This window comes from Lissotriton vulgaris, unplaced genomic scaffold, assembly GCF_964263255.1.
Source record: "Lissotriton vulgaris unplaced genomic scaffold, aLisVul1.2 SCAFFOLD_1120, whole genome shotgun sequence".
NCBI lineage: Eukaryota > Metazoa > Chordata > Amphibia > Caudata > Salamandridae > Lissotriton > Lissotriton vulgaris.
This window is the reverse complement of record NW_028250926.1, coordinates 88,879-377,236: the sequence shown is the minus strand read 5'-3', so window position 1 is coordinate 377,236 and position 288,358 is coordinate 88,879. Positions and strand designations below refer to the sequence as shown.

Here is a 288,358-nt window from a genome sequence, read left to right as displayed (position 1 = left end):
ATGCTCTTTCAGGTGCCCAGAATCCAGCGGGCACGGATGGGTGGCCGGTCATTCAAATATTTGGCCAGCAAACAGTGGAATGACCTCCCCATTGAGCTCCGGATGGAGCCATCTGAAGGAAACTTCAGGCGTAAATTGAAAACCTAACTTTTTCCTAAACTCTGAGATCTTTTCGCCCTTTCCTTCAGCGGCCTTTTCTCTTGGGTTCTGTTCTAGTAATTAGTTTTAAATGCGCGTGGACACACTGTTGCCTAGTGTAACCAGGCGCTCTACAAAAGGTGTTATTATTATTATTATTATTATTAACCCAGCTCAACTAAGAGTTCTATGAGGCCATGCACCTAAATTTCGAGCAGCCCGACCCCTGTGGAGCAGCTTTGGGACCAGGGATTCGGGAGGGGCCCCTACTGGATTCCTGTCCGTGGGAAAAACCTTGGTGCCATTCGTGGCCTTTGGACCCTGTGCAGGATCTAGAGCGGTGCTGCCAAAGAGACCAAAGCTTCTCTGGCATCTGCACCTGTACGGGCGCTGTCAATTCCCTTCGGCAATGCCATCCCCATTGTTCTCAACTCCAACATGGTTCCAGCTTCATCCAGACCAGTGCCTTCTGCGTCCGAACCTGGGCCTTTTGTCTTTGACAGGCCTGGTACTCGGGATAAATGGGAGGGGTATTTTCAGGCACTCATTTTCAAGAACAAGTGACTGCGTTTAAAAGTAGAAACAACAGCAATTCAAATTGTATCCCCTTTGAAGATGTCACAAGCCTTCCCTGTTGCACTACCTCAGGTTGGTGTTAAATTTTGCTGTGGGCACAGCAAGTGAGATTCCACGAGGGAGGTTACTCCGATTAAGGTTTACGGTCAGCAGTTTAGTCTTGTTGAAAACCGGCATGATCCCTTGAACAAGCCTTTGTTCTCGTCCGGAATCAAAGCTGTGCACTTCAACTGAGTCCTCAGAGATGGGAGTACGGCCTCCTTCATTCTCCTACTCTTCTGAAGGGACTTTCATGTATTACTTGTTCCAAGGTCTGCCTTATCAGCAATTTTGGTATGTGCACCAGGTTATTCCACAATTCCCTAATTTTCCAGAACATTTAAAGGAGAATTTTTGGAGTGGCTGTGAATCCAATTGAGACAGTGACTTTTGGCAAGAAAAATATAGAAAGGTGTATTTTAAGATTTCAAGGATTATTTTTCTCAACTGCTATTGGAAGATTCCAGATTAGAACTCACTAAGACTTATATATATATATATATGTTTTCTAAAGAATGAAAAAAATATTTTTTGCAAAGAAATGAAATGTTACATTGTGGAATTCAACTGACTGAATATATTTAAATAAGCTACTAGAGATAGGCAAACCCCTCTAGGTCTAAAAGGTACATGACACATGAGAGTTATAGAAAGTTAGATTTAGTGAGAAAAAGGTTCTAGAGAAAGAGAGCTATTTAATGTGAATGGTTTGGGGAAAAATGTCTGTTTTGCTGACTCAAATAATATCTTATGTATACTTACTTATAGATGCAGAATATTTGGTAACCTAATCCCCTTTCCTCCCTACAAGTGCGTACTGCAGAGATGTTAAAAAATAGAGACTCTGCATACACAGGAGTCGACGGGATTAGGGAAAATGCATCTGTTCCTGTCGAATTCTTGGTACCAGGTTAGTTTCAGACAGATTGAAGTGCCACTATTTTCCCCCTAAACAAGATGGTAAAAGGGTTTGATATTAAGGTCCTAGCTACAATTATAGAAAACATGCAAAAACATCTAACAAACACTTAAGAGAAAAATAAAGCATTAAAAGATCCCATATAGAGTCTCAAGGGTATATAGAAAAATGTGGCTTCTTCCAATTTTAAAAATTTGTGGTATGAGGCAATGTCGTCCGGCCTATCTGGCACTCCAGTTATTGGAAAATGATTGTTATGCAAAAAATATAGCACTATTTTTAAAAGCTGTAATTAAATCAAGGAAAACAATTTGAATTTTAAGAAACTGTATGATCTGTACAAATAGTTTTTTAGATTATGAATTTTTTCATGGAGTAATGTATTCATAATTGTACTGGATATATGTGAAAATATTAATATAAGATGACGGGAGGTGCCATTTAAAGCAAGGAATCCAAAAAATTGTATTTTGTATTTGTGTGATGTGCTTTCATGTTTTTATTATTACAAAATGAAAACCAAATGAAGTGAATTTGAATTGAGTCTCAAGTGTTGTTGCAAAGGTATGATTATCTTGCTGCTGGCACTGCATCTTTTTCCCAAAAAATAAGCCCTCTTCTTCCCAAACATCGAATATATCCAACCAAGTAATCCATGTCATATCACCCATTATTTCGTTAGCCCGTTCAAAACGGTTCAGTGGGGATCTTCACAAGGCCCAAATCTTTTTACAAATGTTCATTATATTTTCTATCTAGAGTCATTATCTTCCCAGGAAACCAAGCAAGGTAGTATTTGTATTGTCATATCTGAGTGGTGATGCAGCAGCATGGTGTTCGCCAATAGTATCACATACTGGCCCTATACTTTATGATTTTGAGAGATTCAAAAAGGAATTTCTTTGGATTTTTGATCGATGATCAGCATTACAAGCCACCGACAATGAACTTTTAGATCTCTAACAATACAATATAGACATGATCTCTTATCTGGCGCAATTCAACAAACTGATAGTAGAAATGGAATGGTCTGAAGCCACAAGAGTAGCTATCTTTTATCATGGTCTTTGTGAAGGGTTAAAAGGCTCACTAGCCCAAATTCCTAATAGACCAACAGATATATCAAATCTAATTTACTTTGAATTGCAAATTTATCAGAGGCTGAATGAATTAAAAAATTAGAAGAGAAGGAATTTTCATCCCACTCCTTCACATTTTAATAGAAATTTGATAATAACAAGACTCCAGAACTAAGTCTCAAAGAAAAACCCATGCAGATTAGTAGCATAAGAGGAAGAGAATATAAAAGGAAGATTTGGAAATCCCTGCATGTTCTGTAGTCTGGCAGGTCATTTTGCAAAGTAGTGCCCTAAAAGGTCTAAGCTAAATGTATTTGGAAAGAGAAGCCCCCATCAGTAAAAGTAGTTGATCTAATTGGTGCCACAGGAAAGACAACTGAGAAGAACAACAAATAGCCAATTCCTTAAAATCAGCCTCCCATATTGTATCAGTTCCCTAACAGCAACATTTTTCTAAAAAGAGCTTCGAAATGTTTTGGTTATGATACATTCAGGTGCACAGGAAAGTCTTCTGATATAATATATGCCAAAGAAATGGGAATTAGCTTTATTAGAAAAGAATAATGTTGAGATTGTGAGGGCAGTGGATGGAATAAACTAGTCTCTAGGTCCAATAACAGATTAAACTGAACCAATAAGCCTGGTTGACTCACGGGGACACCAAGAGTTGATCACATTTTATTTGGTTGTCGCTGTTCAATTTAATTTAATACTAAGTTTGAGTTGGCTAACAGAACACAATCCTCACATTGATTGAGGAAAAAAGAACAGTACTAATATATCAAGCATGAACAAAGCATTTCTCGGGCGAGACTTTTGGCACAACAAACTCCAATAATTTGCTCCCTAGAAACCAAGGAGTTTCCTATGGAATGTCAGGATTCTGCAGATGTATTCAATAAAACAATCTAAAAAATGAACCCCAAATAAGTCATAACATTACAAGTTTGAGTGGTGGCTGGAGCTAACCTTCTGTACAGCAGTATATGTGCATTAACTGAAGCAGAACATCAATATTGTAAAGAATATTTAAACAAATATCTTGCTAATGGATTTATTTGTACCTCCCAGTCACCAATTTCTTCACCAGTGTTCTTTGTCCCGAACAAAAATGGAGGCCTCAAAAGTTGTACTGACTATAGAGCATTAAACCAGGTGACTATCAAAAAATCAGGATTCATTGCCATTAAACTCTGTACTCTTAGACCATGTAAAAGAAGCCAAAATAAACACAAAATTGTACCTTTTCGAGGGGGCTTATCACTTAATTGAAGTAGATGAAGGTGATGAATGGAAAAGTGCATTTCGCACCAGATTTGGATTATATGAATATCAATTAATGCCATATGGGTTTTGTAATGCCCTTGCAGCGTTCCAACACTTTGCTAACGATGTGTTGCAGGAATTTTTGGAACAAATTACAGTAATCTATATAGATGACATTTTGAGATTCTCCAAAAACCTGGAAGAACACACTCATCACGTAAGAGTAATCTTATAAAGACTGCTTGAAAATAATTTGAATGTCAAATTGGTGAAATTTGCCTTTCATGTGGAAGAAGTACAATTTCTAGGATTCATACTATCTTCTAGAGGAATTTCAATGGATCCATCTAAAATCCAGGTGATTCAAGACTGGCCATCTCCAAGTACTGTTAAGGAATTGCCGAGTTTTATTGCCTTTGCAAATTTCTACATGCGATTCTTCAATCATTTCTCTAAGAAAGAGCTCCAATAAACTTCCTTCTTAGAAAGCATACAGGTGTTTTTGTTTTTAAAAGATGCATTCACTTCTGCACCAGTCTTGCTACATCCTAATCCTGAAGAGCCTTTCTATGTAGAAGGTGATGCCTCTGAATTGGCAATTGGTGGCATCCTTTCTGAAACCAAGAGGACACTGGACAACTCCATCCTTGCGCATTTGGTTCTAAAAAATTAACTCATCCAGAGGTTAATTATTTCATTGCTGACAAAGAGTTATTATCTGTTGAAGATGTCTTTCAGGAGAGGAGGCACTATTTATTAGGGGCCAGGCATGTTGTCACAGTGCTCAATGATGATAGAAACCTTCGATTCCTCAAATCAGCATGGGCACTACCTCCCCACCAGTTAAGATTGTCCTTGTATTTTGTGACTTCAACTTTGTGATTAAATATGGGCCAGGCTTTACTAATGGGAAAGCTGATGCCCTTTCCAGAATAAACACTGAAACAAAATCAAAACAACAAGATGAAAATTTCTGTCATTCCCGAGTAAAGATATGCTTGTTTCATACAATACCCTGAGTTTAAAAAAAAAGGTTCAAGAAGCATTGTCCTTAGAAAAAATGAAGATTTGAGCTGAAGAAAACACTGAAAGAGAAGTGAAAGAGAATCTTCCCTTTTAGAAAGAAGCCTTTCATTTACCCACTACGGAATTACAAGTTGGCCCTACTGACCTGTCATGATGACCTACAGGCTGGTCATAAAGGGATCCTCAAAGCCACAGAATTGGTGAAAAGACACTTTTGTTAGCCTGAAATTAACCCTTAGATTAGAAAATACAAACTTGAGACAAATGTGTGAGAGGTAAAATAAACAGACAGGCCCCTCCAGGAAAACTGCGACCCCTTCCCACACCTCCATTTCCATGGCACAGTCACCATGGGCCTCATAGTACAATTTACCTCTCGTCAGGGCTATAACACTATCTTGGTGTTCATGGTTGCTTTCACTAAAATTAGGTATTTTTTCCCTCTGAAAGGTATTCCTAAGGCTTAACAATTGGCACAGTAATTTACCCAGCACATAGTTAAAACCCATTGAATTCTAGTGACAGTAATGTCTGACTGAGGCTCCCATTTCTGAAAGGCCTTTATAAGGAGGTTAGCTGTTAATTCCCAGTATTCCACGAGTTATCATCCCGAAACTGATGGACAAACTGAGAGGGTTAATGAGGAGTTAGAACAGTACCTAAGATAACATTTGTCAGGCCAAAAAGTAGAGTGTCCAGACCTATCTAGACAGCAGAATTTGTGTGCAATAGTGCGGTTCATGCTTCCGCTGGTTATTACCTTTTTCATTCAAATACAGGAAGATATCCAAATGTGTTTGGATGGAAAAACTTAGCAGACAGCACCAGCAGTGACTGATTTAACTAAAAATATTCAACAGGCCTATCAGTCTGCTGAGAGAAATTCACAAAAGGCCAGAATGCCATATAAAAACAAGGAGACAAAAAAAAAGCAAAATCCGAATTATTGTAAACGGTATGAGGTGTGTTGTCACCACCTCACTTACAGTTAAGAGGAAATAGGACATTTCAACAAAAATTCTTAGGTCCTTTTAACTTAGAAAGGATGGTAAATCTAGTCCCTGTTAAGTTAAAGTTAGCTCCACACATGAAAATACACCCAGTGTTTCAGGTCTCATTAAAATAAAATCCTCAAATTTAAGAATGACCTCTGCTCCAACTGACATGCGAATTGGTTCAGAAGTTGAATTTGAGATCAATAGAATCTTAGATTCCAAGATAAAAGATAAAAAGAGTGAAATTGTTTTATCTCATTGAGAGGAAGGGCTTTGGTCCTGAAGAAAGATCATGGGAACCCTCCTCTAGTGATCAGCACCCAGACTTGTAAAAGTTTCCATAAAATGTAACCTAACTAACCTCATTTGGGGAGTCATTTTTGGGTGATGGTTTTGTCAGACATTCATTTGCAGCAACAAGTGATTGTGTTCAAAAGTGGAAACTACAGCAATTCAAAATGTGTCCCATTTGTAGAGGTTTGAAGTCTCACCTGTTGTACTTCCTCAGATTGATGTTAAAATTCTGCTGTTGGCACAAGGAGCTAGATTCCAAGATGACAGCCACCCAGTTTAAGGTTTAGGATCAGCAGTCTATTCTTTTTGCAAACTGACGCGACCCATTAAACAAGCCTTTGTGCTCATCCGGAATCAAAGCTGAACACTTCAATGGAATCCTCAGAGATGCGAGGAGTCTCTCCTCTACGCTCCTGCTCTTCTAAAGGGATTTTCCACTATTCCTCTTTCCAAGGTCCACCTCTTCGGTAATTTTGATGTTCACACAGGGATATTCCCCATTTTCCTGAACACTGAAAGTAGCTTTTTTCGAGTGGCTGCAAATCCAGTCGAGACAGTAAATTTTGGCAAGAAAAATACAGTATGGTGTTTTCTAAGATTTTAAGGATTATTCTCATCAACTACTATTGGAAAAAACTTGATTTTGAGAGTGGAATCTTGCAAAAACTATTACAGAAAAGAAATGAGATTTTACATTGTCGTATTGAACTGAGTATATATGTAAAGAAATTACCAGAGAGAGGCAAAAACGTACATGACACATAAGAGTAGTATCAAGTTAGATTTAGTAAGAAAAGGTCATAGAAAGTGAGAGTTATTTACTACTACTATTTACATAAAAATTATGTTTTGCTGAATGAATTAATATCTGATGTATGCTTACTTATATATGCTGAATATTGGCTAACCTAATGTTGAGCATTCTGGAGGAAGATATTCCCTACCTGGCAGAGGCGGACCTCAGTGTCTGAGATACCAGAGGTAGTCTCTATTTTCTCTCCCAATCTGCATTCCCCCCAGCAAGTGTGTACTGCAGAGCCATTAAAACATTGATGACTGCATATGTAGGAGTCAACAGGAATAGGGAAAATTCATCCACTCCAGTAGAACTCTTGGAACCAGGTTCATTTCTGACAGATATGGCGACGCTGATGATTATCGCCGCACATTGGATGATGCAGAGGACACCTACTATGATGGTCTGGTGGATGCCAGTGGGTTAGACACCTCAACTGACTCTAACTTGCTCTTCTCTCCTACTGTGATTATGGAGAAGGGGGCTTATTTCACTAAGGTAGTGCCTAGGGTGGCTGAGGTTTTGAACCATCAGCTGTCCCTAGTGGCAGACAAGACTAACATTATGACAGAAGTGCTTCAGCCAGGGACTGCCCCCTCTGAACCCTTGATTTCCTTTAATGAAGACCTCACTGACGTCCTCGGGCCTGATCCTTGCCCTGCACAAAGGCAAGCTAGCCTGGCTGATGAGGTGTGATGCCCCGAAACCAATCCCAGGGTGCTTGTTTCTAGGGTGAGGATAAGCCGTCACATGCTACACTGGAGGTCAAAACATCAGACCTTTGGATACTACAAATTGTACAAAGGGGCTAATCCATCCCCCTTATGGCTACCCCTCCACCCATGCAACCCACTTATGACCAGTTGATAAAGGACCATCTTTCCCTCTTCCGCCAGGAAGTGTCAGCTCTCTTGGCCAAGGGAGTTTTAGAGAGGGGGCTGGCATCAGAAGCAGGTCATGGTTGCTATTCCTGCTACTTTTTCGTGCATAAGAAGGACAAAGGCCTTCGTCCTATACTAGACCTGAGCCTTCTCAATCTCTTCCTCACAAAAGAGAAATTGAAAATTCTCATGTTCACTCAAGTTCTGTCTGCTCTGGGATTCAGGAGACCAGATGGCAACGTTGTACTTGCAGGACACATATTTTCACATCCCCGTCCTGCTTGTCCACAGATGTTACCTGTGGTTCACTCTGGGACAGGAGCCCTTTCAATTTGCCATGCTCCCTTGGGTATTCAGCAATTTGATGGCGCTGGTTGCAGCACACCTGCGGAGGGCTGGATTTCCAGTCTTCCCCTACTTCAACGATTGATTGTTGAAAGTAGGATTGTCCCAGGTAGTCATCTACCACCTCCAGACTTGCTGGGGGTTCACTATCTACATACCAAAGTCACACCTGACTTCTTCTCAGATGCTTCCTTTTATCGGAGCTGTTCTGGACAAAGTGCAGCTTAGGTTTCATCCTTCTGAACAGCAAGTTCAGGATATTCCAGCTATGATACAGATGTTTTAGCCTCTATCCCGTGTCATGATTTGGGTGTAAGGCAAACACATGTTTTGAATCAACTTCTATGTGCATGACTCTGACGAAGTTCAGAGTCTTTTTATGTTTTAAAAAAAACCACCCCATCCCGTGCACCAGCACTCCTTAAAATGTGTAATGTGTAATTGTATAATGTGTACACTATTAGTGTTTCTGATTATGTTTAGATATGTAGCAGATATCATTGGCGAAACAAAGGACATTTGGTGCTTGAATGCAAATTGCCAGAGAATGCTTAGAGCTTTATTTTAAATAAAAGATGCCTTTTTTAAAAACAATTTTTTATTGATAACACAAGCAAACAAGAGTTACACAGAGTCAATTAAACCAACAAAGAAAGCAACAATCACGGTAATATTAAAGAGAAAAAAAATCAAAGCATATTTCGAACAGACTAAATCTTCAATAAGAAATCAGATATACAATATAAAAAGGAAGAAATACATAAAAAGATAACAGCAAGAGCAATAACCTTTCCTTCTCCTTTCCTTCAATTCACACATGGAAAAAAGTTCCCCAGATCTTTTCTAGTTTCTTAAGTGACTGAGCCCCTCTTGTTCTCGCTAGAGAGAGTTCCATGTCAAAGATTTCGTTCACTAAAGACCACCATTCAGTTACATGAGGTGGTTTGACTGATATCCATGCCCTTGCAATAATCAATTTTGCGCATGAGATCAAAACTAATAGCAGATCTTTAAGTAAACCAGTAGTTGGCTGCATACCTAATAATACCATCTTAGCTGATAATGGGTTAGAAATCATTTGTTTCCGCCACAGAATATTTTCTATGTCGTCCCAAAATGCGTGCAGCAGTGGACATGAAAAAAGAGCACATGCTCAAGGTCGGCTGCCAATCGATTACACTTAGGGCATTTGATGCGATTACTAGTAGTATTATTTTCAGACCATTTAGAAATTCGTAACGGAGTATAATATAAATGACAGACAGTTTTGTAAGCTTGGAGTTTTAATCTAGATGAATGAACAAGACTATTGATGCTATGTAAAAATATAGAGATTTTGTTCGAGGATATACACATTCCCAGTCTAAATGCCCATTTCTGAGCAAGCTTAGGGCAGTCATCAGCCTTAAACTGACTGAAGCATTTATAGCCTACACTGATTAAAGCTTTACTATTTTCTCTATAAATGCAAATCCATATATCTGAGTCTGATACTTCTTTTAGTTTCATTTTGCCGATAAAAAAGTCTCAAATTTGTATATATTTGAATCGCATATGTTCCGATAATTTATAAAGTAATTTAAGTGTTTCAAACTCCAAAAAACCAGTAGAGCCATATGAAATGAATGAATTTATTGTATAGTTAATAAAAACCATTACAAAAATAAAAATGCATTAGTTTAAAATTGGGTTTCGTCTAGATCAACCAGCATGGGAGATAATCCTCACAGGCGATTTCAATACTAATCTTATACACCACCCAGAAGAGGAGGATAACGTAATCGCTGCAAATTAATTTTGGGCAGCTGAAACACAGGAGATCCCGCTCGCCAAGAAGGCCGACCAAGTGGGAAAACAGTTGATGTGGGCCCTGGAAAATCATGGGTTGCGAGTACTTAATGGAAGAATCAAACAGGATAAACCCCCTTCAAACACCTATATAGGCCCTAGCCAAAGTACAATCTTGGATTATACCATCGTCTCGCTCCCTCTGCTGGGATTAATCAATAATTTCCAAATTCTATGTTCGACTGACAGCGACCATTCAATGCAGCATATTGAAATCAGCCTGGCACCCTTCAAACATTTAAAAGCTCGATCATTAGCTGGGGAAACATCGACAATCAACCTGAAGCGTTTAAGATGGACGAATAACTCCCTACCGAAAATTGCACAGGATGCAAAGCACTTACTCCAAAATATAACCAATGGAAATGAAATGTGCGCAGAAACATGGACTACCTTTTTGAATAAATTATTAAAGACTAGAGCCAACTTGAGCGTGAAATTCAACCAAAGGAATAAAGGTCAGCCCAGTAAGATCATTCTGTCCTTAAGAAGGCGTTTGCGGAAGTTCATGAGGCAAGCAAAGGGTCGCAGTTCAGATTCGCTTGTTTGGCAAACAATCCGACATGTAAGGAAACAATATAAGAGACAAACATGGATTGAAAAAAAAACCGATTCCAGAGCGTTCTGGTCACAGGTAAATTCATTAAACAGATCAGCACAAATAATAAACATTACCTGTGTTACAGAACAGGCATGGGTTCAACATATACTTGACACATTCGCAGTAAATTTATCGATGCCGCCCATAACAACAACTAACAATGCATCAAATGTAGTGAACCTAAAGACCTCCGTCTTAGCACAATTAAACAATCTATGTACCAATCAGATATTCAGCTCTTACGTGGAATCAGAAATATCAAAAATAATTAAAAGAAGCAGGCAAGATAGCGCACCGGGACCAAATGGTGTTCCCCAGGCCATCTATAAGGAGGACCCCCAATATTGGGCATGCAAATTAAACATCCTATTTCGGTCAATAAATAGCACAAGTCGGCTCCCTGAAAGCTGGAGAGGGGCGATTATAAATCCGATTTACAAAGGAGGAGACCGAAAAAACCCAGCAAATTACCGTCTGATAGCACTTGTTGATGCTGAAGCAAAATACTACGCATCTCTTGTGCTAATCGACCTTACCAAATGGTCTGAAGATAATAAGAAGATTCCGGTAAATCAGACAGGGTTTCGCAGGGGTACAGGCACTATGGCTAATGCCATGGCGATAAGTTTAATCGCCGAAAAGAGTATACAAAGCCGTCGAGCACTGTACGCCTGCTTTGTTGACTTCAAGGCGGCTTTTGACCGTGTCAATCGTCAGCTACTATGGTCCAAGTTAAAACAGCAGGGACTGCCGGACACAATTCTAAATCCCATAATGGATTTATACACGGATACCTGGATGCAGGTAAAGATCGCTAATGGGCACAAACTAACACGGAAGATCAGGACATATAACGGATTGAAACAGGGCTGGTTCTTGGCGCCCCATCTTTTTAATCTATTCATGGCAGACCTAACAACAAATCTGGATGGGATTAACGCTCACCCACCACTGCTAGGAACATTACGGCTGACACATCTCTCCTATGCCGATGATGTGGTGCTCCTTAGTCAGACTAAAATAGGTCTGCAACGCCTCCTGAATGAACTGGCTGGATACACTAAACAGAATCTTCTAGAAATAAATAGCCAAAAAACAAAGATCATGATAATAACTCGCCAGCGCAAAGCCCTGCCACTTTTTGTCATAGACAACAAGAAACTGGAGGTAGTAGATAGCTATAAGTACCTGGGAATACAACTGGACAGACGCCTTAACTTTTCCTTGCACTTTGAGGCCATCGAAAAAAAGGGAATAGCACTGTTACATGCATTCAACAGTATTTCCAAGCAGTTAAAGGGCCCTCTGTTTAATCCACTTCTGGCCGTCATTAAGGCCAAGCTACTCCCTACAATAGCCTACGGCAGTGTGTTACACCATGGGAGAAGTGCACAACTATTAGACAAGATTCAAACTAGAGTCTACAAGCGTATATTCAGATTACCGTACAATGCCTCTCCGGCACAGGTCCGACTCGAGTTTGGCCTACAATCCCAAGATCTGCAAAAAAAGTATGAAACCATTAAGGTCTGGTATGACATCTGGATGAACAGGCAAACAGAGATCAATTCTGCTACGTGGGAGGCAATGCAAAATAGTCCCAATTCCCAGTACACCAAGTTTTTAAATCTGTCCCTTGATACTACCGAACTTGCATCATTGTGGCAAACTAAGCTACCGGTATCATCGTTCAAGCAAGTACTTAACAAGCATTAGAAATGCAATAGGTCTCGCAGCATTAGAGTTAGTGCTTTTAGAATTGTTTATGGGTTTTTTTGTAAATCTTTAGCATGAGGTTGAGGGTGAGTGAGGGTGAGTGAGGGTGAGGGGTTGAGGGTGAGTGAGGGTGAGGCTGAGGGGTTGAGGGTGAGGGTGAGTGAGGGTGAGTGAGGGGTTGAGGGTGAGGGGTTGAGGGTGAGTGAGGGTGAGGGGTTGAGGGTGGGTGAGGGGTTGAGGGTGAGTGAGGGTGAGGGGTTGAGGGTGAGTGAGGGTGAGGGTGAGTGAGGGTGAGTGAGGGTGAGGGTGAGTGAGGGTGGGTGAGTGTGAGTGAGGGTGAGTGGGGGTGAGTGTGGGTGAGTGTGGGTGAGGGATTGAGGGTGAGGGGTTGAGGGTGAGTGAGGGTGAGGGGTTGAGGGTGAGTGAGGGTGAGGGAGGGTGAGGGGTTGAGGGTGAGGGGTTGAGGGTGAGTGGGGGTGAGTGAGGGTGAGGGGTTGAGGGTGAGTGAGGGTGAAGGTGAGTGAGGGTGAGGGTGAGTGAGGGTGGGTGAGTGTGAGTGAGGGTGAGTGAGAGTGAGGGTGAGTGAGAGTGAGGGTGAGTGAGAGTGAGGGTGAGTGAGAGTGAGGGTGAGTGAGAGTGAGGGTGAGTGAGAGTGAGGGTGAGTGAGAGTGAGTGAGGGTGAGTGAGAGTGAGGGTGAGTGAGGGAGGGTGAGGGTGGGTGAGGGTGAGTGAGGGTGAGTGAGAGTGAGGGTGAGTGAGGGTGAGTGAGGGTGAGTGAGAGTGAGGGTGAGTGAGAGTGAGGGTGAGTGAGAGTGAGGGTGAGTGAGAGTGAGGGTGAGTGAGAGTGAGGGTGAGTGAGGGTGAGTGAGAGTGAGGGTGAGTGAGGGTGAGTGAGAGTGAGTGAGGGTGAGTGAGTGAGGGTGAGTGAGGGAGGGTGAGGGTGGGTGAGGGTGAGTGAGGGTGAGTGAGGGGTTGAGGGTGAGTGAGGGTGAGGGTGAGTTAGGGTGAGGGGTTGAGGGTGAGTGAGGGTGAGGGGTTGAGGGTGAGTGAGGATGAGGGGTTGAGGGTGAGTGAGGATGAGTGAGAGTGAGGGTGAGTGAGGGTGAGGGGTTGAGGGTGAGTGAGGGTGAGGGTGAGTGAGGGGTTGAGGGTGAGGGGTTGAGGGTGAGTGAGGGTGAGTGAGGGTGAGGGGTTGAGGGTGAGTGAGGGTGAGGGGTTGAGGGTGAGTGAGGGTGAGGGGGAGTGCGGAAGCAGCACGGAGGGCAGGGAAGGGCGGAAGCAGCACGGAGGGGCGGAAGCAGCACAGAGGGCAGGGAAGGGCGGAAGCAACAGGGAGGGCAGGGAAGGGCGGAAGCAACAGGGAGGGTAGGGAAGGGCAGAAGCAACAGGGAGAGCAGGGAAGGGCGGAAGCAACAGGGAGGGCAGGGAAGAGCGGAAACAGGGAGGGCAGGGAAGGGCGGAAGCAACAGGGAGGGCAGGGAAGCGCTGAAGCAACACTGAGGGCAGGGAAGGGCTGAAACAAAACGGAGGGCAGGGAAGGGCTATTTTGTATTTTATTGTAAATATGCGGACACAGAGGGATGGAGCTAGCCTTGCGCGAAGATGGCTGCGCTCTAGGCAAGCTCCTTTGGCTGCCACCTAATGAACAGCAATATGCTGCGGTAAACAAAATAATTAGAATTTAGAGAAGCTGACCTGTGCTTCGTAGGGGATTGAGCACACAAAATAGGCTTGCCACCGTACATGTGAAGCAGGCGTTGTCCCGCGGCCTAGATGGAAGCGGCAAGGACCGCCCTGCAGAGGATGTGGGAGGCCGCTGGCTGTGAGCTGCTCCTGTGCAGGCGGGCACTCTGTGGAGCCGGTCAGCGCCTGTGACGCTGTGCTCTGCAGCTGGAGGACGGGCGGCACCGAGGGAGCTGCGACCGGCCTGTGGGAATGACTGGCAGGATCAGTGTACAGGGAGGGTAGGGAAGGGCAGAAGCAACAGGGAGGGCAGGGAACGGCGGAAGCAACAGGGAGGGCAGGGAAGAGCGGAAACAGGGAGGGCAGGGAAGGGCGGAAGCAACAGGGAGGGCAGGGAAGGGCGGAAGCAACAGGGAGGGCAGGGAAGCGCTGAAGCAACACTGAGGGCAGGGAAGGGCTGAAACAAAACGGAGGGCAGGGAAGGGCTATTTTGTATTTTATTGTAAATATGCGGACACAGAGGGATGGAGCTAGCCTTGCGCGAAGATGGCTGCGCTCTAGGCAAGCTCCTTTGGCTGCCACCTAATGAACAGCAATATGCTGCGGTAAACAAAATAATTAGAATTTAGAGAAGCTGACCTGTGCTTCGTAGGGGATTGAGCACACAAAATAGGCTTGCCACCGTACATGTGAAGCAGGCGTTGTCCCGCGGCCTAGATGGAAGCGGCAAGGACCGCCCTGCAGAGGATGTGGGAGGCCGCTGGCTGTGAGCTGCTCCTGTGCAGGCGGGCACTCTGTGGAGCCGGTCAGCGCCTGTGACGCTGTGCTCTGCAGCTGGAGGACGGGCGGCACCGAGGGAGCTGCGACCGGCCTGTGGGAATGACTGGCAGGATCAGTGTACAGGGAGGGTAGGGAAGGGCAGAAGCAATAGGGAGGGCAGGGAAGGGCGGAAGCAACAGGGAGGGCAGGGAAGAGCAGAAACAGGGAGGGCAGGGAAGGGCGGAAGCAACAGGGAGGGCAGGGAAGCGCTGAAGCAACACTGAGGGCAGGGAAGGGCTGAAACAAAACGGAGGGCAGGGAAGGGCTATTTTGTATTTTATTGTAAATATGCGGACACAGAGGGATGGAGCTAGCCTTGCGCGAAGATGGCTGCGCTCTAGGCAAGCTCCTTTGGCTGCCACCTAATGAACAGCAATATGCTGCGGTAAACAAAATAATTAGATTTTAGAGAAGCTGACCTGTGCTTCGTAGGGGATTGAGCACACAAAATAGGCTTGCCACCGTACATGTGAAGCAGGCGTTGTCCCGCGGCCTAGATGGAAGCGGCAAGGACCGCCCTGCAGAGGATGTGGGAGGCCGCTGGCTGTGAGCTGCTCCTGTGCAGGCGGGCACTCTGTGGAGCCGGTCAGCGCCTGTGACGCTGTGCTCTGCAGCTGGAGGACGGGCGGCACCGAGGGAGCTGCGACCGGCCTGTGGGAATGACTGGCAGGATCAGTGTGCCTGCAGCCCGGTAGATGAGCATGGCTCGCGGCGGGCGGCGGTGTTACGCGGAAGGAAGTTAGACGGCGTTAGACGGAAGGAAGAGAGGGGAGGGGGAGGAGAAATGCGACACGGCGGGAAGGGGAGGGGGCGGAGCGTGTAAACAAAGACGGACGTGCACGCGCACGCGCTTTTAAGGTCAATGCGCATGCGCATAAGCTCAATGCGCATGCGCATTGACCTTAAAAGTCACGGGCACTGCAAGGAATCGCCACGATTCCTTGCAGTGTGGATAAAGAGTGGATAAGTCGCAATACTCTCGCTTGCTCGATGCGCATGCGCATCGACAGGCGAGACCTAAAAAGGCGGCAAACAGGCATTCTCTGACTAATGACAAGTCAATCTTTAGTCACCGCGCACATGCCTGGATGATAATTCAGTCATACACTATGCTCAAACCCGCAGTTTATTTCTGGGCATCCTTTTCATCATTTATCAAACTGAAATATCTTGGTTTAAGGATGGGAAACCTGCCGACAAATGCAGATCAACCAGCTTGGATGAAACCGGACACCAAGAAGTGTGACTTATGTGGTGCCACAAAACAAGACCTCATCCACCTATTTTGCATCTGTCCTACATTGGACGAGGAACAACGGCGCTGGTTAAAGGAAAAATTTAATGACTATGGAATACGTACTTGTCGAACTGCCATTATACAAGTTTTGTGTACAGCGTATCCACAATTTATCTGCAGATCAGTCAAGTTTGTTATGAACTTTGAGAGCAAAAGAGGTGTCATTGTAAAGGGTCGTTAAAAATTCAGATCAAGACGTAACGTTAGGAGGCTATAAGAACTTTTACTACTCTCACGCAAGTAATTGCACCCGCCGTCACACGCCATTCAATGGCTTCACATAACTCGCAGTAGATCGACCTAAATCAACTTTGATCTTGAGTAGGAAGAGCTGTGCGATCCGTTTTACACTAGCAAATGGATCGATGTAATTTGATATTGAGCTCCTGAAATAAGAGCTATTTTGTATAGAACGAATAGGAAATTGTATAATGTAGTTCAGTAATATTCTTACATCTGATATTTTATGAATATAAATAGTTATTAATGTTTTTTTTAAAACAGGCATGTATACTGACCAATTTTAAACTAATGCATTTTTATTTGTGTAATGGTTTTTATTAACTATACAATAAATTCATTCATTTCAGTAGAGCCATATAAATCCCCCAGCCTAGTTATACCAAAATTAGCCCATGCTCTCCCTACTTTATCGCTAAAAATGCCCGGTAATCCCGGGTTATCCCAGAGTGTTAAGTTAGGATGGAAGAGGGAAGTCGCATCAATAGCCAATATTATATTCCGTATACGAACCGCCTCCCTAGCGGTCTTGAACTTGACTCTCTTGAAGTAAGTTGGATCGTTAGCTCTCGCAAGAAATTGTTTAGAATCTGTTCCTAGCATGAATTGGTGGAAAAAAACGGGCTCCTAGAATTGAAGAGACTACGAAGTCGGCCCAAAAAAGAGGCAAAAAAGTAAATTCTAAAATCTTGGAAATTAAGCCCACCTTTAGTAAATGGCAGCTTCAATAAGGATAATGCTCTACGGCTTTTTTTATAGCCCCAAATGAAATTGCCAAGAATGCCATCTAACTTTTTAAAAAATAGATTATTAACCAGCAAGGGGATAGACCTAAACAATTACAAAAATTTGGGTAGTATATTCATTTTAATAAGATTTAACTGTCCAAACAAATTAAGGGGGACCTTATGCCATTTTTTTAGGAGAACTTCGGTGTCTTTTAGTAAGATATCATAGTTGAGGGCCTTGATATCTCTAACTTTAGAAGAGATTTTAATACCTAAATAAGTAGCTGTTTGACAAATACCCAAGACTGGGACTGGCGGTTTATAATTCACAATAATTTGCATTTTATTCAAATTTAATTTATATCCGGAAACGGCACCAAAATCATTTGCTGCCTCCATGATTCCAACCATTGCTTCTGAAACCTCTGTTGTGTATATTGCCAAATCATCGGCATAAGCTGTGATTTTAAGCGGATTAATGCCATAATTAAATGGCTTAATACGTTCTTGAGACTGTAAAACATTGATAAATGGCTCCATTGAAAGAGCAAATAAGAGCGGTGATAAGGGGCACCCTTGGCGAGTGCCTCTTAAAATTGGAAAATTAGGGGACAACATATTAGCATATCCCATTTTTGCATTTCGACAGTCGTACAGAGCCTGTATTCTCCTTAAAAATTGTGGTTTAATGCCAATTTCAGTAAGAACTGCCCAGAGATAATCCCACCCCACTCGGTCAAATGCTTTTTCAGCTTCTAGTAACACCATGCCAAGTGGGGAGGGATTAATAGCTGCAACATCAAACACAGTAACAGCCATGTTAACGTGTGCAGTTGTGTCCCTGCCTATCACGAAACCATGCTGTTGTTCGTTAACTAATTTCGGCATGAGTGGAGCTAGCCGCATGGCCAGCAATTTGGCGTATACCTTGGCGTCCGCATTAATCAAAGAGATGGGCCGATAAGACCCACACTCAGTCGGTGTTTTATTCTTTTTAAAAAAAAATATTATCTTCGCGGTTCTCCAAGAATTGGGGGCCCTGCCAGAATCACCTATTTGATTAATGACAGAACACAAAAGAGGGAGCAACTCATCACCGCATATTTTATATATTTCAATTGGAAGCATGTCATCTCCGGCTGCTTACCCCGAAGGAAGAGAAAAAATAGCAAGTTTAAGTTCAGAAAGAGTGATGTCTTTTTCTAATTGTTCCATCAGTTCTATTTCCTTTTCTAGTACCCACTCTTTCGAATGTATTTCTGCAGGCTATCCTCCGTGGGACATTGCTCAGGAGTATAAAGTTTACTATAATACTTGACAAATTGTTGCAGAATCTGTCCTGGTTGGTTGTAAATAACACCATCAGATCCCTTTATACTTTTAATTAAAGAGCTAGCTCTGTCCTCAGCAATTTTATAAGCAAGAATTTTTCCAATTCTATCCCCACTCTCATATTGCGATTACTTATACTTATGTAGCTTGAAACTAATTCTCTCTTTAAAAAGTTTTTTAGTATTAGATCGTGAAGTAATTAATTTAAGTTCTAACTGGGCTGTATTTTGTGAGGTAGATACCCCTATAGCCTCTTGTCTAAGAGTGTCTGCCAGATGTTTCTCCAATGACCAAATACTTGATGTAATATCACAAATCTCACTTTTTCGTTTTGTATTTTGCCTTAGTATAAACTGCTAGGCAAACCCTCTAATACTCGCCTTGCAAGCATCCCAGACATAAATAAGTGGAGCGGAGTTCATATTAAACTCCAGAAATTCTTTAATGTGGTCTTTCAACTGAGTAATAAATATTGAATCTGATATCAAATATCTGGGAAATGAAAATATCCTAGGTTCTTGTTTCTTAGATATAATATTAAATCGGAAGAGGATGGGATTATGATCCGAAGTTACTCTAGGGCAGATCTCCATTTTGCATGATTCTAATATATTATTAGAGGCCCATGCCATGTCAATACGTGAGCACATTTTGTGAGGCGCTGAATAATAAGTATAACCCGCAAACTTAGGATGGAGATTCCTCCAGACATCTTTTAAATTGTGTATGTGAGAAAGTTCTAAAATTGCAGCTCTAGTCTTACGCATACGTTGAGATGTACCTTGCTTCGTAGTATCCTGTGCGTAATTCATAACACAATTGAAATCCCCCATAAGTATTAACTCCCCCTCCCACTCTAGTAGTTCTATATTTAATCGGTCAAAAACAGAAGCATCATCAATATTCGAACCATATAAAGCACAATAAACATATTTGCCATTAGCTAAATTAATTTGTACAATTGCCCACTGTCCTGACTTATCAGAAGCTGCTTTAAGAATTTCTACTTTAAATAACCTTTTCTTGAGTATGGCCACCCCCGAATTGAAGTATTTAAAGTCTTACATGTCAATAGATCATATCCCCCTTGCTCCAGCAATTTCCTATACTTAAAGCAAATATGAGTTTCATTTAACAGTGCCAAATGAGGATTGTACATTTTAAGTTCTTCAAAAACCAATTGTCTCTTGCTTTTATTATTAAGCCTGAAACATTCCAGGCTAAGCAGTTAATTTGATACATATCTTAAATCCAAATATGTTCTAGTTTCCTGATTTAGTCTGAAAAAAATGATTCTCATTTTGTATCTTAAACCCTCTATGCTTGTGTCATCTTTTTCAAACAAGTAAACCCCCCTTCCCCGTTCCTCTTCCCCTACCCCTACCCTCCAACTCTTAAAAACCCCACTCATAAGTACCTACCGGGAAAGCCTCCCTCTATCTACTGCTGCCGCTGGAAGGGCAGCGAAACAGAGAGGTCTCCGCAAGGACCCCCATCCCTCCGTATTAAACTCATATGACAAAGACCCAACAAAAGGTGCCTTGGTGAACAGAAAAGTTAGCACTAGAAATGTAAGTGCTTTATCCCATTTTAGAAAGAAACCGCTCAGCCTCTTTAACATCATTAAAGAAATAAGTGTGCCCAGATGTCATAACTTTAAGGCGTGCAGGTTCTTGGAGATACACCTGTGCCTCCAATGATTTAAAAGGGTCAATCAACTGGCGCAATCCCCATCTTTTATCGATAGTGGCCTTACTGAGATCGGACCTCACAAAAAAGTTACATTATCTGCTGTCACAGGAGTATTAGGTCTAGACTTAATTGAAAGCGCTTGTCTAAGTAGATAATTACCAAAATATATCATAAAAGGCCTCGGAAATTTACTCTCCTTATTTCTATTAGTCATTGGCAATCTATGTATACGTTGGAGTTGGGAGTCCCAATCCCAATCAGACAGGTCTGGAAATGCCCTCTGAAACAATTTAACCATGTATGAGTAGGGATCCGAGCCCTCTGATCCTTCGGGCACTCTGAAAAGTCTGAGGTTCTGCCGCCTTTGTCTATTTTCTATGTCTTCCACTTTACTCTGTAAAACCACAATATCCTTATCATGCTGATTGGTTGAGGCCACTGTAACAATTAAAGACTCTTCCACCTCCACAACCCTCTGCTGCAACTCTTATATCTCTTTTGTAACCCGCTCAATTTGTTAGTAACTTCTAGTAAGCAGTTCTCCATTTTGTTATTGTCTTCTCTTAATTGAAGAAAGTGCTGTTGAGCCTCTTGCCGGGGCTCCATTAGTGTTTTAAGAATTAAGTCCAATGAGGATTCCGCAGAAGGGGCCGGGGGAGATAAGAGTGATGTAACGGGGATAGCTTCTTCCGTAACCATCAAAGATGTATGTGTAGATAGTACCGGTACGGCAGTGCTTAGTTTATCCAATGCTACTATATTTCTAGAGATAAATAAAGATTTATCTTTTTCATGTAATGCACTTGAAACAAGTAGTCAGTGAAATATCCGGTGCAGCTCCCGTTGAAGGGGCCACCACAAGAACCGGGGAGGTAGCAATGCCAAGAGTGGGATTAAGAGAGTTCTTCAAATTATCTCCCTCTGTAGGGCTAGTCCCGGATAAGCGCAGAGCCATGCTCTTAACCCCCCTTGGCTTGTAACCATTTATGCATAGGGCTCTCGTCTCTAATAGACTTTCCTCGAGCATTTGAAGAGGTTAGTGTGGCACATAAAGCAGAGGAGTTCGCATTTTTCCCTTTCTTTACTTTGCTCTAAGCCTTCAACTTTCCCTTTTTGAGACCCAGAATTTTAATAACCCCTGCTGAACTGGAATTGTGCTCAATTTCTTCTTCTTCTATTTCAACCCCCTCCACCAGTTCCTAATATTCATCGTTAGAGTTTTCCTCTGGTATTTCCGCAAAATCAATGTCAATGTCTCCTGTTGCGGCCATAACGTCTAATGCTTTATTGGCTTTGGAGCAACCACAGGATTCCCGGCGGAAGCAGTAATGCACAGTTTAGAAGTGTAATTTACAGAAGTGATCTCCAGTTGGAGATCTTCAGCATGCAACATATTCTCTGCGTTCAAGAGCGTGACAGAGCTCACATCACTCTCCAGTGCAATATTGTTGACTTGACTCTGTAGTAAACTTGAATCAGAACAGCAGAGCTCCGCCAAACCCTCTCTCCTATCCACGACAGTATCCAATATTTCATTCGAGTCAGCCATTACTACATTGTTGCTATCTCCCAAGATAGCCGGAATAGTGGACACTTTGTTCTCAGGCTTCTACATTTAGCCGGAGTAATTTTAACCCCTGGGGCAACAAAAAGAGGAGGGCGAATGACCTGCTGCTTACCGCCTTGTCTGTCCGCATTGCCAGACCTCCCGGCTCTCCCTGGAGAAGTTACAAAAAGGGCGAGCCATACTAACCACCGCCGTTACCGCTGCCATTGCTGTTATCGGCTTCACCGGCACCGCAGGTCCTTCTCCTTCAATTTCTTACCACCGAGGCTCATGCAGTTGCCGGCACCACCAGACCCAGATAGTGGAGTCCGGAGAGTACGGGCGTCAAATCACCAGCCTCTCGCAGTCCACGGAAAGCGAGTCTGGCCAGCAGATCAGCGGTAATATCCACAGAAGAAAAAGTAAGAACTGAAAGCCAAGGAAAATTTTGAGGAATTTTCTTTTGCTTCTTGCAAAATCAGCTCATATAATAAGCACCTTCAAAAAACCCATCAAATTCGCTATTAATCAGCGAAAATCGCCAGTGTCCACGGAGTTCAGGGAGACCCTGCTAGAGCGACCTCGCCGTGGCGTATTCAATCCGCCATCTTGCTTTCCCAGACCTAAATAAAAGATTCCAGGGAATGTTTTAACTTTTATCTTCCGCATTAAGTAGAAACGATAATGCATTTTGTATTCGGAAGTATCAGAGGACTAGAATTAGGAGTGCCGCAGACCGGAGTTTCTACTCGTTACCGGGATCTGAAATCTGTGCACTCACGCTGCCACGTAAAGAACGTGGAAGAACGTCTGAACTATAAAAAACCACAACCGAGTTCTCGAAGGCACTTGGCCTTCTGTTTGTCTCGCCGGAATGAAGTTCATGCTGTCACTCTTCGACTTACCGGAAAGGCTGTGCGTTGATCTTCATCGCTTCTAACTTCATTTTTTGGGAAACCAGCATTCCTCCACAGCAACGTCAGGACCTGCAAAGACAAAATAAGAAAGAAAGCTAAGTACAAGTTATTTCAGGCGCCCAACGCAAGAAAGTTAATAATGTTTGGAACCTCTTATGCTCAATCTTTATATATATTACGAGAAAAGGAACACTGGCAAGAAGAACTTTGAAATTTTTGTTTAAAAGTAATTGAGGGTTGTTCTGTTTTAAGAGAAGAATGTCCTCAGGTTTTGTAAAGGATTTTCATTTAATTGTGCATTAAGAATAGAAGGCACATTGTTTTCCCTTTTTGCTTCTTTTATTATTTGTAGGAGCTGCTTAAAAAGGAACGCAAGGTCATGTTATGTGATGTTACGTTAAATTTCATATAAAGCGCTCGTACACTGATTATTTTCTTGGCGCTAACTTAGAAATTTTGCTGGAGCCTTATGTAATTATGTAATTAGCAGTCAACCAACTAGTTATAGGCTTGAGTGAATAGCCAGGTCTTAAGAAGTCTATGGATTCTAGCAAATTCAGTGCAGGGGGAGAGTGTTCCAGAAACTGGGGGTCAATACTGCAAACCTGCAGCCGCCTATTCGTGTCCGTTTAAAGGAGGGAACGGTTAAGAGATTCTAATGAGCAGAGCGCAAGCTCCATACGGGTAGGTATTTCTGGACAAGTCTGGATATAAATTTAGGGCTAGCACCATACAAGGCTTTGAATATGAGACACCCAACTTTAAACGCTCATCTTTGTGGGCTGGGGAGCCAGTGTAGCTCTTTCAAGGTAGGCGTGATGTGTTCCCATCTAGGTTGTTGGGAGATCAGCCTTGCAGCCTGATTCTGAACCATCTGCAATCTTTTTGTGAGCTAGAGCGGAATGCTGAAGTAAAGAGAGTTGGCATAATCCAGATGAGATATTACCAGGGCTAGAACCATCTGGATTAAAGTTTCCCGAGTAAGTAATCTCCTAACATTCCTTATCTTCCTCAGTTGGAAAAAACAAGTGGAGGTCACAGCTCCTATCTGGGATTTCATAGTGAGATCACTGCTAATGATCACTCCCAGGCTTTTGGCTGAGGAAGAGGGGTAAGGTGGAGAGCCTAGTTCACTTGGCCAGAAATGTGCATTCCAGGGGTTCAGGGAACCACCTATCAGAATCACTTCTGTTTTATCAGGGTTCAGCTTTAACTGGTTGTAGTTCATCCAATCACGTATATGTAACATTGTTGCCTGGAATTCAGATATCGAATCAGATGAATTATCGATTGAGAACACCAGTTGCAGATCGTCTGCACATTTATACGCGCACACCTTCCTATCTTTCAAGGAGTGAAGTAATGGAAGAATGTAAAGATTGAATAGGTGGGGGACAGTGAGGAGCCCTGTGGCAATCCACATGTTGTTGCCATTTTGGGTGCAGAGAATTGTGAGGGACGCACTGACTGAGTGCGTTCCTCAAAAAATGACTCAACCCAATTGGACGCCATCCCCTCAATACCGGCCATCCTGACACGGTCGATCAAGATACTGTGATCGACCGTGTCAAATGCTGCTGACAAATCCAGCAGCACCTAAGCCTGGGGGGAGCCCTTGTTGGCTTCCTTTCGAAGCGTATCCAGTATGGTAAGTATTACTGCCTCGGTAGAATGAGCTGGGCAGAACCCTGCTTGGTTAAGATTATGGTACTCTGACTGCTCAATAAATGTGCAGAGACATTTGGCCACGTAAGATTCTAATATTTTGGCCAAATAAGGAAGCAGGGATATAGGCCGATAGTTGGCCAAAGCCCCAGGATGCAAGAAGATCAACGCAAGAAGATCAACAAGTGAGTTATGCCCTATTGTAATACCTAAGCTTCTGTGTAGATAATAAGAAAATCACATTTAAAAGAATTTAGACTCATGGTGTTATCTTACTCTCTTTTCAAGAAACTTCTTGGGATATTATCAGTACCAAGTACAGACGCCCAACATCTACACCTACTCTGCTAACCTGCCATAAAAGACATACTCGGACGTTAGGACTTTCAACTACTGTTCGCAGGTAGGCTTTTAATAGGTTTTAGTTAAAGAGAAAATTAACAACAGAAATTGTTGGAAAAAAAACACCAAAGCATTTTGAACAATCGAGTTTAGATTTATTCCTTGTTGCTTCGCAGGTCGACAGCAGGAACTCTCTACCCAAAACGTCCAGTATCCGGCCCTCCTCCCCAGTTTCTATCTGTTAACTAGTGTAAATTAAAACTTCACCGGTTATAAAATAGGAATCAGGGAAGTTGGCTCATTGCGTCTCTGCGGAACTCAACACCACGCATTGAAATAGGTAGGAGTGTGTGGTTCCTTGACATCCTGGGTTTCAGTGAGACATACTCTGAGGCTACTGGGCCTCATAGCCTCCTGCATTCTCCTAGTGAAGCAGGCCTGGTGGCATATGTGGACTCTGCCTTGGGACTTGAAGTTCCAAAAGGCACAGCATCAGTGCAAACTCTCCCAATAAGGTCGAGAGGTAACTACAAAGCATTTGCAGTGGTAGCTGATGAACCTCGATTGAGTCTGCGGCCGACCTCTCTCCTGTGCCCATCCAGAACTGACTATAGTGACAGATGCGTCTCTCCTGGGCTGGGGCTTTCACCAGGGGGAGGTGGAGATCAGAGGATTCTGATCCCAGGTGGAGTCCAGACTCCACATACATTTGTTTGAGATTTGGGCAATTTGCATGGCATTGCAGGTCTTTCTACTCTGCATCAAGAGAAGGCTAGTGCATGTGTTCATGGACAACACCACCAGCATGTGGTACTGCAATATGTAGGGCAAGGTGGGGTTGTGGACCTTTCTTAGGAGGCTCTGCATCTCTGGACATGGCTGAACCATCAGGGCATCTCCATGGTGGTTCAACACCTGCCAGGCTCTCTGAATGCAAGGCAGACTAACTTAGCTGTCGAAAGCCTATTGGATCACAAATGGCGTCTCCATTCAGAGGTGCAAGGTCTCTTTCAAGAGTGGGGAGAGCCTTTGTTAGATCTGTTCGCCACGCAGAGAATGCACGATGTCAGAAGTGCTGTCACCTGGTGTTTCCAAGGTGGCTTTTGCTCAGAGGCTCTTTTCATCTTGAGTGGAGCTTCAGCCTCATGTATGCCTTTCCACCAATACGACTCCTACCCAGAGGCAAGCAGATCAGGAACGTCTGGGCCCAAGTTATTCTTGTGGCTCCAGAGTGGGCACGGAGATTCTGGTATCCTGAGGTGTTGAGCATGACCACCTGTCCTCTGGTCAACCTGCCTCTTCTGGAGGATCTTCTGCCATAGCAACAGGGAGGGTCCTGCACCTGAACCTGCACACCTTCCACCTTCATGTGTGGCGATTGAGTGGCAACAGTTGACATTGTGATGTTATTCTGGCAGCCAGGTATTGCTCCAGCAAAATGTATGCATCTGCAGCTAGGACAAATTAGTGGCATTGTGTGTATCAGGCGATATTGATCCCCTATCTGCTCCTCTCTTAAGTGTTATGATTTGTTCTTTCTTTGGCCTAGCAGGGCTCTGCACTGGGCCCAGTTAATGACTATCTTTCAGCCATTTCTGTATTTCTGCAGTTGCCGAACCAACCTTTCTTATTTAAGACGCCTGTTGTGATGAGATTTCGCAAAGGTTTGCAACACATTTTTCCCCAGGCCATTCACCATGCCCCAGTGGGATTTAAACTTGGCCCTCAATTCAATTCAGAATAGTCTTTATTCGATAATTTTCAATCATAAAAGACACAAATACATAAAAATATCATAACATTTAATGTAAACATTATACAATAACGACGGCAGATCGTGCCAATTTGAAGTCCTATAAAATTTCAGTTAAAAAAAGAATGTTTTACCCTTAAAATCATACAGTTCTAAAACAAATAAGAACATACCTGTTAGAGAGCAACTGCACACAAATGACATGGTCTTTTTATTGATCATGTCCCAATAGAGTGTTTTATAGTCATTTTTATTGGGAAACAAGTTCCCCACAAGTGGCTGAGCCCTATTTCAGACAGTGTGTCCTTAATCTTTTGTAGCAATGTAATATTTGAAGACAAATCTGCTTTGCTAATGCATGTTACTACTTTGGCATAAGGTTCTAACTCTGGTGTTGTCCATAGCCTTCTCCAGTAGGCTAGGGGTCTAAAACCCACAGCTTCCTCATATGAAATACAGCCCAAATCTAGCAATAGGGGTTTAACAGGAGTTGATTGGGGAAGGACGGTTAACGATCTTAAAAACGTATTTTGTGCAAGGACTAAGGAAGATAGATTTTCGAATCCCCAGAGCTCTGCACCGTAAATTATCGATGCTCTGATTTTCGCTTTATAGATTGTTAGTGCTGGCCCTACCGGTTTAGTGGTAGGTTTCCCTATATGTCCGCCGAGCCCAGAACTAAAAAAACAGGTGAACCGCCTTTCAAAACTAGTTCCTTTTGTGATCGATAATTTTGATGTCTCCACAATATGTTTTGGGCCCTTCCCTGTCGCGGGCACTTGTACCACCCACACAACTGAAGTACCATTTTTATCAGGATGCCTGGGGGAACACTGGGGTGTAGGAAATGTATGATTTTTCTTATTCTGGAACAAGACGGCACAGCTATGCAAGGAAAATGTGTGACTTTCGTCATAATTTGTAGTTTGCATGGCATTGTGGGTAAGAAAACCTGTTGGGAACCATGAGAGGCACACCATCCTGTACTGCTCTGGGATCTTAGTTTATAAAATATCTAGAGTTGGTAGATTTTCCCTAGAGACAATGTACACCTTGGCAGAGAAAAGACAAATATTACTGCCCATCCATCTATTCCTCAAGTACACATAGATATTAGTTGTATTTGGCAGGAGGGTGAGTGAAAGGTTCAAAATATATATTTTGTTAACAAGATATTTCACAAAAATGAAATTCTCAGTTAATAACTGAAAGTTCTAAAATCGGAACCAATGACTCACAGCTTGTGACCAGTAGAGCTGCTTCAAGGCACCAACCACTTTACAGGCCATTCACACACCTTTCATAAATGACACACACAAGGCTATTCACACTTTATGGGAAATGGAGGAGTATCGCAGAGGAAATTCTTCCACACGTTATATTTTCCCCAACACTTGAACGACCAAGGGTAATGGTCCTTTTGTCGTTGCTGTTACTAGAGATCGAGCAAATCTTTGTGTGAGCAGTCCTGGTAGTATCCCAGTGGAAAAAGTGACTGTACCACAGTATTGAACATTACTTAAATGAACAATAGCAGTTTTCTATCCTCACACAGCACTTACTTTGTTTGTGGAACTAAGGCATGCTACTTCCTACATCCAGGCTGGTCTGGTACCTGTTACATAGCCTTCCTTCTACCACCTGTGTTTTTAGCTCCCCCAACCTACCATCAAGATTTGCAATTGTTCAATCACTATGCTGGTAGTAGGGGAAAATGTGCAATTGATGTCTCTGTAGTCGATCAGACAGATGCTTTATTCCCTCTGTATTTCCATTTGTACTACTTGTCTAACATCTAAAACAAATGTCCAAAATGTAAATGCCCGTTTAGCAGGAGATCAAGAAGTCAGCAACATGATGCAAATTGATATGTATAACATTTATCGTACCCCTTTTAAAGCATGAGAAAATGTCTTAGCTTATGCCAAAAAGGCTGTCTGTGGAAAACGTGTAATATTTTATTTAGCACTAGCTTACCCGTCGCGAGTTGCTGCGAACTCAGAAGAAAGGAAATTTGAGGAAACTTGTTATCATAACCTTTAATTTACATTGTGTCATTTTTATTGAAACGTATTTATTTTAATATGGAAAACATTTTAAAGTGTTGTTTGAATTCTGTTTATTTATTCGAGTGCTTGTGGATACACAGTATTTTTTTGTTTTTCCGTCTGGTGCGTACACGAATAAATGAGAAGGTTTTCTGACGCGTGAGCTGGCCACATACAGTTGTCCATGTGAGAAGCACGGATTCTCCAAATCTAGTCCACACACTTGCAGCGATTGTCCTTGTGCTTTGTTGATGGTCATTGCAAAAGCGAGTCGCACCGGAAACTGTAAACGTTCAGTATTGGAAAGATTATGAGGGCCCTGGGGGCCGAGATTTAACACATTTTTTTTTGCCAGAAACATTCGTAGGAGTGTACTCAACTTTTAACAATTTTTCTTTTTTTTTTTCTTTGTCATTTTTATTTTTTTATTTTTTGCCATAAACCTTCACAGGAGTGTACTCAACAACTTCCCAAAGTTTCATGCCGATCGGTTGAATGGTGTAGTAATGCATAAAGGACAAACAGACAAACTTTCTTTTTTATATATATATATATAGATAAGCTGAAGCCATTTTGGTTGTGGCATCCATTTTGTTAGCTATGTAATTGTTCCACCTTCACTGTTGCTTGCCCTGCTATTCTGCTTGAGTCATCAGCTTTAGTTAACTCCTTCTGTACTGGGCCAAAGCAATGTATGTGCTGAGCAAAGGCCTGTAGCTGCTGAAATGCACCTGGTTAAAGATGTAACTGTCAACTATTTTCTGCTGTTGTAAACAGTTCTGTTCCCCCTCCCACTTTGCTGAGTAAGTGATCTTCCATCCGCCCATGTTTGTCGGTAACTATTCCTGTGTAGGCCTGTACCTTCTATTTGTATCCACATGCTTACGAGTGCAAAAAAGCTGTGTATAAGGCCTGTGTTCTGTGACTCCAATGTATTACCTCCTCCAGCACTTGAGGGTGCTGTGTGGACGTGGTCCCACTCATGAGTGATTAATAAACATATTTATTCCTAACTCCATTGCTGATCTCTACTTTGTTGGTTTTTGAACCCGTGGACAAAAGGGTGACCCTGCACCAGTGTACCCCTATAAAAAAGGGGTACATTTCCACACCGCCAGCTTCAGGCCCAACACATTATAACACTCACATCAACTGACAGCGCTATTTAAGGGCCCATCACTTTCATACACTCACATGACTGACACAGCAATCACACCAGGTTGCGGTTGATGGAATATGTGCACTAGCCTTTGGCTAGCTGTGTGTGTAGTAACCAGCAGCGAGTGACTAGCCACACACCGCCAGCCAAACGCCAGCCCATGCACACCACCAGCCAAGTGCTAGTCGATGCACATAACCGGCCAAGCACAAGCCCACGCACACCGCCAATCAGGTGCCAGTCGACAGATACTGCCAGCCAATGGCCCATCCAAGCACACCGCCAGCCAAGCGCCAGTCTATGCACACTGCCAGCCAATTGCCAGTCCATGCTAACCACCAGCAAAGCGCAAGTCCACATACACCGCCATCCAATTTTTATAAACAATAAAGAAAACACAAATGAATTGGAAGTAGATACAAAACTATTACTACAAACACAACAGCTCTAACTAAATAAATCACACTAAAGCCAATCGTAAAGCTGAACAAAAAATAAAAAAACAAAACAGACCAGGCAGTTCACTTTTACACTCACAGTTGCTCCCAAAACCTCTTGTGTGTGTGATACAATCGAAAACATGTGGGCACACACAGCTCATGCTTAGAAGGATAATCAGGACAGTGCATACAACTCACTTTCCGCATGCCTCTTCGCGTACAGACACTACATCTCTTATTAGGATTGTTTTTTTGGGACTGGGCGTAATGTAATCAGGAAAGTGGTAATCTTTCAATCTAGCTACATCCTCCACCACTCCAACTCTAAGAACACTTGCCTGTTCCACTACAACAAGGCTGTGTATCTCAGACTCCTGAAAATGAACAAAAGTAATCTTTGACTCTAGAGAAAACTTCTTGAACACAACAAAAGCATTAAAGGTTGCTAAATTGAAGAGATGGATAGCCAACTTCTTATACTAAATGTAAGCCTTACTAACAGCAGTGTAAGGTTCCGACCACTGATCTAGTCTATCTACACCACCCATGTGCTTATTGTAGTCTAAAATGCACACAATCAATCAATCAATCAAGGGGTTGTCAAAGCGCTACTACTCACCCGTAAGGGTTTCAAGGTGCTAAAGGGGGAGGGATTCAGGTTCCATTCCACCAAGGAGAGGTTCGCTGGAAGAGCCAGGTTTTGAGGTTTCTTGCGAAGATGGGGAGCGATGTTGTCTGTTTGAGGTGGAGCAGAAGGGCGATCCATGCTTTGGCCGCGAGGAAGGAGAAGGAGCGGCCTCCTGATCTGGTCTTTTTGGTGCTGGGGACCACAGCATAGGAGAGCTGGGCTGATTGTAGGGTCCTTTGGACTGCATGGAATTTAAGTCGGCTGTTCAGGTATGCGGGTCCAGTGCCATAGAGGGCCTTGTGTGCGTGGGTGAGTAACTTGAAGGTGATTCTCGCCTCTATCGGGAGCCAGTGGAGTGTGTGCCGGTGCTTGGAGATGTGGCAGGGTTTTGGCAGGTTGAAGACCAGTCTTGCGGCGGGTTGTGGATGTTCTGCAGCTTGCAGGTGAGGTTTTTGTTTATTCCGGCGTAGAGTGAGTTGCCAGAGTCGAGTCTGCTGGTGACAAGGGCGTGAGTGACGGTCTTTTGGTGCTCGAGTGGGATCCATTTGAAGGTCTCACGAAGGAGGCGGAGTGTGTGGAAGCAGGAAGATGAGACAGAGTTGATCTGGGGGTCTATTTTGAGCTCGGAGTCCAGGATGATTCCCAGGTTGCGTGCTGGTCCATGAGGGTTGGCGGGTTTCCGAGGACGGGGGCCACCAGGTGTCGCTCCAGGCGTTGGGGTTTTGGCCCATGATGAGTACTTCTGTTTTGTTGGTGTTTAGTTGTAGGCAGCTGTTTTTCATCCATTTGGCAATGGCTTCCATGCCTTCTTGAACGTTCTGTCTGGCGGTGTTGGGCTCGTTGGATAGGGAGAGGATGAGTGGGGAGTTGTCTGCATATGACACAATGTTGAGTCCGTAGGTTCTGACGATGGGGGTGAGTGGAGCCATGTAGACGTTGAAGAGTGTCAGGCTGAAGGAGGAGCCCTGGGGTACTCTGCAGGTGGTAGGTGTAGGGTCCAAGAGGGAAGTGGGGAGTATGACCCGCTGCGTTCTGCCAGAGAAAGGAGTGGATCCAGACGAGGACCTTGTCCTGGATTCCTGCGTTGTAGAGTCTGCGTATTAGGGTGCGGTGAGAGACTGTGTCCAATGCCACAGAGAGGTCAAGGAGGATGAGGGCTACTGTTTCTCCTTTGTCCAGTAGGGTGCGGATGTTGTCTGTTGCGGCATGGAGGGCTGTTTCCGTACTGTGGTTTTTTCTGAAGCCAGATTGGGAGGAGTTGAGGATGTTGTGTTCTTCAATGAATGTGGCGAGTTGGCTGTTGATGGCTTTCTTGATTACTTTCACTGATAACAGGAGAAGGGAGATGGGTCTGTAGTTTTTGAGGTCGGTGGGGTAAGCTGAGTGTTTCATCTGGGAAGGAGGCGGTCGCCAGGGAGCGGTTGATGGTGTGGCAGAGAATGCTTTCTATGGTGTCAGCGTCTCTGTTGAAGATGTGGTGGGGGCAAGGGTCCGTGGGGGCCACTGAGTGGATTTACTTCATTGTATTCAGAGTGTCTTCGGTGGTGAGGGCTGTCCAGTTGTTAATCACTGGTTTCCGGCTGTCGAGGGTGGTTGGTGAGGGTTCAATGTGTTGGTTGTCTTTGTCAAAGTTGTCATAGATGCTCTTGATTTTGTGGTGGAAAAAGGTGCTGAGTTTGTCTCAGAGGTCTTGTGAGGGAGGAATGTTGGTAGACTTGCTGGAGGGTTGGGTGAACTCCTTGATGATGCTGAAGAGTTCCTTGCTGTTGTGCGCGTGGATGGAGATTCTGTTGTCAATCGCTTTCTTCCTCGTTTCTCTGATGAGTTGATGGTGGGCATTGTTGTTGGCTCTGAAGTTGTTGTGGGCTTCTGTGGATTTGGTGTTCCTTCAGGCCTTTTCGAAGTGGCGGCAAGTGTGTCTGGACTCTCGAAGTTCGGTGGTAAACCATCGGGCTTTCTTGGCGCAGGAATTGTTGTTTTTCTTGAGAGGGGCTATGGTGTTGGCGCAGCCCGAGATCCATCTATGCAGGGTTCGGGCTGCGGTCTTGGGGTCATCGTTTTCCACAATGGTTAGGGTGGAATTGTTCAGTGAGGAGATGAGCTGGTCATCTGTGATTTTGGTCCAGTTTCTTCGTGGGAGCAGGTGCTGCTGTCTGTGGATGGTGGGTGTTCTGAAGGTGAAGTGGACACAACGATGGTCGGTCCATGGGAGTTTGGTGTTGTGGCTGAAGGTGATGGAGTTTCCTGTAGTGAAAAGGGGGTCGGGGGGGGGTGTCCTGCTGAGTGCTTGGGCTCGGTCACGGTCTGGTGGAGTTCAATGTTGTGGAGGTTGTCCAGGAGGGATGTGGTGTTGGGGTCCAGTTGGTTGTCGAGGTGGAAGTTGAGGTCTCCCAGCAGGGTGTAGTTGGTGGATGCGATGGCCTGCGGGGAGATGATGTCCATGATGGAGTTGGCGAAGGGTCCGCAGGGTCCAGGGGGTCAGTAGATTAGGGTTCCTTAGAGGGTGGGGGTGGGGCTGGCAAGTCGGGGAGTGTGCTCAGGCGGAGGCTGGATTTGTGGCCAATGCCGATTCCTTCTCCCGGGCGGGTGGGGCAGTCCTTCCTGGAGATCTTTTATCCTTGTGGGATGGTGATGGGGATGTCCGGTCCCGAGGTGGTGTTGGTCCAGGTTTCAGTGAAAAACCCCACGTCCGGGGTGGTGCTTTCGAGGAGGTCCCAGATTTCGGTGGCATGTTTGTGGAGGGATCGGACGTTGAGGAGGATGCATTGCAGGGTCTTTTGTTTGTTGTGTTCTTGTGGGTGGGTTGTGCTGGATCCGTGTGTTGCAGGTGTTCCAGCAGCGGTGGCATCTGAAGGGTCCTTGGGTGTCGGCTGGTGATGCTAGCTTGCAGTTGTTGTTGCACCCTGGATTAAGTGCGTGGAGTGCTTCTGGGTCATAGCGTTGGCGGGCGGAGGTCCAGGGTTCCTGGCACTAGTCAAGGTCAAGTCGCGGACGGGTGCAGATGGGCTTCCGTTCGGCGAGCCAGCGGCGCAGCTACCATTAAGTAGGAGTCAGAGAGTGCTGGACAGCTGGGAGGCGGGGAGGGGAGCTGGATTGGGCCGGTCGCTGGGGGGAGGGTCCTAGGGGGCAGCAGCGGCGGGGAAATAAGGGATAAAGGAGATAAAGGAAAGGGGTAAAATAAGTAGAAATAAGGCACAAAAGAGCAGAGATGCAGAACATTTCATGAATTGTGAAAAATAGAAGAGGGCAGAAAAATGAGTGAAAGAGAAAAGCGAGAGGAAGGAGACAGAGGTCCACTGGACGACCAGGGATGAGGCGCAGGAAAACCTGCGGGTGGAGGAGGGCCTCGATCACCAACACTCAAGAGTGCAGGGGCAGGGACAGGCCTCACTTAATGTTGGAGCTGCGAGTGAGGGGAAGCAATTTCACTGACAATGAGTCAGTGGGTACGCACTTCAGCAACCTGATCCCAAACAGTCACAGGAGAAGTACTTTCATCATGAATGGTTGTCAGCATGTAGACATCCCTCCTGTCTGCATATTTCACAGCTAACGGTTCTTCACTATTTAAGGTACTGCACTGTCCCCTCTGAAGGTTTTTACAAAGAAGCTCCTTTGCATAACCTTTACGGTTAGAGAGTACTGTGCCACAAGCAACCGTGTCCACTTTGATTAATTCCATAAACAATTACACACCAGAGTAGAAGTTATCTAGTTACAAATGGTGACTTTTGTTAAAATGTTCTCTATCAAGTTACCCACACTATTTTCTCACTAACTCCGAAAGTGGATGGACAAAGGGGGGGAGGGGTCAATAGTGGAATCCCTGCCTGTGTACACCCAGAAATTATAGACATATCCTTTACCACTCTATGACAACATTTACATCTTAATTCCATAAAGTGCCCTCTTGCTAGGACTGTACTGCCTAAAACCCAACCGGGCCTTGACCAGGACCAAAGACTCATCAACAACTATTTCTTTCCCTGGAGCATAGATCTCTGAAAATTGATCTCTATAGTCAGTGTTCATAGACCCAAATGTTACAGATTTACCTGCGTGCAATAGCAATTAATATGAAGAGTAGAAACGATGTAATTGTCCCTAAACCAGGTTTACCTGCATTTAATACCCCAAAAATAATTAGGGTTTGGCTTACCTCAATATTGCCCCCCATAATCTTATTCAATCCTTCACCCATATCTTGCCAGAAGACCTGGATAGCTGGACATTGCCAAAAGAGGTGTATGTCAATCCTCATTCTCCAAGTCGCACTTAGGACAGCTTCTTCTTTTACTTCCTTCCATCTTCGCTAAATTCTTGGGGGACCAGTAGACCCTATATAATGTAAATAAATGGTTCCTCCTGAGTGCAGCAGATTTTACTAATGACCACAATGTAGTAGCCAATAATTGCCATAAATATGGGACATCGCAGCCTGGCATGACCAGCTTCCAGATCTCTTCTGGAGAAGTCTGATGACTGTTGTCACCCTGTATCAATGCCCAATACCATTTGGAGTCTTCTTTCCTGTATTTCTGGGTGTTTTTGTAACTCCTTTTCGATTTCTGTTTCCAACTCCAAATTTAACTGAGTTTGTGCCCAGCTTGCCAACTGATAATAGTTAAATCGAGATGAGTTATAGTTTGAGGATTGCGATGAAGAAGTCCAGGGAGCCAATCCACTTTGCTCAGTAAGTTGGCCCCACCTCACTAGTCCGACATTTAGCAATGGGGTCGCCAGACTGTCCTTCAAGCATAGAGGGGGGCCTTGGGATCGCCAAATTGGTGCCATATTACTAAAGTAGGGGATCTCTAGTATTCTCCTAATTTGTGTCCAGATTTTACATGCTACAATTAGAATCTTAAATTGAATTATTTTAAGTATTTCGGGTGGCCAAATTTGAATAAGAAGTAATTTGCTTCTCCTGCCAAGTCCCATACCAAGGCTCTGTACCGTACTGGCATATCATGTACGTCCATCAGCAGACATCTGGCATTTTTCAAGAAAAGTCCAATAGTACAGCTGGAAATCAGGGTGCACTATTCCATCCTCCAAGAGCACTAAACATGAAGGTACATTTTTGCAAAATCGTCATTTCAATTAAGTTAGCCTGCCCTAAAATGGAAATTGGAAGAGAGCCCCAACTTTGTAATAGTTTCCTGCATTAGTCAATTTAAGTTACTGAGTGCCATTTTTTCTACATCCTTCGTATTTATATGTTTAAGATGTTCTGGAGTAGGTCTATTCCATGTCATGTTCTCTGTTTTGTCTTCTTTTACCGAGTATCCTGAGATTCTCCCGAAACTTTCCGTTACTTCCACAATTACCGGTAATGAAGCCTCCAAGTTACTTGTGAAGACTATTAAGTGGTCAGCATACAAAGCCTCCTTTTTATGCCAGTCTGCGTACTGGAATGGTGGAATTCTTTGCTCCGCTCTCATTTTCCTCGCAAGAGGCTCTATACACAGATTAAATATTAGTGGTGACAGCGGACAACCCTGACAGGTTCCCCTATTTATCCATAAGCTTGAAGTTACTAGACTGTTGACCAAAACCTTAGCTATGGGGGCTGAGTATATACTTTGATTGTTGAAATTCACACCCAAACCATTCAATTCTATTATTTCATAAAGATACGGCCAACTGACTCAATCGAAAGCTTTGGCAGCGTCTATAATTATGACCGACAAAGAAGCCCCTTTAACAGTAGCTACGTCATTGCACACACCAGATCTTGTGTTAAATCTTCTGAGAGCTGCCTTCCCTTCATAAAACCCTTCTGGTTTGCGCCTATTAACTCTTAAAATAATTTAACCAATCTTTTCGCAAGGATTTTTGTGTATATTTTATAGTCTGCATTAAGTGAGGAAACTGGCCAATACGATTCACATTTTTAAATATTTTTTCCTGGTTTGCATATCAGGTTTAACACTGCCTCATTCCACGTAGTCGGGGAGGGGGCATAATAGTTATATATATTATTCACTAACTTACCAAAGAAAGGAGTGAGTTCTTCCCGCAGAGCTTTGTACAATTCATTGGGTAGGTTATCAGGACGTGAAGCTTTTCCATTTTCTAAATCCTTAAAGATATTCTCTATTCCTGACTTGAGGAACTCCTGATTAAGGGACTCCTGTTGGTTTTTATCTAGGTGTGGAAGTTTATCTTGTTGCAACCACTCCCTAATTTCTAATTGTGAAACTGCTGTATCTTCTGTGTACAGATCTTGAAAAAATGCCAGAAAAGCCTCCTCGATTGTCTGATCTTCTCTACATCTATCTTTAGTTGTGCTGCTAAATACTTCCTTGACCTGATTTCTAACCTGCTACTGCCTTTCTTTGCCTACTATTTACCCTTAACCCATTAAAGTTCCAGGAGAGAACCCTCAAACTGCAAGCCATTTTTTCCCCTTTATCCTAATATAATTTATGTAGCTCCCGCGGATCACTGAAATAATATAGAGAGACAAAATATCGACCTGCAAGAATATCGTTGACAAAATATCGACTGACAAAATATCGAGTTTCTATCTACAAACAGGTAAGTACAAAAATATCGAGTTAAAAATATAGTTTACAAAAATATAGTTTAAAAAAAATATCGACTTTAATAAAAACAATGTTAAATTAAATTAATATAAAAAATTAAGTACTAAAATATACTTAACAATACTTAAATTAACTTATAATAATTAAATAATTAATGAAAGTAAAAAAATAAAAACATTTAATTCATATTTCTTAAAACATATATATATAGTAACAAAATATAATTAAATAATAGCCAATATTATTAACGTACAATAACGAAAGTGTAAAAATCACTATTCCCACTCCAGTGGGTGCAACAGTAGGGAAAGCGTTGGATAGCGTAGGGGTTAAAATTACTATTCCCACTCCAAAGAGTGCAACAGTAGGGAAAGCGTTGGATAGCGTAGGGGTTAAAATTACTATTCCCACTCCAGTGGGTGCAACAGTAGGGAAAGCGTTGGATAGCGTAGGGGTTAAAAATACTATTCCCACTCCAGTGGGTGCAACAGTAGGGAAAGCGTTGGATAGCTTAGGGGTAAAAATTACTATTCCCACTCCAAAGAGTGCAACAGTAGGGAAAACGTTGGATAGCGTAGGGGTTAAAATTACTATTCCCACTCCAGTGGGTGCAACAGTAGGGAAAGTGTTGGATAGCGTAGGGGTTAAAATTACTATTCCCACTCCAAAGAGTGCAACAGTAGGGAAAGCTTTGGATAGCGTAGGGGTTAAAATTACTATTCCCACTCCAGTGGGTGCAACAGTAGGGAAAGTGTTGGATAGCGTAGGGGTTAAAATTACTATTCCCACTCCAGTGGGTGCAACAGTAGGGAAAGCGTTGGATAGCGTAGGGGTAAAAATTACTATTCCCACTCCAAAGAGTGCAACAGTAGGGAAAGCGTTGGATAGCGTAGGGGTTAAAATTACTATTCCCACTCCATTGGGTGCAACAGTAGGGAAAGCGTTGGATAGCGTAGGGGTTAAAATTACTATTCCCACTCCAGTGGGTGCAACAGTAGGGAAAGCGTTGGATAGCGTAGGGGTTAAAATTACTATTCCCACTCCAGTGGGTGCAACAGTAGGGAAAGCGTTGGATAGCTTAGGGGTTAAAATTACTATTCCCACTCCAGAGAATACATTAGGGAAAGTAATTATTTCATATATTATTCAAAAATCTGAAAATGAATATCTATTAATAATTAATTTTAAAAACAATAATGTTATCTAATATCATAGTTAATATTTTAAAATTACTAATTAACAATAATTATTTCAATTAATCACCTATTAATACAAATTAATTAAACATTAACAATTAATTATTTTATAATTAAAAATTATTTTACGATTATTTCCAAATAAATAACTTTTAATTAATTTTATTATTTAATTAATTATTAATAAATTACTTTCCACCCTATGCCCCTATAAACCCACAACCCGCTACAGAAATTAAATTAGTAAAATTTACATAATTACCAATTAATCAATTAATATAAATTAATTAACAATTATAATTAAATTAATTAACAAATATAAATTAATTAACAAGTAATTACTGTTTACTATCAATAAATAAATTTACATATTTAATTGATTATAATTAAATTACTTCCCACCCTATTCCCATATAAACCCACAACCTGCTACAGAATTAAATTAGTAAAATTTACATAATTACCAATTAATCAATTAATAATATTTATTTTCCAATTACAATTAAATTAATTAACACATATAAATTAATTAACAATTAATTACAAATTACTATCAATAATTAAATTTACATAATTAATTAATTATAATTAAATTACTTCCCACGCTATTCCCCTATAAACCCACAACCCGCTACAGAATTAAATTACGCAATAATTATAAAAACAAAAATCATTAAATATAATTATTTATAACATAATTACAAACTTTTCACACATATTATAACATAAAAATACACTATAAAAATTATATATTATTAAAAAAACGATATTTTTAACTATCTATATTATATACTTCGATATTAACTATCTATATTTTTAACAGTCGATATTACTTCACTTACCTTAAAAACAATATTTTTGTTGTCTATATTCTGTCCTGTCGATATTTTGTCCAGTCTATATTAAAAACTCGATATTATGTCCAATCGATATTTTGGACTCGATATTATGTCTGTGCACCAGCTCCCGCCTCTTCTAGCAACAATCTTATCCTTTGTAATAATGAGGACCATATATATATATTTTCCCTAATGCTCCCCACCCTGTGTTTAATGTATGAAAAAAAGTGTACTTCTCTGTGCCTCATCCCTCCTGCCCACCCCGAGGAACCCTCCCATTCTCCAAACTGGGTATTTCTTGATACCCTTTTAAGTCTCACATCCCGACCCCTTAATATGCATATTCTTTTACTATTTATGCGTCCTTATGAGCCTTATTCTGTACTATAAGGTTTTCAACCTAGGGTGTCTCCTTTAAATTGTACATCCTATTTCCCCACATTACCTTCAGCAGTGGTGGAAAATTCAATTGTGTTGTTGCACCTAGGGCCTTCAATTCTTGTATATATCGTCCTAGCCCCCACTGCCGAATTTGAGTTACCTTAGAAATATTTGACCTCATGGTAAAGGCCCAATCCTGTTTTTGAAACTACTTTGCCCTAAGTGCAGCTGTGAGAATTAGTTATTTTGTTGAGTAAGAGCGAACGTTTATCAATATTTTCCTTGGTTTCCCTTTATCCGGAGTCTTTCTAAAGGGTTCTCGATTAACTCTCTGAATGTCTGCCTCTAAATCCAGTTCTGCTGTTTCCGGAATGTGTTCCTTGAGAAGGTTAACTACGATGAAATGTATGCCCCGCATGCCCTCTGGAACATCCAGAAGTCTTAAATTGTTCCTTCTGGAGTTATTTTCAAGCACTCCTAGTTTGTCTCTGAGTACCTTTTCTCCTGCCTTTAGGGCAAAAATCTCCTTTCGATTAATCCTTACTTCCTCTTGTAAAGCCCCAAGAGAGCCTCCCATGGCAAGCAGCCTTTCTGGTATATCTACAAGTCTCTCTTCTAAACCCTCACATGTGCCTTTAATTTTTGCCAGATTGATACTGCAGATTTCTCCTTTATATCATTTGATAGGGCGAGTAGAATATGACTAATCTCTGGACTCTTTATTTCATTTACTGCTAGAGAGCTTCTTTTTTCTAAGCTCTGGTCTTCCCCTGTCCCCTTCCCCTGTACCATCAGACCAGACATTTCTGAAAACTAGACACCCGGGAGAGTCTAGGGAAGTATGGCTTGCATAGATCCCCCAACATTTACTTCCCCCATTTTGAAAAATGTGCTCTAATTTACATGTTAGTGTGAGTACCCACAAATTCAGAAATGTGCATATAACCACTGCTTCTAAACTCCATATGTTCTTCCCATTTTGCAAATACAAAGCTTTCCTTTATATATATTTTTCACTCTTTATATTTTACCAAATAAATTGTGGTATACGGGTACACAATAATAAACCATTGTAAGGTGCAGCTCAGTTATTGGCTCTGGGTACCTTGGGTTCTTAGTGAACCTACAAGTCTTATATAGCCCCACAACCAGAAAGATCCAGTGGACATAACGGTATATTGATTTCAAAACTCTGCCATACTTAAAGAATTTACAGGTGAAAACGTAGGCACAAATGGATGGTTTTTTTTCAACTCAATTTCAATATTTTTTTATTTGAACTGATACTTTCTATAGGAAAACCTCAAAGGATCTTACACAAATGACCTTTTGCTGTATTAAGAATGTTGTCTACTTTTCAGAAATGTATAACTTTCCAGAATCCATTATTGGTTTCACACCCATTTGCTGCTTACTTTTCCTTGTGCCAGCGCCCGGTCCACCACGGGTTTTCCCACTTGCTGTGGAGGGCTGTCCATCAACTGTGTTTTTTGCAATTTTCACCCCGAGTGGGCTGGGTATGCTCAGACGTGAGTCCCATGCTCTCCACACCACTGGAGTCAAGCTATCTAGGCTGAAGAAGGCTGATAGCCAGAAACCGTTCCTTGGATGCTTGATTCCGGTCTGGGAAAGACATGGCTTGGTAGTTCGGGCTGGACTGTTCCCATGAGGCACAGGGTCAAGGCTGATTTGCATATAGCCATTGTCTGACCTAGGGTGGTGTGGAGTGCAAAAAAACGATGGATTTAGGCCCAGATCTTTGTACTGGGGTGAATGTAAGACATTGTTCTGCATTCTGTCCATCAACTGTGTTTTTTGCAATAGATCTTAGGGCACTGCCTGCTTGGTAGGTGGAGCCACTAGTCTGGTTAGCGCTCTAGCGATTCCCCTATAAATTTCTCATGGCAGGCTCGTCGCGAGCGGTCACAGACGCATTAAAATAGATGTGCGCTGTTTTAATCTACTTGCTACATATTTTAATCTTTTAGAACTTTGTACTTTACTCGTGTTCTCATTATTGCACTGGCCCTCGCCTGCTGCTATTCCTTTAGTTAAATATCGTATTGCCACTGTATTGTCATTTTACCTTGTTGCTGCTTACTTTTCCTCGTGCCAGCGCCCCGATCCACCACAGGTTTTCCCGCTTGCTGTGGAGGGTGCCGGCATAGATCTTAGGGCACTTCCTGCTTGGTAAGTCGAGCCACTAGTCTGGTTAGCGCTCTAGCGATCCCACTATAAATTTCTCATGGCCGGCTCGTCGCGCAGCGGACGCACGCAGCGGGCGCGCCGCTGGCGTGGCAAAGGCAAGCCCGTCTGCGCCTGTCCGCGCCACGACCGTGCCAGGGATGCTATCTCTCGTAATACAGTTCCACAGGCCTAGACCTATCACACGAGAGAGGCCCTGCTGGACCTTCGACCGGCAGCCAGGGTCTGCCACCACACCTGGGACCCTGAGGGTCTCTCAGGCAAGTTACATATAGGGTGTATAAGTTGTGATGTAAGTGGGAGGCTGGAAAATAAGAACTGTATAGATCCCACTGTCTCTAGGCCCCCCTTAATCAGAGGGTTGCACAGGGTTTTCTTATAAATGCTAGATCTATTGTAAATAATAAGATTGCATTTAAAGACTTTGTCTCAGCTAGGAGGCCTACTTGGGTTTTTGTTACCGAAACCTGGGCTACGGATACGTCAGGCCCGGATTTGGTTGATGCACCTCCCACTGGCTATTCTATGACCAGATTGGACAGAGTAGGCCGGCGAGGGGAGGGTTGGGAATTCTGTATAAGGATGCCCTAATCTGCCGTACTCAGACTCTCACCTCTTCCTCTGACCCGTATCAGGCCTGCTATTTTTCAATCAACCTCCACCCTTCAGAAAGCTTTTCTGCCTTTTATGTTACAGGAAACCGGGGCCTAGGTCATCCTTTAGCCAGGACCTCAGTACATTGATAGAACCTTTCCTTGAGAGAGCTAATATCACTGTTTTGGGGGGACTTTAATTTTCATTTGGAGAATACTTCGTGTAGAGATACCCAATCTCTCTTGGAAACACTGGGCTGTTGCGGTCTGTTATAGCTGGTGGAAGGTCCTACCCACTCAGCAGGGCATACCCTTGACAGGGTTTTCTCCAATGATCAGAGGCTGAAGGTGGGGCAGCCTATCCCCCTAGCCTGGTCTGATCATTTTGCTGTTCCGTTTGATCTGTATTTTCAGGCGGCAGTACTTCCTATTCCTGGTGGTAGTAAGCAAAAGGAAAGAAGGAATTTTAACCTTATAAATAAGGATACACTCTCGCCTTTCCTGAATAAGTTGGAGCTCTCTAATCAGCCTGATGCCAACTCGGCTGGCCTGGCAGCTGTCTCATACACTTACACTAGCGATGGATGCCCTTGTCCCACCTAAGAGGCATTACTCAGCTAGAAAAAGCCTGTCTGCTCCCTGGATCTCAGACAGACTCAGAACACTGAGACAAGGGCGTCGAAAACAGGAGAGGCAGTGGCGTGCCCACTTAGAGACCCTGGAGAAAGAACGTCATAAGCATTGTCTGAAAGAATATAAATCTGCTATCTTGGAAGAAAAAAGATCATACTTTTCTGGGGTCACAGCCTCATTAAACTCTGCCAGGGATCTCTTTAAGATCATTGATTCTTTAACCTCTCCACAGGTAGCAGACCCCATAGAAGGATCCCAGGAACTTAGTGATAAAATCTCTGGCTTTTTCCACACTAAAATTTCGGATATTTACGTTTCACTAGAAACAGCAAACTCTTCTATCAGTTCGGGCACTCCAATCCCTACCCCTTTAGGAGAGAGTCTGCCTAGGGGGCTGACCCCGAGACTTCTCAGCTTTCCCCTGCTGTCACCAGAGATGGTTGACAGGCTTCTTGATAGCGTCAACTCAGGCTCTCCCTTTGACCCTTGTCCCCTTAAGGTGTTTAAAGCCTGCCGGGAAGCTGTCATTCCTCCTCTTATAGAGGTCATGAACCGTGCCATCTCTGAGGGAGTCTATCCCTCCGTGTGGAGGACAGCGATTGTGAAGCCTCATTTAAAGAAACCCTCTTTGGATCCGGGTGATTTGAAAACATTTTGACCTATTTCCTTACTGCCTGCCCTTGCTAAGATGTTGGAGGCTCATTTAAATCTCCACCTCAACACTTATTTAAAGGACCACCTGCTTCTGGACAGATCCCAACACGGCTTCAGGAGACATCATAGCACGGTGACTGCCCTTACGGCAGTCATTATTAAATCCGCACCAAGGTTGACACCGGCCATACCACTCTCTTGATTCTGCTGAATCTGACCGCAGCCTTCGACACCCTGTCTCCCCATATACTGGTTTCTCGATTAGGAGAGATAGGTGTTGAGGGCTCCGCCCTGAGTCTCCTTGTCTCTTTTCTCTGCGAAAGAGAACAGAGGGTGAAGATGGGCCAGTTCCTCTCTGCTCCTAAACCCTTGCACTGTGGGGTCCGTCAGGGCTCCTCTTTAATAATAATAATCCACATTTGTAAAGCGCGAACCATCACCCGTTAGGGTCTCTAGGCGCTGGGGGCCGTCGGGAAGATTAAGCAAGCTATTGCCCAGAGTCACATGGTGCTCTGCTAATCTGCCCCCGGCCCTGGGGATCGAACCGTGATCTCCAGATTCCGGAGTCAGTCACCCCCACGCTCTTTAACATTAACACCTTGCAAGTGTGGTGAGATCATTTGGGTTGGAGGTGTTGTCATATGTGGACGACACCCAAAAAATGGTCTATATTACACATACGGTAAAGGACTGTGCCCTTAATTTCAGGAACTGTATGGAGGCTGTTTCCCAATTGATGGTGGAGAATTTCCTGAGGTTGAATGGAGAGAAGACCGAGGTCCTGATTTTTGGGAAAGATCAGGAAATCTGGTCCAGTGAGTGGTGGCCGTCCATGCTCGGGGAGTGCCCTTGCCCGGCCTCCCATGGGAAAAACTTGGGGGTGATAGTGGATACTGCCCTCTCCTTAGATCTTCAGGTAAACACGACTGTTTCCATCTGTTTCAGTATTAATAGGATTCTCAGGAAGATCTACCACTATCTTTCCCCTGATGCACGTAAGCAGGCCACTATGGCATGAGTGTCCTCCAGACTGGACTATTGCAATGCCCTTTATATGGGCATTAACAAGAGCCTTATCCACCGGCTCCAAATGGCACAGAACGCGGCAGCATGGCTGGTGCTGAATCTTCCTAGACACAATTCAGCCAAGGCCTCGCTTAGGAGCCTGCTCTGGCTTCCGATGGACCACAGGATCACTTTCAAGATCCTGTGTCTGACCCATAAAGCCTTTTACGATGCCGGCCCTGAAGACATCAAGTCGCTTGTCCAGCATCATGCCCCCAGTAGACCCCTTCGATCTTTACATAAAAACCTTCTTGTTGTCCCTAGGTTTCAGAAGGCCAAATGGGGTGGCAGAGCCTTCTCCACAGCCGCGCCCAAATTGTGGAACTCTCTTCCTTTAGAGATATTCCGGTCAGGCCTCTCTTTCATTATTTTGCAAGGCCTTAAAACCTGGCTTTTCCCTGATACCTCTGCTTAAGCTCTATTTCTCCTATGTCCGTTTGCTCCGCACCAGTGCCTTGATGCCCTTGGGCTAAGTCTGCGCTTTACAAGACTACATTCAATTCAATTCAGTTCAATTTGTACCACTAATTTCAAGGAGGTTGAAAGCACAACAAATAGGAACAAGAATTGGCATAGCCAATAGGTCTCGTATTTGGGAACTTATAAGTATTTAGTTGTGCAGCACAAAATCCTTGGGGCAACAACATCAACTGGTGCATGGCTAAACACTTATACAGTCCCAAAGGCAAGACCTATTGGCTATGACTTGGCTTGGCTATTGGCTATGCAGCAGAAAGTATGCAGCATAGTTTAACATATTCAATTTTTCAATATTTGCCTAAAAGTTCAAATTTATTGACTAGAGGATTAAAATGTTACATGCCTCAAGCATGGCTTTCGATAGTTTCCAAAAACGCAATCACAAAATGTTCAGAAATGATTAAAATTGAATGTTTTTTGTGAGGGAATCAGTGGACTTGTATAAGTGAGTGTTGTTAAAACCAAATCAGGCCTTATACAAATTTTAAAATGGAGACTAGGTAAAATGTTCTTAAGAGGTGGTATTCTAGTAAAGCGAATTGAAAGGAACATTAAATCTAAGGGACATTGTGAATCCAGGATAATGAGAGCTCGAAGAATACAGCATCAGATAGAGTAGATTATAAAGTGTGATTTGTAATTTTTCAAATCTCTTTCTGCGCAGAACATGTTGTACTTTGTTGAAGAGTAACTAGTAGATAAGGATCTTTGATTTTAACTGGATAGTGACCTTCACCCTTGAACCAAGATATAACCACGGTGGAATAGCTGTAAAGTCAGGAGAGATGTCAAACCTTCAGACATATCACTGTGAGTGGTTATTAAATGGTAGATGTATTAAAAACAATAACATTATATTATCAACACAGAAGACTCTATCTGAATGTATAAACATGGAATGATGCTCGTTGTTAAGAATGCATCTCTGCGTTTATGAAAATTATGTTTCTTTCATGAGCGATATTATGGTTGTGAAAAACAGAAAACATGTTGCGCCATTGGCACAATGTTCTCATATTTGAAATGCAGAAGAATATTTAAGGGCACCAGAAATGTTGGCATGCAGGGGCTCTACATCAAGACGAGCGAGAGAACTGGGCTTAGTGTTAGCGCATTAGTACTTCTTAGCTTCTCACTGGTGCATGCTCTATTTGCTTGGATATCGCAAATAGGAGGATTATTGTTTTGCAGAATGCATAAATGAAAAGTTGCCGCCTCCAGCCTCTCTACCCGGAACAATCAATTAATCAGTTGCAAAATCAAACTGGAAAAAAGCAAAAAAAAGGTAGATCTCTTAAGAGTAATGGAATGCAAATAGGATTGCTCGGGGGTATAGCTACACTGTCATATAGAAAAATATTCCCAGGGATACTGACTCCCCTTTGCAGTTTTACTGTGGAAGAACAGCACCCTTGGCATAAAGTAAGCCTCACACCTCGATTCTGTCTTTGAGTGCATCTCTCCAAGACGGGTATCTGTGACAATAACATTGCAACAGTCTCCATTCTTTTTTTATGTGACTGACCCAAATCCATCCCCCATTAAAATGAACAAACCTCCTCTCTACCCTAATGAAGAAGCATGTAAAGGCAGGCAGCATAGGTACCAACTCTGACTGCCTCCCTTGGAGCCAACGTCTAGAAGAGCCAGGCAGAAGTTACACAGTACAACACACATGGTGGCATCTCGCTGAAGCTTAGCTGTTCAGGGCTCTTGATTTCCGGTCCACATCAACTAAGGCTAGAAGTCACCTTCTGAGTGCCCTAGCAATCTCAATTCAGGCGCCAATAGGAGTTCCCATGCAAATGGAGATTATAGGCACACATGCCACGCTTTTTGAACACTACAAATTTTGCCTGGTGCAACCTGGCAATATTTGTGGGGGAAATACTGAAAAATTCCACGTTTCAAGGCTAAGAATGGGGAGCACATGGAATTACAACAGTATCGCTTGTTGTAAGGTGGGAAGCTCAGCATGTAGGGGGTACTACTTGCACACAGTAAGCAATGCGCACGGTGGAATATGTATTTTCCGAGTTCTGTATTGAATCCAAAACACTAGGCCACCCAGGTAGAGCTATTTAGTGCTTAAAGCACATGCAAAAAGCAAAAAATTAGAGGCAATATGAGAAAGAAAAGTAAAGTTGTCAATAGACCTAAATGAGATATTCACATGAAAAAGCATCTTGAAGTGAATGGCCCCAGACTGCTTTTTCCACTTTCGAATTCCTATGCAGTTAAAGAATTATTTGTCAGCTGTTAAGAATGTAAGAAGTTTAAACATTTGTATGTATAAAACCAAGAACAATCTCTAGAAACGTGTCACGTCTCACTGGGGATGCAGAAAATATGTTTAAGGTAGGTGAGAGTTTCTGTTGTTTTACATGAAAGACAGTTCCTTGTTTTTTACATACTTTCTTCCCACACACACTGTCCCTCTCACTCACCACCACCAGCCCCACCGCCCCCACTCCTCAAGAATGTCATTAACAGCCTACTAGGCCTGTTCTCTTGAGCATCTTGTTATCTTTTCAGTTATGACTGTTCTCTTCTGACACATTTCTCATTAACACCGTGCCAGAATACCAGGAAACCTGGTAATTACTGCTGGTGATGGGGGCGGCGGGGGCAGAATGTTACATTTACGAGAACATCAAAAAACGTCTTCTCTGCAAAAGGGAGCTGGGTGGGACAACACACCATCTCTTAAAAGGATTTTATACAGAAAATACATGTGAGAGTTTGTTTTTCTATTTTGTGCTGTGAAAATGTGTTGAAAAAAAGTCAGAAACTACTTTTAAAGAGGGGGGGGGGGGTCCTCGCCGAGGGCCCTGCCAAGCAAAATGGAGTCTCCTGCCAAACTGCTAGAAGGCGGGTTCGGCGACATCAGTGTGGTAACAGTGTATTAAACTTTTAACTTCTTGGTAGAGACGTTTTAATGCAACAGTGTTGGGACACGGCTGCAGAACTGCGGTGGATTAATTTTTTCGCACAAATCACGAATCTATTGAGTGAGTCGATGACAGATTTCTAGGCAGCCCAGAAGCGATCCTTCCACCACACCTCGGCCCAAGACCACATGCAGGACAGCGTCCATTAATGCGACACAGCGCAAAGAGCAAGGGCTCAAGAAACAGGGTAGAAAAACACCAAAACCTTCGGTCGACAGGTTTATGCGCTTGGAAATATTAGTTTAGGTTCCCCCTGATGCTTTTGTGTCTTAATTTCAGCATTTTGAAGTTGTCGGAAAAAATCCAATTGATGAGGCGATGGGGGTAGCACTTTTAGATATAAAAAAATAAGGTATTTCCCGACCACACTGCCACACTGGCTTGATTTAATTTTTTATTTCAAGTTCGACAAATATGTTGTTTCAAAACCTACATGAGATTCCAGCAAAGAAACATCACAGGGGATCGCTGATTGATTTATATTGTTAGGAGCTTAACTGTGGTGGGATGCATCTCTTATAACAACAAGCACAAGCCGCGCGCCTCGCACGGCAGCAGGGGGAGGGGCGAGAGTAGGGAGGCTGCACGATTCCTTCGTGTGAGCGAGGGGCCAGGCGCGATAATTGCTGCCATATGGCGCCAGCTGCTCGCTCCCGCGAGGGAATCGCCAGACGTGCACGCGTTGCCATGGGAAGCAATGCAACGCGTGCACTGTGTGAAAAATTGGGGTTTTCTGACAAAAGTCTGCCTTTTCCTGAAAGCTGGGACAATTGGGATTTTAGCACCAGAAACCCTTTGTTGATTCCATTTGCAGGGAAAAAACAGATGCTTTCTTTGGCTCTACTTTTATCCCAAAAACCCAAACTTTTACTGTATTTTGGTTAATTTCTTGGTCCCCTCCAAGGCAATCCACAAACCCTGAGTACCTTTAGAATCCCCAGGATGTTGGAAGAAAAGGACTCAAATTTGACGTGGATACCAGGAGCGGCTCATGTCTGGAAAAAGAGGCGGGTGGGGGTCAGGCAGGTGGGGGAATGTGGGGCAATGGAGACAAATAGATTTTTCTTTTTAAAGAACTTACCTGCCGCCCTCCAGCATCGCAACACGCTCTTCTGCTCCTCTCTTCTCCTCTCCACTGCAGGCAGGCAGAGGCTCCTAGCCTGTCCTGCGGCCAATCCTGAAGCTGCTCTACTGAATGACACACCATCAGGATTGGCCTGAGCGCCGATGATTTGCACTCCAGGACAGGCTGGGCGCCTGTGCCTGCTCTCTCCAACCCCAACAATACAGCTGGGCGGTTGGAGAGACCTTCACTGCGCATGTGGATTATGCGCATTGAAGGCAGTGTCTACCACTTTTCCTCCAGCCTGTTACCACCCTGGCCCCAAGACTCGGCACAAGAAAACAAGAAAAATAAAACGATAATAAAATAGATTTTAAACCCGTTTTAGTAGTGTTTTGTTTTTCTAATTTTTGAAAGTGCTAGCCATAGCGGAGGAGCCGCAGCTGTTGGATACCTTATAAGGACAAAAAGTTACAGGGGCCTAAGCGTGAACTACCCCAAACAGCCAAAAATAAAGGCTTAGCGCAGGGTGGGGAAAAGGCCTAGCAGCGAAGGGCTTAAAATAATACTTTGCAGGTAAACATTGACAAAGCCAACAGCTATAAACGCAAGTCTATGGGCTTTGCCACCTCTTATTACTAAAGCATCAAAGGGCCTGTTTGTGTTTATATTTGTTTGTATGGTTTTGTCTAATATTGAAACTGACTTCTAGATATGCTATTGAAGGGGGGAAAAGCAGAATCCTTGCCTCCAGTCTTGACACAGGGTACTTTTAATGACAAGAAAAATCATCAAATAGATTTTTAGTGAAGCTTACAGAGAAATACAGTGATGCTTTCTTCCTGAGCCAAAACGTTGTAATTATTTGTTCATCTTGTGACTTTTTTTTTTACTACAGTGTTCTATGAGTCAGCATAACGAGTTATTCTTTTTTTTATGTCACAGAACCCTTGGGCATATATCACAGGCCACTGCCCTCTTTTCATGTTTATGCTCGTGATTGACACGAAGGGTGCGCGCGCAGGCGCACGCGCTGTCAGAGGCTTTTGCCTGCAGTCGGCTGCCGGTCGGCATCGCTACATGCGAGTCCAGGTCTGCACGGGAGGAAGCACGCGCTCACCGGAAAGGTCTAGGGTGAGTGACAGCTTGTTAGCTGGCAGTAGAGGGGGCTCGTGGTCTTTTGGCGGAGAGCCATATAACGGCATCAGAAGGCGGGGCTTGCCCGAGGCGACCACCTGTATCCTATGAATTGCATCAGCGTTCTGTGGACAGCTATTTAGCATGTGTGGGCGGGGCTTATTCATTCTTTTGTGAGGGTAGTTACTATTTCCTCACTCGGGCACGCCCCTGTGGTCGCGGTTTGCATGGTACCGCCCTCCTGTCAAAGTCCCCACGTGGACTGGGCGGAGCCGATGTGAGGAACGTCATCGAAGTGGGAGGAGTCAGATGTCAACTTCAAAGGTAAATAAACGAGGGAGGCAGCTATGGTGGGCATAGAAAAAACACTAAGGTGACAGCTGAGTGCAAAGAGATTGAGACCGGTATTTTACACAATTCTGCCACCATAAAAATATTTTTACCAGCTTCAGCCATTGTGATTGGGAGCGGCTTTTAAATATGGGTACTTGCGGGAAAACACTCAGGATCGTTGAGCTCTAAATGAACACAGATTGTTTTGTTTTACATTTTTCTGATTGCAAAATTACATTATCCATAATCTTGCGATTTATCATGTTGTGAAAGATGGAAGTCAAAGGTTTGGAAACAATCGATCCCTTTTATTGCAGGCTGTCGCAGCAGCAGCGATGTAAGTGCGTCAGTTGTCTACTCATTCATCCACCGTGTTTGAATGTTAGGAAACGGTGTCATGGGCCACAAAACGGCTAACCATTTCGGCACTACCAGGATTATTTTCAGTCGTACAATAAAAGGAGTTTTGCAAACATAAGAAATTACATCTAAAATTCAATGGCATATTCCAAACATAGTAGAGAAAGGGAAAAAAACGCTATGAAACCATGATATATGGTTGTGTCTAAGGTTCTCTTTTTTTCCTACGCATACATACTGTCCCTTTCCAGAAATCCATTGTCGCCAGGAAACAAGGTGAAGAGCTTGGGCAAAGGAATTATGCTGCAATGTTCTCTTTATAAGTGGCAGCTCTTGTGCTCCTGATTGATTGTTCAAAAGTGTTTGCCAAAATGTATCCTTTCTCAGTTTCGTGTTTTTTTTTTTTTAAAAGAGATGCCATTTCTTGTCTACCACCTACAAACTACATTATGCCAGAAGGAATGGTATAAAGAGAACAATGGATTTCTGGAAAGGGACAGTATGTATGCGTAGGACAAAAAGAGAACCTTAGACACAAAATAGCTGAGTACTGTGGAAATGTTCATAAAACATGAAAAAGCAACCTATATGTAGGTATACATACATATATGTATACATACATACGTATTTATGTATATATCCATATATCATGGTTTCATAGCGTTTTTTTCCTTTCTCTACTATGTTTGGGAGCCTCTCTACCCTCTGTATTTTATGTGAAGAAGGTAGAGCAAAGGTTGCGGTTTCCTTGCTTTTGTCATCGGAAATGTAGAAAAATGCACAGGCATTACGCCGTTTATGGAGTTTTGGTAGCTATCAGCTCTCTCCTTTGCACAGACGAATCTCAAAAACGAAGTACCAGTAACATACACAAACAATGCATGTAGCACTGCCCTGCCAGCTACTGCCTGTATCAAAACAATGGTGAATGCAGTGCAATTGCAAATCTTATACACTTTCATGGCTCTGTAAGCCATCGAACAGGTACATTGATAGACCGTTCGCCCTCTACTTCCTCTGTTCAACTAAGCTGTGAAAATGGCTGATACTAGTGCGTTGCGCTGGCGCGTTGCGAGCAACTTACCCGGGAATCACATCACTTTAGACAACTCTTTCCAAAGAGTGCTGGAGCCAGGTTTAAACCTGTCCAGATTGAAATACATTTGAAAATAGATGGGTATCTTTGCAGCACTCCAGCTGTCGTAATTTGACAATGGCCGAGTTAGCGCTTAGCTGTGCTACACGTTTTCCCTCTTAAATTGACTATACATGGAAACGCCATCTTGTATGTCACGGCGGCCATCTTAGATCATGAGCGGCCTCGTGGCCAGCGTGCCCTTTAGTCCGTTGTCCGTGCCACTGACCACTCGAGTTTGCCCAGCAACAGGCTATTTTTAGTAACGGTCAAGCCTGTACATGCGCAGTCCCAACTGACCAGTCACCCCTCAGGAATGTGCCGCCAAACTGACCAGCGGGGTTGTAACCCCTCCAATGAGCTGGCTGTGTTCCAAAAATGACCATATATGTACATAACGCTCTGTAACTCTGTACCGCCTATCTTTTATTACCTGCAAATTGTATAAAAGAACGGGTCACACCGATGTTCGGTGTGATACTTCTTGCATTACCGAAGGGTGCTGTAGGAATGTACCACCACCCCATGGGGTCCTAATAAACTTGTTCTTTGAGTTTTTCAGTTTCCGTGCCAACAGTTCTTTCAATGTAAGTGGGTTATCTTCGGAACATGTAGGCCTTGGGAACCCGATACTACAAATTGGCGACCCAGATGGGACTCATCGGCGACTCGGATGCCCGAAGGAGAGGTCGTGACGAAGGTTTGGAAACTCGCCATGGACGCGTACGCTGCCACCGAGTGACCCGAGTCTTGGCACCCGCGGTGTTTCTTCCTTTCCTTCTGATCTGACCTTCCAGGTGGCGCCGGTCTCCGACTGAGTTCTTGATCGTCTGCGTTGCTGGATAAAGTGCCGTTTGGCTTGTAAGTGGGTTATCTTCGGAACATGTAGGCCTTGGGAACCCGATACTACACAGCGACCCTCAGTTAAACAACTAACAGCTGATTTCACTAAGAAGGCTGCAGTCAGCCGGGGGAAGGTTCCAGAAGGCTCATGTTTTCTGAAAAAGTCAAGCAGGCAGGGCCTGGGTATTCAGGCGAAGCATATGAGTATTGGAACTCGTTTTGACGCACTCATATTTAAAATGTTCATGCTCGCAGCAATTGTTTCAAGTTTAACTTCCTTAATCAATCGTATTGAAACTTCAGTTTTTGTGACCTGCAGTGTCAGAAGCTACTATCCTTCAATAGCTGCTCTGAAGTACCCCATGAAAAAAGGCAGGAGTGGGGAAGGGAAGAGACTCACCTTTTGTGCTTGCAGCTGCTCCAATTCAATTCCTGAATAAGGAATTAATAATCCACGCGGCCTCAGGGATTGTTTTTGCTGCATTTATTCCTATCAGGTTCTAGCTGCAAAAAGGCATAATTCCTACTCTGTGCAGGCCTGGCATGTCCTGAACTTTCCCAGCCTGCCGCACCCCTCCTCACTCATCAGCCCGCCCTGAGCCACAATTGTTGAAATGGTATGAATTTGACGACACTCTTTGGTGAATGGCAGGCGTGCTGCTGACATCACTAACGTGATGTAGTGATTGTGCCTGGTCCTGGGTGGGCCATCCTCTGGAGACATTCCAGGCAGGCCTCCGAAAGGAAAGAGAACAGGTACTTACATTTATTATTAATAACTACTGGGCCCAGGGGATAAAAATTTAGTAGTTTTGGCCCTGAGAAATAAGTGCCAGTGCTGAGCACCGGAAAGCACCGGCACAAATTAAGCACTGAATGTAATGCTGCTTACTTACAGACATCCTCCTGCTCTTCCCCCCTTTGCCTCAGCCTCTGAGCTGGCTGTGCAATGATACTCAGGCCTGCCTCCGCCCCCTTCTCTGCAGCCAGCAGTGCTGCACTGCCTGTGTGAAATTCTTCACTTTCAGTTTTATAAGAAGCCTACCAAAGGAGGGGGGTGGAGAAGGACTGCCAGGGCAAAGCAGAGGGAAACTTCTTGCTTTTTCGTCAGCAATTCAGTATTGCACGTATTCATGACCCCACCCCTGCAGTGCCACAAAGCATGCCAAGAAGTACATTCATTTGTGACCTCACTGTGCAGCACAGCATATCACTGAGGATAGGTTTTACACACTCATAGAGACTGATGCATTGCCGCGCTGATGAAGGTATAAATCACGGCGTCCCTGTGTTTTCGGTGAGCAAACCAATGCAGCAACAAAGGTTTAATAAAAGCAAAAAAACAGTGCTCTTAAAACAAAACCATTTCATAACGCTCCCACCGTTGGGTTTCCCTGACACAATAAAAATAAGTGTAAAAAAGTAATGTAATAAACAAACAAACAATAATACTTGTAACAGGTCCAGTTGGCGGGGACAGGAACCATCCACAGAAACACCCAGAGATAGGAGGGACAAATATAACGATTAAATACCGAGAGCAAGGGAGTCTATACATGCACACAAAAGAATGAATGGCAGAGAGAGGCGTGATCAATGCCTAGAAGATGAGATACAAACATGCCTCGCAGAGCAGTGCATGTGTGCTGCTCTAGGCTCAACCTAAAAACAAATACCTGATGCCTAGTGGACTTTCTTCCCCCCTGGGGAGGCATATCGGGGGCAACTGCCAGCATCTACCCCCCACGTGAGGGGCAGAAAGACTGTTAATCCTTATGTAAGTGGAGTGGGCATGTCTGTGTCCATACTGGGTAGCCCCTACCCCTCTTTTCTTATTTAAAAAAATCCCATGTGCCTAGTAGGCTTTTTGCCCCCCCCCCATGACAGATCGGGAGCAATTAGCCACATCTGCCCCCCTGGGGGGGACAGAAAGGCTTAATAAATAAATAAATAAAGGAGGAGCACAAGCCCTTGCCCAAGGGACTGCTCCTCCTTTCTCAAGTGCAAAGTAGGTGGATCCCTACTTCGAGAGCGCCCTCCTGTAGCAATCCCCAAACAGGGATCTACTAGGCAGAAGTACCATTAGAAGAGGGAGATTCTCCCCTTCCCAACAATAACTTGGGGGAATAAGGGGAAACCCTCCGTTGCAAAGCACCAGGGGGCCCCTTCAAACCCGCACTGAGCTGAGTGTGCAGGTTTTGGGCCATGGCATCAAAGGGGTTAAATGAAAGTAAGAAAAATATTTTTCTTCACTTAAAATTCTCCCATCTAAAAAAACTGCTGTATTTTTCTGTCATAAATATGGCACTGTATCTACCATCCACTGGGAGCAAGATGCCCTCTGTTTGTAAACGCTTTTAAATGTTAGAAAATTAAAATAAGGAGTTAAATGATTAATAACATTTTAGTTAAAATGTTCTCCCATTTAAATGCATAAACAAATAGCATCTTGCTCTCACGCTCCCAATCTGAAATTAACCACAATTTTTATGGACCCTCATTGAGAATGTCGAGAACTGAATCGGAGGCATTCACTGCTCAGTGTCTGGCCCTGCTCTCTGCAGCCCAATGGCATAACTCTGACCAGAGTCTGTGCCGGGTGCTACCTACAACCGAAGACCCAGGCCTCTTACAAGACTCAGTTGCTGGGCTGTGGCAAGTGCCACTTTGGCGACAAAACGATTCAGAAAAGGGGGTGGTGATGGACAGAGTATCTGAATTAAGCAGAACACTCCTACCCAGTCCAAAGATCGGGGCTTGATCCATCACCGTTTTTTAGCTCACTGCACCATCCCAGCTCAGAACCTGGCTACATGCAAATTAGTCTGTCCCTGGCCCAGTGCATCATGGGAACAGGGCAGACCAAACTACCAACCAAACTTTGGCGACAAGCCAGAGCCCAGAGCGTTAAGTTGCTGCAGCAACTCGTAGTACCCAAGCATGGTTCTGTGCTCGTCATAACAGGAAGTAGATTGGGTAGAAGCCAATGCCGGCAAGCTGAAATAATGTAGAGGCGTGGCTACAAAATAGCATACTATGGTCCATATGTAGGAAGCCTATTTGCGCTCGCAAATGCAGAAATTCGGAGAATATCAGCATTTGCGATCGCAATCAGGGCAGTGTGCTATGTAGCACACGAAAACCCACATGCAAAATAAGGAATCGCAAAATTTGCGATTCCTTATTTTGCTATTGCATTTAACGATTCGCAAATTGTGATTCCTTAAATGCAATGTAGGAAGCAAAATACCACCAACTTCAGGTTGGTGGTATTTTGCGATTTCTTTGAAAAATTCACTTTTTTTCATTTTTCAATGTGCCATGTGGGTCACATACATGCCCTTAGGGCATGTATATGGGCCACATGTGCACACATGTTAATTTCAGGGGTGCAAAAGGGTCTCCTATTTACAACCCTGAAATTGCATTCTCAATTTGCGATTCTCTAATTGAGAATCGCACATTGAGAATGTCTTCCTATTCATTCCTACGGGCCTTCTAGCCCATAGGAATGAATGAGAAGGTATTCCTTATTTGCGAATCTCAATTTGCGATTCGCAAATAAGGAATAAGTGGGATTCGCTAAAAATGTGCTAATCCTTCCTACATTTCGTTTTGCGATTCTTTAATTGCGATTCCCTAAAAATAGCAATTTGAGAATCACAAAACGAAAATTACCTACATATGCCCCAGTGTGTTTTATTTTGCAGTCCGGCCTTTTCCCTATCTAATACAGATATAATTTACTTTGAAATGAAAACACGACACTTATTCAAAATAAAGTAAACTTTAATGACGCAGTGCTTGCTCAGAAATTAATTCAAGGCTGTAAACTACTCTGGGGGTGTCGTGGAGCTACTGTAATTCACCATCAACTGGTTGGAGATCCCTGGGATAAAAGATGTGCTAGATGAGATTAGGTATGGTTAAGTTGCATGGGAAGACTTTGGTTGTGATGTTTAAAATTAGTTGTGGGCAATTGGCAAAAATACATTAATAAATATCAAAGCAATATGCATGTGACTCAGAGAAGGTCGTGCTGAAAGGATGGAATGGAAGGAGAGGGCAATTTAAAAGAAAAAGGAAAGGCGTCAATCAGAATTTTTTAGTTATGATCAGATTTCATGCTTGATTTTAGAAATATAGAGGGTTCTTTGAAATAGCAAGCCTTTTGAAGAGTCAGAGTGTAGAAAGAAGCAACGTTATTTGTATGTGAAGATAGTGCTATATAAGATCATTTTAATAGGCACTTGGGCACATGTGTTCACTTGAATGGTGTCTTTATTTATAAATGTTTTACTGGTGTAATGCTTCGTAAAGTGGATTTTAACCATGCAATATTCTGTCTCAGCGGCGTGAACTTTCTGTCCACAACTAGGCTGCGGTTAGACCACTTGTGAGAAGGTGGTTCTGCCCATCTTTTCGCTTTATGATCACCTGGTTTTGACCCTTTACTGTGGGAGTGCCCCATAAAACCTTTCTATGTTAAACTCATGGTAAAATGGGCTGCACCTGTTTACCGCCAGTGTCCACCTTTTAGGCTATGGCTGCTGAGACACAGCAAGGGTATGATTCAGTTGGCTAGTGTCACGTGGGAGACTCCTGTCTTGTGCAGCCCAGGACCTGCCCACAAGTAGCCTGGCGCAGTAGGGACTCTACAGGATTGGGTACTGACCTGGGTTAGGCCTCATAATGCCAGCATAGAGAAAGTTAGTGTGCTTATTCCACTCCCTTATACACTTATGGTGAAGGCTGCCTTAGAGTGCAGCTCCGCTTCCCCTTGGTCTATAGACACCAGAGGTATAACGATGTACATTGTAACAGGTGTGAAAATAACAATTCTGTAAAGTTCCAAAGACAAATCTCCACAGCTTATGGGTCATCCAGGAATGTCATATTTATCTAGCTCAGCTCAGGATCAGAGCTCAGGTCTTTTGTCACCCTGCTGGGTGGGTTTAGTTACTTTTCTCTCCATTGGCAGGAATAAAGGCCTCCCCCGCAAAGGGATCAGTTAATAGTGCTGAAGTCCGCTCCTGAGGAAGAAAAGTCATGGGGCTTACTACTCTACTTCAAACATCCAGCTGTCATTGTTTGCCAGGAAGAGGGCCTGCCCAAGCTCACTAGACAAAGGAGGAATTCCAGACCTGCTGGGGAAGGTACTGACAGTGAATTCTGTGAGGGGTGGAGCTGAGACCCCAGAGCACAGGTGGCAAGTGACTCCTGAGTGGCCCCATTTTGAAGTATGCCAGCAGGCTGTGTCGGAAGGTTGGGACAGGGGCAGAGAGCTGATGTGGCACATCAGTATAGGCTAAAGATACATCTCTGCTTAAACACCCTGCGCCAAGTTCAAAGGTCCTACACAGGGGGAGAGCTGTCTTTGTGGTGCTTTTCTGCTGAACACTATGGGCAATTGGAAGGAGGAGCCCCTGACTGCCATCTGCCCTAAGGAGTCTTACTTAGATTGACCCCAGGACCAGTGGGGCACTCCCCAGGACCAGGTAAGCTGGTCCCTGTTACCCCCGCCAATCCCCCCTCCCCCGAGACCAGTTGGGGGATGGACTGGACAAGTGCACAAGGAAGTAGAGAAGCCCTGAGGAAAAGCAAAGTGAAAGGCTGATGGAGATGCAAGTGAAACCAGCTCTCTGCCAGGTTTGTCACCTTTGAGGCCAGGAGACCTGAGGAAAAAGCTCCAAATGGCTAGGGCTTGCCACCAGGAGCACAACGAGACACAGACCGTCCAATTTGGCCTGACTGGGCCCAAGATATGACCTTGTGAAGCATGGCGACCTTTGTCCCTTTTTTCTCTGCACCGACGACGAAGTGTGTGGGACTTCACCGCCATTTTGTGTCTTGCTCCTGGGGTGGGCCAGGACTCAACAATGGAGATTGAAGAAACTAAAGGGAAGTGCCGTTGCGCTTTCCCCACTCGAGGAGAAGGAGGTCAGGATCCCATCCCTGTGCCCTTATGCAAACAAAGAAGAGGTGTCCTGCCCACTTCTTCATGTGACTGTCTCTTCCCATGCTCGTATCTAGGAGAGGCGGGAAGGCCAGCCACCCACTGCGCGACTGCATGCATGAGCGGGCACACCAGATTGATGCTACTGGCACCTGCGGCAGCACACTGGAGTGCTAGCCACTGGGGAGACAACGGCAGCAGCCGGTGGTAGGCTCCCCGAGCTGCCCCTCAATGAGAAATCCTGCAAGTGGGGTGGCCGGGTGGGACTGGGTACCCCAAGGCGGAGAGCGAGGCCGTGCATGAAATACTTACATACCCAAAGGCAAGGAAAGACCGCTGCAGCGGGATCGCCACTACTATAAAATGGAGGAAAGTGTGCAAGGAGCGTCCCATAATGCCCTGTGGGCCTTGCCTGCATTTTTTAATTAAGAAAGCACTCATTATTGGCTCGTGGTGGCCCCAGGAGGATGGGGTCACCAGCAAAAGGCAGCTATAGTGCGAGGGTAGCTGGTTCTCGAAATCCTTAAGGGTATAACGAAAGTACTAAACCTCAGGCTGCATAGAGACTTAGGGCCAGATGTAGGAACCCTAATACCGGTCGGTAACGTCCGAAATGACCGAATTTCGGCCGTTACCGACCGGTATTACGCATTTGGGATGTAGATGGCTACATTTCAGATTCGGTAATTTACCGAATCGGTATTTAAGAATTCGGTAAATTACCGAATCTGAAATGTAGGAAGCATTCAAGTGAGTGCTTTTCACCTGTAAGGATTCGGTATTTACAAATAAAATTAAAATTACAAGAAAAATTTAAAAAAGTAATTTTTTGCATTTAATACCAGTGCCATGTGGCAGACATACATGCCCTCAGGGCATGTATGAGAGCCACATGTGCACCCATGCACAAATCAGGGGTGCAACAGGGTGTCAAAGTGACACCCTGCCACCCTTGAATAATTCCCCCCTTTTACCGAATCGGTAAATACCAATTCGGTAACTCCTATTCATTCCTATGGGCCCACATGGGAATTACCGAATCGGTATTTACCAATTCGGAAAATACCGAATCCTACCAATTCGGTAATACTTACCGAGTAATTACCTACATAACATTTACCAATTCTAAAATACCGAATGGGTAAAATTCTGTATTTTAGATTCGGTAAATGTAGTTTACCTACATCTAGCCCTTAGAATCTAGAGTGCCAAATAGCAAACGAATCAATTTACAGCAATTTTCTAAACCAGACATCAGAGTTATTCCCCAGATTAAAGAGATCGGACAGGCGCAGACAGTAGAGCTGTCCCCAAGTTTCAGCCTCAGGCAGCTCCCTCTCTGGCTACAAACTAGTCGGTTCCTGCCTTCGAACTGTCCCCACTGTTGGAAGGAGTTGAACATACACAGTCCCTCCAGTATATTGTAATGAAGTGACACTTCAAATAAGTTTCAGATGAAGGTCAGTGTTCCCCCTCAATGAAACCGGTCGCTCCCATGCCATTGCTACAGAGCCACTCAGAAGTATTGGTTACTATTGGCCATGAGTATGGACAGAGTGTGTTACCTGTCTGCTGTGACTGCCCTTCCTCTCTCTCTTTGTTCATTTCTGTTTACATGTCTTCTTCTATCTTTATTTCTCTTTTGTCTGCTGCCTGCTACTTTGTTTCCCTCTCCTGTTCCTTTGCCTTTTCTTTGTTTTCATGTTTCTCCATGTCAAATGTGAGTTGTCCATCTTCATGTTTTTCTTTGTGTTTGATACTTATTGATTTGTATTTCTGACTAATAACAGCTCGTTTTTGGCTGGAGTGTCAAAGACGTCATTGGGTCGAGCCATAGCCTGACATCCGGCTGGAGTTTGGGTCAGGCCTTCAGCGGCTTACCAATAGGAATGCCATCAGGCCAGTTTTCTGCCAGCATAACCGAATGCCCCCGGCCAGTACAAAAAATATGAAAACCAGCGCATCAACACCTCGTCAGGGGAGTAAGCACTATATAAATGCAATTTCATTTCAATACCTAAAGCTGGTATGTCCCCATTATCAACAGCCAATATAAGAAAGAAAGCACGTTAACAAGTGTTCTAGAGCTGCCCTGATGATCTCGGACTGATAGGTAAAGTAAACAAAAACAGAAAGTTACCACTGAATGCAGATGACTTTATATGAACTTCTATTTAAGTTTCACGTCCGAGCCTTTACAGATTTGAATGTAATTGTTGTACTTCAAAATAAAATGGTCCCCAAAAGTGGACAGTTGGGAATTTATTAGTAGGTAACAAAAATGAAGGTGCATATTGTTGGGTCTGGGGAATATTTTAAGTGTGTAGTATTGCTAACTCTTCTTATTTTGAGAAATACCATCCAAAATATACCCTAATTTACCACCTTCATGTTACAACTCATTCCAACTGTACAGAGAGTGTTAAGGGCATGCCAGAAAATGCAGGTAGTGCCCTTCCTGATTGCCGGGTTGCAAGTAGGGAGAGTTTGCGGCCTTACAGCCAGAGCTGCCGACTTTAAACCTGGAGAACCAGGTTGGAGCCTCAGCGTCGGCTCAGCTTCCTGTGATTCAGGGCAAAATCTCCCCGTGCCTACCAAAAAATGAATGTGTCCTTGCGTAACGCAACTGGCGCTCATGTAAAGTGCTCCAATACCTTCGGGTCGCATTCGCGTTTGACTGCACAGGCATGCTGGTGTTTCCATGCTCGTAGTCACCTGGAGGAATGTTCCGCAAGTTGAGTTCAAATTCAAGCAGAAAGGGTGGCAGCAGATCAGTGGAGAACAACTCTGGACAAAGGGTCTTAAACCTGGGCATCTTTTTCCTCATATGTCCAACCGAAGCCAAGAGCATCAGGAAGGAGGCAGGGACAATCCTTATATTCTGGCCTTTCCAAGATCGTGATATATCCCGGGAAACCTATGCAAGATTCCCAATCCAAGATGGTCGAAAGGTTTATCAGTTCCTATTTAAACCATGTATAAGAGGGTATCTAAAAATTATAGAATTTTTTTATCATGTTCATCACTTATTTTCAACTTCTTTTGTGCCGAATTTTTGATCCTCTGTATCTGGAAATTCTGCTGGATTTTTTTTTCTTAATAATACTTGCTTGCTTCTTCCTCCACCATGGTATATGAGGGTGCGTGATGGCTTATTATCCATTACTATATTAATCTTTGTATAAAATCAAGAGCTATAAGATTGCCAATGAGGTTTTCATCCTTTGTGAATTTCTTACTCCTATTCAGAATCCTTTTAAGGAGCTATTGATACCTTTCATGCATTCTGTTAAGTGTAGGTTGAAAGCGTTGCTACTGGTAGGAGCTGCTCTTCTTTCATCAAGCTAGAAGGAGAGTCAAAAGACCCAAGCGTTCAGTCCTTGTCCCCTCATTGCATGTATATCTAGTAGTAGTTGTAGAACGCAGACCCAGCTAGCCAGCCACGAGTCCTGAACATGGGATTTAGCCTCGCGATATGATTCCAGATCATTTCATAAATACACTAACTGAAGAAGCAAAAATGATAGCACTCTCTTTTTATGAGTCCAGAACCTGTGTGTTGTGAACAGATGGAATTTAGTAAATTACAATGAGGTGCAAGGACCGCAATCATGTTTATGTCCTTGCATAAGGAGGGTGACTCCCAATGCTGAATACATTAGTAAGCGGGTCGGTTTTGGCAGTCCTTGACATGAAAGTCAAATTGCTACATTCAGTTTAATTTTCCACCATTTCAAAGTGTTGCCTTTACACACAGCAGACATCTTGGGCCCAGTGGCAGGTAGACATGGTGCCATATTTACAACTGAAAAATACAACTATTATTTTAAGTGGGAGAAATTTAAAGTGCAAAAGAATGTTCTATATTATGAACATTTTTACAGAACACATTTGTGCACTTTAAATTTCTCCCATTTAAAATTTTTTTTTGTATGTTTGTGTAATACATGTAACAGTGTCACATATAGCAAAGGGTATGTCCTGTCCCACAAGTATATACAACACAGGCTCTTAGCCACCCACACACATGTATCCCATTCATAAGCATGCCTGTTCATTCATCCCCAAAGACCACGCTCTCACTGACACCCCTGGCAGCCCTGTCTTAGTGCCCCTAGTCAAAGCATTTAGTTTGAACAATATTATGTGGCACTAAGGACAAGTCGAAAAAGCTGGGCATGGTGGTGTCTGGTAGTAGTGCGCGGGGTGTTTAGCCTTCAGTAGCTCACAATGATTTTCACTGATCAGAGGTAGTTCTCACTACAGAATAGGCTGGAGACCCCTGTCCTGAAGCCTCTTTCCCAGTCTTCACAATCCTTGAGACTCCCTGACAGCCTATTGGCAGCGCCCCAGTACACCGAGTCTGCACCCCTGCAATCATCTGCAGACTGGTACTTGCTTCCCTAGGGTACCAGCTCTGTTTCAAGTAAAAACAGTCTTTACATTTCACGCTGCTTTATTATTATTTTAGTTGCAGAAAAGGGAAAACCAAGACATACAAAAGCTCCCTGGTACAGCCATACCAATCAAATTCAGTGCTATTCTTCAGAGTAAGCTTGGCTGAATAGGAAGTTAACATAACTTAGATTTGTGGAGAAATTGTCATTAACAAATTAAGCCAAACCACAATTTTGTCCCAAAATCCAGTAGGAAAATAAATGATAAATAGGTTAGGAAGAAGTGAAAGAAATTGTCTGTTAGCTTCTTCAGACTGTATTTTAAAACAATATACGTTCTCCCTGTGTGGTCTGTTTTTAATTGGTAGTTTCAATGCTATGGGTGGGCTTGGGCATTAAGACATTTCAAATTTATTTGATGTCCTGCAGGCAGTAACCAGTGCCCCTGCTGTTCAGATTACTTTTTAAGAGAGTTTTATTTCTTTTCTACATAACTATCTAATTTTTCCCATATTGAGTGTCATGAGGATAGCCATGGAGATTGTTGCAAAGTCAAATTGTCTTCAATGTACACAAATCTCTGAGCGCACACAATCACATCTTAGCATGAATAAAAGTCATCCAGTAGTCCTTGTGTTCTCCAGGTCCTTGCTTTAATCGATGATAGTTCTTCCACCAACCAACACGGGTTTCGTCTGTAGATAAGTCATCCTACCACTCCCTCAGGGGTTTTTGGGCAGTTTTCTCTCTTCACAGTGGTTGAAATCCCCATCTATTGGGCGTATGCTAAGTTCCAGTATTAAGCAGTGTATGTCCAATGAAATCTTGACTCCTGTGTATGGGGCGGCGTTTCCGTCTCCCTCGTCTTGACGGGTATGTCCGCCTTTGTGACAAGCGCTTGTCACAAATGCGGATGTATCCGTCAGGAAGAGAGGAGGCTTTGAGATGGCTTCCCCTGTTCTGACATTAGCCAGAAGATTGGTATATAAGGTCATGGCCATTTTAAGTTGTAATCTGGATGTATTAGAGGAGCGCATATGTAATTTTTTGTTTGCGTTGCAATTTTGTCTTTTTGGGGGGACACAATGCCCATCGCTACAGTCGTGGATTCTTTGATCTCTCCTATTCATTTTAAGTTGTGGACCAGGTGTATGAGGAGGGTGTTAATGTGACTCCAGACAATGTTATAGAACTGGACTATGAACCCATCTGATCCTGGAGCTTTACCTTTTGTAAGGTTCTGAACTAATTTGTAAACATCATTGAGATTGATCGAGCTACCGAAGTCTAGTCTGTGTGAATCAAAGCCTGTTGGGAGGTTTAGATTCTTAAAATATTGTCCACAGACACTTTAGTTTATTGATGCTTTTTTGGACTGGACTTCAGTATAAAATGCTTTGAAAGCATCAGCTTTTTGATGTGTCTTTGTTGTGGATTGTACCAAGTGGCTCTGAAATATTTTACTTGTTTAAATTGTAGATATGTAGTTAACATCTTCCCAGTTGTATTCCTTTGTATAATCTCATTTTTTGATTAATGACCCAAAGTCTAGATCTTACACTGAAAATATAATTATAGTATTTTTCTTTTATTCAAACATTCTAATAAACAATTACCTTTGAATGCCTGAACTTTATTTCCAATTGTTTGATCTCCACTTCAAAAGCATTTAAAGATGCAGTGATTATCTTTTGTTGCTTTTATACTGATGAATACTTATGTAATAGTTGAGGAAATCAAAGGGAATTGGAAGTATCTGCCATATAGTTTGTAGCTGCATCTTTAATTGGATTGATATTACCTTCTTGAAATATTTCTAAATTCATTCTCCAGCAGTTGCAACCATACTGTCTATGACTCATGCTAGCATGAGACCTATGCTTGTGTGGTTAGTAACTAACCTAGACTTTATCTAAGCGTCCTCCAGTGTATGGATGTGGTTGCCAAAAATAAAAAGGTAATCAATTCTGGAGTGTGTCTGGTGCAGGAAAATAAGGCAGTGAATTCACTTTTTATTTATTTATTTAAGAAGTTTTATATAGCGCTAGCCAGACCGGAAGGCATCAGAGCGCTTTACAACAAGTATAGAGCAGTGCAAAAGACAGCAAATAAAGTACAATCTACGAAGCATTCAGGATATGAGTCAGAGTAGAGATGGCCATCTGCATCGAGAAGAGAGTAAAGGCACTTTGAACACTCCTAGCGGTTCCTATCTGTTCGATAGGGAGCGGTCGAGGAAAAGGATTTTGAGTTGGCTTTTGAATTTCGGGAAGTAAGGAATAGTTCTGATGTGGCGGGGGATAGAGTTCCAGATTTTGGGAGCATTTCCGGCAAAGGATCTGGCCAATGTTTTTTGTTTTTGTGCTTTGAGCAGGATAAGAAGTAGGGTGTTAGAGCTTCTGAGAGTCCTGTTCTGACCTGCTTTTAGTGTGTTTAGCCAATGGGTGTCCCTCAGGTCAAATGTGTCCCAGGTCTCTTTTGCAGCCTGAATGAATGAATTAAGTAATTTTATAAAGCGCGCAATACCCGAAGATGTCTTAGTGTTAAACTAATCAAAACCAGGAGGGCAATCAGCCTAAGGGGATACCTTTAGCATCGCACAGTGACCTATTAAGAGAATAACCAGGTCTTCAACTGTTTTCTGAATTGCAGCAAGGTCGGTTGTGAGCGTAGTGCCTGAAGCAGAGTTTGTGGAGTGGTGCTGAGTACCCAGCATGTTTTTTATGCTGTGGATCGTGCTCCTCCGTAACGCCTGTATATGTGTTCATATGTGGTATTCATGTACAATAAACCTCAGAGAGAGGCAGGGGAACACTGGTCAAAGTCAGCAAATGATTGGAAGTGGTTACTGACATGATGATGACCTAATCCCCTCCCCCTCAGCTCTGCCCCAAGAGGGGGAGTGTTAGGAGAGTGGTGTATTATTGTATGGTGTGGTTGTGCAACCTCAACATGTAATAAAAGTCACAGTTCCATTTCAGGTCCAGTCTGGTTTGTTTGTAAAACCTTAGCTCAGTCCTGGGTAGCTTGGCACAGAGCAGTCAAGCTTTATTGAAGAAACAATTGTAAAGCATTAAGAAGTATTAAAACAGTTGAATAAAAATAAAATGCAACACAATAAAAATATTATTCATCTTTAAGTAGCCTCCTCAGCGACAAAAAAATCACTAGTGCTTTCCAGGGTGAGAGAGGAATTGTTAAAGAAACAATTAATTACAGCTTGTCATTTGAGGCAATAAATCGTTGTAATCTCCTGCGCCTCGCAGTTTAGTGTTAGCCGCAACAAGTAACTTGAAAATGGCTTTAAGGGTACTTTGTGAGGTCCAATTCCAATAGGGAGCCAGTCACTTGGACCAGTCAGCTCCAGTTGAACAGTTACTGATAGTTTAAGAAGTCTTCAATCCAGTTCCAGGTCCGACGGGCGAACCGCTATAGAAGTCAATGGAGTGTTTGTGACGCAAGATGCTTAACCTCTTGGCTGCTAATGACAAGGGTAACTCGTCATGGACTTTCCATTGATTTCAATGGAAATTAATAAAGAATTCAAATAATGCCTTAGCAGCCAAGAGGTTAAGATACTCAAGGACGCTGAGCCAGTGTCGGGGGTCTTCCTGTGGCCACCCCTCAGTCCACAAGCACCGAGAGGGAGGCTACTTTGGCCTCAGGGGTCGATATCTCACGAAATTCAGGTGAAGTCCAGCACAACACCTGTTGCCAGTTTCTCCAGTTACAGCACACCCAGCGATTCCATTTAACTCTCAGGAACGTCCCTGCTGGGAGACCAAACTGCACTTCAGTGACTATCCCGGGTCCAGCAGCCTCGGGTGCCGCTTTTAAGGGTCGGGACTCAATCTCCACAGCTGCACCCCGAGCCCAAGGGTGATCAGGCTTCTTGGTGCTGGGCTCTCAAGGGAGCGGGCTTCTCAGCTTTTATGGCACTGCGCCTGTAACAGGGAGTCAGTCAACTGACTCTTGGAGTCACCTTTTCGGTCCGGGGCTCGTGAAAGACTTTTCTTCATGAAGGACACCACAGGCAAAAAGCCCTTTCTTTGATAGCCCAAGATGCAGCCTTAGGTGCACCTTCCCTCTGCTAGGTCTACGGAACAGCAATTCTCCATTCCATACGTGATATGAGGTCTGGCTGACAAGGTTGCCCATGGTATGCCCACTGGCAGCCTGCAGGGATGCAGTGAATAACAAGCCAATGGGCTACCAGGTCCCCTCACACCTGATGACATCTAGCTATCCCAGAATGCACTATTTTGCCTACTCCTAACATGGCAGAACCTTTCTCTTGGTATGTGGCACTCTCTTGCTCAACCCAGAGGTGTGGCTACCTTGGGGGGCTACATGCCCTTTGAATAAAAGGTTTGACCACTGCGTCTTCCTCTCTGCTCAAGATGTCAGCCTGTCTTCTAAAGCAAAGCAGCAGCCCCTCTCATGTGTGACTACCATTTGCCATTCAAAGGCAGCTTCTCCTTTGAAGCGGTCATTATGGGCTTAAACCCTTTCTGGCCATGCTGCCAGGAGCTCTCACCTCTACTCCCAGCAAGTCCTTTGTTCTTCTTCCTGAGAATCATGCTCACCTCTCCCCGGGAGGGCAGAAGGCTCTCTCGAAGAAACAACATGTGCAACGATACACGAATACTGAAATATTTGGGCAACAAGGTGGCAACTTGCCATTTGTTCAAAAGTTGCATTAAATTCCACTTGAGCAGCAAGTCGGGTGTAATGCAATGATTTGTTTGATACCTTGAGTTACCATGTTTAGTAGTCCCATTTGGAAGTTAGCACTTCCGAGTTGTCAGCATGTAACTCCATGATTGCCATTGGGCCTACAAGCCTTATTCACAGTTAAAATTACAACGTGGAGTTTTTACATTCAGAAAAGGTAAAGTTAACACACACATGTCCATCTTTTTATTATCATGCACTCTGCCTTTAGGACTCAGTTGACCTGCTTTAGGGGTGACTTATAAATATAAAAACGGATGACCTGGGCTTTGCAGTTGATTTGAATGACAAAGTTGAGCTAGCAGTTTAAAACTACTCTGCCAGCCAGCAGTATCAGTCTGGGAGTCATGCTTCGCTTTATCGCATTCGTGGTGGCAATATGCGTTCTGAAGTTCATGAGGGACACTCAACATAGAGGCCCCTGCAACCATATACTAGAGATTTATAAGTAAGCTAACTTTTGTGTGGGCGAGCCAATCAGGCGTATACCTTTTTAAGGGTCAGAGCACTGGCGCTGCGGCCTGTTTGGCAGGACTCAGTGGACTTTCAGAGTTGAACAGCCAGCAACATCAGTCCAAAAACTTGGGGGTGATCATGCAAACAGAGTCATTTCTTTACAGTGAGAGAAGGTTTTCAGTGTTCTGTGGTTTCTGCAAAGGTCGACAGTCTACCCCTTTTGAATTAGTAGAGAATAAGAAGTGCCAAGACACAGGTTCGCCAAAACATTTAGGTTAATGTTTACTAAGAAATGAGACATGGCACCAACAATTCCTTTGGTATTAAACAGAGAATGCCAACCTCAGACTGTTCCTTTACTTCTGTGAACTATGGCACATATATTATATTATTTTAAGTTTAGAGTTTGTTTTATCTGTGTATCAAAGGCCAACCTCTTGATTGTATTGTTTAATGTGAATGGGGATGGTGTATAATTCTCGATATATGGACATTATGCCCTTGTGAACAATCTAAGCAGTCTTTTGCTGCTTTAAAACTATTAATCTCTAGCTTTTTAGATGCACCTAATCCTTTACGTTTACTGGTGTATGATAAGCATGTTTTGGATTATCTTTTAATTTATTGGTGTCTGCAGGATTGAGTAATATATCCATGCTTGTTAATAATGCTACTTATTTGTGATAACACTGTACCTTTCATAACAAACACAGATCACTCCACTTGAAGTTTGTGTTTTTTTGGTAGTAAATTTAGGGCTTGGTGTGTGAAATTTTCAGGCGCAAAAATTGGTTGCAAATTGTGACTTTTTGTGAACAGAGAATAATTTTGTGAACCAACCTAGTTAATAGGTCAGTTCACAAAATTCCAAATCGTAGTGGATCACAATTCGACCATCCTCATCAGTCTTCATGAGGTAGGTCACAACTTGCGACTCACTGTGATTGGATGCTATTGCAGGGAGGGTCCCCTGCTGGGGTCCTCAGACCACCATACTTGTAATTGCAAAGTAAACTTTTAGTTAAATTCAGTTCCTTTGCTTTAAATTAAACATCTGCATTTATGAAGAAAAGTTGTTTTTTTGTTGAAAGTAGCAGTGTTTTTCAGGACCATTGCCTACTCATTAAAATGAGCTAGAGGTGTGGCAAGTGGGCGGGGCTATATATATATATATATATATATTTCACTGTACCTACGTTACATTGACGATGTATTTCTTGTTTGGAAAGGTAGTGTTGAGAGTGCCAAAGCCTTTGTTGAAGTGATTAATATAAATAACATCAATTTGAATTTCACTTCAAACATGAGTTCCATCTCTATATGTTTTCTAGATGTAGAGATATTTGTAGAAGGCAACAAATAGGGTACCAGACTATATAGGAAGCTCAGTGCTGGCAATACTATTTTACACGCAAATAGCCAGCACCCAGCGCACCTGATCCGGAGCATTCCCTTTGGGGAAATGCTCCGGATCAAAAGAATCTGCAGTACAGAACCCGAATGTGCGGCTGCACAAGAGGCGTGCAGATTGCGCTTCCTAGCCAGAGGCTATTCCAACTCCAGTCTGGTAAAAGCCATTCAGCGATCAAATTCGGTCAGCAGACAAGAAGCCTTAGTTCCAAAAGATAGAACTAACCTGGGAGATGACCAACCAGTAGTTGGGGCCCAAACAATTTCCCCACGAGTCATTTTGACTTATAATTGCCAACATGGAGATCTTAGAAAAATTCTATATAAAAACTGGAATTTAGTACAAAGTGACCCTGTCATTGGGCACAAAGTGAGCAATAAACCTATGCTCACTTTCCGTAAATCCCCCTCCATGTCCAAAGCATTGGTCAGTAACACCATTGAACCTAAGGCTTCGAACACTTGGATGGCACTCAAAAAGGGTTTTAAAACTTGTCCCCAATGCAAAGCCTGCCGTTTCGGCAGCAATAGGACACATTTCAAAAGCCCTTTCCGTGAAGATCCTATTGCCATTACCAAGTGGCTCACCTGCAAAACCGAGTTTGCTATTTATGTGTTGGAGTGTCCGTGTGGGCTGCAATATGTGGGCAGCACTAAACTGCCCGCCCACAAACGGATACTCCAACACATACGTGCAATTTCGGGACATGACCAAAATTATCCGGTTGCCAGGCATTTCCATGTTAAACACCAAGGCATACCTGATGAGCTCCAATATTTTATAATCGATGCAGTGGAGGCATCAAGAAGAGGAGGAGACCGTGAGGCCAAACTCAGTCTCCTTGAAACTAGATATATACTGGAGCTCAATACAAAAAAATCCGAATGGATTAAACAACAGGGAAGATCTTTATACCTGCATTTAGAATCAGATTTTATGCCCGTAAGACCTGTCCGGATATTGTCATACTCTACCCTGGTTTTAGTTATTCCATTCTTTTCTTACTGAAAAATATTAAGAAATGTGGTGACTCTTTTGGATTTTCTGAAAACTTTTTTTTAATCCTTTTATAAAATAATCGGAATCTGTTGTTTTACCTAATACTATTGCACTTTATACAAATATTTTGCACAATCACTGTTTTGCACTTTATATGCTTTAGCAGGCATTGTTAAGGTGGCAGGCCCACTTGGGCTCTATTTCGATTGTTTGAATTATTCAAACTAGATGACATGAGTTTTACAATACTGGAGTTTGTTCACCAGTTTATAAAATCCAACGCTGTTTCTCTGCAAATTAATATGTAAAACGGTTTATATGCAAAAGGAATACATTCAACATTAATTGATCCCGACAGTTGTTACAGATGATACTTTTATACGATCTACTGATTTCCACACATAGACAAATTTGGTCGCGATGTTTATTCAGGAATATCAATTGTTTACTTTCTTACAGAATGTAATCAGATGTATCATGTGTATATAGTTTTAAAGTTGATTTAACAATTTTAATACTATTTATACCGATAAACAGTTTTTAATTCTATTTTTAGCATTTGTCTAGAAATAAGGAGATTACGGCGTTGTTTTGCACAGTATTTTTACTATGTCGATTGTATACCATGTTGCACTGTCACTTTAAATTGTCCGCGCTATGGCGAGCAGTTTGTCATGTGATCAAGCCTCCTTGGAGGCGAAACGCGTCATGGCGGCAGCGCTGGCATTAACTAAATAAACCACGTTTTGCACCAGCAATCTTTGGGTCGACTCTTCGTCATTTGGCAATTTGGCAGTGTGATTCTGCGACGTGTGACGAACTTCATGGATATATATATATATATATATATATATATATATATATATATATATATATATATATATATATATATATATATTCCGTTATGACACCCTCCGTGTGAGAGCACACCCAAAGACAGGAAGGACCCGGCCAAACAAGGAGGAGTCCTTTATTATCAGCAGAAACCAGCATGCCCCAAGGAATATTTGTTTTTTGCATTCCCTACGCGTTTCGCAGCTCCTGCCGCTTGTTCACGGGACCGGCATGCATGCGGGCAGATGCGAAGGCAACCAGTCCATTGTTTCGCCGATTTTATCGCCATCCGCTAGGCAAGGTTTCACACAAGGCATTATGGGACCAGTAGTTCCTTCGTTACCATATGACCAATGCTTGGCTCTGCCTCGCACACAGTATTATAAAACTCTTGCGAGCCTCCCAAAGAGCGGTTAGTTTCAATTAGAAGCTGTCCTGTCATTCCGTTTCGCTCCGCAGTTTTCTGGAACAAACAGCCCACATTTCCTCAGCGTGGTGGTGCTACTCTCCCGACCTGGGCAGGCCGGTAATATGTTCCGTTATGACACCCTCCGTGTGAGAGCACACCCAAAGACAGGAAGGACCCGGCCAAACAAGGAGGAGTCCTTTATTATCAGCAGAAACCAGCATGCCCCAAGGAATATTTGTTTTTTGCATTCCCTACGCGTTTCGCAGCTCCTGCCGCTTGTTCACGGGACCGGCATGCATGCGGGCAGATGCGAAGGCAACCAGTCCATTGTTTCGCCGATTTTATCGCCATCCGCTAGGCAAGGTTTCACACAAGGCATTATGGGACCAGTAGTTCCTTCGTTACCATATGACCAATGCTTGGCTCTGCCTCGCACACAGTATTATAAAACTCTTGCGAGCCTCCCAAAGAGCGGTTAGTTTCAATTAGAAGCTGTCCTGTCATTCCGTTTCGCTCCGCAGTTTTCTGGAACAAACAGCCCACATTTCCTCAGCGTGGTGGTGCTACTCTCCCGACCTGGGCAGGCCGGTAATATGTTCCGTTATGACACCCTCCGTGTGAGAGCACACCCAAAGACAGGAAGGACCCGGCCAAACAAGGAGGAGTCCTTTATTATCAGCAGAAACCAGCATGCCCCAAGGAATATTTGTTTTTTGCATTCCCTACGCGTTTCGCAGCTCCTGCCGCTTGTTCACGGGACCGGCATGCATGCGGGCAGATGCGAAGGCAACCAGTCCATTGTTTCGCCGATTTTATCGCCATCCGCTAGGCAAGGTTTCACACAAGGCATTATGGGACCAGTAGTTCCTTCGTTACCATATGACCAATGCTTGGCTCTGCCTCGCACACAGTATTATAAAACTCTTGCGAGCCTCCCAAAGAGCGGTTAGTTTCAATTAGAAGCTGTCCTGTCATTCCGTTTCGCTCCGCAGTTTTCTGGAACAAACAGCCCACATTTCCTCAGCGTGGTGGTGCTACTCTCCCGACCTGGGCAGGCCGGTAATATGTTCCGTTATGACACCCTCCGTGTGAGAGCACACCCAAAGACAGGAAGGACCCGGCCAAACAAGGAGGAGTCCTTTATTATCAGCAGAAACCAGCATGCCCCAAGGAATATTTGTTTTTTGCATTCCCTACGCGTTTCGCAGCTCCTGCCGCTTGTTCACGGGACCGGCATGCATGCGGGCAGATGCGAAGGCAACCAGTCCATTGTTTCGCCGATTTTATCGCCATCCGCTAGGCAAGGTTTCACACAAGGCATTATGGGACCAGTAGTTCCTTCGTTACCATATGACCAATGCTTGGCTCTGCCTCGCACACAGTATTATAAAACTCTTGCGAGCCTCCCAAAGAGCGGTTAGTTTCAATTAGAAGCTGTCCTGTCATTCCGTTTCGCTCCGCAGTTTTCTGGAACAAACAGCCCACATTTCCTCAGCGTGGTGGTGCTACTCTCCCGACCTGGGCAGGCCGGTAATATGTTCCGTTATGACACCCTCCGTGTGAGAGCACACCCAAAGACAGGAAGGACCCGGCCAAACAAGGAGGAGTCCTTTATTATCAGCAGAAACCAGCATGCCCCAAGGAATATTTGTTTTTTGCATTCCCTACGCGTTTCGCAGCTCCTGCCGCTTGTTCACGGGACCGGCATGCATGCGGGCAGATGCGAAGGCAACCAGTCCATTGTTTCGCCGATTTTATCGCCATCCGCTAGGCAAGGTTTCACACAAGGCATTATGGGACCAGTAGTTCCTTCGTTACCATATGACCAATGCTTGGCTCTGCCTCGCACACAGTATTATAAAACTCTTGCGAGCCTCCCAAAGAGCGGTTAGTTTCAATTAGAAGCTGTCCTGTCATTCCGTTTCGCTCCGCAGTTTTCTGGAACAAACAGCCCACATTTCCTCAGCGTGGTGGTGCTACTCTCCCGACCTGGGCAGGCCGGTAATATGTTCCGTTATGACACCCTCCGTGTGAGAGCACACCAAAAGACAGGAAGGACCCGGCCAAACAAGGAGGAGTCCTTTATTATCAGCAGAAACCAGCATGCCCCAAGGAATATTTGTTTTTTGCATTCCCTACGCGTTTCGCAGCTCCTGCCGCTTGTTCACGGGACCGGCATGCATGCGGGCAGATGCGAAGGCAACCAGTCCATTGTTTCGCCGATTTTATCGCCATCCGCTAGGCAAGGTTTCACACAAGGCATTATGGGACCAGTAGTTCCTTCGTTACCATATGACCAATGCTTGGCTCTGCCTCGCACACAGTATTATAAAACTCTTGCGAGCCTCCCTTTGGGTGTGCTCTCACACGGAGGGTGTCATAACGGAACATATTACCGGCCTGCCCAGGTCGGGAGAGTAGCACCACCACGCTGAGGAAATGTGGGCTGTTTGTTCCAGAAAACTGCGGAGCGAAACGGAATGACAGGACAGCTTCTAATTGAAACTAACCGCTCTTTCGGAGGCTCGCAAGAGTTTTATAATACTGTGTGCGAGGCAGAGCCAAGCATTGGTCATATGGTAACGAAGGAACTACTGGTCCCATAATGCCTTGTGTGAAACCTTGCCTAGCGGATGGCGATAAAATCGGCGAAACAATGGACTGGTTGCCTTCGCATCTGCCCGCATGCATGCCGGTCCCGTGAACAAGCGGCAGGAGCTGCGAAACGCGTAGGGAATGCAAAAAACAAATATTCCTTGGGGCATGCTGGTTTCTGCTGATAATAAAGGACTCCTCCTTGTTTGGCCGGGTCCTTCCTGTCTTTGGGTGTGCTCTCACACGGAGGGTGTCATAACGGAACATATTACCGGCCTGCCCAGGTCGGGAGAGTAGCACCACCACGCTGAGGAAATGTGGGCTGTTTGTTCCAGAAAACTACGGAGCGAAACGGAATGACAGGACAGCTTCTAATTGAAACTAACCGCTCTTTGGGAGGCTCGCAAGAGTTTTATAATACTGTGTGCGAGGCAGAGCCAAGCATTGGTCATATGGTAACGAAGGAACTACTGGTCCCATAATGCCTTGTGTGAAACCTTGCCTAGCGGATGGCGATAAAATCGGCGAAACAATGGACTGGTTGCCTTCGCATCTGCCCGCATGCATGCCGGTCCCGTGAACAAGCGGCAGGAGCTGCGAAACGCGTAGGGAATGCAAAAAACAAATATTCCTTGGGGCATGCTGGTTTCTGCTGATAATAAAGGACTCCTCCTTGTTTGGCCGGGTCCTTCCTGTCTTTGGGTGTGCTCTCACACGGAGGGTGTCATAACGGAACATATTACCGGCCTGCCCAGGTCGGGAGAGTAGCACCACCACGCTGAGGAAATGTGGGCTGTTTGTTCCAGAAAACTGCGGAGCGAAACGGAATGACAGGACAGCTTCTAATTGAAACTAACCGCTCTTTGGGAGGCTCGCAAGAGTTTTATAATACTGTGTGCGAGGCAGAGCCAAGCATTGGTCATATGGTAACGAAGGAACTACTGGTCCCATAATGCCTTGTGTGAAACCTTGCCTAGCGGATGGCGATAAAATCGGCGAAACAATGGACTGGTTGCCTTCGCATCTGCCCGCATGCATGCCGGTCCCGTGAACAAGCGGCAGGAGCTGCGAAACGCGTAGGGAATGCAAAAAACAAATATTCCTTGGGGCATGCTGGTTTCTGCTGATAATAAAGGACTCCTCCTTGTTTGGCCGGGTCCTTCCTGTCTTTGGGTGTGCTCTCACACGGAGGGTGTCATAACGGAACATATTACCGGCCTGCCCAGGTCGGGAGAGTAGCACCACCACGCTGAGGAAATGTGGGCTGTTTGTTCCAGAAAACTGCGGAGCGAAACGGAATGACAGGACAGCTTCTAATTGAAACTAACCGCTCTTTGGGAGGCTCGCAAGAGTTTTATAATACTGTGTGCGAGGCAGAGCCAAGCATTGGTCATATGGTAACGAAGGAACTACTGGTCCCATAATGCCTTGTGTGAAACCTTGCCTAGCGGATGGGGATAAAATCGGCGAAACAATGGACTGGTTGCCTTCGCATCTGCCCGCATGCATGCCGGTCCCGTGAACAAGCGGCAGGAGCTGCGAAACGCGTAGGGAATGCAAAAAACAAATATTCCTTGGGGCATGCTGGTTTCTGCTGATAATAAAGGACTCCTCCTTGTTTGGCCGGGTCCTTCCTGTCTTTGGGTGTGCTCTCACACGGAGGGTGTCATAACGGAACATATTACCGGCCTGCCCAGGTCGGGAGAGTAGCACCACCACGCTGAGGAAATGTGGGCTGTTTGTTCCAGAAAACTGCGGAGCGAAACGGAATGACAGGACAGCTTCTAATTGAAACTAACCGCTCTTTGGGAGGCTCGCAAGAGTTTTATAATACTGTGTGCGAGGCAGAGCCAAGCATTGGTCATATGGTAACGAAGGAACTACTGGTCCCATAATGCCTTGTGTGAAACCTTGCCTAGCGGATGGGGATAAAATCGGCGAAACAATGGACTGGTTGCCTTCGCATCTGCCCGCATGCATGCCGGTCCCGTGAACAAGCGGCAGGAGCTGCGAAACGCGTAGGGAATGCAAAAAACAAATATTCCTTGGGGCACGCTGGTTTCTGCTGATAATAAAGGACTCCTCCTTGTTTGGCCGGGTCCTTCCTGTCTTTGGGTGTGCTCTCACACGGAGGGTGTCATAACGGAATATATATATATATATATATATATATATATATATATATATATATATATATATATATATATACATCCAGAGTTTTGACTTTACACAAATGTGTGTTCAAATACCATTTCTAAGCCCATTTATGATTTCAGAACTCAACAAATATCTTCCATTTTTATCTGTAAAAGTGGCAATGCTAACTTCACCTGTCACCTCACTTCTTTACATTCCTCCCTCCCCCTTCCTTCTATGTTCACCTTGTCTTTCCTCAAACCAAATACATCACCAGTTGTCGTGGGAGCTCATTTCTGGAGCACTTCAGGTCCCTGCTATACATTAACTTAGGGCAAGGCTAACTTCGCACCATGAATGCATTCCCCAGGGCAGCCGCTGTTATCATCTAAATGCAGCGATTAGTGTTGGAGGGCCACACAAAGGGAAGCGGCTACAGAGCTGAACAAAAACTTGAAAAGAAAAAACCCAAACTTTGCCGAAGGTGTAGGGTGTCATGCTGCCACTCACTTTAGTAGGTAGGGCCAGTGCCATACCGTAAGTGGGACTGGATTAGTGACTGGAGGCCCCAACTCATTTCACACACCTGACAGAGGGGTGGGGCTAGGGGCGCTAAAGCACTTTCATCGCTGCACACCAGATTGACAGTGCAGGGTCTGTCTAGAGACCCTGCCCTGTTAATCACAGTGTGCCAAGAGCCCACTCAAACCCCTGCAGTTTGGGAACACTGAATTGGGGGCTGCTAATCTTCAGCAGCACCTCTGCAAAAGGGCGGCTACTTCACGCCTCATTTACTTGCAAGCTGCTCGGAAGCCCTGCCCTGAGGTGGAGGAGATGCATATCCTGAGCCTGCCGTCCATCAGGTACCGGTACTCTCCCGGTCTACAGAGAAGTGCCGGAAGATTCGGAAGTGCCAGTACTCAGTACCGGTGAGTACCGACCCATTTAAAGCCCTGCATAGGACTCAAGCTATACCTCACTGATGAGACCAAAGTATGTCATTACCATTCTGGGATTATTTTTGATAGGACCTTGTCTAACTGTTTCCCTGAGAGACAGGGTCGATACTGATTTGCATAAGGTGGGCCTTTTTCTAGAGTTGCTCGTCTTCTCCAATCACTTCTCCCTGCGTTGCTGTACTGTCAACTCAGGGGCTTGTGTTCTTTTTCATTCTGGCAAACAAGCCACATGTCAGGACCCTCAACTGTGCTTCATTGTGCTTTATTGTTTGCTTGTGAGCCTCTGGTGAGTTTCCAGATGTTCATCGCCGGATGAAGCTTTGAGAGGCAACATCATGTCATTACAAAGAACAGAGACAGGACTTGGGCCTGATACCTCCAAGGTGCACGCACAGCACTGATCGAAGCCTGAGCAGGCTGGAATGGGCTGACTTCAGGAACATTAACCCTTTCGATGCTGATGACGAGCTCAGCTCGTCATCACCCACGGGTGTTGTGTGCTGATGACGAGCTGAGCTCGTCATGGTGCCACTAAAATGGCATTTTCCAGCACAGGGGGGGGGGGGGAAACGCCCAGCAGCCATGTGGTTAAGACAAGTTTACACCTACTGCTGAACCTATATGACCGCTGGCTCTGGTTACCAAGCGCTATCTTCAAACTATGTTAGTCATTCCCACTATTTGTCTGTTTGAGGTCACCGGCAAACTATCTCCACAGGCCCTAAAATGACATCTGTGTATCTAATTGGAGATGTATGTTCAGGTATGAATGTACAAGAGGCGCTGGATAGATCAATGCTCCTTCATTTGGCGAGGGAAGCTGTCCTCAAATGATCATTCTCTTTAACAGAGACTGAACCACCCTGCACATCCCACACAGGATGCTGCCCTGAACATGCACATCACAAACATAGCCATCTCTGACTATAAATGTTTCATGTTATAACAAGCCAGGCAAGACTCAGAAGAATGTATTGGCAATGCTCCTGAATGTCTGAAAGGGCTTGTAAGCCCCAGAACATTGCACAGTGAGGCAGAATAAATATTCACACAAAATATGAGAATCTGCCCATATGCTTCTCCCTCAGAAAAACAGACATGCTGCTCCCTCGCTTGAAATCTCAAACACTAGACCCTCTTACATTGAATCAGTGCTGGAAGGGCTTTTGGTAAAGACTGAACATTTAAGCCAAATCTTCAAGCTTTCTTCCCAATCAGCCAGTTTTTCCACTAAGAAGTCCACCATCTGCCACTTTGTTGGTAGCTGGTCTTATTTCCATGGGTGCCTCGCATATGGGAAGGGGTGCCGAGTGCACACTTCCTACTCAATCGCAGACCCCCTCTCCGTCTTAGAAGGTCAAGGCTGTTACTCCAACACCATCAATGCTGGAACTAGAAGAGTTGCAGGGGGATGAAATGATGACACAAGATGCTATAAATGTAATGCGTGAGATTGGCATGTACAAGGCTCATCAGTATAACCAGCCAATGTACCAGGTACAAATGTACAGGAATTTATATAGCGCAAATCACCGTGCGGATTCTAAGCGCTTGCTTAGGGAACCCGTCCTGATATTCCCCTGTGAGATAACCCCGGCAGGGTATCCGCAAGGTGAAAGTCAGGTATCCCGCCGCGAGGGGCCGTTGTGGAGATTAAGCCCAGAGTCACAGAGTGTGAACCCGTGGATCGAGTAGGCACCGAGCGAGAATTGTCGAGTCCATGGACATTTGTTTTAGGACTCAAGACCCCGCCGAGCCGGGAATTGAACCCTGGTCCCGGGCTGACCTCTGTTTCCAGGTCTGCCTCCTCTAACCAGTGAGCCACACTTCTCCACAACTACCCTGATCAACTCTGGGGTATCCATCAGTGTGATGTTAAAATACCTCCTGCTCCGTCCATCACCAGTCCTTCATACAACTACAGTTTGTGTTTTCATGTACGGCAACACTGCACCACCTCTTCTCTGCTGGGTATTTATTACCCACACAGATCACATTATCTGTACCAACGTATATCCCACCTAGCCTGGGACAAGTACTCTCATCAGTGCCACACTGGAGAGAAATGTCGCCTATACATATTGCCTTGAGCATCATCCCCTGCAGTCTAAGTAACATCATGGGGGACTTCTCTGCAATTTTGCACCCGAATAGGATGCCTATATGACACGCTGGTGCAATAAATGCTGAAACGTGTCTGTCAGTGCTTTTGAGACTTGCGTAAATAAAGCACGGTGCTGATACCTACCCGAGAATGCACCCGTGACTGGCTTTGTACAATGGGACATTGTTATATTTAATCTATGTCTCTTTCTCTGGCTGGGATTTCCCTGTGGCTCACATGATGTCACTGCTAGAATGCTTGGTGACATCGTGGAATGTTGGGGGCTTGGCTTGTGTCTCAACTGGCAGTTGGTACCAGGCAGGCTGAGTGACAGGGAGGTCATTCCTAGTGGGGTTATGTATTTCCATCTTAATAACTTGACCTGCAACTCAACTTGAATAAAGTAACCTGATTATACTCCTGGCTCAAGGACATCTATTTACAATAGACATATGTATCAACACATTTCCCCATAGACACAGAATGGGCGAAACCCTTTGATACATCTATGTCCAAGTGTTTTGCCGGAGTTGATGCATGTGTAGCGGATCACCACCGATGGGGATTGCAACCAGGATACGCTGTGCGTCGGAGGGTAACCCAGCAATCATAGAAAGCAACCTTTCTATAATTGTATATATATATATATATCTTCAAAGCAACTCGGTGAGGTCCCCCACCAACAGTCTCCAAGGCGACCCTAGTTTGTGCGCTGCTCTGAAGGTGGGGATAGAAGCAGGTTACCGGATTTACTCCTGAAAGCAGGGCTTTAAGTGGGCCGGATCTCAAGGGGTCTGAGCACCAGTAGTTTTTTAAAGAGCCCCTCGAAACGGGTCTCTATCGGGCTCTGTTTTGAGCCCTGGCATAGGCGGTCTGGTTCTTTTCCGTACTGCAGTGACAGCAATTTGCTGTCACTGCAGTCCGGTAAAAAGTGCCAGGGCGCAAAACAACCTGAGAGAGACCCGTTTCGAGACAGCAAGCACATCAATGTGCGCTGCTCATTTCTCACTAGCAGAGAAGTAACGGCATGACGTCAGGCCAGGTGAGCGTTGTGTGGGGGAAGGGAAATCCTTTAAAGATTCATTTTCCTTCTGGATTTCCCTTCTCTTTCTGAAACGCAAGAGCAGCAAAATTGTGGTAGTGTGACGAGGGCTTTAATTGGAAGCTTTTTAAATATTATATGTAACAAGCCATAGTTGCAGCGTATTTATCTTATGCAACTAATAACCATAGATAAAGCCAATAGTCCTTACTTGTTGTAGGTATGATGTGATTTGCTGTATCACATATCTGGATGCAATGAAAGAAAAATAAAAATAAATGTCGGGCGGCACACTATGCTAAACACAGATTTTTTGCGTTAAGTGTTTAAAGCCACGCCCCTAATTACACTGGCCACGCCCCTTTGAGAGACCCCCAGTTTATTCATCCCACTTAAAGCCCTGGCTGAAAGTATTCTTAATCGACCTGTAGTTAGCAGTGAGACGGCGGACAGGTTCACCATGAAAATACTGATTCTATCGGCAAAATGTTTTCCAGCGATGCTATTCGCGACAGGGAAAATGCAGCAGACGCACTTTTTCAAAATCTCCCGACAGTCACCAATGAATCACGTAATACTAACGGGAAGCCTGAAAATAAAGACGTAAAAGCACTATTAAAAAACTTTGGAGAAACTGTTGAGAAGCGAACTATCTAAATGGTGGGAAAAGAAATCTTTAGAGAAATACAGGGATGCCAATCGAGTGCCGAGGGGCCTCCGTGTCCTAATCGCTCCCACCTTCGAAAATCCTAATCCAGCGATGCTGCAGGCATCTATGAATATGATTCATATTCTAATAAAATATGCTGAAATCGACCGCAATGCATTACTTTTAGAAATTGAACGCATCAATGAACAACTGGATGCTTTAGGACAAAATTACCTTGTTGCCAAAAGTAACAAAGAAAGAAGTCCCGACCTGTTCTCCGTCGGGATCGGCGTTGAAACAGCCAGCGACTGCGAAAACATCTTCAAAGACGCATTCTTCGACGGTGAAGACTTCGCCGGTGAAGACTCAGGTACCTCCTTTGGCGTCAACCAGGCGGCGTTCAACGTCGAGAGGCAGACCTCCGTCGTCGCCGGGTAGGCATACGACGTCGAGGCAGATCACTCCGTCGTCACGCGGTGATCGACGTCGAGGCCCAGCTCTCCGTCATCGCACCAGCGATCGACGTCCAGGCCCAGCGCTCCGTTGTCGCACCAGCGATCGACGTTGATGCACAGCTCTCCGTCGGCGCACCGGTGTTCGACGTCGAGGCAAAAGCGTTCGCCGTCGAGGCATGCTTTGTCGACGCCTCGTCACCGGCGTTCGACGTCAAGACACTCTTCGTCAATGCCGTATCACAGGAGTTCGACGTCGAAGCAGGTTGCTCTGTCGGCGCCACAGCGGCGTTCGACGTCGAGCCACAGGTCTCCGCCAAGGATGGGTCATCGGTCCACGGCATCAAGACACCAGCCGCCACCTCCAGTGTCGAGACCGGCGTTGGGACCAATGTTGACACAGAAAACTCCTGTAAGGTCGACGTCGAGTTTGCGAACTCCGTCACCGGGTCACCGGCCAGCGTCGATGCAGAGAACTCCAACGTCGATGCCGAGACAGGAAGCAGCAGTAGCGCCAGAGAGGCGTTCCAGGTCAAGGGGTCGTTCTCCTATACGCTCGAGCCCACCTTCAAAGAAGAAGAGATTTTTTTCAGGGCAATCCCCGCCAAGACTTCAGGCATCACAGAGTCGCTCCAGATCTCGTTCTAGATGTCCTTCAGGAGAGGTCTCTTCTCTGGTGAGCCTGTCAACATCTCATTCAGGCTGTCATGTCTCTGCCCGGGAATCAGCATCCAAGACCTCAGATGTGGTGATCTGTTCGTCTGAGAGTGCATCAGAGCATTCAGCTGGTTCGCGGCATGAAGAGGAGCATCCATCTCCCCCAGCATGTTCCCCTGAGAGAAGAGAAAGGCAAAAGTCACCTTCCATCAGACTGTCTCCTAGGTGGTACAGACCATTACACCACTGGGCCCCCGACAAAGACACAGCCTCTTGCTTAACACAGCAGATCGGGATCGACCTCCTTCGAGACCCAAAGAGAGAACACACACTCCAGTGCGCTCAAGCAGGCGGAGGTCCAGGTCAAGGAGCAGGAGAAGGGAGCGCAGATCTCCTACCACTTCATCGCCTACCCACTCCCATAGAGACTATTATCCCACATTAACCGACAGCCCACCTTCGAGAATCTCTCCAGTGGACAACATCTTCACTTCCCAGGATATCTTGGGCAGAGGGGCTCTAAAGTTGGGAATTCCAGTGACAGCGCGCCAGACCAAGTCATTGGTGATTTATGAAATGCTGCATCATAACACAGCAGCCAAACCTCTGCTTCCCTTGGTTCCAGGGATAATAGAACCAGTGATGGACGTGTTCCTCACGCCTGCGACCATAAAGTCTGTACCGGCGAGGATTCTTAAAAAATATCGGTCGCCAGAGGAGGATCCACTATTCCTCAGAGCCGACCCTACCCTGGACTCGGTAATCATCGCAGCGGTAAGGAAGACCCATGCCGGGCATCTTCCTCCACCATCCCTCCAGACAAGGAGAGCAAGACGCAAGACTCCTGGGGACGAAGAGTATGTGGCACCTCGGCCTCCTTGCTGAAGGTTTCCAATGCGGAGGCGCTATTGGGCCACTATGATAGGTCCCTGTGGGATTCCTTGCAACGCTTTGTCGAAAAAACTCCCTTTAGGAAGATCGCAGGGATTTCGAAGAGATCCTTACGGAGGGCAGCCAAGTCTCCAACCAAATCATTAGAGCTGCAGCGGATAGAGCTACCCTGTCGGTCCATGGATATGCTCACAGGGTATGCGCAAGGAGGTCTTCGTGGTTGCACCTTACCGCCCTAAAGCCAGATGCTCAGACACGGATCATGAACCTGCCTTTCTCTAGAACATCTTTATTCGGTTTACACACCGATGAGGAAATGCAGTGTATGAAGGCGTAATTGGACACGCTAAAAGCCGTGGGGCTTGAAAAGAAAAAAGAATTCAGAAAAGGTTCCGCCCCTACAACAAGCGATCCTCCCAACAGAGGGTTCAAACCCCTCAGTGGCAGAAGGGTCAAGACCAACAGGGGCAGCAAAAATCCCAGTATAGAGGAAGGCACTCCTCAAGAGGTGGAGGTAACCAGCGACAAGGCAATAACTCCAAGCAATGAGTCTTTTCTTCCCCCAGCGCCGTTGACCACTCCAGTGGGGGAAAGCATCGCGCATCATATGGAAGAGTGGCGAGCCATTAACAAAGATCGCTGGGTGTTAGCTATGCTGCAGAATGGTTACTTTCTTCGGATCCAACATCAACCTCCCTCTATCCCTCCACTGACTACATCGAGTCATCAGCTAAAACTCCTACAAAAAGAGGTAGCCATCCTTCTCACAAAATCAGCTATCGAGAGGATACCAAGAAAGGAGTCTATTCAAGATATTTTCTGGTCAAGAAAAAAGTCCAGAAAGCGGAGTACAGACCCATTCTGGACTTGCAGACTCTCAACCTTTACGTCAGAAACGAAAAGTTTCGCATGTTGGCGCTTCATCAAATATATCCATATCTCAGGCAGGGGGATTGGATGTGTTCGCTGGATCTACAAGATGCATACTTTCACGTACCAATAGCTCACAGTCACAGAAAATATCTCCGTTTCCGGGTGGGGACCTCTCATTACCAGTTCAAAGTCCTCCCATTCGGGTTGAAGTCAGCTCCCTGAGTGTTTACGAAGTGCATCGCAGTGGTAGCAGCCGCTCTACGCCGCATGAGTGTCTTCGTGTACCCATATCTGGACGATTGGCTGTTGAAAGATCCTTCCCCAGACAGTGTAAGGAACCATTTTCTGAGCTGCATCGATCTATGCCATCGGTTGGGTCTACATGTGAATTTCAACAAGTCAACTTCACAGCCGACGCAGCAAATACATTTCCTAGGAGCTCTGCTAGACTCCGAGGCAGGAAAAGTGTTTCCTTCGGAGGAGAGACAGTCTTTCATCACTCAAAAATGTCAGCTAGTTCTCTGAAGCAGAGATCTGACGGTGCGACGGATTGCCTACCTGCTAGGGTCGATGGCATCCTGCATTTTTCTGGTCCCCAATGCCAGAGTATGGATGCGTCCTCTTCAACAGGATCTGGAGGACAAGTGGGACCAGCAGTCAGCTCGCTGGGAGGACAAAATAGCTTTGTCAGGCATGGTGCGAGCATCCATACCTTGGTGGATGAAAAGGCGAAATATGCAAGTCGGCATTCCATTCCATCAACCTCCTCCTGCCCAGACCCTGATAACGGATGCCTCTCTCCAAGGCTGGGGGACACACATGGGTCATCTCCAGACGCAAGGACTGTGGTCTCCCAAAGAGTGATCCTACCACATCAACATGTTGGAGCTGAGGGCAGTCCATATAGCCCTCAAATCTTTCTTGCCCTCAATTCAAACATCATCAGTGTTAGTACAAGCAGACAACACCACCACCATGTACTACCTGAACAAACAGGTAAGAACTCGCTCACGCACCCTCTCCCTGGAAGCACAAGATCTGTGGCATTGGCTCCTGGCTCGGAATCTGTCAGTCACAGCAGTCCATCTCCCAGGAGAACAGAATGTGAGAGCGGATGCTCTAAGCCAGCATTTTGAAGGCAAAGAGCACTGGGTTCTCAACAACGAGGTAGTCGAAAATATCTTCCAGTCATGGGGTTGTCCCACAATAGATCTCTTCGCGGACGACAAAAACACCAAATGCTGAGACCAGGATCGAAAGGGAATGCCCTTTTGAAAGACTGGTCAGGGGAATTTGTGTACGCCTTTCCACCATTCCGCTGATCCCGAAGGTGGTGAGCAAGCTGACTCACTCGTACACAAAGATGATTCTCATTACCCCCGATTGGCCGAGACAGTGGTGGTACACGGATCTTCTACATCTGTCAGAATGTCCTCACAAGAGGCTGCCGTGCATGCCGGACCTGCTATCCAAGATGAACGGGAGGATTCATCATTCCAACCTTCCGGCACTGAACTTGGCAGCATGGCTCCTGAGGTCATACAATACGGTCACGTAAGACTGCCGCAGGACTGCATGTCCATTTTGAAAGAGGCGAGACGACCTTCCACAAGGCATTCATATGCATGCAAGTGGAAGCGTTTCCACATGTGGTGTATGCAGAACAATTGTCATCCTATCAAGGGTCAGGAAGAGGTAATTCTCCCTTACCTGTTATATCTGGCTAAAACAGGGTTTTAATTTAATTCCATTAAGGTGCACTTAGCTGCTATAACAGCTAACAGGTGGTCACCTTCCCAACCTTCTTTTTTCCAGTTACAGGCTGTGAAAGATTTTCTGCAGGGCCTGAAAAAGGTCTATCCTCCGTTACGCCCTCCGTCGCCTCCCTGGGAGTTGAACCTGGTGCTATCAAAATTGATGGGTCCTTCTTTCGAACCCATTCATAAAGCAACCTTGCAACATATTTCTTGGAAGGCTGCTTTTTTGGTAGCAATCACGTCAGCCCGCAGGGTGAGCGAAATTCAAGCTCTCTGTTCCAAAGAACCTTATACAGTGTTCCATCTGAATAGAGTGGTGTTGAGGACTCATCCCTCTTTTCTACCAAAGGTGGTGTCAGATTTCCATGTGAACCAGACCATCTCTCTACCCACCTTTTTTCCCAATCCCTCCACTCCAGCTGAGAGGGCCTTGCATTCTTTGAACCTGAAAAGGGTTTTAAAATTCTATCTAGATCGGTCCAAATCTATAAGAAAATCTGATCAACTGTTTGTCAACAATGGGTCGATCAGATCTGGTTATGCAGCTTCGAAACGTTCCATCTCCAGGTGGATAGTTTCATGTATCAAACCTGCTTACCAATTGGCGTAGAAGACCCTGTGGTTTTCTCCTAGAGCACATTCCACCAGAGGTAAAGCGGCTACTACGGCTTTTCTTCATAATGTGCCCCTATCTGAGATTTGTAAGGCGGCGACCTGGAGGTCTGTCCATACATTTACCAGACACTACTGTCTAGATTCAGATACTAGAGCAGATACGCAAGTAGGCCAGGCCTCCTTGGGTAATCTGTTTAACAGCTGATTTTTGGCTGTTACACTCTTTGGTTGGGTCATGTGTTTCTCATTTACCTTCAGATGGTTGATGGGCTTGCTATTCTATTCAGTGCTTATGACTATTGATTAGGATCCCCTGGAAGAGAAGGATACGTTACTTACCTGTAATCCTAGTTCTCTTCCAGGGGTATCCTCCTCAAAGTCATAAGCAACCCACCCGCCTCCCCAGGTAAATGAGACGTTGTCAAAATGTTTACAGTTTATTGTTGAGCCCTGACTTTCAGGGTTATGCAAAGAACTACTGACCTAACTGTCACCCCTGAGGCATGATGGAAAGCTAGGGGTCATGGCTGCCTGAAACGCACGGTGCCAGTTTTTGTTGAAAATGCTTTCATTTTCTATGCTATTGCTTTACAATGCAGCCTGTGGGCTAACAATGTCTATTTATTAGCAATTTTCAGGATTTATGAGTGTTTTGCTCATTAAAACACAGAGTTCAAGTACTATTTGACCTAATGTGTTTTTATATCCTTGCAAATACAGTATATGTATGGGTAATTTCATTGTTTAGCCTCAGTTTGGGGCTGCATTGGTGTGAGAAAAAATGATGTATGTTCATACATATATGTGGAGCTAGATATATGCGATTTCCATATATAATGTTATATTATTTCCGGGGTCTCCGCACATGGGCGGGAATATTCAGTGCTTATGACTTTAATGAGGATACCCCTAGAAGAGAACTAGGATTACAGGTAAGTAACTTATCCTTCGCCTCTCCTGGATTTCTCACAACCCCAACTCTAAGGTGCGTTGCGCTTGCCCTACCTTTTTCTACTATTTGTACTGGCTTGGACTTTGCCGTCAGGGCCTTACCGTTAAGCCTCGTGTCCACACCTAGAGAATTGTTTGATTCTGGCTGTCACGCGCTGCTCACCTCCTGTCTTCGTTGAACATCACAACTGTGGGAGCTCGAGACTGTTGCCTCCTGGCAACAGCGCCCTCACTCCAGCTTGTTCTCTGGCTTCACTCGGCTATAAGAGCTCCAGACTTTAACCTTTTAGCTGCTATTTCCCACTTTAACATTTCATAACTATAGTTCTACTGATTGGATTTTTGTCATTTTGGTGTCAAATAATGTATTAAACTTTACTCTGTGTTTCTAAATTGGTTCAGGATTTTTCTTGCATTGTGTTTTCACTTTATTGCTTTTTGGTGTGATGCATGAATACTTTACACATTGCCTTTAACTTAAGCCTGACTGCTTTTTAGGTGTCTGCCTGACGTAGGCAGCCCATGCGCTGCCTCGTCATACGAGGCTTCTTGGAATCGATACGATTCCAGAAGCCTCGTCCCAGCTCCGCCTTAACTTTTGATTTGTGCGCGTTGTTTTGCGTCCCAAATTATGCCGAAGGTAGTGCAATGATTGCACTGAAGGCATGTCACTCCCTTATTGTTGCCACCCTGTCTCCTTTTATCTACGCCCTGCGGGATTGGATCTTTTACCCACGGCGTTACACTAGTGCCTTTATTTACTGGGGAAGCACTATTTGTTTCCCCTTCCGTCTGTCTCTCTGAGACACAGATGCTTACCACTGTTGTTCTGTACCATAGCCTGGACATTTATCTCTATTATGTTGATTCAAAAAGTGCTTCAAACTACAGCTGAATGCTGAATGGACCCTCTGTTCTGTTCTTTGGAAGTGGGTGCTGAATCGACGTTGCATTTTGTTCCTTAAGATAGCACAGAACGTAAACTGCACTATGTTCTGCCACACCAGCGATCGTTCTCTCGGGGTGATATAACTGCTCATTTTATACCCTTAAGACAGTACAGAACGTAAACTGCACTATGTTCTGCCACACCAGCGATGTGATGTTACACTATGTGTAAGCAGTAGCAGTGAAGCGTCACCGCGTTCTCTTGGGGTGAGATAACTGTGACCTCACACTGCGTGTTGTTAAGTAGCAATAAAGTGCGTGTTGTTAATGGTCAAGTGACAGTGCATCTTGTTCTATGGCACAACGATGAAATGAAAGTGTAGTTTATTTAAAGAACGTTGAGGTCACCTGTGTTTTTAGGTCGCGCCTTAGGCATTGCTTTAGCAATGCTTGTTGGCGAGATTATAGTAAGGCTTTCAAAAGTGTACCCAAACTGCGTATCGGGTACAGTGCATGCAAGCGGTGCGCGTGCACATCGCACACCATCGGCATCAGACTTCAAAGGAAGCCGCCCCCCCTGCCCCCACCACGCAATGCCGAGAGCTTGTTGTAGAACACATGGTTTACTTTCCATTAGCATTGGCTTTGCTCCCCTGCCTCACTCTCCTCCCTGTCAACACTCGCCCAGCACCACTCTGTCTCTCCTTGTACAGCCCCCCTAACCCCTGCGGCCCCCCAGTTCACTACACTCACTATTTTCCCCAGCTCTCTCGCTTTTCATTCTCTCCTCTTTCTTCGGATCCACCCCTCCTCCTTCTCACATCGCCATATTCATTTTTACCCCACCTCTTTACTTCATTTCTCCCCTTCCTCTCTCCCACCCCTTCCTGCTCCCTTTCTCTCTGTGGGACGCCCCCACCCCTGTCCCCCTCTCCCCCTCTCCTTTCCTTACCCCTTAGCCCCTGCCGCACTCCTTCCACTCCCCTCTCCTCACCCCCCGGCCCCCTCCCCCCACCCCTCTCTGCTCCAGCACATCTGTTTCAAATCTTCGAGCTCTGCCACGGCTGATGACAAACGCACGCCTGTTTTCGGAACCTGAAAAGGAATTTTACCTCTTTCCCGGATACAATATACTTTTTTTTTTTTATTAAAAAATAACAATGTGTCTTAAACTCGAGAACCTTTCCAGGCTCCTCTTTTAGGAGATGTCCAAATGTTCGCCGGCGGAAAGGCAAGAATTAACAGCGTGGGCACAAATTAGGCAAGAATTAATAGTGTGTGCCACTATATTTTTCTGTTTGACAAATACATTTACATCCTAGTACGAAACGTAGAAAGCAAACTAAACAGTGACATGCTCTCTTTAGGAGTCTTTACCACTTCTCTCTCTGCCTTTCTCTCTCCATCCTGTTTGTTTTTCTCTCCGCGAATCTTTCATTCTCGCTCTATATCTATCTATCTATCTATCTATCTATCTATCTATCTATCTATCTATCTATCTATCTATCTATCTATCTATCTATCTATCTGTCTGTCTGTCTGTCTGTCTATCTATCTATCTATCTATCTATCTATCTATCTATCTATCTATCTATCTATCTATCTATCTATCTATCTATCGCCCTCACTCTATCTATCCATCTATCGCCCTCACTCTATCTATCTTCCGCCCTCACTCTATCTATCTGCCCATCGCCCTCACTCTATCTATCTATCTATCTATCTATCTATCTATCTATCTATCTATCTATCTATCATTAGTGATGTCATTTGAGATGTCATCAGTGATGTCATGAGTGATGTCACTGACCATGTCATGAGTGATGTAATATGTGACGTCATCAGCAGTGCATTGCAGGCGCGCGAGTTATAGTTAGCTGAACTAACTATAACGGGGAAATTTCAATGGTTTTGTATGAGTGAAATGTCCAGCTAACTATAACATGTATGAAACCTATGGAGCATATAGAGTCATAGAGCAGATGGGACAGCTTGTGTGACCCATATCAGTCGGAATAAGCACTCGCGTGGCAATCGGATGTAGAGTAGTAGAAGTACCTGGAACGGCAGTTTCAAAAGTCAGCACTTTCAGATTTCTTACATCGTTTTGTTTTTTTTAAACACAAAGTGTACACTGAGTGTGCACATCAAGGACGACACACCGAGCAATTGCATGGAGTCTATAAATCCCGACTGTCTGGAAAGAAACTGTGGTTTATATGAGCAGAATGGGCTGTATGTCACGATATCGTGAACAGTACCGACCTCCAAAAATATTGTGTTGACTACATGGTGTATTAATACATCGCCAAGTTAATCATTTACTTTTCTGAACTCCACGTTTATGTACAATTGATGGAAAAGCGTCAGCCTATATTGTGCATACAATGCATGTATGCGAAAGTGACACCCTAGGCTGGTGTGTCAGGTCATATTGTTATCCATTTTAGCAAAATAAACCGAATGCTGCAAATGTTGTGGCAGGCTGCAGGCGGATTAGGGAGATGTCAGCTGGCCTCGCAATGCTGCCATATGGCCGGAGGGAAGCCGGATGGGGGCGGGAGAGCCTGGTGGGGGGGGGGGGGGCGGGAATGCAAGCGAGGGGAGGAGAAGTGTGGCAGGCGGCAGGCGGATTAGGGAGATGCGCGTGCTTGTGAGGTCACGTGACCCGCTTTTGTGGTCACGTGACTCACATGCACTGTGAAGAAACCGCAGTGGTTTCACGAGTCGATCGAGCCCTTGAATTTTCGCCTATTACATTCGCAAGCGAATGATTTTTTTTAAAATATATTTTTATTGCAGGAATTAGTCGAAATTACATATCGGACCAGCAATATAGGCACAATCAGAAAAAATTGAACATATCCCATCTCCCCTTGGCAAGCGACATGTGTACACAGCCATTCAGCCCACAACCCAAGGGTCGGGCGGCGAACACCAAAGGGGATCCGATATAAGGTCGAAGCTGGTCCGGATGATCCATAGGTCTTCTTCTGCTTTTCTAAAACATCCTACAAAAAGAGCAAAAGAAACCCCCCCCAACAACCCAGTGATTCGATTAGTACCCCCCCCAACCCCGCCATCAGTGTGTTTTGTAGTGCGTGTAGGAAAGCCTATGGGAAATATCCCGGAGGATTCTATAGGTGTCTGAAGTATAGTTGGCTATCGGGACTCGGGATGTGCCGCATCTTCACTCTCGGAATCGCTGGAAGCGCAATAATCCCTGAGGGCCTGCACTAACGTCTCCCATTCTAGTGCTGATTCCAGCGCTTTCTCGTTGTGCTGCCGCCTAGCTAATTGGTATCGCAGCGTGCTCTCCCCGGCCGCCCATTTCAAAAGTTCGCTGTGCCACCTAACCTCTGTTGGACCAACTCTTGCCTTCCAATTCCTGGTCACCTCCCGTTTAGCGAGGAGAAGCCCCAGATCAATAAATTTACTTGAGATTTTATTCTTGGGGGTATGCGGGAACCAGTGTAGGAGCCCCACAGCCGCGTCGACCGATAAGGACCTCCCCGTTACCCTATTCAGGGTGTCTCCTACTCCAAGCCAATAGGAGGACAACGCCGAGCAAGACCACAACATATGGAGGAGGTCCGCCTCAGGCGCCCGGCACCTGGGGCACTCTGCCGAATCCGCGGCAAAGTACTGTTGGATCTTCGCCGGGGTCAAATAGGCCCTGTGGAGTACGTAGAAGTGGACCAGTTGGAAGCGGGCGTGGCGTGCGCCCTTCCAGGCCCGTCTCATGAGTTGTGACCAGGTCGTCTCCGGAATCTCCTTCCCTATGTCTGCCTCCAGCGGGTTCGTAAAGTGGTGAGGGGGGTCAACCCCTCGTTAACCAATCTGCTATACAGGCACGTGACCGTTTTGACCGTCCCCGCGGACATCATAACATACTGGCACACCGGGGACGTAGGCGGTTCCTCCAGCCCGCTTTTCCAGTGCGCCTGAATCGCTCGGATCAGAGCCGTGTGCAAAAGGAAATCGCCTCGAGGAACGTCGAAGCGGTCTGTGATCTCTTGAAAGGGCAATAACGCCCCGTCCTCATAAAGGTCCCCCACCAGCTGCAGTCCCGCGTCCTCCCAGTGCCCCAGGCGTGACCAATCTCCTCCGTGAGGCAGGGCCGTCAACATACCCAGTGGTATTTCAGGTGCATATGGTAACCGCAACTGTCCCCGGGCGTGGGCGCGATTCCAACATAATCGAATGGTCTTTTCTTCGAGCGTCAGGTCCTGCAAGGCCAGACGTTGTCGCAATGTGATGAAGGAGATAACATGCCTAGCCATCCCCGTGCCCCTCCCGGTCACCGGGCCACGAAACTCCCTCGCGACCACCTGGGTGAAGGTCTGTAGTTGCGCCGCCAAATAGTACTTCTCAAAATCCGGCACCGCAAGGCCACCCTCAGATTTCGGCCTCATCAGGGTCTTGAGGGCCACTCTCCGGCGGCCCGAACCCCAGAGGAATCCCACCACCATAGATCGCAATAGCCGAAAGGTGGCCGGCGGGATCCAAATCGGCAGCGCTCGAAAGTAGTAGAGCAGCCGGGGGAGTGCCACCATTTTCAACAGAGCGATCCGCCCTGCCACGTCCAGTCGCACGTGCAACTCATGTAGGCCAGAGAAATAGGAGTAGTCTCTAGTGTCGGGGTGTTGTGCTCTCCAGATATCCGTGAGCCCCCAGTGCGTCTGCCATTCCTTCCTCCCTTTTGCCACCCGGCGAACTGGGGAGTCTGGGAGGGGGGGGGGTGCGAGCGGTCGGCCTCTACGTCCACTACTGAATTAAAATCACCACCGAGTAGGAGGGGTCCCGAGAAGAAGTGGGCCAACGAACCCGATAACCCGGAGAGGAAGGCAAGCTGGTCCACATTAGGCGCGTAAATACGGCAAATGTTCAAGTCCCTACCCCCCAGCGTGCCTGAGAGAGCCACGTAGCGACCCTCCGGATCCACCACTGATTTCGTAACCGCAAAGGGAACCCCAGCCCTGATCCATATTAGCGCCCCCCTTGCATACGCTGAGTACGAGGTATAGAAGACCTGCCCTCTCCATCTACGCTGTAGCGCCGCCCCTTCCGCCTTGTTGAGATGAGTCTCCTGCAGCAGCGCTATCTGCACCCCTCTACGCACTAGATAAGCGTGAACTTTGTGTCGTCTAGACATAGTGTGAAGCCCCCGTACATTCCAAGTGATGCATTTCACATTAGCAATATCAACCATTGTCCCATACCGTCCGTTCCGGGTCTCCCCACCACGGCCCCAACAAAGAACGAGCAACAGTCAATTCAACACTGATGGCGGCCATTTCCCCCAACAAAAAAACAACAACTCCCGTTTGAAACAAACCCCTACCCACCCTCCCCAGAACAGGACCCAAATAGTGCCATCTAGTTCCCATCCAAACCATACCCCCAACAATCCCACAATCCCCGACTAATCCTGCGGTCGCCACCGCAGGAAGGCCTTAAGGGCTAGGTGCGGGCTGGGCGCCGGTAATGGGCCCTCGATTCTCGGACTGCCGAGACTAAATTGAGCCCAAAACAAAAAGCTACAGCACGATCAGGCCCCCCCCCCCCTCCACCGGAGTCTATAATCAATCGCCTTCCCTTACCACCTCCGCTTCAAACCCCCACCCAAATGGAAGTAGCTCACCCCGTCATCCCTGTCCATCCAGTATGTCCTCAGCCGAGTTTGGAGTAATCACCGGCAAGTGGACACTATCGGTCTCCGATTCCTCTGTGTCCGTTTGTGCCCCCTCGCCTCCAGGGTCCGATTCCTCGATAATGGGGCCACTTTGTGAACCAGATAGAGTAGACACCATCTCCAGCACTCCCCTCCGCTCCGCCAATGTCTCCACAGTCGAAGGCCTGCCTGGCTTGCCGCGGCGGCTGCGAAGTCTTTTGGAACGACGTTGTTGCCCAGGTTCTACGGCCAGCTGAAACGACGAGCCGAAACCATCTTTACCAGCCCTATAGAGTTCGAGCCAGTTGCAGACTTCCTCCGGGGAATCGAAGAACTGGGTCTTGTCGTCAATGATAATGCGGAGCCTTGCAGGAAAAAGGAGCGAATATTGGATGCCCTCGCTCCGGAGTTCGCGCTTGATCGCCAGGAAAGAGGCCCGTTTGCGCTGGGTCTCATATGTGTAGTCCGGGAAAATGTTCACCTGGCTATTCTCCACCTTATAAGGGCCGTTGTGCCTGGCGGCATTGAGGATGAGGTCTCTGTCCCGAAAGTGCAGCAAACGCGCCACCACCGGTCGCGGGGCGCGGCCCTGTTGCGGCGGCCTCGCCGGCACTCTGTGTGCCCGCTCCAGGGTGTAAAAGGAGGACAGACCCTCTGGGGCTACTGTGTCCCGGAGCCAAGCTTCCAAGTAGGCCACCATGTCGCCATCTTCAATCTTTTCCGGCAGGCCCACCACCCGAATATTGTTCCGCCTGTTGCGTCCCTCAGCATCCTCCGCCCGTCTCTCCAAGGCCTCAATCCGGGACAGGGCATCCTTCATTGTCGCGGCCAGAGTCTTCTGTGCCGGCTCCAAGACCCTCACTGAGCTCTCCACCTCCTTAACTCTATCCGAGAGCTTACCGTGGTCCGCCCTGAGGAGGCCCAAGCTCGTCGCAACCTGGGCGATGTCTTGCTGTAGGGCCGAGCGCGTGGTTGCGATCGCCTCCAGGACCCGGTCAAATTGTTGTTGTAAGTGAGGACCACCAGAGCTCTCTGGGTCCCCTCGTTCATCCTTATCCGGCGCCTCCGTATCCGAGGCTGCTGGGGTGGTCCCTCTGGGTCCCCTCGGTTTTCCCATGGCGTTTGAGTCCCGTGGAGAAAGTTCGTCAGAGGCACCACCGAGTGCGGGCGTCGACTATGTCGCTCCTGGCACGCTGTCGTTGTGCCGAGGGTCGTCGATCGCCGTCTCCAGGGCCCGCTGCTCTTCCGAAACCTCGGGCCGTGCCACCGCCGTGTCGTTGGAGGCCAATGAGGAGGAGGCGGGGACGATCGGCGCCAGGTCGGGCAGGCCCGCCTGGCCGATGAGGATCTGGAATGAGAGTCACCAGTGCCGCCGGAGACTCTATGGCGCCAGGGCGCTGTGCTGCCCATGAAGTTCAGTCACTCGGTGGGGGGCAGCCGGGTGCGGCTCGTGGGGCCGTCTTCACACACAGGGCCGCCGGTCGTCCGTGTTCTGAGAACGACAAGAGTTCGGCCAACAGTCCGTCTGGGGACGGCCACCGTGCTCGGACCCTTCCAAATCGTCACCCAGACTATCGTGTCACAGGGAGATAGGATGTAGAGGATGCGCTGTGCCCTGCTATGCTCCTCCGGGTCTAGGGTCCCGGCCAAGGAATCGAGAAGGTCCGAGCGCCATCTTCGGTCCCACTCCGCGGACCCCTGAACTTCGGTTTTTCGTCGGAACAACCGGTTTTCGAGCATCACCGGGTGTCCCAGCAGGTCCCCACCGGTCCGATCATCGGTTTGCGGGGGCCGGGGTGCCCCGCGGACTCCGATCTGCAGGATCAAAGTGGGCTCAGTCCCGGAGCCGAGCTCTCAAGCGACCATCGCCATCGGCGTCCAAGCCACGCCCCCTTCGCAAGCGAATGATAATAGGCGAAACCTAAAAAAGAACCTTTATGTTGCTTCTTGCTCTCTTTCCTGCTCTCCCCCTTTGCCTCCATACAGATTCCAGTATTTCAGTTTCAATTTAGGGAGAAGGAACGCGGACTGTAATGTTTGCACAGGTTGGAAAGTTCATCGCTCCTTCAGAGTAGTCCGTTCCTGCAGCCCCGTTTAAAACGGAGCCAGTGTGCCAGGAACAGCTCATCAACTTCAAATGCCCAATTCCACATTGAATGACCATCCGCACATTTAATTACACGTCCTAACTCTACAATTAATTTCAGCCATGCAATCACTCCCTGCCCCCACTCCGATTCCTGCATTTAATAAACTACATTACAGAATATATCAATTGCAGATTTCACTCGTTTCTCCGGGGACGCACATGTCCTCCCTTGGAACTTGTGTATCCGGCCTCGGCTCGAAACAAAGATGCCCCGGAGCAGAGCAACCTCGCCTCGGATTGCTTCTCTGACACCCTGAACACGCGGTTGAGTCAACCCGCATCCGTTTAAAGGCAGGTGATTCATGCGCAGGGGAAGGCTTGTGCCTTAAATGGCAAAAGCAGCTTTTCCCTCCCCGTGCGCGGTTTTACCGATGGGCTTCATTGCATTTCAGCAGACATTTCAGATTAAGGTAAAGTTACTTTGGAATACGCATTTTGTAAGAGGTAAACGATTTATCGCTGCTTAACGTTTTATGCTTTGAGTATTCTCCTGCGTGTTCCTCCAGGGAAAGTTGGGTTTGTAAAGTTCTTGGCAGTATTAGGATTTTTTTTAACTGAGTTGAAATAGTCAGTAAAATGCATGTTCCTCTTACTGCCAGGGCCTGAAAGAGGGCCAGGCCTGAGTTCTGGCTAGACTGACCCTATTGAAGCAGGGTCATTTATGATGATTGACACATATGGCTGGCTCCTGTCTGCAGTGCCACAGTGGACAAAAACAATGAACGGAAATGCATCCTGAAGTGTTTTCAAGTGGCTGAGACTTTTTAGATGCATTACACTATCAGTTATGTGGTTCAATGTGTGCTCTCTGTGCTTCTGTCCTCAGCTTGCACCCAACCGATGACTCCCCTTGAGGCAAAAACTGCTCTGGAGCGGTTTACCGTCCACAGTAGAGCGAAACTGATGATGTAGCTCCCGTGTGGGTGTGAAAATAAAATAAAACAAGCATTGGCAAATGCAATAGGTCTCGCATTTACGCGAGTTTAATCTATGGCATTGTAAATGTTAATGCCTTTTATCTATGTTTCTAAAACAAAAATAAAAAGCATTGTTGTTTGCAATGTCAATAGCTCAAACTCGCGTAAATGCGCGACCTATTGCATTGCAAATGCTTGTTTTATTTTGAGTGGGAGAGTACCGGCACTTCTCAATAGAGATGTAATACTTTTAATCGGAGAGCACCGGCACTTCTCAGAAACACGCAGGTACTCTGGTACAGAGCACCGGCACTTCTATTGTTGCACTTCAAGCACTGAGGGAAAGTGCCGATGGGCCGGGCCAGGACGCCTCACATTGTTTGCTGGCTGGTCGTGTGTGAGGCGCGTGGGTCGCCAGGAAGGAGGACTTGTGTGGGTCTCAGCGGCCCACGCGCAGCAGTTCAGACCTTTTGCACCCGAGCATCGTAATATTCTAGGCACGTTTACTTCGAGTGTGGAAAAACAAAGTTTTGGCTGATTGTTGAAGTCTGCGCCTCCTCCTCGATATGTAGAAAGTGTTCTTGTGATTTAAAATAATGAGTATGTAATTTTCACTTTTCCTGGGGATAGTGTATTTTCGTTATAGTGCTCAAAGAGGGTGCGCCTTCGAGGCACCAACAAAAAACGCAGAAATAGCATCATAAAGCTGTCAGCCCTGCACGTGTGGTTTATGTGTGAACATATGGGCTGCGCGTCGTATATATAATACGCACTGCTACGTTTGACGTCATCAGTGAGTGAAGGAGGGCGCGAGAGGGTCGTGGAAGCCCTTCTTCTTAGGAAGTAACATTGCGTCATATTGCTTGTGTCATGTTCCTCCGCCCCCTTTTTATGAAGACTTGGTCGCCACTTTCGGGGTTCAAGTGGTGGCAATCTTGAGTGTCCCCCCACTGGCTGTGGCGCTTCACAAAATGCATAAATACAGTGTTTATTTATTGTTCTCGGACAGGTGCATTATTTTAACCCCGGGTCTGTCCAGGGCCCGCCCTGCGCGTGCATAGAGGCTTCCTTACCGGCTCGCTCGTCGTTCGCTTTACCGAACCTGCCTCCCAAGGCTTGGGGCGTCTGTTGTTCCCACTGCTAGTTTTTGGCAGTGAGTACAGAATATTATTATGAAATAACATATTTACATTCCCTCCTTGCGTTGCTGTTTGCCGCAGTTTCCGGCTCATGAGATCCGGGTGCAGTCGTTCCCAGGAGCGGGTCTCTCTGCCACATCCGGGCACTCTGGTGCTGGGTCCACAAACAGGGCTCTGCCAGCATAACCTCTAGCTCTCCCTGTGAGGGGGTCCTGCCCACGTGGCTGCAGTGCACCCGAAGTCCAGGCCTCTTGATGCTCCTGACGTGGGAGGAACGCACAGGCTGAGGATGTGGCGCCAGGGCCAGAGATGCCGACTTTGTAACTGGGAGGCCAGGCTCGAGTCTCGGCGTCGGCTTCAACATGTCGTGATTCTGGGCAAATTACTGAATGTCCCCGAGCCTCCAACGTGAACGTGACATATGTAGTGTAACTGGTGCTCGCGCAAAAGCATCCAATGCCCCGGGAAACAAAGCTCTGCCAGCGCACCTGAGTCCTACCCTGCAGTGCCTCGTGCCTGCAGATTTTATTTATTTATTTATTTATTTATTTATTTATGCAATTTTATATAGCGCGGACTTTACCCGAAGGTGTCAGAGCGCTTCACAATAGGAACAGAAAAGATACAAACTGAGAACGTTACACGAGCAACAGATTGCAGAGGCATTCGTTATGTTACATACGGTAAAGTGATAATTGTGAGCAACCAAGAATACATGAGGTAGTAAAAATTGTGAGAAACCAAAAATACATGAGGTAGGCAAGGTAATTGTGACACTTGTGAGCAAACAAAATACATGAGGTAGTAAAAATGTGGGCTACCAAAAATACATGAGGTAGTAAAAAGTGCTCAGGAGGGAAAAGTGACAAGTGTGCAGGCTACAAGAGAAAATAGAGTATAATTTGTGGTATAATACTGCAATATATGTTACACACTCAAGCACAAGAACAAACGATTACGTAGGCAAAAGTAGCACTTGTGCAAGTATCAAAGGTAAAAAACCTGTGAGAGGAAGCAAACCGTGTGTTACAGGGGCAAAGTGGTGAGTGCAAGTTGCAAGAGGGTACCAAACACAAGTACATGGATAATACTGCAATAAAAGGCAAACACTCTAACCGCAAGAACACACTGGGAAGGCACTTCCATGGACATGAGAAGTAGAAATTATCAGTAGTGGGAGATCTTCCTACAGACAGAAGAGAGTTACTTTTGGAGGTGTCTCTGGAGGAGGAGAGCTTTGAGGTCCCTTTTAAAGGCCTGGGAGGAGGCTGTGGTCCGGAGCTGAGGCGGCAATGAGTTCCAGATTCTCACTGCGTTGCCTGAAAATGATTGGGCCATCGTTCTTTCCTTCTTGAAAGTGGGAGGTTCAAGCAGTAGATTCTCCGCATTGCGTGAAGGTCTAGAACCTCCAGAGAGTTTCAGTTTATTCGCCAGGTAGAGAGGAGAAGAGGAGTGCAGGGCTTTGTGGGTGATACTAGCGGTCTTGTAGATAGCTCTAGCCTCCAAGGGAAGCCAGCGGAGGGTAGATAACATCGGTGTGATGTGATCGCTTCTTTTCGCAGACACCTCTCTCTGTGCCCTCCAGTCCCTGCAGCGCCTCGTGCCTGTAGACACCTCTCTCTGTGCGCTTCAGTCCCTGCCCTGCAGCGCCTCGTGCCTGCAGACAGCTCTCTGTGCGCTTCAGTCCCTGCCCTGCAGCGCCTCGTGCCTGTAGACACCTCTCTCTGTGCGCTTCAGTCCCTGCCCTGCAGCGCCTCGTGCCTGTAGACACCTCTCTCTGTGCGCTTCAGTCCCTGCCCTGCAGCGCCTCGTGCCTGCAGACAGCTCTCTGTGCGCTTCAGTCCCTGCCCTGCAGCGCCTCGTGCCTGCAGACACCTCTCTCTGTGCCCTCCAGTCCCTGCAGCGCCTCGTGCCTGCAGACAGCTCTCTGTGCGCTTCAGTCCCTGCCCTGCAGCGCCTCGTGCCTGTAGACACCTCTCTCTGTGCGCTTCAGTCCCTGCCCTGCAGCGCCTCGTGCCTGTAGACACCTCTCTCTGTGCGCTTCAGTCCCTGCCCTGCAGCGCCTCGTGCCTGCAGACAGCTCTCTGTGCCCTCCAGTCGCTGCCCTGCAGCGCCTCGTGCCTGTAGACACCTCTCTCTGTGCGCTTCAGTCCCTGCCCTGCAGCGCCTCGTGCCTGTAGACACCTCTCTCTGTGCGCTTCAGTCCCTGCCCTGCAGCGCCTCGTGCCTGCAGACAGCTCTCTGTGCGCTTCAGTCCCTGCCCTGCAGCGCCTCGTGCCTGTAGACACCTCTCTCTGTGCGCTTCAGTCCCTGCCCTGCAGCGCCTCGTGCCTGCAGACAGCTCTCTGTGCGCTTCAGTCCCTGCCCTGCAGCGCCTCGTGCCTGCAGACACCTCTCTCTGTGCGCTTCAGTCCCTGCCCTGCAGCGCCTCGTGCCTGCAGACAGCTCTCTGTGCCCTCCAGTCCCTGCAGCGCCTCGTGCCTGTAGACACCTCTCTCTGTGCGCTTCAGTCCCTGCCCTGCAGCGCCTCGTGCCTGCAGACAGCTCTCTGTTCGCTTCAGTCCCTGCCCTGCAGCGCCTCGTGCCTGTAGACACCTCTCTCTCTGCCCTCCAGTCCCTGCAGCGCCTCGTGCCTGCAGACACCTCTCTCTGTGCGCTTCAGTCCTTGCCCTGCACCCCTTGCGCTCCAGCAGCGAGGCCAGCGCCTCCCCCTTGCCCTGCCGCTCTCCAGGCGCTGCATGCTTTAGGCGGGAATCGAAACCCTGCGTTGTGGCAGTTAGACACGCCTGTCGGTGCCGGGGGTGGGCAGGGCCTGCCGTAGGAGGGGCAGGGAGAGGGCTCGCCCATGACACCTGCTGTCTCGCCGCACTGCCCGGGTGCCCGTGGCGTCGGAGGGCAGCGTGAGCCGGGAGGAAGAGCCGCTGCAGAGAGCAGGTGGGACAGTGTGAGGGGTGTGCACGACACTCGCGGCATCCCACGTGCACGTCACGCTCTTCCTTCCTCTCTGAGAGCTATCCTTGTATATTCGTTCCATGCGCCTCTCGCTCCCAGCATAGGTACTCCCGGCCCCCCAACCCCCCTCCCCAGCCTATCTATGGCCATCAATATCCATCCCTGTCCCAATCTACCTCTTTCACCCCACCAGTTTCTGGTACCCTCGGTGCGCAAACATGACCCTAGAGAGGGTATCAGAGCGCTTTACATAAACATCGTTCAGATACATTAGATGGTGTCTCATGCCTGCCCATCAGTATCTATCCCTGTCCCAATCTACCCCCTCATCCTATCAGCGACTGACACTCCTGGCCTCCTGGTCTCTGTCTTTCTCTATCTCTCTCTCATCCCTCACATCCCTTCACATCTGCCACTGGCCCACTCTACCCTCTCACCCTGCCAGCTTCTGGCCTTTCCGAAATCTCATCTGCTTTGTCTTTCTGCCCTCATTCCTCCATCTCCGCCCCTCTATCCCTCTCACTCAGTGCCAGGCCCTCTCAGCGTTACACCTGCATCCTGTTTTTCTCAGTCTGTGTCTGTGTGTCTGTCTCTTTATCAATCTCTGGTATTCTCTAGCCCTCTGGGCTGCTGTTTCCAATAAGTTTATTTTTTTTTGCCTAGTTTCTAAATGGAAAGTTTTGGGTGATAGGACTAGTGGTTACTGAGGAGGGGGGGGGGGGGGGGGGGGGCACAAAACACACAATCCCCATTCATTTCCCATAGACTTTTTTAAGAAGCACGACTGCAAAAACTGCTGAAGGGAATGACAACAAAATCAGCAGGAAGCTGGATCTTGTTCCGCAGAGTGTGCTTTTTAGGTCTCGACTAGGCAGCGCTTGCGCTGTCTCGTTGAGCGATACTGTATACAGGACAGTGGGGGAAGCTCCGCCCACTTTCCAGCCTTATTTTTGACTGGTTTGAATGATAATTTCTGGATTCTGATTGGTGCTTTGCTTGTTAATCCCGCATTCTGACGGCCATGTCGTCATTTTTATCCTTACGAGGCTATCAACCCCTTTTCTAGAAAAACTGTTTTGTTCCCCTGCCTCTCCTCGTTCCCTCCCGTAGTCCGTAACTTCTTACACCACAACCACCCCCTACCCCCTCCCGTTCGTGCCTTTTTATGCCCGCACTTCAGTGTAAAAAATTGCAATAGGGCTCCCGTAAATACAAGTCATGTTGCATTTTCAATGCTTGTTTGCCGTGTCATTTGTGGGTAAATTCGTAATCTTTGTCTCGCATGCGCGCAATGCATTACATCGTGCGCATGCTCAACACATGGAGGCAAAGACAGCACAAGCAGCGAAGCAGGATGAGGTGAAGTGCGGCCGGGTTCAACTCCATCCTCCTCACCCACAGATCCCCCGCCTGACTACACAATGCTTCTTTCTACAAAGGCCTGCAGGGGTCGGTCGGTCGGAAGCACTCCCCCGGCCCACTTGCGTTCTCCTCTCTCGGCCTCGTCTCTCGTCTCGGGAGCTCCTCTCCACCCCCATGGACGGGCCGGAACAGCACACAGCACCTCTTCCCCGGCCGCCAGGCTGCCCCAACCCCAGAGCGAGATAAGGCTGGTGTATATGTATTCCACACTTATAAAGTGTGTTGCAATCCCACGGGCATCCTGGCGCTATATGTGTGTGCGGGTACTACTACCCTCTATGGGACCTGGCGTCCCCGCTGCTCGCTGGGCACAGGCGAGTGCAGGGTGCCACCCCGGTAAACAAGTGCAAAGGTGTGCTAGTGTGCATGAAAAATCCAGGACTGGGTGTAAGTGCATCACAAGGCATGTGGCCCCTTGCGAGCTCTGGTAATTAAAAGGGGGGCAGAGGTGGTAGACGTATGCATTGCACATTCCGTGAATACCCACGAGGCAGTAGAATTACCTAGCTTCGTGCAGCCAGGACATTGTATTTCGTGTCTTGACATTTACTTGACAACTACTTTGTTATGAGAGTTATAGTCACGGGCGGCTTCCATTGAGCACTTTAACTCTGCCACACCTGGTGACAGTTAATTGTATTAGAAAAGTCCAGGAGGCATGATGTCATGACGACCTGGATGACAACCATAAATAGGCCATGGATCCTTTACATTACATGTTGGCTTTACATTTTTTTTCTTCAAAACATTTTTATTTGTTTTGAAATTTTTCCTGATTTGTATGTATTATTTTAAATGTTGTTCCATATTTTAATAGCACTATTCACAGAGGGACACCCTTGTATATATAGTTAGTTAATATTCACTTCACCAGCTGAGAAGGGCAGATGTCTAATTTTGGAGGAGAGAATTTAGAAGGGCTGGACAACTTTCAAAACTGATAGAAGGCAAAAAAATAAACATTCGGAAGGGAGTTCTATAACATCCAGACCATTCTAAAGTAAATCTTGAAAAATAAAGTTTTACGCACTGCTGGTTAGTTGTTTAGATGAATAGAGTGTTCCAGGGGTGGGTTGATGCTACATGGAGGACTGGTCTAAATGCTTAAGCTATACATTTATGATTGACAAGTTGCAAGGAGTTTTTACTTCTTAGGCTTTATTTACTCCCAGGTATGATCAGTAGTTTAGCAGTTGTTGAATTGTTTTCAAGTTTGTGGCTTTATGAGCCAGGCATCTGGTTTTGAACTTGATTCTAGCCAGTGAAGCTCATAAATGACCAGGAAATCGGGCCAAACTACAAGTACTTCTCAATGCAGTTCTTTGTTAAACAACAGTAGATGTGGCAGCACCCAGTATGATGTGATGCATGGCTAAATACTTTATAAGGTCCCAAAGGCGAGACGGATTGCATTGCAAGTGCTTGTTGTGATTTAGTGCAAATGTGTTCAGTAATTTTGGAGATATTCAGCTCCAAAAATATTTCTGTATCTCGATGGTCGGGTTTGAGCGACTCTCGCGAGATTCCATCTAACTGAATTTATAAAATAGAGCTGTCTGATAGCCCCAGGGACCTTTTTACCCTCGGACCAACCTGCTCCCATGGGAGCAAGGCTCTGATTGGCAACATGAAGAAAAATGTTGCTGGACGCCATTACAGGACTCAGGGACTTAGCCCACTGTCCTGCAATAAAAAATTTAAATGATGCCTTGTCCCCCTAGGTACTGAGGGGAAAAGGGCCCAAAAATAAAAAAAAACACTTTTGCCACTATCAAGTGGAATCATAGGAAAAAAAGTCCATCTGCCATTATTAGGTTGAGCCTGTAGCAGCGCGCATGCGCTACTCTTGCGAGACTTTATGTAAACAGTAAAAGGGCTCTGGAAAGCTCACCACACGCTTGTGTGTGTGGTTTGTTTTCGTTCAGAGGTTATTCGCCTTTGTATGCATCTTTCTGAGGAAGACAGTACGCAATTGGGCAAATGCGGGTGCATGTCCTTGCTTTGCTCTGCCCACGGCCTATTACTTGCGGTTACCCGCACAGGCCACATCTGTTTTCAATTATCGTACAGAGATGGGTGAGCGATAATTGAAAAACAGATCGCTCGCTGTGGCACACGTGCGCGCACCACTCACGGGCTTGTTCTTTTCAGGTGGTGCCCTGAATACCATTGCATTTCTAAAGAATGCAAGCAACATTCCACTTGCTCGGGTTCTCACGCATTGTGCTTGAACTGCACAGAGGGTCTCGGTAGCGCATGTTCACAGACCGGAAGCAGCGCTTTAATTATACAAGGTGGTGCATCGCGCCCTGGGCCTCCGTGGTCCCGCCCATTACCAGCTGACGTGAGAGAGGTCTTCCCGGCCGCAGACAGTTGTTACAGGGCTGCTCTTGTCAGCTCTTCTGAGAAGCCAGGGATAAGGGCAGCTTTCTCATCACTGCGGCACGGTGGTACGCCTACTGTCCCGCGGGCTACTCTTAGGAACGTTTACATGGGCCGGGAGCCAATAGGGAGCCCAATGAGAATCTTTAATTTGAAGAATAGTCGTTCCCTCTCAGGGCACGAAACTACAAAGAAATAGCGGTCACAAGTGGGCAAGCAAACACATCTTAATGGCTATGACCACGCTGAACTTGTGGCCTCCATGATATAGTAATAAAACAATATCATTGACCGTGAATATGTACACGCCACAAACTGAATTCCCCCTTGGCATTTTGGCATGTGTCAGTTACGTAACTCAACGCTCCTAATTTACTTATTTCATCACCTATATTTGAACACATGCCTTGCAAAGAAAGAAGGCTACTTGGCAGCTGGAGCAGAGCCCACAGTTCTAGCTTTCTGTCTTTGGGTTGTAATATTTCTCGCTGCTGCGCGGCTGGAAGTCCTGTGAGCAGGACGCAGCACACGTTTTAAACAAGCACACAGATGTAGATGCTGAAATTTCACACATAGATAGCCATTAAGTCATTTTGAGAACATTAAAAGCTATGCCTTGGTAGGCCGGTTCTGCTAGACAAGCATTGGCATAGCCAATAGGTCTCGCCTTTGGGACCTTATAAGTGTTTAGTTATACAGCACAATATCCTTGATGCAACAACATCAAGTTTTGCATGGCTAAACACTTATAAGGTCCAAAAACCGAGACCTATTGGCTATGCCAATGCTTGTTTTGATAGATTATTTGGGGAGTAGGCACAGGTGCACCCACCCTCCTGAAGTCTAATGTGGGACCTGGGGACCCCGTCCTCCGTGGCCAGGTACCTTAATAAGGGGGAGGAGGGCATGCAACCCTGGGTACCACATTCTCCAGGGCCCACTACATTAATTAAGGGAGAGGGTGTACCCGTCCCTTTCCCTGAGCTTTAAAAGGCCCCGGGCCACCCCATCCCCCAGGCTGTATTAAACTTTAAAGGGAGTGGGGCCACACAGCACCCCTCCCTGAGCCTTTTAAGGCCCAGGGACCCCATCCCCTAGGGGGGCTCATTGACTGTGTCACTGAGAGCCCACCCCCCAGAACATAGTAGTTTCCCTAGCCGTAGGACTGCGGGCAAGAAAACCTACGTTTGCTCCCTCCTCACTGGAGCATTTTTATATCTCCCGCCGGGTGGTAGCAAACATGCCTTGCCTGTCTGCAGGGACAATGTCCCAGGATCTGCAACAGCACCCCGTGCTGCATCAGAACCTCACCAACCCTCACACAATTCAGGAAGAAACTGAACATTCACCGTTTCAAGGAATCCTACCTCAGAGGATAGGCTGTTACTCAACCCGCTGCCCCCCCACCCCCATGTATGCCAACTGGGGCTCGCCCCCTGTATAGTTAGCCACTTAAGTTTGCACTTTAGAAATACAGGTACGTACATACATGCATACATACATACATACTTGTAGGCTTGTTTTCTTGCAATGGTGAGTATGTTTTACAGAGTGGATTTTATTCTGGGAGTTAAAAAGGCAGTTTGAATAAAGTAAGAAAAGATAAGGGCAGCCCAATAACCTCTTGTTAGCGTGCGTATCTATGGGCAACGATAGGAAGGTGCAAAGAAGGGGAGTCATTCAAGATGATATTTGAGATACCAACTTGTAGTCAATATTTAACCCCCATTATTTGTGAATGTGGTGGAGAACCTGCAGTGGTTTGTCAATTAGGCAACATGTGGAAAGCACTTCAGGTAGTTAGAAGTTAATGCATACCAAATTACCACAGTAATGACTCCCTTATACCAGGAATACCTATTGGGGGTAAATTATCCCTGAAACATGGAGGAGTTCTTTCTTGGTCCCTGGGCACAACAAGGCTCATGATCATGCCCAGGGATGTGCCTTTCCAGCATTCTAAACCTGGAGCTCCAAACCTGGGCGGAGGGAAAGAAGTTGATCCCTCGGACTCCAACCGGCTTTCAAAAGGGCTGTCACATTAAAGACAATCTCATCTGCATTTCCCATTTGAGAGAAACCACTATCGCTGCAAATGGCAGGTCCCTGTACGCAGGGTTTATTAATTTCTAAACAGCGCTTGATAATAGAAGAGGTGTGGCGCAGCGGCCAGGGTGACTGACACTGGAAACTGGGGCTCATGGTTCGATCCCCGGCACCGGCTGCAGGTCAGCCCAGCGCCATGTGACTCTGAGCAATAGCTTGCTTAATCTTCCCGAGAGGCCCCCAGCGCCGGGACATCCACTTCGGAGGTAGCTGTGCGCTTTACAAATACTGGTATTTTATTTTTTATTCATATATCACTCCAGTCCGTAAAACTCTAGTCAAAACAGAACACCTGGGGCATCCCTCTAAATGTATTGAATGTCATCATTGCCCTATGCTCTGGCACCTCGGTAAAGCTAAGAGTCGGTGACAGATGGATTAATTTGAATAAAATCCGGACAAACAAAGTTTTCGAAGCAAGGCTGCATTCTGGCGCCACTATTGTGTAGACCAGAGGTCTTCAAACTTTTGAAGGTTGAGCCCCCCCAGCTGAATTTTTGTAAATGTCGGGCCCCCCCACCACCTGACAGAAATTTCTGGAATCTGGTACACTACATAATTGACCGCCACCCGCATATCCCGGGCCATATCCGGCAAATAATGTTCAAAGCAATGAGTGTTTCCTCCTTCTTCATGACTTCCCTCACTACCACTCACCAACAATGCACCTCATCTCTCTATAGCACCTTTCTGGCAAACATATAATTTTTTTTATAGTGCTATTCATAGTTTCATCATACTCAGGGGCATATGTACAAGCACCTATAGACACCACACCATCACTTTTTACAACGTTGTGGTGGTGATAGGGGCATTGCCGTATTTACACGGCAGAGTTAAGCCACTTAACTTGGCTTAACGCTGCCTTGTAAATACGACCCTCTTTCATACTATGCTTAGCGTGAAATGGTGGGCAGAGGGTGTTGCAGTGGGTGTTCCACTGCAACAGGCACTGATTTTGATGTTGCGCCCTATTTACAAGGGCAGCGTAAAAGTGAAGCAGCGTTAAAATTAAGAACAGGGAAAACCTGGTCTTAAGCTGGTGAAAGTAGGAGAAATGCATTATTTCTCCTCATTTTTCATTCATCCATGTGTGCTGCCTTGTGCAGCACACATGGAAAAAGCAAAATGCCTTGTATTTGTACTCTTTTAAAAAAAAATCAATTTTGTGATTTCTGTGTGTGCTGCATTAAGCAGCACACATGGAAGTGAGACAAATGGCATTTAAAGATTGTTTGTGTACAGGAAGGTCCCCCTCCTGAACATAAACAATATTTTCCCTGCACCCAGACACCCTTGAACTATGGCGCAATGGTGTCTGCGTTGGCACTACACTGCTAAGTGTAGCGCCAGCGCAGGGGAAATGCAAGGCTGCTTCATATTGTTGTAAATCTGGTGCAGCCTTCCGTTTCTGAAGTGGCGAAGAGAGGCTTTAACCCATGACTACTAAACGCCTCACTCCGCAACTTCCTTGAACATATGCCCCTCAGTTCTTTGATCTGCATGATACACCTTCTGTGTAGCAGGCACATTAGCCCTCTGTGCTGTGAGGGTGGCAGGAGTGCTCATGTGAGTGCACAGTGAGGTATGCAACAGTGTGAGAGTAGGGTAAGTGGAGTGACTGCAGGGTGAGGTGACCATATGAATTTGGGTGTGCATGTTAGTGCAGAGTGGGACTAATGAATGCACGGTTAGTGATGGGTTTGTTTAAGTGAGATTGCAGATTGAGCAGTGAGGGGGACAGGTGAGTGAAGTGTCACATGAGTGCAGGGTGGGTAGTGTGCGTGTGTGGCTGCAGGTTGAGGTTCAGGGAAAACCGCGCAAGTGCATTGTGAGAGCAGAGTGATCACTGAGTGCAGGGTGAATGGTGTGAGTGCATGGGGGTTAGTGTGAGGGAATTGTGATCGCTGTGAGTGCAGGGTGAGCATGAAAGTGAAGGGCGAGAATGAGGAGCAAGTTGTCTGAATGCAGGGTGCATTCCCAGACACTTGCAGTAAATAGTTGCAAAATAGTTGCTTTCAGTTTTAGAAAAGGGGGCTCCTTGCCTCCCACTGCAGCTAAAGCATTTCAGCTGTAGGAATTAACCAGGATACCCCCCCCCCCCCCCCCAAACATAGCTGCCAAGGTTTCAGATTGCTATGTGTGACATTTTCTTAATTTCAGTGTAATTATGAGTGACATTTCAAGGACTATGAGTGACAATTTCTCGCAGGCAAACTCAAGCAGTGAAGATGAGGGAAACATACATATCAGAAATGACACCCATGTGAGCAACAAGGAAAACAAGGAACTCTAAGACGAGTCTCATCATAAACCACAAGCTGTATTACTGAGCGGTGCACCCCGGTCCTGAATACTGCCCACTGCCTGCCAAGCCCCGCTGGTGGCCCCATCACACCAGTTGCAGCCTGTCACACAGAGCTACCCGGCATGCTCTTCTGACTCTGTGTTGCTTTGCGCGCTGAAAAGTTACGTTGGCAAGCACCACAGTGGCGCTCACAGACATCTGACCCAAAACAGGGTAGTGGAAGCAACTACTAGCACAGCTTACTGTAAGTGAGAAGACAGACTGCTATGTACCTAATGTACAGTTCTAAGCTGTTACAGGGCAGACAGGCGGCAGCTCTGAAGATGATCATGACTGAGGCACAAGAAAAAAAAAATAACTGTCAGGGGTGTTGCCAAGCAGGCCTTCGCAAATTACATAAAGCAAGAAAAATAAAGATGCGCAGTGAAATTCGGCCTAAAGCTGAAACCTGCACTCCATGCAAACTTCTCAGGAAAGATCTGCTCAACGAGTCCCTAGGAGGCCCCTGCAACACGTTATGAGATTACTTGCATTTTGATGTGAAACAGAGCCCGCACGCTGCAGAGATGAACAGAGGCCCCTGTGCACATTTGTTTTCAGATCTATAAGCGGCTCTATCCCCTCTCCAACCATATGGTTCACCTTTGTCTTCAGAAGGGCAGTTTCAACCCTTTATCAGTGCTGCACCCTCCCACAATAATTACGTTTCATTTACACCTGTGCTTAGTCCCTTTACGGCGATTACATGGCTGAAAGGGAAATCTCGCATTGTTAATGAGGCTTTAATAGTTTTCACCCCTTCTTCGGGCCCCTGCAGCTTCACTCTGCCGTCTGTTACTTTAATCAGAAGAGGACAAAGGTGAGATTTACGGCGGATTACGAGCCCCCCCTGAGACGGTGGTGCGCCCCCCCAGGGGGGCGCGCCCCACAGATTGAAGAACTCTGGTGTAGACTGTACCTGGCTGACATGCCAGGTCGGCTGGTGCCGGGGAGGGCTTTTCCTCCAAAAATGTCAGGCCTTGAAGTTCAATCTACTCCAGTGTGCGGACGACACAGTCCTTCTGGACTAAACGCTGATTGGCTTCCAGAGCCTCCATACTGCGCTCGCCAGCTACTGGAGGTCCAACCACCTGAAGGTAAATGCAACAAAAGCAAAGGTAATAATAATATCCTGTAAATTGGAAAAAAAGGCGTATATAGTTCATTGAGTGGAAGTCCATTGAAGTTGTGGATGCCTCGAAGTATCTGGGGTATGGCTGGACCACAGAGGCCACTCAACACCACACATCCATGCACAACAGGGGACAGGTAACTCCCTAGAATGGACTTTCTGCAAGCTGCAAAAATCACTGATGAACCTAGATCTCACCCCTCTCTTGAAGGTAATAGGATTCAATTTCCTCCCTACCGATCGCTTACGGGCAATGATATTTTGAGATAAAATGACCAATTGACTGGACTGAGCTCAGTGCTCTTGCTACTAAAGAGTATTTTTGCTTCCAAATTGCACATCACATGCCCAAATCCGACAGGAGTTTGGGTTAGGTTTGTAGCACTGGATCTTAAAATCAAAATTCTTAGCCTACAGCCTTAAAGCGAAGCAGGCGAAGAACCATACGTAAAAATACAGAAAACAATTTGCAATAAGTATTTAAATCAGGACTTTGAGACCTTGGAGGCATGTGAAATCTAGACAAGCGGCCGTCGGTGACTGCCAAATTGCTGATCAAGCAAGCAAGGCTTATATCAACGGACCACGACGTACAAGTCATGAAGAAATTGGGACACAGAGGGCTGGTTTCCACATTGTACGAGAGAGGGACCCTCCCAGTCTACCTTTCTCAGCCCCTCAACTTGAGCTTGAAACGTCATCTAATGGGATTTCTATTTGGCTTAATCTCTTTAAAATCCTATATGTACTGGCAAAGAAATCTGGATGATGGTGTCAGACAATGCCGCCGTTGTGCAAAGGGAGAGGAATCACTGATACATGTACTCTGTATGTGTGATACGTTGATCCCGCAGAGGAAGTGCTGACTCCGACTGGTATGGTGTATTTCAAATGTTAGGACTTGTCGCGGCGCTGTAGAAACCTGTCTGAGAGTTGAACAAGCTCAGCTAGCTGCCCTGTTTGTGAAAAATATATGAAATTTGTTGCCACTTTACTCGCCTCTCTCCAGGCCCCTGACCCTCCCCTGTGCTGAACTCTACATACCCATAAAGATTCATTTGCCTGGGTAGTGAAGGTTTGACAACTAACCCTCCCTTCAATTTGGCCATGAGCAGCGGTTGTTGGGGGATAAAGGGGAGGAACAGATCTCTCATTATTCATATTTTTTAATGTATTTGATTTTAATTTAATACTCTTTTTTTACTAGGCCTTTATGCACTAGTATTTTTATATGCTTTTTTTCCCTATTTAATTGTGTATTTTCGTCCCTGTTCTGGGGACCTTTATTGTGTCATGAGGCACAGGGCCAAGACTGATTTGCATATGGCAGGGTCTAAACAGGGGTGGCATGGTGGGCAAAAGAAGAATGGATTTAACCCAGATCTCTTGACTGGGGAGAATGTATGATTTATTCAGCATTCCGTCCATCATTTGTTTGCTTAGCACTTTTCACCCTACGTGGGATGGGTATGCCCAGATGTGGGCCCCTTTCTTACTGTGCCACTGGATTCAAGCTAGCCTGGCTGATGAAGGGTAATTCCCAGAAACCGGTCCCAGGGTGCTTGTTTCTGGTCCAGGGAGGACCTGACTTGGCAGTTTGGTCTGGACTGTTCACATGAGGCACAGGGTCAAGAGTGATTTGCATATGGCTGGGTCTAAACTGGGGTGGCATGGTGAGCAAGAGAACAATGGATTTAACCCAGTTCTCTTGACTGGGGGTGAATGTATCATATATTCAGCATTCCGTCCATCATTTGTTTGAGTAGCACTTTGAGACCTTGGAGGCATGAGAAATCTAGACAAGCGGCCGCCAGTGACTGCCAAATTGCTGATCAAACAAGCAAGGCTTATATCGACGGAACACGACGTACAAGTCATGAAGAAATTGGGACACAGAGGGCTGGTTACCACACTGTATGAGCCAGGGACCCTCCCAGTCCACCTATCTCCGCCCCTCAACTTGAGCATGAAACTTCAGCTAATGGGATTTCTATTTGGCTTAATCCCTTTAAAATGCTATTTGTAAGGGCGAATAAATCTGGATGATAGTGACAGACAATGCCGCTGTGCAAAGGGAGAGGAATCACTGATATATGTACTCTGTATGTGTAATACGTTGATCCCGCTGAGGAAGTGCTGACTCCGACTGGTATGGTGTATTCCAAATGTTAGGACTTGTCGGGGCGCTGTAGAAACCTGCCTGAGAGGTGAACAAGCTCAGCTAGCTGCCCCGTTTGTGAAAAATATATGAAATCTGTAGCCACTTTTCTCGCCTCTCTCCAGGCCCCTGACCCTCCCCTGTGCTGAACTCTACATACCCATAAAGATTAATTTGCCAGGGTTGTGAAGGTTTGACAACTAACCCTCCTTTCAATTGGTTGATGATTAGCGCCCCAGGTTTTTATGGTATTTATTTTTTTAACATTTCCGTCTGTATTTATCCATATTCATTTTTTGGCCATTTTATCTGTATTTATCCATATTTTGTGTTTTGCATATAAATGTAGTTGTAAAACTACATTTCCATATTTATTTAAAATTATATACAAACACTCATTCTTTGATGTTTGTCATGTTTTAGCTATTTGAGTTGCCAAATATTACTTAACAGTACATCCACTGGTAAATATTAGCATTATACCACAAATGTATGTTGACACATGTAATTATTTAAAGACATTTCATCCTGTTTTTTTTAAAATTTTCCATGCTGTCCATCTGCTCAGCTGTTGGGCTATAATTCATAAAAGACAGCACAAAGAGTCACTTAAAAGAAGCACATTTTCTGTATTTATCCACTTTTATAAATAAATGCAGACACAAAACACATTGTTTTCTGTCTGTATTTATCTATAAAAATTGAAAACAGGGAGCCTTATTTATGAGCAGCAGTTGTTGGGGGGTAAAGGGGAGCATTTAGATTGCGGAGGAACGGATCTCTCATTATTTATATTTTTAATGTATTTGATACTCTTTTTTTTTACTATGCCTTTATGCACCATTATTTTATAATGCTTTTTTATTCCCTATTTAACTGTGTATTTCTTCCCTGTTCTGGGGACCTTTATTGTAGTGATTTGAAAAGATCTGGCAGTAAAAAGATCTGTCTATCTACCAGGGACGATTCAATCTGTCAAAAGGGAGGCTCCATGGCAGTGTTGAAACTCTAAGCATTGTCCTCAGAATGGTCTCACATATTGAGTATGGTAGAGACCAAAAAGTCGACACATTTCCTCTTCTTGCTTCTTCCTGTTAGTGTTGTGTTGATAAAGTGGACGCTCTGTGCTCCCATTCAAGATAACAGCATCACTTGTATTGCATTATATTTTATTGCAGCGTTTGATAGCGATGAAGCGCTTACCACGTGCTTAGCTACCCCATGTAGGGTGTGTGGTTGGAAGGGTGTTGTTTTTGTTTTGAACCTACGTGGAAAGTGTTTTCATGTTTCTAGCGAGCTGTGGTTTTCGTCACTGGCCCGTGTGATGGGTGAGGGTATGTGAGAGATAGTTGTGCATATTATAATTGTAATAATGGTTATTAAATATGGGCAGCAATGCAGCACCAGAATGATGTTTTTAAAACTTTGGGGCTCATTAGGATGACGGGCGGACTTTGTCCGCCCGTCATCCTGTCGGAAATCGGGACCACCCGCCATTATGGCGGGGGTCCCGTGGTGGGTATTAGGATGTGCCCACCACAGTGGCGGGCACAGCCTTCATTTATAGCATTGTGGCGGGCGGTGCTCTCTGCACCGCCCGCCACAATGCTATAAAGACATAAATGCATTTGCATAGACAAAACGGCAGGCACCGCGCGTTGCCTGCCGCTTTGTCTATGCAAATGAAGGGGGGTACCACAGGTACCCCCCCGTGTGCAACCTCCACCCCTCCTTCACTCTGGGGGCCCGCAAGGGGCCCCCAGAGTGAAGACTGCATGCCTTTCCGTGGCGGCATTGCCGCCACGAAAAGGCATTAGTAAAACCGCATCCTAATATTGCAGGCGGTGTCTGACAGACACTGCCACCATAGAAACCCTTTTCCGCTCCGGCCGCCTTGCGACCGGGGCGGGAAAGCGGCGGACGGTCTTTCCGTCCGCCGAGGTCCCCCCGCCATACTAAAATGGCGGGGGGGGGAAACGAGTGTGGATGTCGAGCGGATTGCCCCCGCCAGGCTGGAGGTGGCCACCGCCAGCCTGGCGGGGGCAATCCGCCCGACATCGTAATGGGCCCCTTAGTGTGCACTATGGGAAAAGGCTCCACACTGACCCCAAATGTTTATGTTGTGAGAATGTCTTGAACCGTTGGTCTAGACACAGTGTGCACTACTCTGTCCCCAATCGGGAATTCAGCATTCTACAACAATAGTGAACAATATTTTAAGCAGAATAAACAGAGAATTCAAAACAAAAAGATGCTCCGCAAAAAGTGTGGCTCGCCGTTGACTGCATAAATCAAGTTTCTTTTTAATCAAGGCGATTTTGTTCAGAAGGTGAGATTTATTCTACATAATTTGTCCATATGGGAGCTGGTCATTACATTCTTGCAGGGCGAATAATCCAATCCAACTATCTTTTTGTTTGAAATTCTCTGTTTATTCTGTTTAAAATATTGTTCACAATGCTGAATCCCTGATTGGGGGCAGAGTAGTGCACACTGTGTCTAGACCAACGGTTCTAGAAATTCTCCCCAGTAATCCATATAGCAGCCAGCGCCAGGCAGACATGGTGTTGAATGAGTGACAGGAAGCCCAGAAGGCAAACAGGAAAAAACGTTTACAACGCAACTTTTACAACGCACTACCATTACAACGAAACTTTTACAACACAACATCCATTACAACGCAACCATTACAACGCAACCATTACAACGCATGACACTACAACACATACCATTACAACGCATGACACTACAACGCATACCATTACAACGCATACGATTACAACGCATACCATTACAACGCATACCATTACAACGCATAGTACCCTTACACTATCCAACACTTACCCTACTGTTGCACCCCCTGGAGTTAGAATAGTAAATTTTACACCTACACTATCCAATACTTACCATATATGCTATGTAATGGTATGCGTTGTAAAGGTAGTATGCGTTGTAATGGAATGCGTTGTAATGGTAGTATTGTAAAATGCGTTGTAATGGCATGCGTTGTAATGGAATGCGTTGTAATGGATGTTGCGTTGTAAAAAATCTGTTGTAATGGCATGCGTTGTAAAGTATGCGTTGTAACGTCATACAACCAGGCAAACATTGGGGCTGGTGACATGAGCAGTAGCCATGCACGAGTAAGGCAAGGGCAGAGCGCTCAAGGCTGGTAACCTAAGCAGAACCTACACAGTTTTTAAAATGCCCAGATTTTACCTGCTCCTGCTAGGCTAGTTTAAAGAGGATAACATGTGCTTTTTTGACATGAAATTGAGCCACAGGTAAGTGCAGAATATACACCGGTAAAGTGCTTCACCTCGTTCTCCGGGCTCAGTAGTTAGGGACAGTTGCCTGCCCTGTGGCGCGGAGCTCAGCTCTGGTCGATTTTGCTTTTCTAGGACAGAAGTTCTTGAATAGGAACAATTGTTGTGAGACTAGGACCCCTCTCGTACTCCGAGTTGTGTCTGGCTCTGGAGCATTTGATGCTCTTTCCAAATGTTCTTTTTTGCAGAACCAACAAAGAAAAATGACAAATTAAAGCTCTGTGACTTAAACATTTTGAGTTTTGAGACAAAAACAATGAAGTGCTATCACCTTAAACAAGCATTTGCAATGCTGCAGCTCAAGCATTTGCAAGAGTTGGAGCTATTGACATTGTCTTTACCTATGTGTTTTGGTTTGGAGTGTAGTGGGTGCCTGTGGTGTGAAGTGGAATTATGTGGGTTGCATTGGAACTGTTAGTTATAAAATGTGTGGGTTGGAATTGTGTGTGTGGGGTGTATTTGTGTAGTGGAATTATGTGACATTGTGAATAGATGGGCTGAGAGCTGCACAGAGTGGATAGAAAGGAAGATAGAGAAGGGTAGGTAAATTGTGCTGGAAATGGTAAGTGAATTCGAGACAGAGGAACAGAAAGAGTGTGTGCAAAAGAGAGAAAGAATCAATAGCGGTACTTATGAACACCATTGGAATGTACGCGGGAGTCTCGGGATACAAACTGAACAAGGATAAATCTGAGTGCAAACCCATGAATGTCCACACTACAAGCGCAGTCCTGGGCGAATCAGGGCTAGCATGGCAAAGGAAGCACCTCAAATACCTTGGTCTCCACTTTGGTAGGGACCTCAGGGCAACGCTTGATCACAATGAGGAAGCCACCCTTCAAAAGGTAAAAGAGAAACTGAATTCTTGGTCACCCAAATACATCAGCTGGTGGGGCAGGGTAGAGACAATCAAGATGATGGTTACACCCTTGATTAACTACCTGATCGGTATGCTACCACTAACACTGACAGACGAGTTCCACAAACAGCTGGACAATATGATCAACAAATGTTTATGGAAAGAAGAGGAGAGCAGGCCACAAACACATAAAGAGGGAGCTCCTGTGCACGCAGAAAACAGCCCCAAGAAGAGGAGGAGAGCATGGGATTCAAGGACGGGAACTTTGAAAATGCATGGGAAAGAAACTGCACTTGAAGACTGGAAGTCAACCACATGGGAGAGGCCGGAAGAGTCTCGCCTTTGGGGCCCAGTGGCTTTGCCAATGGGTTTTAGCCACGTGGCATAACATCCATGATCCAATGCAGTATGGCTAAAAAATAAAATAAAATAAAAAACAACAACACTTTAGGGTCTGAATGCTGGCGTCATTTTGTAAGTGTGCGTGCTGACATAATTTACCAAGTGCTTTTTTTACAGATCTGAACGGATCAGAAACAAAAATGAAAAAATCCCAGGTTAGGTGAGCAGATGAAAAATGGGGGAGGCGAGTAAAGGAGGGGTTAAGCAACACAGGGAACAGAAACAACATGGATGTGGCAGAGAAACACATGATGAGACAAAGCAACATTGCGGAAAGCAAAGAACCATACGGCAAGACAGAGCAACGTGGAGATGGGGAACACACTCACACACACGGTGAGACAGAGCTATATGGACATGAGGAAATGTAAATGTAAATGTAAATGTAATGCTTATATAGCGCACAAATCACCCCCGAAGGGGTCTCAAGGCGCTGTACACATACGGCTGTGGAACCCTTCCTGGCCTTTCCCTGTGAAGTGCCCACTTCTGTGCACCCCCAAGGTGAAGCCACGCATCCTAGCGCTGTTGGGCCGTTGTGGAGATTAAGCAAGCTATTGCCCAAAGTTGCAGAGTGGGACCCATGATTAGACTAGGCACCAAGGTGAGAATTAACAGGTCCGGGAAATTGAGCCCAAGACCCGCAGAGGCGGTAATTGAACCCTGGTCCGGGCCAGACCTCTGCATCAGGGTCTGCCGCTCTAACCATTGAGCCACACTTCTTCACACTTCTCCACCAGCAACATCGGGGATGGAAACAATATGGGAGAGGCAGAGAAGCACACAACACAGCGAGACAAAGCACCACGGAGATGGGAGGGACACACAGAAGCACACGGCAAGACCAAGCAACACTGAGTTGGGTGCAGACGTGGGACACGTCAACATGAAGACGGCGGGGCAGAGAAGCACAGGAGGGAGACAGCTGGAAAACACACGCGGATCTGTTGGATGTTGCATTAAAGAAACAAGCATTTACAATGCAACGGTTTCGCCTTTGTAAAAGTTAGAGCTATTGTCATTGTAAATGACAATTTTTTTTATTTATGTGTTGGTTTTGAAAACAGATAAATAAATGGCATTGTCATTTACAATGCCAATAGCTTAATCTTTCGCAAATGTGAGACCTATTGCATTTGCACCCACACGCACACACACACACACACACAGAGCCACCCACACAGAGCCACCCACACACACACAGAGCCACCCACACAGGAGTGAGGGCGGAGGGATGGAGGGAGAGAGCAGCGTGAATCTCTCCGAATCTAATGAAAGCCCTTCCTAAGCCTGATGTATTGCACCTGGCAGTCACTTGGTCTGCTCTAGCTATTGAATAATTGAAAGGGTCTGATCGGGGGGAGGGGGGACCTTCCCGAGGAAGTGTCTCTACACATGTACATTTCCAGGCGGACCTGCTCGGCTCCCCCTCTCTGGAGCAGCTTTAAGTGTTCCACTCTTGGTTGTGTGTCTTTCCTTCCCTTGTTTATTCGTTTCCTGTCCCTTGCGCTCTTTCTATGGCGGGCGATTTTGCGGCGGTGGGAGGCGCTGTCTCTTCTGGTGACCAGAGAGAGCAGACACGAGGGGCACAGATTGAGCGAGGAAAGAGGAGGGGTGAGAGGAAAAGAGACGGCAGGAGGGGAGAGAGAGTGAGAGAACGAGAGAAACCGAAACTGTAAGAGGGAAGAAAGAAAGCTGAGAGGGAAAGATGTGGAGAAAGCACAAGAGAGAGGGAGAGAGAGAGAGCGAGAGAGGGAAAGGGGACGGAGTAAAGGGGTAGCGGCGGGTCATGGAATGAGCCGAGAGGGCAAGAGGTACATTTGGAAGAGGAAAGCAAAAGAAAGATAGGGCGAGTACAATGTATCAATGGAGGATGTGAGAGGATGGGAGGGAGATAGGAAAGGAGGGGGCATCCGAAATGGAGAGGAGTGTGTGAGGACAACGGTGAGCGGGCAGGAGGGACGGCGAATGGAGGAGGTTGAGCTGTGTAGGGTGCGAGGAGAAGAAAGAGAGGGAAAGGCAGAGCGGGGAACCAAGAAGGAAATATAGGGGAAACGCGAGAGGGGACGGCTGGGGCAGAGGGGTGAGTGAGGGCAGAAGAGAGGGAAGGTAGGGGGACATTTAAAAAAGTGTGAACGGGGCTGATGAATTGGGAGGAGCTGGGGAGGGAGTCTTATGGGTGAAAAAGACGCGAGGGACAGATAGGAAAGAGGACGAGAGAAGAGAGCCAACGGCGGGCAGAGGATGGGGATGGAGTGAAGACAGGCAGGAAAGGATCACCAGGGAAAGAAGAGAGGACCTCGTGACCCGTGATCATTTCCTTATTTCCCCGCACCAGAATTACCATGACCTGCCTGGGATCCTGGTTATTAGGGGACAGGAAAGTAACAGCAATTCGGAGTTTTGGAGAAACAACATACGGAAATCGGATTTACTGTGCCGATTTTACGCTTTTGCCCAGGTGCTGCATTGAGACTCTGCGCGCGAGCAGGAGGTGAAACACCGTGGAACTCCAGTGTTGCCTCACACTTCTAACATTTGTATATATTTTCCATATGATGAGCGAGGCAACACATATCTCATTAAAAGTGTCTCGAATCGCTGCACCCATCATATTTAGGATTATTTTCTTGCAGGACAATTTGTGCAAATAGTAATAGAATAAAATAGCCGCTATTTGTCCACAGTAATACAAAATGCCCTATACTGGAAAACAGAAAAATATGATACGATATGGTATAGCCGAAGAGTTTTATTTGTTTTTTAGGTTCGGAAAATACACTTAAATCGGTTGACTAATACATCAATTTATCGGCAATTTTTTTGTGTCAGACTAATGGTTTCAGTCCCTGTTTGTCTTTTGGCTTTGATGGTGGCTATTTTTCTCACCCAGCCCGATTTGTGACGCAGGGGTGAAATAAGCTTCTGGATTTTTTTTTGTATAGAAGGCCGCAAAAAGAAAAACGTTTAAATACTTTATTCTGCTACTAAAAATGGGGAAAATTATAGGAAGCTGCTCTGGAGATTTCGACGTTAATTTTAACGTTGTAATAGCAAAGTAATGACCTTATTGATTTGTTTGTATATGTATGTACTCACGTTTGCCTTGTTTGTGTGTGTCTACTGCCTCAGTTATATACGTTTCATAATACAGTTTTGCAGCCTGTCCGTTCCTGTGATTAACAGGTGTTATTACTCAATTTAAGAATACGCTGAGAGCTGAAAGAACGGCTTTTCAGATACTGCATATTCTCCGAAACTGCATATTACATTTGAAGTTGGGATGTAACCATTTCATAAATGCAAGAAAATCAGTAAAACAACATCTTCTTAAAACTGCACTTTATGTACCAACCTCGGAAGAATGGAAGGTTGAGTTGGCCTTGCTGGGATATCAGCCCGTGACCTGCAGGTCGCAGCAGATGTCAGTGCCAGTTTGACTCAATGAGCCCTCTTGAGAACTCTATGTGGGGGGTGTACTGTGGTGTATACAGTTTGCTTGATCAAGAATCTCACCTAACCTGGATAACTTGCCCTCTCTCTTCCTCGATAATATAGATAGATATATAGTTGAAAATGAAGAGCCAAGCTGTTTATTTTGGAGATGTCATGAGCCCTGGGAGGCCCTGCAGCTGCCTCAGAGCGCATGGTTGCCCCTCTCATTAAATGCATCAGAGCTTTGCTTATGTTTATATGTTTAGAACCCGGGTAGACACAGTGACCCGGTCCTGCACTCCACGACCATCCTTGCATGACCCCTGGTTAGGAGTCTTGCAGCAGGGGGGAGGGGGCTCGGCTCTGCAGAGACGAGGCCTGTGTTCCCAGGGTCCGGCCTCCGTGGATTTGTGGTTGAAAAGTTCCTTGGTGGCTGGGTTGGTGCTGGTGTAAAAAGTGATTTACACGGGTCCTGGGCACTATAGCAACGAGGCACTGAGAGCAAGATCTCTTACATGCACAGTGTCATGTTTACCTGTGTGATTGTACATGTTTTAAATCACTCGCCTCAGATCCTAAAGGTGGTATTGACCTTTTCTTTACAGAAAAAGTACTCATTTGCACCAAAACTCATTTTTTCACTCGCCCGCTTCTTTGTACCCTAGCTAGTTATATTGTTCGTCTAGACTAAATACAAATAAATTAGGATAAACTAAATATGTATTTACTATATTCATTAATATGTAGAAGTTCATTCAGAATGAATGGTCTTTAATACATCTAGGTGCCTTACATTAGTTTTAATAAAATACACAGAGTTGAACTGGGTCACGGAGGCGGCAGCAGACACGATAGATGTCCCCTTTATTTAGCTCTCTATGTGGGGGTGGTGGTGCCCCTGCGCCCCCTCCACAGGCAGGCTCGTGTGCCCCTTCTGGCTTCTGCCCCTGTTCCCCGGCAGCCCCCTCCACAGGCAGGCTCGTACGCCCCTTCTCCTGGCCATGCCTGAACCGACTCCGCTCCCGGGAAAGTGGCCAGTGATTTATTTGGTTGCATTTTCGATTTCTCTGGTCGGCTCTCCTTTCTCCTCCTTTCAGCAGAGATGTCAGCTGTTATTACTCGGCATCGATCTCTTTGCAAAGTGAGAAGTGAACTAAAATTAATGTCAATTCCACTGGCCGGATCAATAGCCGGAGTTATTTTAATCTGGATTTGCACGAAGTGCTAAATTAAAAAGATTCGGCGTGCATGACGGGAGCTGGGGTTAGCCCGTCCTTAACCCCCTGCCACATTAGAGGTGTCATGGGGGCCCCTACCCTCGGTCTGTCTCGCTGCCCTGCAGCCGGACCCCAGCTGCCCTGCTCTGAGGACCCGGCCCTCTTGTGCAGTCGGGCGGTGTCATGTGTGAAACATGACGGCCGACCTGGTCCTGCCTTCTTCAGGAAGAATCCGTGGGAGGATGCGATGGAGGCCGGTGGGTCTATTGCTGGCCTCGTGAGATTTTCTAAGTTTAGACCCCTGGTTAAGGCAGAGCCCGTCCCGTTGGGCGGGGGTGCTGAACTTAAAGGGTGTTAAACGTTTTGCTTATCTGCATACACAAGCAACGAGAGAATGCCAGTATGTCCATCCATCCATCCATCTATCTCATTCTCACTCTTTCCCTCGGTATCATTCTCTTTCTGCCTCCGTCTCTTCCTTTTTCGGCGATGTGTTTCTCAATGTGTCTTTCCTCTGTGAGAGTGTTTGCTTCTGGGGGCTGCGAGTGACCAGTCGTGTCCCCGCCGCTCTTGTATTTGACATTTCTACATCTCCCCGTGCTCCTCACAGGCGTGGATCTTACACTACTCCTGTGATCTTAGCCATAGGGCGCGCTTCACCGTCTGTCAGTGCACCGTACAGAGATTGTCACATTTGTAATCTCACCCAAGCACATGTGACGTGCGGAGATGTGTCCAGCTGCCTCCCGAATAAGCCCGTGGACAACCTCCAAAAGCGCCTAACAGAGCCTACCCCGGCAGTGGTAAAACAAGAGAAATATACCGCATCTAAACGACGTGAAGTGCAGGTCTGATTGTGAAAAGGGAATAGCGTCTGCAACAAAACCCCAAATAAAGCAGAAGCAACGTAAGTGAAGTCATAAAGTGGATAACACGGTTTCTAAACAACAATAACACATCGGAATCAGAACATCTCCCAGCCCCTGAACGAGAGCTCCGAAGATCGTGCCTCAAACAGGGCTGCTCCAAGATCTGGTAGAAACTATTAGGACATGAGCTGGTGGCGAGCAGAAACTTCTGGCCTCAGACCCAGCTGAAAGACACCTTTAAAGCACGCGTGGCAGTTGGAAAGGCGATGCTTGTGCCGGGAATGCACCCGTTCTTCCTCAGGAGCTAGTTAAAGCGCTCATCTTTAGCAGAAGTCTGTGAGCGAAAGGTGTCGGGTTTGCAACTCGCCTCGCCTTTTGCTTGTGATTACAGGCACGCGCGTGCCAGGCTATGCACGGCCCGTGCAAGAAATGCCACCTAAGAACGAACGCAGCCTTGGCATAGAGCAGGCTGGGATGTATGCGAAGCGCCCTCTTCCCCCTCGCCCACCCCCCTCTGCTCATGCAGGCTAAGTGGCCAGCACCCCAGGACGACAGCAGTCGGAAGTGCTGCTAACATGTTGTGCTAAATGTTAATGGTTCATCGGAGGCGGCTTACAAATCTATTTAGGAGCGCCGAGTGGCACCGCAGATCCATTCTCCAGAGATGTATCGTGAGCTGTGCACCCGAGGGGGCAGCAGCGGGGGGAGCCCGGATACGGGCACACGGCAGAAAGGCTGCCAGCCCCCTGCGTGGGATCAACAGAGTGTACAAAGACGCTGCACACAGCTGTGCGACTGGCTGCTGGGATCCGCGGCTCTGTGCTGACACTACTCTGCATATGACCTGCGTTTGCAGACACATCCGTACACTTCAGTGTCTCGTTGTTTACACGGTGTTCAGCTTTCCTCGGCGGATAAAGGGCCTGAAGCGTGGTGAGATACACGAATCTGCCCAGGATCCCACAAAGTGGTGTCCCAGGGGAGCTGGGATTAGAGCCCCAGCCTTTGATTCACATTCCATCCTCGATGCAAATCTCCTCAGCTCCCTCGTCTGTGTAGCGGCCCTCTGTTTCTCTGTGTGCTGGGTGCCGTTTCTTTCACGGTACAGAGTGTCTGTTAACGGTGTAAGAAGCACGAACATTTTCGCAATATTTACATTACAATTCTGCTGTGTGAGTTGTCATTTAAAATACTATTTTGGTTCTGACGGCGACGCCATTACGCAACCCTTCGCTCGAGTTTTCATTTCCTTTATTGATCCGACTCGTTGGCTCCTTCTGATGCTGGTTTGGAAGGCTGGTCATTACCTTCAAAGGGGAGCTGCAACCACCACACGGCAACAGTGGTGACGCTGCGCCGCACGGGCCAATCCCGTTGCGGCGTTTGGTGAGGGGGCTCGGCTCTCCCGTCCAATCGGAGAGCAGCGGGCTCGTTTTCGGTCGCGTTGGTACCAGCAAGGTACGGGGCCCTTGTGGGCGCTCGCAGACGCCATGTTTCTGTAATAGGTGCTCGGAAGTGCATAACAAGCCTGTACCTGGAGTACCAGAGGAAGCTACGGGATACCACAATTTGTGAGGACACGGGGGGGGGCGGGAGAGGACGAGGGGGGCGGGAAAGGACACGGACGTCGGGAGGGAGGCGGGAAACGTGGGGACGGCGGGAGGAGGGACACAAGGCAGGACAGCAGCAAGCACGGCCCGGCCGGACCAGATTCGGGGGCGTTCCCGGCGTCGCGTGACGTCGGCAAAAGCCAAAGAATCTCGGGAACGCCCCCGAGTCTCCTCCGGCCATGACGGACGCCTCTCTGTTCCAATGGCTAGCCTCCATTTATGGAGCTAGCCAATGGGACGGGGGGGGCGTATTCCAGAGTCACTACTGCAATCAAGAGATTTCTCTGGAGGCGGAGCCTAAAGGCTCCGTTCCCCAGCGAAACCTAAAAAAGTAGCAACGAGCAGAGTATGCAGGGCCACCTGGTATATATGCACTGCACCACTATCACTGAGCACTTCATGTCACCGTACCACATGCCACCTTTGTCAGTATTTCCTGTATTGACAGCCTTCTGATTATTTGTAAATATTGATTTAAACTTGAATTGTTATAAAAGAAGTGTCTTTTGCAAGGATATACTAGTAGGTGTTTTGCTTTATTCTGCTTTCCAACGTCATTTGATATGCGTTCTAACGTCATTTGATATGCGTTCCAACGTCATTTGATATGCGTTCCAACGTCATTTGATATGCATTCCAACGTCATTTGATATGCGTTCCAACGTCATTTGATATGCGTTCCATGATTTAACCAATGCAAATGCTATACTTGTCATACTTATTCAATTAGTATCAAGCAGCTCTTCTTGTTTCTTTTTCTTTTTATTTTCTTCAAAGCAATTGGGTTCTCCCCGACAGAACCATTGTAGCCTATCCGATAGTACCCACCAAGCAGAGGGTTTGCAGGGTGTCTTTAGGGGCTTTAGTCTGGAAAGGGTTGCACCGGGCAGAGTCTGCAGGAAGACTGCGCGTGCACATGGTAGAGAGTCTGCAGGAGTCTGAAGACAGCAGGCAGGTGGCAGAGGGTTTGCAGGGTGTCTTTAGGGGCTTTAGTCTGGAAAGGGTTGCACCGGGCAGAGTCTGCAGGAAGACTGCCGCGTGCACAGGGTAGAGAGTCTGCAGCAGTCTGTAGACAGTAGGCAGATGGCAGAGGGTTTGCAGGGTGTCTTTAGGGGCTCTAGTCTGGAAAGGGTTGCACCGGGCAGAGTCTGCAGGAAGACTGCCGCGTGCACAGGGTAGAGAGTCTGCAGTAGTCTGTAGACAGTAGGCAGGTGGCAGAGGGTCTGCAGGGTGTCTTTAGGGGCTTTAGTCTGGAAAGGGTTGCACCGGGCAGAGTCTGCAGGAAGACTGCGCGTGCACATGGTAGAGAGTCTGCAGGAGTCTGAAGACAGCAGGCAGGTGGCAGAGGGTTTGCAGGGTGTCTTTAGGGGCTTTAGTCTGGAAAGGGTTGCACCGGGCAGAGTCTGCAGGAAGACTGCCGCGTGCACAGGGTAGAGAGTCTGCAGCAGTCTGTAGACAGTAGGCAGATGGCAGAGGGTTTGCAGGGTGTCTTTAGGGGCTCTAGTCTGGAAAGGGTTGCACCGGGCAGAGTCTGCAGGAAGACTGCCGCGTGCACAGGGTAGAGAGTCTGCAGTAGTCTGTAGACAGTAGGCAGGTGGCAGAGGGTTCGCAGGGTGTCTTTAGGGGCTTTAGTCTGGAAAGGGTTGCACCGGGCAGAGTCTGCAGGAAGACTGCCGCGTGCACAGGGTAGAGAGTCTGCAGTAGTCTGCAGACAGTAGGCAGATGGCAGAGGGTTTGCAAGGAGTCTGGGTGTGCATACAGCATGGAATGGACAAATTGCTTCCAGGGGAATCTGCAACAGGCCTGTAAACATTCCAGGCAGAATGCAGACTGCCAAGGGTCTGGAAGGAGAACAGGAGGCAATGTAATGTGATGTTAAAACATGTACAAAGGGCACTCCTACCCTGGGGTGTCTTGGCGCTAACAACAAATGTGGCCATCTGAGAAGCCATTGCTGTCTTTAATTATGGAACAACCATGTTATTAGGAGATTTCTGAAAGCAAGTAGACTCCTGGGTTTGTAGGGATTCTGACTGCGGGGAGGGGCGGGGGGTGGGGGGAGGGGGGCAGGGAGTCTGCAGAGAGGCTCTGCAGGGAGCTTGCAGTGGGATCGCACTGTGCTGGCCAGCCCTCATTATCCGCTCTCTCCTCTACTAAAGGAGCCTTTTAACAGCAGGCCCGGTGCTAGGTGTCAGCGTGGGCTGGACAGAGAGCACGGTACTAATGCAGCAACAGCTGCAGCCGAGAGTCCACTTGGACACTAACGCGGATTAAACTCACAGATCAGGTCAACGTACAGTCGTCTATCCCAACAGACTGCTGCCCAGGCACCACCAGGGCATACCGACAGATGGGAGGCCTCGAGCCAAAGCTGTGCACTAAATACACTGCTGATCGCAGTGAGCGTGCTGGCAGATCGCTGGCAGGTAGCCGGGACGGGAAACTTCCAGTCAGCGTGTCCCACAGCTGACCCACTTGGAAACCAGAAAGGCTTGTTTATCAGGAGAAGGTGGACACCAGTGCACATGGCGATCAGACACTCAACTGTCCAATGCCAACCGCGGCCTCACAGACCTGACGCCCAGGCAGGACAGCCCAAAATCCAGCTGTATCAGAGGCTGGCATAAGCTGCCAAGCAGCGAATACTGGAGACGGCCATGTTCCCTGATGCCAATCCATGTCCTTCTGCAACACATCCTCTGAGTGCGGGCAGCAAAAAATCCAATGCAATAGAATATAGAAAAGTGTTAAGGGAATCAAACCTTGAAAGTGTGATTGGGTACAAAACAGTAACAGGAGCAGCAGAGCCAGTACCTGTCATGCATAGTTCGCATTCCTCTAAAGTTAACACGTGGTTCTATGATCACCACAAGCTCTGTCCTGCTTTACCCTGTGCTACTGCCCCCGACAGTGCGCACCCTTGCGCACGGCAAGCAGCCCCTCGCGCTCTCCCTTCTATTGCCCCTCTTAGCTCACATGCTTTCCTTGGAGGAGCAGCCCCCAAGCCCAGCTTCCCGCCGACTGTGGGGTGACAGACTGTGGGGAAGAGCCAAGCCAACCACGGACGGAACATGGGATGATGGACACGACTACTTCTACCGCTGACTTCCGCTGAAGCGTAGAGGAAGAAGTAGAAGAGAGACTGCTGCCATTGACCGTTTCTCTGGTGAGAGACACTCTTGGGCTTTCAGTAGTGTCTCACCCCCTACAAGATCCAAATAAAATACAATGTAGCATTCAAATTCAATATATATCATGACACGTCTATTAAGTGACAAAATGTTATTACGGGAAGGCTCTTGCAACAACTTAGAATAATGGTTGGCTATATTTTAGTTCTACATCACGATAAAAGTTACTATTTATGTGCCACAAAGTGATAGTCGCCATGTGTTTTGCATGTAAGGAAAAAATATTGAACGAGTTTAGTATCGTGGACAGCTTTTCCAACCACACTATTGAGCTCCTTTCGTATCATTCCAAGATGGCCGACAGATTTTAAGTAGGTCGGGACAAATATTTCCCCTTATATTCCGCTATTTTAGTTTTCCTCTCTATTTACCAAACGTACAACCCATTCCAGAGCTCACAAGGGCAGGATCTTTGTGCCCCTTAACACTTTGGAATTTATTGGAATTGGGGCTGGAGGGCCAGTTTCAGGTCTCTGCTTTGAGTCAACATCCTGTGATTCTGGGCAAATGGTTGAATCTCCCTGTACCTAACAAAACAATTAACATAACAGGATGGGTGAGGAACTGGGGTCGGAGCACCAGGCACAAGGGGGTGTGGTATGAGCATGCAGTGACATGGGAAGTGGTGGGAGGGACAAATGCAAGTATCTGTGGGCGCCAAGCTGAACACAGGCAAACAGTAACAGAGCAAGAAACCAAGAAAACATAATCCACCAAAGAACAGATAAACAAACATAGCATAATGATACAATACATAATCCCAGATCCGTGGGAGGAATGGAAGAGATAAAGGAGGGACAGCGAGACAGGACTGATCACCAGCAAGCAAGGATTTTTAAAGGACACTAACGTAGTCAAATGACAAGCAATGGGCAGAGTTGCACCCGACAAAGCATATACAACAGGTCGCTAAGTGACAGTGCAAGCGCTGTCTATGTTCGAATTAAAAAGTAGAAACAATTTAGTTAGGGATGTCTACAATAGAAAGGCACTTGTCTTCCTACATTTCCTGCCCCCACCCTTTGTTTTGTAGCCCATGTATTCAAACTCTGTTTAAGAGAATCTTAACATTCATTGAGGATAAAAGAGGGAGCATGTAGCAGTAACAGTCAGGAAAAAGACATATTTTGGGCAGGTTAACCTTCATGTTAAAGGGGGTAATGTGGTCATTCCCACCTTATTAATGTTGTACACAGGTCATCTGGGCCATACTGTAGGAGTTAACCTAATGCACAATGACCCTTATATGGTTGGGCAGGAAACTCCGTTGATGTTTTTTGCAGGAGCTCTCGCATGAACTTACATGTGCTTGAAAAGGAGCTTCTGCCCAGTTTGCTGCCCTCTCGCAAACAGCCAGTGATTTATCGATCACTCATGCAAATGGGGGTGGAGGTTTGATCCAGCAGCTCAAGAATAATTGAAAACAAGCTGATGGCCTTAATTCTTGGCTTCCTCAATTGAACCAATGATGCAGTCAGAACGCTCTGTCTGTCTGAGTCGTCTCTCCTACAGGTGACAAAAACTCTGAGCAGCTAGCGGTGATTCAGCTCACAATTACACTGTATACAAGAAACCTAATCATTCTAATGCTTTCACAGCATTACTTATTTAAGTTGGATTAAACATTAATGCAAAGCTCCAACAATGGATTCTAAATTACCTAGAAAGTAAGAAACTTTGAAGCCTGGGAAGATCCTATGATATCCTTGCACCTTACTGTACGTAGATATGAATAGCGATAACTGTGCCAGCTCTAAGCCCGTTGGTCAGCGCCTTCCACTCTATGCAACAGTATGCTATGCTTAGTCCCAAGTTACAAGTGAGAGGACCTATTTAAATCCAGTGGAGTGGAGTAAAAGCCAACGATATCCAATGATCGACCTCCGGCGGCAGATCCTTCTACCTCGCCGCCAAGACCTGGAACACCCTCCCCACTCACCTTCGGCTGACTCAAGACCTACTCACCTTCAAAAGACTCCTCAAGGCCTGGCTCTTCGAGCAGTAGCGGACCCCCTCCCCCCCACCAGCGTCTTGAAACCCTCACGGGTAAGTAGTGCGCTTTACAAATGCATAGATTGATTGATTGATTGATTTAAAAGCACAAATAGAATCCGTGCACCAGAGAGTGTGTGTCAACCTATAATGAAATGTGTGGGAGAAGAAGAAGGTTTCAAAGCAGAACAAAACTGAAGCCATCGATAGAGGAAAAAATAAGGGACCAGGCGAGATTCTGAGAAACAAAGCAATAGTTGTTCCAAAACAGTGTAGGAGAATATTTAAAACTTCTGAAGTGAATTACTGAAAGTCTCTGCTCTCTTAACTAGCTAAAGCACTGGTGAAAGTAGGGAGAGCACATGGTCCCTCTTGCGCTGTCGTCTAAACCATCGGAGGCTGACCGAAAGAGGATAGAGAGACAATTGTTTAATTTAAGAGGTGTTCTCAGCGTCTCCTGCCAAAGGTTAGAAGAAGTACACAAAAATGCAGTGGTTGGAAGCGCTGAGAACCGAAGCCCACTGTTAAGAATATGTTTAGAGTATTAGATACAATTGCTCCATCTTAACAGACAGCTAAAGCTGTCAGTGTGTAAGACCTAAACATGCAGGTGACATTACAACACCCAGATTATGGCCAGAATGCAAGATGCTCAGCGAATGCAACATAAGCAAAAACCTAAATCTGCGGAAATTTAAATCCCGTAGGATATAATGGAATTTATATTTCGGCAGACGGGATAGCTGTCACTGTTGTGTCGGAGTAAACTGTCTGCCCAGATCTAAATCGGGCCCTTAATGTTCTTCTTCGTCCTGCAGTAACTGTGGCGAAACCTCAGGAAAATGACCCTTGAAACGATAGGGCAACCACCTGATTTTCCAAAGGTGACAACGTCCATGCTTGAGTACTTTGCAAACATGGAGAAGTACTGGAACCCATCAAACGTCTTTTATTCTCTGTTGACTTATGGGAAGGCGCTGTGCAGTATTATTGAGTAAGGCATAGCCACTAAGGGCCTCACTGAACTCCGCGGCAAGACTAGTTACTGGCGCCAAACGAAACGAGCACATTTCGCCAGTCCTTGAATCCCTCAACCGGCTACCCTATGAAGCATGAATTCAGCTGAAGATTGCAGTTCTAGCACACAAAGTCCTTCACTTCACTACTCCCCGGTACCTGGCACAAAAACTTGAACTATCTTGGGGGGCGAGAGCATTAAGAAGTGCAACTACTTTCCTCTTGAAACCTTGCATCCTTTAGTGCCAGCTGGTTGATCCCCCTTTGTATTTCCGTTCAATATGGTAAAACCTAAGGTTTCCAGTTCTCACTTAAATTTGTTTACTTCTGACCCCGTTTGTGCTCTCTCTTGTTCCGATAGTCCCCTGTTTAACTGCAGTTAAAATCACCTGAGATAATCATCTCGTAATTTTGATGTGTCACTTGCATTGTTTTATCAAGTTTATCAGGTATGACAATCTTTCCCTTTTCTTCTTTTTTTCAAGGTGGATATATATATTTAAAATCAGTAACTGCCACGGGATTGTGTGTGAAGGTCGCTTGCATTCCAGTTTCATGGCTTGTATCCAATGTTCTCCTGAGTCCAGTTCTTCTAATTTCCAGTCCTGTTTTACTGTTACGTATATTGACAGCCCTCCTTGGGTGGCCATAGTTTTACATTTTTTCTGCCAGGCCATGATGTTCTTCGTATCCGACTATAGGTCTTGATGTTAGATTCCAAGTTTCTTTTAATAGGATTATGTCAAATCTTCCCAAGAAGGAGACGGTCTCCTGGTCTTGTCCCATTTCTCTGAAACCATTGGTGTTGCAGGAACAGATTCTTATAATTTCCTCATTATGTGAAGTCGATTGGACCTCTATGCACTGTTCCCTTCAAGCTTTTTTGTTTTCATCAGGATCGTTGTAGGTTCAAGAATTGGGGAACCCAAGTCCAATCTTGATTTTCTTCTGTCTGTTGTTTGGACTGTCTGGGGCTTGGGCTGAATTTGTTTGAGCTTTTTTCCGACTTGACTGTTGTTTCGGGGCCATACTTCTCGCCCCCCTCAAAAAGGATGATGTTGATCTTTTATTTATTTCGGTTGTTTGATGCGCCTCTTTATTTAATAATGGGTACGGGTATTTGATGCGTTTCGAATATGTTCGCGTTATGCCCCAAGCTTCAAAGACCGCTCTTGTTGAATATATCATAGCTGTTATTTCATTTGAATACCATGTTGTGCGGGTTTCCTCTGTTTCTGTTATTTTTTCCATTTGTAGGAATTCTACTGCCAAGAGGTCTACTGATGTAATATATCTTAATTTTGGAATCTCTTTAAACAGCCTCATTAGATTTCACCTGTTTAAAATATCCAATCTGCCTTTGGTTGAATTTCAGGTGTAAAAATTAGTTTTTGGCAAAGCTCCACTAAATCACTTTGTTGGTTCTGATTTTGATTTGTTCTTATTTTTTCCGTTAAAGGTTCACAGCCCTTATTTCTTTTTGGGCACACATTGACTTGAAAGGCCCTTTCCAGTAAGGAAGTATTTGATATTGAGGTTCCCTCACCGATTATTTCTTATTCTGTTTTTACTATTTTTTGGCTTATGTCTAGCCATGCATTTTCCTTTTTGGTTTGTATTTCAATTGTTAATTTGCAGACTCTGCCCTGTTTGTCCAGGGTAAATTTTATTTGATTACTGATACTTTTTCCCCTTTCCATTTGTAATCCCGGCATTTTTAATATTGGCGATGAAACCCTGATTGGCTGGTCTGGTATCTGAGCTTCTGGTTTCCTTATTTTTGTACTTTTGTCTTCTTGCTCTCTGTTTTTTATTTCTGTGTTTGGAAATAAGACTTGTGGATCCAAGGATTTCATTTCTCCTTCTTGTTTTTTAGTTACGATTTTGAGTTCAGACCTCGTTTTCGTGGTATCTGTATTTGCCTTTGCATGATTTGTAGTTTTTATTCCTTCGCTCGGATGGCTCAGTATTTTCTTGTGTTCTATTTTGGGTGATATAGACTTACTCTGCGGGGATGTGCTGGGGCTGTCCGTACGGTCTTGTGTGTTTAATTCTGGGCTACTTGAGTCTGCTTTTGATGTGTTATTACTTTGATCGTAAATGTTCCTTTTTGACTGTTGAGTGAATATTGAATAGATTTAGCTTTTTTCCTGGACCTCTTTTTTGTCAGAGTTGTTCCTGGCTTTCTGAGCTTGTTTACATTGTCTTTTTGTTTGTCATTTCAATCTTTATTTCGAGCAGTTTTAGATCATAAAAGATGTACAAAGACATTTTCATTATAAAATCACAATAATGTCAGAGCAACATTAAAACATTTAAAAATAGTGTAAAAAACATTGGCATAATATGTCAGTTACATTTGATGCAGAAATGTTGTTTGAACATCTGGTAAGTTGTGTGTGAAAATTATTTTGTTTACACTTTGCGCATTACCAACCCCGTTTATTTCCTTGACTTCCATTGTTTTTATACTATCATCGTGTGTGGAGTTGGTCGTCTTCTTTACTTGTCCTAGTGTTCCGTTTTTTTTGCCCTTTTGTTCTAGTGTCGGCGCTTTGTCTGTGCTTCCAGGTGGATGGACAGCGTGTAAAATTTCTGTCAGTATTTCAGGAAGAGATGCCAGTTTGTCTATTATCTGACCACATCCACAATTTAGATTTAACCATTTGTTTTGGGCTTGAACGTCTTTTTTTATTTCTTTTTGTGATTTGTGCTGTGAGTGTATCCAATTTTGTATTTATTCCTGCAATGTGGACTGCGATTAGGTTCATTAAGTTAACCTGAACATCTAATTTGTCAGATTTAAAATGTAGGACATCAATTGCTTGCTGTAGTGTTCTTAGCAACGATTCACTCCATGTGACTGTGTCAATGGATTGCGTCAAAATCCCGGATATTGAGTCAATTCCGCTAACTGACGAAATCCTAATTGGGGGTGATTGGGGTTTTTGTCTTTCTTGGGGTTGATCAGTTCTCTCGTTGTTTTGTTCCTCTTGTTTGTCCAGATTAAATGAGAGTTTTATAGGTGTAGAGGCGCCCTTCCCTTCCTCCCCAGTTTTCCTTTTCGGAGACAGGCCGATTTCTGGGGTTTTCCCTTGCTTATTTGCACGAAAATCCTCTTCCATTTGTGTGTTGAATTCCAGGGCTTTAATAAGATCTTTTTCCTCTGAAATGGAGAAGGATCTAGTCCATTTTTCCTTTTGTAAATTATCTTGGGTACCAGTTTGTCCTGAGCCTCCTTTTTTATTTTGACTCTTTCCACTTTCCCCTTCCTTACTTATTTCTGACGAAACCAAAGGCTGATGTATCTGTGCTGTTGTTTTTATCAACCATCTTTTAATAGATACTTTTTCTTGATCAGCTGCCCCTACGCTTTTTTCCTGACCGTATTACCTATTTTGTGGGGTTATGTTACTTATTTGATGTTGTTTTACTGGCCCTGTGCTTTGTTCCTGTCCTTGGTTCCTGTTTTGTGGGGTATTTTTGCTTGTTTGCTGTTGTTTTACATGTGGTTTCAAAGGTAAAGGGCTTATTTCTCCTGATTTTGTTGGGGTTCGTTTTTTAAATTATTGGGCTTTGCACGCCAAGCACCTCTTCTGGGGAGGTGTAAATTGCGGCCATTGGATCCTTTAGAAAGTGGAGTTTCTGTTTCCCATTTTCCCTCCCAAATTTGAAAAGTTCTGGTTTTGGTGTTGAAACTGAGACCAGCCCCTCTTTTTGCGAAGTGGATTCCTGTTTCTTTTTTCTTGTGTGCCTGGTTGTCATGTTTCTAAGGGTCATATTAGAAGGCTGGTGAAGGGATCTGTTCCTTTCTCTGAAGCTCTTTAATAATCGTAGCAGCTGAAACGTGGCTTCAGGGAGAGATAACCTTGAAAGGTTTTATGCAAATGAACTGTTTAAAATAAACTCTAAGAAAACTGAGGTGTTGCTGTTTGGCACAGATACCTTCTACTGGAATTCCACATGTTGGCCTTCCAACCTTGGGCCTCTACCACTGCCAGTCCAGAAAGCAAGGAACCTAGAGGGCATTTTGTATGCTAACTTTTCATTTATTGACCATATAAACCCGTTTACATCCTCCTGTTTCCTCACTCTGAGGATGCTGAAAAAAAATCTCCCCTTCCTTTTAATAGAGTTAATAAAAACTGTTATTATAGCCCTAGTAATCTCCAAGTATCCTTACTGTTACACCTTTTATGTAGACTTGCAAAACCGCCTACTAAACAAACTGCAGAGTCTTCAGAGTCATGCTGAAGAACCTCCTAAAATGTTGATCAGTTTCTTAAACTGTAAGGGACTTGCAGGGCAAACATTAAGTTTAAAGTCCAACGCTGGGCTCACAAAGCCTTACACCAGGTTAGTCCTCTTTTTTTTTAAAGAAAGTTTTAAGTGGTATTCACCCCAATAGCTTAAACTCGCGTGGAGGCGAGACGTATTGCATTGCAAATGCTTAATCAGGGAGAAGGGAGAATGAAGTTGAATTCAAAGTGTGGCTAGAAGAGTTGGAGATGAGAAGAAAGTGCTATGGGCACAATGATAGTAAGGGAGAGGTAAGAATAGCATGAAGAAGTAAAGTGGAGACCCGTGGATAGGCGATTCTTGGCGGTATGCAGGCGGGTGCCAGAGCAAGGGTCTACTGCACCACCTGCGGATTGACGATTCTTGACTGTGTCCAGGTGGGTGCCAGAGCAAGGGTCTACTGCACCACCTGCGGACAGACGATTCTTGACTGTGTCCAGGTTGGTGCCAGAGCAAGGGTCTACTGCACCACCTGCGAACAGACGATTCTTGACTGTGTCCAGGTGGGTGCCAGAGCTAGGGTCTACTGCACCACCTGCGGACAGACGATTCTTGACTGTGTCCAGGTGGGTGCCAGAGCAAGGGTCTACTGCACCACCTGCGGACAGACGATTCTTGACTGTGTCCAGGTGGGTGCCAGAGCAAGGGTCTACTGCACCACCTGCGGACAGACGATTCTTGACTGTGTCCAGGTTGGTGCCAGAGCAAGGGTCTACTGCACCACCTGCGGACAGACGATTCTTGACTGTGTCCAGGTGGGTGCCAGAGCAAGGGTCTACTGCACCACCTGCGGACAGACGATTCTTGACTGTGTCCAGGTGGGTGCCAGAGCAAGGGTCTACTGCACCACCTGCGGACAGACGATTCTTGACTGTGTCCAGGTTGGTGCCAGAGCAAGGGTCTACTGCACCACCTGCGGACAGACGATTCTTGACTGTGTCCAGGTGGGTGCCAGGGCTAGGGTCTACTGCACCACCTGCGGACAGACGATTCTTGACTGTGTCCAGGTGGGTGCCAGAGCAAGGGTCTACTGCATCACCTGTGGATTGACGATTCTTGACTGTGTCCAGGTGGGTGCCAGAGCAAGGGTCTACTGCACCACCTGCGGATAGACGATTCTTGACTGTATGCAGGTGGGTGCCAGAGCAAGGGTCTACTGCATCACCTGCGGATAGACGATTCTTGACTGTGTCCAGGTGGGTGCCAGAGCAAGGGTCTACTGCACCACCTGCGGGCAGACGATTCTTGACTGTGTCCAGGTTGGTGCCAGAGCAAGGGTCTACTGCACCACCTGCGGACAGACGATTCTTGACTGTGTCCAGGTGGGTGCCAGAGCAAGGGTCTACTGCATCACCTGTGGATTGACGATTCTTGACTGTGTCCAGGTGGGTGCCAGAGCAAGGGTCTACTGCACCACCCACCTGCGGACAGACGATTCTTGACTGTGTCCAGGTTGGTGCCAGAGCAAGGGTCTACTGCACCACCTGTGGATTGACGATTCTTGACTGTATGCAGGTGGGTGCCAGAGCAAGGGTCTACTGCATCACCTGTGGATTGACGATTCTTGACTGTGTCCAGGTTGGTGCCAGAGCAAGGGTCTACTGCACCACCTGTGGATTGACGATTCTTGACTGTATGCAGGTGGGTGCCAGAGCAAGGGTCTACTGCATCACCTGTGGATTGACGATTCTTGACTGTGTCCAGGTTGGTGCCAGAGCAAGGGTCTACTGCACCACCTGCGGATTGACGATTCTTGACTGTATGCAGGTGGGTGCCAGAGCAAGGGTCTACTGCATCACCTGTGGATTGACGATTCTTGACTGTGTCCAGGTTGGTGCCAGAGCAAGGGTCTACTGCATCACCTGCGGACAGACGATTCTTGACTGTATGCAGGTGGGTGCCAGAGCAAGGGTCTACTGCATCACCTGTGGATTGACGATTCTTGACTGTGTCCAGGTTGGTGCCAGAGCAAGGGTCTACTGCATCACCTGCGGACAGACGATTCTTGACTGTGTCCAGGTGGGTGCCAGAGCAAGGGTCTACTGCATCACCTGTGGATTGACGATTCTTGACTGTGTCCAGGTGGGTGCCAGAGCAAGGGTCTACTGCACCACCTGCGGACAGACGATTCTTGACTGTGTCCAGGTTGGTGCCAGAGCAAGGGTCTACTGCACCACCTGCGGACAGACGATTCTTGACTGTATGCAGGTGGGTGCCAGAGCTAGGGTCTACTGCACCACCTGCGGACAGACGATTCTTGACTGTGTATAGGTTGGTGCCAGAGCAAGGGTCTACTGCACCACCTGCGGATTGACGATTCTTGACTGTATGCAGGTGGGTGCCAGAGCAAGGGTCTACTGCATCACCTGCGGACAGACGATTCTTGACTGTGTCCAGGTAGGTTCCAGAGCAAGGGTCTACTGCACCACCTGCGGACAGACGATTCTTGACTGTATGCAGGTGGGTGCCAGAGCAAGGGTCTACTGCAGCACCTGCGGATAGACGATTCTTGACTGTGTCCAGGTAGGTTCCAGAGCAAGGGTCTACTGCAGCACCTGCGGACAGACGATTCTTGACTGTATGCAGGTGGGTGCCAGAGCAAGGGTCTACTGCATCACCTGTGGATTGATGATTCTTGACTGTGTCCAGGTGGGTGCCAGCGCAAGGGTCTACTGCACCACCTGCGGACAGACGATTCTTGACTGTGTCCAGGTTGGTGCCAGAGCAAGGGTCTACTGCACCACCTGTGGATTGACGATTCTTGACTGTATGCAGGTGGGTGCCAGAGCAAGGGTCTACTGCATCACCTGTGGATTGACGATTCTTGACTGTGTCCAGGTTGGTGCCAGAGCAAGGGTCTACTGCATCACCTGTGGATTGACGATTCTTGACTGTGTCCAGGTGGGTGCCAGAGCAAGGGTCTACTGCATCACCTGTGGATTGACGATTCTTGACTGTGTCCAGGTGGGTGCCAGAGCAAGGGTCTACTGCACCACCTGCGGACAGACGATTCTTGACTGTGTCCAGGTTGGTGCCAGAGCAAGGGTCTACTGCACCACCTGTGGATTGACGATTCTTGACTGTATGCAGGTGGGTGCCAGAGCAAGGGTCTACTGCATCACCTGTGGATTGACGATTCTTGACTGTGTCCAGGTTGGTGCCAGAGCAAGGGTCTACTGCACCACCTGCGGACAGACGATTCTTGACTGTGTCCAGGTTGGTGCCAGAGCAAGGGTCTACTGCACCACCTGCGGATTGACGATTCTTGACTGTATGCAGGTGGGTGCCAGAGCAAGGGTCTACTGCATCACCTGTGGATTGACGATTCTTGACTGTGTCCAGGTTGGTGCCAGAGCAAGGGTCTACTGCATCACCTGCGGACAGACGATTCTTGACTGTATGCAGGTGGGTGCCAGAGCAAGGGTCTACTGCATCACCTGTGGATTGACGATTCTTGACTGTGTCCAGGTGGGTGCCAGAGCAAGGGTCTACTGCATCACCTGTGGATTGACGATTCTTGACTGTGTCCAGGTGGGTGCCAGAGCAAGGGTCTACTGCACCACCTGCGGACAGACGATTCTTGACTGTGTCCAGGTTGGTGCCAGAGCAAGGGTCTACTGCACCACCTGTGGATTGACGATTCTTGACTGTATGCAGGTGGGTGCCAGAGCAAGGGTCTACTGCATCACCTGTGGATTGACGATTCTTGACTGTGTCCAGGTTGGTGCCAGAGCAAGGGTCTACTGCATCACCTGCGGACAGACGATTGTTGACTGTATGCAGGTGGGTGCCAGAGCAAGGGTCTACTGCATCACCTGTGGATTGACGATTCTTGACTGTGTCCAGGTGAGTGCCAGAGCAAGGGTCTACTGCATCACCTGTGGATTGACGATTCTTGACTGTGTCCAGGTTGGTGCCAGAGCAAGGGTCTACTGCATCACCTGTGGATTGACGATTCTTGACTGTGTCCAGGTTGGTGCCAGAGCAAGGGTCTACTGCAGCACCTGCGGATAGACGATTCTTGACTGTGTCCAGGTAGGTTCCAGAGCAAGGGTCTACTGCACCACCTGCGGATTGACGATTCTTGACTGTGTCCAGGTTGGTGCCAGAGCAAGGGTCTACTGCAGCACTTGCGGATTGACGATTCTTGACTGTGTCCAGGTGGGTGCCAGAGCAAGGGTCTACTGCATCACCTGCGGATAGTCGATTCTTGACTGTGTCCAGGTGGGGGCCGGAGCAAGGGTCTACTACACCACCTGCAGAAAGAAGATTCTTGACTGTGTCCAGGTTGGTGCCAGAGCAAGGGTCTACTGCATCACCTGCGGATTGACAATTCTTGACTGTGTCCAGGTTGGTTCCAGAGCAAGGGTCTACTGCACCACCTGCGGACAGACGATTCTTGACTGTGTCCAGGTGGGTGCCAGAGCTAGGGTCTACTGCATCGTGTGCAGATAGAAGATTTTGGGGCAGCTCTTGTTGGGCGCCTTACTCCTGCCCTTACGATTATAAATTGGATTGGAGCAGTGAGGCACTTGGCACTTTACCTTTTCCACAGAATTGTTCCCACCCCCTTTTGGGACTGAGGAAATGTACTTAGTGTCACCCCAACAATTTGGGGGCGCTACAGCAGGCAAGCTGATCTTATCTTGGTGGTGTGCAGGTATAGGCTGGGGGCACTGGATCCACCCACGAGCTTCCACCCAGTCGACCACAGAAGATGAAGAAGGCTTCTGTCGGCCATGGTGCCCTTGCTCCAGCTTCGAAGATTGAACGCTAGAATAACCGCCATTCACCTGGGCATTCTAGACGGCTGCTAATCTTGAGGTATGTGTTCTGGCCATTGTCGCCCTAGTTTGCATCTTCACCTTAGCCCCTAGCAGCTGTGACGGATCTGGGATCAGTGATTCCTTTGTATGGCCGGCTTGTTGGTGGGATATGGGTGGATGGGTGGCTTGTTGGTGGGATATGGGTGGATGGCGGGCTTTTGGTGGGATATGGGTGGATGGCGGGCTTGTTGGTGGGATATGGATGGATGGCAATCTTGTTGGTGGGATATGGGTGGATGGCGGGCTTTTGGCGGGATATGGGTGGATGGCGGGCTTTTGTTGGGATATGGGTGGATATAGGGCTTGTTGGTGGGATATGGATGGATGGCGGGCTTGTTGGTGGGATATGGGTGGATGGCGGGCTTGTTGGTGGGATATGGGTGGATGGCGGGCTTGTTAGTGGGATATGGATGGATGGCAGGCTTGTTGGTGGGATATGGGTGGATGGCGGGCTTTTGTTGGGATATGGGTGGATGGCGGGCTTGTTGGTGGGATATGGGTGGATGGCGGGCTTGTTGGTGGGATATGGGTGGATGGCGGGCTTGTTGGTGGGATATGGGTGGATGGCGGGCTTGTTGGTGGGATATGGGTGGATGGCAGGCTTGTTGGTGGGATATGGGTGATGGCAGGCTTGTTGGTGGGATATGGGTGATGGCAGGCTTGTTGGTGGGATATGGATGGATGGCAGGCATGGTGGGACATGGGTGGATGGCAGGCTTGTTGGTGGGATATGGGTTGATGGCGGGCTTGTTGGTGGGATATGGGTGGATGGCGGGCTTTTTGGTGGGATATGGGTGGATGGCGGGCTTGTTGGTGGGATATGGGTGATGGCAGGCTTGTTGGTGGGATAAGGGTGATGGCAGGCTTGTTGGTGGGATATGGATGGATGGCAGGCATGGTGGGACATGGGTGGATGGCAGGCTTGTTGGTGGGATATGGGTGGATGGCGGGCTTGTTGGTGGGATATGGGTGGATGGCAGGCTTGTTGGTGGGATATGGGTGATGGCAGGCTTGTTGGTGGGATATGGGTGATGGCAGGCTTGTTTGTGGGATATGGATGGATGGCAGGCATGGTGGGGCATGGGTGGATGGCAGGCTTGTTGGTGGGATATGGGTTGATGGAGGGCTTGTTGGTGGGATATGGATGGATGGCGGGCTTGTTGGTGGGATATGGGTGGATGGCGGGCTTGTTGGTGGGATATGGGTGGATGGTGGGCTTGTTGGTGGGATATGGATGGATGGCGGGCTTGTTGGTGGGATATGGGTGGATGGCGGGCTTGTTGGTGGGATATGGGTGGATGGCGGGCTTGTTGGTGGGATATGGGTGGATGGCGGGCTTGTTGGTGGGATATGGATGGATGGCAGGCTTTTGTTGGGATATGGGTGGATGTGGGCTTGGTGGGATATGGGTGGATGGCGGGCTTGTTGGTGGGATATCGGTGGATGGCGGGCTTGTTGGTGGGATATGGGTTGATGGCGGGCTTGTTGGAGGGATATGGGTGATGGCAGGCTTGTTGGTGGGATATGGGTGATGGCAGGCTTGTTGGAGGGATATGGGTGGATGGCGGGCTTGTTGGTGGGATATCGGTGGATGGCGGGCTTGTTGGTGGGATATGGGTGGATGGCGGGCTTTTGTTGGGATATGGGTGGATAAGGGCTTGTTGGTGGGATATGGGCGGATGGCGGGCTTGTTGGTGGGATATCGGTGGATGGCGGGCTTGTTGGTGGGATATGGGTTGATGGCGGGCTTGTTGGAGGGATATGGGTGGATGGCGGGCTTGTTGGTGGGATATGGGTGGATGGCGGGCTTGTTGGTGGGATATCGGTGGATGGCGGGCTTGTTGGTGGGATATGGGTGGATGGCGGGCCTTTGGTGGGATATGGGTGGATGACGGGCTTTTGGTGGGATATGGGTGGATGGCGGGCTTGTTGGTGGGTAAGTGGAGGGCAAACATCAAGCTCTGCAGCCCTGCCGTCACTGCTGAGCTACCGAGTAAGAGTTATGTGGTTAGGAACTCGCAGAGGCACTTTGTACAGTTGTTTGTTTAAGTCCCTTTTGCAAAGAATACAGGAACTTTATTCTGGGAGCGCCTTGGTCCCTGCGCCTCATTTCTCTGCTCCTCGCCACATCCATGGGACAGTAAAAGCTATAGACAGGCATGAGGATCTTCTGAACTACACATTACTTTGTGCCTGGGTAAAGTCAGACACGCCTTTGTACATCGCGTGTGGCGAGCTCTGTGGGTTATTGCATTATTACTGACATGGGGACACAGGATAGTGGCAGTGGAGGGGCGACTTATCTGTGCCTCACCCAGGAGAGTGAGCGCCCTCTGGGGTGGGTGTGGATGGTCTACGCCAGGGTACCCCCTGGACGCCGGGGTGTCTCTTCGTTATCACCCTACCCTCTCAGGGAGGCCCTCGGGTGCCCTTCTCTGGGTGGGTACAGTCTGTAAATGCACCGCCTTCCTCGGGGCACTCACAGCACCGGAAGGGTGGAGGGGCTCGTGCGGTTTAAACTGATGTTTGTTCGTGTTTCACTTCTGCACTCGTGTGCTCTCGTTACCAGCCCATGTGCTGGAGAAGACAAGCACTTTTTTGTACCTAGTCAAGTGCACCCGGATCTGGTCATTCCACGAGGGTGTTCTCTGCTACATACCAGTGCCGTGGTCACCAGGGCCTGTCCCCCCTTTCACTAGTGACCTTCACGGGCTTGTGAGGTGGACTCGCGCGTGCCAGTGAGCGTGAGTACAAGGCTCAGTGTGACAGCGTTGTTAAGGCGAAAGGCAGCAGTGCTTTGTGGGGACGGGTTGTGTCTCATCCTCAGAAGATGCTAGAACCTTCTGGTGTGCGTTAGCTAATTGTACGTGTGCAATGCATCTATAATGTGCACACAAACCTGTGTGTTATGTAAGCTGCGGCTCTGGGTGGACACCGACCTTCGAGAGTCGTTCTACCATACTGTAACAATTCTGACTTCCTGAGGCTGGACTGCTGACCCCTCTACCTCATGGGGGTCAAGGCCCAAAAGGGGGCCTTCTGCACCTTAGCATGGCAGCCATTCCAGAGGCCTTGGGCCACCAGTGGTTAGCAAGAGGTATGTTATGTCCTGTCTCGGCTTCCGTACCGCTGCTGCCAGAGGCCGGGGGTGTCCTGTGTGAGGTCAGGAGGGGAGGAGGCGGTGGCTACTGTGCAAGCGCTGCTACAGCTGTGCTTTTTGTTATGACACACAGGAAAAGACAACTGTTCGCCACCTCACGATTTGTTACAACGTTATTGACTAAGGGGCATATGTATGAAAGTTTGGTTTTGCGATTCTCAAATAGCGAATTTTTGAGAATCGCAAAACAAGATGTATGTAGGATTTGCTTGAAGTTGGTGCTAATTTGCGATTACTTGAGGCCAAATTGCACTTTTTCTTTGCTTCTTACATTGCATTTAAAGAATCGCAGTTTGCTATTCCTTAAATGCAGTCGCAAAATAGGGAATCGCAAATTTTGCGAGGTAATTTTTCATTAATACATACCACTAAGCCCAATTGCAATCGCAAACGGTTTGCGATTGCAATTTGGAGAGATACATATGGCCCTAAATTACTCACTTGAGGACTGCCAGGTAATCACTGACTGCCGCATGCGCAGAGAGAAGGCCTATAGCGTTCATTTAGCACTGAAAGTCACCACAAACTCCAGCTGAGGCCCTCCGCCGCAGCCTGGGAGAAGGGGGGTACTTACCGCAGACTGGGAAAAGGGGAGGTACTTACCTCAGCCTGGGACAAGGCCAGGGAGGCACTTACGGCAGCCTGGGAGAAGGGGGTACTTACCGCAGCCTGGGAGAAGGGGGTACTTACCGCAGCCTGGGAGAAGGGGAGGTACTTACCTCAGCCTGGGACAAGGCCAGGGAGGCACTTACGGCAGCCTGGGAGAAGGGGAGGTACTTACCGCAGCCTGGGATAAGGGGGGTACTTACCGCAGCCTGGGAGAAGGGGGGTACTTACCGCAGACTGGGAGAAGGGAGTACTTACCGCAGATTGGGAAAAGGAGAGGTACTTACCTCTGTCTGGGAGAAGGGGAGCTACTTCCCTTAGCCTGGGAGAAGGGGAGGTACTTACCGCAGCCTGGGAGAAGGGGAGGTACTTACCTCTGTCTGGGAGAAGGGGAGCTACTTCCCTCAGCCTGGGAGAAGGGGAGGTACTTACCGCAGCCTGGGAGAAGGGGAGGTACTTCCCTCAGCCTGGGAGAAGGGGAGGTACTTACCGCAGCCTGGGAGAAGGGGAGGTACTTCCCTCAGCCTGGGAGAAGGAGAGGTACTTACCGCAGCCTGAGAGAAGGGGAGGTACTTCCCTCAGCCTGGGAGAAGGGGAGGTACTTACCTCAGCCTGGGAGAAAGGGAGGTACTTACCGCAGCCTGGGAGAAGGGGAGGTACTTCCCTCAGCCTGGGTGAAGGGGAGGTACTTACCGCAGCCTGGGAGAAGGGGAGGTACTTCCCGCAGCCTGGGAGAAGGGGAGGTACTTACCGCAGCCTGGGAGAAGGGGAGGTACTTACAGCGGCCTGGGAGGAGAGGTACTACCGCGGCCTGGGAGAAGGGGGGTACTTACTGCAGCCTGAGTGAAGGGGAGGTACTTACCGCAGCCTGGGAGAAGGGGAGGTACTTCCCTCAGCCTGGGAGAAGGGGAGGTACTTACCGCAGCCTGGGAGAAGGGGGGGGGTACTACCGTGGCCTTGGAGAAGGGGAGGTACTTACCGCAGCATGGGAGAAGGGGAGGTATTTACTGCAGCCTGGGAGAAGGGGAGGTACTTACCTCAGAAGGGGAGGTACTAGGCGGTTTCTAGTGGTCTGTGGCCCACATTGGGACAGTATGTCTACAGTGCAGCGCACTCACCCCAGCTGGCGACAGCCCCGGGCTCTATTGGTGCAGTCACGTGTGCCCGCCGGCTCCGTGCCACACATGCTGATTGCATAAGTCACACGTCATCCGCCGCCCCAGCGGTCTGCGGGCCAGAGCCCGGGCGATGCCAGGACACAGGTGGTGCCAGCTCCGCTCGTCAGAGGCTCGCTCGCCCCGGGCACTGCGCATCAGTGTGTTTTTCAGTTCAGCAAACACGGCGGGCTTTCGAAGCCGCGGCGTGCAGCAAAGACGCGCAGATAACCCCGATGAGGGGCCAGGCTGGTATTTGAGCCGCCACCACAAATCACAAGGAAACTCTTCTCCAGAAAGGCCTTATATACACACCTGGAGACAACTAGCATTCGGAGGCATTTTTGCTTTGGCGCATTTTTGCTTCTAGCGTAAAGAGGTGTTTGCTCAGCTGCAGTTTTATTTGTTTCTCGTCCAGTTTGTATTCGGTGCCATGGGAAGAGCAGCCTGGATGGAAGCTGGGCGACGGCGCGCGCTTTTATCCTGTCCCCTCCTTGCCCCCCCCTCTAAACCCCCCCCCCCCCTCCTCCCAGCAGAGCTGAGTGCAACAACTCGAGTCCGAGGCGCCCTCACTGCCCCGGTGCCCACCAGGGAGGGTGGCACGCACACCCTATCCCTTCGCTAAGCCCCGGGGGTGCTAGTTTAGAAATAACCGAGTTAAGAGGACACTAACTAGTCTTGCAGAGTTTGCAGTAAATCTGCCCTGCCCGCTGTGCTAGTGGTGGGTCAGGTGAAGTGAGAGATGCCTAGGACTCCTGGTCGAAGGGGGTACCTCTGCGGACCTTGAACGGCTCAGCGTGGGGAGAGAGGGGGGCTCAAGTTCAGCCCCGCAGCCCCGCTGACCTCAAGCCCTCTCACAGGGGGTCCACAGAGGAGACGAGTAACCACGGATCAGTAATCACGGCGCGTCCCTTGGAGATCACGAGATTCCCGACAGTTACAGGTTTCGTAAAGATCCAAAGGGGAATAAACTACTTGTATATTCACTGGTAACAATTAAGTGTGTAAATATTAGCGCACAGGGAGGATGAAACCCTACTCGGAACACGGCGCTCTTACCACTGAAGTGCAAATACAAGTTTGCAGGTGGGGGCCGGTTGGGGCAAAGTGCCGTGCTCATTTATCGAGGGCAGATACAAGCAAGAAAAACAAGCATTTACAATGCAATGGTCTCGGCATTATTAAAGGAAGAGCTATTGGCATTGCTGATGATTTTTTTTATCATAAATAAATGGCATTGTCATTTACAATGCCAATAGCTTAATGGCTCGCAAATGCATGACCTATTGCATTTACACCCACACAGAGCCACGCACACAAAGCCCCCCACACACACATACAGAGCCCCCCACACAGGGCCACCCACACAGAGTCATTCACATAGAGCCACCTACACAGAGCCACCCTCACACAGACAGAGCCACCCACACAGACAGAGCCACCCACACAGACCACCTACAAAAAAAGCTATCTACACAGAGCCACACACATACACAGAGCCAAACACACACACACAGCCCACACAGCTCTCACAGCCCACACAGCTCTCACAGCCCACACAGCTCTCACAGCCCACACTGCTCTCACAGCCCACACTGCTCTCACAGCTCTCACAGCCCACACAGCTCTCACAGCCCACACTGTGTGGAAAAAGGTAGGGCTATGACCTTTCTCAAGATTTGCCCGGCGCTAACCGCCTTTGTACCATTCAAATTATCAAGCAATGAGGCAGGCGCCGGAGACCAGAAGGCAGGAAACAGAAGTTTTATTCCGACGGAGCAGAACACATCAGATCGGACAACAAGGTATCGTCTCGAGGTGCTCTAACAGCCTCTCTGAGGCCTGGCCTCTTATACACTGGTTTATGGCATGTGACCTTTCTTTATTACAATCATAACATTGTGAAGTAAGGAAAAAGACATCCCCATAATCCTCGTGCCAATCCCACCCCCATATACCTTCACAATAGAGGTCCTCAACCTGCTGATAAGAGGAGGGGGTCATCACGCAGCTGAGTGTTTCGCCAAGTCTTAGGACGTGCGCGCCTGATCATATCCCAGGGGGTGGGGAGGCCCTGATCAACAGTGTGTCCTTTGAAGAGGGGCGATTGCATACAATGAGGGGCAGTAAATGGTATCTCCCGGCTTAGGCAATGGCCTCGGACCTGTGTGGACAGTCGGACACGGGGTAAGAGGTCATCAAAGGAGTGGTATTCATGCCGCGTGGACAATTGAGCGCGGAGGGAAGGTTCATCAACAGAGGGGCATTCATGGGAGGAGAGGAGGTGCTGGTCAGGCGCAGGCGTGACTCCCAAGGACAGGGTCATGCAGAAGGGTTATGCTCATGAGGGGGGAGGGAGGGGGAGCCAGGGCGCGCGGAGGATGCTTGCTGGGTCAGAGGGGCGCGCTGGCGATCGATCGTGGACAGGGAGACCATGATACCTAAAATGGCTGTCGTGCACGTCGTACGTGGGTGACAAGTTGGCGCAGATGATGTTTAGCTCGCAAACTAATATTCCACAGTCCTCCCTTTTAACATGTCTCGCCAACTTGTCAGTTCGGATTTATCCCCATAAGGCCACGTATTTCTACTTCGTAGAGGGGACTCATGTGCTCAGTTCGGAAGTCCAAAGTCTTTGGGCACATACAGTTAGAAACAAGGCTGCACAAAGATGGCAGACATTGGATACCTAAGCAACACCCACATAATATCACAACAGGTATCAGTAAGAAGGAAAACAACCTCCAACCCCAGTTCTTCAAAGTGTCCCAAAACCAGCTCCCAAGCGACCATCCTTCTTGTTCTTGGTGAACCTCCGAGGAAAGTCTGTGGAGGTGCTCAATTGCTTTGTAGACGGAAGGCGAGTTATCTGGCACGTAGGTGCAACAGCTAGATCCGATGATGCGGCATGCTCCTCCTCGATCGGCTAGGACCACATCTAGGACAAGGCGGTTTTGAAGGGTCACAAGGCGGACCGCCTGAAGCTCCGCCGTGTTGTTAGCGATGATGCCAGCCGTGATGTTGATCGTTGTTTCTACTGCCTGGGTCAGGTGTCGGATAGCGCGGCTGTTTGCCATTGGGCCCCACAGGGGAACGAGTCCCTTTGCTGCATCCAAGAACTGAGCTCCAGTGGAGTCGGCTTGTTCAATGTCATCTGCACGCCTCTGCCGGTGATGGTTAGCAGGGGCTACATACGTGGGGGGAAGAATGAAGGCAATGTAGCAGATACCCTTCCAACCTTTCGGGAGCCAGGTGTAAGATTTGGTGCCACACACAAAGTACATATTTGGAGAAGCAACAAAGGAAGGGGGATCAACTGAATCCAATGTTCTGGTGATTCGGCAGGAACTGTGACCCACCAGCTGTGTTCCCTGACCTTCGAGAAACACCAGTCCTGTGACATTGATAACAGACAGAGCCACAGTCATAGTGGCGGTAGTTTGTTTTTGCAGATGAGAGAAGGTGGTTCTGGCTGGATTGTGGAGCACCTGTACTTCGACTCGTTCTTTGGCTGGAATGTCTTTAAGGAAGGTGGCGCCTGCGAGCGCAGGACACAGGGCAGCAGAGGTCTTTCCGGTTCTGTTCAGCCAGAACCCAGAGTAGAAGTGCGACACTGTCTGGCTGGAGGTGGCATTATCCTTGTGGCTCTCTTGCATGAGGATCAACCAGGCGAGGCAGGAGCCGTGAACTGAGAAAGGAGAAGGGATGAAGGGGATGGAGTGTCCAGTGGCATGCGGGAGCAACCCGCAGATCCAGCAGTTCGTAGCATTTGCAGCAAGGTTGTGTTGGTGCAACAGTTGCACGAAGGAATTGTTCCAGAATTCCCTGCGCCTTTCTCGGAGCTGAGGCGACAGAGAGATTAGGTGATGCTCTTTCATAGGAGTCGGTTGTGCAGTAGGTAGCAATGCCTCATGAGCCGGTGTGCTTTCCTCCAGAATCCAGAAGGAGGTCATGAGGAGGTGGCAGAAGAGGAAGACAATAAAGAGGGCGATTGTCTTTGATTTGTGCAAATTGTCAGTCTTTGGGTTTCTATAGTGGGTATTTCCTGTTGCTTCCATCATCTTCTTATCTGGCGCTTCCATCATCTTCTTATCTGGCGCTTCCATCACCTTCAAGGGGCTCGGTAGCGGGCAGAACCACAGACTTCGTTTAGCTTCTCTCCCGGCAACCCTTGGTTGTGCTTAGGTCACCGTTCTGAGATTCAACTTAGTCCGTGGCCTACTTAGCCGAAGCTCCCTCCTTTCGACGCAGGAAATACCCTTCTCTGGATGGCACAGTGGGATCAGAGAATTTTGCAAGTTCAAGTGCCCCAGTATCGGGATAACAGTTCAATGTTGGTCGGTCTTTGTTCAGGAGCTCTTCTTGGGTGTTGACGCTTTCTGTCGTGGCCAGGTTTGCAGAGACCTTCCGGCAGTGATGTGCGTGCAGCCAGTGCCTCTTCCCCTCCACTCGAAGCGCCGTCCGTGTGGTAATCAGCACTTGCCAGGGGCCCGTCCACCGGGGTTCCAGACTCTTGGTCCGTTGGAAATTTCGTATTAGAACGAAATCTCCCGGTTGGATGTCGTGGCCGGGGCCCCTGGAAGCATCAGGGATGGCCTGCTGCACCTGTTGATGAATGACAGACAACGTTTTAGTTAACTTGCACAAATAATCAGATAGTAGGACGTCCGGGACGTCATGAATGGAGGTTGGCTTGGGAGCAGTCCAGAGGTTCATCGGTCGCCCGAATACAACCTCGTAGGGGGTCAAATGGTGTTTGGTGGGAGTGGAGCGCATTGATAGCAGGGCCAAAGGGAGAGCGTCTGGCCATTTAAGTCCGGTGGTTGCCACTATTTTTGACAATTTCAGCTTCAGTGTGGCATTATGGCGTTCCACCAGACCGGCGGATTGGGGGTGGAAAACCGCATGAAACCTTTGCTTCACCCCCAACCCCTTTAAGATTAATTGGATAACCTCAGCTATGAAGTGGGGGCCATTGTCGCTCCATAAAATTCGACAAAGGCCATAGCGAGGAAAGAATTCTTTCAGTAGTACTTTGGCAGTAGTCATGGCAGTGTTGTCACGGGTTGGATAGGCCTCTACCCATTTGCTGAAGGCACATACAATGACTAGTACATACTTCAAGCCCTGGCATCTCTCTAGTTGGATGTAGTCCATCTGAAGGACCTCAAAGGGGTGATTGGGGGTCCCAAACCCTCCCCGGGGTACCACAGTTCCTTTCCCAGGGTTGTGTTGCAAACAGATAAGGCACTGCTGGACTAGGCGTCTAGCTGAGTCGGGGATTTTGTCATTGTGCCAGACTTTGGAAATGAGTTCGATCATGGGTGCAGATCCTATGTGTGCGGGGGAATGTGCCATAGTCAGTATGGGGATCAGGTATGAGTCAGGCAGCAACCATTTGTTTGCATCTTTTGTTCGCCAGCAGCCCTCATCATCCTTCAAACCCACCCCTGCCCATTCGGTCAGTTTGTGAGGGGTGCTGGTCGACTGGATGTCTCTGATCATTTCCCTTGCGTCAGTCCATTTCTCTGCTTGTGACCTGGTCACATACATGCGTGTCACTGTCCTATTCTCAGCTGTGGTTCGTGCAGTGATGTCGGCCAGTGCATTCCCTTGTCCGACTAAGTCTGTCACCTTCTTGTGTGCCTGACATTTGATCACCGCTAGTCGTGTGGGGAGGAGAACCGCTTCAATCAGGGCAGAAACCAGATCTCCATGAAGGATGGGGGTGCCGTGGGACGTCAGAAGTCCCCTTTCCCTCCACAGGAGCCCAAAGTGGTGAACCACCCCGAAGGCATACTGGCTGTCCGTATACACGTTCGCGGTGGTCCCTGTGGCTATGATGCATGCTCGTGTGAGGGCTATTAGTTCCGCTGCCTGGGCAGATCGTTGTGCAATGCAGGCTGTCTCAACTACTGTTCGGGCTGTCGTTACTGCATAGGCAGCTGAAGTGGTGCCATCTGGGAGTTTGATGCAGGAGCCGTCTACCCATAGCTCTCCATCAGGGTCTGTAAAAGCAATGTCTCGGAGATCAACTCTACTCCTAGTCTGTTCGTCCGTGAGGGTCACACAGTCGTGTATGGGAGGCACGTCGGGGTCATTTTCAGGCAGGGGCAACAATGTGGCAGGATTCAAAGTTGTGCATCTCTTTAGTGTGATGTGGGGTGCAAGTAGAGTCAACTCGTACCCTGTCAGTCGTGCGCTAGTCAGGTGTTGGGTCTTTGTCTGGTTCAAAAGGGTGTCGACTGCATGGGGTACTAACACAGTGAGGGAGTTTGAAAGTACGATTCCTTCGCTCTGGCGGATAGAGACAGCAGCGGCAGCTACTGCTCGAAGGCAGGCAGGCAAAGCTCTGGCTACAGGATCAAGAGTGGCGGAGAAGTAGGCACAAGGGCGCTGTTTAGGACCAATTGATTGAGTTAGGACAGACAATGCACACCCCTCCCTTTCGTGGGTGAAGAGGGAGAAGGGTTTGGAGTAATCCGGTGTTCCTAGGACGGGTGCTGAACAGAGTGCATCCCGTAATTCCTTAAAGGATGCTTGACACTCAGTGGTCCAAGGAAGCGGGGAGGGGACATCTTTGGTCAACAGGGCAAGTAGTGGCTTCACAATGAGGCTGTAATTAGGTAACCACTGTCTGCAAAAAGAGGTTAGGCCAACCAAAGAGCGGACTTGCTTTTGTGTTTTTGGGACGGGGGTGTCTAGGATGGTTTGGATTCGGTCAGGTGTAAGTTTCCTCCCTTCTTTGGATAGGAGATGGCCTAGGTATGCCACTTGTGGCTGGCAGAACTGCAATTTCTTTTTGGAAACTTTATGGCCATTTTCTGCAAGAAAGTGTAGGAGTTGGACAGAGGCTGTGGTTGCGAGGGGGGTGGTGTCGGCCGCCAAAAGGATATCATCGACATATTGGATCAACACCACCCCATCTGGTAGCTGGAAGGTATCCAGCTGTCTTTTGAGGGCCTGGCTGTAAATGCTGGGGCTTTCAGTGTACCCCTGGGGAGCTCTACAAAATCGGTACGAGCGGGATTTTAAAGTGAAGCCAAAGAGATAACGGCTGTCTGGATGGATGGGGATAGAGAAAATGCATTCTTGAGGTCGATAACAGTGAAGGTGGTGGCAGTGGACGGGATGAGGGTCAGAATGGTGGTGATATCTGAGACTACGGGGTATTGGGGTACAACCACTTTGTTAATCTCTCGCAGGTCGATGATGAAGCGGTACGCTTTCTCATCTCCTTCGCCTTGCTTCTTAACAATAGGTAGGATTGGGCTGTTGCAGACGTTGCTAACCACTTCTTCAACCACTCCTGCATCCACCAGAGATTGAATAATCGCTACCTGTGCCTTCTCGCCCTCGGGGGATATCCGATATTGTGGGAGTTTCGGGAGCATAGCCTCCTGTCTTACAGTTATATGAATAGGGTCAATCATCATTCGTCCCACATCAGAGTCATTTTTGGCCCACAGATACGGAGGCAGGGTATCAAGCAAGGACAGGTCAGCATCAGTTATGGAGCACATGTGTCGTGCAGGGCAAGTTTTGGGTATGTCTGGGTTGTCGTACAGGATGACTCGGATTCCATCTGGGGAACACCTAATGGTAGCTCGAAAATGTTTCAGTAAGTCAATGCCCATGATGGCGTCAGGGGAGTTGGAGGAGAGCAGAAATGTCGCGTCAGTGGTGTTGTTTTCTAGGTCAAAGGTGATAGGTACGGACAGGGGGTTAGTGGAGGGCGTCCCATCGAAACCTATCGATGTAATGTGTGAGCCAGACAAGGGTGCCCTTGGAATCAGTCGTTTCGATAACACACTACGTGTCGCCCCAGTGTCTACCAAAAATGGAGACTCTGTACCCAGGACCTTAGCGGTGACATAAGGACCTTGCTGGTCAACACAGAGCTCGACTGGATCCCTCCCTTGCCCCTGGCAGTCCTATGCAAAATCAGGGGCATTCTCACCATCGGACAGTTGATATTGGTTCTGTCGGGGGCGGTCAAATGTGTTCAATCTCCCTGATCTGTCATTGTTGGTGTCGTTTGTGTGCCCTCGTTCTTGTACTCTATTTCTCGGACCACCTGCCACATCCCTGGGGTCCCTATTTCTATTCATCTCTAGCAGAACCGGACACTGGGATTTCCAATGGCCGAATCCTTTGCAAAAGGCACACTGGTCATTGCTAATGTCTCTACGTCCAGTGTGGGGTGTTGGGGTGTGATCTTTAGGGGGTAGATTTCTGGGGGTGGTCGATTGGTAGTTCCCCCTTTGGTGTTCCCGTCCTACCGCTATACCCTGTATCTGGGCTATCATTACTCTTTCTTTCAAATCTTTCTTCTTTTTCTCGGACGCCCTATCATTCTCATTTTTCTGGTGCTCGTAATACTGAGCCATCTGAAGGATAGCTGCGGGTTTGGAGGCCCCCCAATTACTCTCACTCGTCTGCAGTTTTTGGGAGACCTCTTGTGATAGACCCTTTACATAATTTTGTACAAACAGGTGCTGTCCGGTTGCGGTGGTCATGTCTTGGCCACTGTAGTCGGAGAACACTGTCTCGAATCGGGAGAAGTATTCTGACACATCTTCCTGGGGTTTCTGTCGACAGGCCGTGACTATCGACCAATCTACCTTTTTCTCTGGGATCAGTGTCTTTAACTTCTGAACTAATTTGTCTGGGAGTTCTAGTATGTCCTTTACTGGTTTCCTTCCAGGCTCTCGCTGTCTATCTAGTTTACCGAGTTGGTCCCAGGTATGTCCAAACAGATCCGTGTGGTCAGCCTTCCGGATTTGCTTCCACACGTCAGCTGGCAGGCATAACCCGAAGAACAAGTCAATGTCCGCTAAAGTCATTATCGTCGAACCGAAGGCTGTGCCTAATTCGGTATAGAATGCTGTCGGGTTCTTTCTCAAATCGGGCAGAGTTTGTTTAAAGGTTAGGATATCTTGTCGGTCCCATGGTTGGTAAACCCAATTGTACACAACCCTCCCTTTTGCATCTGCATGATTAATATCATCGCTTGTTCCTTGGCCACGTGGCGGGATCCAGTAAGGGGCCGCTTCTCTGATGGGCATCATAGTATTGGCTACTTCTACTGAGGTCGTTTCAGGGACTGTAACCTTGGCTTCTGGTTTTTGTTCCGTGAGGTGGCGGAAGACCTCAAGCATCTGCATGAAGAGCTCCGTCGCCTCACATTCAGTCACATCTCCAACATCAATCTTCCTATACAGCGTTGTTAGTTTAGCGGGGCCCTTACTTTGATACCTATCCTCATATGCATTCAGGGTGTGGTAGCTGAATCGCAAAATGAAATGCCGTCTGTGGCTGTCGGCATGCGAATTATATATGTTCATTGTGTATTCTTCGCTCTCCCTTCGTTCTACTAATGTCTTTGCTATTTTGTCGATCCCATCCCGCTCATCTTTGCTCAACCTATTTGGTCTGGCTGGTGGTTGTTTGCTAGCCTCGGGGTCGTCTGACGATGTTGTTAATGTGGCTGGTGCGGAGGCCGTGAGGGCTGGTGCACTAGCGCGGAGGCCACTTTCGCTCGCACTTGGGGCTTGTAAGCTTTGTTGGCAGGGGGCATATGGAGGGGGCATATAGATGATTGGGGGACCTAGTAGTAACTCATCGTTCGTCCGTTGTTTGGAGGGCAATTCGGGGTAGAGCGCAGAGGGGGTCCTAATAGGGCATTGACCTGTCGACCCTGATTCTTGGTTTTGTGCAGCTTCTTTTCTTTCTTGTATTTCTTCTTCTAGTTGCTTAGCGGCTTGGTGGGCTGCCTTTCGTAATTCTTTCCCTATTTTTGCTTCTTCTCTTTTCTTTCGTTGTTCTGTTTCTTTGCGCCACATGCCAATACTATCGAGCATAGTGGGCGTGGTCTTATTTTTCTGGAGCGCTATTTCCAATGTTTTTATTTTATTTTCATCAAAGGAACCTATCAGTGGCCACTGACTTTCAGGGTTCTTTTTCGTATATTTATGCCATAGCTTAGTATAAGCTATGGCGACTAGTCCATGCTTAGTGAACATGTCCTTATTAGGGGTGCCTTCCAGTGGAGCCGGATGGTTCATCTCTAATAAGCGGTCCGGGCTGTACAGGCTACCAATCAGTGGGGAGAAGATAGGCATGACGAGTTACAACGGGGACAAAAGTCTGCACTACCTATCTTATCACGGCGGACAAAGACTAGACAGAATATTTCTATTCTACGTTGTTTGTCGGCGGTGAATACCTCAAAAGCACCAATACCGAACAATCAGTGTTCGGTCAATCAAACAATCAGTGGGGAGAATAAGTGGGCACGACGTGTTAAAGGTTTGCGTTACCCACTCTTTCTCTACCTGCAAAGAGAGACCTTGTTCTTCCCTGTTTGCAGACAGAGAATCTCCAGACAACAATCCACGAACGACAGTTCGGGAAAACAGTGGGGGAGGAAGATAGGCACGACGGATTACAATGGGGACAAAGGTCTGCGTTACCTATCCTTCACTGCTTGCAAAGAGAGAGCCTGTTGTTTTCTCCGTTTGCAGACGGTGAATCTCCAGAGGGTTCAACAAAGCGTAATACTAGTATTATCCAAACCAAACAATCATTTCTCAGTTTGTCGTGTCTACACGACCTTACCCGGACCGCATGGACGGTTTCCTGTCTTCTGAATCCAGCGCCCGATCGTCCTCTCTTCTTCGTGATGTTCGTGGCACTCCTGATGGTTCCCAGTCAGGACCGTAGATCACTCGAGAGAGGTCTGTTCGGAACTAGTGAAGGTCGGATGATCGGCTGTCAGACGAGGGTCTATCGGACACGAGCTCTCCCGATCGTTGCAGTCGTTCACTCTGTCGTCGGGACCTCTCCCACTGGATCCACGTGTCGCTGATGGGCCCCACGCTTTGGGACGCCAATTGTGGAAAAAGGTAGGGCTATGACCTTTCTCAAGATTTGCCCGGCGCTAACCGCCTTTGTACCATTCAAATTATCAAGCAATGAGGCAGGCGCCGGAGACCAGAAGGCAGGAAACAGAAGTTTTATTCCGACGGAGCAGAACACATCAGATCGGACAACAAGGTATCGTCTCGAGGTGCTCTAACAGCCTCTCTGAGGCCTGGCCTCTTATACACTGGTTTATGGCATGTGACCTTTCTTTATTACAATCATAACATTGTGAAGTAAGGAAAAAGACATCCCCATAATCCTCGTGTCAATCCCACCCCCATATACCTTCACAATAGAGGTCCTCAACCTGCTGATATGAGGAGGGGGTCATCACGCAGCTGAGTGTTTCGCCAAGTCTTAGGACGTGCGCGCCTGATCATATCCCAGGGGGTGGGGAGGCCCTGATCAACAGTGTGTCCTTTGAAGAGGGGCGATTGCATACAATGAGGGGCAGTAAATGGTATCTCCCGGCTTAGGCAATGGCCTCGGACCTGTGTGGACAGTCGGACACGGGGTAAGAGGTCATCAAAGGAGTGGTATTCATGCCGCGTGGACAATTGAGCTCGGAGGGAAGGTTCATCAACAGAGGGGCATTCATGGGAGGAGAGGAGGTGCTGGTCAGGCGCAGGCGTGACTCCCAAGGACAGGGTCATGCAGAAGGGTTATGCTCATGAGGGGGGAGGGAGGGGGAGCCAGGGCGCGCGGAGGATGCTTGCTGGGTCAGAGGGGCGCGCTGGCGATCGATCGTGGACAGGGAGACCATGATACCTAAAATGGCTGTCGTGCACGTCGTACGTGGGTGACAAGTTGGCGCAGATGATGTTTAGCTCGCAAACTAATATTCCACAACTGCTCTCACAGCCCACACTGCTCTCAGTCCACACAGCCCACAAAGCTCTCACAGCCCACACAGCTCTCACAGCCCACACAGCTCTCACAGCCCACACAGCCCACACAGCCCACACAGCCCACACAGCTCTCACAGCCCACACAGCACACACAGCCCACACAGCTCTCACAGCCCACACAGCTCTCACAGCCCACACAGCCCACACAGCCCACACAGCTCTCACAGCCCACACAGCCCACACAGCTCTCACAGCCCACACAGCCCTCACAGCCCACACAGCTCTCACAGCCCACACAGCCCACACAGCTCTCACAGCCCTCTACGCTTCACACACTCTGGAAAGGTGAGTTGCTTTTGCAAAAGGTGGAAATTTGGTGTGGTGAGTCTGAAATAAACAGGAGGCAAACACCCAGAATCACGAAAAGGTGTAAAGGCCCCCTATTCTCTTGTGATACCAAAGGCAGATCAGTTTGCAGAAAAGTGTATTATTCCATACACATCTGGAACCCACACAAGGTCCTAAGTACAAGCAGGTCAGCCAACAAGGATGACAGTTGTGTAAGCATGAGTGATAAACACTGCATCATTAACAAACCAGTATGCCGCCCATCATGTAGTAAAGAGGATTTCTGTAATGCTAGCCAAGTCAAGTCAAGTCAAGTTAAAATTTGTATAGCGCACTACTCGCCCAGAGGGTCTCAAGCCGCTTGAGGGAGGGGGAGTATGCTATTTGTCGAATATCCAGGTTTTGAGTTGTTTTCTGAAGGAGAGGTGGTTCTGTGTGAGGCGGAGGTGGGTGGGGAGAGAATTCCAGGTTTTGGCCGCTAAGTAAGAGAAAGATCTTCCTACCATGATGGATCTTTGGATGCGAGGAATCGCGGCGAGGGCCTGGTTGGACGATCGTAGTGGGCGGGTGGGGGTGTAGAAGGTCAGGCGCGTGTTGAGGTATTTGGGTCCTAGGTCGTAGAGGGCTTTTGTGCATGGGTGAGGAGACGGAACGTTATTCTCTTGTTGACGGGGAGACAGTGGAGTTCTCTCAGGTGACCGGATATGTGATTGTGGCGGGGGATGTCTAGGATGAGTCTGGCGGAGGCGTTCTGAATGCGTTGGAGTTTTTTCTGTAGTTTGGCTGTGGTTCCGGCGTAGAGGGTGTTACCGTAGTCTAGTCGGCTTGTGACAAGTGCTTGGGTGACCGTCTTTCTTGTTTCGGTGGGGATCCAGCGGAAGATCTTTTTGAGCATACGTAAGATGTTAAAACATGAAGATGAGATGACGTTGACTTGTCTGGTCATCGAGAGGGAGGAGTCTAGGATGAAGCCCAGGTTACGTGCGTGGTCAGTAGGTTTGGGTGCGCTGCCCAGGGCTGGTGGCCACCATGAGTCGTCCCAAGCAGAGGGGGATGATCCTAGGATGAGGACTTGTCTGAATTCAGTTTTAAACGGCTGTTCTTCATCCACTCGGCTACGTCTTTCATCCCTTCGTGTAGGTTGGTTTTGGCGGTGTTTGGGTCTTTGGTGAGGGAGAGGATCAGCTGGGTGTCGTCTGCGTAGGAGATGATGTTGAGGTTGTGTTGGCGCGCAATGGATGCGAGGGGGCTCATGTAGACGTTGAAGAGGGTGGGGCTGAGTGATGATCCTTGTGGTACGCCGCAGATGACTTCAGTGGCCTCTGATCTGAACGGGGGGAGACGGACTCTCTGAGTTCTTCCGGAGAGGAACGAGATGATCCAATCCAATGCTTTTCCTTGTATCCCGACGTTGCTGAGGCGTTGGATAAGGTGCTATGACAGACCGTGTCGAAGGCTGCAGAGAGGTCCAGTAGGATGAGGGCAGCTGTTTCTCCGTTGTCAAGTAGTGTTCGAATGTCGTCTGTGGCTGCGATAAAGGCGGTCTTGGTGCTGTGTTTGGCTCGGAAGCCGGACTGTGATGGGTCGAGGGAGCCGTTTGATACGAGGAAGGTGGCGAGCTGACTGTTGACGGTTTTCTCAATGACTTTGGCAGGGAATGGGAGCAGCGAAATGGGGCGGTAGTTCTTAAGTTCGGTGGGGTCTGCTCTGGGTTTCTTCAGGAGGGAGCTGAGTTCGGCATGTTTCCAACTTTCCGGGAAGGTGGCGGTGTTGAGGGAGCAGTTGATGGCATCTCGGAGATAGGGTGCGATGATGGAGTCGGCTTTGTTGAAGATGTGGTGGGGGCATGGGTCGGTTGGCGATCCGGAGTGGATGGAGTTCATTAAGCGGATGGTATCTTAAGTGCTGATTGGGTTCCAGGCGTAAAGGTTGGTGGTGGGGGGCTTCGGTTCGGAGGTAAGGGGGGTGGACTGGTTGCTGAAGCTGTTATGTATGTCCGCGATTTTGTTATGGAAGAACGAGGCTAGAGAGTCGCAGAGGTCTTGAGAGGGGGTGATGTCGTTGGTGCCGGCGGTGGGGTTGGTAAATTCTTTGACGATGTTGAAGAGTTCCTTGCTGTTGTAGGCGTTGTTGTCGAGTCGATCTTTAAATGCTGATTTTTTGGTGGATCGGATCAGCTGGTGGTGTTTGCGGGTGGCGTTCTTGAGGGCGGTCATGTTGTCTGTGGTTGGTTTTTTTTCGCCAGGCTTTCTCGAGGGTGCGGCAGGTCTTTTTGGATTTTTTAAGGTTGTCATTGAACCAGGGGGCTTTTTTGCTACCTGGCTTGTTTTGAAGGTTTTTCAAGGGTGCTAATTTGTCAGCGCTGTGGGTGATCCATTGTGTGAGGTTGATGGCTGCTTGATTTGGGTCCAATGATTTGGCCGGAGGGTTTTGGTATAGCGATGTGGCGAGCTGGTCAGTGGTAATTTTGTTCCAGTTTCTACGGGGGATTTGTTGTGGCTGGTGGTGGGTCGTGGTTTTTCTGTAGATGAAATGGACACATCTGTGGTCCGTCCAATGGAGTTCTGTGGCGTGATTGAAGGAGATGTGCTTGCTGGAGGAGAAGATTGGGTCGATCGTGTGTCCGGCGTGGTGGGTGGGGGTGTCTACCAGTTATTTGAGTCCTAGATTGGCGAGGTTGTCCAGAAGGGTGGTGGTGTTGCTGTCGTATATGACTTAGAATTATGAATAAATAGAACCTTTTTTTAAATAAATGATACATCAAGGTAATTCATGGTACCTTGATTGAAAATAATTGTTGGATTGGTCCCTCTGTACCTTCTCTTTCTTTATACATCAGTGATCGAGGGCTGCACTGTCTTTGTCCTTTGGAAATATCCAGTCACAGACTCGGGTTTTTTCTCCTACCAACTGATGCGAATAGGATTCATCCTTTCCTTAAAACTGTGACCAACCAATAGAAGGTGCGCAATACTACCAGATTAACAGTCACAGTCTCAGATCAGCTAAAGCGACAGTGATGAAGGGAAACCTCCGTTTGTAAAATGTCGAATACTAACAAAAAAAGGTACTTCATAGCGCTACATGGTCTATCCAGAGACGCTAGGAGCTATATAAAGGATACGTATATAAATAAGTTAGCATTTTGGGCCATACAAGGGGTAAGATACTGCTACATAAATACCAACGCAACACAATAACAGGCATTCATAGGGACAATAAAATAAAACAAATTAAAACAACACTTACCTTGCGCTTACTTGGGGATGCTGCGTGCACAAAGAAAGTTGTTTTTATTTTTTAAATTTTATTGTCCCTATTCCGTCGTCTGTCAACTTCCCTCCCTGCCGCACCCCCGCTCTTCCTTATCGCTCGTACTTGCACCGGACACGCCTGACTGAATCGGTATCTTATATATCAATGGTTAGTGACTGCAATCCAGGCACAGAGCATTGATTTTTACCTCCCATTCACAGGAGGTCGTATGCAGGCCAGGGCTTTAAGGGGGGCCTCGAAAGGGGGCTCTATTTTCGGGCCTCAAAGGTCAAAGTTAGGGTGACCAGACGTCCCAGTTTTTGTTTGGTCTTACTAGTGTGGGTAACATGTCTTGATAGTGAAATACTGCTAATTTCGTTTTTCCGCTATTGAAAGGCTATCTTGCCTATAGAATTACATGGGGAATACTGTGTACCAAGTTTACCTGCATATCTTCCCATAACAGCAAGATAGACATATGGAATCTGGTATCCCTGAACTCAGAATTTAATAACACATCCTTTAGTAAAGATGTTTTTTTAATTCTAAGTTTGGAAATAGCACTTTTAGAAAGTGGCTATTTTCCTGTTCAACCTTTCTGTGTGCCTCTGCCTGGTTGTGTATTGAGTGTCTGGTTTGTGAGTGACAGGGGCTGTGGGCGGCTCCAGGAGGCTGGCTGAGTCAGCACAAGGCTGAATAGACCCATCTGCATGTACTTTACATGCAGATGGGTGCACTCTGCCAGAGCACCTCTTCTTCCTTTGTGAGTGTGGGCCAGGACCATCAGACGCACCGCAGGAGGTGGAGCCAGCATTGTGACAGGCAGGCACAGCCCTATTGAGACCCAGGTGCTACTCCTCCCACCACTCTGGTGTGCCGTGCATTGGCTGGCAAAAGGTAGAAGGTCTGCTGAAGAAAATTGTTGTGAGAAACCCCAGCAAAATAGACACAGTGAATATCTTCAAGGGTTTGGGAAATCCTGCAATAGATTTCTAAGTAATGTAAATAATTGTTACATGTTTTAAAGTGTTTGGTATTTAATGGCTTATTCATACCGTTTTGCCTATTTTATTATCCTTTGCTGGATGCGACTTCATGATTTTCTTAAGCACACAATGCTAGTTATCTTGATTTAGACCACGCCCCTACTCGGATAGGCCACACCCCTTTAATAAATTTGCCACGTCTCTTTTAGAGCACCACCAGTTTTTTTCCCAATTAAAGCCCTGGTCGTATGCATTTGCAAGAGAAACAGGTCCCTTTGTGACCGCTCTTACCCTTTGTGAATGCAAAAAATAGTTTGTTGAAGAGTAGGCAGTCGGTCCACTCTTGAACAAGCATATAAAAAAATACTTTCCTTTTTGAGAGCAGTCCTTTTTCTTTTGAGGAAAACGGGCTGCATTAAAAAAAGTTGACTTTGTTTAAGGTCAGCCACAGATAAGATGGTCGGCTGGCCCCAGTAAGACTTCCATGCCTCTGATGACCTCCAATTGCAGTGAGTCGCTATTTGCAACCTTCCTCCTTAATTCTCAGTCAGTAGGTGTGATTGCGACCTACTACATTTCGGATATTTAGGAACTAACGTAACCTCCAAGTTTTCCAGGTCCATGACTGAGCAGATAGTCTAGTACTGCTTTTTTTGTTGAATTCTAGGACTTGCCATAATATTTATTCTAGAATAAAACCAAGAAAGCAAGTCCCAGATTTCTGAGGAAAAACAGCACTGGACTGACCTGTCACACATGGACATGGGACACTTGGCAGCAATGAACCAACATTTTAAAGCACAGGTAGGTTCCTAAAAGTCTTTACAGGTAGCACAAATACTTGTTGCCGTTTGTGACCTGATATCCATACATGCGGCCTACGGCTAGGATGCCTTACCAGTGGACGCATAAGTAACATAATATACTTCTGTCACTTAACACCCCCAATAAATACACATTGCTGAGCCAAAATATTACTTTTGATTGGGGAAAAATTGTTATATATCCAGACAACAGGTACCATGTAATGGGTAATAAATTACATATGGCCGCATATGTGTATAACGTGTCTAATGAGGAACCTTATACATTCCATTACATCATGGTATCTTGTCATATCCTGTTTTTATGGGAAGGAATGTCAATAGGGTGCATGTTCCAGGTTGAACTTGCCCTCAATATTTAATCACAGCTTCATTAGCATTTCTTCCTAATAAGAACACGTCTTTGAAATGTAAAGGTGTGACTTCATCCTGAAAAGAGCATCCCTCGTTCCTCCCTAAGCCCGCCTTCTCCAGTGACGCGCTCAGGTGTGACAGCAGTGCTCATCTTTGACATTAACCAACCACTAGTGGTAATGGGGTCACCCAGTATCCCTCAGCACCTGGCATTCGTAAGAAATCTACGGTGAATGCTGTTGGGTCAAACAATTTCTTCGTCGATTATGTTGAACTAAAGGTTTTCATTCAATTAATTCATCTTGGACTCGGAGTCCCAAAAAGCACCCCAAATCATATAAAAAAGAATACTCTTACAATGTAAATGTCAATAATCACTTATTGTTTTTATGTATGCAGAATAATAATATGGCTGCCACATATATCCCCTTGCGTGCTTCTGTCGGCCAACGGCCGTACCTCGCACTACCTTCGTAGTGCTGCGCACGTCCATTGGCCGACACGGCCCCGCCCTCTCGGCTAAACCACCACACCGAGTCAGAATTGCCGCCGCGGTTAAGCGGTTAAAGTTATTTATCAGCATTGATAAATACCTATTTATGTGACTGCCATATTATTATTTTTCATACATAAAAACAATAAGCGATTATTGACATCTATATTGTCATTGGGGTGCTTTTCGGGACTCTTCTGAGTCAAAGATGAATTAATTGAGTGAAAACTTTTAGTTCAACATAATTGACTAAGCATTGGTTTGACCCAACAGCATTCACTGTATCTTTGACATTAAGGCAGGCAGTGCTGAAGCCCAGCTTGGTCAGCCCAGTCCAGGCCTAAGAGAAGACTGGCTCGTTGGGCATGCGGAGGTGGGTGCTGCTTCCATCGGAGTGTTCCTGGGTGCCCGTCCTAAGGAGCGAGACTGCATCACACCATGACACTGAGGGAGCAATCTTTCCTACAAGGATCTGCTGAATATGTAGAATTCTTCATTAAAAAAAATGTTTTTTTTAATAGCACCCGAATCCTGTGTGCTAAAAATGTCAAACTAGACAATAGTTCCTCTGAGTGTGTTGCATAATTTGCTTTTAATCGTGCAGTATGTCTGCCTGTGTTCTTCCATAGCTTTTTATTATCAACACTGCTCTTCCTGACCGCCCTTTGGGTAACCAGGGCCTGTGAATAGTCTGTCTTTTCTTCTAGTGGGGCTGAGTAAAACCTCTTGTCTACCTCTCTGCCCCTACAGGTGCTGAGCCATGGCCCCCCACGTGCACCCAGAGCCCCCCGATGGCGGCTGGGGCTGGATGATCGTGCTGGCGGGCTTCATGCAGACGTCGCTGGTGTTTGGCGTTATCCGCTCCTTCGGTGTCTTCTTTGTGGAGTTTGTGCATCACTTCGATGAGCTGGCTGGACGCGTGTCCTGGATCACCTCCATTGGCATCGCCGTGCAGCAGTTCGCCAGTGAGTCCAGGTGTGGGGCTTGGGCTCTGGGCAACATCTGTGTACAGAGGGTAAATGCACGAACTGCAGGGTCTGGGCAGCATCTGTGTGCAGAGGGTTAATGCACCTGCTGCAGGGTCTGAGCAGCACCTGTGTGCAGAGGGTTAATGCACCTGCTGCAGGGTCTGGGCAGCACCTGCGTGCAGAGGGTGAATATGCATGTTAAAGAGTTCTGGGTACAGAAGTACTTGTGTTCCCCTCCGCTACAGCAAACTGGACACAGCAGCGATAGGCATTAGAGTGGTGGTGTACAGCTCAGGGTACCACTGAGGCCATTCCCTTTTCCCACTTGTAATGTGAACCAGTGGCGGCTGACACAGATCGGGGATGGCGGGCTTGTTGGGTGGTTGAGAGGAAAGGAAAAAATACACTTACCTTTTCACGGCCGCTTCACTCCTCCGCTTCTTTTCCCGACGAGTCCTGGAACGTAAGCAGGAAGCACACAGGGTCCAGTAAGCCAATCACGATGCTGCTGTCACCAAGACTGCAGCGTTGTGATTGGTCTGAGCTCTGTGGTTCTGCTCTCAGATGGGGACTATGAGCCCGAGCATAGTGTGCATGACTGTTTGGCCGGCCCAAGACAGCCAGCCAAACCATCATGCGCAGTTAGAAAGTGCCGCAAACACTCCTCCCCATGCTCTGTGAGCAGCTGTGCAACGCCCTGCAATACAGCCGCAGGAGGGAAAAATAAAATTATAATAACATTGTGTTATTATCATGTTATTTTTCCTTTTTTGCACTGCTGAAAAGCAGTAGGGTGACACTCCTCCACCTGGGCGGAGGAGCCGCATCTGATGTGAGCACAAGGGCCTAATACAGCGATGTATTTGTACACCTGATGTCAGTCTGGTTCCTCAGGGCCTGTGTGGACAGGGAAGTCTTGTAATAATTATTGCCACTGTCTTTGGTAATTCAGGAATTGGGTGTTACTGTGAGCTCACCAAGTTGCCAGTTACTTCCTGTTTTGGCTTTGACTCTTTGGTGGTAGCCATAGCCAAGGCTTCTTCTTGGAGGGAGGTGTGCAGCAGAATGTCTAGTTCAGGCAGTGCATGCATCACTCACTGTTGCTTTTATAAAAAGATACCAAACTTCTATAATTCTTAAGGTAATCCCTGCAGTACCATTAAAGGTTTATAGCATCAACATTTCAGGTCTGAATGCCTACCTAATTTTACCAATGCTTGTTCTCTTTTACTTCTATTATGATTTTCCAATGATGCATTTTTTCTTGATGTTGTGTTGCTGATAAATTATTGCAACTGTGCTCTACGCGGAATATTATGTCCAATAACAATTCTGTGTGCGTATGAAAAAGTCGTCATTTGTTCACATTTTGCTATTCCGTTGCTGAAAAACAATTCATAATGTTTTGAATTAACCATTGCATTTTCTTTCTGGTTGTTATTTTTCATGTGTTGTTTTATGTTCTAAGGGACAGATGTACGACCATTTCATTTAGTGCCTCGCAATTTGCGACACATTGTGAGTCCCAAATTGTGAGGTGCTAAATGAAATGAACAACAGTTTGTTTAACACTGCGATTCCCAAAGGAGTCGCAAATTGTGAGGCTCATTAATGTTTATGAACCTCTCACAATTTGTGAGTCCATTGGGAATGCCAGCACTCCCAGGGATGGTGGCCTGCTGGGCTCACAAGACCACCATGTCTGGGACTGCTTTTAAATAAAGCAATTTAAAAAAAAAATGCAGCCCGTTTTCCTTAAAGTAAAACAGGATGAATTAAAAAAAAAATAGAAAATGAAACGTTTTTGTTTTATTTTTTAAGGGCAGACAGTGGTCCCTGGGACCACTGCCTGCTCTTAAAAAATAATTTTGCATGCATTTGCAAAGGGGAAGAGGTCCCATTTGCGAATGCATTTGTGAGTGGTTTGCGACCGCAATTGCGGTTGCAAAACATTAGTACATGGTTTTGTGACTCGCTATTTGGAAGGGAAGAACCCTTCCAAATAGCAAGTCACAAAACCTATTTATCAAGTCGCAAATAAATTGCGACTCTCTAAATAGGCTTTGAACATGGCCCATGACTTTTTTTCATGCGCCAACGGGTTTCGCAAACCTGTTTGCGCATACAAATACGGGTCGTACATCTGGCCCTAAGTTTGTTTGAGGCATTTAAGCTGAGCTCATAGTAAACGTAAATATTGCCGACATAACCCTGTGTACATAGTCTTCCCACAAACAGAGTAGGATTTAAGTTTATTTTAAAAACCAAAAAAATATAAAAGTGCACTAAATCCCTTAAAAAAGTTTCTAACCTATCATTGAGTCTCCTTTAAAGCACATGCAAACTAGATTCTCCACGAAGGATAAAAAGCTAGATGAATTGAGCCGTGAATGGCATGCACAAACTAAGACATGTTTTCACCTGGCCAGAGGGTGTAGCTTTCAACAACAACATAATCAATACACAAGGACGCACATTCAAACTAAATATGTAGGACAGAAGAAGACGATAAGAGAGATAGTGTTAGAACATAGAGCCATCTTCCAGGTGGTCTGACCTACAATTCTGTCCCCGAATCCGCAAGCAATGCGTCCTCAACTTCCCCACCATACACCGGCATGAAAGTGCTCTCTCTGATGCCGGCCATCACAGTCGTTCCTGCACTGGGTTACACCAATCCGCTGGTTGAGGTGGTCGAAGTCCCCCCCCACTGAGCAGCGAGCCACTAGATCTCAGCTTGGAAGGTTGCCAGATCAACATACCGCATCGATTCCAGCAGCACCTCCATTCGGTGCTAGAATCCCCTGATGTTTGATCCCCCCATCCATCATATGCAGCTCATCGAGCCCCAGTGGCACTGGGAGCATACACTCCAACCATTCTGAGTAATCTCAGGTAACTGGGAGGTTCATAGCGGTTCTGGTTAATGACACCACAGGGCAGGGGGTTGGAGTGGGAGGTACCAGCATTCCGGGGTCCGACATCATGGGGGGAGCTGCAGGGTACACTTCCCCTGGGTATGCTCGGACTGCAGAAGTAACAACAGGAAGTGAGGGACGACAAGTTCCTTCTAAGGAGAACCACACACAGCACCGAGTAAATGAGGTAGCTTAGGTGGGAGTTGAAAGAGAGGCACAGGTTGAGAATGGAGAGAGAAAGAGCTCTCACCTGGGGGGGCACAGGGAGAACAGCTCCACGCACCGCCCCTGAGAAGAGCACAGAGAGGAGCCCAAAATAGAACCAGAAGGGAGGTCGCTATTGATAACTCAACCGTATCATCAGCGAAGAGAGGGGCCGACCAAGAAGTAAGATCTCAAGGTAGCCTAGCCCAATGGCAATTAAAACATAGGAAAATCAGAATGGCACCTCTGGGTTCACACGAGGAGAGCAGCAACAATGACGTCTGCAGCTCCCCCACGAAAGTTCCGTTCATACAAGCTGACCACTAAAGAGAGTGTTGAGAGAAGAAGGCAAGGTCTTTGTGTGACCATTTTGTCACCTCCTAGCCTGCTGGATCAAAAGGGAGCGTCAATTGATAGACCCTGGCCGGAGAGTGTATCCTTTGAGCCAAGGGACATGGCCATTGCAGAACATTGCATCCGGCACGCAGGGGGAGATCCCAAATCGAACTTCCTCTACATGCAGAAATACCTAAAAAATGGGAGTGCTATGTCGGAGAAAAGCCAGCGCAACGGCTCCAAGCCAAAATATGCCTGTTGTTACAAAAAGGCACATCAGGGAGCATCTATGGGCCATGGGCTCAGATGGACAAAGAAAGGCTTAGGGCCAAACTGCTCCCATTGATGAAGGGGGAGTAAAAATAGATCTCATGTTTTGAGAAAAACACTTCAGGAATAAACCTAGCAATAGGCGGTGTCAAGAGTCTGCTCAGCAGCCTCAACAGAGAGCAGGTTAACCCGTGGCGGCTGCCCCCGATGTGGAATGGGTGGGATAGAAAAAGAAATGAAAACATACTTTACTGCCGGCCGCTGCCTCGCCTTGCCTCCGTCCTCTTCTGTTCCTCCTTAAAGCAGGAAGCACACACAGGCTCCCCTAAACCAATCACGACAATGCTATCACCATGACTGCGGCATTGTGATTGGTCTGAGAGCCATGGTTTGGCGCTCAGAAGGGGACTATTAGCCTGTCCATGCTGCCCACCCAGGCTGCAATACAGCCTGGCTGGAGAACATGCAAAGTGCACATGACTGTATGCTCGGCCCAAGACGGCTGCCCAAACCGTTATGCTCACTTAAGTGCCCCAATCACTCCTCCCGTGCTGGCTGTGATGACAGCACAGCCCTCCCCGCCCCATAAAACTGCCTGACAACGGAAAAATGAAATGATACAAGCATAATGTTATTATCATTTGATTTTTCTTTTTTCCACTGCTCAAAGAGAGGTGAGGCAGAGGGCAGCTCTCCTCTGCCTTAGGGGAGGAGCTACCGCTGAGTTTTCCTGAGCCCACATCTCAGCAGTCATGCTGCCCAATACTGAGCACGAAGAGGCTGCATTCATTTCGTGCAGACATGAGCTATGGACAGCCCTTAGGGAAATGTTCCCTGACCAGCCTGATGAAGGAGGATTGATGGCAGACAGCATGAAGTCTGTGGAAACCATGACCAATTTTCTAGACAGAATGAGGGAATGATGGGGAAAGAAGATAGGACAGCAACGAACCGATTCAGGCTTCCAGGTTGCTTTCTTCTACAATATCCTCAAAAAATGACTGCCCACCAAAATAGTTGTCTAGATAACGTAGTAGGATTAGACACCAAATCTTGTCGGGAAATACAGGCCCACCTATTACATTACTACAGAAAGAAGCAGGAAAAGGACAGGGAAAAGCAGGAAAAAGCCAAACAAGACATTGCCAAGCTGGTCCAACATAAATTTAAAAAGACTGTCCATTAGGGGCTGCCTTGGCCGCTGGAGAGACCCTTTACACTTTGGTCTACAACCAGTCTCGAAAGGAGCTCTGCCTCCGAACCTCAGAGGGTTTCCACACAGTCCATCAGAGGTCAGAGATGCTATTTAGAGAGTGCTGCTACTGCCACCGAGTGGGCCACATGACCCGGATGGGCCACAGGACAGACCAATTCTGCCTGAAAGGTTATCAGGAGCAGAGAGCAATAAGCCTGGGCCAGGCCCGGCAAAATCCCTGTCCACAAAACCAGCACATTCAGCCACAAGGAAATTAGTTAGCAAACACACTACTGCAACAAGGACCAGGTGGTATCCAAACACATGACAACAGCAGCAGGCAGGTAACCTAGCCCAGCAAGGACTGAGGCCACCGCCTCGGCAGGGAGGGATGACTGTCTATGGAGGCAATACCTTTACCCGATCACCCATTCCAAATGTGTAGTGAGCATAAAGAGACAGCCAATGTGACACATCCACCTCATACTCACTTCAGAAAGCATACCTCCAACAACAAAGACTAGTGACACATAAATTGGATGGAAAACTCAAGCCTTTACTTGCACTCAGGAAGGACTTCTGGTTGCTACATGAAATGTGGACCCAGAATCCTTGCCAAAGCTCCCCATTCGTGTGGCTGCAGGGACATAGGCCCCACTCTGCTGCTGGTACTCCGGGCAGAGTTGGCTGGCCATGCCCACAAGGGGGAGGGCAGTCTCACGAGGGGGCGGGGTGGCCCCCGACCATCGCATAAAAACAGACACCCAGATCCCCTCATAGTCAAGTCAAGTCACGTCGAGATTTATATAGCGCGCTACATTCCCAAAGGGTCTCAAGGCGCTTGAAGAAGGGGGGGGGGGAGTTACTTGCCGAATATCCAAGTTTTAAGTTGCTTTCTGAATGCTAGGTGGTTCTGAGTAAGGCGGAGGTGAGTGGGAAGAGAGTTCCAGGTTTTAGCTGCCAGGTAGGAGAAGGATCTACCTCCCATGGTGGCTTTGTTGATGCGAGGTACAGTGGCAAGGGCTTGGTTGGAGGATCGTAGCTGACGGGAGGGGGTGTAGAAAGACAGTCGTGTGTTGAGGCATTCGGGTCCAAGTTCGTAAAGTGCTTTGTGTGCGTGGGTTAAGAGGCGGAAAGTAATCCTCTTATTTACGGGGAGCCAGTGGAGGTTTTTCAGGTGACCAGAGATGTGTTCTTTACGCGGGATGTCTAGTATGAGCCTGGCTGAAGCGTTCTGGATGCGTTGGAGTTTTTTCTGGAGTTTTGCGGAGGTGCCGGCGTATAGGGTGTTTCCATAGTCCAGGCGGCTCGTGACCAGTGCGTGGGTGACCGTTTTTCTAGTTTCGGTGGGGATCCAGTGAAATGTTTTTTTGAGCATGCGAAGAATGTTGAAGCAAGATGATGAGACGGCGTTGACTTGTCTGGTCATCGAGAGTGAGGAGTCCAGGATGACGCCCAGGTTCCGTGCGTGGTCCGTCGGGATGGGTGCTTTTCCAAGGGCCTCTGGCCACCAAGAGTCATCCCAGGCGGAGGGGGAGGTGCCTAAGATGAGGACTTCTGTTTTGTCTGAGTTAAGTTTCAGACGGCTGTGCTTCATCCACTCGGCAACTTCTTTCATACCTTCGTGTAAGTTGTTTTTGGCGGTGTTAGGGTCTTTGGTGAGTGAGAGGATCAGTTGAGTGTCGTCAGCGTAGGAGATGATGTTGAGGTTGTGTTGGCGAGCGATAGTTGCAAGGGGGCTCATGTACACGTTGAAGAGGGTGGGGCTGAGTGACGATCCTTGCGGCACGCCGCAGATGACTTCCGAGGCCTCTGACTTGAATGGAGGGAGCCGGACTCTCTGAGTTCTTCCGGTGAGGAACGAGGTGATCCATTCCAGTGCTTTTCCTTGGATTCCGATGTTTCTGAGGCGCTGTAGCAGGGTGCTATGGCAGACTGTGTCGAAGGCTGCGGAGAGGTCAAGGAGGATGAGGGCGACTGTGTCTCCATTGTCCAATAGAGTTCGGATGTCGTCAGTTGCAGCGATGAGTGCGGTCTCAGTGCTGTGTTTGGCTCGGAATCCGGACTGTGAGGGGTCGAGGGATTTGTTGCTTTCGAGGAAGGTGGCAAGCTGGTTGTTGACAGCTTTCTCGATGACTTCGGCCGGGAAAGGAAGAAGCGAGATGGGGCGGTAGTTTTTGAGTTCGGTGGGGTCCGCTGTGGGTTTTTTCAGAAGGGCGCTGAGTTCTGCGTGTTTCCAGCTTTCCGGGAAGGTGGCGGTGTTGAGGGAGCAGTTGATGACATCTCGGAGGTGTGGAGCTATGATGGAGTCTACTTTGTTGAAGATGTGGTGAGGGCATGGGTCAGTTGGGGATCCTGAGTGGATGGAGTTCATCAGGCGGATGGTGTCCTCAGTGGAGATTGGGTTCCAGTCATTAAGGATGTTCAAGGGGGGTGAAGGTCCTGCAGAGGGTTGAGTGGGTTGGTCTCCGGGTCGGTTGTCGAAGCTGTTGTGGATGTTTGCGATTTTGTTGTGGAAGATCGAAGCTAGGGAGTCGCAGAGGGCTTGAGAGGGGGTGATGTCGTTGGAGTTGGCTGATGGGTTGGTAAATTCTTTGACGATGTTGAATAATTCCTTGCTGTTGTGGGCGTTGTTATCTAGTCGGTCTTTGAAAGCGGCTTTCTTGGCAGACCGGATTAGTTGGTGGTGTATGCGGGTGGCGTTTTTGAAGGCGTCCTTGGTGCTGGTGTTTGGGTCTTTTTTCCAGGCCTTCTCGAGGGAGCGACAGAGTTTCTTGGATTTCTTAAGATCATCGTTGAACCAGGGGGCGTGTTTGCTGCCTAGTTTGATTTGACGTTTTTTTAATGGTGCTAGGATGTCGGCGCTGTTGGATAGCCATTGGGTGAAGTTAATGGCTGCTTGGTCGGGGTTTGAAGAGTGGACAGGAGGATATAGAAGGAGCGATGAGGAGATCTGGTCGATGGTGAGTTTGTTCCAATTTCTACGCAGGGTGGGTTGAGGGTGGTTGTGGATTGTGGTCTTATTGTAGGTAAAGTGAACGCATCTGTGGTCCGTCCAGTGAGGAGCTGTGGTGTGGCTGAATGAGACATGTTTGCTGGAGGTGAAGATAGGGTCAAGTGTGTGACCTGCAATGTGGGTGGGGGAAGTGACAAGTTGTTTGAGTCCGAGGTTTGCGAGGTTGTCCAGAAGGGTGGTGGCGCTGTTGTCATTGTTCTTTTCCAGGTGAAAATTGAGGTCTCCCAATAGGATGTAGTCCTCGGAGGGGAGGGCGTGTGGGGTGACAAAGTCAGTGATGGCGTCACTGAATTGTGCACGGGGACCTGGAGGCCGGTGGAGGAGGGTGCCTCGGAGTGTGGTCTTGGGATCGGTGTGGATCTGGAAGTGGAGGTGTTCGGCGCTGGCAAGGTTGACGTCTGAGCTGGTTGAGATGCAAATGAGCCCCTGATCGAAAGGACCCCATTCGTCAACATATAGGCCTCCAGCTAATGGAGGCCCCCCTTTTAGTTCTAAAACGAGGCAATGTTCCAAGGACTGTAAACTGGGTTTTCCAAACAGGTGGGATGTTGAGATGTGCCATAAAAACTCCATAGTTCACACACAAATAAGCAACACTTTAGCACCAAGTCAGCAGGTAAATACACCAAGGCAATCAACCGTCCTAGTTCATTAGCCGCAGCACGACAAGTCCCAGCCGCATACCTGATTCCCGTCTTAAGCTAGATGCTTCCTTCTCTGCCCTAATGCTTCCAAAAATCCAAAGTCTGCTCATCGGATCATTTCCCTCCAAAAGAGCGAGAATAGCCTGTCACCGGGTAAGAAGTCCCTGATTCCCTCCTAGGGCAGAAGACCTCCCAGATCCAAGGGAGAGGGGCGACGGGAGGGAAAGGAGTTCTGTAGATGACCATCGCAGGCCCCACACAAGGTGCACGGATATTGTCGAAGCATATAACACAGGGCCGCACGAACATCGAATTGAAATAAGCCCCCAGGTCTGCAACAAAAGGAAGAGTGCTACTGGAGTGTCCCTTTTAAAGGACAGGTTCTCTCACCCACACAAAGGTGGTATGCTTCATCAAAGGGTAACTTCATCGCGTTATGTAAATGTTTTGATAAGCACAAAGTTGTGTTGAGCTGTTGGTTACTGATAATCGTGAAAACCCTGATTCAGTTCCAGAACCTTTCCTGGTGCCTATATATGAGTGCTACAGTGTGTTTCACTAATTCAAGTTGATTTTGTTTTGGAACATGTTGTTTCTTTCAGGTAAAGTACCAGTGGATCCCTGACACAGTGGACTTCCACTTCAACCACTGCTTTCGTATATGGCAATTTGTTTTTTATCACTTTTTTCATATAATTTTGTTTACTTATAACCTTTCAGAAGCTTCTATAAGGTCCTGAAAAAGGCAGCCACACCTCTGTTGAGGTTATTAGGCTAAAACATGTCACCCTATTTTTCACTTTATGGCAGGTTGAATTATTTTCTGTTCTAGCATGGTGTTGGAAATGTCCCTTTTTGCAGGGTTATCCCCAAACGTTTTGCTTCTTCCTCCCTTGTTTTTCCTGACCTGTGGCTGTTGGCTATAGAACTCTGGGCACTTTGCCACTGCTGATCAGTGCTAAAGTGCATATTTGTTTTACCAGTAGGTCCCTAGTAAAGGGCACTGAGTGTGCCAGGGCTGGTAATTCAAATGCTACTAGTGGGCCTGCAGCACTGATTGTGCCACCCACATGAGTAGCCCTAAAATGGTGTCTCAGGCCTGCCACTGCAGTGCCTGTGGGCAGTTGCTAACTGCCATGTTGTCCTGGCCAGTGTACACACTTGCCAGGCCTGACCTTTCCTTTTCTTACACATTGGACACCCCTATGGTAGGCCCAAGGTACCTCCCTGGGCAGGGCGCAGTGTATGTGAAAGGTAGGACATGTTCTAGTGTGGGTAACTTGTCCTGATAGTGAAATACTGCCAATTTCGTTTTTACACGTGGGGGCACAGAGCAGCTTTTCAACCCCCACCGGTATGCCACAGTAAAACAAGTACTACATGAGAATCTAGGGAGGCGCCCAGCGAGCAACAAGAAGAAGCCCAAAAGTAGCCCAAAATGAAGCTTCCAGAAAAAGCACAGAGTCAAAACTCCCAAAACCATTCGGGAAAACCTCGCTACACCCCACGTGCAGGGACCAGAGGGGCATACACATGTCTTCAGGACACATTGAAATTACCCTGAAAATGGCAACACGCCCCTTCCTTTCACAGCACATCACAGCTTTGTAGGTCAAAAGGTACCATCTGCATTGAGAAAACTATACACATGCACATGTTAGGGAATGTAGGTTATTAGAGGGCCAATAATGCCCATGAAAACGATAGTTAAGTAAAAAGAGTCACCCATGAAGATCACCCCACTGAAACGCTCACCTCTGTCACGGTGAGGGGGGAGGGCCAAATGACCCAAAAATAAAACTCAGACAGTCCGTGACTAAACACTCACCATTGCTTAAATAGTTGACCCAGCTGGGGCCACCTTCCGGTATCCCGCTAAAAAGTTTAGCAAAATGAATGTACAGAATACGCTCCTGAAAGAAAAAGCACAGGAATTCCCTGAAACTGAATGATGATATGTTTTTTCTAAGCTGACCTACAACCCACAGCTCTTATCCAACAAGTCTACAATCGAACAATAAGTGCACCACCTTTACTGTGGTTCTTCACCTCTTCAGCCACAGACTTCCCAAACCTCAACAAGGCCCAAGTGTTCAAGCAAAAGACCACAGACAATTTTTTAATGGATATTTTTGACAACAGACTCTTTACACTGTGCCACAGACTTCCGAAACCTCGACAAGGCCAAAGTGTTTCATTTTTCACTATTGAAAGGCTATCTTGCCCATAGGTTAGAATGGGGAATGCTGTGTATCAAATTTACCTGCATGTCTTCGCATAGCGGCAAGATAGACAAATGAAGTCTGGTATCCCTGAACTCAGAATTTGATAACGCATCTTTTAGGAAAGATGGTTTATATTATATCTAAGAAGGTCTCTTGTGGGTTTTAGCAGAGCGGCCCCGTACCTCAAGATCCTAGTGGTAAGGGATCACATCATCAGCAACCAGCTCTTCTGCATGCGAAGCACCATCAAGTGTGTTTTTATGCTCTTGTGCAAAGCAATATAAAACGCGCCCAAAGACAGAACTTGGCCGCAGCTGCATGTATGTTATGTCTAGGAACGTGCGAAGATCAGTGCTCACAACAACCACTGTGTTGAGATATCCCTGAAGGTCTCAGCACTCACTGTACAGACACAGCTCTCCAAGCAAGGCTGATATCAGTGTAACAACATATTATTGGTTCGGCGCAGGTTGCGCATGGTTCTAAACACGCCTACATTTCCTCTTGTGCCATTGTGGTAGGTGCCATGGTGAACGATGAGTTCAAGTCCAGAGTCGTGCACACGCAGCCTCTAGGGGACTGCACCGCACAATTGGCAGAGCTTCGGGCTCTGATGCTTGCATTGGAGTACGCAGATCCTAGTGTGACAACGCTTATCGTAAGTGATTCTTACTACTGTTTCCAGTCCTACAATGAGTACTTGTTCTTTTGGATTCAGAATGATTTTCGTGATTCCAAAGGTAGCACAATAAAATATAAAATGATCTGGGTCCGAGTGGCTGAGCTTAAAGAGCAGTTGCCACTCGTGTTTGTAATTCATACTCTCGGTCACCAGCGCATTGGAGTCCACGCTGTCGGCAACTCGCTTGCGGATGAAGCAGCGAAATCAGCGGTATCAACATATTTAGTTGCAGCAGTCACACGGTCCAAAAGTAAGATTGATAATGATATCTTAGAGGCTGTTGCTGCCACTGAGAAGGGATATAAATATCCTAAGGGGTTCCCTTCAAAGTACACCTACCACTTAAGTCCCGATAAGGTTCCTTACGTGAAAATACCTGAAGTTGGAGAGAGATTGATTCCCAACTCTGATCCCAGACATTCACTGATCACAGCGGCCCATGAAGGGGTTGCGTCTGTGCATGCGGGCGTTTCAGCTACAGTGTCTTAGTTGCAGCAACGTTTTTGGTGGCGGGGACTGTACAAACAGACGCGTGACTATGTCCTTCAATGTGACATTTGCCAGCAGATTAAGCCTTCAAATGCTACGCGTCCGCCCCAAACACTGTTGTTAATTTCTGATAAACCGTTTGGTTGTGTTTATTTGTGTTACACTTTTGATGGTGCTTCGCATGCAGAAGAGCTGGTTGCTGATGATGTGATCCCTTACCACTAGGATCTTGAGGTATGGGGCCGCTCTGCTAAAACCCACAAGAGACCTTCTTAGATATAATATAATATACTAGCTAGGGAGGGTGAGAATTATGTTTTGTTAAACCATATTCATTTTAGCATAATAATATGCTTTCACCGTTTGTGTTCTATGGACTAGTGACTATGCTGATTACTTTGTTTGTTATAATATGTTTGCTTGTATTAGCTAAGATACTGCGTTTGAGAACACTGCATTAGTGAATAAACATTTAAAATATGCACGTGTCCTCTTTTACTCCTTGTTCTGGATTGAAATGATTGTATAACGAAAGAGTGTTCATGTGTTCCACGTTACCTGAGGTGTACTAAGTCCATGTTCTGGTTTTTCTAAGCATTGGGAGTTTATGATGACCAATGAGACACTGATTGCTAGTCTGGTAGGGGATTTTTGGGTACTAAGGTGAGTTTTGGCACACCCTAATTCACTGAGGTTCCAAGCCTCTATGCACAGTTCTGTCTGAGCACGGAATCCCTGCGACATGGTGCCCAATCGTTGGTGGTCTTATAGCATGATACTTGAGTAGTACATCATTCAGTCCTTAACACCTTCACTATTGTTTCCGGTTAACAGTGGTGTCGGACAAACCTACCTGTATGCGTATAGGTCCTTTCAAGCTTGAATCTTACTAAAACGGTTTGATTGAGTTACTACCTTGTTGTGCTACAGAGTTTCCTTTGTACCTTTTTTTCTTTCTGTATCACTATGGCTGCGGTGGACATTCCGCAACATAGCCGCATTGCGGTACGCAATCATTTGCAGATTTATAATGTCCCCAAAGATGGCATGGCCGTGATCATGGTAGTGAGTGCAGAGGTGGCTTACCCGTATGAGATTTCTACTCATGGGTGACCTTTCCAGCTATGAATGCAAATACTCATGTGTTCGACACGTACACTCCCACGGCTGTGCCAGCAGAATATGCACCATATAGGGCACAGGAGATTCCTATTGATACTTGGCAGCATTGAGTTTGGTTTAATGGCGCCCTACCCCATACTTTAGCAGCTCAGAGGTTGGGTCCTTTTTCCATTCCAGGGGCCACTTGGCCTGTTTTGGCTGGGTTTACCCCTCATCCTCTACATGGAGCATGTAACGTAGCTGAGTTAAGACGACTACATGTAGTCGCAATTAGCGTGATTAGGTCGTTAGTGCAATACATTACCCGCAATCTCCCAGGTGGGGCTCCGGGTGTTGCGGCGCTTCCTGCCGGACAGGGCGGATTGAATCTCAGTCCCGTTATGGTCAACGCTGTGATGGGCAAGCGTCCCCAAGAACAGGATGAATTTCCTTTCTGGCTTGCCGAAAAGTTTGACCAACTGGAAGCAGTATTTCCTAACATGTCTCCTGGTGAAAAACATAGGATTCTGACAATTAGCTTACCGAAGGACTTGACCACCCAAAATCGGTAACTGTGAGACCTGGGGAAAAACGTTTGCGGCGGTCTACGCGAGGTGTTATGGCACTCCGTCTATGACTGTACTGCCGACGGTCCTTAAACGTGTTCAAGATGAACATGGACCGGAGGCTGCGGTTGAATTGGGTATGCGCCTCTGTGGCACCTTTGATGTGGTTTCCGATCTCATACTTGCTAATGTCAAGGGAGATGCGGTGAACTTTCAGGTTGCCAATGCTTTGCAGGCGATTCCAGAGGCCGAAAAAGCCCGGCAGTTGGCGAAGATTATGTTGGCGAAGATTATTGTGGCAGCTTATAAGACCGTGGGCCGCAATAGTAGGGGTCTCAAGCCTCTTTCTACTAAAGAGAATAAACAACCCCAAGGGCAGAAGTCGGAAACCGACGAACAGCCCAAGACCAAAAAACAAAATTGGCCTAATAAAAAAAAAACAGGGAAAGCAACAACAACAACAGAAACAGGAGTCTCGTCCTGCGTCTCCTTTGCCTGCGCCCACAGAACGTGTTTATTACTTGCGCGATCGCGCAATGATAAAATCACCTGATCCTTTTCAGGTTTCTGATCAACGCTCTCCTCGTTCTTTTCAGGAGTCATCAGCTTTTTCATCCGGTGGTGGGGGGAGGCGGCAGGGGTCGGGGCGGCCAGCAAGGACGCGACCAGCCCCGCCCGAAAGACGGCAAAGGCAAGCAGGACAATTCTACACCGAAGAGACTCCAGTTTCAGAAAAAGAAAGTCGCTGCTTTAACAGCACACAGATATGCCACAGATAGTGAGAACCCAGCTTCGGAATCAGACATGGGCTCTGACCTTGCTGGACAGCGCAGCGGAGATTACCATAGTGCGAGAGGCCCTGCGTCCACTACTGAAGGTGACAGCGACTGACCGTTATGTTGTTGTGGAGACAGCTGACATTAGAGTAGCTCCCCTGACAGGATCTAGGAAATAGTCTTATTCATTGAGGGTGACATTCAACGCACTATAGAAGGGGTATTTTGGGATAATCTTACGACTACCTATGACATTTTGTTAGCGGAGGCTGACTGGCCCCCACCTTTTGTGCTCGCAGCTCCGAGAGGGGAGGAGGTAATCCTCCCTAGTTTCGCGCACACAGTCTCGAAGGAGCATGCGCTGAATTTTGCAGAAGAGTGTGCTAATGCCCTTGCGCCGGCTCTGTACCGTACTCACTGTGGATGGGATACATTTTCCCCTCACCACAAGATTCCTTTGCGGTCTATGCCTCAGCCTCAACCTCAATATCCCTTGAAGCGCGAAGCGAAGGCTTCCGTTGCGGAAATCCTTGAACAATTGGAATATCAGGGTGTTATTGAAACTTGTGTGCCACCAATGAATAACCCTCTTTTTACTGTGACCAAGCCTGACGGTTCATATCGTTTGGTATTGGATTACCAGCATTTAAACTTGCATTGCTGTACCTGTGCAGTAAGGAATACTCACAGCTCTGCTTTAGTGGATAGTCTCGTGCGTAAGCGGTTTAAAACCACGCTTGACATTTCCAACGGTTTTTATGCCCACCATTTGGATGGTCTTAGTTCCCAATGGACCTCCTTTACTTGCGGCGGTGTCCCCAAACATTTCAAACGTTTACCTATGGGCTACAAGAATAGTCCTGGAGTGTTTGCTGCCCGCATAGTCTCTCTCTTAGAGAGAGTTGACCCAGATGCTTGTTCGTATGTGGATGACATTTATCTCACGGATGATGAACTGTGGGAGCATCTGTGTCGCGTTGACCGCTTAATTTGTAGCTTTGTGGACTTCGGTTACAAATTCAACTTTGCAAAATCGCACATTGCAGAGTACACAGTGTTGTTCCTGGGCTACGAGCTCAACAATGAAGGTCGAGGATTGGCTCCTCACTTCTTGGAGAAATGCGCACAATTGCACGCTCCAACAACTCTGATAAAATTACAGTCTTTACTGGGATTTTTAAATTTCGGGAGGACATACATTCCTGAATATGCCCAGCGTATCAAGCCCTTGTATGCTTTGATACAACCAAATTTTACGAAATCGAACTGGCTGCCTGAGCACTCAGCTATACTGCAATCTTTGCAGGCTGATCTGCTCGCTTCTAAATACTTATTGACTCGTGATAATCACACTAACCTGGTGATAAGAATCATCCCTGGGACGGTGGGTTTCACATACCTTACTTTTAACGAAGGAGATACAGTACCTATTGCTTACAAGTCACACTTGTACACTTCGGCTGAAATGGGATTTTCCACTGTGGAGAAAGTTTTGACAACTGTGCAGATGGCGATTCTAAAGGAACGCGCTCTGTCACAGGGATAACTCATGTTGGTTGTTACCCCGTGTCCTGCTTTGGAAGCAGTTACGAAAGCCAGTGTACCTAATTCGGTGGATACAATGGGCTGCATCATTGACGTCTCCGGATGTCACGTTCATTTTTGATGCCTCCTTACGGTCGCAGGAGGTTTTGCAATATGAGTTTGTTCATCCTGCACCTTTGGCTATGCGGTCTTTGGAGGATTTCCATTGCATCATATACACCGATGGTTCGGCGCAGGTTGCGCATGGTTCTAAACATGCCTACGTTTCCGCTTGCGCCATTGTGGTAGGTGCCAAGGTGAACGATGAGTTCAAGTCCAGAGTCGTGCACACGAAGACTCTAGGGGACTGCACCGCACAATTGGCAGAGCTTCGGGCTCTGATGCTTGCATTGGAGTACGCAGATCCCGGTGTGACAACGCTTATCCTAAGTGATTCTTACTACTGTGACCAGTCCTACAATGAGAATTTGTTCTTTTGGATTCAGAATGATTTTCATGATTCCAAAGGTAGCACAATAAAATATAAAATGATCTGGGTACGAGTGGCTGAGCTTAAAGAGCAGTTGCCACTCGTGTTTGTAATTCATACTCTTGGTCACCAGCGAGTTGGAGTCCACGCTGTCCGCAACTCGCTTGCGGATGAAGCAGTGAAATCAGCGCTATCGACATATTTAGTTGCAGCAGTCACACGGTCCAAAAGTTAGATTGATAATGATATCTTGGCGGCTGTTGCTGCCACTGAGAAGGGAGATAAATAACCTACGGGGTTCCCTTCGAAGTACACATACCACTTAAGTCCCGATAAAGTTCCTTATGTGAAAATACCTGAAGTTGGAGAGAGATTGATTCCCAACTCTGATCGCAGACATTCACTGATCACAGCGGCCCATGAAGGGGTTGCGTCTGCGCATGCGGGTGTTTCAGCTACTGTGTCTCAGTTGCAGCAACGTTTTTGGTGGCGGGAACTGTACAAACAGACGCGTGACTATGTACTTCAATGTGACATTTGCCAGCAGATTAAGCCTTCAACTGCTATGCGTCCGCCCCAAACACAGTTGTTCATTTCTAATAAACCGTTTGGTTGTGTTTATTTAGTTCACTGTGGTCCTTTTTCTTCTGATACTCCATATAAGTACATCTTAGTAGCAGTTGATTCATGCACACGCTTTGGGTCTGGCCTCATCGCAGCGCTGATTCACGGACTGTCATCAAGGATTTGCGTGTCTTTGTAGGGATTTTTGCATATGGTACCTTCCATTCGGATCAGGGTCCTGCTTTTGCCTCTAAGGCGTATAGGGATTCAATGAGTTTGATGGGGGTCCAAGTCAAGTTTTCGTCTCCATACCGACCTGAGGGTAATAGTGTTGTGGAACGAATGAACCGTGACTTAAAGCAATCACTGACAGCTCGAGTTATAGGCACTGGCAGAAACTGGCTGGCCCATCTCAATGGCGTGCAGTGTGCTCTTAATAATCTCCCTAGAAGGTCTCTGGGTGGGCGGACCCCATACAAAATGCTCTTTGGTATCAAGATGTATGTCCCAGACCTTGACCGCCTAGACACGGTCGGTTCGGCTGCCTCCTTTGACGTAGATGAGCATTGCAATGTTTTACAGACTCTACAAGAGACCAGAGACAGTCTTGCGAAGGAACATTTGCCCTCCACGTCGGATGATGCGTTGCAGATCCTGGTAGTTGGCTGGCTACCCCAAGTTGGAGAACTGGTTCGGGAGAAGATCGATAACAAAAAGGAATTTGGTCCCTCATACCGTGCTCCGGTTCCCGTGCTTGGAGTGAAGGGCACAAGAACAGTCATTTTACCACCACTTCCAGGTCGTAAAGAGAACAGGTATATCTCCATTGACAATGTCAAAATACACAGAGTGGCCGATTCTTCTTAGCATGACACCGGCAGTCTCATGTCCTTCGATAGTGAGAAATTCTGTTTTGGCCACTGCTTAAGATCATGCACCGGAGGTGGCCCTCGAGATGCCTGCAGTTTCAAGTCCTTTATTGAGTGCTTTGCCTGGTACTTGCCTTGATGATACAGACTACACCTACCCAACTGACTTATTGATGCCTGATTTGCAAACTCGTTTAGCCACAGAATCCAGATTTTCATTTGACACTGTTTCCCATACGTCTGGGAAGCCCACAAGGCTGAGAGCCTACGCAACATTGTTTAACATTTTTTTTAAATTCCCCCTTGGACTTACATTTGGCTGGGGCTTTTTGCTCTCTATCTTTTTATGTCAATTGGTTTTGTGTTTTTTTTTCTCGATTTATAAATGGACATTATGTCGAGGAGAGAACATGCATTAGACATCTGAATCGAACATTGGCTCCCCACTCCTCATCACATTCAGCCCACAAATTGAAAAGAGACTTAGCCTTTGTTAACATCACCGCGTGGCTGTCCTGGATGGAATAGTCTGGGATGCAGTTAAATTTTAAATCCATGGTCCGACTGAAGTTATTAATGTTCCTAATGCACTTAGAGTTAACATGGGGGATGTGGTTCAACAAAACATACGTTCTGATGATTGGGATGTTCAGGCTGTAGAGACTTTGTTTGCTGATTTAAGGTATTATGCTGCCTCTGATGCTGAAGATTTATATTTAGAATCTGCTAATTATGGTGATTTGTTTTGCTTGCAACATTTTGGCAATCATTACTTACACAAAACTAATTCTAGGAGAAGTACTGTGAATTATACCCAGTGGGAAAATTGCCCAGCTCCTGTAAGAGGCAGCTCAAACACATTTTTTAAAAAGTACACTTATTTTACTGACTTTAATCAGTCCAATCCCGCCTCTTTTTATTTTAAAATAACAGATAAATCCATGTCCAAAGTTAGACTTACCGATACTAAGTTACTGTATTCGAAGTCCTTTCTAGACCAGCTAGCTGTTGGTGGCTGCGAGTTGTGGAAGGAAACTATTGACCTTAAATCAGTTTGGGGTTCTAAAAGTTGGCAGGTACAAGGCACCGAGGCTTTGCACCGTGCATGTCTCATCCCAAATCATATGTTGTCTTTGAATTCTACTATTTCACAGACAACATGCTTTGGATTGACTACTTCTAAAAAATGAAATACTCCTTCCTTCCCTGATTTGGAAGAATATTCGGGATGGGAAAATTCAACTACATTTTCAATTAGAGAGTTGCAGACCCTTTTGCTAAATGCATCCTTTAACATATCCGGTTTGGATCCCAAGGGTTGGTTGATGTGGCACAGAAGTGCTGATTCATGCCAGCGTCGTTTTTTGGGCCTGGCTGAGGGTTTTACACAGGTCAGAGTAGATCCCCGTTTTGAGAGTGACCATTCTGTTACCACTTATTCTGTAGGCAAATTGTGTCAAAATTGGCTCAAACACTCTACATTGGCGTCAGTAAAATTACATTTGTCTAAACTGACTGACAAGGTTGAAGTGAATGATTTCATAAAGGGCCCGGCTAAGGGTAGATCTTAAAGATGGATCTATGCCGTTTATAATGAACTCTGGAAAACATCACAGATTGAAGCGGCTACCCACCTTAGGGCTATTGATCAAGCTAATTTGGAGAAAGTGTTTGCAGTTGTGGATAACAGCATTAACACCCTTTCCTCCCGAATTTACACATTAGACAATATTGTGTCATCTGTTGTTGAAATTGTACAGGATGAAGTGTCTGTTTTGTACCATGGTCAAAATCTATTGCGTTCTATTATGCAGTTTGCGTGGACCCTGCAGACACTGAAAAATGGAAAAGTGCCTTGGAATTACATTAATGTCACATCTCTGTTTATACTTTTTAATTTAACTGAAAAACAAAGTTTGCTTTCAATGAGAGATGCTTCTTTTTCCATGTTACACATTTAACGCTTAGAGTCTTTACCCTTTTCGGTGGCAGAGGCCACAGCTGCAACGTGGCTTATCCATGGGTTAATAACTTTACCTTTAACGCTTTTCCAATTTACAAATTGCATAAAGTATTTTGCCATTGGCAGATACGAGCGGCTCGGTACCTCCTATTTACATGAAGCCTGGTCTCTCCCTTTCACTTATAGATGCCTTAGGGAGGGGAAAGAGGTTTATCTAAAGGGGGAAGAGTGTACAGAAACACCAGATCACTCATTGATGTGTAGACACATCCAATTGCATGGTTCCTGTAACCAAGACCGCCCTAATTTGGCATGTGTTTTGAAGGGTATACAACCGTTACCACGCATCTTTTACCACGAAGTACTGTTACAACGAAACCATTACAACGCAAGGGTATTTACAACGCATGTATTTACAACGCATTACACTACAACGCAGCTACTATTACAACGCATACCATTACAACGTAAGTATAGGTAAGTGTATCTTTTTTTAATACATTTATTAGGGGTATTAGGTTATGGGGTACCGGGGTATTTTTAGGGTTCAGGGCTGGGTTTGGGTTTTGGGGTACAGGGGTATTTTTAGGGTTCAGGGCTAGGTTTGGGTTTTGGGGTACATGGGTATTTTTAGGGTTCAGGGCTGGGTTTGGGTTTTGGGGTACAGGGGTATTTTTAGGGTTCAGGGCTAGGTTTGGGTTTTGGGGTACAGGGGTATTTTTAGGGTTCAGGGCTAGGTTTGGGTTTTGGGGTACAGGGGTATTTTTAGGGTTCAGGGCTAGGTTTGGGTTTTGGGGTACAGGGGTATTTTTAGGGTGCAGGGCTGGGTTTGGGTTTTGGGGTACAGGGGTATTTTTAGCGTTCAGGGCTAGGTTTGGGTTTTGGGGTACAGGGGTATTTTTAGGGTTCAGGGCTATGTTTGGGTTTTGGGGTACAGGGGTATTTTTAGGGTTCAGGGCTGGGGTTTTGGGGTACAGGGGTATTTTTAGGGTTCAGGGCTAGGTTTGGGTTTTGGGGTACAGGGGTATTTTTAGGGTTTAGGGCTGGGTTTGGGTTTTGGGGTACAGGGGTATTTTTAGGGTTCAGGGCTGGGTTTTGGGGTACAGGGGTATCTTTAGGGTTCAGTGCTAGGTTTGGGTTTTGGGGTAGAGGGGTATTTTTAGGGTTCAGGGCTAGGTTTGGGTTTTGGGGTACAGGGGTATTTTTAGGGTTCAGGGCTGGGTTTGGGTTTTGGGGTACAGGGGTATTTTTAGGGGTCAGGGCTGGGTTTGGGTTTTGGGGTACAGGGGTATTTTTAGGGTTCAGGGCTGGGTTTTGGGGTACAGGGGTATCTTTAGGGTTCAGGGCTAGGTTTGGGTTTTGGGGTAGAGGGGTATTTTTAGGGTTCAGGGCTAGGTTTGGGTTTTGGGGTACAGGGGTATTTTTAGGGTTCAGGGCTGGGTTTGGGTTTTGGGGTACAGGGGTATTTTTAGGGTTCAGGGCTGGGTTTGGGTTATGGGGTACAGGGGTATTTTTAGGGTTCAGGGCTGGGTTTGGGTTTTGGGGTACAAAGGTATTTTTACATATATATTAACAAATTCTTTAATAATATTTAATTTAAATAATTAAATTATTAAAAAATTAATTACATTATTTAAAAAAATTATATACTTACCGATACTTACGTTGTAATGGTATGCGTTGTAATAGTATCTGCGATGTAATGTCATGCGTTGTAAAGGTATGCGTTGTAAGGGATCCTGCGTTGTAAAAATTGCGTGCTAATGGTATGCGTGGTAAAAGTATGCGTGCTAACAACATATATCCGTTTTGAAAGGTACACCGGTGCCTGCTATTGTCCAGACTTTCAATTTGTTAGCAAACAGGAGTTATTTACTTATAAATAATGAGGATTGTTGTGGGTTATTGAAAGGCATAGCTTATGTTGTAACAGTCGGTGAGCGTGTGGTTTGCTGTAAAAATGTGCTGTATCCACCCCCGCATGGAACCTGGATGTTTCCATCTGGCTGAGAATTCCGACCTTGAAGTCAGAGTTCAATAAGATGAGCAGAATAAGAGCCTTATTATCATAAAAAGAAGTTGCCCTGACATCTGCTCGCGAAACATTTGTCCTTCACGTAGCTAACACCCGCACAGAAGTGCATGCCTTATTAAATACTGACCTTCCTTCCACTTCGGGGCTGGCTAATTTTTTTAAAGTAGTGAGCAGTGGTCTAGTGACTTCTTTCCATAAGATATTTGGAGTCATTCCTGCTTTCTTCCATTCGATTTTTTCCGGCCTATTTGGTGGATTTCCTGTTTTACTGGGGCTGGCTGCTGGCTTTTTGTTGCTATTTTGTTTAATTCAAAATGGATGCCCGTCCTGTGTTCGCAAAAGAGCTGGAGCAGTTAGCGCTGTTTCGCAACAGGATGCTTGAATACTATGGTGTGCTGCCACTTGCCACCTTAAGTGCATCGTATGGATTATCGTTTCGATTTTCCTATTTCACCTGTGTCCAGCCTGTGTTTCATTGCCTGAGCTGTGATTTCGATTGGGCCCTGGATTTGTGTCTCTGCAATTTGGTGTCTCCTGAAGTGGATTATGATCATCTCATGAGTCCCTTAGTTACTCAAGAATTGCTTTGTTCTGACGGAGGGATTATGGCCTTTGCAGCGATGCATGGAGTTCTGGGTCGTTGGAATATATACACAGCGGCGCAAGATTTCTTGGCACACAGCTTTATTGAGAACCCGCCGAGTTGTCCTCTGATGGTACTAGAGGCTCCGGTAATTGAAGGGCATGTATGTTCTTTCTCACTATTAAATTGGATGGCTGCGTTATTTTCGGATGATAACAGTGACTTCCTTTTGGAAGCGGTTGCTGCTTGTTTCGCATACTCAGTTTTAGGCTGACTCGTATCGAGGCCTTTGAAGTCGTGATTTTTTTTCTTTTACTCTCTAAATTTTTACCAAATTATGATGGACAAAATTTTTTATCAGACCTATTGGCTTTACTGACAGTGGACATTACAATGTCATGCTGGTGAGATTTTGGATTTTTGGGCGGACTAAATTTTTTTCCCTCACCTGCTCGATTTTGAACTGAACGTTTTTTTTAACTCTGCTTTCAACAATTGAGTCCCTTTTTCTTATCTTATCTTATCTGATTCGTGCTCGGATCAAGGGAGGGTGATATATAGATATATATAGCCTGTATGCTGTGTTAAGTTAGCATGAGCCTTTCAGGAGTTTAAACACCATTTTACCTTTCTGCTGCTTTTACACACAACACATAGTTGCTGCTTTAGCTTTGAAGCCTAGTAGAATGTTTTCGATTCATACGAGAATAATATGTTGTTACACTGATATCAGCCTTGCTTGGCAAGCTTTGTCTGTACAGTGAGTGCTGAAACCTTCAGGGATATCTCAACACAGTGGTTGTTGTGAGCACTGATGTTCGCACGTTCCTAGACATAACATACATGCAGCTTCAGCCAAGTTCTGGCTTTTAGCGTGTTTTATATTGCTTTGCACAAGAGCATACAAACACACTTGATGGTGCTTCGCATGCAGAAGAGCTGGTTGCTGATGATGTGATCCCTTACCACTAGGATCTTGAGGTATGGGGACGCTCTGCTAAAACCCACAGGAGACCTTCTTAGATATAATATAATATGCTAGCTAGGGAGGGTGAGAATTAGGTTTTGTTAAACCATATTCATTTTAGCATAATAATATGCTTTCACCGTTTGTGTTCTATGGACTAGTGACTATGCTGATTACTTTGTTTCTTATAATATGTTTGCTTGTATTAGCTAAGATACTGCGTTTGAGAACACAGCATTAGTGAATAAACATTTCAAATATGCACGTGTCCTCTTTTACTCCTTGTTTTGGATTGAAATGATTGTATAATGAAAGAGTGTTCATGTGTTCCACGTTACCTGAGGCGTACTAAGTCCATGTTCTGGTTTGTCTAAGCATTGGGAGTTTATGATGACCAATGAGACACTGATTGCTAGTCTGGTAGGGGATTTCTGGGTACTAAGGTGAGTTTTGGCACACCCTAATTCACTGAGGTTCCAAGCCTCTATGCACAGTTCTGTCTGAGCCCGGAATCCCTGCGACAGTGTTTGAAAATAGCACTTTTAGAAAGTGGCTATTTTCCTGTTCAACCTTTCTGTGTGCCTCTGCCTGTTTGTGTATTAACTGTCTGGTTTGTGAGTGACAGGGGCTGGTGGTTGCTCCAGGAGACTGGGTGAGTCAGCACTAGGGAATAGACCCATTTGCATGTAGAGTGATGGGGAGGAGTAGCACCTGGGTCTGAATAGGGCTGTGCCTGCCTCCCACAATGCTGGCTCCACCTCCTGCGGTGCGTCTGATGGCCCTGACCCACACTCACAAAGGAAGAACACATACCCTGGCAGAGGGCACCTAGAAATGGTTTGGGCTAGATCCTGGACCCCTCACACATGTAAGAACAAAGACTTTTGGGGTATAAAAGTAAGAGCTGAAACCCCAGTAAAATTAGACAACTTCTGGAGTCAAGAGGAATCCCTGCCAAAGGAGACCAGCTGAAGAGACGGGGGAGGAAGACTACCCTTGCTGTGTGCTCTGGGGTGACCTGCAGTTGCTGTTCAACTAAAGGGGGAGGACAAGGGACTTTGCTGTGTGCTGTGTCGTAATAGAAGAACAAATTGTCTAAGGGCCTGAGGAGAGATGGTCTCCTGTTATTGGAAACACAGGGTCATAAAAGTTTCCAAACAACACGTTTTAATTTGCTGTGTGCTTGTCCCTGCGCACTGCCTGTGTCCTTCGTGAAGCCTGCTGTGACTGTGCGTGATTCGGATAAAGTCTGGGACTCGGTGTGCGTGTCGCCACCCAGCTGATGCCATTCGTGAGGTCTGCTTCGCCTCAAATGTAATCTGCCCCATAGTCGTCCTTTCAACAATGGGTGCAAACCGGCTCGCAGCCGGAGACCAGGGGGAGTCTACATTTCCCCAGAGTATTGCCTGCGTTCAGCGCTGTTGAGAGGGGTCATCTGCTGGATCACCGCTCACGGCCCGAGTCCAGGGAAGGGGCCCTGCTGCAACGAGATCAGCTGCTAGGCATTGTTGTGAAAGCAGCTGCACGCTGACCGGATCCACAGCGAGACGTTGCCAGGCAACAAGGGAACTCCTCGCAGTGCGAGGAAGCCGGCACTCGTTGCGAAAGGAGGAAGGAGAGCTCGTAAAAGGTTGTCCGAGGCCCTGGTAACTGGGGAGAGCTGAGAGCGGAGGGAGAGCTCGAAAGAGGCCGTCCAAGGCCTTGGTAACTGCGGAGAGTTGAGAGCTGAGGAGCCAGAATCAGCGCAAGACCAGCCCTAGGTAACCGATAACAGCCGCACTGCTGCGTGTGGCTGAGAGTAGGTTATGAGTCTTCCGGGCTGTCGGGGACTGAGCGACAATTCAATTTGCCTGGGACTGTTTCAACATTAAAGAGATCCACACGGCCTGCAGCGGCTCATCGAAAGAGCTGCGGTATCGGGCCCATCTGGTTGTTGATCATCTGTCACTTCACGCTTTGGGGTGCATAGTTTCACTGGCGGTGGCCGCAGAGTCAGTTGTGGGACAGTCTTGCAGGGTGCAGGGCCGTGTCAGTCAGTGCCGGGTGGAAGAGGGTGGTAATACCCCATTTGGGCCCCTAATTCTGAACTGTCTTGCCCTAGTGAACCTGGGTAAAGAAAAAAGAAATACAGAAACTTGCAATTTCATATTTTACCAAAGAATACAGAAATCTGCAAGCTTATTTTCATGAGAACTTGACCAAGAACATTCAAAGAAAAAGCATTTATGTATGTGCATTTTTGATCTGACCTAAACCATATAAAGATATTATATTTTTATAATAACTGGTGTAGTGTCCGTTTGTAGTGTTTCACAGAGTTACTGTGGGTGTTGGTGCAAATACTTTACTCCTCGCCTTGGGGATAAGCCTGTCTGCTTGTGCCAATCTACCAAGGGAGTGAGCACGGGTTATCAACGGTGTGTTTCCCCCTTGCTCTGACTAGAGTGGCGGTTTCTGCCTGAATTTGGCGCAAGCTGCAGCCAGCCAGAAAGCCCATTTCTAACACTTGGTTTTTAGCCTTCGTCCAGGGGCGCTCTAATAAAGTCCATTGTGTACTCTGGAGCTAGTTTTAATCTCACATCCACATTGCTTTGCACCTCTCATCACACTCAGTTCATCTAAGGTATTTAGTATTGCTCTTCTTACAAAAAGCACCCCTGAGCTCCTCCCTCTCAGGGAGCAGGTTGTAGCCCAAATTATGACTAGGTTCATAATTTGAGGAGGTTACCCTTTGATGAAGCATGCCACCTTTGGGTGGGTTAGGGAAATCGTCCTTTAAAAGGAGCACTCCAGTAGCACTCTTTCTTTTCTTGTTGATCCAGGGGTCCTTATGTGGTATTGGTTATTGAGTAGGGGAGTCAGCCTTAGCAGGTCCTTAAACCTCCTCTAACCCTCCATGTGTTTTGACCTCACTAACATCGTCTAATAGAGCCATAGCCCGACCCCAGTTATTGCCACATCCGAACCACGTGGGGGCACAGAGCAGCTTTTTAACCCCACCTGTATGCCTCAGTAAAACAAATACTACATGAGAATCTAGGGAGGCGCCCAACGAGCCACAAGAAGAAGCCCAAAAGTTGCCCAAAATGAAGCTTCCAGAAAAAGGACAGAGTCAAAGTCCCAAATCCATTCGGGAAAACCTACACGCCACGTGCAGGGACCAGAGGGGCATACACATGTCTTCAGGACACGTTGCAATTACCCACAGCCCTCAAAATGGCAACACACCCGTTCCTTTCACAGCACTTCACGGCTGTATAGGTTAAAAGGTACCATCTGTATTGAGAAAACTATACTCATGCACTTGTTAGGGAAAGTAGGTTATTCGAGGGCCAATAATTTCCATGAAAACAATAGCTAAGTAAAAAAAGTCACCCATGAAGATCACCCCACTAAAACGCTCACCTCTGTCTTTGCGAGGGGGGAGGATCAAATGACCCAAAAATAAAATTCACACAGTCCGTGACTAAATACTCACTATTGCCTAAATAGTTGATCCAACTGGGGCCACCTTCCGGTATCCCGCTAAAAAGTTCAGCAAAATGAATGTACAGCATATGCTCCTAAAAGGAAAAGCACAGGAATTTTCTGAAACTGAATGATGATATATGTTTTTTCTAAGCTGACCTACAACTCACAGCTCTTATCCAACAAGTCAACAATCGAACAATAAGTGCACCACCTTTACTGCGGCCCTTCACCTCTTCAGCCACAGACTTCCAAAACCTCGACGAGGCCCAAGTGTTCAAACAAAAGACCACAGACTATTTTTTATGGATATTTTTGACAACAGACTCTTTACACTGTGCCACAGACTTCCTAAACCTCGACGAGGCCCAAGTGTTCAAGCAAAAGACCACAGACTATTTTTTATGGATATTATTGACAACAGACTCTTCTCTTTACACTGTGCCAAGCAAAGACACCCCTGGATGCCAGGAAGCTGCAGACGACCACTCCCGACACCATCTCAAGAATTTCAAGGTTCTAAAAGTTATGTATTATTGCACCTTTGGAATAAGCAATGGAGTGGTGCACTTCCCAAATCGTATAATCTTCAATAAGGAAGTCAAATCAGTGTCTTCATTGGAAAAAACTTTATTCAGGTGCATCACTGTTACGCCCGGACCCTCGCGGCAGAATATCGATTGTAAAGCCCTTAATATGGAGGCTACCATGGCATGCTGATTGCTTATTTGCTTATGAAGATCTTGGATCCCTTTCATTTATGAGCACACGCCGTTCAAGACATACTATACATGCCCTGACGAAGTTCTAAAAACGAAGGAAACGCTTTGGCTGATGTTTGCTTATCATGTCTGATGCACCTGAATAAAGTTTTTTCCAATGAAGACACTGATTTGACTTCCTTATTGAACATTATACGATTTAGGAAGTGCACCACTCCATTGCTTATTCCACGTTTGTTCCCGGCCTTTGCGGGTTGCACCCCCCAACGGCAGGTGCAGGAGATGATAGTGCACATCCTCCATTCTATTTGAACCTTAAATTTACTTTGAACACGCTGTCCAAGGCTAGTGCGGCACCTGGAGTCCGCTGTTGTCCTTCTAAATTCTTATTATTGCACCTTTGTACACCATCTGCTTAGCATGGGTGTGAAGGCATCCATCCTAAGCAAGAAATGTGCCTAGTCAAAGCTGTAGTAACCTATGAAACCAGCCTAAAACCAATCAGAAGGCAGCATTTAGGATGTAAGCCAATCAAAAAGATGGGAAGAGAGTGCGCTGGGCTTCCAGAAAGCTTCCACGCTATAGTATATACTGCATGCCTCGCAAAGCGAGCAGCGCATGCGCTGCAACGCTAGGCGAGACCTAAAAAAAATCACTTAAAACATGAGAAGTCATGTCGTTTGCAACTTACGATGACATATATTCATGTATTACTTTCACCAAAAATAATATAACCACACTCGTGCAATCACAGCAAGCCACGCATAGCTCATCTAGGTAACACTAATGGTCACCTCACCAAGTCCCTCAGGCATTTGTAGACTGGTGGGTGGAGCACAGCACATATCCCATGTGATACCAGGCGTTGTAAATCCTAAAAAAACACAGGCATGCAGGTCTAGTGATGGGAATAATCCACTCAATCTAAATGTAAAGCATGTGACCCATGATCTGGTCTCAAACTGTGTGATCCCTGGCAAATATTTTATTCTCTGAGTCTCCTTTTTTCTTCATTATCACTTACGAGAGCACTTTCGGATATCTGAGTTCGGGATGTGCTTTGTACAAACACCTCTTGCATTTCATGTCAGTTATATTCAAGAATCTTTACCACAGCCTACACATGCCAGTTAACCTGCCTGCCTCTGAGTTCACCATTGCCACCCTGCCCTGTTGTCGAGCCAACCCCTTGCTGGATTTCCACCTTTCAACCCCATTATAGCTGGGTGGGTTGTTCATGCTGTAAAGAGTCTGGATGGAAAGGCCCATGTTTTTGACCTACTAGCAGCAACTTTTGCATGGGTGAAACTACAAAAATCTGTGCCCTGCACCTGTGCTGCATGATTAGCAGGTCATACCACCGCAAGGCAACATCTCCCTGAGCACTCTGAAGTATGACACGAGTACGATTCAGTGCCCCTATTTATAATAGTCAATTAGTCATCACCCATCAGTAGGGTGACCAGGCGTCTCCGTTTTGCCAGGACAATCCCAGTTGTTAACGAGCTTTCCCAGCAAATTTCAAGAAATGTAGCTCATGTCCCGGTTTTTATAGAAGGTCAACTGAAAACGGTGGGAGGTGTTTTTTATGTTTTACAAAGCAGGGATAGTTAGCAGTTGTTTCAAGAAAGCAATTTAATTATCAGGCAAGCTACTGGGTTTAAAAATTGCATTTTATGTATGTTCTTACTGCCTGTTCTGTAATTCTCTGCTGAGGAGCGCTCTCATCGCTTGAAGTAAAATTGTAGTCCTTCTATTTTTGTGAAATGTCCAGTTTTTTGGCTTTAAAATTCTGGTCACCCTACCCATCAGCTTCTTCTTGAGATGCAGGTGACATAAACATCAAACATCTTAATTAATTGCAGAGGATTTAGACACATCACATTAACTTCATCTAATTTTTAATTTCCGAATACTACACCTACCCCCCCCCCCCCGAATCCTCTCAGCTGAAAACCCTGAAGGACCCCCGCCAGGCCCCAGGAATCTGGAATCAAGCTATCCTGGCTGATGAGGGCTGATAGCCCAAAACCGGTCCCAGGATGCTTGTTTCCAGTCCAGGGTGGACCTGGCTTGGCAGTTCGGGCTGGACTGTTCCCATGGGGCACAGGGTCAAGAATGATTTGCATATGGCTGGGTTTAAACTGGAAAGGCATGGTGAGCAGAAAAAACGATGGATGTAGGCCCAGATCTCTGTACTGGGGTGAATGGATGACATTGTTCTGCATTCTGTCCATCAACTGTTGTTTTTGCAATTTTCACCCCGAGTTGGACGGGCATGCTCGGACGTGAGTCCCGTGCTCTCCATGCCACTGGAATCAAGATATCCTGGCTGATGAAGGCTGAAAGCTCGAAACCAGTCCTAGGATGCTTGTTTCCAGTCCAGGGCGGACCTGGCTTGGCAGTTCGGGCTGGACTGTTCCCATGGGGCACAGGGTCAAGACTGATTTGCATATGGCTGGGTTCAAACTGGAAAGGCATGGTGAGCAAAAAAGCGATGGATTTAGGCCCAGATCTCTGTACTGGGGTGAATGGATGACATTGTTCTGCATTCTGTCCATCAACTGTTGTTTTTAGAATTGTCACCCCGAGTGGGACGGGCATGCTCAGACGTGAGTCCCGTGCTCTCCATGCCACTGGAATCAAGCTATCCTGGCTGATGAGGGCTGAAAGCCCGAATCCGGTCCTAGGATGCTTGTTTCCAGTCCAGGGAGGACCTGGCTTGGCAGTTCTGGCTGGACTGTTCCCATGGGCGCACAGGGTCAAGACTGATTTGCATATGGCTGGGTTCAAACTGGAAAGGCATGGTGAGCAAAAAAGCGATGGATTTAGGCCCGGATCTCTGTACTGGAGTGAATGGATGACATTGTTCTGCATTCTGTCCATCAACTGTTGTTTTTGCAATTGTCCCCCCGAGTGGGCCGGGTATGCACAGACGTGAGTCCTGTGCTCTCCATGCCACTGGAATCAAGCTATCCTGCTGATGAGGGCTGAAAGCTCGAAACCGGTCCTAGGATGCTTGTGTCCAGTCCAGGGAGGACCTGGCTTGGCAGTTCGGGATGGACTGTTCCCATGGGCGCACAGGGTCAAGATTGATTTGCATATGGCTGGGTTCAATCTGGAAAGGCATGGTGAGCAAAAAAAAGATGGATTTAGGCACAGAGCTCTGTACTGGGGTGAATAAATGACATTGTTCTGCATTCTGTCCATCAACTGTTGTTTTTGCAATTGTCACCCGAGTGGAACGAGTATGCTCAGATGTGAGTCCAGTGCTCTCCATGCCACTGGAATCAAACTATCCTTGCTGATGAGGGCTGAAAGCCCGAAACCGGTCCTAGGATGCTTGTTTCCAGTCCAGGGCGGACCTGGCTTGGCAGTTCGGGCTGGACAGGGTCGCACAGGGTCAAGACTGATTTGCCTATGGCTGTGTTCAAACTGGAAAGGCACGGTGAGCAAAAAAATGATGGATTTAGGCCCAGATCTCTGTACTGGGGTGAATGGATGACATTGTTCCGCATTCTGTCCATCAACTGTTGTGTTTGTAACAGAAGCCTATGCCACAATGCAACAAACACCACTTATTGCTTCATCACTCCACGGGGAAAGGTGAGAGGAGGCCATGGCCCAGATCACAGCCCTTGGAGGGTCGATTCCCTTTATAGCTCGTGCAGACAAGCAGCCCCCAGCGAGGTGCGCGCTCAGCCAGGCTGATCGACTGCTTGCCACAATCACAGTCGTCCAATAATTCGAGGAAACGTCCGGGGCAAACTCGACGAGAATTGAGAGAAGACACAACACCTGCAAGGAAGTGAACAAGTGTTCATGGAGATTTATTACCATTTTTGTAATGTGTGCTTTCGTGTGTTCGGTTAATTCCAGCACTGCTTCTCTTATAATGTATTTGAACGTGATAGCATGTTTATTGGAAAACCTAAAGCTCGCCCCGTGCCCCCTCCCCCAATATTAACGACCAAGTTACACCCCTTAGCTAGTCTACATCATGTAATTGTATTACTATTGTTCTTACTACCCCTGACGATGCGTCGAATCGCTACTCTGGAACCCAAAAGGATTAGTGGTGGATAAATATAGGGAAATATGAATAAATTTGAGGGGTGGACATGTTAGCTGGACTGAATAGGGTAATGGAGGGATAGAAGAGGGAGAAGTCTAGAAAGGGTTATTTGGGAGATCATAGTACTAAAATGAGGTGTGGGATGATGGCAAAACTGGGACGGGCACTGGAAATATCTTACCAACTTTTTCTTGGGTGAAGTGTACTCGAATTTCAAGAGTCTTTGTTCGGTATTGAATTATTCTGACCCATTCCTTATCATTAAGTGCCCGTCTAATATTGGTCTTTCATTTACCTCTGAATGTAAAAAGTTTGGCGGCGGTTCACTGCAGTTAAGCTTTCATACAAGAGTTTGGTAAAAATAAAATATTTGATTAAGATCCCACAATTTAAGCAAGGAAGTCTTGATTTTTTCTGGTTTTCTGGTTTCACTTTGTCCAAATTAGCCAGGAAATGGGCACCTATTTATTTTACTTTATGTCAAGGCTTTATTTTTACCACTTTGTGCATTTTTCTACATTTTCCAGTCTCGCCTGCGAAGCTGATAGCGCATCCGCTCTCGCTTGTGAGAGATATTGTGTACAGTAAGGGACTTGCAGGCGGCCCATTACTTACCATTGGTTCGCGCCATTGTCCCTCTCATTTACTTGCTTCACATTGGTCACTTTGTGAACGCTTAACTTCCTGCTTGCTTGTTTGTCTCTTGGCTAGAGCATAGACCAAGTACTGATTCATTAAGTTTTATTCTGCCCATCCTGGCCGAATTAAAGTACTTTTTTTTGTTCTCACCACCTCTCCCAGGTTGCTGCTTGCCCACTCCCTCTCCCCCTGTTGCTGCTTGGTTTTAATTTATTTTAAATATGCTGCCTGTCAACACTAAGCAGGTAATTTAGGAAGCCTTGAAACCTAATTTTGATTCACTCTGCATAAAAATAACTTTTTTTAAATTCATTGTTGCTTTTTTTTCCTCCCGTCAATGCTTGCTCACCCCTCCCACCTCCTCCCATATCGCTGCATGCCCGCCTCCACCTCCCCCACGTCACTGGTTTTATTTTCTTAGTGCTGTTCAGACAGGTTTCAGTGGAACAAGAGCATGAAGTATTGCATCTGTTCACAGAGAAAGGCAGTGGCGTAGCAAGGTCAGGCGGTGCCCTGTGCAGAAAATTTATTGTCACCCCCGGCTTGACAAAATGGCAAAAATATGTGTTTAAAACACCCACCCCCCGCCCCCCTCAGTGATGACACCCTGGGCGGCCCACACCCACCGCACCACCATTCCTACGCCACTGTTGAAAGGTGCGCAAAAAATTCTGCTGGCAATGTTCTGCATGGAAATGAAATGAGCTTGTTGCTTTAAACCACGAAAGTATGGTGTAGAATAGTATTCTGCCTGTCCTGTTGGACAGGACTCTCCAGGATGTACATTTGTTTTTCTTTTCGACTCATGCCAGATCCTTGATGTGAACACACAATGCAGGTCCAAGAATTGTATTCTTCACGGAATAGATAAAAAAAGCATGTATAAGTGCTCTGGGCATTAGGGGAGAGTCCAAGGAAAGGCGTGACAATGATCCCGAAGTAAATACTTAACTTTGCTCATGTATCGCTTTTTAAAAGCAGCGATGCTTAGCACCTGCAATAGTTGCAATACATAAACAAATAGTTATATGGTTAATTGAGTTCATGTTTTGAGACAATTTCTTAGAAAATGTGCGCACATTTGCTTTTTTTTTTTAAAACATTGCGATTCTAAAGAAAGTGATTATTGTAAGTTTACTTTTACTAATAATCATGGGCGGTCTACAATAGTAACACTTATTAGGCTGTTTTCTACATACTTCGTAGTTTACTTTGAATAGTTTAAAAAACAACTCTTCGTAACTAAGATAGCTACATGTTAGCTTTACCATCTTACTCTCCACCCACAGCCCGTTCACCACCCACCTGAGTGACAAATAGCTCGTCCACAGGCGAGACCTATTGGCTTTGACAATGCTTATTTATATAGGGAGAACTGAACCTGAACGTATTGGGACGCTTTGCATGAGCATTAGTTACTTTACCCTTTCACATTCATTGTTTATCTACAGGGGGTGTCAAATGATTTGCCCATCAGCACAAGACATTGAGTTGACGCCGAGACTTGAACTTGGTCGGCAGCTCTGTCCGTAATCAGGGGCGTAACAAACGTCCCCGCAGGCCCCACGGTGCGGGGAGGCCCTACTCTCTTCATTAAATGAAGGGGGCCCGCCCCCCCCCCCCCAGCTCTTCAGTGATAGCTGTGAGAGAGACTTGTGCTTAACCCCTTCCATGCTGATGACAGAACGGTTCCGTCATCAGCTACGGGTGAGCTGTGCTGATGACGGAACCGTTCCGTCATGAGCCCGTTAGAACCTTAGAACCCTCAGCACAGCGCGAAAATTCGCGCCGCGCTGAAGGGGTTAAGCAAGCCTCTCTCCCTCCAAAGCAGGTGCAGTGTCTGCAGCCTGCTCTGAGCTCCTCCCGCTGACTGAAGAGAAACAAAGTATCAACATACATTGTTTCTCTTCAGTCAGAGGTGCCAGGACCGGAAAGAAGATGGGGTGGGGACCCCAGAGAGCAGGAGGCAGCACAGAGCACTGCTCAGGACCCTGACAAGGACGGGGGCTGGGGGCCCCAGAGAGCAGGAGGCAGCACAGAGCACTGCTCGGGACCCTGACAAGGACGGGGGCTGGGGGCCCCAGAGAGAGGGCAGGAGGCAGCACAGAGCACTGCTCAGGACCCTGACAAGGAAGGTGGGTGGGGCTGGGGGTCCCAGAGAGAGAGGAGGCAGCACAGAGCACTGCTCAGGACCCTGACAAGGACGGGGGCTGGGCCCCAGAGAGAGAGCAGGAGGCAGCACAGAGCACTGGGGACCCTGACAAGGAGGGGGGGGGGTCCCAGAGAGAGAGGAGGCAGCACAGAGCACTGCTCAGGACCCTGACAAGGACGGTGGGAGGGGCTGGGGGCCCCAGAGAGAGAGGAGGCAGCACAGAGCACTGCTCGGGACCCTGACAAGGGTGGGAGTGGGGGCCCCCAGAGAGAGCATGCTCCAGGGCAAAGCTCATATGAGAAGGGATGAGACAGCAAAATGGTGCCCTCAGGTAAGCACTCTTGTTAGAAGCACCATGTGGGCGTCTGCAGGAGGGGGGCAGGGGTGGGCCGAGAAGGGTGCAAGGCATAGGGGAGAAGGGTGCAAGGTAGAGAGGAGAAGTGTGCAAGGCAGAGAGGAGATGGGTGCAAGGCGGAGGGGGAGAAGGGTGCAAGGCGGAGGGGGAGAAGGGTGCAAGGCAGAGGGGAAAAGGGTGCAAGGCAGAGGGGGAAAAGGGTGCAAGGCAGAGGGGAGAAGGGTGCAAGGCGTAGGTGGAAAAGGGTGCAAGGCGGAGGGGGAGAAGGGTGCAAGGCAGAGGGGAGAAGGGTGCAAGGCAGAGGGGGAGAAGGGTGCAAGGCAGAGGGGAGAAGGGTGCAAGGCGTAGGGGGAAAAGGGTGCAAGGCAGAGAGGAGAAGGGTGCAAGGCAGAGAGGAGATGGGTGCAAGGTAGAGGCGGAGAAGGGTGGAAGGCAGAGGGGGAAAAGGGTGCAAGGCAGAGGGGAGAAGGGTGCAAGGCGTAGGGGGAAAAGGGTGCAAGGCGGAGGGGGAGAAGGGTGCAAGGCAGAGGGGAGAAGGGTGCAAGGAAGAGGGGGAGAAGGGTGCAAGGCAGAGGGGAGAAGGGTGCAAGGCGTAGGGGGAAAAGGGTGCAAGGTAGACGGGGGAAGGGTGCAAGGCAGAGGGGTGCAAGGCAGAGGGGAGAAGGGTGCAAGACAGAGGGGAGAGGGGTGCAAGGCAGAGGGGAGAAGGGTGCAAGGCAGAGGGGAGAAGGGTGCAAGGCAGAGGAGAGAATGGTGCAAGGTAGAAAAGGGTGCAAGGCAGAGGGGGAGAATCGTGCAAGGGGGAGGGCGAGAAGGGTGCAAGGCAGAGGGTAGAAGAGTGCAAGGGGGATGGTGATGAAGTAAAAAAGGTGCCCCCCCGGAAAGATTTCTGCGGACGCCCATGGCAACGCACACTACTTTGTGAGAGAGACAGTGGAGTGAGAGAGAGAGTGGAGTGAGAGAGAGAGTGGTGTGAGATAGTGGAGCAAGAGAGAGAGTGGAGCAAGAGAGAGAGTGGAGCAAGAGAGAGAGTGGAGCAAGAGAGAGAGTGGAGAGAGAGAGAGAGTGGAGAGAGACAGTGGAGAAAGAGAGAGGGTGGAGAGAGAGGGTGGAGAGAGAGAGTGGAGAGAGAGACAGTGGAGAGAGAGTGGAGAGCGAAAGTGGAGAGAAAGAGCGGAGAGAGAGAGTGGAGAGAGAGAGAGTGGAGAGAGGGAGTGGAGAGAGTGGAGTGGAGAGAGTGGAGAGAGAGAGAGGAGAGACAGTAGAGAGAGTAGAGGGAGTAGAGATAGACTAGAGAGAGTGGAGAGAGACAGTGGATAGAGAGACAGTGGAGAGAGGGACAGTGGATAGAGAGAGAGTGGAGAGAGAGAGAGTAGAGAGAGAGAGAGAGTGGAGAGAGAGAGTGGAGAGATAGAGTGGAGAGAAAGAGTAGAGAGAGTGAAGAGAGAGAGGGGAGAGAGAGAGAGGAGAGAGAGTAGAGTGAGACGTCGAAGAGAGAGAGAGTGGAGAGAGAGTAGAGAGAGAGAGAGATAGAGTGGAGAGAGAGAGAGAAAGTGGAGAGAGAGGGTGGAGAGAGAGAGAGTGGAGAGAGAGAGAGAAAGTGGAGAGAGTGGAGAGAGAGGAGAGAGTGGAGAGAGAGGAGAGAGAGGAGAGAGAGGAGAGAGAGGAGAGAGTGGAGAGAGAGAGAGAGTGGAGAGAGTGGAGATAGAGAGAGTGGAGAGAGAAAGTGGAGAGGGTGGAGAGAGAGAGTGGAGAGAGAGAGTGGAGAGAGAGCGGAGAGTGAAGAGAGAGAGGAGAGAGAAAGAGTAGAGAGAGAGAGAGTGGAGAGAGAGAGAGAAAGTGGAGAGAGAGGGTGGAGAGAGAGGGTGGAGAGACAGAGAGTGGAGAGAGAGAGAGAGAGAAAGTGGAGAGAGAGGAGAGAGTGGAGAGAGAGGAGAGAGTGGAGAGAGTGGAGAGAGAGGAGAGAGTGGAGAGAGAGAGAGAGAGTGGAGAGAGTGGAGATAGAGAGAGTGGAGAGAGAAAGTGGAGAGGGTGGAGAGAGAGAGTGGAGAGAGAGTGGAGAGAGGGAGGAGAGAGAGAGAGAGAGAGTAGAGAGAGACAGCGAAGAGAGAGAGAGTGGAGAGAGAAAGTATAGAGAGAGAGAGGAGAGAGTGGAGAGAGAGAGTGGAGAGAGAGAGAGAGAGTGGAGAGAGAGAGAGGAGAGAGAGGGTGGAGAGAGAAAGTGGAGAGTGGAGAGAGAGGGGAGAGTGGGGGGAGTGGAGGGAGAGGAGAGAGTAGAGAGAGAGAGAGTGGAGAGAGAGAGTGGAGAGGGTGGAGAGAGAGAGTGGAGAGAGAGAGTGGAGGGAGAAAGAGTGGAGAGAGGGAGTGGAGAGAGTGGAGAGAGAGAGAGGAGAGACAGTAGAGAGAGTAGAGGGAGTAGAGATAGACTAGAGAGAGTGGAGAGAGACAGTGGATAGAGAGACAGTGGAGAGAGGGACAGTGGATAGAGAGAGAGTGGAGAGAGAGAGAGTAGAGAGAGAGAGAGAGTGGAGAGAGAGAGTGGAGAGATAGAGTGGAGAGAAAGAGTAGAGAGAGTGAAGAGAGAGAGGGGAGAGAGAGAGGAGAGAGAGTAGAGTGAGACGTCGGAGAGAGTGGAGAGAGAGTAGAGAGAGAGAGAGATAGAGTGGAGAGAGAGAGAGAAAGTGGAGAGAGGGTGGAGAGAGAGAGAGTGGAGAGAGAGAGAGAAAGTGGAGAGAGAGGAGAGAGTGGAGAGAGAGGAGAGAGAGGAGAGAGAGGAGAGAGGAGAGAGAGGAGAGAGTGGAGAGAGAGAGAGAGTGGAGAGAGTGGAGATAGAGAGAGTGGAGAGAGAAAGTGGAGAGGGTGGAGAGAGAGAGTGGAGAGAGAGAGTGGAGAGAGAGCGGAGAGTGAAGAGAGAGAGGAGAGAGAAAGAGTAGAGAGAGAGAGTGGAGAGAGAGAGAGAAAGTGGAGAGAGAGGGTGGAGAGAGAGGGTGGAGAGACAGAGAGTGGAGAGAGAGAGAGAGAGAAAGTGGAGAGAGAGGAGAGAGTGGAGAGAGAGGAGAGAGTGGAGAGAGAGGAGAGAGTGGAGAGAGAGAGAGAGAGTGGAGAGAGTGGAGATAGAGAGAGTGGAGAGAGAAAGTGGAGAGGGTGGAGAGAGAGAGTGGAGAGAGAGTGGAGAGAGGGAGGAGAGAGAGAGAGAGAGAGTAGAGAGAGACAGCGAAGAGAGAGAGAGTGGAGAGAGAAAGTATAGAGAGAGAGAGGAGAGAGTGGAGAGAGAGAGTGGAGAGAGAGAGAGAGAGTGGAGAGAGAGAGAGGAGAGAGAGGGTGGAGAGAGAAAGTGGAGAGTGGAGAGAGAGGGAGAGTGGGGGGAGTGGAGGGAGAGGAGAGAGTAGAGAGAGAGAGAGTGGAGAGAGAGAGTGGAGAGGGTGGAGAGAGAGAGTGGAGAGAGAGAGTGGAGGGAGAGTGGAGAGAGAGAGTGGAGAGAGAGAGGAGAGAGAAAGAGTGGAGAGAGAGTAGAGAGAGAGAGTGGGGAGAGAGAGAGTAGAGTGAGAGAAAGAGTAGAGAGAGTGGAGAGAGAGTAGAGAGAGAGAAGGGAGAAGGGAGAGTAGAGAGAGAGAAGTGAGAGAGACAGTGGAGAGAGAGACAGTGGAGAGAGAGACAGTGGAGAGAGAGTGGAGATAGAGAAGGGAGAGTAGAGAGAGAGAAGGGAGTGGGTGAGAGGCAGTGGAGAGAGAGATAGTGCAGAGAGAGTGGAGAGAGACTGGAGAGAGTGAGAGAGTGGAGAGAGAGACATTGGAGGGAGAGACAGTGGTGAGAGAGACAGTGGAGATAGAGTGGACAAAGTTGAGAGAGAGAATGGAGCGAGAGAGTGGAGAGAGAGTAGAGACTGACTGACCCAGAGTCTGAATACTGACTGACGGAGAGACTGACTGGCTGAGAAACTGACTGAGAGAGAGAGACCAAATGACAGACAGGCTGACAGAGAGAGAGAGAGAGAGAGAGAGAGAGAGACTGACTGACTGACTGACAGACTGACTGACTGAGTGAGACTGAATGACAGAGAGAGAGAGACTGACTGACTGAGAGAGAGAGACTGACTCATTGAAAGAGAGAGAGAGAGACTGTGATGGAATTTGGGTCAAAGTGTGTATGAAGCTATGCAATGTCTCGTAAGATTGCTATTGCCTACTAATAAAAATGTATTATCAAAATGTGCTCTTTGTAGTTACATCTGCTTTTGAAATACTGCATTGTCGCTTTTCTAATGTTTTAAAACGGAAACAAGAAGGTGCAGTGGATGCACTTTTGTCAAAACTGAACGATGAGTGGGCCCGATGTTGTATATCAAGACAGGAGTCTGCATCAGGAAACCCACCTAAAATTGGGCAAACTTCCCTGGCGTACTGATGGTAGGGACCCTGTAAGGAATGGACCAAGACCTACAATAGCCTGCCGGCAGACTAAGCCCAACCTTTAACTCCACCATCCAGTGTTACTTATAACGACTGGATTGGTGACAGTGGCGTAACAATCGCCCCGCATCCCCTGCAGGATGGTGGGTCGCTGGCCTGAGAGCTCTAGGCTGGCACGGAGGATGGGAGGGGGGCCCCCTCCATGTAGTTTGCAGGGGGGCCCCCTCAAGTTTCGTTACGCCACATGCTGGGTGGAGATTGGGCGGCAGGCAGAAACCACATGAAAGCTTGGCTTGGTATGGGTTCGAAGTTCCCACAGGACTGTGATCTGAGCTAGAGCCAGGGTTCAGGCTCGAGCCTACCTCGAGCTTTCAGTGGCTCGCCCGCTCAAAGTTTAGGTCTTTCGTGCATAGTGTTAAAAAGCATACCTGCCTATAGACCTGATTCAGGCGGGAAACTCACAATTTTTTAAGACAAAAATTGCTTCATTTTGGCTGCCTCCAGCCTAAAATCGTCTCTGACTCAATAGATATCAGAGTGGAAAATACATTCTTCCAATTATTTTTTAAAAAAATCTCCCATGTTCCTTTTCTAAATGTTGGCATGTATATAAAAGTGGTACTCGATACTAAAGCTTCACACAGCTTGTTAAAGATATTTAAAGCTGCTCAGCTATGACATGTTGAGTTTATTTCAGTGGCTGCAGCAGCCCACGGAGGAAGTCTTCTGCTCCTCTCGCTGGGGGCGCTGCTGCCACCGAAATACATTGAAAGCGTCATGCATGAGCTACTTTAAAGAACTTACAGGCGAGCAAAAGATATGCCCATCTAGTGGCTGAATTGTAAAATGTGAAACCAGAACACCTAGATCCATTCCGGCTCTCCTGCTTGGCCAAATTGTCTGATCCTATCATCTATCAAACGACATCGAAAATAATGACGTGTTACAAGTCCGCGCTCACATGGACGCGGGGTGCCTGTGCACTATGCACAGTGGTATCTTTCCATCACTTGAATCCCCGCCTCCCCCGAAAATTCCAGTCTACCAGTTACACCTGTTTTCTGCTTGGTCGAGTTGCAATATATGGGTACTTGCCAAGTTTTTTTTTTATTTACTTTGTAAATTGACTCATGTTTTTTTCACCAGGGGTCGTAGATCCCCCAACAATTACACGTCCAATCTGAGCCAAGTGGAATCCACTTGTAACCATTACACTGTCATTTTCACCAGGCACCCCTACATATAGTGGCAAGATACGACAGTTCACAGTTATTTTCTTATATACATATATTTCCTGGCGTAAAGCAAGTGTGTGTTTTGGAAATAAGGAGGTTTTCGGTGTTGATGTACAAGTGCGAGTCTGCTGCCCACAAGGACACACGCCTTTCACTCGGGCAGCCCGACAAATAAAGGGGATTGGCATCTCTCGTCCACAATACATCCTCCGAAATCCGGAATTCAACATCGATCCGTCCATCAATCCACCCATCCTTTTATTTAGCCATTCATTAATCTATCCATCCATCCATTCATTAATCCAGCCATCCACATCCATTCATATTCCATCTATCCATTCGTTAATCCATCCGCATCCATCCATAATCCATCCATCCATCCATTCATCCTTCCTTCTATTTATCCATTCAATAATCCAGCCATCCATCTATTAATTCATCTATCCATATATCCATTCATTAATCTATCCATCCATTGTTGAATCCATCCATCCATAATCCATCTATCATTCATTAATCCATCCATCCATAATCCATAATTCATCTATCCATTCATTAATCAATTCATTAATCCATCCATCAATCCATCTAACCATTCATTAATCCACCCATCCATCCACTCATCTATCCATGTCGTATAGACACAGATATATATGCACAGACAGTAATATACTATGTTCTATTTGCTACCATTATTTTGCGTGGGGAGGTGCCAGGACTCAAAAGGGCTGAAACCCATGCTGGGTGAGGATACCCCTCCACCCACACACACACACACACACACATGAACAAAGGTGCTCTGTAGTATATCAAACTTTCTTATAAGGTTTATGCATTGTAGTTTTCATGTGTATTGGTTTAAAAAAAAACGTAATTCTCTAAATCCAGAAAGCAAAGGGTCAGATTAATGGTGTATGGAAACCTCACATTGAAGAAACCCCTACAGCAGGGGCCTTCAAGGTGTGGGGCGCGACCCCGAGGGGGGCCGTGGAGTGATGGAAAGGGGGTCGCGCATTCCTGGTCACACTTCTGCCCAGGCCCATAGGACTACAAGGGATTCAGCCCCCCTCCTCCCCAGTAGTGTGTCTCAGCTCCAGCTTCTGTGTGCTCTACTGGGCGATGTCTGTAGTTTAATCTACAGCACAGTACAGCATGCCTGAGTTTTTCACAGGTCTTTAACCCCTTGCGTGCTGATGACGGCTCCCGTCCGTCATGCATCACGGTGGGCGTGTGCTGATGATGGCCGGGAGCCGTCATGACCACTCCCACGATCGGAATCTGCCGCACAGGCGCAGAATTCTGGCCGCGGTCAAGGGGTTAAAGACCATTTGCATGTTTACATACCTTTTGTAAACTGGTTACTGAGGCTTAGTTTTTTTTTCTAGTTCCCGTACCCACAGGGGCCCCACTCTACAAATGTAAGGAATAGGCATTTTACATTTACTGCAGTAGCGTGGGAATGTATTTCATGAAAAGGAATATAAAGTAGGGTTGCCAAAAGAAAAATACCAGCCATTTGATGTTTAAAGAGCCTGCAAAGGCCTCCTCTTGACACTAAATAGGATTGTAAATAAAATCATATGCATTCAATCGTAATGTGGCTTTTCTGTCTTTGTTCCCTTTAATTATCAGTCATGGATCATTGACACAGTCCTAGAACACAATTAAAAGAGCTTTCTATTTATATTTGCTGTTATTTGCTGTTCCAAGTATGCACAGATGAGTGCTCAAATATACAGCTTTAGGTGACCGCTTATTTTTGTACCGTCTGATACATCGAAATAATGAGCAGGCAACCCTAACCATAGGACTGGAAGTCTGTTCCAGGATCAGCATATTATTTATTTCCTCCACCCTCGATCCCTGATTAATGCCATAATAGCAATACTTTAATTTATATCTTAAACCCTACGCTTCCGTCAGTAATATGCTGAGTTACTTCAAGTATCTGGTAATGCACCCTGCATTCAGAGAACTCACTTCTCATTCTCGCACTTTCACTCTCACTCTGCACTCACAGCGATCACAATACACTCACTCTGATCACCATGCATTCACATCATTCACCCGCTCACCCTGCACTCACAGTGATCACTCTGCACTCACAATGCACTTGCACTGTTCACCCTGTACCTCACCCTGCAGTCACATTACTCATCTGCACTCATCCTGCACTCATGTGACACGTCATTCACCTGTCCCCCTCATTGCTCAATTTGCAACTCACTCAAACAAGCCCATCATTTAATCATGCATTCATTCGTCCCACTCTGCACTTACATCCGCACCCAAATTCATATTATCACCTCACTCACCCTGCAGTCACTCCTCTTACCCTACTCTCACACTGTTGCATCGCTCACCGTCACTCACATGGTCACTCTTGTCATCCACAGAGTGCAGAGGGTTAATGTGCCTGCTACAAAGAACATGTACTATGCAGTGTGAGTAGCGCTATAAAAAAATAAATGTTTGTCAGAAAGGTGCAACAGAGAGATGAGGTGCATTTTTTGGTGAGTGGTAGTGAGGGAATTTATGGAGAAGGAGGAAACTGGGAAGGAGCACCAAAAAAGACTGTTGGACCGTGTGTGACCAGTGCTAGGGCCAGCCCTGCCTGGGAGTGTAGGTCCCCCCCGAAGTTTGTGTATAGTGGCTCCCCTGCTTCTGCCTATTACTATTATTTTTTACATTTGTAGTGCGCTACTGTTATTAAAAGGTATTCAGGGGCTATTAGCCATCTGCTGCCTGAAGGCAAATGAGAAACACACAGAAGGGGAAGGAGAACCAGCCAAATGGGGTGACCTACAGAGCAGAGAGCCATGTTTTTATATCTTCCTAAAGGATAACGGATTCTTGGTGGAGTGAAGCAAAGGAGGGTGCAAGTTCTATAACTGCGCGGCCTGCACCAAAACAGCAAGATAGACAATTTGTGCCTTCCTGAATTAGGGAACAATAAGCAGAGTGGCACAGGCCGAGAGGAGCATACAGGTCCAACCCGTGTGCTCGGTGAGGAGAGATGGGAGGATGAGAAAGGACAGGAAGGGATTGAGAGAATTCGATTGAAGAGGTCGGGGATGAGGAGCAATGTGAAGTGCCGAAGAGAAGTGCAGACACACAAGAAGTGAGTGTGAGGGAAAGTTGAGGGCACAGAGGAAGGCTACTGTTAAACTGTGAGAGAAGATAGCTGAGAGATGATCTGTGACCTAAAAAGTAATTTGATGCGACATGGGTGAGGGACAGCAGCAATAGGGGAAGAGAGGGAGTACTAGGATGGGTGTTGAGCAGTGATTAATTTGTAATAAAACATGTTCCAGGGACCTCACCAGTAGGCCACTACAACTTTAACCACCAATCAATCAATCAATCAATCAAAGCATTTATATAGCGCACTACTCACCCAGAGGGTCTCAAGGCACTGGGGGAGGGGGGTCCGCTACTGCTCGAACAGGCAGGTCTTGAGCTGCTTCCTGAAGGCGAGGTGGTCCTGGGTCAGGCCGAGGTGGGTCGGGAGGGAGTTCCATGTCTTGGCGGCGAGGTAGGAGAAGGACCGTCCCCCTGTGGTGGCTCTTCGGATTCGGGGGACGGCGGTGAGGGCGTGGGCGGTCGATCGAAGCTGGCGTTTGGGAGCGTAGAAGCTGAGGCGGCTGTTGAGGTATCATGGTCCTTGGTTGTGTAGGGCTTTGTGAGCGTGGGTGAGGAGACGGAAGGTGATTCTCTTGTTGACCGGGATCCAGTGCAGGTCTCTCAGGTGTTCGGAGATGTGGCTGTGACGGGGGATGTCCAGGATGAGTCGTGCTGAGGCGTTCTGGATCCGCTGAAGTCTCTTCTGGAGTTTGGCGGTGGTTCCTGCGTAGAGGGAGTTGCCGTAGTCCAGACGGCTGGTGACGAGGGCCTGGGTGACCGTCTTCCTGGTCTCGGTGGGGATCCACCGGAAGATCTTGCGTAGCATGCGCAGGATGTTGAAGCACGACGAGGAGACGGCGTTGACTTGTCTGGTCATGGAGAGGGAGGAGTCCAGGATGAAGCCTAGGTTGCCTTGCCTGTGTGGCCAATGACAATACCTATGCAACTACCAACCATAACACTTGTACAAGTGTGACTATTTCAAGCCCCCAAAGCTATAAGAATGGCATGGATGTCAGGCGTTTATAATTTTAATGTATGTTGAATTAATAAACAGCTGTTCTGCTCATCTCTACATTACACTGACAGAGCCACCATGTGGCAGACGGTCATAGTGCCAGCGTGCACAATTAGGTGCCAGTGCAGGGCACCAGAAACCACCTTTTCAAATTAAGCACTGGTGATGAGGTAACAGGGGAGAGGGATATTGGTTCAAGAAAGTGTGGAAGAACAAAGGAGAGATGTGAAAGATGAATGGGGGGACTGGAGAGGTGTAAGATACAAATAGACAACAATTTGAATGAAGAGACTTGAGGGGAGTGAGAAGTGCAGATGGGTACTGGAGGTGACGGGGCAAGAGAGGCAATGTGATAAATGCGAGAGAGTGTTAGAGATGAGGGCAGTGAAAAGAGGGTCCGCTCGAGGCAAAGGATTGCTGCTGAACTCTTCACTCCTGCCCTGAGCTGAAAGGAACCGGGGGAGCTGCCGCTTTGCAGGCTGTTGGTTGCCTGGTGGAGACGCTGTTCTGGGTCCACATTTTCTACCGCTGCGGGACTGCGAGGACCAGGTAGTTAAGCGCCGCTGTTACCGGCCGCACCTGGGTCCTCTCCCCGCCCCGCCCCTCCAGCTCTCCCTACTTAGATCAACCTTCACACGCGCACGCTGGACGCGCGCGGGCGGCCGCCGGGCGAAGCCCGGGCTAAGGGCGGGCCCTCTTAGGCCCTCAGAGGCCGAAGAAGGCCGGGCTGGGCCACCCCCCTTGACTCGCAATCCATTTCCAGGACTATTTTTGCTAAACTTCAGTAAGCAGACATTCTTTTACATTTGTTATACAGCTCTTCGGAAATTCTGTCTGTGCACTATACTGTTTAACCCTACTTGCAAGGTTTAGTGTGGTTTAACTATTCTTTCATAATTCTTAGCACGCACTATGACTTCACATCTCTCAAAGGGAAAATCTTCAGTGGTAGGAGGGGTAAATAGAGGAACGCTAGATGACTATGTTAAAAGGGCCACTTCAGGAACTGAAAGGGAAATCGCCCTTGCTGAGCGACTTGCCGAGCGATGTCGCTCTGTTGAGCTTATTAAGAACAAGCGCTCATCTCTGGGCCCGACACAGTTAGCTACTTCGCCACCCACCAGAAATCTAACTGAAAGCGAAGGACTTGATGTATCTAGTAATGACAGTATTCCATTACTTTTGCGAAATAGAACTTCCTCTCTTAATGTAAACAATGTAAACAGTGATTTGAACTTAAATGTTTCTGCTTCTTTTTCTAATTCGATACCAGAGGTAGAAGTTCTAGTAGACACGCGTCCACCAATAGTGGAGACTGTTTAAAGAAAATACCTTAAAACACCAAAATGTTCGCGAGCCCAAGGCCCACCACCAAAAAAAAGGAGAAAGAGGAGGAGTGGACCACAGAAAACAAAGACTATTCAAATTGATTCTGGCACTTCTAAAAGCCCTCCACCAAATGCACCAGTGATACCTGTCACAATCACTCCCCCACATTACACAGTGAATGAAACATCTAGCAATGATTTCTTGGGTAGTATCGAACAATTACTTAGATCCTTTATATTACCGTTAATAGAGAGATTGAAAAAAATGGCACTTTAGTTGGGGACTCTGGAACAAGTAATTGGGGGAATTAAAGGGGTAATTAAGGAATTACCAAAGCCCACACTAGCGCCCTCAACTTCTGTATCATCCTCAAAACCCACTGTTCTAAAGGAAGCAAATGCTAATAGCCAAACAAAATTAAAACCCCTGAAACCATTGCCTTCTAAAATATCACGGCAAAATGCTAAAAATGGGGATAAAGAGGCTCAGACAGGAGGGGAACCTACTCGCCTAGGAAATGTACAAAATCCGAAAGGCCTTGAAAATCCTGTTAGGGTAATGCAGACTAAGAGGCTTACAGAAGAACTACCACCGGAATCAGTTCCGTTCGTTGTGGTCCTTACGGGAGTTCCATTGTTAGAGGATGGTAAGAGAGAAGATCATCACCAGTTAAAAAACAAAGCTATGTTCTGGCTCAGACAAAATCGACCACTTCCCCCACATATAAACGGTGAAATCCTACACGTTAGGCGTCTTTCCTGGCTGGGACATAGAACAAAAGATTTAATGGGGTATATCATTGTAATTAATTTTAGAGACCATAGGGCAGTCAGACATATCTTAAATTGGCCCCCAGTGAATGGTACCAATGGCATTACACCTCGTGAATTGACTTATTTCTATCCCAGATCCTGGATACCAACATCCAATAGATTCAGTTGTTTAGAAGTAGTAGACTGACTGAGGCCGACCATGAGCAACAAAGATAGCAGTAACGGTGAGAAATGCATATCAAGCCCCAAGCTCATATTTGATTCTGGGGGAAAAATGGCTGAGGTAGATGAGTATGCAGACATTTATCCCATTGTCTTTGTCCCAGATGGGAAAAAGGGAGCTTCGAGTAACTCTAATGGTGAAGGGAAACTGGGGGAAGAACGTATTTGGGGGGACACAACAACAAAGGACCTAGTGCACTATTGTGCATCCGTCAATTGTGACACTAGAATGGGTGAGTGTACCAATACCCCCAAAGATAAGGATCCTTTAGGCACTCCATGCACAGGAAGCACAAGTGCAAACGATGCTATACCAATTCAGGAGCAAATGTCTTTTGCAATAGTCATGAACAAAACCTTAAACTAGTATCTTGGAATATTGCAGGATTAACAGAGAACCTGAGTGACCCTGATTGGGCAAACTACATCGACTCGAGTGCACTTTGCCTTCTCCAGGAGACATGGGCGCTTAGTACGCCGCATAGAGTAGGCTATAAGTCCTTTGGGATTAGCGCAATCGCTTCAGCAAGAGGTAGGCCCTCTGGTGGTCTTGTCACATGGGTAAATGTAACCCTTAAGATACAGGTCGAAGTTCTGGATACTAGTTCAATGGATATATTGGCACAAAAAATTACTACGTGTGAAGGGAAGGTGTTATACTTAATTCATGTTTACAGCAGACCTGCCCCGCTATCTAAAGAATCACTGACCTTGGTTAAATTGGAGTCCTTTTTAAATAGAATGGTTGACAAAGAAAGTGTAATATTAGCAGGGGATCTGAACTACAGCTATGAACCAATCCTAGGTTTGGGTGACGTCTTTGACGAGGAGGATCGAGCAAACAATATCCCTGTCTTGGATAATATTGTCCCTGTTCATTGTTCAGTTTTGGCTGTCCAAATAACGAAGTTGTCTGTGGAACACGGCCTGAGGGCTTGTAACGGACGTCTTCCGTCGGATGTATCCAAAAGACCTACCTTTGTAAGAAATAACTCAAAGAGTAATTTAGATTTTATAATGGTGTCTTTAGATATTTGGCAGCACATGATCGATCTAGAGGTGACTAGAGAGTGACCATCGCCCATTGGATTTATTATTTGATTTATGCATAATTTATGCATAATCAATGGGGTTCTTGTGATGAAATCTTGGTTAGCAATAACAGGCGTGCCCTAAAATGGTCCCATTTACTTGAGCGCAGCGAAAATCTTGCAGAAATGTATCTATTATTTGACAAGATTTTCTCCGCTTTTGTAAAATCTCCTGTGGAGGCCGACAACCCTGATAACTTTATTAAATTACACAATGAGGTATTTAAGTCTCTACAACCTTTGGTTACCAAAATGCCTAACAAAAAGTATAAAAAATTTAATAATCTGTCCCATAGCAAGCCATGGTATGGCAAGACCTGCCGGCAGTCTAAAGAGCGTCTTCTGTTGGCATTAAAAACGAAGTCACCAAATGATGTCCGATTAGCACGGAAGGAATACAAGCATACCCAGGTGGTGGCGAGAAAAGCTTGGGAGGAAGATAGTTGGGCTGACCTGTTGATAGCCGCAAACGCAAAAGATAATATAGGGTTCTGGAGACTAGTGGCGAATGGGAGTCACATAGGAAGAGTGGTCAAGGATGTTTACCTAGATGAACACACGTGGGTCACCCATTTTACTACCCTATATAAAAAATATGTGGCCCCAAACTCTAGTTGTGAAGATATGTTGTGGCATAGTCCTTCCAGAGCTAAATTGGAATTTACTATAGAGGAAACAGAAATGGCCATTAATGCTGTAAAAAATGGCAACGCACCGGATTAGATAAAGTCCCTGGTGACCTCTATAAACATGACTTAAATGTTTGGGCACCATATATTAACTATTTGTGTAATGTACTGGAATCTGGTGCTGACTTCCCAGAAAGTTGGCGGGGAGCAGAAATTGTTTTAATATTCAAAAAGGGCGATAGGTTAGACCCCTCAAACTGTCGCCCAATCAGCCTAATGGATATTCTCCAAAAAATCTATTCTAGGCATATTTTAGTTCGGGTAAACTTGTGGCTGGAAGATAACTCTGTCCTCACTAAGGTCCAAGCAGGCTTTAGGAACAAAGTGAGCACTGTAGACCAAGTCTTTAGCCTTTGCTGCCTTTACTGGAAGTATGTCCACATTAAAAAAGGTCATCTTTACGTCGCCTTTGTAGATCTTAGAGCGGCGTTCGACCTTGTGCCACGAGATCTTCTTTGGAAGTCCCTTCATAAGATGGGGTTACCTAGTTGTTTGTTGCATCAGAGTTACATGCAAAAAACTTTGCGAAAGTGAGATGGGGCCCAAATGGGGAACTATCCCAGAAGATACCAATAGAGCGCGGGGTCCGTCAGGGCTGCGTGCTGGCCCCCACCTTATTTTCATTGTTCGTGAACGATATTCCTACCCATTTGGCTGGCTGCAATAATGATTCCCCCAAACTGAACGGGGAGAGGGTATCTGCGCTACTATTCGCGGATGACACCATCCTAATCTCCCAAACTAATAGAGGCTTACAGGCACTCCTCCATTCGTTCTATGGCTACTGCAACCAAAAGGGATTGGAAATAAACACAAAGAAAACCAAATGTATGGCTCTTAATCCCCACAAATTGCAAAAAGGTTGCCTAATAGTAAATGACCAGAAATTAGAATCGGTCCAAAGCTTCTCTTATCTGGGGGTTTGCATTGATTCAAAATTCATGTGGAAGCCCCAAATAGAGAAGAGTAAGCTAATATTTACACAAAATGTCGTCCCGATCCTAAAAAAGCATGGTGCAAGTACCTGTAAAGCTGTCTCACCAGCGTTAGAGATATTTAAGTTCAAGGTTCAATCTGCAGCATTGTATGGTGTGGAAATTTGGGGGCGCATGACCAAGAATGCTTTCTCAATTAGTGAGAATAAATTCTTGAGAAGCCTTGTAAGGGCTCCCAAAGGCACTCCTTTAATACCATTATTGCTGGACCTAAATGTTAAAAGAACAGATCACTACACCGTCTTACGACCCCTAATGTTTTGGGTGAGACTTTGGCTAACACCAGAACTATTGGACTATAGGAATAGGCTAAAAGAAGTAATGCACCTTGATGTATCAAAATATAACATATGGCTAAAACACGTTCGATTATGGTTCACTAAAATAGGTCTGCCGCAGTTCTGGGATAACCCGGAATCCTTACCACATAACTCAAAAAATCTGGTGAAGCTCTCTTTTTGGAGTTTTGTTCAAAGCACGACGACTAGTGAAAGTAGAGGTGGTACGCTAACAAACAATTTCTTGACCTTTAAGGACGAGCCTAGCTTTGAGAGCTTCCTTGATGAAGTCGAGCCTCCCCTAGCCAAAACACTATTTATCAAATTGAGGTATGGCAATCTTGTGACCAATTCAACCTTGGCATGTTGGTCCAGGAGTGCCGGAGATGACCATAGACTTAGTGAAATCTGCACTATGTGCCAGGGAAATCATAAGGAGAATGACCAGCATATCCTTTTCTTCTGTTTGGCCTATGAGAAGGCGAGAAGAAAGTGGATTAAACCCCTGTGCATTCTCCTGGGCATAAGACCATGTAAGGAGGCACTGAGAATCATCAAAACTGATACGACTAGAACAATAGTATTTAGTGTCAGTAGATTTCTGCTCTCTATTTATTTCGTACGCAGGAAGAAAGGCTTAAAACTATGATGACATTTTCTAATCGACTCAATCCAAATTGTAACCCGACTTGTTGTAATTTACTTTTAAATGTTTTTATTCTGTATGGATAACGAAAAACTGATAGACAGGTCTACCTTATTGTACATATATGATTTTATTCTTCAACCCCCGTACAATCGTCTACTCAATGGTTTGTAATGCTGTGTAATTTTAATCAAAATGTCCATCTATTATTAGCATTGTATTTATTAACCATAACTGTTCATTTTGTATCAAAAATGGTTTATGACATGTATTTTAAAAATGTATTGTTGTTTTGCAAATCTTTTTTGGCCAAGTTGTGCCGAAATAAAGATGAAATGAAAAGACAGAATGGCAAGAGGTGATTAAGGGTGAAGTGAGAAGTTGAATGGGGAGAGTTCAGAAGTTGTAAAAAGGGGTAAAAAAGAAAATGGCCTGCAAAGTGAGAGAGGGATCCAGGATTGGGAGAGGAGAGGAGAGAGGGATGGAAGGCAGGGGCGAGAGGAAAGCGGCATGGGTAAATAGCTTAACTCTGCACCAGACCGCCAGGGTTTTAAGGGACCCCTGCTGCTCCCGGCCGGGCCAGGTGAGCTTCTAATGTGGCAGCACGTATTCCTGTGGAGTGGAAGGCCCATCACAAAGGTTGACTAGACATCTTTCTGATGTTAATTGCTGTATTTTGGTTATAAACTAATACTGATGGGGTGAAATCTTTCTTCAGTGTTACTGTGTGCAAAAAATGTCAAAATAATGAAGCAATTCTATCCCAAAATAACGCTGCATCACATAACATTATTTACATTTTCTTCCCACACAATTTAGTCAAGCCGGTCGTGTAATTTGGTCCTCACTTGCCTCATAATTTTAGTAGCCCTGCCTACAGGTTTAGAAGTGTTTGTCAGGAGTGGGTGCTTACGACCGGGGGGGTCTCGGCACCCAAAAATGTGAAGACCTCTGCCCTACAGTGAGGCAAGCTGGCTCCGCGTGTGACGTCACTGGAACACGCAATCTGAGAGGGGTAACAGAGATTTGCTCAGGCGTGGTTTCCACGTAGTGTAGTAACAAACGTGGGTTTATTAAGTGCATTCGCTTTTGATAAGGTGTTATTTTGCCGCATTCAATCTCATTGCCATGGGCGCGCACACACATTACCTTTTGCAGTAAACATATGTACTACTTTAGAACAACCGTGGGGGACTTGTCCAGTCTGGCAGGGGGGCAGCTGGGGTTGGGGGCGCTACCTTAGAACGCTGAACCCTGATCCTAAAGCACAGGAGGCGTCCCTAACTACTGCCTTTGCCAGCGAAGAACATCACCTTCCTGAAGCAGCGATCGAGTCCGAAATAATTTTATTTATCCAGAATATACAGTTAATTCACCTACCTACAAGTATTTGCATGGTTAAAAGAAAGTTGTCGAAAAAAAGTCTCTGAAAAAAAGTTGAGGTCCTAGATTTCAAGGCACCTTTGATAGAGTCTGCAGTCGCAGGAGTCCAGCTAAAAAAAAAACCACAAAGTCTCCTCTGAAATGTAATAAATGACATGCAACACATTTGTACACGTGGAACAGGTCCGGCTGCACCTACTGCCTCCGCAGCGTGCGCTCTCACCTCCTCAGCTGCACACAGTTGTCTGCTGGGGCTGGGACCAGAGGCGGGCTGACAGAGCGGGAAAGCTGCCAGTTCAGGGTAGGCCGGAGGCCTCGGGAAGGTTGTTCGGGCTGGGAGAGAAGCAGTCACAAGTCAGGCAGGCGCTGCCTGGCCTGTGACTTACTCTGCCCCAGCCCTGCCAAGCACCCACGCTCGGCTGCTCCCGGGAGAATGCCCGGGGGCTTCAGTATCCCCCCTCAGCACCCCCCCAACCAATGTATGTCAGCCCAGGCTGAGACAGCTTCCCAGGCACACACACAGACAGTTTTGGAGCTGTTGTGTGTGGCCTATGTCCATCTTATCGCAACTGCCCCCAAGTGGTTCACAGGTCTTTAAAAGATCATTTTCTTGTGAAGGGGGCTTTGTTGTTGTTTCACCCCTTCTTAGAACCCCCGCACCTTCACTCTGCTGATTGCTGGAAGAATTAGCCCCGCCCCCGTAGAACGCGTGTACTGCCAGGACCGCTTTGGAATCATAGGAATCTTTCAAGGAGAAAAGGGGAGGGAGCAAAGTCAGTGACAAGGTAACTTTGTGTTTTTGTGACTGCCGAGTGCAGACTTTGACACTCTTGGAATATTTCATGGCTGTTGATGATGTTAATCGACCTTTGCCTTGAGCAAGATTTGTAATTTCAATATTTGTGTGACTGAAGTTAGTGTCACATGCTTTAACTTTTCACTTAATGAACTGTAAATTCGTGAACATTCATAAAGCAGCTTCAACAATAATGCATAACAGAGATATTGGCATTCTAAGAGACAATGCCTTTTGTTTATGTGCTTTAAAAACCTGCACGCAGCACTGGGTGAACACGCACTTTGTACTTTGGGGGTTTGCTTAACACATAAATAAAAGGCATTGGCATTTACAATGCCAATAGCTCAAACTCTCTCAAATGCGAGACCTAGGGCCCCATGCATCAAACTAAAAACCGGTTGCAAACGGGCAGATTCTCAGAATCAGCCCCTTTGCGACCAGTGTTTTTGCATTTAGGATGCATCATCCCGAATGCAAAGATCGGAAATTGCGAATGCATTTAAGGAATCTCAAATTGCGATTCCTTAAATGCAATGCTAGAAGCAATTTAAAATAGCGATTTCGCTATTAGGGGTTGCAAATTACCCAAAAAATAAAACAGGTCGATAATTTTGAAAAAAGGAACAAAGTGCATATTTCAAAGTTACATGTTACACACACACATGCCCTTGGGGCATGTGTGTTCGCAACATGGGTGCACATTACAATTTCAGGGGTGCAACTGGGTGTCCTTTTGAAACCCTTGCACCCTTGAAATTGTATGCGCAATTCACGAGTACCTAATAAGTACTCGCAAATTGCGCATGCAAATTTCATTAATTCCTGTGGGCCTATAGGCCCATAGGATTGAATGGAAAGCCATTTCTTAATTGCCGCTTGCAATTTACGAGTCGCAATTAAGGAATGCTTAGTAATCGCTATTTTAATAGCGATTCCTACATGCATAGGCTTTTGCGATTCCTTAATAATCGCAATTAAGGAATCGCAAATGCCTTCCTTGATGCATGTGCCAGCTAGTGCATCGCAAATGCTTGTTCTTGTGTCCTGGGTCACACAGCAGCTGAGGACAGCACTTTCATGCAGACGTCTGATATACCACTTAAAGCAAGAGCTGGAGGCTCGTCGCTTTAGCCTGTCATGCATGCACTTTTATGTACAGTGGTCACGTGACTGGGTCTGCCTGCTCTGCAACATATTGCCCCAGGGCAGACATTCGTCAACGTCCTCATTCAGCTTCGAGGCAGCAATCCTGAGAATAGAAAAACAAACCGGGTCCGCAGCCCATTGGAATGAGCACCAGAGAAGCCTCCATGACAGGCGCGTGGCTGCTCATTATTCTTCACGTTTTTCCGGCCTGTCAAAAAAGTTCCAAAAATACTTTAAAAAAACTTTGTCTTACATGCACCATTTATTTCTCAAAGCTTATTAGACGTTCCATTGGATTCGCATCTCAGTCCTGGCAGTGTGTTTTGTGCCGAAAACAGCTTGGATGGAGCGAGCGCTGAGCCTACTTCCAGGCGAGGTCGCCCCCACTCACCGCTGCTCCTGCCGACTCCTGCCTCGCTCTTCTGCTGCTTGCTGCTCCTGCCTCGCTGCTGCCTGGAACGCCCCAGCCGCCGCAGAACTGCTATTTTGCCGCCGCTGCTGCCTGGAACGCCCCAGCCGCCGCAGAACCGCTATTTTGCCACTGCCTGGAACTCCCCAGCCGCCACAGAACCGCTAATTTTCCCGCCGCTGACTCCCGGCGGCTTAGCCCCCCTCCAGCCCATTCGCCGCCCCGCTCCCGCCACCCAGCTGCTCCTCCCCCCGGCTCCTTACTTATGCCGCCCACACACACGTGCAGCGAGCACGCTGATTGTGCGCCGAAGGCGCCCCAAAGGCAAGCCCGTCTGCGTCCGTCCGCGCCTGGACCGCGCCCAGTGCCGGGACCTCTGGCCTCCACCGATGCAAGACGACCCGACAGACCTAAGACGCCGCTGCCCTCAACGCACTCAATGCCGGCCGGAACCCCACCTGCTGCCGGGCCGCCCCGAAACGCATTCACGGACCCTTCACCTGCAGAACCTGCAAGTTCACCTGCCTCCGAACCTGCACCGCGCCCGCCAAGCCAAGCACCAGCAGCAACCTCAAGTGCATTCTGCTCAACACCCGCTCCGTCCACAGACACGCCGTGGAACTCTGGAACCTCCTCGACACAACATCACCAGACATCGCCTTCCTCACGGAAACCTGGATGAACGTCTCCTCAGCCCCCGACATCGCCATCGCCATCCCGGACGGGTACAAGATCATCAGGAGGGACCGCGTCAACCAGACCAGAGGAGGCATCGCCATCGTCCACAAGAACACCATCCGCATCACGACCGACTCCAACGACACCTTCGCCGCCACCGAGCACCTCCACTTCCAGATTCACACCGACCCAAAGACGACCCTCAGAGGCACCCTCATCTACAGACCCCCGGGACCACGCACACAATTCAGCGAAGACATCACGGACTTCATCAGCCCACATGCCCTCCCCTCCGCCGACTACATCCTCCTAGGGGACCTCAACTTCCACCTGGAGAACAACAAGGACCGCAACACCGCCGCCCTGCTGGACAACCTCGCCAACCTCGGACTCAAGCAATTGGCCAACACCCCCACCCACTACGCCGGCCACACGCTTGATCCCGTCTTCTCATCCAGCAAGCACATCACCTTCAGCCACTCCACCGGACTCCACTGGACCGACCACAGCTGCGTCCACTTCAGCCTCAGAAAAACCACAACCCACCACCACCCGCAACAGGTTCCTCACAGGAGCTGGAGCAAGAGCACCGCCGACCAGCTCACCACCTCCCTCAGCCAGAACCCACCTGCTAGCACAACGGACCCCAACGAAGCAGCCCGAAACTTCACGCAGTGGCTGACCGCCTGCGCCGACGACCTCGCACCACTGAAGAACCCTCCCAGCAGACCCAGAAGCAAGAAGGCCCCCTGGTTCACCGACGAACTCAAGGACTCCAAGAAGACCTGCCGCACCCTCGAGAAAGCCTGGCTCCTCGACCAGACCACTGACAACATGACCGCCCTCAAACACGCCTCCCGCAAGCACCACCAGCTCATCCGCACCACCAAGAAGAAATCACTGAAGGAACGACTGGACAACAACGCCCACGACAGCAAGTAACTCTTCAGCATCGTCAAGGAGTTCTCCAACCCCAGAACCGGCAACAACGACATCACTCCTTCACAAGATCTCTGCGACTCTCTCGCCTCGTTCCTCCACCGCAAGATTGCCGACATCCACAACAGTTTCGGCGCACCATCCACGCACCCAACCGTCGAACCAACGCACCCCACACCCACCCTCCGCACCTGGACCACGGTGACCACCGAAGACACAGCCCGCACGATGAACACCATCCACTCCGGATCTCCAACCGACCCCTGCCCCCACCACGTCTTCAACAAGGCCGACTCCACTATCGCACCCCAACTCCGGGACGTCATCAACACCTCCTTCAACACCGCCACCTTCCCGGAGAGCTGGAAGCATGCCGAGCTCAGCACCCTACTGAAGAAACCAACAGCGGACACCAGCGACCTCAAAAACTTCCGCCCCATCTCGCTCTTCCCTTTTCCTGCCAAAGTCATCGAGAAGACAGTCAACAGACAGCTTGCCGCCGTCCTCGAGACGAACGGACCCCTCGACCCCTCGCAGTCCGGTTTCAGAGCCAACCACAGCATCGAGACCGCCCTCATCGCAGCCACCGACAACATCCGAGCCCTGCTCGACAACGGGGAAACAGCGGCACTCATCCTCCTAGACCTCTCTGCAGCGTTCAACACTGTCTGCCACCGCACCCTAGTCCAACGCGTCAGCAACATCGGCATCCAAGAGAAGGCACTGGAGTGGATCATCTCGTTCCTCGCCGGAAGAACACAGAGAGTCTGCCTCCCCCCGTTTCGATCTGAGGCCACCGAAGTCATCTGCGGCGTCCCGCAAGGATCATCACTCAGCCCCACCCTCTTCAACGTCTACATGAGACCTCTTGCTGCCATCGCACGCCAACACAACCTCAACATCATCTCCTACGCCGACGACACCCAGCTGATCCTCTCCCTCACCAGAGACCCCGACACCGCCAGAACCAGCCTACACGAAGGGATGAAAGACGTCGCCGAGTGGATGAAGAACAGCCACCTGAAACTGAACTCAGACAAGACAGAAGTCCTCATCCTGGGACCATCGCCCTCCGCCTGGGACGACTCCTGGTGGCCCCCAGCCCTGGGCACCGCTCCCAAGCCAACAGACCACGCACGCAACCTGGGCTTCATCCTGGACTCCTCCCTCTCGATGACCAGACAAGTCAACGCCGTCTCCTCATCATGCTTTCACACCCTTCGCATGCTTCGCAAGATCTTCCGATGGATCCCGACCGAAACCAGGAAGACGGTCACCCAGGCCCTCGTCACCAGCCGACTGGACTACGGAAACACCCTCTACACCGGAACCACAGCCAAGCTACAGAAAAGATTCCAACGCATCCAGAACGCCTCCGCCCGACTCATCCTAGACATCCCCCGACGCAGCCACATCTCCGGCCACCTGAGGGACCTGCACTGGCTCCCCATCAACAAGAGGATCACGTTCAGGCTCCTCACCCACGCACACAAGTCTTTCCACTACCTGGGCCCCAAGTACCTCAACGACCGTTTGACCTTCCACACGCCCACCCGCCAGCTACGGTCTACTAGCCTCGCCCTCGCCGCCGTACCACGCATCCGAAGAGCCACCGCTGGAGGCAGATCCTTCTCCTACCTGGCGGCCAAGACATGGAACTCCCTCCCCATCCACCTTCGGCTGACCCAGGACCACCTCACCTTCAGGAGACAGCTCAAGTAATGGCTGTTCGAGCAGTAGCGGACCCCTTCCCCCAAGCGCCTTGAGACCCTTCCGGGTGAGTAGTGCGCTATACAAGTGTTATGATTGATGATTGATTGATTGGATGTTGAGCCCTAGTTTCTCTTTGCTGAATGTTATTCCGCAGTATTTTGACAACGGAAAGGCCTGGCCCCAACAACAAAGTAACAAAATACAACACCACAAGCAGTGATTGCGTCCTGCTGCTCTGCCATGCGGGGGCATTTTAGTCTGATTTAAAGAACGGCACCTACTTGGACTGCGATTTGAAGAATTGACGCCCATGGGCGTACTATAAAGAAGCTATACCTATGCAAACATGAGTTTGTGTACCCTCGTTCATATCATTGCAGCTACGTTTCTGTGATTTATATGCCTGATTGTCAGTCCGTGATGATGCCTTCTGAAAATGTTCAGATTACATTTTTCTTCAGTTTGTACAAATCTCATGATATACAGCAGAAAAACACGCCTTGCATTTTTACTGGTAGATTTAATTCAAAAGCCCTTTAAGTGTGTTTAAATGGTTACAATTGCATTTATATAGCGCTTACTACCCATGACGAGGCATTGAAGCGCTTTACAGCAGAAGCATGTACCTGGGATCCCAAACTTAGTGGTCAGCCCATTAGTTATTGGGGTAGGGTGACCAGATTTCAAGAATGAAAGACCGGGACGGCCCCAGATGCAGGATTGGGTTTTGGTCAGACCCCCGGATCACTGTCACAATAGAGGATTAAACAAAAAATATTTAAGGATGTATACAGACACATATACAGGCCCACGCCTAGCGCTCAGAAGGTAGAAGGGAAATAGGGGTGCATTAAAAATAAAGTGTGGTAGTAAGTTTCCTTGAAGACCAATTTTTCATGCAGAATGTGAAAGAATATAGCAGGTTTTAGATTTTTTGCATGCAATCTATGGACGTAGACCCGTTGAACTTTTTAAATTTGGCTCTGAAGGAAGCAGTCCTTCTACAGGAGCAGATTCTACCTGCCCTGAAAAAAGAAAGCTCAGTGCTTTTTGAAATGTCTCTACAAGTGACTGTCACGCAGTGTGATTACAATTTGACACCACCTTCACTTCACTGTGTGCACTTAGTATGAAACATACGTAAAAACCTACAAATTAAAAATTGAAACAAGGCCATTCATGCACACACTGCAGCAATCATTATTAAATACAATGCATGTTTGTGATGGGTTAGATCAATGCCACAGTTTTCACATTACAATGTCACAGCAAATTATTTTCCCCACCCGACTGTTGCATCACAGCCACTTATAGCTTTGGTGAAATCAACAGAAATGTGCCAGGCTTGAGGGGAATGCTGTAAATGGGACACATTAAATTCAGAGCTCTCAGTAGCCCTGTCTGATGCTAAATCCAGTTGGTCACTGCCAGAGTCAAGGTCAGTTCAAGTTGCATTACAGAGCTCAAAGTTCAGACCAAAATAGTCAGTCAGTCAGTCAAGAATCTTTATTCAATTTAGTTAAAAATCATACAAAGAGATAAAAACATTTATATACAAATAAAAAGCTATTTACAATATCATACAAATCAGTGCGTATAATAAGATTCTTTCTCCAGGCAATGTATAAAAAGGGCGACTTAATTCATTTTATACAGGGTTAAAAAATAAAACTCATTTGGGCAGGCTCATTACTATATTACATTTTTTGATTCTAGCTGCCGCCACCAGGAAGTTAGCCATGCAAAATATAATGCAGGTGTTATTCAGTGATTGAAGATAGAGCAGGGCTGGTCTCACCTGCGTGAAACCAACCTCCTTTAAAACAGGCAACAGATGTTTTTTCCTAGGCTCCAAAAAAAGACCACAAAACATAACAAAATGCATGGTATCTTGGACAGAAAAGTTATCATAGCAACAAGGGGGGGCTGATACTGGTTTTTCCCAATTTTTGAAATTACCCAAATAAAAATGTATCAGGTTAAACCTAAACTTAGTCAGGAGAAACCTGTGAAATGGCTTTGTAGCCAAACCAAGGTAAGGTGCTAGTGCCATGGAATTTACAAGCAATTAGTGATTCCTGACCGACGGTTTAAGCAATTCCCTTTCCTCCCGCCCAACTCTTGCCCTGCTCATGAACTGCTTCTTGATTGTATCTACATCCTGTTTCTTGATGTCCAGAGGAGATGTAAAGAGTTCCGGGCGTCCCAGATCTGTAAAAGACTTCATCAGGTAGGCCAACCATAGCACCCTTTTACAGTGGTCTAGAGACATGACATCAGTCATGATCTTGTGATTAAGGGACAGTTCCTCGTTGAGCCACGTCTTTAGCCAAAAGATCAAAGGTGCCATGTTCAGTCTATCAATGACGAAATCCAGGCCCACCTCCATATGTATGGAGAAGGTCGGTGTGGACTGTGGGACGGACAGCAGGGAGCGTAAAAATCTGTTTTCCGCCTTCTGTATCGGTTCAAGATTTACATAACCCCAAATGGGTGAACCATATTGGGCCAGTGCAACAGAAAATAGTCTCTTGGCGCTGTTCACAGATAATGGATGTTTGCTGTCAACAGTTTCAGTGGTACTCATTTTATTAATCTAAGGAATTACAAGAATGGAGGACAGATCCCTACAGTGGCGGCATTAGTACACACTGAGCCACCAGGTGACAGGTAGGCCATCAGACCATCATGTTTAGTCTCTTGACTGTTGATTGGTTCAAAGTGGCAAAATGAAGACAATGAAACCATCAAAGGTTCTGTTAGCTCATGATCCCTAATGATACCATGTGACAGAGCAGGCCTTTTGGCAGATAAAAAAGGAGATTAGACATAAACAAGTAGATCAGAATCTGGGCAGGGGATACCAGACTTAACTGAAGATGGCTCACTTCAAAGGGACAGAGGACGCAATGAATCCAAAGGTTTTGTTATGTACCGAAAACCTAATAACACCATGTGAAACACAACAGGCCCTTAGGCCGATGTAAACAAGGAGATCGGTCATAGACAAGGAGATAAGACTCTGAATATGGGCAGCTAGGCTTAGCTGAAGATGAACCACTTCAAAAGGGAAGAAGGAAGCATTGAAACTATCAAATGGTTTCATAGGCCCCGCATCGGTCTCCAGAATCTACACAGGACGCCATGATAAGGTCCAGAGCGTGTCCCCAATAGCCATACACATGCGTCACATACAGATGCTGACGAAAACCATTGTGGCAGTGACCAGAATGAACAGTCCCACTCTTGAGGTACTGCCAGGTATTTAGACAAATTACAGTTCTACATGATTGCCCCTTGCCCCCAGTATCACAGAGTGAGTCAAAAGGGAGAGCAAACCAGTGCACTCTATCGAGCGCCTACAGCAGAGACGTGCAGTCTGCAAATAACAGAGTTGAAACCCATGAGGGGGCATCCTTACACATTTCCTAAAGAAGTCCCTTTTGAACTTGTGAGTTATAGGGGACCCACATAAACATGGGAATATAAAGACTACAAGCCCTGCAGGCTGGCCGCGTCTTCTTCTATTGGTGGGAAAAATATGTAAACTCCTCCAGAGATTGGGAAATAGGTTGCTTGAATATGTATGCTTTCTGGAATGTTGCACCTTTAGTCTGACCAAATCATAGCCTTGAGTGTCACATTGACCTCCTATGATGGTGATTTGTTTCTGCCAAGGAAGGTTGGTGTGTTGGTTTTTACTGCCTTGTAGGTGATGCAGTTGTGCTGAAGGTGATGCAGACTTGCAAGGGAGTAGGTGACCTTGTCTAGTCCTGTAAGCCAAGTGTGGATGTGCAGCATGCCCCTAAGTGGACCCAGGGAAGACATGGAGTTGCTGGCCATTGGCGCCTTGAATGTTGAAGTTGAAGTTGAAGTGTTTTATAGAGTGCTCGTTCACCATGCGGTTTCTTGGCGATGCAGATGGATTAGCACTGAGGGGGACTGAGGGGTCACTGCGATGGAAATGCAAGGGAAAAAAGGTGGGTCTTAAGAGCTTTACGGAAGTCTATATAAATGGGGATAGCTCTGATGGTAAGGGGAAGGGCATTCCAGAAAGGGGGGGCGAGGGTAGAGAACCTCATGCCACCTAGTTTTTTCCGCCGAAAGCGGGGGACACTGAGGAGACACAGAGTGGAGGAGCGTAGGTTTCTGTTGGGTACGTAAGCACTGATCTTGGAGTTGATAAAGTCAGGAGCAGTGCCGGCTAGGGCCATAAAAATCAAACAGCCCAACTTGAAAAGAGAGCGCTCCAGGGTAGGCACCAGTGGAGGCCTTTTAGCAGGGGGGGTGACTCAATGGGACTTAGGGAGTCGATAAATAAGGCGAGCCGCCTGGTTTTGAATTAGTTGTAGGCACATGAGTTCGTAGGCAGGGATGCCTACGTACAAACCGTTGCCATAATCAAGGTGTTTCTAAGACATCAAAGGAAGTCAGACCAGGGCGTGGGAGCTCTTTCAAGGCCTAATGCAGAGCAGAGAGCCCTGAGGGTGTCAATGCTACCGAGAGGCTGGAAGGAGGCCAAGAATTCATTTTTGTGAATGGATTGGAGGAAACAAATGGGGGGCGTGGCAAGCAAGATACGTGGATACGGCTGAGCACCCAGACGCTCTCACCCAATTTTTCTGCCACTCCGAATTGTTCCATCTCTTAATGCTTTGGAAAGTCAAAGTCTTTATTTATTTTTATTTATTTATTTATTTATAAAGTTTTATATAGCGCAAACAAGATCCCGAAGGATATCAGAGCGCTTTACAAAAAGGTTGGAGGGAGGATAACACATACAATATCAACATTAAGTAGTAATAAAAGCAAGAATAGTCACATAATTACAAGATGCATGGGCCAAAGGAGAGTAATACAATAGGCAGGTACATAGCGGACTAAAAGCGGGGCACACTATGAGATAAAGAAGAGCAGCATCCAATGATGGCTCAATGGTTGTAGGATCAATGATCTTGAGCGGGTGAACCTAGCGCAATTAAGGCAGGAACATCATTGAATATCATCTAGTCTCACTGATAAGCTGAAAACTTTACTGATTCTGATATTATAAGCAATTTCCCCAAAGACCCTCATGAAAAGATATGATAAATACCAATGTTTCACCCATTAGACACACTCAGTTTCTTGTTATATTCAAACTACCCTATTACTAAGACATTTTGCCCAATAATCCTGGCTGTGAACATACAATTGAGAGTGCACAACATCAGTTTTTAGGCCAACAGTAAGCTCAGAATATTTTCACAAGCGCATGACTAAACTGAGGGAGTTTGACCTGTAAACAGACATGCTGAACCTTCTTTCAAAGATGGTCAACAATCACAGACGTATTTTATCTACATTGAGAATCCTCTGACGGAGGTGGCATGCTTATTTATCATTCATGTTATTTTATGGTTTGCGGAGTCAGGATGCAGCTACCTATAGAAGCAAAGCAATCCCAATAATGTTCTGCATTGATGGGTTTACAAGGAGTGGTGGGTACAGTTTCATTCCTCATAGATATGCTGAATTACATAAAGATTCCGCAGAATTCCGCAAGGGGGCAGAGTGGGCACTGCAATGTACAGGGCATACCCCTTGCCGCCATTACAAAGATATGGAAGGGCACCAAGGGGTATGCACTGCAATGCAGTGCATACCCGTCGGTGCCCTTATATATAGATAAGTATCCACTCCAGTTCATACCCCTCTGTGCCCTTATATAAATATAAGTATCCACTCCAGTTCATACCCCTTGGTGCCCTTATATAAATATAAGTATCCACTCCAGTTCATACCCCTCTGTGCCCTTATATAAATATAAGTATCCACTCCAGTTCATACCCCTCTGTGCCCTTATATAAATATAAGTATCCACTCCAGTTCATACCCCTCTGTGCCCTTATATAAATACAAGTATCCACTCCAGTTCATACCCCTCGGTGCACTTATATAAATATAAGTATCCACTCCAGTTCATACCCCTCGGTGCCCTTATATAAATATAAGTATCCACTCCAGTTCATACCCCTCGGTGCCCTTATATAAATATAAGTATCCACTCCAGTTCATACCCCTCTGTGCCCTTATATAAATATAAGTATCCACTCCAGTTCATACCCCTCGGTGCACTTATATAAATATAAGTATCCACTCCAGTTCATACCCCTCGGTGCACTTATATAAATATAAGTATCCACTCCAGTTCATACCCCTCGGTGCACTTATATAAATATAAGTATCCACTCCAGTTCATACCCCTCTGTGCCCTTATATAAATATAAGTATCCACTCCAGTTCATACCCCGTGGTGCCCTTATATAAATATAAGTATCCACTCCAGTTCATACCCCTTGTTGCCCTTATATAAATATAAGTATCCACTCCAGTTCATACCCCTCGGTGCACTTATATAAATATAAGTATCCACTCCAGTTCATACCCCTCGGTGCACTTATATAAATATAAGTATCCACTCCAGTTCATACCCCTCTGTGCCCTTATATAAATATAAGTATCCACTCCAGTTCATACCCCGTGGTGCCCTTATATAAATATAAGTATCCACTCCAGTTCATACCCCTTGGTGCCCTTATATAAATATAAGTATCCACTCCAGTTCATACCCCTCTGTGCACTTATATAAATATAAGTATCCACTCCAGTTCATACCCCTCTGTGCCCTTATATAAATATAAGTATCCACTCCAGTTCATACCCCTCGGTGCACTTATATAAATATAAGTATCAACTCCAGTTCATACCCCTCTGTGCCCTTATATAAATATAAGTATCCACTCCAGTTCATACCCCGTGGTGCCCTTATATAAATATAAGTATCCACTCCAGTTCATACCCCTTGTTGCCCTTATATAAATATAAGTATCCACTCCAGTTCATACCCCTCGGTGCACTTATATAAATATAAGTATCCACTCCAGTTCATACCCCTCTGTGCCCTTATATAAATATAAGTATCCACTCCAGTTCATACCCCGTGGTGCCCTTATATAAATATAAGTATCCACTCCAGTTCATACCCCTTGGTGCCCTTATATAAATATAAGTATCCACTCCAGTTCATACCCCTCTGTGCACTTATATAAATATAAGTATCCACTCCAGTTCATACCCCTCTGTGCCCTTATATAAATATAAGTATCCACTCCAGTTCATACCCCTCGGTGCACTTATATAAATATAAGTATCAACTCCAGTTCATACCCCTCTGTGCCCTTATATAAATATAAGTATCCACTCCAGTTCATACCCCGTGGTGCCCTTATATAAATATAAGTATCCACTCCAGTTCATACCCCTTGTTGCCCTTATATAAATATAAGTATCCACTCCAGTTCATACCCCTCGGTGCCCTTATATAAATATAAGTATCCACTCCAGTTCATACCCCTCGGTGCACTTATATAAATATAAGTATCCACTCCAGTTCATACCCCTCTGTGCCCTTATATAAATATAAGTATCCACTCCAGTTCATACCCCGTGGTGCCCTTATATAAATATAAGTATCCACTCCAGTTCATACCCCTTGGTGCCCTTATATAAATATAAGTATCCACTCCAGTTCATACCCCTCTGTGCACTTATATAAATATAAGTATCCACTCCAGTTCATACCCCTCTGTGCCCTTATATAAATATAAGTATCCACTCCAGTTCATACCCCTCGGTGCACTTATATAAATATAAGTATCAACTCCAGTTCATACCCCTCTGTGCCCTTATATAAATATAAGTATCCACTCCAGTTCATACCCCGTGGTGCCCTTATATAAATATAAGTATCCACTCCAGTTCATACCCCTTGTTGCCCTTATATAAATATAAGTATCCACTCCAGTTCATACCCCTCGGTGCCCTTATATAAAGATAAGTATCCACTCCAGTTCATACCCCTCTGTGCCCTTATATAAATATAAGTATCCACTCCAGTTCATACCCCTCGGTGCCCTTATATAAATATAAGTATCCACTCCAGTTCATACCCCTTGGTGCCCTTATATAAATATAAGTATCCACTCCAGTTCATACCCCTCTGTGCCCTTATATAAATACAAGTATCCACTCCAGTTCATACCCCTCGGTGCCCTAATATAAATATAAGTATCCACTCCAGTTCATACCCCTCGGTGCCCTAATATAAATATAAGTATCCTCTCCAGTTCATACCCCTCGGTGCCCTAATATAAATATAAGTATCCACTCCAGTTCATACCCCTTGGTGCCCTAATATAAATATAAGTATCCACTCCAGTTCATACCCCTTGGTGCCCTAATATAAATATAAGTATCCACTCCAGTTCATACCCCTCGGTGCCCTTATATAAATATAAGTATCCACTCCAGTTCATACCCCTTGGTGCCCTTATATAAATACAAGTATCCACTCCAGTTCATACCCCTCGGTGCACTTATATCAATATAAGTATCCACTCCAGTTCATACACCTTGGTGCCCTTATATAAATATAAGTATCCACTCCAGTTCATACCCCTTGGTGCCCTTATATAAATACAAGTATCCACTCCAGTTCATACCCCTCGGTGCACTTATATAAATATAAGTATCCACTCCAGTTCATACCCCTCGGTGCCCTAATATAAATATAAGTATCCACTCCAGTTCATACCCCTCGGTGCCCTTATATAAATATAAGTATCAACTCCAGTTCATACCCCTCTGTGCCCTTATATAAATATAAGTATCCACTCCAGTTCATACCCCTCGGTGCCCTTATATAAATATAAGTATCCACTCCAGTTCATACCCCTTGGTGCCCTTATATAAATATAAGTATCCACTCCAGTTCATACCCCTCTGTGCCCTTATATAAATACAAGTATCCACTCCAGTTCATACCCCTCGGTGCCCTAATATAAATATAAGTATCCACTCCAGTTCATACCCCTCGGTGCCCTAATATAAATATAAGTATCCTCTCCAGTTCATACCCCTCGGTGCCCTAATATAAATATAAGTATCCACTCCAGTTCATACCCCTTGGTGCCCTAATATAAATATAAGTATCCACTCCAGTTCATACCCCTTGGTGCCCTAATATAAATATAAGTATCCACTCCAGTTCATACCCCTCGGTGCCCTTATATAAATATAAGTATCCACTCCAGTTCATACCCCTTGGTGCCCTTATATAAATACAAGTATCCACTCCAGTTCATACCCCTCGGTGCACTTATATCAATATAAGTATCCACTAAAGTTCATACCCCTCGGTGCCCTTATATAAATATAAGTATCCACTCCAGTTCATACCCCTCGGTGCACTTATATAAATATAAGTATCCACTCCAGTTCATACCCCTCTGTTCCCTTATATAAAGATAAGTATCCACTCCAGTTCATACCCCTCAGTGCCCTTATATAAATATAAATATCCACTCCAGTTCATACCCCTCTGTTCCCTTATATAAATATAAATATCCACTCCAGTTCAGACCCCTCTGTTCCCTTATATAAATATAAGTATCCACTCCAGTTCATACCCCTCGGTGCCCCTATATAAATATAAGTATCCACTAAAGTCAGTACCCCTCGGTGCCCTTATATAAATATAAGTATCCACTCCAGTTCATACCCCTCGGTGCACTTATATAAATATAAGTATCCACTCCAGTTCATACCCCTCTGTTCCCTTATATAAAGATAAGTATCCACTCCAGTTCATACCCCTCAGTGCCCTTATATAAATATAAATATCCACTCCAGTTCATACCCCTCTGTTCCCTTATATAAATATAAATATCCACTCCAGTTCATACCCCTTGGTGCCCTTATATAAATATAAGTATCCACTCCAGTTCATACCCCTCGGTGCCCTTGCATACTTATGTAAGGGCACCAACGGTATACAGTGCTCTTCAGTGAGGTGCATACCCATTTGTGCTCTCACATACATAGGTAAGGGCACCAAGAGGTATGCCATGCACTGCAGTGGTAATTAAACATTGCTGGGAGAGGGGGCCGTGCCTCTTTGTGTAAAACTCACTGCAGATTAAAGTTTAACTGCAGTGGGGCTTCAACATAGAGGGACAGCTCTTTCTCAGCCCTGTTAGAGTACCATTACACCTCATGTTTTAATTCCTTTGATGGAACTTTGGAATTCATTAGTAATTAAATAGTAACACTGAATTGCTAAATTACTCAAATTCCGCAGACGGAATTTAAACTTCCACCCACCCCTATTTACGCCTATTTACAAGAATATCGGATTCATAGGCAAGTGTAGAGTCACAAGAGGCACTGGTACTAAGGTAAGGCATAGGCCGAACCTCCTGGAGTCTTTGCTGCAATGTTTGTGGCTCAGTGGCGGAGCTAGACCTTTTGCCGCCCTTGGCGGTCCCAGCGTTTGCCGCCCTGTGACAGCCGCAGGTAAGGGGGGTGCTGGCGAAACCTGCATTTGCTGCCCTCTACGCCCTCAAGTAAGAGCGAGGGTGCTGGCAATCCCTGCGACAGCCGCATGTAAGAGAGGGGGGAGCTCCCCAAAACTCATGCTGACCGTCACTCTTTTGGGTCCTTTTGATCAGTAATCAAAGCTGTGTCCATACAATTTTTAGTGGGGAACAGCACTTTTTAACCCCAATTATACCAACAATAAGCTCAGAATATTTTTTAAAGAGTATGACTTTAACTGTCGGTTTGATTGTCAAACAGACATGTTAAATGTCTGTCAAAGATGTTCGCACGTATCAAGAGAGAGAGAGAGGACTAGAAAGCTAGTCCGAGTCCCCGTAGTTTATATGTGTTATCAAAAGAGACTAGCTTAAATATGACCAATATTGTTAGGACTCTGATTAGATTTGTCATGGGCACCTCGTTGGTGAGTTCATGAAGCTCTCACCCACCAACCTGGTTGGTGGCATGCTTCATCATCGGGCCCACCCAGTGACACCTAATGTGTCCCGGGTGTGCTGTGACGCCTGATTACAGCGGAGCTGGTATTTTACTGAGAGTGCAGTGTGAGGTGTAAAGTGAAGTGTGAGTTAAAACGGCTTGGCAACCAGGTTGGTGGGTGAGGGCTTCATGTCAAAGATGTTCAACAATCACAAATATTGCCCTCTTTGAAGATCAGATACACTTCCATAGAAGTGAGGAAGGAGCCCTGCATGTGGGCTAGTCTCATTCGAATGTCGTAAATGTACTGATGAAAGACAGCCATTCAAGAATCTAAAGAGACAAGATGCAATGCGATGGAAGTCTGATTGAGGCCCCTTTCTCCCTTCTCCCCTTCCCCTTCCCCATAAACAATACCTATTGCATACAGCATTTAGGACCAACTCAGGCACACACAGTGGGCATTTAATATTATAACCCTAGAGCCCTCCGCAACGGGCTCTCCCAGCCATTAAAGGCCCGCTCCCTTGTTAAAGGCCCTCGCCTTCGGCTCAGTGGCCGGTAGAGCCCGCTATGTCAGGCTCTAGGGCTATAATATTAAATGCTTTTGTTTGAAATATGGGGGAGATACAAGAATGGCTGCTTTACATTATTTCTAAATGAGGTTTGAAACAATCATGCATGTTATCTTTCTTCCAGGTTTTTCCAATTTCTCATTATATGATATGATATAATTTTGCTTGCTTAATTGCAAAATGTTGTGTTTAGGGTATTGGCAGGGTTTCTTCGTGACCTCTTCAAATTGTAATATTTTTAAAGCTTCATCCAAATATATACTTCATGAGTTCCTCCCATTCAAGGAACCGTTCCATAATACTACCTTCAATGTTAATACAGGGCTGCTCTCCTTTTAGCACAATATGCTATAACTGCTGCCTGCATAATGTAAAGCTGCCTCCACAACTTAAACTCCAGACACACCTGTGCTTGAGGTGTTTAGTCTGGCAGGTGAAACAATAGTTTGTGTCTGGCGTTATTCTAGATCCTACCACCCTGCTAAATTCCAGTGAAAAGCTATTGCACCACATGTCAGAGTGGGAAAACATTTACTTGCCACCACCTGTAGCATTGTAGAGAGGGCAGAGCCTTATATCTTATTGAACAGGCGAGAGATTGGTCTCTAAAGAGAGGGTCTTATCCTTCAAGGTCACTAGATCTAGTGAAGAGCCACACCTTTACTCAGGCCAAAGCCCTAAATGTTTCTAACTGTTAATTTGCTCGAGGGACAACTTTTCTGGCTGCTGTTGACCTTTTTTATTAACTTTCTGCCAAAGATTACTATTTTTGTTTTTGCCATATTAATTCTTGATTTGTTTGCTGAATAAAGAATGAAAATCTTTTTGCAGTTTTATTTAAGAGCACAGTGTCATCTGCATACAGACGTTTGGCCAAGCTCTGTTGTCCTAATGTGAGGGCGTGAATCTTAACTGCACCCAAGGCATCACCCAAGTCTGACTAGTATAAGGCACAAGTGTGCAGCTCTGCTTAAGGCTTTTATCAGTGTAGATTTTCTCTGACCCCATCAGTCCCGCCGAAAGTCTCTCCCTTACCCATGTCTGCAAGTAAAGTGAGAGAATAGCATTCTAAAAAAGCACTGTGATCCCACATTTGATCTATTTTCCCAATCACCTTCCTCTAGTGATTTAATGTAGTTGCCAAGTCAATGGATGCCGAGTAGAGAAGATTGTCTTTAATAATACCAATGCTATGAATGATCACTGAGAGAGCTAATAGATGTTCTTCTGTATTGCGACATCTCTAAAACTCTCTTTGAGAATATGGGTTAACACCTTTACTGATGGCCCAGTGCTTCACTTCTTTGTGAAGTCGTTTTGCAAAGCATTTGGCCTCAATATTTAACAAGGGAATCCTTCATTCAGTAGTTGGCAGGAAAGAACATCTATTACATGAATAGCCCGTAAACACAATCCTTGTCAACTACCGGGTACAGAATTACTTTACAAACACTTTCTAAAGAGGCGGTGAGGATCCAATGACTTGAAAATTGCTGCAGTGAGACCTTTTGGAACAGGACCACTATCTCTTCTCATGGCACTCAGAATAGTCAGACCTCCCTTGTAAAGTCCAAGCCTCTGGCCTATATGGGTGCTGTGTTATGCTTGTTATTTTGTAGTATTGCGCCGCTCTATTCTAAATTGACCACTCGACTGCAAGGGCACAGTTCATTCCTTCCCTGTTTTCTTGTCCCAACGAATGGTTTACTAGTCTTCAGAATTTACAGGCATCTTTTTTCAAATAAATGTATCTAACTTTGCTCAACTAATTTATGCCTTTCCTGATAGAGACTCTTTGTATAGGTAGCCAGGATTGTCCTTCTCTCTTAGGTTATTGTATGAATAGTTTTTCAAAACCTATCTTTTCTCACTAGCAGCCCGCCCCAGCGTTGCCTGGGGCAGAAGGGGGCTGCGGGCTGCATTATCCCAGGGCAGAACTCCCTCCCGCCTCCCGCCCTGGACATAAGCAACACGGCGGTGCACCCGCCGACTCCCTCCCGCCCCCCGCCCCCACCTCCCGCCTCCCGCCCGGACTTCAACAACACGGCGGTGCACCCGCCGACTCCCTCCCGCCCCCGCCCCCCGCCCCCGCCTCCCGCCCCCCGCCTCCCGCCCGGACTTCAACAACACGGCGGTGCAGCCGCAACGTAGCTCTCACTGCTCCTCCGCTTCCTGCCGGCTCCTCCGGTTCTCTCATGCCGGCGCTGTTGTCCTCCGGCTCTTCCTGGTTCTGCTTCTCGCCGCTCCTCCCCTCACGCAGACGTCGCGGCCGGCGCTAGTTGCAAGGGACTACTTTGTTTTTTAATTTAAATTTTTTAATTTACGTTTTAATTTTATTTTATGGAGCCTATGTCCATCTACACACCCTGAGGATTACAAAAATGTATTGGGTGTGTGGATTGGCGCTGTGGTTCCCGAGTTTACCTTGCCAAAAGGTGCAAGTTCTCTCTTTATAATAGTAGTATAGATTACATTCTTTATTTCGTTCTTTAAGGTCCTAATCTATTTGGAGTTAGATTAATGTTTCCTCAGCTCCCCCGCCGCTTTTGCTCTGGAATGAGCCTTAAACACAGTCAGCAAGGATTGTGCTGCTGCTGGTCATGTTACCTCTATATTCGTTTTCCACACCTCCTTATTTTTGATTCCTTCTATAACAGTTTTAAAGAAAGTTGTAAGGAAGTGTATTTTATTTATTTCCCATCTCACTTTGTTGATGGTTTCTATATTTGTCTTAAAGAAAGTTGTAAGGAAGTGTATTTTGTTTATTTTCTATCTCACCTTGGTGATGGGTTCTATATTTGTTTTGAAGAAAGTTGTAAGGAAGGGTATTTTCTTTATTTCCCATCTCTCTTTGTTGACGGTTTCTATATTTGTCTTAAAGAAAGTTGTAAGGAAGTGTATTTTGTTTATTTTCTATCTCACCTTGTTGATGGGTTCTATATTTGTTTTGAAGAAAGTTGTAAGGAAGTGTATTTTGTTTATTTTCTATCTCACCCTGTTGATGGGTTCTATATTTGTTTTGAAGAAAGTTGTAAGGAAGTGTATTTTCTTTATTTCCCATCTCTCTTTGTTGATGGTTTCTATATTTGTCTTAAAGAAAGTTGTAAGGAAGTGTATTTTGTTTATTTTCTATCTCACCTTGTTGATGGGTTCTATATTTGTTTTGAAGAAAGTTGTGAGGAAGTGTATTTTGTTTATTTTTTATCTCACCTTGTTGATGGGTTCTATATTTGTTTTGAAGAAAGTTGTAAGGAAGTGAATTTTGTTTATTTTCTATCTCACCTTGTTGATGGGTTCTATATTTGTTTTGAAGAAAGTTGTAAGGAAGTGTATTTTCTTTATTTCTCATCTCACATTGCTGGTGAGTTCTATTTCTGAAGGACCAACCAATACTGTTATCATAGGTGCTCCCTACCAAACAATGTTACTATTTTAAAAATAAAAATGTTGCCCTGAGACAGAGTATAACATAAAACCACTTGTGTGTTTGATCATTTGGAAACCACCCTGAAACCCAGGCTGTGGCTAGCCGTCATTAAGTCTGTGCCCTTTTTATCTTTTCTCTGCCTTGGCATACGATTGTAGGACTGTTCCAAGCATTCTCATCCTCTAAATTTACCTCTTCTTTACTTTCGTTTCTAAACAAGTTAGAGTTAAAATCACCCATTAAAATTCACATGGTACCATCCTCATGCGCTGCTCCTAAAGCATTGAACATGTCCAGTGAAGAATTAAATATTTCTGTTTTTGTCTTCGTGTTTCATTTTTTGTATATTCTAGCTTTCTGTTCTTCCTTTAAACTAACAGCCAGTTTGACTATCAGGCAGAAGTCCAATTCTGTTTTCTGTCTAACCACTTTAGAAGGGATGTCATTTCATAAATCTATAAATATCTTCCCTTCCCCGAAGCATATCTCAATCTTCACAATTTGTAGCTGGAATGTAGTGTTTACTATAAGCCACCAAAGGGCAGTATCTCATAGGAAGTCTCTTGTAGGTATACAAAAAAACATAACAAGAATTCTAAGAGGTCACTTGTCAAATTTAGTCCTGGGCGGAATTTGCAAAGTCTGTTACAAGGAACTCCGCAAAGTGACTGAAAAACTCCGGCACGCTACGCGGCGCTCCGCTAGCGAAGTAATGTGTTAGGTCAGCCATTCACTCTGATTTTAGTGCTGGGTATTTGTCCTGCACTGGAAAATCAGTGCAAACTGCACCATGGGCAGCGCAAGAGGGCACAGCTTCTTTCTGCCGCTCGAGTAGATGTTCTACTCCTACCTGTGCTATAATCCTTTTGTAACATATGTCTCTAGAGTATGCTGCTAACACCCTGGTGCAGTAACACCTGCACTCATTGGGTGCAGAGAAACCCCTGAATTGTGACCGCCTAGTAACCAAAGCGTCCTCCTAGTCTGTTCTGTCCTCCAGTCATGCTATTGTTAGTCAAGAATCTCTATTCGGTTAAAACCAAAACATTAAAAAAAACATAAATACAAAATTATATAATTACAATTCATCGCGACAAGACAGTTAAAATACGGGAATTGTACTCAACCAAAGAATATTTCATAAGTGTACATGAATAAAAAGTTCCGTAAATAAAAAAGTGTGTTTCTAAAACCTCCCTCCTCTGTCTTTGTTAATGGCCCCTTTTAGGAAGGACACTATTGAAAAACAGACTTGTTCGCTGTGCAGCATTTGGAAATGCAACAAAGCAGGTTGAACTTCTTAAAATGAAAGCTATGCAGCAGGGGGCTTATACAAATCCTACACAGATTGCCATAAAAACCACAGAACATAATAAAGTGAGGTATGTCCTGTGGAGATACTTTGTCGCAGCCACAAAGTCCTAGATTTGTAACCTGAGTCCACCCTTTGGGCACTGCCAAAGGACAGTGTAATGTATTCAGCCAAGAACTGCTTAATAAAAACCAATGGTCAGCATTAGGGATAATGGATAAACATGGTTCGGCTTGCCATGTGGTCTTTAATTCAATGTAGCCCCCAACCATTCGCCTGGCTGGGATATGTTCACCTGTTGTGTTGCGCCTGACCCTTGTGTTGTGATACTTCTCAGTAGCTTCATAAGCGGTCCCTGAGTTAACCTCATCACTGCGGCGCGAATTCCGCCGCAGTGCTGAGCATTCCAATCGCGGGCGTGGTCATGGCGGCTCCCGGCCGTCATCAGCACACGCCCACCGTGACTCATGACGGCTGGGAGCCGTCATCAGCGTTGAAGAGGGTATAGTACTAAGCCGCAATAGTGGGATGAGTGAGTGAATATATAATAGATGTGGAAGAGAATGCTGTCTCTGTGGTGCGATAACTGGTCCTTGGCATCTGATAAGGTACACCAGAGAGTGTTATGTGACTCTGTATTTATGGAGTCTGGTGCCACCATACTGTGGGACCTCCATGGGTACGGTCTACCTCTTGGTATAATGTACACCCATGCGGTATAATTGGTGACCCTACTGTTGTGAAACCTGACCCAACTGTGTGATGCAGAATTACACTATGTGACTGTTGTACATTGTCCACTCTATGATTCCGTGATGCGATACGTGGCCATTGGATCTGGTATGTGTCCCGATGATATCTGCACCCTTGTGCTGCAATGCATGACCTTTGCGTGTGATATGAGACCCTCATAGTTTACTCTGCAGCCCTGATGTTTCTTTCTTATCACAGGTCCTCTTGCCAGTGCCCTCAGCACTCGGTATGGCGCTCGCCCTGTGGTGATGGTTGGGGGATTCTTGTCCAGCCTCGGCATGTTCCTGGGGTCCTTTGCAACTGGACTGGTGCACCTCTACTTATGCATCGGGCTTCTGTCAGGTGAGTCCTCCCGCAGGCCCAGAGAGGTGTGGAGTGCCTGAACCTTTCCCCACCTACCAATCCACATTCAGTGATTGAACTTCACACAGCACAGAACATGGATTCATGTTGTCTCTGTCTCACTGCACCCTTTCTGAGCACTCCTAGAACCTCCCTGACACCTCTGCCCTGCCAGAATTTACTACAGCTAGAGAAATGAAGAAGAGTGCATCATTAACTCTGTCCCAAACTCCTGGCCTCTCCCTAGCTGCAAGCCCAAAGGTATATGCATCAACCAGGGAAATGCAGCTGGTCAGAATCTGAGTGCAGACATGCCAGAGATGGGGAGGTATTGGCTTTTGCTCTTCTAGGGCTGGTCGGGCCCAATCATCCCTTAAATAGGCTACATTTAATTCAATACTTTGACAGGACCAATTTCTGTCACTAGATTGACACACTTGCATGCAAGCCAACACATGCACACCTTCTACTCTCTATGTCTCTTTCCTTACCTACCACTTTGTCTTGCTTTCTCATTTTAAACAATAGCATGCCAACTGAAAGAAAAGGGCGCCCAGGTTAATAAAGCAGTTTGCTGCCATACTAATAGTTGAAGACTCTATACAAGTGTGTATAATATATGCACCTGTAGGTTGGTCTCTTGAGTTGTTTTTCTTTACATTAAATGCACCACAATCAAAACGAGAGGAATTGATGTAAATTAATTTTAAAACACTGAGCTTGCTCGAGTTGCATACATAACAGACATTTTAAAAGGTTAACAACGTTAATGTAAATACACAAGTAGGGTCAAAAGGGAATATTTATTGACCATGCATTGCTATCATCCCTTATAATTTACAAACTAATTATTGAGATAACAATGGGTCAGAAAAGAAAGCTATCTAGAAAGACTGTGTTATCTGAAGGGTACAATCACGAAGTCCATAGAGAATAATTAGTGGTGACAAACAATGATTCCCATCAGATACCCATCCTGTACCGCCCTACATCATTTGGGATCCTTCACCCGAAGGAAGTGGTGACCTCCCTCCATGACAGCCCAGACGGATGTCCGGAGTACCGACGGACAGAGCGGTGCTCCGTTTTACCTGAGCTGTAGCCAGGTGAGGTGGGGCGTGTATTCCCCATAATTTGGGGGAATTCCAGGTGACTAAAAGGATTAGGAACTGTTCTTCAGGTCTGCACCAAGCATAGCATGCTCAAGTAATCCCAGGTTGTATTCTCGCCAAAATAGACCACAGTAGGATCATTCACCTTGGTCTGCCTGAAACCAGCTTACTTACACTACAAACAATTCAGAATTTTGCACTCCAGACAGCGGCTCCTCTTAACAAATCTGATCATCTCTCTCATGTCATAATCAAACTTCTAATTGATACTTCCCACCGCAGATCCCCACTTCAAGACCTCTCCCAGGCACCAGACTGGATTCACTGAATTTTCCAGCAATGCTCCTTCATGCTGATAGGTGGCGTTGTGCGGCTTTGCACAGATTCCAGACTCCCCCGGAAGTGATGGAGTAAAGCCCATTGTAAGCTCCACCATTGTGCGCTGATGTCTGTTCCTTTTTTTCTGCGCCTTTTGACCCAGATACAGAGTTCTACTCCCACATTTGTCGGTCTTCCAAATAATCCAAACAACTCTTCAACAGTTTGTTAGGAATATTTGACGTTGCAACACAAACAATTACTACGCATGCTTTTACAATGCGGTTTTTACATCGCATGATTTTACAACGCATGCCATTACAACGCATTTTTTAAAATTACGATTACAACGCATACCATTAAAACCATAATACTTTTAGTGCACCAGTAGGGAAAGTGTTTGATAGCATAGAATGTAAATTTACTATTCCCAACTACCCCAAAACCCATACCCACCCTAAACTTAAAATTCCACATTACTTACCTTATAATGCGTTGTAATGGCATGGTATGTAATGGCATGTGTTGTAGTGATATGCGTTGTAATGGTATGTGTTGTAATGGCATGCGATGCAAAGGCAGTTGCGTTGTGACAGTTGTGTTGTAAAAGCAGTGCAATGTAAGGACTGCGTTATAATGGATGTTTCCCGTTTGCTAGGGAAGGATGCCCCCACCAAAAAAGGCAGGATTCATGCAATTCTGCGACTGTGGGAAGCAGATGTTAGTCACAAACTCGCACAGGGTGAGCCTCTGGGGTCTCGGCTCTGGCCACAACCTGAAGTTGTGTGACATATGTGCACAAATGCACCCGAAATTAAGTTGTACATCAACGAGAATAAAAAGAAGTTGGGGACTTCACACAGGTCCTTCGCTAAGTCATGAACCTGGTCCTGAGACCGTTCTCGTGACAGATCCACTTCCGACTTAGAATATTTGGGTATGGCTAAGTATAAGAAAGGAAAAGAGTACCTGACCCCATCCCATCACGCTTGACTCAAGAGAAAAGGCACAAGGGCAGCATGATTTGAGTCACACTCCCTTGAGGCCATTGGTCATGCAACTGATACCCCAGTTGATCCCAACATGCACAAAGTTTACCAGGCCATCGTCAGCCCTGCAAAAAATCAAGGTCTTTAACCGCATCACTGCGGCAGTTATTTTTCCACTACGCGGCTCTTTTCTAAAAGCCGCGTTAGATGACAAGCTCATCTCGTCATCCGCACACGACCACCGTGGCTGATGACGAGCTGAGCTCGTCATCAGCATCGAAGGGGTTAAGGAGGCCAGGCTGCAAATTGTAGGAGTGCATCTAGATGCTTATGGCATGCCTTTGGATCCTACGGAATTCAGTGGACAGCAGTCGGGTTACCACCAGCGCGTCCTCCCATACTACATTCTACCTTACCAGGCCTCTCCCAACTCTGGTACAGTTTCCCACTCCAGTCTTGAGGTCCATGATGGTCCTTGCTGCTGTGACGCCGTTACCAACTCCACAGGGGCGGACTCATGTCGGACGCCGAGACAATGCTGGCTCTAGCTTAATCAATGTCTCATTACAAATTCACAAAAGGCAACCGACTGTAATGACTCTAATCAGGAGCTGCAACACAGCTATCAGGTAGGGCTACATTTTCTTTTTCGTCCTGACTCTGACCCTGTTGCAGAATAGGGTACACCCAGGATACTGATGATGATGGTGAGAAGCATGGCTTGTTCCCCCCTCATTATACCTTATACCTTGACTTTCAAAATGCAAGTGGGCTTGACATCTTCCCAGAAACAGAACATAACTTGCCATATGGGCCATTAATGAAAGAAATTGCCTCATTTACAGTGGTGGTTCAGAGGTTAGCTGAGGGACTGGATTTACAGCTGTCGCCATTGTGTCAAAGGCAAAGTATTTCAAATCCTCTTCCCCTATCACAGTGGCCAACAAACCCCTTTACTTTGCCTTCAGTGGCTCACACCCAACTGGTGGGTGGCAGGATTCAACATTTTCTCCCAGGCTGGACATCCATCACATCTTACTAATGGGTCTTGGAGACTTTTCAAAAGGGCCACACCCTTCTTTTCCTCTCCTTTCACCCATTATTCCTCCTACACCAGACCTAATTTTAAAGTAATATCTCTCTGTCTTGGGACGGGTGGTACATCTTTTACCTTCCACACTTTCATGGGTTACACAGAGCAGGTACCCGATACAGAGAAAGGCAGCCATTGTTATTCAAACTATTTCCTAATTCAAGAAATGAACAGGGCCTAAACCTATCCTGGACCTTTGACCCCTAAGTATCTTCTTGCAGTAGGACACATTCAACATGCTCACATTAGCTCAGATCCTATCTGCTTTGGACGAGGAAGACTGGATGGTGTTGTTGGAGTTGCAGGATGTGTGTTTTCTTATGCATATCTTGCAGTCCAACAAGCCTTACTTGTGAATCAGGGTGGTCCAGGAACACTTTCACTTACAGTGATGGAGGTGGTGACAGACCCTTTGCTGCTGAGTTGGAGGGGTGTTTTGGAAAGGTAACATGTGAGGCCTCTTGTTTCAAGTGGTGGAAGAGCTCCACATCTGGCTACTGGAGCCGTGGACCATCTGAGGCCTTGAAGGCTTTTTTGCCATCCATCAAAGGGAGACTGGTGCGGGTTCTCTCAGACAACACTACTGCCATGTGGTACTTCAATAAGCAGTGCAGAATGGAGTCCGTGCACAGTTGCTAGTAGGCTTTGCATCTCTGGATGTGGCTGAACAGCAGAACATCTTTCAAGTCACTTGGCAGGTTCCCTGAATGTGAGATTGGATAAATTCAGCAGATGTTGTCTTGCAGGTCACAAGTGGCATCTGAATCCTGTCATGGCGTATTCAACCAGAGAGGAGAATCCTGCCTCCATCTATTCATCACTGTCAAGAATATTGACGGTTAACAGTTTTGCATTTTGGAGCTTCTGCAAGAACATTTATTAAGAGATTAATTCTTGCCGGAATCAACAAAGGAACTCCTGTATGCCTTTCCCACATGTGACCTCCAATCATGCTACCAGTCCAGGAGGACCTCCTGTCTCAGCTACAGGGCAACATCCTTCATCGGAATCTCTGCAACTTACACCACCATGCACAGAGATCGAGCAGCAGCAATTGGCTGAGTTTGACTTGCCGGCTGAGGTGGTGGGTGTCATCTTCCCTCCAGATGTCCCTCCACAAGCCAGGTCCTCCCTGGACCGGAAACAAGCATCCTAGGACTGGTTTTGGGGTTTCACCCCTCTTCAGCCAGGATAGCTTGATTCCAGTGGCACAGTGAGCCCAGGACCCACGTCTGGGCATACCTGGCACACTTAGATAGTGAATGGCACACTGTCGCCAACAATTGTTTTATGCTCTGCATATGAGGGTGCAGAAAGGGAAAAGATAAGAAACTCACAATAATGTGCAGGGGTGACACTTTCATGCGGCTTGGCTCTGTCACTTGGGGTGTAGTGTGGAGTCAACCCCTGAGGCACAAAACCCCCCTACGGGCACACAGGTACATTGCTAGAAAATTCTCAGGATCCAGCCTGATGCCTAGGGGATATTTTAAAGTGAGGAACTTGAAGTTAGACCGTGTGTCCACCATAAAGTGTGTTACCGAAGGAAAGTAGTGTGCATTTCACTGGCAGTTGGAGCAAAGGGTTATCTTCAAAGCCATCTACCCCATTTATAAAATGTTTTTTAACACTGAGAAGTCGTGCTTACGAGTGCAATTCAAATGTCACTACTCGGCAAGAGATTTACACTCCAATTCCAAGATGCTGTCTAGTTTTCATGTATTCAAGAGCTGGATTGTCAGTCCCCTAACTTCCTCTGCCCTCATCTCTGGAATAATCTTCCTTTCTATTTAAAAACTCTACATTCTCATCTGGCTTTGAGGAAATTTTTAAAAACCTGTTTCATTTGTTAGTTTTCCTTATCTCGTCTCCTTATGTTTGTTTGGAGTATTTGTGTCCCACTGATAGCTAATATGTCACAGATGATCACCAGGGTGCCAGAATCATCACTGTACCAAGCATGCCCACAGTGTATCAAGAACTGTCACTATTGCGCCAGAGTGAATATTATGCCAGAGATGGGCACCATTGCGCTGCAGATGCCCACAGTATACCATGAATTACCATCACAATGCCAATGACTTCCACTATTCAATGGGTGGGCATCACTTTACCATGAATTGGCTCCCCATGCCAAGAATGACTACCACTCTGTCAGGACCAACATTGTGCCAGTTATAGGCAGGTTCATACAATGGATGCCCACAATACCAACAATATGCAACAACCAGCATTTTATTAGTGGTGGGCGACATGCTGTGGGTCCCTACAAGTTGCTAATATTTACCACCATTATGGCAGAGACAGACATTTATGAGGGTAGGGCATCACACCATGGATGTCTACAAGTTGGAATGAAATGCCACCATTATACAGCATTCAGCATTTTACCAGGGTTGGGCAATCGGCATAATGCCATGGATTGGCGAGCAGTGGGTATAATTTTATGGTTTGCCATAAGTTACCAAGAATTACCACCAGTGTGTGATGGTCAGCATTTGACCAAGAGTAGGCCATGCGCTTGCCCTCAAGTTGCTAAGAATAACCATCTTTGGGCCAGAGCCAGGATTATAACCATTAACTAAGCGTGGGCAATGAACCTCATCTTGTTGATGGCAAAACTTGGTAAGAATTTCCACCATTGTACGTTGCCAGCATTTCATCGATGGCTGCAGACACTGCACACTTCATGCATGCATACACATACACAGACTAATGTACCCGCCAACACACGGCATCATCAACAGTAGTTGCCTTCGCTTCTGTGCTGCTGTCCTACCACCCGCTCCTGCTCCTCTCTGATGCTCTTCATCCTCACAGAGCTGAATCCTGCACCCATTTGGAGTTTACAGGAACTCCCCTGTGCACATTACTGCATATTATTTGCATCTCAGTGTACATCATTTCACATTAGCGGCATCACACACCTCCATGCATTGTGTGTCTTCATATTGTCTGCACCTACATTAGCGGCATCACACACCTCCATGCATTGTGTGTCTTCATATTGTCTGCACCTCTCTGTACATCACTTCACATCATCTGCATCTCATTACACAACCTTACAGTGTCTACATCTCCATGCACATATTTGCATATACCTTGCACCCCAATGCATAGCACTTCACATTAGCTGCATCACAGACCTCAATGTATTGAGTGCCTCTTGCAGCTTGTCCCTTCATACTGTCTGCACCTCACTGCTCGTCAGCACTGTCTGCGTCTAGCTGCATGTGACATATTCAGAATCACTCTGCATATGCCTTCTTGTTGTATGCATTTTACTGTTCAGCACTTTATGTTATCTGCATGTCGCCCGTCTCCACTTTGTGTAGGTCTCACATAAATAACTTCAAATTGTCTACACCTCCCTATGCACACAGCGTCTCTATCCCCCTGCATCACTTCACAATGTTGCATCCCTCTGCACATCACTTCACATTGTTGCATCATTCTGCACAACACTTCACTATGCTGCATCCTTCTGCACATCACTTCATAATGCTGCATCCCTCTGCACATCACTTCACATTGTTGCATCCCTCTGCACGTCTCTTCACATTGTTGCATCATTCAGCACATTACTTCACACTGTTGCATCATTCTATTCATCACTTCACAATTTTGTATCCCTCTGCACATCTCTTCACATTGTTGCATCATTCAGCACATTACTTCACACTGTTGCATCATTCTATTCATCACTTCACAATTTTGCATCCCTCTGCACATCACTTCACATTGCTGCATCCCTCTGCATATCACTTTACATTGCCGCATCCCTCTGCACATCACTTCACATTGTTGCATCCCTCTGCACAACAATTCACATTGCTGCATTCCTCTGCACATCACTTCACATTGTTGCATCGTTCTGCACATCACTTCACATTGGTGCATCTCCCTGCACATCACTTCACATTGTTGCACCCCTCTGCACATCACGTGACATTGCTGCATCCCTCTGCGCATCATTTCACATTGTTATATCATTCTGCACATCATTTTATATTGTTGCATCATTCTACACATCACGTCACAATTATGCATCCCTCTGCACATCCCTTCACATTGTTGCATCATTCTGCACATCACTTCACATTGTTGCATCTCCCTGCACATCACTTCACATTGTTGCATCTCCCTGCACATAACTTTACATTGTTGCATCCCTCTGCACATCACTTCACATTGTTGCATCTCCATGCACATCACTTCATATTATTGCACCCCTCTGCACATCACTTCACATTGTTGCATCATTCTGCACATCACTTTACAAATGATGCATCCCTCTGCACATCACTTCACATTGTTGCATCTCCCTGCACATAACTTTACATTGTTGCATCCCTCTGCACATCACTTCACATTGTTGCATCCCTCTGCACACCACTTCACATTGTTGCATCATTCTGCACATCACTTCACATTGTTGCATCCCTCTGCACATCACTTCACATTGTTGCATTATTCTGCTCATCACTTCACAATGCTGCATCATTCAGCACATCACTTCACAATGCTGCATCCCTCTGCACATCACTTGACATTGTTGCATCATTCTGCACACCCCTTCACATTATTGCATCCCTCTGCACATCACTTCACATTGTTGCATCTCACTTCAGCTTTTCTTATTTCAAGACACAGCTGCAGTTATGTCATGAATCACAAACATCCTGCCTCTCTTTTTAAAGTCTTGTGTCTTGTTTCCTAAGGAACCTGCATGTGAGATATGTACCTAACAAATATGAAATGGGCTACTCTGTTCAGCACAGATTTATTTTAAGGGAAATAAGGGTCACATATTGCTGCATAATTTGCCTTCCTATACTGCATAATTACTACAGTGTTACCACATGATTTGGTCTCCCACTGCTGAATAATTCCATTTCTCTACCTTAGATTTAAGGAGGAATTACTTTTGTTCTCTGTCTTTTTGGACATTACTTGGGTTCAAAAGCGTCCCAAAATTTGTATAATCTTAGCCACATATTGCACCTCAAAGGAAGCCAGACACTATACTCAGACTTTCAGCAGCAGAGGTTTCTGTGTCCAAGTAAAGAAGCACTTTGCTTTCTGATGGCCATGCAATCAACTTTAAAAAATCCATTTTCTATGGTGATTTAGCACCACCGATGGGATACTTATGCGGATCTTTCCTCTTTCCTCCAACAAGCACATTTTTTTAAATGGACCCAAAAACTGCACTTCACATCAAGGTCTACCATTGTACCCATGATATTCACTCTTTTGTAGATGTGTGATCCCAGTGATCCAGGCTGGCGCTTGGAGAGCTAGTGAGGTAGAGCTCAGTCTCATGTGAATTTGCTAACTAGCCCTGTGTTTCTATCTTTCTAGGCATAGGCTACGCCCTGGTGTTCACCCCTTCCATTGGAGCCGTTGCTCGATACTTCAAGAAGAAGAGGACCTTGGCCACCGGACTGGCCTTCACAGGCGTGGGTATTTCCTCCTTTGCGTTTTCACCTCTTTTCCAGTACTTGGTGGACTCCTACAGTTGGCGAGGAGCCCTGATCATCGTTTCTGGCATCACCTTGAACCTCTTGGTCTGCGGTGCCTTGCTTCGACCTCTGACCCTGAAAGAGGACCTGGCCCAGGCAGAGGACACTGACAATAGTCGGTGCAGGCAGTGCTCTGTGCTCTTCGGCTTACCCTTGCTCTCCCACTGGCCCTTCATGAGATACGTCTTGGCCATTCTCCTCATCAACACTGGCTACTTCATCCCCTATGTGCACCTGGTGGCGCACGCCCGAGTTCAGGGCTTCAGTGAGTACCAGGCTGCCTTCCTCATGTCTGCAGCTGCCATCATCGACATCTGTGGACGGCTCCTCTCTGGTTGGCTGGCTGACAAAGGGACCTTCAAATTACAGCACCTGCTGACGTTCTGGACCGCGCTCACGGGTCTGAGCCTGATCGCAATCCCCTTGGGACAAAGCTACCATGCCCTTTTGATCATCAGCTTGTTGTATGGGCTGGGTGCCGGTGCAATGACCCCTGTTGTGTTCTCTCTCGTGCCGCAGCTCGTAGGCATCAGACAACTTCTGGGAGGCTTAGGCTTGCTGCAGATGCTTGAGAGTGTTGGCGGCCTCCTTGGAGCTCCGTTGTCAGGTAAATTCCTCGTCTTTTCCTATGTTTGTCTGTTTTGAGGGAACATTATACTTTACAAAGTGGTTCTTTACCACTCAGGGCATTACAACGCACACCTTTTCCCCTGCAATGCAGTTGTATTGTCTGGTATCAGATCTATCTATCTATCTATCTATCTATCTATCTATCTATCTATCTATCTATCTATCTATCTATCTATCTATCTATCTATCTATCTATCTATCTATCTATCCATCCAAATATATTTTGTTTTACATGTTTTTGTGTATATATAAATATACATCAGAAAGAAATTACTAAACGTTGCCAGACACTGCTGGTTTTATTCTATGCAAAACAAAACAATTTGTGCCCAAAAATAACAACAAACGCGTTTCAGCCTAAGCCTTCGTCAGTGTCGACGGGCGGCGTACAAACAGGCATACATATATTTAAAATAACCAAAACTGAAGAAGGACATTTCATTCACAAATCGTGAGCGCCATATTGTTGTGTGCAAGTGGTTTACAGCCTATAGATGTTTATTTATTTAGAAGTTTTCTATAGCGCTGGCCAGACCCCGGGGTATCGGAGCGCTTTACAGTAGTACAATACAGATAATCATCAGATACAAAATAAGGGAGGAACATAAAACAGAGGAGTACAAGAAATAAAAGAGCAGCACATTGTAATGTGGGACATTTTTGCCTTCGAGGATCTTCGGAGTCTTAGAGCTGGAGCGAAGCTCGATGTTTGTTATTTGCCCCACACTATCCATTTCCTAGGGAGCGGTTGAGGAGCAGGGATTTGAGTTGGCATTTGAATTCTACAAAAGAGGGAATGGTTCTGATGTGAAGGGGAATGGAATTCCAAATTTTGGGAGCGCTTTCAGTGAAAGATCGATCTGCAGTTTTTTTCTTTCTAGTTTTAGGTGGGATGAGTAGGAGGGAGTATGAGCTTCTCAAGTTCCTGGTCTGGCCGGCTTTTATGAGTTTTTTCGGCAGGTACTCAGGTTTGCCGGTGTGAAGGGCTTTGTGGGGGAGGCAGGCTGTTCTTAAGCTAATCCGCATTTCCACTGGAAGCCATTTGAGTTCCTTGAGTGCGGGAGAGATATGATCGTATTTCTTGACGTTGGTGATCATTCTGGCAGCCGCATGTAGCGTTGTTTTGATGGGAGCCAGATGTGACTTTAGAATTCCTGGGAGGACTGCGTACCCATAGTCCAGTCTTGACAGTACTAGACATTGGGTGGCCTGTTTGAGATCATTGGGCGGAATGTAGGGTTTTATTTTGTTCAGTAGTCTCAGGTTAAGGAACGCACTCTTGACTGAATTCTTAATGTGTCTAGTCATATTCAGTTTTGGATCAAGAGTGATGCCTAGAGATTTGACAGAGTCCGCTAGAGTAAGATTCCCGTTGAGTGCATCGATAGCCTTTAACCACTCTGCAATTTGGGGATTGTCTTCCTTATTTGAGATGAGGAGTGTCTCAGTCTTATCAGGGTTAAGTTTCAGGTGGTTGATTGTCAACCAGAGTTGGATATCTTTCAAAACATCATTAAGTCTTTGTATGTCTTTGAGAGAGGTCGTTTCTAGGTAGATCTGGGTATCGTCAGCGTAGAGATGGAAGAGGATGTTGGTTTTTCTGAGTAGTTTGGAGAGAGGTTCCATGTAGATTTTGAAGAGTTGTGGTGAAAGCACCGCACCCTGAGGGACTCCCCTGTTGACTTGCTGGAGGTCGGAAGTGAAGATTTTTTTTTTGTGTGTGTATGATTGTGAAGAAAGGAGGAGAACAATTTGAGGACTACCTCGCCAAGACCAGCTCTTTCTTGGAGAGCACTTATGAGGAGTTTGTGATCAACAGTATCAAATGCTGCCGAGAGGTCAAGGAGGACGAGGAGGCAGCATTGGTCGGAGTCTAGTGATCCATGTATATTGTCAATGATGTTGAGCATCATGGTTTTTGTGCTACAGCCTTTTCTCAAGCCAGACTGGTGGGGTTCCAGGAGGTTGATGTTGTCCAGGTGCTGGGTTAGTTGATGAAGTACGCATCCTTCAAGTGTTTTTGAGAGGAGGGGGTGGTTCGATGCAGGTCTAAAATTGTTTAGATCTGTCGCATCTAGGCCAGGTGTTTTCAGCAGGGGGGTGACTTGGCCCATTTTGAGGCAGTCAGGAACCACTCCGTTTTTCAGGGATCTATTTATAATCTTGCTCCAGAGCGGAGCTAGAGTGTGCTTAATTTTTTTGGTCAGTGGGTCTAGGACATGGGCTGAAGATTTGGAGGTGGAGATCCGTGTGATTATCTTAGTTTCTTGAATAGGTTGGAAACTAAGCCAGGCATTTGGAGAGGGACCGGGAGAAAGATACAGTGATCTTACTCTAGCGGACTCTGTCAAATCTCCAGCTGCTCTTTGCGTGGTGCGTGTTGAAGCCGTCCAGTGAGAGTTCAATTTTTGTGATCTTATCATTGAAAGAATTGGCGAACTTGTCGCATAGTTCTTTGGACGCCTGCACAGGGGAGGACACGGGCTTGGAGGTTTGTTGTCTGGTGATGCTATAGAGCTCCTTAGGTCTGTTTTTGGCACGATCCAGTGCCGAGCGGAAAAAGCTGGATTTTTAGTTTTTGTTGTGGTTGTTGTACTTCCTGCGGGCTGATTTGAGTTGATTGCGAAGAATACAGATAGGGTTATTTCTCCACTTTCTTTCTTTGGCTCTTAGATTTCTCCTTTCAGAGTTGAGTTCAGAGTTGAACCATGATCTGGATGGGATGGCTCTACTCTTTTTGAGTTTTAGGGGAGCCATTTTGTCAAGCATGGATACTAGGTTGGCATTGTAACAGTCAGTGAGGTCATTAGTGGAGAGGTGCTCAATGTTGTTTGGGAGAAGTGAGCTTATCTCTTCTTCAATGACTCCTGTGGGAACCTGGGAGAGGTTTCTCACCCATTTGGGGGGGTCTTGCATAGGAGGTTGAGCGAGGGTAAGTTGGTTTATGAGGAATTGGATCATGTGGTGGTCTGACCAGTCAATGGGGAGTATGTGATTAATAGTGATTGTGTTTCTTTGCGCGATGATGGCATCCAGGATGGCTCCTTTGTAGTGCGTCTCCTCTGTACAGTACTGGGTTAAATTGTTGTCGCAGAGGAGACTGGATAGGGATTGGATTAGCGGGTTGTTGGTCTCATTCCACCGTAGGTTCAGGTCACCAAGAATTAGATTGTTGGTATCGACGAGGGCACCTTGAGCTATCAGGTCGGATATTTGTTCTCCGAATGCTGCGTTTTTTTCTTGGGGGATGATAGAGAAGGTGACAAAGTAAAGAGTCATTATCTTTGGTCTTGATGTTGGTTGAGAGACATTCAAATGTGTTGTAGTCATATGAGTTTATTACCGTGATGACCATGTTGTCTTTATGAATGATCGCTTCTCCTCCCCCTCATTGATCTTTTCTGTCTTTGTTGATGAGAGAGAAGCTCGGGGGTACAAGCATGTCAAAACATGTTGGGGATAGCTTATTGAGCCAGGTCTCCGTGAGGAACGCAATGTCAATGTCATGAGAGAGAATGGCCTCTGCTAGTTCCGTTGCATGCAAAGAGGCCGACCTGCAGTTAATGAGTAAGCAGTTGGTGAAAGGCTCTTTTTTGCTGGCGGTCTTTTCTTTGGGCGCCCTAGGTATGGTTGTCAGGACGGGCGGTCTCGGGGTTTTTGTGTAGGGAAGGTCTTTCGGAGACCTGTGATCACTTGGATTTTGGATTTGGGGGAGTCGGAGGGTGGTGTATCATAGGAAGAGGCTAGAGCGGCTGCTTCCGTGTCGGACAAGGCTGCTTCTGTTCTGGTGGGTCTAGAGGTCAAGGGTTTAGTATCGGTATTAGAGCGACTTTGAGCCCTAAAGGGAGGGACTGTGGATCTAGAGGCTATTTGTGGCCAAGGTTCCAAGCCCCTTCTTGGGGGTCTTTGAGGATGAGTTACAGGGGAATCTGAGGGCCGGGAGGGGCTCTTATGGCAGTTGGTGTTGGCCGTGGGGGGAACCCAGGGAGAAGATTAGTGGTATCTGCGAGCTTTACCTAGGTTAGAGAGGATTTCGGATAGGCCCCGGGAGACGAAGTCTATCTGGTTTTCAAGTGACGCGAGTTGCTGCGTCATTGAGTCGTGGGTGGGGTTGAGGGCGTCTTGGGGGGATTCACCTTGTGAGGTATAGGTCGGGTTGCAGCAGTGTTGTCTCTTGTTTATTGTGTAAGACAGGTTGTCTCTTTTTGAAATCCTCTGAGGGAGGAGGATTGGGTCCTGACAAGAATTTGAGTTTCTGAGATCTGTGAGGGAACTGGTGAGGTTAGGGGTCACTGTCGGTGGGGCGCCTTCTTGAGGTTGCGATAAGTGGGTCGAGTAGGAGGATAAGGTTGTGTTATCCTTAGGGAGCTGTGACGCATGTTTGGTCGGGACACTGTGTTGGGTGAGGACTCGGGGGATCTGAGCGGTGGGGGCATACGGTGGTGTGGATTGAGTTTCCTTTTGTAGCCGAGAAGCTGTAGGCGGGAGTAGAGCGGATCGAAGTGGGGGGAAGACGGGGTCTAGAGCTTTAAGGTTGGGTGTAGTAGTAGTATCCTTGATTCTACATTTCAATCCATTACAATTTAAATTCATTGTAACAAATAAACAAATCAGTTCAGTTATTTACAATCCTATATGGAGACAGTTATATCAAGTCTCATCTTCGCTCCCACAACGCTGCCATCTAGTGGAAAATTCATTGAACCACATCTGACACACTCCATATTTTATCTCGTGTCCATGTGAATATATTTCAATTGGCAATCTGGAAGAGTCCACTACATTGGTCCAAATATTAGTTATATATGCTGAGATTGATCAAGAACCACTACAAAAAGAATTGAACAAATTAATAATGAGTTCGGCAATTCAGATCAGAAGAAATTAATTGCTAAATATCCTGAGGAAATGATTGACTCAAGAACAGAAAGACATCATTTAAATCAAGATAAGCACATACATTTCAAAAAGACAGAATCAAATATGAGATAAGACAGGTTTTTACATTCTGCAAGAAATTTGACTGACAGACATTGAGGTCTGCTGACCCCATCATGCCACCATTTTGGTGAGGGCTGACAATCATGGAGAGTAGCAATTTGTGACTTACTACACAAATATTCGGGAGGTAAGTCAGATTGCAACCTCAATGATTCTGAATTTTTTAGACTGACCTATTCGTGCATAGGTCGATTTCCAAAATACTTTTGTCTTTGAAAAAAGTTGGCGTGCACTTTTTGTGCATAGAAATTTCGTTCATCAGGCTCTAAATACCCAGGCTTTATAACAGCCGGGCATTCGGGTCAATGTCCTTCTGATGTACTGGGCAGGAACCTTTCTGTACACTTTTTCCACTGATACAATGCCTCTAAAGAGTTCTGCTAAGGAGGACCAAAGCAACAGTGTTCCTCATTGCTCCTGAAACAATGGCAGCTTCCAGGCCTTTTTCACAGTTGCGGCCTGTGCAGGTAAGTCCGGTGAGGCTGGGTGGCGGTGGGATTTCGATAGACAACAACAACAGAAAATGTAATAAATAATTAATTTTCCCTTGTCGTCGTCTGTTGAAATCCTCCTACCCGGCCTCACCGCTCTTACTAACATGGGCCGCGGCTGCGTCTTCAAAGTTTATTAAACCACATTTTAAACATCCAGGCAAACTGGGCCTATTGGCCGGAATCAGTGCCAGCTCTTTCACCCAAACCTGACGTCCTGAAATTTGGCAGTATGGCTCCTGCGATCAGACAATGAGGATATATAAACCTGCCTATTTGTGCACAGCAATTTGGAAGCAACCTAAAAGACCTTCAACAAGAGCTTTTTATGCTTTCAAATGGAAAAATTCTGCTTATGGTGTTAGTAACTACGTCCGAACCCTATCTCCTGTCAAGAAGATAACATCTTGTTATACTTGGCTAGAGCTAAGCTGCAGTTTTCTTTGATAAAGGTCCAAAGTGCATCTGTAACAGCATACTCAAGAGGATCTCGCCAAATAAAATATTTCAAGATACCAGTAGAGTTTGAAAGGCTTGAAGTAAGTCTTTGCCATAGGAATGGAATTTGGTGCTCTCTAAAGTGATGTGTCCTCCATTTGAGGTCATAGGCAAGGCTTCATTGCAGTGTCTGTCTTGGAAGGCTGAGTTGTTTTAGTTGCTGTCACTTCAGCACATACAGTTAATGAGCAACCGACCCTTACAGCCATTGAATCCTAAACAATATTCCTCTCTAATAGGGAAGTGATGAGAAGTCATACCTTGTTTGCTTTTTAGGTGGTTTCAGGACTAGATATAAAGCAGTCCATTTTGACCAGGATTACATTTCATGTAATCCTGTCACAGGGCCGAAGGATTCCTGAATTCCTTAGATATTAGGAGGGTGTTACAGCTTTAGCTATGAAGTATGAAGAATGGTTATATCTATAGGTTTAGCACCTTCTAAAATTTTGGTTCCTGCGTTACGTTTTGTTATGAAATGGTTAATAGGCCTGTTCCAGGCCTGTATGAACAGAGGACACACTGAAGTCAAATACTGCTGCTGCCTAGTAGAGGAGTATTCCATTAGCGTGCGTGTGTGTGTGTGTGCGCGCGTGTGTGCCTGTGCGTGTGTATACATATATATATATATATATATATATAGATATAGTAAACAAGGTGGACTTGTCCGCCGAAACGCGTCTGATCATTTTGGAATAAAATAAATCTTTGATTCTTACCCCATGGAGTCGGCGCCTGTTTTATCATTGAAGAAGCAGGATTGGAACCATATATATATATATATCAACCAAATTTCCGTGAGAAAAACCAATGCCACTTGTACTGGCGGGCCGCAGCGGGGTCGCCGGCCTCAATCAATTTGAAATCACAAACGCCGTCTTATTCATCAAAAGACAACACGCGTTGGCCCATCTTCGCTTCAAAAGTGAAATGTATTGCATGGAGAAATCACTCAACGCGTTTCGAAGCAAGAGCTTCTTGATCACGGTTAAATGTGTCGGTGAAAACAATAAAGTTATATACAAATCACGTGACATCACCCTCCTGAAAAAGTGAAAACAGACTTCAGTCAAATTAGTCTTTCTTGCAATAACAAGAAACTGCAATAACTGTACTATAGCATCCCCATCTTTATCTATTTTATGACTCTGCCTGTGTGTCCATACCATAAACACGCCTACATGCCTTTAGTACGACTCAGGTGATTGGTCCGGGTTGCTCTCTCTTATATCTCGTCCTGTCATTTTCATTTCCAGTGTGATCAACATTTACCACAGATCCCTAGAAAAACATTTTTGTAGCCATCATCTCCACTGCCTGACAGTGGTTTGCAAACCTCAGGTTCACAGTTTGTCCCACATCCCACAATTTGCAAATCTATCCTTCAATTCTCTTAAAGAGAGGCTTGGTCAGGCTATGTGGTGTGTTATGTGATATGGATGGCACTGGTTGGTTTGATCATTTTGAAAATGGCTACTTTCCCTCAGAAGAATATTGAGTTCAGTGTGAAAAAGGCTGCCTTTCCAAAGATCATACAGAGGTATCTAAATACATTTCAGCCTGTTAATCTTACTCTAGGCATGCTGTATTTGCTGGTGCGATTAAGAGCACTTGAAAGCATGTACATATGCAAACTATTCTTTTTCTGCCTTGAAGGGAATTTTGTAGGTTCTACATTGAGCCTATCTTTCAATGCTAAATTGGCAGTAATGCCTTTCTAGCTGACCTCATAAAAGGTCCTCCTGAATGTCCCCCACTGAGTAGAGAATGACACAACTAGGTTAGTAGTGGAAGCCAAGAAATGTGATGACATGTCTCCCATCCTAATGGATTTGCACGACTTACTGTTTGGCTCCATATTTGTTTGCAAGGTCCTCTGTGTGACACACAAACCTATGCACTTAGATCAATCAGTTTATTTATATGAGAAACACATGATAACCGTGGAACTTGACCAATGAGAAAGGAAGTCTGGATTATTTTTCAGACCCTCAAATTCAGCAAAACGAACAAGTCTTCCCTAGCTATACGCTACCGCGAGAACTTACAGGCACATGCATCATTGTTGGCTTTTGCGATTTCTTAATTGTGATTTTTAAGGAATCGCAATGAAGAAATCAAAAAGCCTATGCATGAAGAAATCGCTGAAAAATTTGCGATTTCTAAACATTCCTTAATTGCGACTCGCAATTAAGGAATGCCTCCCCATTCATTCCTATGGGCTTACAGGCCCGTAGGAAGAAAGGGAAGACATTCTCAATTTGCGATTCGCAATTAGCGAATCGCAAATTGAGAATGCGATTTCAAGGGTGCAGGGGTGTCCAAAGGACACCCTGTTGCACCCCTGAAATTAATCTGTGCACATATGTTGTGCACACACATGCCCCAAGGGCATGTGTGTGCACAACATGAAACTTTGAAAAATGCACAAAAGTGGATTTTTCAAAGTTTTCACAAATTACCATGAGGCTCAACCTCATGGTAATTTGCTCCCCCAAATTGCGAAATCGCAATTTTTAAAACTTTCATGCATTGCATTTAAGGAATCGCAAAATGGTTTAGCTGATGGGTTGCTCCATCACAAACATGATGGGTATTCCGTTTGTTTTGTAATGAGTGCATTATATCCTATGCTACATCTAATAAGGCAGACTGGATATCTGTCACGTTTGTGATGGCGTACCCATCAGCCATACTCGAAATCAGGCCCCAAGACTTGACTTATCACTCATGTCATTTTGCAAAAACACACCTTTATGAAAAGGAATAACAGCCCCTCTCTCTTTTATTCTTACCGTTAAAGTTCAGTTTCTGTGCTATATCCTCTTAAGCGCTGCACCTATACCAGCGGCCGACGGCACCACTACCTCGGGAGTGCTGCCGTTGGACGTTCCAACTGCACCTGCGCAATGGAACGTTCAGCACTGGAGCTGGACGTTCCAAAGCAGCTAAGGTGATATTGTCTCTGTTGAAGGTTCCATAGCCTCTTGGACGGACTTTCTGTACAGAAATAATATAATTTATTTTTCTCACTCGATAGGTTCCAAAGCTTTGCACGAAACTGTTCAGTTGTGGAACAGCCGTTTAAGTGTCTCCCAGATATGTGAAATTATTATCCATGGCCAGTGACTATTGGATCTCCCCATTGCCACTCAGCAGCTCAAAGGCCAATGCCTAAAGGGGATCTTATGTCTGGTACCCCTTTCCATGCTGCATAGCTTTAAGTTGCAGGTATTCACCTTTCTCCAAGCTGTGAGTCTCCTATGTCGCACCTTCACTAAATCAATGAATTTCAAAGCCAAATCCACCTGGAACATGGAGCGCCCATTACGCCAATTTGAATTCCTTTTCTGCTTTAGAGAAAGGAACAGAATATTATTAATATTATTATTATTATTATTATTATTATTATTATTATTATTATTATTATTATTATTATTATTATGTGTTGTTACTGAGGTTGTTGTTGCATTTTTAACAGGTGGATGCCTTTCATTACCATCTGCCAAGGTCATAATATGCCTTCAGGGGTTATTGGCATTGGCTGGATCAGGCATTAACCTACTTTGTTGAACTGATTAGTATTTTGGTTTCAGTCTTAAGCAAAATTGTCATAAGAGGAACATCTGTTTGGTGCTTTATCCCTTTTCAGACTTACCAAGATTTGGGTACAGTTCTTGCTCTATGGCAAGGGTTCCATTCTTCTAGGATTCCCGCAATAGTGTAATAATACGGCCCAATGTCTGCCCTTATTTTTTCAGAACTTGTATGGGATGTTGTTATATATTTTTTTTGGTGCAGCTCTGTAAATGTTTTTTGCCCCTTTGATTTCTGAGTAATTTTGGCATAAAGCTTCCCTTACACATGGTTAGGGCTGTCACCATTGTGCCAAATGGCCCGCTTTAGGCATTAATGACACATTGTTTTCCTATGTAGGACCGCCATGAGCTATATGGTGGCCAGGAGCTGGAAAATTCATTAACCCCTTCACTGCGGCGGCAATTCCGCCGCAGCGCTAGGGGGGGGGGGGGCAGAGCGGCGCCCGCATGCTCGTGACGGAGCCGCTCCGTCACGAGCCGCGGTTGAGCTGTGCTCATGACGGAGCGGTTTCGTCATGGCCCCGCCCGCTCAATGGAACGTCCAGCCCAGGCGCGGAATTCGTGCCGCGCAAGCACGCCGAGCGGGCCATGACGGAACCGCTCCGTCATGAGCACAGCTCAACCGAGGCTCATGACGGAGCGGCTCCGTCATGAGCATGGAAAAGGTTAATGGCTCTCACATGCAGGGAGTAGCATATCAGGGCCATTGATTTCTTATATTTCAGAAACAAATTCCAGCTATGGGGATTTGTTTCTGAAAAACAAACATCTGTATCTTAAACTAGACTTTGAACTCTCCATGTGACCCCACTTTGTGTTACAGTGTTCAGGAGACTAATTTATTTGCCGGTATCGCTTCTTATGTATGATGTCCTGCTTGGCTGTCCATTGCGATAACTGTTGAATTACCATGGTTTGGTTTCCTCTGCTGTTTCATTACCATTGAGGGTACAGTTGTCCATTTCTTGATATTATGTTGGCCCTGCCTCACCAGTCTGCACCGTCTGATCTTTCTAGTCCCAGCCCTTACTGTTTTGTCTGTCGATGATACACTATTAAGGCAGCACCTGACCCTCCTTCTGCGTCTTCAGCTCTCTCGTCCACGTTTTCTGTCCAGTGGTCCAGTGACCTGTGTCTCCAGGATGACTTCTGTTTCATCTGGATTCATCGCCCTGTGTACTTCTTCTGCCACCCTTGCTTTTACTTTTTGTTCATTGTGCAGCCCACTAATTATATTTTTGCCTGTATTGCCTTCAGGATGTTTGCAGTGTTTGCAGCAGTCTCTCTTCTGTATTGCTATATTTTCTCAATGCTGGGTGAATATTTCTGTTTCTGTTTTTCTTTAACTGTTGGTTTGGTTGATTTGTTTCCCTTTCCCCATATTGGTGGCTATGAGAGTATCCGTGGGCACAACAAGAATGTTATCTTCATTTGCTTCATAATACCTCTTTTGTCATTGCAGGTGACCGGCCTCCTTTTACCTGTTACTAAAGTTCCCTGTCATTGGTTTGGGCTGTTTTCTTAGACTTGTATATTAGACAATCAGACTTGTTTGTTCAAACTTTGGAGTTCCTAGGAAGTCTGTGCAGAGGTTTGCTTGTCTGATCTGCCTTGATTATCTTTGTATCCACCATAATTGTTAAGTTGTTGTATGTTTGGACTGTCTTTTTTGTTGGAGTTTGGTGCTCTGTTATTCTCTTCTTGAGCAATAGATGCATGGCCCTGTAAATATCTATCCTCCTTTGTGGGTCATCGCCAATGTGAAGATCTGGTTTACTTGTGGGTTTCATTTGATGTTGCGTATCCCCGAACAGTTTCAGTGGATTGCTCCTCCAGGGCACACACATTTTCTCTTTACTTCTGTTTTGGGCCATGCAGCCCTGTGCTAAGTTACATGAATGCATACTGAAGTGGACTTTGTTGTTGAACATGCTCCCTCATGAAGTTGAATATAGTTACAAATTTAGATCCATCCACACTTTACTCTTCTCTGCTTCAATTCTGGACCAGGCAGATCTGATGCTCTAAGTTTTACATTCCCTAAGCTGGACTCTATATGTTATGTCAATGTAGCTTGTTATCAAAACACGCGGGGAACCACCTATGATTCCACAAAGCTGCACAAGTGACTGAATGAATTAAATGAATTAAATTCAAGTAGTTTTATCCTTTTTTGTCCATATTTTTCACTTTCACTTTTAATCCTTTTTACAATGTTTTTAATTCATTTTACTCATTCCAGGGTTTTGCGACGATATTCACACAAACACAGGAGCACAATTGAGTTCCTCATGTCACGAATTTATTAAAAGTAGCCCAATGCATTTCGGGATTAAAAATCCCTTCATCAGGGTAATCTAAAATACAAAAGAAATAATTTTACATAATGCTGTCAGCATTATTATTATAATCACAAAACAACTGACAACCACATTACTACCATTTTTTCACGAACACTTAATATGCCAGTAAACGTTAAATGCAGCATTGTAAATATGAAGATGGCACTTCACACTCCAGTATTCTAAACAGCAAACTTTTTACCGAAACACCCATACAAATTAGCAAAAGTTGTATATAATCAGTAATCCTTCTTGGGGTGAACCAACGCTTTTACTCATGTCACATACTGTCATCTATTCTTTTGTCCTTGAAGCTGTTTAACCATTAATCACTCTTACCGTGACATATGTTAAAATGCGCCTCTTATTGTACGACCGAACTTGCTAGATGCCCATTTCCATTTAAACAGCATACCGAAAAACACTGAATTCATATTTCCTTATGTGCCGAGGCACGCTTATCCCTTTCAGTAAAAAGCTGCATCAATGATTCAACGCCTGTTCACAGTTATCAACCCTCCTAACTCCCCCCAGGTGGTGGTTCACGTGTATCTGTACTAGAGCTGAGAAACAGAACTACACTGCAGGCTGTTTACATAGCGCGCTCATTCTCCTTCCTCCTTACATTCGTCTAAACAGAACACTCATCCCAGAATAATGGATGCAGGGGGCAGAGCGGCACTGGTCCTCCTTGATCTGTCCGCGTCCTTCGACACGGTCCACCACAGTATTTTGGTGGACCGTTTAGAGGACTGCGGGATTCAGGGGAGGGCCCTGAGCCTCTTGAAAGCCTTTCTCACGAACAGGGTTCAGATGGTGGCCCTGGGAGAGTTCGAGTCAAGACCTTTCAAACTCCCCTGGGGGTTCCCAGGGATCCTCTTTGAGCTCTACCCTGTTAAATATATATGTCTCTTCGCTCGCCCCGGTTATCCGGTCATACAGGTTTGAACTAACATCGTATGCAGATGATACCCAGATCGTTGTATCACTGCTCCCGGGGAGAGAAGATGGTGTAGCCGCAAAGTTTCAGGATAGTATGACAGCAGTCAGCACTTGGATGGCTAGAAACTGCCTAAAATTGAACTACAAAACTGAGGTTTTACTATTCGGCTCCGATGTCAACATTTGGAGCCCCAAGTGGTGGCCAGAAGAGATGGGACCCCCCCCCCCCCGTTCCTGTAGAGAAGGCTAAGAACCTAGGCGTCTTGATTGATAACCAACTTTCCTTTAAACCCCAAGTAAATGCGCTTGCTTCCTCCATCCACTGCTCTCTGAAAATCATTAGGAAGATCCTCCCCTTTCTACCGGATGGTTGCAAGCAAACGGTGGTGAAAGCACTTGTGCTCTCCCTAAAATGTTAGGGGTGCCTTTGTCCAGGCAAAGTCTTATTTAGTCAGTAACTGCAACCAAGGCAGTCTCCGTGCTATGAGCGGCTCTGAACCCTGATTGCGAAGGGTTAAGAACCTTATTAAATTCAAGGTAAGTTGGAGGTTGTGAGTATATTAAACTTTCCAAAGACTTGCCGAAGAGCGGTAGCTCATAGGATGATAGTTTGCTAAATTATTGGGGTCAATGTTGGCCTTTTATGTATGGAACAACCTGTGCACACTTCCAAGCACGGAGACATCGTCATGTGTCTATGGAAAAGTTAAACAATGCCATAACGTCGGGAGCCAACATGTGCCAGATCGAGACAATAATCCAAATCCATGGAGGACGTGGGTCCAAAGGAGAACAAAATTTGGCTTTACCTAAAGCTTGTTGAATTTGCTCAAGATAAAAGGAAGCAAACTTCTCTAGTGAATAGTGAGCAGAGGCCATTTTGGCAGGTGTTATAGTTTAGTGTGTAACTAGACAGAACTGTGGGCAAAGTACATTTTGAGTAGATTTCGTCAATTTTATTCTCCAAAAAGTCTGGTAAGGTGTTGCACAAATCTTGTGAAGCTGAAATCAATTGGAAGCAGGCAGAAGGATTAGCAAAATCATTAAGGATTTTTAATAGTTCTTTAGATGAATTACCAGCTTGCTCTATTTGGGTAATAATAAGAACTTTCCAGGTTAATTTCATATGTCTGTGGTAGGAAGACAGTGCTAATCTGAAGGCGTCTTTATCGATTTGAGATCTAGTCTTCCGCCAATGGCTTTCTAGCTTTTTGCAGGAGGATTTCTCCTGTCTAAGCTCCTGAAAATACCATGGGGTCTGAGGTCCAGTTACAAGGTTCACTCCATTGTTTTTGGGAACAATACTGTCAAAAGCCTCATTTATGGATTTGTTAAATTACATTAAGGTGACATTCACATTGAGGTCTGAAGAAGGCACTAATTGCTCAAAAGCATTACAAAAGGAGTCCGGAGTCACCAAACGCCATTGCCGGAGAGGTTTATGGCCTCCAAATCTGGGATTAACTGTCCCGTCTGATTTCAGGGTCTGAAACTGGCAAAAAACCACGGGCTGTCCAGGTGAGAGCTAAGGAAGGCTCATAAGGTAGATCATTACATTAGCATTAGTGAAAATTAAGTCCAAGCTGTGACCTGCTGCATGGTTTGGGCCTTTCATTTTTTGATGCAGCCCCAACAATCCCATGTCAGAACTTAATTGCACAACCTCAGTATTAGTGAGATCTTCCCCATGGTAATTGAAGTCTTCCAGCAGAAGAAGGTTTTTGTGCAGAAAATACGTGAGTAGCAGTAAGTTCAGTTAGACGAAGACTAACATTTTCTGGTGGGTCTGGTGGACTGTAAACGAAAGCTCCTTTCCAGCAGTCTCATGAAGAAAACTCTAATTAAAAAATATCTAGTTCTACCCCGTCAGCCATTGGAGTGTCAACAAATGACATATTGAGCGTATTTTGACAAACAATGGCAATGCCTCCCTCCAGTTTGGTCTCTCTATCATGCCTAAGCATGAGAACATTTCCCGGGAGGGCAAGTGTGACTGATGGAAGGGTGGCCGAGCATATCCAGGGCCAGCAGAGCCTCAAGGTAACACACCGGCCCCATTAGTAGATTGGGTCATTGATGCAGCACTTTGGCTGTTAAGGTAAGTATCCGTAACAGTGGTATCGCCAAAACTATTGATATTTAAAGTGTACCCCAAGCAGGAAAGCCTGCATTTATGCCATGTCAGCGGACCCCCCGGCAACAAAGAAAAGAATTTAAACAACACATGTCTATTGACAATATGTAGGAAACTCTTCGATTGTAAAGTGTTACCTGAGTATCCAAATTCTAGCAGAGTCACTGACCACAGTAGCAAGAGGCGCAGAGATCCTAGCTCCTGGTGATGTTCGGTGTAGACGGGCTTGCCTTTGGCGCTCCAGCGGCGTACCCGCAGCGTGCATCCACATCAACATCCTCCTTTTAGATGCCCCCAAGTCAACACAAGATTGTTGACTTTAAAAACTAGTGGGGGCGGGAGCCACGACCAACAAAGTCAACCAGTAAGTGGGGCTGCTGGTGCTTTCTCCGCTACAATCGGTCCCAGCCGAAACCGCGGCGGACCAGAAAGAGGCCAGAAAGTAAAATTTCACATGAAAACACACACTACAGATAAACAACGAACTAAAAAACACTAAAACTCAATCTTAAACTATATGGACGTCTTGACCGCACACTCAGGTCTCGCTGAATCTGGCCGTGTGGCACTTCCACCTCTCACAACAGCAGGCCAGCAACTCCTCCGCTTTGCTGGTCTGCAGGTATCCAAGGCCTGGGTGGTTGTCTCTCATTCGGCCCAATCTCTTCTCCTGTCATTGCTGCAGCTACTTAGGACAAATGAGTGGACTCCCATTTGCTTCAGCTATAAGAGCAAGTTTAGCACTATGTTTTGAAACAGGATACTGCTGAAATGGAGTATACATTCTGCATTGCCCAATTTCCTTTTCTATGTTCAATAATATATTAGTCTTAGCTCACCATTCAACCTGTGTGGTGGTTCTACGTTCATTTAACTTTTGCTTCAACAGCCTTTTGGTGTGTGTCAGGCACCACGTATGCTGTTATTCGCAAATGTTTGCATTTCTTGAAACCCCACTCCAGTTGTTGATGCATCGTGCGCTTCAATTTTGCTTGCTTAGAAGATGGCCACAATGTTTCTTTCTTTTAAAAAAAATATATAAATGACATTGGGATGCTCTCATAAGAATTTATTCATTAATTAGCGTATGCATATGGTGAGACGTTCCCGGCTTTAAATACGGTTCTTGGTCTGCGTGTATTTTGGGGTGGTTTCCTATCAGTGAAAGTGTTTCATGGTGTATGTATATTTTCGACTGATTCTATTGATCTATTTCTATGTATTATTCGGGTGATAGTCCATGGTTTTAATGACAGTCTTTGCGTGCATTTTAGGGTTATGGCCCATGATTTGAATAGCATTAACGATAGATGCATATTGGGGTTGCAATCCCAGTTTTTCAGTTTATTTATATTTTTGGGTGGTTCCCTGTGTTTGAATCAAATGGTCTTTGTAAAGATTTAGGGCCATATGTAGGTAATCCATTTTTACCGATTCTAAAATACCAAATTTTACTGATTCGTTATTTTAGAATCGGTAAATGAGATGTAGATAATAATTCAGTAAATTTAACCGATTCTGTAAAATTCGGTAATTACCGATTCAGTATTTATCGATTCGGTAATTCCCATACATTCCTATGGGCCTGGAGGCCCATAGGAATGAATGGGAATTACTGATTCAGTAAATACCGAATTGGTAATAGGGGGAAGACTTACAAGGGTGGCAGGTTGTCACATTGACACCCTGTTGCACCCCTGAATAGTGCATGGGTGCACATGTGGCACACATACATGCCCTAAGGGCATGTATGCCTGCTACATGGCACTCTTGGAAAAGCACAAATTTGCTTTTTCTGAGGTTTTCCATATTTACCACCAACTTTTAGTTGGTGGTAAATACCGAATCCTTAACTCAGAAATGCACTCACTTGAGTGCTCCCTACATTAAGGATTCAGTAATTTACTGAATCGGCAATTTACCGATTCCTTAAATTACCGATTCGGTAAATTACTGAATCCTTAAATTTAGCCCCTACATCTCAAATGCCCGATACCGGTAGGTAACGGCCGAAATTCGGTAATTTCGGCTGTTACCGACCGGTACTGGGCCTCCTACTTATGGCCCTTAGACCATGCCCTTTAAAACCTCACTTGTTCTGTTCTGGGTATGCTGTATTTGGATGATTTCACTAAATCTCTTTGTTTCTCTTTTTCTAGGCTGGCTCCGGGACCTAACAGGAAACTATTACGCCTCGTTTGGAGCAGCTGGCGGATTTCTACTGGCAGGGTGTCTTGTTCTTATGACTCTACCTAACTTCTTCCAGTGCCTTGGAAAACCGCCTTACGACCAACCGGAAACATCTAAGGAGGTGTACCCAGCTAACGACTGCGAGGAGCTTCCTCCCAGACAACTCTTGGTGAAGAATGGCCATGTGTGTGCAATTTTCTCAGAGACTAGAAACCAGGAAGGCCCAGTCTAAAGTGGCAAATATAGGCAAGTTGATGATGCTCACAAGGCCATGTACCTTCCATCCTGGAAAGAGGAGTGGGTTACCATTGCCTTTCATAAATGGCATTTTCTGCTTGCTGTGGTGCAATCCATTCTTCACAGCAGGAACAGGGCTTGCAAGGCGATCTTATTCAGCCCCTTCCACGCAGGCAGGGTGGCGGTGCTATTCAAAAGACCTTGCCACTCAGTCATTGTGTATATACAATGAGGCCTTAATTAGTTCTCAATATTGGCAGTGGGGAAGGTACATTCAACTGTGTGCCCTAGTAGTAGTCTTTACTACTGTCTGCTCTCCCAAATGTCTGATAAGCATTGGCTTCTTATTGGACTCCCCAAGCTTCCTGCACCCCAAAGTTGCTTTGGAAGTAAGTCGCAGAGAAAGTGCCTGATAGAAACCCACCAAAGAGACTGTTCTGGGAGGAAAGACCTTACTGACTACATCGTGGTGTACGAGACATGAAGATCCGCTAGAAAGATGTACTTCACATTCACATCTGTCTCCAACAAGATGTCATTGGAGACCGGATACTCAATGTGAAAAGCACTTAAGAACCACTTCTCAGATCATTTAGGTCTTACCAGAAGAGCTACAGCGAATAGGATCAGAAGTAGACGGTTCTTCACTACACTAACCTGCCCGCTTGAACCACCGATGAGAAGATGGTTTCCGCAGGGAATAGACCTGAGATTTTCGCTGTTCAAGGAGGGACCACCAGGCACATAAAGCAGAGCACAGATGAAATACTCCTCTGAGGTTCATTTGACTGAGCAACAAGGTGTCACCAGGAAATGAACATTCATAGGACCACGCTTCCAGGGCAGGTTTAAAGCCCTCGGGATCCACTGTACTGGCACACAAACACGATCAGAAGCAACGACATTTCAGAGGGTATTTATTGACTTGGTGGGCCACCATTGAATGTACAAGTGTACATAGGAATTACTAGGAATTAAACATTCTTCGTACTAGGGTACAAACCCTGAAATCCAGGCTTCTGATAAACAAACACTACCAGAGGCAGGGAAATATGAGTCCTGTGTATTCACCCAGTAGGAAGTTGTTGCATGCGTCCCAGCTCTAGTGAACATAAATGATCATGCCACACGTGGAGCTCGGTAGCACACGTCTTTATTCCTCAGCATGCAACCATTATCTGAAAGAATTGCATCATAAACTTTATTGACCACACCTAGACACAACCCAACTGATTATGAATATATGGGTTACCATTAATTAAACATTCCAAGCACTAGACTTACAGGGGGCGTTTCACTCCCTGAGATCCTAACTACTGACAGAGACTGCCAGAAGCAAGGAAGTATCAGGAGGTATAGAATTACCAGGTGGGGATACACTGAATGATTGGGTTTCCATGAATTACACATTCCAAGCACTAGACTTCCAGGGGCTTTGCACTGCCTGGAATCCTAACTACTGACAGAGAAGCCACTGCATGTAGGGATTGCTGGGAGTTAAACTTTCAAACTAATAGATTTCCAAAGCGTGTTACTCTCCCTGAGATTGGAACTACTGACAGAGACTAACAGAGGCAAGGAAGTGTCAGACAGTATGGAATGACCAGGTGGAAAGTCACTGAATACATGGGTTACCATTAATTAAACATTCCAATCACTAGACTTACAGGGGGCATTTCACTTCCTGAGATCCTAACTACTGACAGAGACTGCCAGAAGCAAGGAAGTATCAGGAGGTATAGAATTACCAGGTGGGGATACACTGAAGGATTGGGTTTCCATGAATTAAACATTCCAAGCACTTGATGTCCAGGGGGCGTTACACTTCCTGAGTTTGTCGCTACTGACAAACAGACAGTACCAGAGGCCAGGAGGAGACGGAGACCTTACACCTGGTAATCACATATTGAGTGCAGGATTTCCCAAGAAGTAATCATCCACAGCACTTGATTCCCAGGGGAGGCTGTACCCCTAGTGATGCACCTTAGTGACGTCCAAATGCTACGAGGTTTAAGGAAATGGAAAGAACAGGCACACATTGATCACACATGACAGACAGAAAGGGAAAGGCTGGGATTATATGCCTGATGGTCATTCACTTAGTGTAGGGGTCTCCTGGGAGAGATAGATCAAGGTAAAAGGGAAAACCCCAGACACTCTCCGTAGTGCTTGCAGGTTAGATCCCGGAACTGGCCACAGGGTGTCACTAAGCATAGAAGAGACAAAGATAGGAGACTGCAGCCGCTTAAAATGTCACTGGCCTGATTGCTGATTGCACAGTACTACCAGCTTTGGGGATCACCATTGCATCCCATCACCAGCACTAAGCATGCATGCAATACATGTCTGGAGTTCATTTCATAAGATGGTTGGGGTTACCACAAGAGGACGCAGTCATTCAGATGCCCACACCTGGAGTTCACCTTACTGACTTTCAGGGATGATATTGTGGCAATACACACCAACGTTTGATCACACTTGCAGTAGGAGATGCTTGAAAGGTGGTAAACAGTGGGGAACTCACTCACGGGAAATACAGCCTTCAGTGTAAAATGACCACCACAGTGGTACTGAAGCCAGCAAGGGTTGAGCTATGTACTCCTCAACACCAGCCACGGCCCATGCAGGTAAGAGCAGAGGGGCGGTGGGGCCGGGTGGGGGTGGATTTTGACAGACGACGACAAGTGAAAATTAATTCTTTATTTAACTTCCCCTTGTCGTCTGTCGAAATCCCCCCCCCACCCTACCGCTCTTACTGCATGGCCCATGGCTGCTTAACACCTTTCTAGGCATCTGTGGGCCTCAGTTTCCCAAGTTCAGGTGGCCACACCCTACTCCCCTATCGAATAGCGGTCCTCAGATTAAGTTAATGTCTTCTTTCGATGCTTCCACCTTGGTATTTTGTAGTTTGACAACAAGTGGTTAAACAAACAGAGTGTCCTTATGCTTCCAACGTGTTTCCGCTACTTGGTTTATTTGCCTTCCAACTAAAGACAACACAAGTCTTTTTACCAGTGCAGGGCCATGGACAGGCTGCATAAATCATGGGGAGATGACCTCAAACTAAGCCTTGGAATTGAATTATTTTAATGACATGGGTCAGTATGACGGCTTATACAGTACTTTTTTCAGGCGGGAGGGTTCCTTTAAAGAAAGGGACACTGTGATTGGAGCAGCTCACACCTCTTTTTCACTCTCTGGAAGACAACCCTTTCACATGTAGTTCCTTTGTGTCTCTCTCAGAGAGGATTTGGGCCCAGCTGGAGTCGTAGGGCCCCAAGTAATCTCCATTGCTGGACGTGGCTGTTCAAGAAAGTGCCTTTTTCTTGGCCTTTTTCACTTGCCGACACTTTTTACATGGTTCAGTGCTATCATATATGAGCCTCCTTGGTCATCAGCAGCTCGTCGTTGTCATGAATGACTTTCAATTGCACCACTACTAGGCCGTCAAGTATGTCTCCCATGAGTCCCGGGGTCTCCCCGCCCCTTTAGCATGAGCCATTATCCTTACACAGGCTCCTGCCAATGTACATGCCACATGCAAGGGAGGCTCTCTACTGTTCATCTGCATTTAAGATTTCTCAGAGGTCATAGGGTCTTCCCGCCCCCTTTACAAGGTTCCTTTATCCTCACAAAGGCTCCTCCTTGCAGCGTGCGTGTCACATTGTGATAGGCTGCGGACTGTTCATGTGCAATAAAAATTTTCCAGAGGTTCCAGGGTCTTCCCGCCCCCTTCAGCAGGCGCCATTATTCTAACCCAGGCTCCTCCCGGAAGCGTACGTCTCGCATTGCAAAAGAGGCAGCGTACTGTTCAAGTGCACTTAAGTTTTCCCAGGGATCCTAGGGTCTTCCAGCCCCTTTAGCAGATGCCATTAGTCTTAAACAGGCTCCTCCTGGCAGCGTGCATGTCACACTGTGAGAGCCTGTCTACTGTTCATGGCTATTTAAGATTTCCCAGAGGTCCTGGGATCTTCCAACCCCCTTCACCAGGCGTCATTTTGCTTGCACAGCCAACTCCTGGCTGCGTGCGCGTCACACTGTGAGAGGCTGTCCACCATTCATGGGCAGAGTATTGCAGTCACCCCTTTTGCTTGCAACCTTACCAGATTACTGGACGTGTTTAGTAAATACCTGCAAGAAACCTCACACAAACATATAAATTTAATGTCAAGTCATTGCAGATTGATTTGATTTTATCCCTATATAAGGCGCAGCACCTCCTTTCATGGAGGTGCCCCGGCGCTAGAATCGAGAAAAAGTTTTAAATCACAAGGGCATGCAAGGCAGAAAAAACTGTGCATGAGCCCTAAAGTAGCAGGTGGGCAGGCCTAAAAAAGTAAAAACACCTAATCCTTGTAGGAAAATAAGAATGTTTTAATCCTTTGCAGAGCCTTAGCTCCTTTGGTCTGGCAAGAATGTGGCAACACTTTATGAAAGAAAATAAGATCTGTATTAGGGCACTAGTAGCTGTAGGGATTTCACATGAGCTTTTCAGGGTTAACTAGTCAAAGTGCTTGTGCTATCTCTTCTTTGAAAGGGGCATACTTGTAGCACCGGTAGAGCAACTTTGAAGCACTTCCCACCATGTGATTTTGCAGAAAAGCACTTAGAGCCTCCTTGTACTACATTGTGTCAATGCAAAGGCACGGGGAGTGTTTGATTTTCAAACCAAAAGCATTTTTTAAAAGATGACGTTGAATAAGTGACCCTTCTGGGCGAGTGTTTGGGTTCTGTTCTGCCGCAGGTGGCGCACTGGGTTTGGCTTTCCTTGAGCAAAGTATGTGCACCATCCCAGGTATTACAACCAAGAGCGCTTAGTTCATCTTTATCCCTTGACTGAGAGAAAGGCTACATTACATAACATAATGTGTATTTGTAAACCGCACATTCACCTGTGGGCATCTTGGCGCTGAATAACAGATGTTTATTGTTACCCAACTCTGTACTCATTTTATCGACCACGGAAGGATGAAAGGCTGAGTGGATCCACCGGGATTTGAACCTTTGACCATGACATTCCAATATGCAAATCACCAGCCTCACAGCATAAAACTGTTTATTCTGGACAAAATACTAAAAGAACCGACAGTTCATAAGATTTCAGCCTTGAAAAAGTTTACTTTTCTGTCATGAGACTATGAGCGAAACGAGTGTCAGCTGTATGTTTTTATTCAACAAAGGAGCAAAATAAACCACACAGAATGAGTGATCAATACAGACAGAACATTATTGCTTATTCTTCTACCCTCCCCCCCTCCCCACCATTCCTGCATTATATATGTATTGTTCAAACGTAAAGTGGGGCCAGGGTTCTACTAAAGGACCTAGCTTCTATATGTAGGAGCGGGCCTGGATTGTGGCGAACAACCCCCTCCAAATGCTCTCAAAGTGGGTATTGAAGGAAGCCTTTCTTGTTATTAAAGAGCCTGCGGCCTTCAGACTTTCAGTTTCAGTTGAAATTCTTTTTGGGCAATGGCTTTCCAAAACTGTCCAGCAACTGAAAATGTATTTAATTTCAAATTACTTTTATGGACAATATGGTGATCAAATTTATGATGTGCTGTCCACTTCAAAACGGCATCCATAATAGGGTGAATTTCCTTCTAGATAATGCAGCATTATTTCCTTATCACAAGTAATGTGTGAAGTCACACCTCGCATGTAATAAGTAAATACATTGCTACCCGTTTGGGCTAATGTGTAACATGCAAGCTTTGGTGCCACGTCATGGCAAGTGCCGATTGTACGGAGGGTGTTTTACCAAGCTCTCTACATCTCCTCACTTCCTGTAACTCGGCTTCTGGCTGGTGAGCGGGCTAGTTGCTCCCGCTGCACAGCCCATAAAAACAGCATTTACTTACGTGGACTCAGTGGCGGTAGCGATACTGCTTTAAGCGCTGCTGATAGCGTTTGTTTGAATTTTAACTGCGCCATTTTTAAAAGGGAATTTTATCTTTAAATATTATATCTGAAGCTGTGATCTTGTTTGCTCTACTTACCATTCAGTGCCCGCACACCGGTCCGTCACGGCAAGTGACAATTGTACTGAGGGTGTTTTACCAGGCTCTCTACATCTCCTCACTTCCTGTAACTCGGCTTCCGGCTGGTGTGCGGGCTAGTTGCTCCCGATGCACAGCCTATATAAATCTATGCCAGAACGGACGCGCGCAGCGGGCGTGCCAAAGGCGCACCCAAGGCAAGCCCGTTCAAGTATGGAACGTGGCCAGCGCCAGTCATGCTGGGAAAAACTGGAGTCCCATACCGGTAGTGTACCAAGCTCCATCAGCACGCGAATCCTATCCGCCATATTACTAAACTTGTACACGATGCTCATTTCGTATCTGACGTATGGTGTCGTGCCGGGTGTGCTATTCCCTCACTTTTTTTTATGTCTCAAAACTATATCTAAATAAGTTTAAAGTGTATATGAGAGCAACCGATAATCTAAAATATTTTAAACATTTATATATTTCTAACTTTAATAAACTTATATTATGGTATATATATTTTCTCAAAATCACGTTGGGTGCGGCCTCCTTGCGCGCTCGGTGCGCGAATGCCATGTCACCTTAAAAAAAGCATTTGATTGGTTCATAACATTTCTCATTGTAACAGTTGGAGGACCCCACCCATTTTAGTAATTCTCTGTACAGCGTTTGATGAGAGACACCTCTTCTGCTTAGAGAGCTTTTTTGAAAAGTTTTTTGCTGTGTACACATATCTTATACTGCACACAACATGCAACAATCATCTTGATCAATATTCATGGTCTGTACATTAGCCTTCCACATGTGATGGCCATGCATCTGAAACGTACATCAAAAAACAAATGTGTGCTACACGATGCCCCTGGTGTGTGTGTATGCGCAATATTGTGCTGTCTTTCGGCCTGGGTATTGGTGTCTCGAAGGGCTATCATCAGCCACAGGCAGAGTGCACATCCTAGATCACATGTGACAAACAGTAAAGAGTAATGTCTAGATTTGTGTTGCAGTATGCTCCGTTGTCAGGCTTTACCAGTATAGTAGTGTGTCATATGTGAGACTTTCAGATTCACGTTTGACATGCATTGCTTGACTGTAATGAGCGTTATCACTGTGTATGACGTAGCCTCACTGCTGATCCTCCCTCCATTCGGGCACATTCATGTGTGCGCTTCACCATAACAACACTTTCAATAATAACGCACACCATTGACATGCGTGTCTGCGCATATCCACAAGCTTGACAATGACATGTGATGTTGGCCATTCAATGTTTTCGGACAGCATCTCATTAGCGATAGTTGCTGCCCTCCAGGTACATGCTACATTATTGTAAATTGAAGATTGTGCGACGTCAAAACTGCAACAGGGATACACACATAAGTACACTTCCTGGCCAGGCAGGAACTGAACAACGCCCAGGTCCCCGGAATAATTATTCACACCACTTCGCTGGTCTGGTGTACGCAAGCCCAACCCACTTCGCATACGTATAAATAAGATTACGATGATGCCAAATGTCCCAGTTCTTCCACACTACCTCAGGTGATATGGCTGCATCCACATCGCATATCACAATGCACAATAGAAAAAAAGGGATCCATGAAGTGTACAACATCCTGACAATGAAAACTGGATCTGAATTGTGAACCCTGCTGGCCGTAGTGTTTGGACACACAACAATGACAGCAGGTGAACAGTGGGGCCTGGGTGCACAGGGGCTGCAATTGAGCACGGTACGGTGGGAGGGGTGGGGTGGGGTGCATCAGCCTGGGTGCGCCGGTGCGATGATTCCCTGGGCATTCTGATGCCTTCCATCGTGGTATTAAGATACTTTCCCCGACTGGAGACCTGATGTGCCACCCTGAGAGAGGCACCCCAGAGTCGGAGCTTGCACCGGCACAGCGTTGGGCACACCGGTGGTGGCAGGTGAGCAGTGAAGCCTCGGTGCGCAGGAGCTGCAATTGAGCACAGTGCTGGGTAAGGGGTTGGGGTGCAGTAGCCTGGGTGCACAGGTGCAGGCAAGCAATGTTGCCGTAGTTAATAATGTAATCTCTGGCCTCATTCATATCTGTTTCATTTTAAGGACCTGCTGGACCGCACTCTTTCTCACGGACCCCAGCGTCCCAGACACACGGGTGACAGGAGGTGAACAGTGAGCGCTGGGTGCAGTAGGCCGACGCTCTGTCCCCTCCTCGCTCTGTTCTATTGACTCTCCCTCCCCTTCTCCCTTCCCCCCACTCACTCTCTGTCCCATTCTCATTCTTCTTTTCATTCTGACTACCTTTCTTTTTCTCTTGGACATGGAACACATACTTATGTTTCTTTTTTGTCTTGCAGGTTTTGTACGTTGCTTCCGGAGGAGTCCCACCCACTTATTTCATGTTATATTGTTGTTTGTTCGAATAAAGTTGCGTTTCCATTTATTTGTGTTGTTTTAATAAAGGTTATGTTTTTTTACCAAGAAATAAGTGACTGTATGGGTCATCTTTTTCTGACAACACTTGTCTGTAGTTTATTAAATCGGCAGTTAATAGGCGGTTATGAGGGAAAACATTTGTGATTTTGCGGTGCACCCACCAAATATAAACCAACAGACTATTACATAAATGAAGCCTGGGTAATTCTACAACTGCAAGGGTTCTATGAGTGTATCACTTTATAACACCATGAGTACTGCCCGTATGATTATAGTACCAAAAGCGCACTGCCTAGGGCCACTGAGGCTTCAGGGACTGGCGATGCCCACCCTGCATATTTAAGTAAAGCCCCGCAGGATGGCGATCCCCGGACTTGAGTTGGCCTCAAAGCCCCCTGAACAATTAGTAAACAATACCCGGGGACGTGGCGATCCCCTAGGCTGCGAAACGTCTCTGTCCCCTCCCGTGCCTAATTTACATGTGAGATTAAAGTCCCCAGTGCTGCAGAGACCCCACAATATAATAATAATATTGGCCCCGGAACATTACCCACCAGGGGGCTCATTCAAATGAACGGGTGAGACCCGCTTCATTTTTTTCTCTCCATTTTTACCATCTAGATACACTTTATTGAAGCGATGCAAGGTTTTCCTCCTCTCGCTTCAACAAGGCAAACAAGGATTTGCTATCAGGGGGTAGAAGCCATGCACCCGCCCTGTAATAGCAAACATAAATGTCCAGCAGATGCACACCCCGGGACATTGTATGAGCTGTGCCTGGGAGGTGGCACTCCTTAGGGCCATGATGCATTGGTTACTGCATAACTACAGAATTAGTATAAAAGCATACTAACACTGGGGGAAGATGGCGGCTGAGTAGGAAGCTCGGCCGGAGAGCTCCCGGAGCACCCGTGATTCACCGCAGCAGCGGTTGGAAAAAGCTCCAGCAAAACGGACGGTAGAGAAAAAGATGCACAGAGCATAACGGAGCATAACAATAACCTAATAAACAAGCAATCTGGCGTTTAATTAGACGGTACTTCCTCCTACCTCTTTGCGGAGCGTGCCCTGGAATGGTGTTTTTCCTTGGATTTCTCCCTCTCTCGTCTGACTGCGGGGTGGAGAGTGAAGCTCGGTATCCCACGCGTGGTGAATCGGAGGCGGGAGGTGCAGTTTCTGATCTGAGTTTCCAGGGGTCTTTCAGCGGAGCAGACGGGAGCCATAGAGCGGGTAAGTCGGAGAAGAATCCCGGAATCCGCACCGAGGCTGGGAAGTGGAACGCTGCAAGGAGAGCAAAGTCGCGCTGCCGCCGTGCCTCCGGAAGACTGAGGTATCAGTTCCGGGGCACGAGCGGTAGAGTCAGGGAGCAGCGGTCATTGACATTCGAGTATGTCAGTGAGGTAAAGTCTGTCCCAGTCTACATCACAAAATCAGACATAACAAGTGGGCTCAGAGACACCTCACAGAATACGACGGGGCAGAAAAGAGCGTGTAAGAACACGTTAGAGTGTAAAAAAGAGTGTAGAAGCACAAAATTAAAAAGACAAAAATTCGTAATTTCACAAAAAAACGACGAGACAGAAACCAACAATATCCTTAAATCGGAGAGTGTCTGGACATCGGGTAATCTGTTTTACATAGCTCAACAAATCAACATATGCCATAACTCTAACATTTCTAACAGTCAGTTTTGTCAGTTTTTTCAGCTTTGTCAGCCCTACAAGCATTGTCAGCCTTGTCAATTTTCTATTGCAAAAGAAAAAAACTCTACAACCAATCAGCATATGAGTAAAATCATAAAACCAACACAGGAGGAAAAAGAGGAGGAGACGCCTCAAGAGTTAGAGAAACTTTAAAAAGAAAATCAAGATAAATCAAAACCCAAAGAAGAATTAGAACCCCAGCAGTCAGAAACTCAGTTCAACACAGTGAAATCCTTCCATAGTCTGCGCAATAGAAAGTTTTTGAGCCAGGAACAATTTCCAAAGGGCATTACTCCGAGAGTGAGCAGGAAAAAACAAAAAACCACATCCAGAGGCTACCTCAAGAATAATTTAGAGAAGGAGGAAAACAAATTGGAGTCTACACAGAGATCTAAAGTAAAAATAAAAGTTACTCCATCCCTAAGGTCTTATTTCAAAATTCAGCAACAAGGGCTGAACCCAGAACCTTTTAGTTCCTCACAAACACAATTCACTCCGGAAGTTTTGAGGGGTGAGAAAGAGGAGACTACTAAACTTGCAGACGCTCACTCTTTCAGAAAGGAGAACCCACGAACAGTCCCTCTCTGAGCTGGAAAACCAAGCTCAGGTAGCGTAAAGAAAGGGAGAAAACCCAGAAACAAGAAAAAGAGCCTGGTAGAAAACAAAAGTTTGGAAGAAATCTGGAAAATCAAGGGAAGCAGAACAGAAGAGGGAACTGAAGTTCACATGGCGGAGGGGGGTACTGAGTCCTCTGCTGCAGCAGCAGCACATATAACTGCAGAAGTTGAAGACAAAGAAGAAGATGACACAAGATCTGTAGGAAATAATAAGGATACTGCAAAAACCCATACAGACGAACTTCTTGAAAAAATATGGGTAGAAATGAAAGAGAAATTCTCCATTTCAGAAGCAAAGCAAAACAAAATACAGGAGGTCTGCGAGAAATTGGACAGCAAGTTAAACGCACTAGGAGACAGAGTTACGGCAGTAGAGAATGAAGTCGCAGGCTTAGACAAAAGGGTGGAAAAAAACAGGAAGGAAATAAACTCCTTAAGATCAGAAAACAAAATCATGAATGAAAAACTGGAATCCTTGGAGAATCAAGCAAGGAAAAACAACATAAGGATTCTAAATGTGCCGGAAAATCAAGAGGGCAAGGACATTAAAGCATTTGTAGTGGCACTTCTGGTAGAACATTTCCCATGGGCAGACAAAGGGGTACTGGAAGAAGACATACAGAGAGTACATAGAGATCCTTATGGAAAGAGCAAAGAAAGAAAAACACCCAGGAAGATCTTAGTCAATTTCAAAACATACATGTTGAAAGATAGGATCTTGGGAGAGGCATTGAGAAAAGGAACTTACAACAAAGATAGTTGGAACTTTAAAATAAGATCTGATATGTCAAAAGCCTCTCAGACCAGACAATGGGAACTGGGAAATCTAATGTCAGAACTGCAGCAATTAGGTGCCACGGTGCAGATGAAATTTCCACCATCATTACGCATTATGTGGAGGAATAAAATGCGTAATCTAAGAGAGCCTGAGGAGGTGAAAAACTTGATAGAGCAAATTAGAGATCAAGTACGCTCAGAGGAACCCCTGAGTTAAACGACCATATACAACCCCATATACAACCTTATACAACCTTATACAACCTCAGATAAAGAAGGTATACAAAAAAAAAAAGAAAGCAAAAGGAAAAATAGATATAATTCAAATCTCACTCAAGTGCAATGTATATAACAAATATGAAGGAGCTTTAAACCAACCAATTAACTCACTTTTTAACTGTATATAGATAACAATCACGGGGATGGGAACGGGAAGCCAAAAGGGTTATGAAGATAACCGAAGGAGAAGAAGATGGAGGCTTCCCCGGGGAGGGTAACTTTAAAGCACAAATTAGAAAGCATAAAACTACACGGAAAAGGGTGGGGAGCAAAATAGGGGAAAAAAACAAAAAATTCCTCATCTGCGAAAACTCAGGAAATTAAAACAAATGGGAGTGATGCTTAATAAGAAATCGCAACACGTGAACAGAACAAATGGGGAGTGCAAGTAGGGACGTAAAAATCCTATCCTGGAATGTGAATGGTTTGAGGACAAAAAGTAGGAGGAATAAAATCCTGGAATACATCAGAACTGAAAAAAGTGAGATAATAATACTACAAGAAACTCATCTGTTAAAAGAAGAATGGGACCAAATAATTAAGAACCTATGGTGGGTAGATACTCTTATTTGCACTACACAACAATGCAATATCAAGGGAATCGCGATAATCTTCAAAAAATCCTTAAAAGCAACTGTAACCACCTCAGAAGTGGACAGCAAAGGTAGATGGGCCACAGCTAGTGTTAAAATAGGAAATTCTCCCATTACCATCGCAGGCTACTATGGTCCCAACTTGGATGATGCCGATCCGTTGCGAAAAATGTACTCGCAGCTATTACTAGCCACCTCTCCCTTAATATTGGGAGGTGATTTCAACCTAGTGATGGATTTAAAATTAGACAGATCACCACCAGGTAGACAGACCAATTTGAAAAAAATGAGACAATGGATTGGGACTTATAAAAGGGATCTTGACCTGGTGGACATCTGGAAAAATAAAGGAGAAAAATCACACCCGTTCACCTTGCATAACAAAAAACTGGGACATAAATCTAGGATCAACTTCTTTCTGATCAATAACGAATTATCAAAGATAGTGAAAAGAGTATCTCACCTACCAGCTCACTTGTCAGATCATTCAGCAGTACAACTAGAACTACAAATTACAGAAAATATAACTGAAAGAAGATTCACAGTTGAGAGAGCTTTGCTAGAAGACGAACAGTTAATAAGGGAGCTGGAAACTAAAACAAATATCTTTTTTTAATTAAATGCATCAGGTACCACAGAACAAATAACGTGGGATACCTTTAAAGCTGTTATAAGGGGTAAACTCTTGAGTCTAGGGGCTCGTAAAAACAAGCAATTAAAACAAGAGATCTCAGATTTGGAAAAAGAGATTAACTCCTTAGATATCGCTATATCCACAGAACAAGAGGAGGTAAGGAAACAAGATCTTCTTAAAAAAAACAGATGCAAAAAGATAAAATCTACCATATTCTGGAAGAGAGGCTGAAGAAAAAATGGGATTCCAGCAAACTAGCAAAACATGAGTTTGGTGAAGGTTGTGGAAAATGGCTGGCATGGAAGCTCAAAACAGATCTAGCTAAAAACAAAGTGAAAAGCATAATTCCGGATGATCAAACTATTCCCAACTCTGATGAAAACATTATCAGGCAAGAATTCTGGAAATTCTTTAAAGAGCTATACACGGAAGATATAAATCCTTCAGATCAAAAGATCAACTCCTACCTGGAAGATGCAGCACTCCTAAAACTTACAGAAAACGAAAGAGAAGCTCTAGACAAAGAAGTCCTAGAAGAAGAGGTGGCAGATGCCATTAAAAGTTTGAAAAAAGGAAAAGCAGCAGGGCCGGATGCCCTACCAAACGAATTATACATGAAACTGAAAGATTCTATACTTCCTCATATAACCAAACTAATTAATTTAATTCTTACACAACAGAAACCTATACCAGACTCCTGGAATGATGCCATATTTACAATCATCCTGAAACCCGGAAAGAACCCTGTCAAATGCGAGTCATATCGTCCAATATCATTACTGAACGCTGACTACAAAATATTTACAAAAATAATGGCAGCTCGACTAGGGAAAGTATTATCAAAACTGCTGCACCATTACCAAAAAGGATTTATTAAAGGGAGAAATCTACATGAAGTAACACAAGAGCTACTAACTGCAAAAGATATTGCAACAAACGAGAAAACTCCTCTTACCATACTTACTGTTGATGCCGCAAAGGCTTTCGATAGGGTCAATTGGACCTTTCTTGAGAAAGTTATGGTCAAAAACAACTTAGGGTCACACTTCATCTGTATGGTAAACCAAATATATAAGGATCCAAGATCTAAGGTTCTAATAAATGGTAGTCTAACAGAAAACATAAAGATAAGTAGAGGAACGAGACAGGGTTGTCCACTTTCCCCTCTACTATTCAATTTATACATTGCGAATAAGCTAAGAAACAACAATAAAATCACTCCATTTAAATATGGCATATGGGAGAAGAAAATCGCTCTTTACGCGGATGATTTAATGATTTTTACAGATGACTATCTAAAAGCTAAGGATACAATCGAGAAAACTTTAGATACATTTGGGAAAGTTTCAGGATACCTGGTGAATCAAACGAAAACAGAGATCATGACATGGAACACGGCCTTTCTAAGCAAATACATAAAAAATGAAATCAGATACCTAGGAATTCTAGTAAATCATGATATAGAGAAGACTGCAAAACGTAATTTGAATAAGGTAGCCGGAGACGTAAGAAAACTGCTTGAGACTTGGGCCTCTTTACCATTGAGCTTGATTGGGAGGTCAAATATAATCAAGATGACCGTCTTACCAAAGTTCACTTTCCTATTTAATGCAATACCAATGGAGTTTGGAAAGGCGGAACTAGCTCGAGCACAGAGAGACATTACAAGCTTCATATGGGCAGCAAAAGGCACGAGGATTGCTTGGAAAAAGATTAGGAGGTGCAAGAAAGATGGAGGGTTGGCTAGCCCAGACTTGGTGGAATACTGCAGAGCCTTTCAATTCAAGAATATCAAAGTACTACTAAAAAGCCATGACAACTACCCAACCTACTTGCAAGTAATTACAAAATCAGATGATCATGCGCTGTTTAAGTATGGACACCCCAAGTACTTAAAAAAAAATAAAACTTAAGACATTAAGAGATGCAGCAAAGATGTGGGCACAAATTAGAGGCATCCTGAAAATATCGTACTATAGCAAATGGGCCCCTATTTGGGACTCCCCCGGAACCCCAGAATGCCTAAAAGATACTCTCGCATTTTCATTAAAAAGAGTCGACATAAAGTATTGGGGACAAATACTAAATGGTCCGAACCTGAAAACTTGGTTAGAGCTTCAAGAGTTGACAAACAACTCACTATCCAAATTCAAATATTATCAAATTCTAAGTTGGTCCAAAACTCTCCCCAGTGTAAATGGTAATGATAATCTGGAAAATGACATGGTCAAAACAACACGATTACCAAAAGAAGTAGCGAAGTGGTACTGGGCTCTGATAACGGCCAACGACATTAACCTTAACATAGAAACGCAAATATGGGAGAAAGACATTGTTACAACAGATTTAGACTTAATTTGGGAAAAATCTGTGGCTAAATGCTGGTCAACCTCGAAATCCGCGGCCTTGAAAAGGAACCATTTGTTTACAATTCATCGGGCGTATTGGACACCAAAAAAACTCTCCAAATTCAAAAACGCTGGAATAAAGAAATGCCCTAAGTGTGGGGAAGAAAAAAACAGATGATATCCACATGTTTAAAAGCTGCCCCCGATTGAAAGATTTTTGGGACCAAGTTGGTAAGACCCTGAGCACTATCCTGTCCAAACAACTAACTGTGAGTATAATTCTTACTCTTTTTGGGATTGTAGACCCAGGAAATGAGGGGGGGCTTACTAAGGAGCAAGAAAATCTCCTCTTTGTGTTAATAGTTCTTGCAAGGAGGGAAATCTGTATCAAATGGATAGGATCCTCTTGCCCAACTCATGCAGAATGGCTGAATTCGGCAATAAGAATCAACAAACTTGATAAGTTAGGAAATGTAAGTAAGAGATTTAAGTTCTGGGATAGTTTTGAAAGCTTCTTAAACCCCAAATAAGAATCAAACATAAGTCCTATGATTAAAGCGATACATCTTCTGGTGGACAAGTACGGTACTTGTCGAGTAGTCAAGTTGGCTAGCTCCCCTCGCTCCAAATCAGAAGCATTGGTATGTAACGAGTAAAGGAAACTCCTCAAAACCAACAAGAGGATAAAACTCTCCAGGCAAGAGAGATTGAGGGGCAGTGTCGGAAAAGAATAAAGAGGCAGACACCTGATACTCCGTAATCATACAGTAATCGCAAGATGAGGACAAAAAAAAAAAAAGCATACTAACACTACTTACACATTTATACTACAGCGGCCAGTATGCTACAGAGCCCAAAGCCCATCACTTTACAGCAATATGCTTGGTTTGATCCCTGAGTCTTCACACCGGTAGGAGTGAGTACTTCGCTTCCCACTTCCAGTATAGTATAAATGCAGGGTAGGGGTCAGTAGTTTGCTTCCCACTCCCTGTATGGTATGAACACCTACTAACACTTCTTACACACGTATGCTACAAAACCCAGAGCGCATTACTTTACATCAATGAGCTCACGGCTTAGGGTCTCGTTTCATACCCGAGTGTAGCATCATCTCATCTCAGCACCATGTCACTCTGACCAACACCGCACTTTCAGACCGGTAGGATAACTACTTCCTTCGCACTCCCTCACAGAGGTTACAGTGCTCCTACCTTCCTGTTTCATACTCTTTTCGCCCATTTTTCCCCTTACTCGTTTCAACAGAATCACAAAATGGCTGCCAATACTTCCTAGTTGGAACCGCTCGCACCGCTCGTAGCCAATAAGGAGCAAGCTTGTGCATGTAACGCCTCAGTCAATCAGATGGCAGAATTCCCAAATATTGATTTCGGTAAATTTCAATATTTCTCAAAAACTACTGAACGGATTTACACCAAATAAACAAAAGCGTGCTTTCTAGACCAATACCCTTCTCCCTGCCAAATTTGGGATAATTCCGTTCACCCGTTTGACCTGTAGCCTTGTCTAAAGTTTCCTATGGAAATTGCATGGAGCAAACATGTTTTGGGGCCCCCCTTTTATCTCGGGCACCTCTAGACAAATCACCCCCAAACTTTCAACATAGGAGCTGATATGAACAAAGAATTTGTTTGGAAAATTTCATGAAGATTCATCAAACGACGCCAAAGTGATAAGCAAAACAAAAAAATTTCTTCCTATGGAAACTTGGTCCTCACTATAACTACCTACTGGCGACTGCCAGTAGGTAATATATATATATTAATCAAACCCCTTCCTTTGTAAATTTTGCACAAAAGCACTTTATCCATTTGCTAAATATTGCACAGAAAATGTTTGTACATATTACGTCCACTGTGAGATTGTGTGTACATAGTAATATTGGCAATTTGCATATTTGTAACTATTGTTTTAACATATTTATTGCGCAAATTTGCACATTTGTAAGGATTATTTGTCGCTTAATAATTGTGACAATTGGGGTTAACAAAACATTACAAAAAAACAAAATAACACAAAGAATGTAAACAACATTGGTTACTATGTCTGGTCCAGGCTGAAGTATTTTCTCTATTTCTATAGGCTTGGAACCATGTGACCGGACCGGCACTACAAATCACAGGGTGTAATTTGACCATGTCATGTGATCAAGGGCTCCAGGGCCCGAAACGCGTCATGGCAACCATGAGGGTGCACAGTGTGAAATAAAGACGCTTTAAAATAACCTCATTGGGTCCGTCTTCGTTATTTGGCCTCTACTGAATACCGAAGTTCCAGTCATATATATATATATATATATATATATATATATATATATATATATATATATATTTTCCACCACGCACAGCGATTGCTGTGCAAATGCACTTCCACTCCGGCCTCTCACAAAGACACTCCAGAAAAGGCGCGTGTGCTCAAGCAGTGTTTAATCCATTTTCGGTTCCAGCATAGTAACAACGCGGATCATGGAACAAAACCCAACGCGTTTCGGCGAACCAAACTGGCCTTGGTCACGGGTAATTTTTGTGACAAGAATGAACCATTTAAATAAAGTTACATTTCAAAAGTGCACATGTGACATTCTCAGTGAAAATAATAAACATAAAGAAAGGACATGGAACCTATGGTATTGGCGGCCATATTACAGTGGTGTTTGTTCAAAGCCTAATACTTTCCATTTTTCTCTCGTATTTTACAAGTTCAAATATATGGTTTCCAGGGTGATCTCTATCCCTGGTGTTGCACCGCAGTTCTGTGGGTCCTGGTGAAATGGAGAAAGTGGCTTTGAAGAATATATATATATATACATATATGCACCAAAACGCCACACTCAGCACCTCCTTACGGCAAACTATATATATATACATGTATATATATATATATATATATAATATATGTGTGTGTGTGTTATAGTTAGGAAATGGACTAATGAAAAACCTTAGCAATTCACTGAAAAAAAAGGGACGTTATAGTTAAGCTCAGTTGTGTCTCGTACAAAACCACCATGTATGTGTTTTTTTGTGTGCAAGACTCCATGCATTGTACTTTTCAAGTCCTATGTCCATGAATTGTTTCTGGTACCTTCACACACTATCTGGCAAGCATTGGTTTAGTATGTCAGTATGTTTCACTTCTTGCAATCCCTGACAGCCGTACCAAGATGGCGACAGCAAATTTTATGTCTGCGCTGACATTATGGATTAGGTCAGTCAAGTATGTTTGTACCTTCTAATACATGGTTATGCTATCCATATTGGCCGATGTCAAGTACATTGAAGTACACTACAGATTTACCATGTACATGTAACTCGCTGCTATGAATTTATATACATGACAAGATGGCGGCCACATCACTGGGTAGCTCACACTGCTTGTAGCGGTATGCACAGTCCTTCCTCAGTGTCGATATTGTGAATGTAGCAAGGCTGTAATGCACTTTATATTCGTGTGATCAAGTCCGCTTGATGGACAAGACGTGGCACGTTTTGACTTATGAAGGGATAAATCAACATTGTCAAAGTCTTGTTGTGATCTCTGAGAGCACAATTTATTGTCACTCATTTGGATGTATATATATATATATATATACACACACACATATATATCTTCACTAAAAAACAAAGGTCACAGGAAGTTATGGTTAGGAAATGGAATAATGAAAAACCTTAGAAATTCACAGAAAAAAACATAGGTTAAGAAACAAAAGGACATTATAGTTAAGCTCAGGTGTCACTCGTAGAAAACCATAGGAATTCATCCGTTATAGTTAGTGAGGTAACTATAACTCACACCTCCGCAATGCACTGCTTATGACCTCACATATTACATCACTCATGACATGCTCAGTGACATAGCTGATGACAGCTCAAATTACATCACTGATGACATCATCCACATAGTATGATAAAGCAACTCTCACCCCCTATAACCTTTCATACATCCACTCCAACTTCCATATTACCATTCTCAGACCTATTCTCAAATATATACTAGTACTTACACAGCCACTCACTGATTCATATATACACACAGATCCACTCACTCATCCATACAGGCACTCATACACCCTCTCGCTAATACAACTACTGCCATATCCAGTCATACACTGATACAGCCACTCACACACTGAGCCAGTTATCCATCAAACTACTCACATACCTACTCACTCACCCAAACAGTCAATTACACAGCCACTTACACATAGTGATATACACATTCACTCTCTTACTCATACAGACACTAATGCATATTCACTCACCTAAACAGTCACTGACACCAGCACACATTCACCCATACAGCCACTCCCATGTTCACTCACTCACCCACAAAGTCACTCATATGCCCCATCACTTACCTAGACTACATTTCACATACCCAATTACTCACCCCTATACCACTGAGACATGCACTCACTTATGACAGTCATACACACTCATTCACCGATACAGCCCCAAACACAGGCACTCAGTAATCTATAAAGCCGCTGACTTACCCACTCACTCATCACTGGCCCACACAGACACTCAGATACCCATACAGGTACTTAATCAATCACTCGCCCATACAGAAACTCATGTACCCACTCACACACCCATAGAGCTACTTGCACACCAACTGACAGATACAGATATTCACACAACCACCCCTACATTCACTGAGATACCTAATCACTCACTTATACAGTCACACACCCACTGAATCATCCATACAAGCACTCATATACCCACTGATTCACCAAGACTCCTTGTAACACTTATAAACATTTTAAAAACAGTCACAGTCACTGGACGATGTCATGTGTGATGTCATGCGTGATGTCGTTTGAGATGTTATGAGTGATGTTACTGACCATGTCATGAGTGATATAATATGTGAGGTAATAAACAGTGCACTGCAGGGGTGTGAGTTATAGTTGCCTCACTAACTATAACTCTAGCAACACCCTGAATTGCTGAATGGAATTACACAAAATTTGGCAAAAAGATAGCTCTTGGTCTAGAAAGCACTCTTTTTGTTAAACGGTGTAAATCCGTTCAATGGTTACTGAGAACTTTAAAGATTATCCAGATATACAACTGTGGCTGCTGTGGATCCGCCACCCCTCCCGATCTCGTGCCTGAGATCTGATTGGCTGACCACACTTCAAACCAGGAAGTGTTGGCAGCCATCTTGTGACTCAGGCGAACCAAGTCACAAAAAAAAACTTTTTTTAAAAAATAAAAGGGGGGAGGGTAGATAAACACCCTGACCCTTTAGACCTGTACAGGGTGTCCCACAGAGGCTGCTCGTTGTGCCGGTGGTTCTACGAGTGATGTACTGCTTCAACGGCCCCCGATTGGCTGACAGGCAATTACACTCGCCACGCGGATCAGGTGCGGGGCAATACATGGGGTGCTCACCTCCATGAGCAACGCCTGGTGTACCCCTTGTGTTGTACACACTCAAAGCATTTCTCCCTATGTTTCTAAAGTAGCCCATCTGTTGTGCGTCTTCTCTCTCCCCCAGGTACCTTACTCATTGTTGCAGGTCCCACGGGAGCAGACTGCGGGGCACCTTAGGGAACTGCTTAGGGTAAGCATCAACCTGCCCCACCCTCACTTCATTAGCCCTCATGTCTTTGTCTTTGAATCCCAGTTGTGATTCTACCCACTACTGCAGTTTTTCTGTTGTTTTAATTAATTTTCACTAGTGTGTTTGAATAGCGTAGAATTCATGTGACCCAGGAAACAATGAAACCTTACATTGATCACACTCTTCTGTTGTGTATATTCCCTCTTGGTCGCATCGCATAAGCAGAACCTATTGGCCTGCCTACTTATTGACCGCAAGGAATAAGGTTGTAATTTACATTCATTTACTTTTTTCACTGTGTAGTACTGAGCACTTAGGTCCTGAAGAATTGCCATGACGGCAAGAAACATGTTGACCTGACCTGAGGGTGTAAGATATTTTGTTGTGAATCTGTCTCAGCATATATCTCCCCTCCCACCCCTTTTTAATCAAGGGAGTCAGCCACGCCAATAAAATTCTCTGTGGACTGACCCACCTTTTTTATTCACCACCACTTCTCGACTACACTTTCACTTGCCCTCTCACGCGCATGCACCATATGGCTGGAACAAAAGATCTCCGATAAAGAGCCCCTTCGTGGGTGCCCGTCAGACATTGCAGTGCCAGTCTGACGAGGAGCAGAACCCATATGATGAAGCATGACACCTAGCTTGCTGGGTGCGTGAGGGTTTTAGTTCCAAAAAGGGAATCCCCCCTCCCTTTTTACCATCTTCTACGCTACTCACGCATTTACACTCACTTGTATTTCACACTCTCATCGGGGAACTTTGTACCCTTCTTGTGTTACTAGTCTTTCGGACATGTACACTGGACCCCGTTAAATATAGTCCGCCCACTGTTCCCCCCTTTGTTGATAGATTGTGCGTGGGACATCTCCTGTGGAACTATTGAGGATACCTACAGTAACAGCTTACTGAGAGGACCATTGGGGCTCTGGTGATATCAACCTGGTACTCCAGGGCCCTCCACCCTGTTTTCCGCTTAAACCTCATTTTTATCTTGACTCTAAC

At 46.1% G+C, this 288,358-nt stretch overlaps 1 protein-coding gene across 3 annotated transcripts; it reads left to right on the top strand.

Moving 5' to 3' along the window:
• The first annotated feature begins 50,457 nt into the window (after positions 1-50,457).
• Positions 50,458-267,676, top strand: LOC147663077 (monocarboxylate transporter 13-like). 3 transcript variants are annotated; one of them, XM_086950699.1, is made up of 6 exons: positions 50,485-50,553; positions 63,688-63,694; positions 164,126-164,332; positions 239,161-239,304; positions 248,181-248,948; positions 266,138-267,676. In XM_086950699.1, exons 1-6 carry the CDS (start codon positions 50,500-50,502, stop codon positions 266,398-266,400), a joined length of 1,443 nt encoding a protein of 480 aa, XP_086806825.1. In that variant the 5' UTR covers positions 50,485-50,499; the 3' UTR covers positions 266,401-267,676. The 3 variants fall into 3 exon arrangements, with proteins under 3 accessions (XP_086806824.1, XP_086806825.1, XP_086806823.1); XM_086950698.1 differs by lacking the exon at positions 63,688-63,694 and having other exon boundaries at positions 50,458-50,553; positions 164,118-164,332; positions 266,138-267,675; XM_086950697.1 differs by lacking the exons at positions 50,485-50,553; positions 63,688-63,694 and adding an exon at positions 101,755-101,805 and having other exon boundaries at positions 164,118-164,332; positions 266,138-267,675.
• Positions 267,677-288,358: the final 20,682 nt, after the last annotated feature.

Excerpts from the sequence above, each read along its gene's own strand:
- LOC147663077 (XM_086950699.1), top strand. The coding sequence starts at position 50,500 with ATGCGAGTCCAGGTCTGCACGGGAGGAAGCACGCGCTCACCGGAAAGG. Across the intron at positions 164,333-239,160 it reads CGCCGTGCAGCAGTTCGCCA|GTCCTCTTGCCAGTGCCCTC; the intron begins GTGAGTCCAGGT and ends TTCTTATCACAG. Across the intron at positions 239,305-248,180 it reads ATGCATCGGGCTTCTGTCAG|GCATAGGCTACGCCCTGGTG; the intron begins GTGAGTCCTCCC and ends CTATCTTTCTAG.